The sequence below is a fragment of the Mustelus asterias genome, chromosome 2 (genome assembly GCF_964213995.1).
Source record: "Mustelus asterias chromosome 2, sMusAst1.hap1.1, whole genome shotgun sequence".
NCBI classification, from domain to species: Eukaryota; Metazoa; Chordata; class Chondrichthyes; order Carcharhiniformes; family Triakidae; genus Mustelus; species Mustelus asterias.
Genome location: NC_135802.1, coordinates 145640288 through 145872882, shown reverse-complemented (window position 1 = coordinate 145872882; position 232595 = coordinate 145640288). Strand labels below are relative to the sequence as shown.

At 44.6% G+C, this 232595-nt stretch overlaps 1 protein-coding gene across 1 annotated transcript; it reads right to left on the bottom strand.

Annotated features, from left to right (window-relative positions):
- Nucleotides 1-9066: 9066 nt before the first annotated feature.
- Nucleotides 9067-221586, bottom strand: ahrra (aryl-hydrocarbon receptor repressor a). The gene is made up of 11 exons (XM_078197936.1): nucleotides 221206-221586; nucleotides 220740-220811; nucleotides 189863-190044; nucleotides 81838-81956; nucleotides 41770-41859; nucleotides 32807-32942; nucleotides 29717-29844; nucleotides 26974-27176; nucleotides 17452-17555; nucleotides 16992-17133; nucleotides 9067-15166 (listed from the first exon to the last, which is right to left on the bottom strand). The coding sequence occupies exons 2-11, from the start codon at nucleotides 220799-220801 to the stop codon at nucleotides 13936-13938; spliced, it is 2397 nt and encodes a 798-aa protein (XP_078054062.1). The 5' UTR covers nucleotides 220802-220811; nucleotides 221206-221586; the 3' UTR covers nucleotides 9067-13935.
- Between the last annotated feature and the right edge of the window lie 11009 nt (nucleotides 221587-232595).

The following is a 232595-nucleotide window of genomic DNA, read 5'->3' as shown; positions in this document are numbered from 1 at the left end:
AGCAACCATATTGCAACATTTCTGTTACCTTAAACTGTTGATTGTAGCACTGAGTGATATTTAGAAGTCTGAACACCTAGCTGAGATCTGGAGAGTTATGATTGCGCTGGTCACCATAGATTACTGCGTCAGCCATGGTTCAGTATGAGTCTGAAGGTTGGAGATTTAAGTCCCACTTCAGAAACTTGAGCACTTAATCTAGGCTGATGTGCCCTATGCAGTATTAAAGAAATGCTACAGTTCAGAGGCACTATCTTTCAGATGAGATTTTAAACCAAAAACCCATTTGCTTTCTCAAGTGGATGTAAAACATCTGACGAACAACAGGGAAATTCTCCCTGCTGTCCAGTTGAATTATTCTTTCTTAACCAATAACATTGCAAAAAAAATTCTCATTGCTGTTCATGGGAGTTTGCTGTAGACAAATTATTGCACATTACACCTTTTCTATATTATAATAGGAACTACACTTCAAAAGCACTACATTATTTGCAAAGCACCTATGGTTCACTAATGTCCTTTAGGGAAGGAAATCTGCTGTCCTTACCTGGTCTGGCCTACATGTGACTCCAGAGCCACAGCAATGTGGTTGGCTCACAACTGCCTTCTAAACAAAGGCAACTAGGGATGGGCAATAAATGCTGCCTAGCCAACGACGCCCATGTCCCAAGAATGAATTAAAAAAATAAGAATCTAGAACTAAAACAAAAATCTGCTATCAGTAAAAGTGACCATGAAAATCCAGGCTGTTGTAAATATCTAACAGGTTCACTAATGCGCTTTAGGGAAGAAAGCCTACCATCCTTAACCGGTTTGGCCTACAGTCCCACACCAATGTGGTTAACTCTTAATCGCCTTCTAAAGTGGCCTAGCAAGTCATTCAGTTATATCACCACCTTTTCATAACAACTGCGAATAGATAATAAATGCTTGCCATGCCTTTATTGCCTATATCTCAAGAACAAATTCAAGAAACATGCTGTTAGGAATGTTAGCATTAGCTTTGTGGGTTTGTATAGAACATTCCATACATTGTGATGGTCTGATCTCAATCTCATTGTTTAGGTTATTGTGCCTGATGGAAGCCAGGCTATCCTTTCCCAGTAACGGTGCACTCAGAAAGCATGCAACCAATTACCATTGTCCTACATATATGTCACACCATGAACAGTATTTGTTGATGCCTGGAAACGATTTGTCTTTGTGGAGTTTGCACATTCTCCCCGTGTCTGCGTGGGTTTCCTCCGGGCGCTCCAGTTTCCTCCCACAGTCCAAAGATGTGCGGGTTAGCTTGATTGATCATGCTAAATTGATCCTAGTGTCAGGGGGTTAGCAGGGTAAATATGTGGGGCTACGAGGATAGGGCCTGGGTGGAATTGTGGTCGGTGCAGACTCAATGGGCCGAATGGCCTCCTTCTGCCATTCTAGGTATCGGTAAAAGTGACCATGAAAATGCCAAGTTGTTGTAAATATCCATTTGATTCACTAGTGCGATTTAGGGAAGAAAGTGATTCTATGATTACATCTAGAATTGAGGCAGAGAGTGAGCTGATCCATCCTTCAACTGGGGGCAGAATTTGAAATGGAACTCAGTGTGGCCAAGAGGCCAAGAATTTATTGAAGGTTCAGTTAGATGGATTTTTGATAGATAACGGACTTACGTGTTATAGGGGATAGGCAGGAAAATGAAGCTGAGATCACAACCAGCTCAGCTGTGATCTTATTCGTTTCTTAAAGACTTGATTAGTTGTAAGTATTCGCATTCCAACCATTATTCATGTAAATTGAGTCTGTGTCTTTATAAGCTCTGTTTGTGAACAGAATTCCCACTCACCTGAAGAAGGGGCTTAGAGCTCCGAAAGCTTGTGTGGCTTTTGCTACCAAATAAACCTGTTGGACTTTAACCTGGTGTTGTTAAACTTCTTACTATCTTATTGAATGCCAAAGCTGGCTCAAAGGATTAAATGGCCTACTCCTGCTCCCAAGATCTATGCTTCCATGTCCCTTTATTCCACCTCATGTGAAATGCATGGTAAATTCCGATGCAGGGAAAATGGGAAAGTTGTCCCCAAATCCCTCAGTCCCTAGTTGGGGGAGGCAGCAGATGGAAGATCCCAGGCCCTAATGGGATGTTTGTTAGCGGACAGCCTGAGGTCATGAAAGGTACTATATACATGAAGTTCTTTGAATACGTGGCATGAGACCCTAATTTTGCAAATTGCTCTTTATGAGCTTAGATCAATGTTTTCTTCTGCTTTTTTTACATTTGAGTCTCAAAATGGTGGCAGACATCCACAGGCGCATATTACACTCAGCTATCTTCCCACAAACAAAGTATAACAAAGTAGAGCCACGCAAGGATATATTAGGCCAAATGACCAAAAGTTTAGTCAAAGAGGTAGGTTTCAAGGAGTGTTTTAAAGATACAAAGCAAAGCAAAGAGATGGTGAGGTGTTGGGCAGGCATTCCAGAGCTTGGGACCAAGGCAACTGAAGGCAAGGCCACCACTGGGGCAGCAATCCAAGCTGGGCAAGCTCAAGAGGCCAGAGTTAGAGGGACAGAGATATCTCAAAAAGTTGTAGGGCTGAAAGTGATTACAGAGATAAGCAAGGGTGAGGCCATGAAGGGGATTGAAACAACAATAAGAATTTTAAGATCAAGATGTTACTTGACCCGGAGCCACAAATCATGTGGCAGGGTGGCACAGTGGTTAGTACTTCTGCCTCACAGCAGCAGGGACCCGGGTTCGATTCCTGACTTGGGTCACTGTCTGCACGGAGTTTGTACGTTCTCCCCATGTCTGCGTGGGTTTCCTCCGGGTACACCGATTTCCTCCCACAGTCCGAAAGACGTGCTGGTTAGGTGCATTGGCCATGGTAAATTCTCCCTCAGTGTACCGGAACAGGCGCTGGAGTGTGGTGACTAGGTGATCTTAATGGTAACTTCATTGCAGTGTTTATGCGACACTGATAAATAAACTCTAACAATGTAGGTCAGAGAGCACAGTGATGATAGAGAAACCAAGATCAGACTTGTTGTGAATTAAAACATAAACTGCAGACTTTCAGGTGACCTCTAGTTTATGGAAGATAGAATGTGGGAGACCAGCCAGGAGTCCATTGGAATAGTCAAGTCTAACCTCACCAAGATAAAATTCAATCTGCTCATGCAGTGACATTTTATTTTTCCACCGTACATTATAGAATTAAATGTTTGCTTTACTGAGGCCAAAGATACATCAAAGGGAAGAAAATAATCTGGCTCCATCTACGAGAAGGTAATGGAAATTAATTCAACATTACTTTGTCGGTTTGTTTTGAATATTACACAAATTTCATGAACCACTTAATCAATTGCAAAGGTTACTCTAGGTTTACAAGACAGATGTTTTTTTTGATAATTAGAACTTACATTACACATGGAACTCTGTACTTGCACTGAGCTAAGAATGCAGCAGATCTGTAACATATGGGAATGGGCACAGACAGAGTGGAAAAAGAGAGGTTAAATAGGTCAAAGAAAAGTCCAATAAATCAAACTAAATTACCAACCCACTAATGACTCACCACCACCTTTACAAAAGTGAGTAGGAACGGGTAAAAAATGCTGGCCCACATCCCATCAATGAATAAAAACAAACTCCTATGTAGAAAATTTAAAAGCAATAGATCCGCATATACCAAAACATTGAATATGAATAATAAACATTTCCTGGCAGTAATGAACCTTCGTTGTGAAGAACTGAATAAAATGTATGATTAAAAAAAATTCTCTTTCATTTATTTCAAGAGCTCTTTAACTCTTTGTTATAGAGTTTGGCCAGACCCCTAAGTAGTTGGTGAGACCTGGTTAGGGATCAATGATGTTTTGTTTAAAGTTTGAAATTCAAGACACTTGCAGAGAATAAAGTGACAAGATTCCATGGACTTTGAACAAACAAAAATAAACTCTCCGATTCAAAGTCAGAAAGATAAAACAATTTACAGTATCTAACTTAGACTTTTAACATTCAGGTTTAATATGAAGTACATGTGATTTAACAAGCCAACTGTGGTCGAACATTGCACAAAACATGGTAGGTGTGACCAAAACAGAGTCCATGGATTTCTCAACAACGCACCCAGACATTAGTAACATTGTGAATCAAGCAATCTCTATTTCCAATCTTTGCCTTTGAAGATCTCACATGGGAATTCTCTTCAAAAATCACTCCAACTCAGATGGCACCAGCAACGATCCACCTTGTAGGGTTTCAGTCTTGCTTTTCGAGTTTCCATTGTCCTAGATTCCCACATACACTCCAAAGATTAATGACCTTCTGAGAGAAGAAGGGGGGTGGGGGGATTCACCAGCCACATTCGCTACCAACGGGAATCCTGATGGTCTGCTGAAGTCGGGCTAAAACGGGATTACTGCCAGGTGTCTAAGCATTTCTAATTCATCACCACCACCCCCGTCCCACCACCCCCGTCCCCCCGCCCCCACCCCCACCCCAACCAACCCTGATCAGGTTCCTGACCAGAGCAGGCAGGAACTTGATGATTATGCAAAATTGTTGATTTCATTATCATTAGCGGGATTGAAGTCCGATTCAATGCTTTCCCGCCATTCGCCCACCTCCCTGGACATTCTCTCTTCCATCTTCTTCCGTCGGGAAAAAGATACAAAAGCTTGAGGTCACGTACCAACCGACTCAAGAACTGCCTCTTTCCTGCTGCTGTCGGACGTTTGAATGGACTTACCTTGCATTAAGTTAATCTTTCTCTACACCCTAGCTATGACTGTAACACTACATTCTGCACTCTCTCGTTTCCTTCTTTATGAACGGTATGCTCTGTCTGTATATCACGCAAGAAACAATACTTTACACTGTATGTTAATATATGTGACAATAATAAATCAAATCAAATCAGAGGGAACAGCACTGCGTAGGCTTGGTGCTGGCCATGACCTGACATGTTGGACCCCAAGGGGGGGGAGGGTCAAGGGGTTTAGTTCAGTGCCCATGCGCCCTCTGGCACTGCCAAGTTGCAGTGGGAGGGTCCTCCAAGGGTCTTAGGGGGGCTTGGGTTGTGGTTGACCTCAGCAATCTTGCCGGGATGGGGGTCCAATGACTAGACTGCTCCTTCTAGCCCTAGGAAACCTGAACATCCCTCGTGGAATGATGATTTCAAGCATCTCTCTGATCAAAGTCTTCATTCTGGTCTGTGGACCATGAAAACTTTGAAGTGGCCTGGTCACTTTAATCTTCATGGACGACTGGCAGAATTTCAAAATCCAACAGCACTCCATTCTGAAGAAGGCATTAACCTTTCTCTTGATCAGAAGCTTCTGTGAGAAGACCCCTTACAAGTCCTCTGACTGAAAGAAGAAGTCACTTTCACTGGCTAGAGTCCCAGCCGCACCAGAACTCAGGGCACTGCTAGGACCACAAGTGTCTCCACAAAGAAGATGGATGATGGATTCTGCAGCCTGGTAGGTCGGGCAATTTTTGGCGGTGGGAAATCAGGAGGCTCGGGTGGGGGGGCAGGGAGGGGGGGGGTGCAGGAGTGGTGGCGAGCAGGGTTGAGGGGGAGGCGGTCAGTTTTGGAGGCCAGCCACTAACGCACAGGGTGGAGGGCAACATCTTGGTGGGGGTTCCCCTGAATGCAAAAACAAGCTTTCCATTCCTGCCCACTTTCCCAAGTCAATGGTGGCTGTGCTGATTGACCATGGCCCTGTCGTACAGAATGCTATTCAAGTGGGGGATGCAAGTAAGAAGGTGGTGGTAGTAGGACACAATATAGAGAAGGGAATTGATACTGTTCTCTTTAGCATGGAGTGAGAGTCCAGAGACTGTGTTGCCTGCCCAGTGCCAAGGCTCGGGTCCTCTGCTCCAGAAAATAACTGGCAGTGGGAGGGAGAGGATCCCTTTGTCATAGTCCTTGTAGGTACCAATGACATAGGTAGAACAAGGAAAGAGGTTCTGCATAGAGATTTGAGGAGCAAGGCATTCAATTAAACAACAGAACTTCCAATGTTATCTCGGAGTTATTACCTGAGCATCATGCAAATTAGCATTGGGTACATAAAATTGGAGAGATGAATACATGGCTCACAGACTGGCATGGGAGAAGTGGGTTTTGGCTCATGGGATACTGGCATCAGTACTGGAGAAAGAGGGGTTATATGGTTGGGATAGCCTACATCTGAACCATGCTGGAATCAGTGTTCTTGCAAAACGCATAACTAGGGAAGTAGAGAGAGCTTTAAACTAAATAAAGGGTGGGATGGTTCTGGAGAGGGGAAACGTAGGCTTGCAAAGCTAAACGATTTGGCTACATTGCGAGGCAGCTATTTAGATAATGGTACCCAAAGTGTGAAAGGAACAGTGTACAAACATTAAAAAAACAGCAGCAAATAGGTTCAAAGGAAGAAGAAATGGGGAAAAAGGCAATGTTAATGGGTCTTTACTTATATGACCTTATAGCCATTACAGAGATGTGATTCCAAGGAGATCAAAGCTGGGAGCTATACATTCAGGCGTATGTGACTTTTCATAAGGACAGGAAGGAAAGGGCGGAGGGATAGCTTTGTTAGTACAAGATGGAATAAGTACGGTAGTAGGAAATGGTCTTCGATTGGAAGATTTTGGATCCACATGGGTGGAGTTAAGAAATAACAAGGGGAAGAAGATACTGGTGGGAGCTGTCTAACAAACTGAAGGATGGAGAATAAATCAGGACATAATGAGGGCATGTAAAAAAAGGCAATACATTAATCATGGGTCATTTTAACCTTCATAAAAATTGGGAAAATCAAATTGGCAGATGTAGCCATGAGGAAGAATTCCTATAGTGTATTCGGGATAGATTCCAGTAACAATATGTTGTTGATCCAACCAGGGATCAGGCTATTTTGGATCTGGTAATGTGTAATGAGGAGTTTAGCAGAAAAAGGTTGATTAGCAATGGCAGGCATTTACCAAAATAGTTCATGACTCACAACAAAGATATATCCCAGTGAGGAAGAATGATTCTAGGAAGGGGTTAAAACAACCATGCTTAACCAAGGAGGTTAAGGATAGCATTAAACTGAAAGAAAAATCTTGCAATGTGACAAAGATTAATGGTAAGACAGAGGATTGAGAAAGGTTTAAAAACCAACAAAAGATGACCAAAAAATAATAAAGAGGGAGAAGATAAACTGTGGGTAAACTAGCAAGAAATATAAAAACAGAAGTTAGAGTTTCTTTAAATAAATAAAAAGTGAGAGGCCAAAGTGAACATAGGCCCTTTAGAGAATGAGAATGGACAAATAATAATGGGGAACCAGGACATTGGAGAGGAGTTAAATAAATACTTTGCTTCCGTCTTCATGGTGGAAGACATTAATAATATTCTAAAAATACTAAATAATCAAGGGCAAAAGTTGCGGAGGAAATACATACGACAGCTAGAACTCGAGAAAAAGTACAAGGGAAACTAATGGGATAAAGGCTGATGGGTTACATCCAAGGATACTAAGAGAAGTAGCTATTGAGGTAGTGGATGAATCGGTAGTAATTGTCAAGAATCCTGAAATTTTAGTAAAGTCCCAGAGGATTGGAAAACTGTCAATGAAACATCCTTACTGAAAAATTGAGGGAGACAAAAAACAGGTAAGTATAGGCCAGTTATCATTGGGAAAATGTTAGAGTCCATTATAAAGGATGTAACAGTAGAACATTTAGAAATGCATAATATAATCAAACAGAGTCAGCATGGCTTCATGAAGGGAAAATCATGCCTGACAAATTGATTAGAATTCTTTGAGGTGGTAATGAGATTCAGCCACATCCTCAGGCCTATGCCTAGAACCCAGACAAAACAGTCGTTTCAGCTCACTTTATTCAAGAAAGGCTTGCATTTATTTAGCACCTCAGGGCATCCCAAGGCACTTTACAGCCAATGGAGTAATTGTGAAATGTTGTAACTGTTGTCATCTAGGGAGATGTAGTTCCCATTGTGTACAGCACAATTCCAAAAACAGATAATTTGATAAATAATAAATGATCTGCTCCTTTATGCATTGGTATGGGGATAAATATTGATGTGGAGATGCCGGCGTTGGACTGGGGTAAGCACAGTAAGAAGTCTCACAACACCAGGTTAAAGTCCAACAGGTTTATTTGGTAGCAAATACCATAAGCTTTCGGAGCACAGCTCCATCCACTCCATCTGACGAAGGAGCTGTGCTCCGAAAGCTTATGGAATTTGCTACCAAATAAACCTGTTGGACTTTAACCTGGTGTTGTGAGACTTCTTACGATAAATATTGGCCAGGGCATGGGGGGATCTCTACTGCATTTCTCATTGTAGCACAGAATTGTTTCACGTCCATTTGAATAAGACAGAGGGGACCTAGCTTTAAGGTCTCATCCTTCAATCCTGCAGCATTAACCCAATATTGTGTTGGGAGTGTCAGCCTAGATTTTATGCTCCACTCTCTTGAGTGTGATTTGAACCCCAGCCACAACTTGAGCTCCATTTGAACTTTGGGAAAAGGAGAAATCAACCCCATGGCCTGCTCTGTCATTCAATCAAATCATAAGCGATTTGCACCTCAGCTCCATTAACCCGGCCTGGCTCCCTGTCCGCTGATACACTTACCCAACGAAAACATACCTACAGATGAAGGCAAATTACTGCGGATGCTAGAATCTGAAACAAAAACAGAAAATGCCGGAAAATCTCAGCAGGTCTGACAGCATCTGTGGAGAGAGAATAGAGCCAACGTTTCGAGTCAGGATGACCCTTTGTCAGAGCGCCTGAAAAATTTAGCTACCTCTGACATGAAAGCCCCCAGCAACCATAGCCTTTTTTGGGAAGCATGTTCTAGATTTCCAAATTCCTTTTCTTCTGTGTGGATTTTTACAATGAATGCAGTGCACAACGTAACAACATTGTTTCAAGGAAAAGGGCCTGTTATTTATCCTTATCGTTTCAAACCAATATCTACATATCTCCAGTGTCTTCTTGAGACACGTGGGTGTGTGTGTTGGTTGCGCAGACACCATAAGGAGCACTAACAAGAGTTTTTGATAAAATATGTACAAATACTTTATTGCAGATTATTTTTAAACTAGACTTTTCAATGTTTTGTAATTATAAAAATTATTAGTGCACACTCCAAAATGGCAGAACATGAAGAATTCCTTCATTCTAGAACATTCAAAAACATATTCATTGATCGGACAAACCAACAATTTTAAATGTTTTTTTCCTGACGGATCCACACTATCCGTAAAGATAATGAGGAGAATTTTCTTCCATGGATTCTAATTAAGGGAATATTACAACCAATAATGTAAACTGTATTGCATTAAAGATGTTCTGAAATTTTGTTTTTATGCAAAAACTTGCCATCTCAAGGTTTGGAAAAACACAGTTGTTGCGTATATCTTCAAATCTCCATTGAAAACTTTGCATATGCCTAAGTTTCCTGTCATCTTTTTACCATTCGAAATTCCTTTGTCTAGATTTATAATGGAATCTATAGCACCACCAAAGGTCATGGTGTATAGAATGATTCACATAGAGCATAGAAGATCATAGAATCCCTACAGTGCAGGAGGCCATTCAACCCATCGAGTCTGCAGTGACAATAATTCCACCCAGGCCCTAATCCTGTAACTCCACATATTTACCCTGCTAATTTCCCTGTTACAAAGGAGTAATTTAGCATGGCCATTCCACCTAACCTGCATGTCTTTGGACTGTGGGAGGAAATCGAAGCATCCGGAGGAAACCCATGCAGACACGGGGAGAACGTTCAAACTCCACACAGACAGTGACCCAAGGCCAGAATTGAACCTGGATCCCTGGCGCTGTAAGGCAACGGTGCTAGCAGCTATGCCACCGTGCCACTACAGAGCGAAAGAAAAGAAAGGCCTTGCATTTATTTAGCATCTTTCACAATCTCATGTAGTCCCCTCACAGGCAATCGAATACTTCTGAGTTGTGGTCACTGTTGATATGAAAAGAACGCAGCAGCCAATCTATGCACAGCAAGCTCCCATAAACAGCAATGTGATGGTGAGCAGACCATCTATTTTAGTGATCTCAGTGGCAGGATTATTGTTGACCTGGACACTAGGGGAGATGTCCCCTGCTCTTCCTCTGAAGTAGCACCATGAGATCATTTGCATCCACCTGAGGGGTCAGAGGGAGCCTGGGTTTAAAGTCTCACAGGCGCCTCCATGTAAAGGGGTAGGCAAAGGAACTTCTAATGTAAATATAAAAATAACACCAGAACATGGACAGAATTACATTATTGTGCTTTCCCCCCACCCGTAACCCTGTGTCACCTGCCAGTCTTGCCAGCAGCGGACATTGTCGCAAGCCGAACGGGGAAATGTTGGAGAGCAACCCAATGTCAACTGACTTTTGGCAGCTCTCCCAATTTTCTAACCCCGCCTGCATTGATGCCTGCTGCTGGCACCAGGTGCAATGGGTGCTTAACTAGTTCTGAATACAAAATATAGTTTAAAAAGCTTGCAAAGGGCCTCAGCCACATCTCCTACTACAATAACCTCCAGAGTAAGCCACAGGAACTGTGGAACATTTTGGTGCAAAACCCCTGTTGCTTTCCTCATGGGAAGTGGGGAGCTGGCAAGGAATGGGTATCATTGATATCATAGAACCCTACAGTGCAGAAGGAGGCCATTGGGCCCATTGCGTCTGCACCAACGACAATCCCACCAAACCCCTATCCCCATTACCCCATGCATTTACCCTTGCAGCCCTGCTGACACTAAGGGGCAATTTAGCATGGCCAATCCACCTAACAGGGTGAACAACGTGTTCAACAGTCATAGATATTATTTGCCAAAGATCTCTCCATCACAGCAGTGGGTATTTTTTTGAAGTAGGCTTTAAGGCAGATTGTTGGAGCAGAGTAGTGGCTAGTTTTGTGTGCGTATCAGTCTATACTTGACCTGCAAGTGCTTATTTGCAGACATCTGCCTCCCCACTCCCACCACAATACAAAAGCAAAGTATTAAGGATAGCACATATATTGAAGCCAAATTATGTAATTCCATAAATAAATGTTGCTTTCTGTACATTATTGCTCTTTATACATCTAGTTACACAAAAAAAATGAGCAGCAACATTGACAACATACTTTAGCAGTCAGTAAACAGTGATGTGGAGAAACTTGTTCTTAAAATGTTACCTTGATATAACAGACTAGGTATAGTCTGATTTTTTTTAACATAATGTAAGAAAGCAAAAAAAAAGAAAGAGGCAGTACACAAGAATAAAAGTGTTGAGACAATAAATGAGGAAGATTATATTAATCTTCACAGGGAAACTGTCTGAATTAAACCATCATGTTGGGATCATCAGAATTAATATGCGATGGACTCAAACAATATTATATATCTCTCAGTGATTTGCTGTAGGTGAAACCCCATTAATCTTGCCATGATTAGATCACATGTTTAATATTAACGCAATGGTTAATGGGGGGGAAAAGCACTGAAAATATAAAACCCTAATTTTGACATTGGCTTAATATTTACCGTTGAAAGTAACACTGACATTCTTGCGTAATGCTATCAGAATGATGTATTGTAAGTATGATTACAAGAAAAATAATTTCATATCAACATTAAGATACTTATAAACTAATAGAGCATGGTCCTTTTTATGGTGGTGACTAAATAATTTGGTGCAACTGATTTCTGACTTCTTTGAGGTTTGCGATTATGGCACTTTGGAAAGAATTCTCACATCATCTTGACTTGGTAAGTGTTAAAAGTATCATATAAACATAAATTCTGGTTGTTGCAACCATTAACTTGAAGGCACCAATGGTATTCTTAAGATGTTGGCATCACCAGCAAGGCTGGTATTTATTGCCCATTCCTGGTTCCACTGAGAAGGCGATGATACAACTGAATGGTTTGCTAGCCCCTTTTGGAGTGCAATTAAGAGTCTATTAAGTTGGTATAAGATTGGAATCACACATAGACCAGACTGGATAAAGGCGGCAGGTTTCCTTCCCTAAAGGAAATTAATGAAAGAGTTGGGTTTTCAATGACAATGCTATAGTCACATGGTTAATTATATTAACACCCTCACTTTTTAAACTGAATTCAAAATACAATGTTAGGATTTGGGCTCATGCTTTGGGCTCATGTTTGCTGTCCAGTAACAAAACCATGATACTAATGTCCCCACGGACAGGATTTCCTACTTCGGGTTGGGGCCCCCAACATCAGGGTCAAATGCAGGTCCCGACTCTGCACTGTTGGGAAGGCAGGAGGGGAGGTGGAGGCGGTGGTGTAGTGGTATTCGCACTGGACTAGTAATCCAGAGACCCAGGGAAGTGCTCTGGGGACCCAAGTTTGAATCCCACATGGCACATGGTGAAATCTGAATTGAATAAAACAAATCAATACATGAGACACATTTCTAAACTCTGTTATCACATGTGATGGACACAACAAATGCATTTATATAGTGCCTTTTCATGTATGAAAATGTCCCAAGGCAATATTCTTCATTTCCATGTTTCCATTGCAAAAGAATAAGAAAACCTATGTTTTTCATTCATTCATGGGACATGGACATCACTGGCTGGCCAGCATTTATTGCCCATCCCGAGTTGCCCAAGGGCAGTTGAGAGTCAACCACATTCCTGTGCCTCTAGAGTCACATGTAGGCCAGACCAGGTAAGGATGGCAGATTTCCTTCCCTAAAGTACATCAGTGAACCAGGTGGGTTTTTTCGACAATCGACAATGGTTTCATGGTCATCAGTAGATTCTTAATTCCAGATATCTTTTTATGGATTTCAAATTCCACCATCTGCCTTGGCGGGATTCGAACCCAGGTTCCCAGAACATTGGCTGAGTTTCTGGATTAATAGTCTAGCGATAATTCCACTAGGCCATCGCCTATGTGCACATTATGCTGTCTGCATAGCAATGCAAATAATCATACATTGGATGATTAAAGTGGAAAAAATTCACTAGGAGTGATAATGACAAAGGAAGGTCTTAATTCAATCACTGATCTGTGCTAAGTTAGTTAAATATCACAGGATGCACCACAATCAGCCTTAATGTTGTCATTTTAGGATTAAATGCACCCATCTTCCCTTGTTGCTGTCCAATGACCCGGTGCTGGAAGTCATCGGTTTAAGACCAGATAAGGCTGGGTTCGATTAATATTTGTAGACTGAAACCAGGAAATATCAATCTTTAGACAAGGTATCATCCTCAAAATGGAGAAGAGTTGTCTCCAGGGTAAGACCAACAACTCAGTGGGGGAGAATAAAAGAGATACATCTATTTTTGTACTGGACAGTCTACATATCTTCTAACCAGACTGTTGCCTTAATTTAAACTGTCCACACACTCAATATTCCAGAGGAAGCAGGGTTAAAGTCAGGAATTTAGCCCATTCCATTGCTCGCTGTGCCTGCAGAGGTTTGGGCCCTAAGCTCTGGAATCTGCCCCCAAATCATCATCTCTGTCAACCTAACTCTCTCCCTTTCCTTAAAACACTCCTGAAGGCCCCACTCTTTGATCAAGCTTTTGGTCACCTGTCCTAATGTCTTCTCATAGGACATTGTGCCAAAGTTTGTCTGATGTGTCTTGGGATGTCTTGTATGTTAAAAGCACTGTGCGAATACAAATAGTTATTCTATCCGTGGGTTCTTCAGAGATAAGTAACTTTATAAAATCGAGTGTTTCAATGTTTCTTGTGTATTTCAAGACTGTTAACATTCATATGCAACATCATAAGCAAATTATAATAAAAATCTTCATACAACATATATTTGCAAAACAAACGGTGATGGGTAATACGTTAGGGTTTACGGCAAGGTAAATACTTTCATACACCATTCCCGGAGCGCAGGGGTTTTGGAAAAGTACAACAATTTCTTCTTTATAAAACAAAAATTACAAATACGTGTTCTGTGTGCTTTTGTGAGTTAATGAATTTATCAAACAGCTGGGCATATTTCTTTGCAATGTTGCCTGCATGTAATGCGGATTGTCACATGACCACGGAGTAGAGGGCGAGGGCTCTCGTTTGATGACCGTGTTGATTAGATCATGATCTTTGAACTGGGGTGGTATTTTGTACGTCTCCTGACTCGGACCCTTGTCCTGGATAGGATGGTACGGATAGGCAGCTGGCTGAAAACAGTCCGCGGGTTGATCTCGGTGTGTGCAGCGGGAATGGGCGGCTCTCTGTGGACTGAACTGGGCCACGTCTGTGCCATGTTTCGACAGTCTGTTGTGACCACATGCGCTGCCTGCCATCCACAGGCCACTGCACTTGGCCACACTGGCCCTGCAGAATGGAGGTTGCAGGGGAGCTTTCAGTTTTTCACAGGGTGACACATGCTCCAGCGTGTTGGGATCGCACTTCACCTGTGGCAGGAAACTCGCGGTTAGCTTCTTCCCCATTTCTCCAGTGTCGGCCCACTGACGACTCGGAGATCCCAAATGCTCCTCCAATTCGCTGCGCGAGTCAGGATTGTACTCCCTCTTGATGTGCACTCCCAGGAACATTTCTGCGCTGTTGCAGTACCCCGCCAGATGCTCCTTCGGCCGGTGGGCAACAAAATCAGCGGCTGACCCTACGTCTTCCGATTTACTTGTTTCAGACGGGTAGCCCTCCAGGTCAGTGTAGTGCAGGTCGCCATAGGCCTGGCTCTGCTGCATTTCCTCTCCAATGCCCCTGAAGCCCTGAGCTAGGTTTTGAAAGCTGGAGACCTGGGCGCCACCCCTGAGCTGGGGTTCGGACAGAAATCTACTCCTGCCGCAAAAGGGTTTAGCCACCCGGACGGGGACACTGCTCATCCTCTCCACAGTTCTTGGGGGCTGTGAATTCAACACACCTCTGGAATATTCCGGACCCCATAAATCATCCGTGACAGCAACTTTTGACGCTCGGGGAAAAGAGGTGCAAAAATTAAGTGGCTCACTCTGGTTGGCACCACCGTCATTTCTAACGGGTTCATATTTATCTTCTCCCGCTTCCTTTGCCAGGGGCTGCTCATACAGATGTTTTAACTGCACAGATGTATCGGTGCAGCTGCTGTAGACCAGTCTGTTGGCACCGTCAGATTGGTCAGCATTTGGTTGGTTCCTCAGCTGCTGCTCCTTGGACCTCTCTGCATCCCTGTGGAAAGCGAGAACATTACTATAACATGCACAGAACATGCTGCTTTGCTGTCATGGACTTTGAGGTACAATGCTTAAATGGTCCACATGTAAAATGGGCAAGTGCCCATTACCAGCCAAGAAGCTACACGTTAACATTTTGCATTATTTCAATTTCAAAGTTGTCAGAGCATTTTAAATATTCCTTCAGGCAGAAACAATAGGATTACTCACTATTCACACCACATTAAGGTGTGTCAAGTCCAAGAACAAACCTAAGTAGATGTTATGAGGTATATGATATATTTCGGCGTGGTGGCACAGTGGTTAGCACTTCTGCCTCACAGATTCCCTGCTTGGGTCACTGTCTGTGCAGAGTCTGCTTGTAACTCCCTGTGTCTGCATGGGTTTCCTCCGGGGGTTCCGGTTTCCTCCCACAGTCCAAAGGATGTGCTGGGTTAGGTGCATTGGCCATGCTAAATTCTCACTTGGTGTACCCAAACAGGTGCCGGAGTGTGGTGACTAGGGGATTTTCACAGTAACTTCATTGCAGTGTTAATGTAAGCCTACTTGTGACACTAACAAATAAACTTTATTATTGCAACATTAGATGTAATTTATTGATTGGACAGCAACTGCTAAACAATCCCAATTATGAGACTGGATCGACTGGTCTTGTATTCACTGGAATTTAGAAGAATGAGAGGGGATCTCATAGAAACACACAATCCTGATGGGACTGGACAGGCTAGATGTGGGAAAAACGTTCCCAATATTGGGGAAGTCTAGAACTAGGGGGTCACAATCTAAGAATAAGGGGTAAGTCATTCAGGACTGAGGTGAGGAAGAACTTCTTCACTCAGAGAGTTGTGAACCTGTGGAATTCTCTACCACAGAAAGCTGTTGGGGCCAGTTCGTTAAATATGTTCAGAAGGGAGCTGTACGTGGCCCTTGCAGCTAAAGGGATCAAGGAGTACGGAGAGAAAGCGGGAGTGGGATACTGAAAGTGCATGATCAGCCATGATCATGTTGAATGGTGGTGCAGGCTCAAAGGGCCGAATGCCTACTCTTACCTACCTATTTTCTATGTTTCTATGTGCTAAGAATTACGTTAACAACCTATTTAAGATTATTAGCCGAGTGTGGTTCCCTTACACATGCCAGAAGCTATGTGTATTCACACACCTGGCTAGTCCTTTGCAGTCCATGCTTTGCATCTTTTTCAACTAAATCATAGCTTGGGGGTCAGCCATTCACTGATTTATTCCCCATGGGGCAACATCTTAGCCAATCAGAGTCGCCTTGGCTGGTTTGAATTTAATCAAAAGCTCAACAGTCAACTGTTCCCTGGTGCATTCACCATGGCAATGCCTCCACCAATCAGAGTCCGATTGTCAACAAGTCAGCACCCTCTTCTCATGCAGTAAGAAGTGTTTTCAGATTTGATATTCTTGCATCTGCCTTGATGAGTTCAGGATGAAAGCTTCGACTGCATGACTCTTTTTTAAGCAATAAACCATGGTAGATAAGTTAGCAAATAGCATTGTTACTGTTCAAATTTTTTTGTTCGGGTACATTGAGGGAGAATTTTAGCATTGCCAATTCACCTAACCAGCACATCTTTGGACTCGGAGCACCCGGAGGAAACCCACGCAGACACAGGGAGAACGTGCAGACTCCACACAGACAGTGACCCGAGTCGGGAATTGAGCCCAGGTCTCTGGTGCTGTGAGGCAGCAGTGCTAACCACTGTGCTGCCATTTTTGCTTGTTTCTTTGACATTTTAAATAAATTACTTACTAGTTATAATGTACAAGCGCATGACAATAAAAAAGGTAACTTACTTGGGTTCCTCTTTAGGCACTGTGACATATTCTGGGGACTTGCTTCTGTAGGGCAAATGCCCATTAGTTTGGAGCCAAACCCATTGGCCATCCTTTGTGAGCACTCTGAAGACGGTGAGGCCCTTCTCTCCAGTGTCCATCACTGTATGGAGGGACATGAAATATGGAGCTCAGAGTTTGACACAAGTGTTTTATTCTGTTTAGCCTTCCTGCACATAATCACACTGGGAAATCTCACACTATAAATTCGTGGAGCAGAGATTCTAACTTACAACAACTCTGCACCGATGTGGTGCTTTCAACTTGGTAAAATATCCCGAGGCATGGCACAGAAATGTTATTGAACAGAATTTGGCACTGAGGAAAGGTGACCAAAAGCCTGGCAAAGAGCAGTTTTGAAGAGCATCTTCAAAAAGGAAGAGAGAGAGAGAGAGATGGAGAGGTTTAGGGAGGGGCTTACATCGTACTTGATTCTCTGTGCAATACAGCATGTCCGTGAAGTGGAGGTAGTGGCAACTCGACCTTGCCCACAGTTCTGCGTCAGACCATCCTGCTGCTTTGCCCCTGGGTGCAACAAAATGGAATCATAGTGTTACCAAGGGAGAGAAGTTATATTCTGGTTATATAAGGTTCTGGTTAGACTGTGGTGGAGTACTGTGTTCAGTTCTGGACACTGCACTTTAAGAGCTAAAATGATTAAATGACGAGGACAGGTTGCAGAGGCTAAGTTTGTATTTCATTGAGTATAAAAGTATCAGGGCATTTCACCTCAGTACTTCATAGCGAGGTGCTTGGGATGATTAAAGGATTTGATAGGGCGGATAGAGAGAAAGTATTTCCTCAGGTGGGGAAGTCCAGGGAGGATAAAATTAGTGCTGGATTGTCCATAACTGACGTCGGGAACCAGGAAAACCCTCCCCAAAAAGCTATTGAGGGAAGATCATTTGACATTTCAAAGTCCAGGTAAATAGCTAAAGTTAAAGTTTATTTATTAGTCACAATTAGGCTTACATTAAGACTGCAATGAAGTTACTGTGAAAGTCCCCTGGTCACCACACTCTGGTGCCTGTTTGGGTACACAGAGGGAGAATTTAGCACAGCCAATGCACCTAACCAGCATATTTTTCAGATTGTCTGAGGAAACCGGAGCACCCGGAGAAAATCCATGTAGACCCGGGGAGAACGCGCAAACTCCACACAGTAACCCAAGCTGGGAATCAAACCCGGATCCCTGGTGCTGTGAGGCAGCAGTGCTAACCACTGTGCAACCGTGCCGCTTTTGGTCGGGTAAGAGACCTGACAGAACTAAAGCAGGTCAATGAAATTAAGCTACAGATTAGCCATGATTTAACTGTATGGCAAACCAGGCTTGAAGGGCTGAATGGCCTCTTCCGGTTTCTATGTTCCACAAAACTGAAAGGAATTTGTACTGACTGGAAACCCAAGTGCTCTGAGACAAAAACAGAAAATGCTGGAGAAACTCTGCAGGTCTGACAGCACTTGTGGAGAGAGGGTAGAGCCAGTGCTCTGACAAAGGGTCATCCAGACTCGAAACGTTGGCTCTATTTTTTCTCCACAGATGCTGTCAGACCTGCTGAGTTTCTCCAGCACTTTCTGTTTTTGTTTCCGATTCCAGCATCTGCAGTATTTTGTCTTTATCAACTACTTGGGATCCTTATTGCACCACATGAATATGACTCTGACTCCTGACTCCTCCTAGCCAGGAGGGGATCATTAGCACATGGGCGCTGAGCAGATTGAGAGGGAGGGGAAATGTACAGCTATTCTATTAGCAGGCCCTCTGGCCCTTGCTGAGACAGAGAAAGCCAGTCTCTAAAGTGTCCAAGGAGACATCTAGCTTTGGTACAGTAAAGGACCAACTGCAATTAGTTCGGGAGCCTCCGTGAAACTCAGTGCAGCTCTGTTGTAATTCTGACACTTTACACACAATCTTCACTTGTGCGCACTACAAACAGCGGCTGTCATTGGGCTCCTCATCCTTCCAAGTGCCAAAACACGATTTAATATGCAACATAACCTGGGAGACTTGGCCCCTGGAATGAACAATGAACTTCAGCTGCTAATAGTTCACAAGATACACCGTCACATGCCTCACAAAGTAAAAGCTCTGATCAATCTCAGTGCATTTATATAGCGCCTGCAACTTAGTTAAAAGCATCCAAATGCATATCACGGAAACAGATAAAGCCTGATGCTGAGCCAGAGGAGGGGGGCAAACGAAAGCTAGGTTAGAAAGGTAGGTTTTAGGGACATCGTCAAGGAGGAAAAAGAGGGGGTGAGGCAGAGAGGTTTGAAGAGGGGCGAGGCAGCTGAAGGCAGTGCTGCCAATGATGGAGCAATGAAAACTGGTCATATGCAAGAGGTCAGGTTTGGAGATGCATAGAGACTTTGGAATCATAAATGACGCTTTCTCTGCCCACAGATCTTGCCAGGCCCGCTGAATACATTTCCAGCAATTTTTTGCTTTTATTTCAGATTTCCAGCATTCACATATTTGCTTCTGCTTTGGTTTGGCATAAGTGATAAATCACATTAACTCAGAAATAAAATGAGCAGAAAAAGGCAATTGCTCAGCGATAACCTGCTTACCGATGCTCAGTTTGGGTTTTGCCAGGGTCACTCAGCTCCTGACCTCATTACAGTCTTGGTTCAAACATACGGACAGCACGGTGGCACAGTGGTTAGCACTGTTGCCTCACAGCGCAAGGGACCCAGGTTCAATGCTGGCCTTGGGTGACTGTCTGTGTAGAGTTTGCACATTCTCCCCGTGTCTGTGTGGGTTTTGTCCAGGGGTGGCACGGTGGCACAGTGGTTAGCACTGCTGCCTCATAGCATCAGGGACCCGGTTCGATTCCCGGCTTGGGTCATTGTCTGTGTGGAGTTTGCACATTCTCCCCGTGTTTGCGTGGGTTTCCTACGGGTGCTCCGATTTCCTCCCACAGTCCAAAGATGTGCGGGTTAGGTAGATTGGCCATGCTAAGTTGCCCCTTAGTGTCAGGGGGACTAGCTAGGTAAGTGCATGGGGTTACGGGGATAGGGCCTGGGTGGGATTGTGGTCAGTGCAGACTTGATGGGCCGAACGGACTCCTTCTGCACTGTTGGGATTTTATGATTCTATGGACAAAAGAGCTGAGGTGAGAGTGGCTGCCCTTGACATCAAAGCAGCATTTGACAGAGTGTGGTATCAAAGTGCGCTCGCAAAACTGGAGTCAATGGGAATCGGGGAAAAATGTCTCTCCTGTTTGAGTCACATTTAGCACAAAGGAAGACGGTTGTGGTTATTGGAGGTCAATCATCTCAGTTCTAGGACATCAGTATCGGGGTTTCTCAGGGTAGTGTCCGAGCATCCTTCCCTCCATCATAAGGTCATCAGTGGGGACGTTCGCTGCACAAAGTTCAGCACCATTCACGACTTCTCCGATACTGAAGCAGTCCAACTGCAGCAAGACCTGGACAATATCCTGGCCTGGCTTTACAAGTGGCAAGTAATGTTCACGCCACACCAATGCCAGGCAATGGCAATCTCCAACAAAAGAGAATCTAACCATCACCCCTTGATATTCAATGGCATCACCATCACTGGATCCCCCACAATCAACATTCTGGGGGTTACCATTGACCAGAAACTAAACTGGACTCATCATATAAATAACCTGGCTACAAGAGCAGGTCAAAGGCTGTGAATCCTGTGATAAGTAACTCACCTCTTGATTCCCCAAAGCCTGTCTACCATCTACAAGGCACAAGTCAGGAGTGTGATGGAACACTCCCCACTTGCCTGAGTAAGTGCAGCTCCAGCAACACTCAGGAAGCCTGACACCATCGAGGATAAAGCAGCCCGCTTGATTGGCACCACAGCCGCAAACATCTACTCCTTCCACCACCAATGCCCAGTAGAAGCTATGTGTACTTTCTACAAGATGCACTGCAGGAACTCACCAAGGCTCCTTAAACAGCACCTTCCAAACCCACGACTGCTACCATCTAGAAGGACAAGAGCAGCAGATACCTGGGAACATCACCATCTGGAAGTTTTCTTCCAATCCACTCATCGTCCTGACTTGGAAATATATCGCCGTTCCGTCACTGTCACTGGGTCAAAATCCTGGAACTCTCTTCCTAACAGCACTGTGGGTGCACCTACAACACATGCATTGCAGCACTTCAAAAAGGCAACTCACCACCACCTTTTCAAGGGCAACTAAGGATGGGCAATAAATGCTGGCCTAGCCAGTGATGCCCACATCCCGTAAATGAATTAGAAAAAGCAGAGCAGATTTCACTTCACTGAAACTTACAGTGCCAGTTCTAAAGAAACCTCCGAGTGGTTGTCAGCTTTGCAGCTTTTAAACGCAATTTACTCATTCGTGGGACATGGGCGTCGCTGGCTGGCCAGCATTTATTGCCCATCCTTAGTTGCCCTTGAGAAAGTGGTGGTGAGCTACCTTTTTGAATCGCTGCAGTCCATGTTCCGTGGGTTAACCCACAATGCCATTGAGGGAGGGAATTCCAGGATTTTGACCCAGCAACCGGGAAGGTGCACGTGTAGTTCCAGCTGTTTACCAGCAGATGGTAATGTTGGACTTTGTATTGCTTGGTGAATAGTTCAGGGCAAATATTTTGATAGAGGGAATAGAGGCTGGGGACTAAATACACTTGGGACAAAAACAAAATGCTGGAAACACTCATTTTGGCATCGCCTATGGAGGAAACAGGCAAGTTGACATCTTGCATTCTGACCCAATTACGGGATGCAGCGCTTTGCGTGCTGAAGCTGCCCTGATTGTTCCAAGGCAGGTGCTGAGGTGGGGATCAGGTGAACGAGGTGAGGAAACTAAATGCTGAATATTGTTTTCCCTGTCCCTATTAAAAAACAGAATGTCTGTTTTCATTTATCAGTCAGCTCATTGCCCTAATAATCACATCTGATTTACTCCGACGCAAGGCAGAAGCTGGAAAACAGCAGGATTCTCAAGAACCTGACTTATTCAACAAACAGTAGAGAAAACTCCCCCATTTCTTTTTGCAACATTGCCAAGTTCGAACACTTCTTGACACTTGAAAATAAAAGGTGTATATTTATCCTTACTTCACCTATATTCAATTGTTACCTAATTTGCTGCTGAGCAGAGACCTCTTAACTAAGAGGTTAATTAGAGGTTAGAGGTTGGGTGGCACGGTGGTACAGTGGTTAGCACTGCTGCCTCACAGCGCCAATGACCCGGGTTCGATTTCCGGCTTGGGTCACTGTCTGTGTGGAGTTTGCACATTCTCCCCGTACCTGCGTGGGCCTCCTCCAACTGCTCCGGTTTCCTCCCACAGTCCGAAGGACGTGCTGGGGTTAGATGCATTGTTTGGCCGTGCTAAATTCTCCCTCAGTGTACCTGAACAGGTGTGGGATTTTCACAGTAACTTCATTGCGGTGTTAATGTAAGCCTACTTGTGACTAATAAATAAACTTAAAACATAAAGTAAAGAGCAACAGGAGTAGCTCATTCGGCTATTTGAGCTGTTTCTGTCATTCGATCAGATCATGGCAGATCCGTACCCCAACGGTATTTACCTGCTCTTATCCTGAACCTGCTCTGTACCCCTTATCGAACAAAAACCCCTTGGTCTCAGTTCACATCAGATCTTCAGCCTTTTCCACTGCACACCTCCCCCGTAATCAGGGGTTCAGCCAATATCAATGATGGGAAGGAACCGGCAGCATCCTGAACCAGGATCAATTCTTTCAGTCCTGGGTTTGGGGCAGGAGATCGACGTGCGGAGGGTTGAGGGGAGGAGGGGAGGGGGCGGGGTGGCTAGGAAAAGGTGAGAAAGGGGTAACACTTTTTAATTTGATTTATTATTGTTACATGTACTGGGATACAGTGAAAAGTGATTGTTTCTTGAGCACTATACAGACAAAGCATACCATAGAATCCCTACATTGCAGAAGGAAGCCAATCGGTCCATTGAGCCTGCACCGACCACAATCCCACCCACGCCCAAAACACCACATATTTACCCTGTTAGACCCCCTGACACTCGTTCATAAAGTACATAGGGAAGTAGGAAAGGATAGGGTGCAAAATATAGTGTTGTAGTTACAGATAGGGTGAAGACAAAGATCAGCTTAATAGGTGATAGAACCATTCAAAAGTCTGATGGCAGCAGGGAAGAAGCTGTCCTTGAGTCGGTTGGTACGTGACCTCAGACTTTTGTATTTTTTTCCCAATGGATGTATGTCCGGGGTGCGTGGGGTCTTTGATTATGCTGGCTGCTTTCCCCGAGGCAGCGGGAAGTATAGACTGAGTCAATGGATAGGAGGCTGGTTTGTGTGATGGACTGGGCTACGTTCACAATCTTTTGTAGTCTTTGGTCCACCCGGGAGCCATCTGATGTTCCCTGATGTTTTCCTGGATTTGAACAGCTCTGGCTTTGCTTGTAGCTAAGGTCAGTGAAAATGGACAAGGAGTGGACTGGGGTGGGTGGAGGTGTGGTCTGAACTGAACTAGAGGTGGCAGTGGTTAGCACTGCTGCCTCACAGCTCCAGGGACCTGGGTTCGATTCCCGGCTTGGGTCACTGTCTGTGTGGAGTTTGCACATTCTCCCTGTGTCTGTGTGGGTTTCCTCCGGGTGCTCCGGTTTCCTCCCACAGTCCGAAAGACATGCTGGTTAGGTGCATTGACCCGAACAGGCACCGGACTGTGGCGACTCGGGGAATTTCACAGTAACTTCATTGCAGTGTTAATGTAAGCCTTACTTGTGACTAATAAATAAACTTTAACTTTGAAGAGGAATTCAGTGTTCTTGTCTGTAAATTAAAGGGACCTGCATTTTGCAAAGTATTTTAATTCATAGAAATCATAGAAACCCTATAGTGCAGAAGGAGGCCATTCGGCCCATCGGGTCTGCACCAACCACAATCCCACCCAGGCCCTACCCCCACATATTTACCCGCTAATCCCTCTAACCTACGTATCTCAGGAGTCTAAGGGGCAATTTTTAACCTGGCCAATCAACCTAACCCGCTCATCTTTGGACTGTGGGAGGAAACTGGAGCACCCGGAGGAAACCCATACAGACACGAGGAGAATGTGCAAACTCCACACAGACAGTGACCCAAGCCGGGAATCAAACCCAGGTCCCTGGAGCAGTGAAGCAGCAGTGCTAACCACCGAGCTACCGTGCCGCCCCTTTCTATACTTTCTATAATTATTTCTATACTGAAATGTTCACAATTGTGCAACCCTGTTATCTTTTTATTCTTTATTTTTATTTTAATGATTGTCTGTATATATGTTATGACTTATGATTACTTGTTTTATGTGCATCGTTATCACATTTCAGCACCTGCTGCCATCACGATCTATCCACTGAATGCCTGCTGTCATCCAGAATGGTTTTATCAATATAATGTGTAATGGTTCTGGGCTAATAATTCAGACGCTTAAACTAATAGTCCAGATAATGAGAGCTAAAATCACTTGGCACTTTGAAATCTTGAATTCATAGAATCATAGAATCCCTGCAGTGCAGAAGGAGGCCATTCAGCCCATTGAGCCTGCACTGACAACAATCCCACCCTTTACTCCACATCTTTACCCTGCTAATCTCCCTGACACTAAGGGGCAATTTAGCATGACCAATCAACCTAACCTGCACATCTTTGGACTGAGGGAGGAAACCGGAGCACCCGGAGGAAACCCACGTAGACACGGGGAGAACGTGCAAACTCCACACAGACAGTGACCCGAGGCCGGAATCAAACTCAGGTCCCTGGCACTGTGAGACAGTGGTGCTGACCACTGCCCCACCATGCCACCCACTTCTGTTTAAAATAACTCAACTGAAGGCATAACTCACGCTCCTATTTTCTATGCTCTATTTTCCTACATCCCTGCCACACTGTGTTAATTCATCATCATTACGATTATGCAGCTCCTTTTTGAGGCTTTTCACTGCCTAGCTGATGCTCTGCAACCACAAAGCTGGATCAGAAAATCTCTGTATTAAGAGCTTCTATCATACTGAGGAAGCTTCAGGCCAATCCACATCCAACAACCTGTTCTGAAAACTCTGCTCACATCTGTAGCTGTGACAAATACATACTCAGCAGTTGAGATGATCCACAACATTCTAAAACAATCAACAACATTCTAAATAAATATTCTTTAAAAAAATCAATAAGCCCCCCCAATGTTAATAGTCCAGATCTGGATTCACAGCTTCATCAAAAACTCATCAGTTTTGGCCATATCCTATCTGTGTACCAAGATACACAGATACGGGGTGGCACGGTGTCACAGTGGTTAGCACTGCTGCCTCACAATGCCAGGGACCCCGGGTTCGATTCCCAGCTTGGGTCACTGTCTGTGTGGAGTCTACACATTCTCCCTGTGTCTGCGTGGGTTTCCTCCGGGTGCTCCGGTTTCCTCCCACAGTCTGAAAGACGTGCTGGTTCGGTGCATTGGCCATGCTAAATTCTCCCCCATTGTACCCGAACAGGCGCCGGAGTGTGGCAACTAGGGGATTTTCACAGTAACTTCATTGCAGTGTTAATGTAAGCCTATTTGTAACAATAAGTAATAAACTTATAAAAAAAGTTTTGTTGAAATCCATCCATTGGTTTTTGAGATATATTGTTTACAAACAAAAACATGAACTCTATCCACTTTTAGTGACAGAGGTAAAAATGTGGAAATAAAGAGCCGGCATCAATAAAAATAACATTCACCGTGATTGCACCAACTTCCCTCTGAAATAGCCTAACAAGGCGCTTAGATGTGTCAACTTACAAGTAATTCAAGAAGAAAGCCCTGCACCACCTTCTCAGGGTAATCAGGGTGGACAATATCAGCAAGGGCAGCATTTAATGCCCATTTCTAGTTGCCCTGAGTAGCCGTTTCATATAACTTGCTAGGTCACTCCGGAAGGTAGTTAGAAGTATGTTGTGTCTGTCTCTTTAAGGCAGTACAGCAGAAGTCAGTCATCTGACTTGAAGGACCAATGGGGACTGAGAGTGAGTGATCACCCCAGAGGGTGGAGTCCTCTCTCAAGAGAATGATCTGGAAGCCATGTTGAGAGGATCTAGAGACTGGAGCTGCTGCTCTCGTGCAGCTAAGGGCTGCAAACGACTGTACCAAGCTTCTCTTCTCAATCAATACCTTTTGTTCCACCTGAAATCTCTTGATGACGCATGAGTGCCACAACATAACAAACTCCATAGGACGTAGGAGCAGAAGTAGGCCATTCAGCCCATTAAGTCTGCTTTGCAACCATGCTGTTGACGGACCAAGTCAAAGAGCTGCCCAGGCTGGGTATGGACGAAGGAATTTCTTCTCTAAAAGACACCAGTGAGCCAAGTCTATGAGGCAATGTGGGTCTCAAACTCTTCAATACATTCCGGTTCTCAGGAGCTTTCTTTATTCCCACTTCTTTTTGACTAACCCACATTTTGTAGGATCATACAGCACAGGGAAGGCATTGTGGTATTGTCGCTAGACTGGTAGTCCAGTGACTTGGGTTCGAACCCCACCACAGAAGATTTAGTAAAACAAAAATCTGGAATTAAAAGTCTAATGTGGAAACCGTTGTCGATTGTTGCAAAAACCCATCTGGTTCACTAATGTTCCTTCAGGGAAGGAATTCTGCCATCGTTACTTGGCCTGGCCTACATGTGACTCCAGATCCACAGCAATGTGATTGCTCTTAACTGAAATGGCCGAGCAAGCCACTCAGTTCAAGGGCAACTAGGGATGGGCAACAAATGCTGCCCCAGCCAGTAACACCCACGCCCCATGAAAGAATAAAGGAAGAAGGCATGGCAAAGCTATCCAATAATCCCACTCCCATTGCACCTGCAAGTCTTTCTTTCTCAAAGATATGTTTCAAAAGTTACAATTGTATCTGCTTCCATCACCCCACAGACAGTGCATTGCTGAAAACTCCAGGAGAATTGAGATAGGGAACTTACTTGGCATCGAGTGTGGTCGGGCTGAGGTCGAGCCTGTGTTTGCCCTTGAGGAGCAAGCCTTTCAGCTTGAGTTCGCTGATGGGAGGGAACAGCAGAGGCACGGCGATACAGAACAAACCCAGTTGTGGCGGAAGGTTGGCCCCAGACCCAGCTTTCTTCCTCTGTCCCTGGAGAAACTTCAGTCTGCCTTGAAACTGCATCGTCTTTCATGAGAAGGTGGAAGGGAAGGAGGAGGAGTGAAAAAAGGAAGGAAGTTAGACAACCAGAGCAAAAAACTTCGTGAACCCCAAGTTTGGCGACATGGTTGTAACTGGGCGGAACTGACACTATAATTTCCTCAATTGTAGAGGATTAAGGGGTGATCCAATTTGGTGGCTTAAGTTGATTGGAAGAATTGATAGGGTAGAGAGAGAAAACCAATTTCCTCTGTTGAGGGAGACCAGAACAAGGGGGAAATAATGCTGAAATTAGAGCTAGGCCATACATGGGTGATATCAGGAAGCACTTCTTCACACCCAGGGTAGTGGAAATATGGAACTGTCTCCCAAAAAGCTGTTGATGTCAATTGAAAATATGAAGACTGAGACCAATTGAATATTGTTGGGTAAGGTATTAAGGGTTTTAGAATCAAGGTAGGTAAGCAAAATTAAGATGCATATCGACCATGATCTAATGGAATGGGCGGCACGGCAGCACAGTGGTTAGCACTGCTCCCTTTCAGCTCCAGAGACCTGGGTTTGATTCCCGGCTTGGGTCACTGTCTGTGTGGAGTTTGCACATTCTCCCCGTGTCTGCGTGGGTTTCCTCCGGATACTCCGGTTTCCTCCCACAGTCTAAAGATGTGCGGATTAGGTGGATTGGCCATGCTAAATTGCCTCTTAGTGTCCTGGGAGGCGTAGGTTACAGGGATTAACGGGGTAAATATGTGAGGTTACGGGGACAGGGCCTGGATGGGATTATTGTCGGTGTAGGTTCGATGGGCCGAATGGCCTCCTTCTGCACTGTAGGGTTTCTATGGATTGACAGAACAGACTAGAATGGCTGAATGGCCTATTCCTTTTTTATTTAACATTCCAAAGGGCCTGCTTAGTGCCCATGCCACACTACACACGTCTCTCAGCTCCTGCCAGTCTACTGGTACCATCCTCTGGTCTCTCCAAGCTAAATGGTTTCCTGGTCTCTTTGGTAGCATCAGTATTAGAATATGCCAGTTTCGCAACTCCCAACCCCTCCACAATCCCCACGGCTCTCACACGGTTGGGCCCAATTTCAGTGTACCTTTATTGGGAGCAGGCCTCCATAGTTCAACTGGGACCCCCAGAGCTTGTTATCAGGGACCATAACTGGCACACACACAGGATTCTTTTCCCCAAAGGCGAACAACATTATACTACAGAAGGTGTAGGTTCATGAGCACTTAATACTACAAAATCTAAATTCTGTTAACGCAAATATTATTGACCTGCAGACTGAAGAATTAAAACTTTGGGTTCCTTAGGCAGAGTTTTGTGTTTCTTGCACAGAGTCCCGGCTGAGGCAGGAAACCCAGCGTGCGGCTCACTGGTTACACCGTTGGTTTCTCTCGCCACTCTGTGCAGAAGAAGATGGAGGCAAGGCTCACGGTGTCAGACTGCAGGGGCGGCACGGGACCGGAAAAAGCCAGCAACATCTTTATTAAAGTATGCCCGATCTCTGATAATAAACTAAGAACTCCCCAACAACCTTCCCTGACATGGGGAATTCCCTCCCACAGCCCCCAGCACAAGGGGAACCTCCCCCGACATGCACAAGAGGAAACTCCCCAATCGAGTTCCTCAGTGGGCTCCACCTTGGTACTACCCGGGCATGAACCTCTCCCCCCCCCATCCCCAGTGAGCTATACCTCTCTGTGTGCCCCTGTTCCCTTTGCCTGATTCCTGTTTGTAAAATGCAGTTGTAAACCTTACTGACGTCATGTCACGTCGGCGAGCGGGGAATTCCTAATGTGGGGGAACGTGGGCAGCACAGTGGCACAGTGGTTAGCACTGCTGCCTCACAACGCCAGGGACCCAGGTTCGATCCCTAGGTTAGGTCGCTGTCTATGTGGAGTTTGCACGTTCTCCTCGTGTCTGCGTGGGTTTCCTCCGGGTGCACCGGTTTCCTCCCACAGTCCAAAGATGTGCGGGTTAGGTTGATTGGCCATGCTAAATTGACCCTAGTTTCAGGGGGATTAGCAAGGTAAATATGTGGGGTTACGGGGATAGGGTGGGATTGTTGTTGGTGCAGGCTCGATGGGCCAAATGGCCTCCTTCTGTACTGTTAGGATGCTATGTTATGGCGGGAGAGCCCTCTAATGTTAATTTATTGAAATTAGACTCCTGACCTTTCTGGGAATGGGAACCTCATTATATCACTGCTGAAGCGTGGGGAGAATCAGAGAACGAGTTCTCGCTCACAAAATCCTTGTTTGCTGACTTTTTCTGCCCACACTGTTGTTAGTGCCTGCGGCAAACACAGGCGCAAAATTGCGACACTTATTGTCATTCATTAAATGAAGACTTAGAGTGGAGGAAAGGTCCACATGTCTGTACAATCACATCTTACGTGTGAGCTCCCTCTCATTTCCGTGAGAGGCAAGCTGCGACATCTTTATAATTGTAAACTCCTCATCACAGTCCCACATCTGGGCTGTCAATACGAATTTAACCATTTGGATCCCAAATCAGTTGACAATTGACAGGCCTTTTGTCAACCATTTACATACCAGGAATCCAGAAGTGCTGTCCAACAGGCAACGCACTCGGCTGATGAAACAACGGTTCAAAAACGGAGAAAACTCTGGCGGCAGAATCTTGGGGTCGTGAACTTTGAATGGACCCAGATACTCATCACCTGAAATTGGACAGGGTAAAGGTAGCCTCAGAATTATGAATCTCCCACCGACATATCAGATCAACAGCGCTATCCGATAGAAAAGATACAGCGATAAATAGGGCAGCGGAAGGTTTCGGGTGACTCAATGCGCCTTGGAATGCTGCAAAGAAGGAACTTGCATTTTATATCGAACCTTTAGGTCTTTCAGAATGTACCAATGTGATTCATATTGAGTGAAGTGTACTCACTCTTGCTAGGTGATGGAACACAGCAGCCATTTTGCAAGCAGCAAAGGTAGTGACCAGTTCATTTCTACATTTAGTTTGATTTATTGAGGAAAAAACAAGACAAAAGGAAGATCACCCCATGCACATTTTCAAGTCGTCCTCCCAGGTCTTTAAAATCTACCTGGACAGACTGCTCAGACTTTGTCTCAATATACCATCGGAAGGGGGCCTGACAACGCACTGCACTCTTAATGCCATAGTGAAGTGTCTGCTAAGATTATGGTCTCCAATGCGGGACTGCAGCCCTACTTTGCAACCTACTAACACCACAAGATGACACTAATAATTTAAATTCCATTTGTGTTTACCAAATTTACCGCAGCTATAATTTGAGATTTAAACAACATAAAACAGTACTTGAACTTACACGGAATAAAATGAATTCCATTTTGTAATGAACTTTACTTCTTTATCTTCTCTTAAAAAATACACAAAGGCCAGAATTTTACGTTGCTCAGATATGCGCGTGTCCAACCCAGAAGCACGTGTAATTGTGCAGGAAGACACACGCGATATTTCAGTCGCTGCAAGAGTTGGAAGCATTCCCGCCGACAGCCGAACAGGCAATTTAGCCCATTAGGGAGCCAACTGAAAGCAATTTTATGTGGCCTGTCTACTTGTATGGTTGGTGGGTGGGCTGATTGGCCAGGTGCTTTTACCCTCTAGCAGCAACCTTTAATAGGTGTCTGGGGACTGAGGTTTGTGTTCAAATGTGCTGCCTAAATATTGTGTGCAGTGTTTTTTTATTGGGATTTATTTTGTACAGGTCCGAAGCTCCCAGAGGCAGCTCCGCAGCAGCTGTCCCCTTGAGGGAGCCCATTAGAAGCACAAACCTGTACTCTGCCTGTTCTCCACACCCATCCTCTCTCTACCTTACCCAGCAGTGCTGAAGCTTTCCCAGCATGTATTTTACACTGGCTGCCCATTAATTGGCCAGTGTTCTGGTTCTGATCGCAGCTGGAAGTGTATTCCGCGCCGGCCTCTGGGCCCCCTGAGTGTGCGTGCCTGACGGATGCAAAACTCATTGCTCAGCCAATGAGGTATACCTGAAGTATAGCCACTATTGTAATGTAGGAAATAGGGCAGCCAATTTGCCCATAGCAAGGTCACAGCAATGAGTTTATGACCAGTTGGGCGCTGTTGGTAAATTCTGGGGGAAACTTCCCCGACTCTTCTTCAAAATAGTGGCATCAAATCTTTGATGTTCAGCTGAGAGGCAAACAGGATCTTAATTTAATAGTCCGTCCGAAAGACTATGACAACATGGCATTCCTTCAGTAATGCAGTGCAGTATCAGTCTAGATTATGGACTCAAGTCTCCGAGGTGGACGCCAAACCTTTCAAATTGGTGGCAAGACTGCCACCAATGAGCCAGAGTTAACAGCCAAGGCGAGTTAGTGATCTGACAAAGTGGTAGAGGATTAATATTTATCCCCAACGAGTTACCTCCACACTTGATCGTTTGCTCGATCGCCCATTATTTTCCACAGCTACAATCTGACACGACTGCTTCTCCACAGGGAATCTTGTCCGCTGAGAGAATGCTTCTGAAATTCGAACACCCACAGCTGCCTTGTTTTTAATGGTTGGTTTTAATGATGGGAAAATAATAACTTTATGGGGCTCTGTTGCCATGGGGATTTCATTAGCTGGCAGTGTGGGTCAGATATAGAACTAATGACAATATAGGGTTTTCCAGTGAAGGTCACCTAACATAAAGCTAAAATGAAAGTTTATATATTAGTCACAAGTAGGCTTACATTCACACTGCAATGAAGTTACTGTGAAAATACCCTAGTTGCCACACTCTGGCACCTGTTTGGCTACACTGAGGGAGAATTTAGCACAGCCAATTCACCTAACCTGCACATCTTTGGACTGCGGGAGAAAACCAGAGCACCCGGAGGAAACTCCCGCAGACACGGGGAGAATGTGCAAACTCCGCATAGACACAGGAAGAATGTGCAAACACCACACAAACAGTGACCCAAGCCGGGAATCGAACCCGGGTCCCTGGCGCTGTGAGGCAGCAGTGTCAACCACTGTGCTGCCCCTGGTGGATACGCTAGTCTTCTATCGTACTGTTGCACTGAAATAAATATCATCTGAATTTCACCAGAGTGGAAAGTTCCGGCCCTTGTGAGTTCCAAGAAATTATAGAATTGAATTCACTTAATTTTGCAATTTGTGATCTGGCACTAGAAACAGGACAATAAAAACTGCCAGACAGTCATTAAAAAGCCAAGCTTGAGGAGAAGAATGTAAGCCTACTTGTGACTAATAAATAAACTTAATTTTGAGTTTGTGTGACAGTATAACAATTAAAGTCAACAGAATTGAAAATTGGGAGATATAAAGTGGGTTGCTGAATCTCAGTTGTTAAATTAATATTACTGGACAAAGTCACAAGACCCTCCCAACGAGTTCAAAAATGGAGAGCTTCTGGCTTGGGCTGGTCTATATTTGACTGCAATCTCAACACTGTCTGGCTGAATGTTTTTGTTCTCTGTTATGTTTTTTTATAAAAACACCTAGTTGTAAAAACCAGGTGCTATGAAACTAAAAGGTCCACCCTCACCTGTTCAGTAAAATCTTAAATCATTCTTATTTTACTGCTACGGTAAAAGGGTCACTCCTTGTATGTCATTGTACATCGAGGGTCACGAGAAAGCAAGTTGTCGGAAAGTACGTACCACTCGCTCCCTGGCCTGGAGGTTCCTGCCCTGACACTTGCTGTGGTGGATTCATTGCCCAGTGTAGCTGCCTCTGGAACTCCTGCCGATCATCGACGTGGATGAAGTCGTACACACTCTGGTGCATCACATCAGTCTGCACGTACAGAAATGGACATGTCAGATTGAAGCTAGTGCCAGCTGAATGAAAGTTTCAATATAGACAGACACAGGTTTGGACTTTAAGATGCTACAGGTCAAAATCTGTATGGGAGGACCAAAGAACATAAGAAATAGGAGCAGGAGTAGGCCATCTAGCCCCTCGAGCCTGCTCCGCCATTCAATAAGATCATGGCTGATCTGAAGTGGATCAGTTCCACTTACCCGCCTGATCCCTATAACCCCTAATTCCCTTACCGATCAGGAATCCATCTATCCGTGATTTAAACCTATTCAACGAGGTAGCCTCCACCACTTCAGTGGGCAGAGAATTCCAGAGATTCACCACCCTCTGAGAGAAGAAGTTCCTCCTCAACTCTGTCCTAAACTGACCCCCCTTTATTTTGAGGCTGTGCCCTCTAGTTCTAGTTTCCTTTCTAAGTGGAAAGAATCTCTCCACCTCTACCCTATCCAGCCCCTTCATTATCTTATAGGTCTCTATAAGATCCCCCCTCAGCCTTCTAAATTCCAACGAGTACAAACCCAATCTGCTCAGTCTCTCCTCATAATCAACACCCCTCATCTCTGGTATCAACCTGGTGAACCTTCTCTGCACTCCCTCCAAGGCCAATATATCCTTCCGCAAATAAGGGGACCAATACAGTATTCCAGCTGCGGCCTCACCAATGCCCTGTACAGATGCAGCAAGACATCTCTGCTTTTATATTCTATCCCCCTTGCGATATAGGCCAACATCTCATTTGCCTTTTTGATCACCTGTTGCACCTGCAGACTGGGTTTTTGCGTCTCATGCACATGGACCCCCAGGTCCCTCTGCACAGCAGCATGTTCTAATTTCTTTCCATTTAGATAATAATCCAATTTGCTATTATTTCTTCCAAAGTGAATAACCTCGCATTTGTTAACCTCGCATTAAGTTGATCTTTCTCTACACCCTAGCTATGACTGTAACACTACATTCTGCACTCTCTCCTTTCCTCCCCTATGTATGGTATGCGTTGTCTGTGTAGCACGCAAGAAACAATACTTTTCACTGTATACTAATACATGTGGCAATAATAAACAAATCAAATCAATCTTAGAGGAAAGCAGAAGCTTTTTTTAATTTCTGATCCTTTATGTTGAGTACAGTATGGTGGCACAATGGTTAGCACTGCTGCCTCACAGCGCCAGAGACCTGGGTTCGATTCCCAGCTTGGGTCACTGTCTGTGTGCAGTTCTCCCCATGTCTGCGTGGGTTTCCTCCGGGTGCTCCGGTTTCCTCCCACAGTCCGAAAGATGTGCTGGTTAGGTGCATTGGCCTTGCTAGATTCTCCCTCAGTGAACAGGCGCCGGAATGTGGTGACTAGGGGATTTTCACAGTAACTTCATTGCAGTGTTAATGTAAGCCTACTTGTGACTAATAAATAAACTTTTACTTTAGTAGCCAGAGTATCTTCTCTAGCCCTCGCTTGTCATGGCTCCAAGTGGTTGCGAGGTGGTACAGGAACAAGGCAACACACCTTGATATGACTGAGAGGCATTCTCAGAGGAGGACGTGTCTGTCCCCAGAGGTGCTGTCTGAGCTTGGCAAGCTTTCACGAGAAAACATCTAGCCAAGGGAAAACCAGAGGCCAGTGCTCCGCAATAGCCTTGAAGGTGAAGCACAATGTTTTGTGACGAGCTCTGACCAGATCTCTGCGTCTGATCTCTGTGGGATCTCGCAGTCTTACCAGGTGTGTCTTGAAGGGAGTTCTCCTTCTGCACCCTCCTCCCTGCCAGGGGATTACAGAGAGTGTTCCGTAGTTTGAAAGGTGCAGAAAAGGCGTGAAGGAAAGTTGCTGCACTTTACCCCTGACCTCTTCTGGCCTAGCAAGTTTCAGGTTTTTTTTAAAGTTATATCCAACCAAAAATCAAATTGGTTCGATCAAAGTCCCGACAAAAGAGACATTACAGATCCAAGCTGACAAGACAGGCTCCCTTTTTCCTGTCTTGGGCTCAATCAACAAGGTCCAAGTTGACAGGATGAGGCATTACATCCCCCTCCAGTGCTTGATCTGAGCTTCATCTTAGCCAAAAGGCCTAGATGGCGTTTTAAAAAATTGCTTCAAATGAAGCCTCAGTGTAAGCTCATTGACTTCTACCAAATGCAGGATCAGCAAACTACACTTGGTCTTAATCAAAAGGCTGAGAAAGCCGAGCACGTTTCAGTTTCATAAATGTGCAAGTCACAAACAAAATGGCGGGGGTTAGGAAATGCAATTATTGTCCCCCTCTTATACGGGAGAATGCAAAATCAGTGGGGACGCGGATGTGTGTCTCACACAGGGAAACATTCCCGACCAGTGAAAAAGACATACAAAAATGGCATGGATTCTGGAATGTGGAAGAAAATCAGATCTCCTCCGGAAAAATTCCAAGCCTGGTTCTTTGCAAATCGAAACGCACCTCTCCAGCCAGATGAGAACCCGACCCGTTATGCCTGAAGGAACTTTGAAGGTTTGGAGGAAACAAAATCATTCAAAAATTGCCACAAGATTCAGAAGAGGTTGGTGGTGAAATGATTGTGCTGGCTAGTCTAAATACTACCAAATAAACCTGTTGGACTTTAACCTGGTGTTGTTAATACTCTTACTAGTCTAAAACAAGCAGCACTAATACAAGATATTACTCCCAAAACTCAACTGACATAACTGATTGCTCCAGTAGTAATCACCGATTTATGATGTTTGCTTTTACTATTATATTTAAATAACTTCTTTAAACTTATTAATTTCTTTAAAGAAATATTTATATGCTGCTTTTTCAATCTCAATTTGTCTCAAAGCACTTTGTGACTTTTTTTTTGGAACGTAGGCTGGGATTTTCGAGTCCCGCTAATGGCAGGCACCATCGTGGAGGGGCTGGAAAACTTGGAGAGTGGCCTCAAATTTTCCTGTCCCGCCCGCGACAATATTCACTGCAGGAAGATCAGGAAAATCATGCCTGTGGCTATTGTTGTAAACCTGGTGGCTACATTTACACATAAAGAGGTCCCACAAGCAGCAATAAATAACATCAAAATCTTTTCCAGTGATGCTGGTTCAGTGATAAACACGAGTCAGGATGGCAGGGAAAACTGCCCTACTCTTCTTTGAAAGAAGGACATCTACCTGAGGGAACAGGTCGGGCCTCAGTTTAATGTCTCAGCTGACAGGCAGTGCAGCACTCCCTCAGCACTGCATTGCTTAAAGTTTATTTATCAGTGTCACAAGTAGGCTTACATTAACACCGCAATAAAGTTACTGTGAAAATCCCCTAGTTGCCACGCTCCGGTGTCTGTTCTGAGGGAGAATTTAGCATGGCCAATGCACCTAAACAGCACATCTTTCGGACTGTGGGAGGGAACCAGAGCACCCGAAGGAAACCCATGCAGACACGGGGAGAACAATGCAGACTCTACACAGACAGTGACCTAAGCTAGGAATCGAACCCAGATCTCTGTCGTTGGGAGGCAGTAGTGCTAACCACTGTGCCGCCCATTGGCCTGTCAGCCTAGGACATATGCCCACGTCCTTTGGGTAGAAAGTGAACCCACAACCTTTGGACTCAGAGGCAAGAGTGGTACCAACTGAGCCACAACTAACACTGTGGCAGCACCCTCTAGTTCGTGTCTAGGCTGTGTGATCATTCACATTTATACAGGCTGCTGCTCCCAATTCTGATCAATTGTGCTTCAACTTGGACTAAAATTCTGAAATAAAAAAACTTTTGCGTTTCTCCCTTCGCTCCCCCCTCCCCTCCCCCCCGCCCCAACAGGAGTTTAATGCTTTCACGGGATGTGGGCGTCGCTGGCTAGCCCATTCGTAATTGCTCTTGAGAAGAAGGTGGCGATCAGCCTTCTTGAAGCCTGCAGTCCATGTGGCTTAGGAATGCTTTATATCACTGGATGACAAGGCGTTTGGAAATATTTATCCTCTCCATTTTTTCCAGAGCTGTTGCACGCAAGGAGCGAAAGAGCGGAAAACAATGACTGAACATTCAAACACTGTGGTCCCATGTAGCCAACGCTTTGAAACATTTCCCACAACACTCTAACTGACAGATCAAATGTCGGTTGCATGAGACCTGCCTGCTGAAAGATTTCTCCTGCAGTATTTCTCCTGGCAGCCGCTTGTTTTTGTTCAAAGGCAATAATTATAAGTAACCGACTGCATTTTATTAATAACTTTGCATTCATTCTGTACGCCTTTCATTGAGGTGAACAGGAAACCGATACTAGGTTGGTAGTGACTGCAAAGTGCCAAATAGTACTGTGTCTGAGTGTTCAAATTCCAATCTTATATTCAAAGAAAATATATTCATGCTCCCGGTTTCTGAGTTCGAAATGCTTTGAATTTTACTGACTCAGGTTAAACCCAGGGAATCGTAGAATCCCTACAGTGCAGACAGAGGCCATTCGGCCCATCGAGTCTGCACCGACAACAATCCCACCCAGGTCCTATCCCCGTAACCCCACATATTTACCTTGCTAGTCCCCCTGACACTAAGGGGCAATTTTGCATGGCCAATCAACCTAACCTGCACATCTTTGAAGTGTGGCAGGAAACCCATGCAGACACGGGGAGAATCTACAAACTGTACACAGACAGTCACCCGAGCTGGAATTGAACCCGGGTCTCTGGCGCTGTGAGGCAGCAGTGCTAACTACTGTGCCACCGTGACCTATCTTAGCCCCACATTCCCAAACTTCCTGCGATTGATACATCCAATTGGGTCGATTCCAGAGCTATTGCCACCAACACTCCGCACACAAGTCCATTCTACACATTGAACAGCATGTTTTAATTGTGGGCGGGTATTGGTGACAGAGTGGGGAAGGGGAATGTGAAGGCCAGTCCTGCTTGTCCTCTTTGCCAGTCGGGTGATTTTAAATACATACTGCACCAGGACCCGGGTGATCTTAAATATCTTTTCACTCAGCCTTGGCTGATTTTAACTATCTCGTGCTTGAGGCCAAGGTGATTTTATATTGCCCTTCACTGAGTCCGGCTGATTTTAAACCATTATAATTTTGAGGTGCTGGAGATTTATTCATTTGTTTATTATTGTCTCAAGTAGGCTTACATTAACACTGCGATGAAGTTACTGTGAAAATCCCCGAGTAGCCACACTCTGGCGTCTGTTCGGGTACACTGAGGGAGAATTTAGCATGGCCAATGCACCTAAGCAGCACGTCTTTCGGAGAGACGGGGAGAACATGCAGACTCCACACAGACAGTGACCCAAGCTGGGAATCGAACCCAGGTCCCTGGCGCAGTGAGGCAGCAGTGCTAACCACTGTGCCACCCCTTTGCAAACCAAAAGGAAGAAAGACTTGCACTGATATAAAGCCTTCACTGACCTCAGGACATCCCAAAGTACTTCATGGCAGCATGGTCATGAGCGTAATGTAGGAAACACTGTACCAAATTTTCAGGCAACAAGGCTCCATAAACAACAATGAAATAATGATCAAATAACCCATTTTTGGTGATGTTGATTGTTGGGTAAATATTGGTGAGGACACCAAGAAGAACTCCCTTGCTCTTCTTAAAATAGTGCTATGGAATCCTTTATGTCTGTTGAAGAGGGCAGATGCGTCCTTGATTTGATTTGATTTATTATTCTCACATGTATTAGTATACAGTGAAAAGTATTGTTTCTTGCGCACTATATAGACAAAGCATACCGTTCATAGTGAAGGAAACGAGAGAGTGCAGAATGTAATGTTACAGTCACAGCTAGGGTATAGAGAAAGATCAACTTAGTGCGAGGTAGGTCCATTCAAAAGTCTGATGGCAGCAGGGAAGAAGCTGTTCTTGAGTCGGTTGATACGTGACCTCAGACTTTTGTATCTTTTTCCTGACGGTAAAAGGTGGAAGAGAGAATGTCCGGGGTACGCGGGATCCTTAATTATGCTGGCTGCTTTGCCGAGGCAGCAGGAAGTGTAGACAGAGTCAATGGATGGGAGTTGGTTTGCATGATGGATTGGGCTACATTCATGACTTTTGTAGTTCCTTGCGGTCTTGGGCAGAGCAGGAGCCATACCAAGCTGTGATACAACCAGGGAGAATGCGTTCTATGGTGCATCTGTAAAAGCTGGTGAGAGTTGTAGCTGACATGCCAAATTTTCTTAGTCTTCTGAGAAAGTAGAGGCGTTGGTGGGCTTTCTTAACTATAGTGTCGGCATGGGGGGACCGGGACAGGTTGTTGGTGATCTGGACACCTAAAAACTTGAAGCTTTTGACCATTTCTACTTCGTCCCCGTTGATGTAGACAGGGGCATGTTTTCCACTATGCTTCCTAAAGTCGATGACAATCTCCTTCGTTTAGTTGACATTGAGGGAGAGATTATTGTTGCCACACCAGTTCACCATATTCTCTATCTCATTCCTGTACTCTGTCTCGTCATTGTTTGAGATTTGACCCATTACGGTGGTGTTGTCAGCAAACTTGAAAATCGAGTTGATTTAATGCCTCATCTGAAAATTGGCACCTCTGACAGTTTTGTTGGTGCACCTCCAACAATGCGGTAAACATAACTGTGTGAAAGGCCTTTGCTGCTCATGGGTGCTATTTGATGCTAATACAAAGGGCAATTGCCTGTGTATGTGATTATATATTTAAACCTCACTTTAAATAGCCAGTTTTTATTGACAAATCAATAAATACAAAGGTCAATTAAGCGTATTATTTTATTCAACTACATTTATATAATAGACCTTCAATTATGTGGTAGCTTTGATTGCTACAAAAAGAATTGTTGTATAGAGGAATCAATTTAATCTTTGTGAGATCTGCCAAACATATTCCTTCAGGAGTACTTAATCCTGTTGGCATTAGACCAGATAGACATTTGGATTTGCAATGTCTGAAATACGACTTTTGTTACAAGCTTGTAAGTATATGGGAGATCATTCTCTTGGCTGTACGATAATCCCTGAAGGATCCTTAAGATACTTATCTGGAAAGTGTGAGCAAAGTAGAACTCAGGCAGTGATCAGGGGCAGAGTAGCAGGACCAGGATGGGCATGGGGGTCTGGATTTGAAGGGAAGAATCTTAAAACAGGATTGGGAAGATTTTGTTCTTTCGATCTTGAGGACCAGGTATACTTCAGTAGACATGTAAATAGGAGTGGCCCTCAATAGAGCTAAGATAGGAAGAACTTGCATTCACATAGTATATTTCACAATGCTCAGTTTGGATTATGTCGGGACCAGCAGGCCCCTGATTGCGTTAAAGCATTGATCCAAACAATAATAAAGGAACTGAGTCTACCCATGTGTTTTGTTTTACTCATTCGTGGGACATCGGCGTCGCTGGCTGAGCCAGCATTTTTTGCCCATCCCTAGTTGCCCGAGGGCAGCTGAGAGTCAACCACATTGCTGCGGCTCTGGAGTCACATGTAGGCCAGACCAGGTAAGGACGGCAGATTTCCTTCCCTAAAGGACATTAGTGAACCAGACACTACATCCTGCACTCTCTCCTTTCCTTCTCTATGAACGGTATGCTTTGTCTGTATAGCATGCAAGAACTAATACATGTGGCAATAATAAATCAAATCAAATCAGATGTGTTTTTCCGACAATCGACAATGGTTTCACGGTCATCATTAGATTCTTAGTTCCAGATATATTTTATTGAATTCAAATTCCACCATCTGCTATGGCGGGATTCAAACCAGGGGCCCCAGAACATTAGTTGAATTTCTGATTAATAGGCCAGCGATAATACCACCAGGCCATTGCCTTGTAAGAGTGACTGCCATTGACATCAAGGCAGGATTTGTTCAAGTGTGGCATCAAGGGGCCCGAGTAAAATTGAACTCTGTGGGTATCGGTGGGAAACTCTCCATTAGCTGGAATAATACTTGGCACAAAGGAAGATAGTGTGGCTGTTTGAGGCCAATCGCCTCTGTCCTGGACATTGCTATAGGAGTTCTTCAAGACAGTGTCCTAGGTCCAACAAATTTTGGTTGCTTCATCAATGACTTTTCATAATATCAGAGTCGGGATGTTCACTTATGGTTGCACAGTGTTCAGTTCCACATGCAGCTCCTCAGACAATGTTGCACCTTTCCTCCACCAGCCACAGAAATACACTGGCTACAAGAGCAGGTTAGAGGCTGGGAATCCTGTGGTGAGTGTCCCACCTCCTGATCCCCCAAAGCCTGTCCACCATCTACAAGACCCAAGTCAGGAGTGCAATGGAATACTCTCTGCTTGCCTGGATGAGTGCAGCTCCAACGATACTCAAGCATCTTAACAACATCCAGGATAAAGCAGCTCACTTGATTGACTCCCCATCCACCATCTTAAACCTCAACTCCCTCCACCACCACCTGAACGATACACTGCAGAAACTCATCAAGGCATCCTCAACAGTATCTGCCCAACAATTTCATATTGGCATAGCCACACTCTGTTTATTCAAACGGGATTCAGAATTGTTAATAAGTCTGGTGCACTTTTCAAACACGGACAATTCTCTTTAAAAACATACACATTTTTTGTTTCATTTTATTTTCCCATTTCCAAGCTCTGTAAGTGTCTCTTATCCCGAGGAAGTGTACACACGATGTCCTCGGGACAGCCCAAGCTCTTTTTGGGACTAATGAGAAGGCAGCAATTTTGGATGATTGTCCCTCAGGGTTTCCTCCTTTCCCTAGAGGGAGACATGTTCTATCCTCAGCCCTTGGTCACAACTCAATGAATGGAAAGGTCAGATGTTTGAGAATCAACACAAGAAGAATGCCATCACTTACAAAAATGTCATAGAATGTTTCAGAATAGTGACTCCCTACCTGATGAAATCCCAAGTAATCGATGATTGTAGGAGAGACATAAAATATCATCCCATCAGCACTCACTAGAAGCACGAACCCATCCAGTGCCTGCAGAAAGAAAAAGCAAACTAGTTTAGCATAAGTATTGTCAATGCTATGCCTTCAATGGCATAGGTCCAAAGTTCTGAAATTTTCTCCCAAAACAACTCTGCCTCTCTCTTCTTTTGTCGTTCTTTAAATCCTACCCCTTTGACCAAGGTCTCCTCCTTTGGCTTGGAATAGCATCGATCAGAGAACCAGAGCTGTAAATCAAGCAATGTTTTCCCTGGGATCAGGTGTTTCAGTATTCTAATGGATTTCTGGGCCCTTAGCCAAGCCTCATTATGTATTCATGAGGCTTGAATACATAAGCTTCATGTATTATGTATTCATAATACATAATATGAATATTATGGCAGCTAGTGGAGAACTGAAACACCTAAGCCCCAGATAAAAAAAGTGTGATTGACAGCTCTGGCTACCTCATCTCTTTTGTCAATTGCACAATGATTATTTACACAAGATTAAGAGGTTTCAAGTGCTTGTAGTTTCAAGTATTGATATGTTAAAGAGTATGGATGATTGACACTTTTATTAACCTGTAGTAAAAAAGAGTTTAAGTGGAAAGTCATCAATAAATGATTAGTTTTTTAAAGCAATCTTTTAAAACAAAAATATTGTCACCATAGGGTGCATCAGTTCTGTACAGTGTATAGTGGGTGAATGAGAATAAGCTTGACATGGGAGCATGAGGGGCATTAGTGGGTGAGTGGGGGACATAAGATGGCATGAGTTTGGCCTGCAGATGGTGTGGGGGATGGGAAGATGCGAAGAGCAAGGGCACAGGGTCTTACTTTTACCATTATGATTGTGAAGAAGTCCCACAGCAATGAGGTGGGGCTTTTAAACAGCCTTCCCTCAGCACCCATCAGCCCCTATGGCTGCCTCCAAACTATTTCCCAGGTCAGCTGGCCACATCTGCACCACCATCCACCTTCCCCTCACCACTGCCCATCCCGCGCCATCCCCCCCCCCCCCCCCCCCTTCACCGCAATGAAAATCCCACCTTTCTTGGCATTCTCTGCTTAGAATGGGAGTTCTAAGATGCTGGCACATGTTGATAAAGAATAACCTTAAGGTTTACTGGTGAGCTGGAATATTGCTGCTCTTCCCCACACCCTAAATAATAGCCTCATGACCAGTGGGCATCTTGTCAGGAGCTCAGAAAATCACAAATTGGTTGTAGGCCAATTCTGTGCTACTACAAGGTGTGCTGACACCATTACACAAACCGGAATATTCTTAATGTCAAACATTCACATCAGCTATGACTCAGTGGCAGCACTCTCAGCCTTGTGTCAGAAGGTTGCAAGTTCAAGTTCCATTTTGGAGACTTCTGGTATTGTACTCTGGGAGCTGGCTAAGGTGATGTCGCTTTGACTGAGGTGTTAAACTAAGACTCTGTCTGATCTCCCAGGTGGAGATAAAAGATCCCACAGCACTACTTGGAAGAAGAGATGCAGAGTTCTCCAGTTGCCAGGCCAACATTCATTCCTCAATCAGCATCACCAAAACAAATGAACTTTGTGATCATCCTGTTGCTGTTTGTGGGAACTGGCTGCATGTGTACAAAATGGCCCCCAAGTTGCCCCAGTGATGACACTTCATTGGTTGTAAGGTACTTTGGAATGCCCTAAGGCCATGAAAGTGCTACATAAATGCAAGTTCTTTCTTTACCACTGGATTATCAAAGTTCAGGTTCGGAGCTGGCTGGCAGTGCCTACCCTGTAGGAGTTCTGTTCTATTTCGCAGCAATCTGCATCTCAGAAACAGACTACGGATACCTGAGCACTTAAATTAATTTTTAACAGTACATCATATGCAACAATACTAAAATCACTCGTTTAGTAAATCTTTAATTCTAATGACCAGTAACATTCGCGCCACACAAATGCCAGGAAATGACCATCACCAATAAGAGACAATCTAACCGCCGCCCCTTGACATTCAATGGTGTTATCATCACTGAATCCCCCCTACAGTCAACATCGTTGGGGTTACCATTGATCAGAAACTCAACTGGACTCACCACATTAATACAATGGCTACAAAAGCAGGTCAGAGGCTAGGAATACTGCGGCAAGTAACTCACCTCCTGACTCCCCAAAGCCTGCCCATCATTTACAAGGCACAAATCAGGAATGTGATGGAATACTCCCCATTTGCCTGGATAGGCGCAGCTCCAACAAGACTCAAAGAGCTTGACTCCATCCAGGACAAAGCAGCCCGCTTGATTGGCACCACATCCACAAACATCCACTCTCTCCACCACCAATGCTCAGTATCAGCAGTGTGTACTATCTACAAGATGCACTGCAGCAATTCAACAAAGATCCTTCGACAGCACCTTCCAAACCAATGGCCACTTCCATCTAGAAGGACAAGGGCAAAAGATACATGGGAACACCACACCCTGCAAGTTCCCCTCCAAGCCACTCATCATCCTGACTTGGAAATATATTGCTGTTCCTTCGCAGTCACTGGGCCAAAATCTTGGAATTTCCTCCCGAATGGCATTGTGGGCCAACCTACAGCACATGGATTGCAGTGTTTCAAGAAGACAGCTCACCACCACCATCTCAAGGGCAACTAGGGATGGGCAATAAATGCTGGCCAGTCAGTGACAGCCATGTCCCACGAATGAATAAAAAAACATGAACATCTAAGCATGAAATAAAATCCACAGTGCTATTTCTCAGAGGCCAGGATATTTCAGTCAAGAACAAGATTAACAAAATCAAACCTAGCAGGAATTTCAAAAAATGTTTCACTCCCAGCCCAGATGTTTCACAGAAACATTAAGTCATACACAGATATTTCTATAATGTTAAATGCTGTAGGATTTATCTTATGCCAATGTCTTGGGAGGAGTCATTGCTTACCCAAACTCTGACCCCAGCCGACACCCTGATGAGAATCAGCAATAAATTTTTGCATAGTTTAATTATAAATTACTGTAGCAACTCGGCCTAAAGCCACGTTTCTACAACAGGGCGTCTAAATTTGGTGCCTGTTTTTTCACACGCTGGTATGAATCTAAATTCAAACCACATGCCTGAAAGTCATACTTTAAGGGAGGAATGAATCAGGGTTATAATTAGAGAGCGAGAAGACTGAAATTCTCACACATCTCGCTCAGATGAGCAGTGTTTAATATTTACTGATCTTACTGACAGACTTGAGAGACCTTTTAGCAGCAAGTTCGTAAAAAGTATGCTTTGTTTTAATTCCATAGACTTGTAAAGAATGTGCAGCACAGAAGGAGACCATTCAGCCCGACTGACAGGTCTATGCTACTGGTTTTACTCCACATTAAAAATAACAATTCCATTTCTACAATGTCTCATCAAAAATGAAATCCATACATTTGGGTCCACGATGAATGCAGTTTTTATATGCTCTGCTCAGCATGATGTTGGTGTATACATTTCAGTGGCACACATTTTCCTTCCATCCCTCTTCAGCGATTTTTGAAGTTTATTTATTTACTATTGTCACAAGTAGGCTTGCATTAACACTGCAATGAACTTACTGTGAAAATCCCCTAGTTGCCACACTCCGGCGCCTGTTCAGGTACACGGAGGGAGAATTTAGCATGGCCGATGCACCTAACCAGCACATCTTTCGGATTATGGGAGGAAACCGGAGCACCCAGAGGAAATCCGCGCAGACACAGGGAGAACGTGCAGATTCCACACAGACAGTGACCCAAGCCGGGAATCGAACCCGGGTCCCTGGCGCTGTGAGGCAGCAGTGCTAACCTACTGTGCCGCTGTGTCACCTATTTCTGATTTCTGTCAGCATAACTGTGGCGATTACCCCTTTAAGGACTAACCTGCAGAAATAAGGGTCACATGACCTGTGGAACCAAGCAGGATGGGGGAATCACCCTGGTCAGCACAAGCTTCTGTACTCAGTCATCTTGGGAGGTGATTGCAGCCACAAGGCTGCAAGCCTCTGTATAGTTTTAACCTGTAAACAAGTGAGCTGTGTTTTCCTTTAACTGGTGAACAAGCATCTTTTACAATAACCTTCTATTCCTTTCTCCCTCATGTGTTTAGCCAGCTTCCCCTTAAATACACCTATGTTATTTGCCTCACCTACTCCTTGTGGTAGTAAGTTCTACAATCTAACCACTCTTTGGATGTAAAAGGTGTTCTCAAATTCCCTATTCGATTTATTGGCGATAATCTTATATTTACAAGCACTATGTTTGGTTTGCCCTATCAAACCCTTTCATAATCTTAAAAGAATTCCACCATTAACATTCTCAGCCTCCACTAGAGAAACGAGCCCCAGCCTGTTAAATCGTTCTTATGATATCTCAGTATGGGTATTATCCTATTAAATGATTTTGCACGTTCTCCAGTGATTCTCTATCCTTTTGATAAGGTAGAGGCTAAAACTGTGTACGGTACTCCATGTGTGGTCTAACCGAGGTTCTATGCTGAGTTTAATATTACATAATTACAGATACATCATCACACCAAGTTTGTATTTTATTACCATGTCATACTAAAGACTGAGTAAAAACTATTATGGCCCAGACTACTTACCCCCACTGGGACCCTTGTTAGTTTTGGTTTACTAATCGCACGTCAGCTGAATTTTGACTAGACCCTCTGTTACATCCTTTTTCAGTTTATCGGAATCTGGCACCAAATATGGTTTGCAGCTTAATCCTTTTACTCTATTAGTCCACGTCTTTACATACTAGATGTCCTGAAGCAATAGTCACAATTAAAAATAAATGCAATTGCCCTGTTGTTCCTCTGAATAGAGACATACATTTCATCAAACCTTCTTTTCCCTCATTCTCCCGGCAACTTATAAAGGAAAGCTCAAGGTCTTTACAGGCCTCCACTCACACGCACCATCTTATTGAGTCATTTATGTACTGATAACAGAATAAATGAGGAAAACCCAAAATCAGGTCGTTTCTACAAACAGTAGGTTTTCTTGCCTTTTTTTCCAGGGAGGTAAGTAACATAAATTACCGGCTCCTGCATAACAGAAGCCCTCATGCAATTCTCGCCAGGAGTTGGGGTTGGGGGGGTGTGCTGGAGCCTCAGCTCACCTGTAAAGCCGGCTGCGGAGCTTTAGGGGTGTCACTGCGCAGGTATCCCGATCTCCTGAGATGTCCTGTCACTTCCCCCCCTACCCATCAACAATATTTCTCCCCTCCTCCTCTGTCGATTGCCCGCCGACTCGGACATCACCCCCCTTCCGAATGCCGCCCGGCTGATCAACGCCCCCCCAACACCGTCCTGGCTGATCGCCCCTCCCTCCCCGATCACCACCCCCGTGTGGCGAGCTGGTGGGATCGCGCCCCAGAAGTCAAACTCATTTACCATTAAGCATGTATCTAATCATCTTGACCATATTGCCCTGTTTCCTATCCCAAGACTATCTGGACCATCTTAAGTCATAATGCATTGATGGTATCAAATCAGTGGGCACAAACATCCTGGAACTCAACAGCACACTCATCTCCTACACTAGTGTCTGGAACCTCAAACTCCTCCTCTGTGTAAGATAGAAATTCACTTGCATTTTCTAATCGATAATGGGGATTCATTGCACAAGATTTATTCAAATACCAGAAATACACAATGTAGATCAGGAGGCTACTTTTGTGAACATCTCACATTTTATCCACAAGTGCTGAACCTAAACTCGCTGGACTGGATTTTGCCATGCTGACATGGGGCAAATCCAGGTTGGGTGGATGCCAAAGGAGGTGGGGGTGGTGGTGGTGGGGGGTGGGGGGAGAGGTGCTACCAGAAATTTAAAATGGTGAGCTCATTCCTGCCAGCTGCCATTTCGACCGGCGCGGGAAATGTGGAAGTTGATGACCGATAACATACATGCAAGCTGGCACCAGGACTGCCATACTGCTGCCCATCTCAATTCCGTATTTAACTGAATTTGAGACTTTCAGTGAGGTGGGTGGATTTCTGAAGCTTGTGTAAACTATGTTAATGATGTGGCGATGCTGGCATTGGACTGGGGTAAACACAGTAAGAAGTCTCACAACACCAGGTTAAAGTCCAACAGGTTTATTTATAAACCTGTTGGACTTTAACCTGGTGTTGTGAGACTTCTTACTAAACTATGTTAGGTCAGGTTAGTTGTGATCCCAGAGGGGAGTCTGGTCTGGAGCCAGGAACATTCTGACAGTTGCTAACTTCACATGTCATCATTAAATGGAGAATATAGGTTTTAAAGAAGTGAATTACGATAGGGATAAAAACAGAAAATGCTGGATAAACGTCTGGCACCATCTGTGGAGAATGAAACACAGTTAATGTTTCGAATCCATATGACCCTTCCAAAGAACTGAAGAGGGATAGAAATGTGATGCATCATATACTTGGAGAGCGAAGTGGAGCAAAATGGAAAGTCAGTGATAGGTCGGATCCAAGGAGAGATGTCATGGACTGTTAATGGTGCCATTAGGAACTGAAGAATCTTAATAAGTGGCAAAGGTCGGATAACAGAATGTGATAATAGAGAAACGGAGGTCAGTGCTCAATGGGAGCAAAACTGAACAACAAGGGACAGTGTCAAATTTGGGGATCGGAGGATTGTGTTGGGATAAATCACGTGAACTGCGTAACAAATAAAAGGTGGGAGTCAAGATGGAGGGGATGTTCACAGTCTAAAGTTGTCGAACTCAATGTTGACTCCGGATGGCTGTAACATGCCGAATTGGAGAATGAGGTGTTGTTCTTCCAGTTTGCTTTGGACATCACTGGAGCACTGCAGCAGGCCAAGGACGGGTACAAGAGCAAGATGTGGGATTGAAATGGTAAGCGACAGAAAGGTTGGGGATGGAATGGAAGTGTTCCACAAAGCGGGCAACCAGTCTACGTTTAGTCTCCCCAATGTAGAGGAGACCAGACCAGGAGCAGCAAAGACAGTAGACCAAATTGGAGGAGGTGCAAGTGAAATTGAAAGGAAGGTTTGGACCCTTGGACAATGAGGAGATATGGGGCTGATGTCGCACCTTCTGTGATTGCAAGGGGAGGTGGTGTGGGAAGGGGATGAAGGGTTGGGGGAAGTGGAAGAGCGGTCCAGGGAGTGGTCCCTGCGGAATGCCGCGGGGGAGGGGGGAGTAAGGGATGATGTGTTGGGGAATGTATTTCGTGGTAGCATCTTGCTGGAGTTGATGGAAATGGTGGAGGATGATCCTTTGACTGTGGAGGCTGTGGGGTGAAAAGTGAGAAGGAGAAGAAGCCCCTCATGATTCTGAAGGGTAGGGGTGAGACATCCTTACATGGTCAGGCCTACATGTGACTGCAGACCACAGCAACGTGGTTGACTCTTAAATGCCCTTTGAATTGGCCGATCAAGCCATTCAGTTCAAGTGTAATTAAGGATGGGCAATAAATGCTGGCCCAACCAGTGATGCCCACATCTATTGAATGAATAAAGAAAAGTGTCCTGACTAATATCACTCCGCCAACTAACTTCAGAAAAGAAAAACTAGTCATTTTCCCATTACTGTTTGTGGGAGCATACTGTGTGCAAATTGACTGCCATGCTTTCTACATTACAACACTATTACACTTCAAAAGTACTTAATTGGCTATGAAGCTCTTTTGCACTTCCTGGGGCTGTGAATGGTGCTATTGAAATGAAAAATTTTCAAATATATATTTCCAATTCTGGTTGGACATTCCAGAAAGTTATATCTGAAGGTCCCACCTAATAGCCTCCCTCCCGCAACCACACTGCTCAAACCTCTTTTTTTTCTCCAATAGGTTTTAGAATCAAGGCGTGAAAGTGTATTTGATTTGATTTGATTTGATTTATTATTGTCACATGTATTGGTATACAGTGAAAAGTATTGTTTCTTGCACACTATACAAACAAAGCATACCATTCATAGCGAAGGAAACAAGACAGTGCAGAATGTAGTGTTACAGTCATAGTTAGGGTGTAGAGAAAGATCAACTTAATGCGAGGTAGGTCCATTCAAAAGTCTGATGGCAGCAGGGAAGAAGCTGTTCTTGAGTCGGTTGGTATGTGACCTCAGACTTTCGTGTCTTTTTCCTGACAGAAGAAGGTGGAAGAGAGAATATCCGGGTGTGTGGGGTCCTTAATTATACTGGCTGCTTTTCCGAGGCAGCATGAAGTGTATTCAGAGTCAATGGATGGAAGGCTGGTTTGCGTGATGGATTGGGCTACATTCACGACCTTTAGTAGTTCCTTGCAGTCTTGGGCAGAGCAGGAGCCATACCAAGCTGTGATACAAAACCAGAAAGAATGCTTTCTATGGTGCATCTGTAAAAGTTGGTGAGAGTTGCAGCTGACATGCCAAATTTCCTTAGTCTTCTGAGAAAGTAGAGGTGTTGGTGGGCTTTCTTAACCATAGTCTCGGCATGGGGGGATCTGGACAGGTTGTTAGTGATCTGGACACCTAAAAACTTGAAGCTCTTGACGCTTTCCACTTCGTACCCGTTGATGTAGACAGGGGCATGTTTTCCACTACGCTTCCTAAAGTCGATGACAATCTCCTTCGTTTTGTTGACATTGAGGGAGAGATTAATGTTGTCACACCAGTTTACGAGATTCTTTATCGCATTCCTGTACTCTGTCTTGTCATTGTTTGAGATCCGACCCACTACGGTGGTGTTGTCAGCAAACTTGTAATGAGACAGGTAAAATTAATGATCTTCTTGTGAGGGATCCTCTTGGAATGAGTGATCACAATATGGTTGAATTTCTAATACAAATGAAGGGTGAGAAAGTAGGGTCCCAAACCAGTGTCCTCTGCTTGAACAGAGGGGAGTACAATAGGATGAGGGCAGAATTGGCTAATGTAGACTGGGAGCGCAGACTAGTTGGTAGGACAGCTGAGCAACAGTGGCGGATTTTTAAGGAGATTTTTCTCAGTTCTCAGCAAAAATATATTCCTGTGATAAAGAAGGAATGTAAGAAAAGGGATAACCAGCCGTGGATAACTAAGGAAATAAAGGAGAGTATTATATTAAAAACCGATGCATAGAGAGTGGCCAAAACTAGTGGGGAATTAGAAGATTGGGAAAGCTTTAAAAAACAACAAAGAACTACTAAGAAAGCGATAAAGAAAGGAAAGATAGATTATGAAACTAAACTAGCACAAAATATAAAAACTGATAGTAAAAGTTTTTACAAATATATAAAAAGGAAAAGAGTAGCTAAAGTAAATGTTGGTCCCTTAGAAGATGAGAAGGGGGATTTAATTATGGGAAACGAGGAAATGGCCGAGGCCTTAAATAAATTTTTTGTGTCGGTCTTCACGGTAGAGGACACAAATAGCTTACCGAAAATTGATGGTCGTGGGACTGTAGGGGGTGAGGTCCTTAAAACGATTACTATTACTAAAGAGATAGTGCTTGGTAGGCTAATGGGACTAAAGGTAGACAAGTCCCCGGGCCTGGATGGAATGCATCCCAGGGTACTGAAAGAAATGGCAGAAGTAATAGCAGTAATAGTTGGTTGTAATTTATCAAAATTCGCTGGACTCTGGGGAAGTGCCGGCTGATTGGAAAACAGCTAATGTGACGCCACTGTTTAAAAAAGGAGGTAGACAAAAGGCGGGTAACTACAGGCCGGTTAGCTTAACGTCCGTAGTTGGGAAGATGCTGGAATCCATCAATAAAGAAGAAATAGCAGGACACCTGGAAAAAAATGGTTCGATCAAGCAGACACAGCATGGATTCATGAAGGGAAAGTCGTGTTTGACGAATTTACTGGATTTTTATGAAGATGTAATGAGTGTGGTTGACAGAGGCGAACCGGTGGATGTGGTGTTTTTGGATTTCCAGAAGGCGTTCGATAAGGTGCCTCACAAAAGGTTGCTGCAGAAGATTAGGGTACACGGAGTTGGGGGTAAAGTGTTAGCGTGGATTGAGGATTGGCTATCTAACAGGAAACAGAGAGTTGGAATAAATGGGTGCTTTTCTGGTTGGGAGTTGGTGACGTGTGGCGTGCCGCAGGGATCGGTGCTGGGGCCTCAACTGTCTCCCATATACATAGACAATCTGGAGGAGGGGACTGAGTGTAGGGTAACAAAGTTTGCGGATGACACAAAGATGAGTGGGAAAGCGAATTGCATGGAGGATGCGGAAAGTCTGTAGAGAGATTTGGATAGGCTAAGTGAGTGGGCGAGGATCTGGCAGATGGAGTGTAACGTTGACAAGTGTGAGGTTATCCACTTTGGAAGGAATAATAGTAAAATGGACTATTATTTAAATGGTGAAAAATTGCAACATGCTACTGTGCAGAGGGACCTGGGGGTCCTTGTGCAAGAATCGCAGAAACTCAGTTTGGAGGTGCAGCAGGTGATCAAGAAGGCAAATGGAATGTTGGCCTTTATCGCGAGGGGGATAGAATATAAAAGCAGCGAGGTCTTGCTGCAATTGTACAAGGTACTGGTGGGGCCGCAACTAGAGTACTGTGTGCAATTTTGGTCCCCTTGTTTGCGAAAGGATATATTGGCCTTGGAGGGAGTACAGAGAAGGTTCACCAGGTTGATACCGGAGATGAGGGGGTTAGCTTATGAGGAGAGATTGAGTAGATTGGGCCTGTACTCGTTGGAGTTTAGAAGGCTCAGGGGAGATCTTATAGAGACATATAAGATAATGAAGGGGCAAGACAGGGTAGAGGCAGAGATTCTTTCCACTGAGAAAGGAAACAAGAACTAGAGGACACAGCCTCAAATTAAGGGGGAGTCAGTTTAGAACAGAGTTGAGGAGGAACTTCTTCTCTCAGAGAGTAGTGAATCTCTGGAATTCTCTGCCCATTGAAGCAGTGGAGGCTACCTCGTTAAATATGTTTAAGACACAGATAGATAGATTTCTGATCAATAAGGGAATTAAGGATTATGGGGAGCGGGCGGGTAAGTGGAACTAAACCACTATCAGATCAGCCATGATCTTATTGAATGGCGGGACGGGCTCGAGGGGCTAGATGGCCTACTCCTGCTCCTATTGCTTATGTACTTATGTACTTATAAACTTGAAAATTGAATTGGAGTGGAATTTGGCCACACAGTCATAGATGTACAAGGAGTATACTAGGGGTTGAGAACACAGCCTTGTGGGGCACCGGTGTTGAAGATAATCGTGGAGGAGGTGTTGTTGCCTATCCTTACTGATTGTGGTCTGTGAATTAGGAAGTTCAGGATTCAGTCGCAGAGGGAGGTGCCAAAGCCCAGGCCACACAAACAAAATGAAAAAATAAAGCCAACATTTTTAAAATGCCCCATTTGATTTTACCCTCAAGCTGTTTTACAGCATTGTCCAGGTGTCTGGAGGTCAATTGTAATTCCTGAAAGTTCTGGGTTAATAGAAGGCCTGGCAACATTATTTGTGAAGTGGGATGTATCTATCAGTCTCAAAAGAAGAGACGCTTAGATAATATTTGTGGTGGGGGAGGCAGTTTGCCAGAACACAGCACTCTGCCTTGTGTGTGCTCACCTTTGACCTCTTTCACTTTACAGATTCCCAGTAATTTGCAAATTCGGCCTTAATTTCAAATCTGATTCACAGGTCTCCTGTTTTCTATCTCACCTTTTCCTCGGGTTGCTAGTGTCTGGTACCTCCCACCTCCTTTATTTCTTTGCTGTCAATTTGTTGTCAACAGTTTGTTGTCAACTGTGGCCTGGTGGTAACCTCTCCCACCTCTCGAGTTGAAAGGTTTTGCTTTCAAGTTTCATTCCAGGGCTTTGGGCACATACTCTCAGCTGGTACTTTAGTGCCAGTACTCAGGGAGGGTGGTACTGCCATCTTTTGGATGAGATGTTAAAACAAGGCACCAACTATCCACTCAAGCTGACATATAATTTATCATTCAAAGAAAAGCAGGGGACCTTTCCCTGATTATTTGGTCAAAAATTATCCCTCAGCCTATCCTACTCAAAGCAGATTGTATTGTCATTTACCAGATAAATGTTTGTGGGGGTTTTTATGTGCACAAATTCCTACATTACAACTCCAATTACAGTTCAAAAACACTTTTTTGACCATATGGCACATTGGGACAGGCTACGATTATGAAAGGTGCTATGTAAATGCAAGTTCTTTGGTGTTTCGACAAGAAAAGCACCTGACCTCCTTATCAAAGGAAACACTGAATTCCTGCACCTTCAAGATTAAAAGGATTGGTACCTGTTCAGATTGCGTGGTGTCAACACGTAATAAAAGCATCTGATCAACGAATAAAAAGAAAGCTCTTTGAGAATGACGTGGAGACAGATGGGATTTCCTGCCGAAAATGTATCCTGTTTTTTTTTCTCTCTCTTTATAAGCAGGGATTTGAAGCAGCTAGCCAGAACTTCAAAGTTGTTCCATCAGGGTCAGGACATATTAAAGAAGAACTGTTCCAAACAACATTTCTCTTATTAGCCTTCCTTTGAATAAAAAAAAGGGGAAAAAAAATCATTGGCATGGCGGCCCCTGGAGAAATAGTTTCCATAGTAACTCCAGCATAATTATAATGGCCTCCAGTCATTTCCCTGCTGTGAACTACTTTGAAGTCACGCAATTTGGGCACCACATTCCCAGGGTCAATCAGCTTTTGACTTGCCTGGAACCGTTTTCACTTAGGATTCTGAACTATTGCTCCCGCTTCTTGTCCATCGATTAACTCAATTTGTTTGGGAGTTGCGAGAAAAACTTGCTTAACAAACACCACAGATTCAAAACCCAGAGCAGATGCAATTAGCCACATGTTTGCCATTTTCACGCTCGTATCGTTTTCTTTTATAAAACACGTGCTTTGTCCATTAAAGATGCCTTCAATAACTGATCCCATGGCGAACTTGAGACAGCCTGAATGATTGAAGATTCGCTTCACGCTTAACAGTCAGATGGTTGCCTGACAGTAACCCTTCCATTAGTAAATTATTACTGCCCTTTCCTCCTGCACCCCACCGTCTTCCTTTCTCCACCTCTTGCAAAGTTATTGCTTCACACAGTGTTCTGTCTTCTGGGGCAATGTTCAGGTCACTTGGCCATGGGGCCGTTTCCTCACATGGGTGTAGCCTGAGTAAGTGAGTGCTGATGTACTATTTATATACAAACATCTTCTTGATAGCCATTAGCAGCAGTGTTGTTAATCCTCCAGCTTCTCCTTGTATCTCTATGAGTTAATTTTATTTATTTATTCGTGTCACAAGTAAGTTTACATTAACACTGCAGTGAAGTTACTGTGAAAATCCCCGAATCCTTAGGTCGCTGGTTCAATTCTGGCTCGAAGGAAGCCCAATATCTACTTTTGGAGAGGCACAGTGGTTAGCACTGCTGCCTCACAACACCAGGGACCCGGGTTCGATTCCTGGCTCGGGTCGCTGTCTGTGTGGATTTTCCTCCCACTGTCTGAAAGACGTGCTGGTTAGGTGCATTGACCCGAACAGGCGCCAGAGTGTGGCGACTAGGTGAATTTCACAGTAATTTCATTGCAGTGTTAATGTAAGCTTTACTTGCGACTAATAAATAAACTTTAGTCGCCACACTCCGGTGCCTGTTCGGGTACACTGAGGGAGAATTTAGCATGGCCAATGCACCTAAACCAGCACGTCTTTCGGACTGTGGGAGGAAACCGGAGCACCCAGAGGAAACCCATGCAGACACAAGGAGAACATGCAAACTCCATACAGACAGTGACTCAGCTGGGAATCGATCCCAGGTCCCTGGCGGTGTGAGGCAGCAGTGCTAACCACTGTGCCATCGTGCCACCCAGATTAGTCTCCAAGTCATGGTTACAAAAACACGGCAGAAAAATCACAGGGGCATTAAGAAAAATTTGTGTTTATTTCATTTTTAATGAAAACTTTTGTCATTGGTTACAAAAATATTATAGATTAGAGAAAAAAGGCTGGTTGTCCAAGAGTCAACTATCCAATTAACAAGGTCCGTGGTCGCGAATTTTCACTGAATAGCAACCATATCTTCAACGCCATCTACTTCATAAATCAGATTATCCAATATTCTGTATAAAAATCAACTAATCACCCTTGTCCAGTCTCCTTAATGCCCGTCTTCCATTTGCTTTGCCTGTCTGAGTATCTACAGGCTGGAGTTATCAACCAATAGCAGGAATGTGGGACGAGCAGTTGAAGGCACATAAGGAGCCATTCAGGAATACTAGAGTTGGCAACCCTGATCAGAAGAGGGAACCTTGGCCGATTTCTCCATTCTTCCTAAAACCAGTTATAACCTTTAGCCGTTAGGCAACTCAACATCCTCAAGGAAGCAAAACCTGGAGTCTTCCAGCCTATTCAACTCAGCCTATGTAGCACACTTAGCCACTGTACGAGTGTTCTCTGCATCAACACCACCAACTCACATTGACATAGCACCTTTAAATGAGTGAAGGTCACGAGGCACTTCACAGGAGTGGAATCAGAATGAAAACAAAACTATGATCAAGGTAAAGGGGGGAGTAGACCAGGTGACCAAAATCTTACTCAGAGAGTGTGGGAGGAAGCTGGAGCACCTGGAGGAAACCCATGCAGCTATGGGGAGAACATGCAAACTCCACACAGGCAATGACCTGAGGCTTGGATTGAACCCAGGTGCCTGGCACCGAGGTAGCAGTCTTAACCGCTGTGCCACTGCGCCGCCCATTGTCACTGTGTCAGGGGATTAGCAGGGCAAATGCATATGATTAGGGGAATAGGGCGGGGATGGGCATGGGTGGGATGCCCTGTTTGAGAGTCGCTGCAGACTCGATGGGCCGAATGGCCTCTTTCTGCACCATAGGGATTTAGTGACTCAATGAATAAAAGTGACAGTGAGGTTCGAAGAGAACCTCCAAAGAGAATTTCATAGAACAGAATCATAGAATCCCTACAGCGCAGAAAGAGGCCATTCGTCCCATTGAGCCTGTACCGATGACAATCCCACCCAGGCCTTATCCCCATAACCCCATGTATTTACCCTGCTAATCCCCCTGACACTAAGGGGCAATTTAGGATGGTGAATCAACCTAACTCGCACATTTTGGTACTGTGGCGTTGTGAGGCAGCAGTGCTAATTTGAAATATCATTCTTGAACTTCAGTGGAAAGAAGATCAGGCGCTACAAAAGACTGGCTGCCGATTCTCTACACACCTGTTTTGCATCGGTGACGTATAGAAAAGGAGCATCATTCACAGTATGTGCCGAGAGTGTATGTGTGTCTGCACCAGGATTGTGTTTAATTATGCCCTTCCCCTGTTGTGCCACATTAGCTGGTAATTCCCATGTCATTTTAGAAACTCCTTTCTACAATTCCAGGGGGGGAAGCATTGGCACGGCACGGTAGCACAGAGCATCAGAGCGCAACATACATTCTGCACTCTCTCATTTCCTTCTCTATGAACGGTATGCTTTGTTTGTATAGCGTGCAAGAAACAACACTTTTCACTGTATACTAATACATGCGACAATAATAAATCAAATAAATCACTATAATTTCCCCCCACCACCCACTTCCACAGATCCTGTGTGTGTCCCAATCACATTAACACAAGGACAGTTGGCAAATATGTATTTCAAATGATTAACACAAGTTCAATTCCCAGCTTGGGTCACTGTCTGTGCGGAGTCTGCACATTCTCCCCGTGTCTGCGTGGGTTTCCTCTGGGTGCTCCGGTTTCCTCCCACAGTCCAAAAGACGTGCTGGTTAGATGCATTGGCCATGCTAAATTCTCCCTCAGTGTACCCGAACAGGCGCCGGAGTGTGGCGACTAGGGGATTTTCACAGTAACTTCATTGCAGTGTTAATGTAAGCCTACTTGTGATACTAATAAGTGAACTTTAAAACAATTCTTTAGCTGTCTTATATGAACAGGTCCAATGTTGCAATTATGGATGAATTTGGATTGGTGCCAGAATATGGCAGAAACTTCACAGGACCAGTCTGGTAACATACCCAATCCTTTTTCACTGATCTTGCCCTGAGGTATTTTAAACTTCATGCAAAAGCACCCGCTTCAGTTGTAGAAAATAACAAATTCAGAAATAATACTCTACCTCCCAATGCAAGAAGTTGGAAGAAAATTCCCCAAGGATACAAAGATATTTATCCTTTGAAACCAGCCTTCAAAATTCAACCCACAGAGATTATCCTTCTGTTTTTTTATAAATGAAGCCCTTGGCAGCCTGAAATCCTTGAGTTGTTGATTCGATCCATTCAGTTTGAGATGCATTTCACTTGTTAGTCATTTGAAATACGTATTAGTCAACTGTCCTTGTGTTAATGTGATTGGGACACATACAGGATCCGTGGAAGTGGGTGGTGGGGGGAAATTATACTGATTTGATTTGATTTATTATTGTCACATGTATTAGTATACAGTGAAAAGTATTGTTTCTTGCACGCTATACAGACAAAGCATACCGTTCATAGAAAAGGAAAGGAGAGAGTGCAGAATGTAGTGTTACAGTCAGAGCTAGGGTGTAGAGAAAGATCAACTTAGTGCGAGGTAGGTCCATTCAAAAGTCTGATGGCAGCAGGGAAGAAGCTGTTCTTCAGTCGGTTGGTACATGACCTCAGATTTTTGTACCTTTTCCCCGACGGAAGAAGGTGGAAGAGAGTATGTCTGGGGTGCGTGGGGTCCTTAACTACGCTGGCTGCTTTTCTGAGGCAGCGGGAAGTGTAGACAGAGTCAATGGATGGGAGGCTGGTTTGCATGATGGATTGGGCTACATTCACGACCTTTTGTAGTTTTTTGCAGTCTTGGGCAGAGGAGGAGCCATACCAAGCTGTGATACAACCAGAATGAATGCTTTCTGTAAAAGTTGATGAGAGTTGTAGCTGACATGCCAAATTTCCTGAGTCTTCTGAGAAAGTAGAGGCATTGGTGGGCTTTCTTAACTATAGTGTTGGCATAGGGGGACCAGGACAGGTTATTGGTGATCTGGACACCTAAAAACTTGAAGCTCTCGACCATTTCTATTTCGTCCCCATTGATGTAGACAGGGGTGTGTTCTCCACTACGCTTCCAGTAGTCAATGACTATCTCCTTCGCTTTCGTGCAACAAGCGTGCAAGGTTATGCAGACGCATGTGTTTTATGTCTTTTCATTCCCGTAGATTGGAAATAATCATACTTTGGACTCAAAATGGCAGAGTTTCATTGAGAGAGAGCATTAAATACCGTCCCTTGTCAACAATAACTTACTAATTTCCACAAAGTTAATTTTCAGTTTGGATAGTGACTGGACCTCACAATATAGAGCATGATATCTCTTTGCAGGTAAACCTATTTAATCTGGAGTCATGTGTGGCTCAATGACAGTATTTGTACCTCAAGTTGTTTGGATATGAGTTTGCCACACAACAAAACTACTTCAAAATGATCAACTCTTTAAGTAGGAATTTTACAATGAGATTCAAATTCTGAAACATTGGGCGGAATATTTACTCTGATTAAGTTGGTGGCGGGAAGCTCATGGACAGCCTTACCCCACCTCACCCCCAATTGAGGCAATTTGTGGCCACTTGCAGGTAGCATACTCACCATGACGGAGCAAAACAAGCAACCTCTGCAGTTTTGTTGTGGACTCCCAGGATATCCCTCATTCAAAAGCACTCACTATCTGTTCGAGGAACCTGGCATCAGGAAGGGAGGGAGGGGGGGCATTGAGAGTCAACCTCTGCCCTTGTTGCCCACCCCCATCCCCCCTCCCCTTCTGTGACACTCATCACTCGCCTCTAGCCTGGGATCCAATGACAGTACTAGGCTTTAGTCCAGCAGCAGCCTCCTCAGTGTCGTTACCCTTCAACTAGCCTGTGGCTAGTTGGCAGTTCTCACTTAGTGGGACTTCTGCCCTGGGGTCCATGATTCAGGGAAAGACCCAGCTGTGTCCAGTTAAGTGCCTGATTGGCACTTGATGCGTCGGGCCTTCCCCAAAAGATGCAATGCAGAGCACTCAGCAGTTCTCCAGGAGGTAGGCAGGACCCCTGTCTCGGCACGGTGGCAGAATGGTTAGCACTGCTGCCTCACAGCGCCAGGAACCCAGGGTCAATTCCATCCTTGAGTCACTGTCTGTGCGGAGTCTGCACATTCTCCCCGTGTCTGAGTGGGTTTCCTCTGGGTGCTCCGGTTTCCTCTCAGAGTGCAAAGAGTGTGGGTTAGGTGGATTGGCCGTGCTAAATTCCCCTTAGTGTACAAACATGTGTGGGATTCGCCATGATAGATGTGTGGGGTTACGATTATAGGGTGGAGGTTGGGCATGGGTAAGATGCTCTTTCAGAGAGTCAGTGCAGAATCGATGGGCTGAATGGCCTCCTTCTGCAATGTTGGGATTCTATGATTCTATCACCCTAATTAAGTACTGCCCAATTTCTTCCATTCTAACAATTCAAATAAAGCAAACAAAGTCCTGTTTTGTTGGATTGAAAACTCTCGAGCACAAAGTCTCGAGCACAAAGCACAGTTTTGTGTCACTAATCTATTGTTAGCTCTGTTACAATGCATCACAATATCCATGCTTAATACAGGCAGTCCCCCGACTTACAACACAATTGGTTCCTTTAAATCCCGTCTTTAATCGAAATGTCACAAATCAGAATCGATTTTCCCACTAGAACAAATAAGAACCAAAATAACCTAGAATTTTGTACTCAATCAATTATAAAAATGTAACATAGCAATAAATCATTATAAAATATCCATTTTAAAGAAAAAGTTTGGAAATACAAAGATTCACCAAGTACAAATGTGTCAGAACAGCAACTGAGCATCTTGAGAAAGGGAGGTTTGTGGGAGAGGAGACTGAGCTTATCAGGGGGTCGGCTAGGGAACCAGGAAAATGCGCGCATGAGTATCCTGCATTGTAGACTGACTGTCTCTGCATATACATGAAATGGACAGCACAGACAAAGGTGGATGTTTCACTACATCTATCAACAGGACACAGCTGAATGTCCTTGCTAACAGCACCAAAACTGCAATAAAGACATGATTAAGTGACCATTGTCTGAACAGACATTCCATCTGTCTATCACTAAAGATTATGACATTACCGATGAGACGTGATTAAACAGCCATTGTCCTACGTGTATTTCTTTGTTTCGTATGTAAATAATTTGTCGGTGTGTGTGACTAGAAGCAATTATCTTTACTCAGAGTTGTAAGAAATGCCCTATAAAAAGGCTAACTGTCCACAATTGAGGAGAGCAGGCTGCAGAAGCCTTAGGAATTCTCCAGTTCTCTCCTTATCGATAAGAAGGCAATAAAGGATTGATCACTCACGAACGCTGTGTCCGAATATCTTCTGAGCACCGACAGGTTGGCAGCATAGAACATTGATGCACATGTATGAATGTTGAACTTGTTCACTGGCGTGGTAACATAAAATCAAAACTAACATTGTAAAGTTGAAACAGGGTGTCAATTTATAAAGGTTGTGAGTCCCACTCGTTGTAACTAGAAAGTGATAAAGTCTAAGGACTGTCTGTATTGAGAAGCACAAGTTCAACTGTATTGAGAAGCACAAGGGCGGCACGGTAGCACAGGGGCGGCATGGTAGCACAGTGGTTAGCACTGCTGCTTCACAGCTCCAGGGTCCCGGGTTCAATTCCCAGCTTGGGTCACTGTCTGTGTGGAGTTTGCACATTATCCCCGTGTCTGCGTGGGTTTCCTCCAAGTGCTCCGGTTTCCTCCCACAGTCCAAAGATGTGCGGGTTAGGTTGATTGGCCAGGTTAAAAATTGTCCCTTAGAATCCTGAGATGCGTAGGTTAGAGGGATTCGCGGGTAAATATGTGGGGATAGGGCCTGGGTGGCATTGTGGTCGGTGCAGACTCGATGGGCCGAATGGCCTCCTTCTGCACTGTAGGGTTTCTATGATTTCTATGATTTCTAACTAATAGATGTTAACTGGTCGAACTGAGGTAGTGGCCAGATTCAGAAGAATGTGTGCCCTGTGTTTCTGTCGAGTGATCCGGGGCACATCCTTTCAAAAGAAGGAATAATCCAATAAAAGGAAAAATAGAGACATTGGGTTGAGTTTGCATTCTAAAAACCTGCTCATCCATTCCACATCCCTGATCACAGAGCATGAGGCACCAAGTCAGAGCTCCAGAGTCCCACTATATAGTGGGAGTGCGTTATTCAAAGACCCATTTTAATAAAGCTGTGCTATAATCACTGTTGCAGAACATGCCATGAGTTCTTAACTTACATTAGCAACTCCTTGATAAGCAAAACAGCTTTTCTCAAAAAATGTATTGCTAATTTTGAATAATCTATTTGTTGAATAATCCTCACCTCAGCTAATAATCTGTTTAATAAAACTGATATTAACATATTTTATTGATATCAGAACCATGGCAGCTATGGCTCAGCAGAAGCACTTTCAGCGCTCAGTCAGAAGGTCAAGAGTTCAAACCCCACTCCGACTTGAGCACAAAGTCTAGAATGACATTCTCTGTGTAGTATTGAGGGAATATCGCACTACTGGAGCTGTGGGGTGGGATTTTCCAGCCGTGCTTGCCCCAAAACTGGAATCCTACCCGCGGTCAATGGACCTTTGCATGTCCCCATCACCCGCTATGCTTCCTATGGTGGGCAGGATGGGAAAATTCCAGTGGCTGTCTTTTGGATTAGATGCTAAATTGAAGCCCCGTTTTCCCAATCAGGTGGATGAAGAAAATCCCGTGGATCTATTTTGAAGAACTGAGCCTTTCTCCCCAGTGTTGTGGCCGGTGTTTCTCTCGCAATCAACATCACTAAAAACTACCTGGCCATTGCTCATTGGTGTTTGAGGATTACTGTGCGTCTGAATTTTCCCACGTGACAACAGTACTTACACTTCAATAATAATGTATCATTGACCCCAAATCATCTCGGAATATCCTGCAGTCATGAAAAGCATAATCTAATTCCAAGTCTTATTTTCTTTCTTCCTCCTTTGACATGTCTATTTTTTGTTAAAGATAGAAAACATAGAAACTAGAAGCAGGCGTAGACCATTCGGCCCTTCGTGCCTGCTCTGCTATTCATTTTGATCATGGCTGATCATCAAAGTCAATATCTTGCTCCCGCCTTTCCCCCCATATCCCTTGATCCCTTTAATTCCAAGAGTTATATCTAATATAGCTAGAACACCGAAAGTATGTCCCGTTCAATCCACGATTATGTACTTACAATGGAGAGCGGAAATCAGAAGGCCTGGTGTGCTGCCAACATTGATGTTCCATTTAAGGCAACAGGGAGATGAAGTAAAGAAAATTCCCACATCAAATGGACACAAGAATTGAATGTTTGTAAATGGTTTTGAACCATCTATCTCTTTGAAATGAATTGTGCGAGAGTAAAGAGAGGGAAAGAAAGCTTTAGCTTTATTGTTCTTGGCAATGTGGAGCCCAACATAGGCCAGATGTTTCCCTCCTTTGTTGGGTCTGGTTCTGGCGACAGGCTGGCATATGAAGGAAGTGACTCAAATAGACATTTCTTAGATCTCCTCTTGTTCTCCATTTGAATGAGCAGGTGGGTGGGGAAGAACCTTGGCAAAGAAATCCCATTCTCTGCTAGTCTAGAATGGAGATGTACCAAATTTCTCTGTTGGTCGAACAAGGCCAGTCCCAGTTAGAAACTACTACAGGGAAGACTTTGGGTGAGCGTTATCTGACTTCAAGCGGCCGCAACTCCCCAAATAACGGAATGGCCAACGGCTAAGTTTCAAAGGTTCAGGGGTGATCTAACTGCAATACCTTTAAATCATGACTGGATCCAGTGGGGCAGATTCGGGGAAACTGTGTCCTCTAGTCTGGGAATTCAGAATAAGGTGGCACATTCTCAAAATTGGAACGAGGCCATTTGGGAACAAAATTAGGAAGCATTTTTCACACTTTGAGCATGAAAGTTATGGTGAAACAAGTGCTAAAATCTCACTACGCCCAGCACACCCCACCCTGGGTGGGGTGGTGTGTGGTGTAAGATTGGATGTTAGTGGGAATCTGGTACTCTCACCCATAAAGGCTGCTGCTGCTGGGCTGATTGAGAGTTTCATGAGTGAGATAGCCAGATTTCTGTTGCAAAAGCATATTAAGGAATATGGAACATAGGCAGCTATATGGCGTGGAGACAATAAAAGAGCCATGATCTAATTGAATGGTAGATCAGATTCAACGGGCTGAATAGCGGCAAGTGGAGGTTCTTAAGAGGCCATTTATTGGCTAATTGAGGGCCTCAATTGGCCTATGGGCAAGCAGACCACCTGATGCCTCCCCCACTGCTGGTAAAATACCACTGGAGGTGGTTAGGCAATCAGCACAGTATAGCTGTCTTGGTGTCCAATATTACACTAGCCCCCCCACCCCTCCCCCAAATCACCACAGCTACCAGTCTGCTCCCAGGGTTGGTGCAGGGGTTGGGGCAGGGCATAACATTCCATCTCTTGTTTCAAGGTCATCTCTTGTTGTTATATATCACTATCAATGGAAAACATTGGACAAGATGTAGAAATCCTGCAGCATGTTCAGAACTTTATGACTGCCCTCCTTCATACCAAAAGCACTTGCTCAGGACATCACTGAGGTGATATGGCTGTCCATTTGATATTCACTGCATACTTCGAAGTGAAGATGTGAGGTTTGTGCTTGTGCCTGCTGAAATGGCACACGCCTGATCTTAATATGCCATCAATTTCGCATCAAGCACAGCCAAGTACTTTCTCACTGGAGGAAATCAGAAATCAAAGGGCAGGTCAGCCAGGCGACACCGGGCACTTCACTAACAGTGGGTGAAAGAAGGATTGGCAGAAGCTCAGAGAGAGCTTTTAATACCTGTTCCTCTTAATGTGGGAGTGGTTCATTACACAGCAGAAATTTAACAGAGAGAGAAAAAGACAGGGGATAAATAGGTTCCTTAAAGTGGCAGATGTACAATTCCTCACACTCGCTCTCCCCCCTACCCCACTCTCGCCCTCGTCTCCCTCCCACTCCACCCTCACACTCGCTCTCCCTCCCACTTCACCCTCACACTCGCTCTCCCCCCTACCTCACCCTCACACTCGCTCTCCCTTCCACTTCACCCTCACACTCGCTCTCCTCCCCTCCCCACCACTCTCACACTCACCCTCCCGCCACCCACCACTCTCACACTCATTCTCCCTCCCACCCCACCACCCTCATGTTCACTCTCCCACCCACCCCACCACCCTCACACTCGCTCTCCCTCCACCCCACCACTCTCGCACTCGCTCTCCCCCCACCCCACCCTCACACGCCCTCCCACCCCACCCTCACACTCACTCTCCCCGCCACCCCACTCTCTTACTCACTCTCCCACCCACCCCACCACCCTCACACTCACTCTCCCTCCATCCCATCACCCTCACACTCGTTCTCCCTCCCACCCCACCTTCACACTCGTTCTCCCTCCCACCCCACCTTCACACTCGCTCTCCCCCCACCCCCCCATCCCCTTCACACTTGTTCTCTCTCCCACCCTACCACCAGTGGAAGGTTTGAGGTGCAGAAGCTGTAAGAAAATGTGTTGGCCGAATAATTCCCCAATCTTCTGTTACACTGTTTACAAATGCATTAATCATTCGAGTCCCCAGATGTCAGTAAAACTATGCTTTTCAAGTGAAAAAGATTTGTATTGGTTGGCATTTTATTTTGAACCATGAATCATTGAATCATTAGTCTTTAGCAAAGCTAGAATTTCAGTATACAACACTTTAATTATGTGATTCAAGCCGATTAAAAGATGAATTACAGAGCTTTACTTCAAAATATGGAACTAAACTAGGTAAATAGAGTTAGGATACTTAAGATACAGATCAGCCATAGTGGCAGAACAAGCTGAAGAGGCTGAATGGCCTATTCTTGTTCCTATGTTCCTGTCTAGATATCAATGAATGGGGCTTGGCACATATGTGCAAGCACTCATGCATCAAGCTTTCTCCAGTCAATGCAAATTAGCCCAGGTCTCTAAGAACTATTAGTCAGCAAAATGAATGGCTTATTTGGTACCTTCCCGATTCTCTACAGCATTTGAGGCTTAACATCCAGCAATTCGGTGCCTCAAACCAAGCTAAGACCATTTATGCATTTAAATGCACATTAGTCAATATGCAAAGCATTTGTACCTACCACTGTATCATCTTCAATAGTGAAAATGAATACAATATATATAATATATATATGTATTTACATTTAGCCATATCCTACTCCTCAATCCTAACCACAAAACTAAGGCCAGAATGTTCTGGCTGTTCACGCCGGCGGTATTTTCCCATCCCGCTGCAGTGACAGAGATTTGGTAGGGTGCCACATTCTCCAACTTTGCTGCAGCAAGGACCATGGCGTGAACAGCAGGTAAGATCATGCACTTAATCTTTCAAAGGACCAATGTGGCTTTTTTGGCTACTAACAGAACTCACAAAGCATTACCAGAAGAAAACCACCTGAGAGTTGTTTTTTTCCAATGCGTTTTTGGCATTAATTGTGACTTTAGTTAACTTCCGTTGTCTCTAATATCTATAATGCAATCTTGCCATTGCTTTATACATAATCAAATATGTACTTTTGAGGCTACCTTCCCTATATACCTTTACTAAGACATTTAGATTTCAGCTTAGTGTATACTCACCTACTTATGAAAAGGACATAATGAGATTTTCTGATTATATATGTAAATAACTTTATTTTTCTTCTCTACAATTTATTCCCATCAACCAACACAATCCAATCTTCATTTTTGAAATCTTTCCTTGCACCTGAAAATTGAACATATTCTTACAGCAGGTAGCAAGTTGTCTGCAGCAATAATTTTCTCAACCAAATTAAAACAGGGCGGCACGGTGGCACAGTGGTTAGTACTGCTGCCTCATAACACCAGGGACCCATGTTCGATTCCCGGCTTGGGTCACTGTCTGTGTGGAGTTTGGACGTTCTCCCTGTGTCTGTGTGGGTTTCCTCCGGGTGCTCCAGTTTCCTCCCACAGTCCAAAGATGTGCTGGTTAGACGCATTGGCCATGCTAAATTGTCCCTCAGTGTACCCAAACAGGTGCTGGAGTGTGGTGACTAGGGGATTTTCACAGTAACTTCTTTGCAGTGTTAATGTAAGCCTACTTGTGGCTAATAAATAAATAAACTTTACTTTAAAACGGATGATACAATGACTATTGGCATGAATTGAAGGGTTGTTAGGACATGTAAAGTTCCCAGCAGAAACAGTGGCAGGAGTAGAATTCATCAAATATTTCACATCTGACTGTAGTTTTTCCACCTGGGGCATCAGCTACACACTGCACTCTCTCTGGCTTTAATGGCCATGATGTGGAGATGCCGGCGTTGGACTGGGGTAAACACAGTAAGAAGTTTAACAACACCAGGTTAAAGTCCAACAGGTTTATTTGGTAGCAAAGGCACACAAGCTTTCGGAGCTGCAAGCCCCTTCTTCAGGTGAGTGGGAATTCTGTTCACAAACAGAGCTTATAAAGACACAGACTCAATTTACATGAATAATGGTTGGAATGCGAATACTTACAACTAATCAAGTCTTTAAGAAACAAAACAATGTGAGTGGAGAGAGCATCAAGACAGGCTAAAAAGATGTGTATTGTCTCCAGACAAGACAGCCAGTGAAACTCTGTGGGGGTTACAGATAGTGTGACATGAATCCAATATCCCGGTTGAGGCCTTCCTCGTGTGTGCGGAACTTGGCTATCAGTTTCTGCTCAGTGACTCTGCGCCGTCGTGGCCTTCGCGACACACGACAGCGCAGAGTCGCTGAGCAGAAACTGATAGTCAAGTTCCGCACACACGAGGACGGCCTCAACCGGGATATTGGATTCATGTCACACTATCTGTAACCCCCACAGAGTTTCACTGGCTGTCTTGTCTGGAGACAATACACATCTTTTTAGCCTGTCTTGATGCTCTCTCCACTCACATTGTTTTGTTTCTTAAAGACTTGATTAGTTGTAAGTATTCGCATTCCAACCATTATTCATGTAAATTGAGTCTGTGTCTTTATAAGCTCTGTTTGTGAACAGAATTCCCACTCACCTGAAGAAGGGGCTTGCAGCTCCGAAAGCTTGTGTGCCTTTGCTACCAAATAAACCTGTTGGACTTTAACCTGGTGTTGTTAAACTTCTTACTGTGTTTAATGGCCATTCCAGTGTCAATTACTCCCTAAAATAAATGCAAAATACTGCAGTTACTGGAAATCTGAAATGAAAACAGAAAATGCTGGAAAAGTCCAGCAGGTCCAGCAGCATTTCTAGAGAGTGCAGGAGAGGCCTGAATTTTTATCGGGTAGTGGGATTTGGGAAAATGCCTGGCTTGAATCCCCCGTGTCCGGGAAAAGTAAAGGCAGGATCTACATTGCCAGGGCATACTGAAGTCAAGCCAGCTGACCTGGAAAAGTGTTGGAGGCAACCACAGAAGATGCTGAGGTGCCTTCCAGGGCATTCCATCCCTCACTCCTCACACATCCTTACCCTCCAAACACACCCCATGTCCCAGTAATTCCACCTGATGTCCCCAACCAATCCCTATGGCTCCTCTGGTTCCCATGCCATGCTCTGCCCTTTCACCCACCCCCTATGGCCTCACTTTGCCATTCTACCCTTCCCTTATGCCCCTCATTCCCCCCAAATGTCCTTCCATCCACCTTCATTATGTATGTTTGGCTAAGAGCCCAGGCATCCATTATGCTTGTTGAAACATTTGTGCCCCTGACAAAACGGGGGCAATTCTCCCATTGCGACCTGCAAATTTTCTGACGGGTTTGGTCTGGAGAATCGCGTGTCGGCCATTTTGCAGGATTCGTGCATGCGTTCCTGATGCATGCGCGCCTCCCAGAGCCAGGGAACAGGCGCAGTCGGGACCGCACTGGAAACCGGTGGGAAGAGAGGTGAGTGATTTTAATCTGTTTTAAATATATTTTAAATGTATTTTACATGTGGTTATCGAGCCTGGCACGGAACTTGCCGGGCCCGATAGCATTTCCCACACCGCCAGGAGTACTTCACTCTGGCGGGGTTTAGAGTAGTTCCCCACATTCAGGGAACTAGTGGGAGATCCCACTGGAGTGAAGGAGGGCAATCAGGGCCCTCCAGGGGGTCAGGCGGTGAGGGGATGGTGCCCCCTGGGCATCGGCACCCTGACAGTGCCAGCCTGTGCCCTCTGGTACTGCCCAAGGGGCCTATTGTACCTAGGGGCCTAGGGGGCAATTGGTGGAGGTGGAGGGGGTTCTGCTGCCTCTCTGCATAGGGATCAGTCTGGGCTGGAGGGAGGCCAGTGATCGGGGCGGGCTGGGGGTTGGGGGGGTGCTCTGTTGGGGGGCGGTCTGCCTCCCATCGGAGGGGGGTCCACCTCCGGGGAGGTGGGGGGTTGGTCTGCGAGGGATGGTTGGGGGATCGCCACTGCTGGGGGGATGGGCTGGACATCGGGGCACTCCGGGATGGGATGGGCCGGGGGGCTGGTCCGGGAATTGTTATGGGGGCCGCATTGGGGGGTCTCGGGCTGACCAGCGATCGAGAAGGCCAGCAAATGGGGAGACTGACAGATCGAGACTACTGCGCATGCGCAGAGTTCCGGAGCTGTCAGACTCTGGCGCGAATAGGCTCCGCCCCCCTGGGTTTTTAATGATATTCATGATTGGGACCTCTGCAGTGCACAGAGTGGGGAGATTCAGGTCTGAAGTTGCACTGAATAAACAGTTGTTGTCTAGATCAGTTTTCTCACCAATTCAGCACTTTTGGGAGAATCGCCCCCACCATTTCTTGATTGACAGACCTGGCTCTCTGATTTCTGCTGTCAATTTCACAATGCTTAATAATGCAAAGATAAGTGGCTTCAAGTACTTGTGTTGTTGATACTTTAAAGGGGCTGGATGAGGAGCACTTATTTCCTTCTAAGCAATATGACTTTTTAAAAATATAGTAGAAATTGACAAATGAATGACTTTTTAAAGCTCATTTTTGCACATACCACTGTCACTGTAAGGTTAATTGGTTCCAGACAGTGTACGGTGGGTCAGTGGGCATGGAAGTGCCATAACTTGGCATGAGAGACATGCGTAACCATGGGAGTGGAAGTTATAGATTGGCGTTAGAGATACGAGGGGCCATAAGGGGTGAGTGGCAGGGCAGAGATTGGCATGGAGACGTGAGGAGCCATTCACGGTCAGTGGGGAATATAGTTTGGCATGGTGGCATGAGGAGGTCCTTTTGAACTGGCCTTTTAAAAGATGTCCTTATGCTGACGAAGGGCTGAGAACAACTGTTTAAAAACCTGGCACGACTCCATGAAAATTGCAGATGTGTAGGACTTGTCTATCTCCACAATGGAGGTGACCAGGTCGGGAATGCTGGGTTTGGGTTTTTGACAGGAACAAGCCTGCATCCTTTAGAGGCACTTTTGAAAATCATATAGCCAAGGAATGGGATTGGGAATTCCAGCATCGGAACCCACCTGCCCTTTCTAAAGGGCACCCAAGTCACTCCAACTTAGCAAAACTCCAGGCCAGAGTTAACGCTTCAGGTCCAATGTGACTTTTCTTTGGAGTTCCAAGGAAGAATCATATCGGACTCGACACGTTAACTGGGCATCTCTCACCTCAAATGTTCCAGACCTGCTGCGTTTTTTTCAGCACTTCCTGGTTTTGTTTCAATCACTTTCTGATCTGAATCTCTTTCCAAGTTGATTTGAAATTTAATTCAGGTTGATCCGGGGCGGCACGGTGGCACAGGGGTTAGCATTGCTGCTTCACAGCGACAGAGACCCGAGTTCAATTCCAGGCTTGGGTCACTGTCTGTGCAGAGTCTGCACGTTCTCCCCGTGTCTGCGTGGGTTTCCTCCGGGTTCTCCGTTCCTCCCACAGTCCGAAAATCGTGCTAGTTAGGTGCATTGGCCATGCTAAATTCTCCCTCGAACAGGTGCCAGAGTGTGGCAACTAGGAGATTTTCACAGTAACTTCATTGCAGTGCTAATGTAAGCCTACTTATGACACTAATAAATCAACTTTATCTGATTTCAACCATCATTCAGGATTCACTGGCCATGCTAATAGAGCAGACTCCTGTTAATAAACACTGGGTGTGGATAAATAAATGACCAGATTTATATTCTCGAACTTAATGATGGCCTTTTGCAGGGTGACAGTGAATGATTTTGAGTACTTTATGGAGTAATGCACAAATATCTGATGATTGGCACAGTGCTCAGCACTGCTGCCTCACAGTGCCAGGGACCCGGGTTTGATTCCCAGCTTGGGTCACTTTGTGTGGAGTTTGCACATTCTCCCCGTGCCTGCGTGGGTTTCCTCCGGGTGCTCCGGCTTCCTCCCACAATCCAAAGATGTGTGGGCTAGGTGGATTGGCCATGCTAAATAATTGCCCCTTAGTGTCAGGGGGACTAGCAGGGTAAATACATAGGGATAGGATCTGAGTGGGATTGTGGTCGGTGCAGACCCTTTGAGCCAAATGGCCACCTTCTGCACTATGGGGATTCCATGATTCCCATGCTGTTTTTTCTATGATCAAATGCTACAACTGTTATTTTTATACCATTTCATACAAAACATAGAAGATTACTGGTCAGTTTCACTGTAATCTCAAAAGGGGCTGATGGTTGACAATTTCTGGATTGCTTCCAAAGTTACTTATCTCCATTCAAGTGTTTCATACCAGAAAAAGTTTAAGCAATCACTTCCTGACTGCCATCCCCCATTCAATTTTTTCTCTCAATTTCAAGCCATTCTCCAGTTTGTCTAATCTTGTCCCGTTTGATTCCTCCTCCTTGTCCAGCTAGCTTCCTTTGGATATTCACTAGGCTGCATGTGGCAAGGTAGATTAAACCATTTTTTTCCCCGATGCTCCCTGTAGTTTCCTGATCGCATGTTCTCCTGGTATTTTCTGCAGTTGGTTCTCGGCTGATTCCATGTCAGTAATGACAAAGTGTTTTCGGCCTCAGATTGTTAGATGTGGCTCCGTGCATAAACCCTGGATTACGGCTGAACTGCTGGATCTTATTAAGAGCCAGAGACTTCTCTTTCAATAACGCAAACAAATCAAAGGGACTCTTAGATCAGGCTAAATATACAATGATTAAACACAAAGTCATTAATCTTCTTAAACTCACCCAGAGAAAGTTCTACAAGCATTTCCTCACTGAAAACACATGTCCCCAAAAAACTTTGGTTAGCAGTTTTTTAATTTCACATTCAGAATTCTTCTGTCGCAAACAGTAAACTGCAGCCTAAAACTTGGCAGCCAATGCTTTCAGTACAATATGAAAGGAGTTCTACACTGACTATCTTTCTGAGGCCCTGTCTGCAGGTGGAGGTGAATGATCCCATGGTCCTATTTTGAGAGATGTGTCCTGCTCAATATTTATCCCTTAAGCAATGTCACTAAAGCACGTTATTTGATTACTTAGTGTGTTTTGAGTTTGTTTTACACAGATTGGCAGCTGCGTCTCCTACACCGCAACAATGACCACACTTCTAAATAACTGAATTGATGTAAATCATTTTGAAATATTTTGAGGGTGTGATGACTGACATAAACATTCTTTCTTCCTTTTGAAATATATGAAAGCGCTGGTCAAAATGTGCTAATATTGTAAATGGAGATACGTGGGTTTAGTTCTATTTTCTGTCATTGAGACATCTAGGGGAAGCAATGGTGTAGTGGTGTTATCACTGGACTACTAATCTAGAGACCCAGGGTAAAGCTCTCGGAACCCCGGTTCGAATCCCACCATGGCAGATGGTGAAATTTGATTTCAACAGAAATTTGGAACTAAAGGTTTAGTGATAACCATTGTCCAGTGTTGTAAAAACCCATCTGGTTCAGTAATATTATTTAGGGAAGGAAATCTGCCGTCCATACTTGGTCTGGCCTACATGTGACTCTAGAGCCACAGCAATGTGGTTGACTCTTAAAATGCCCTCAGGGATGGGTAATAAATGCTGGTCCAGCCAGCAATGTCACATCTCATGAATGAATAAAAAACATATTGAATTTGTAATGTGGTCCTTGATTCAAATCTTAAAATTATGAACTTCAAAACAATATAGTTGTACAAGGGATAGTTTTGTGGGGCTCCACTTCATGCATAGGTTACATGCTTAGCATTATGGCTACAACCCAATGAGGCTCCAACCCCAATGCACAAAATGTATCCTACAATGTAGAATGCTTTCTGTCTTTACTCGGTTCTGAATGATTTGATTTCAGCTAGTCTTAGTATTAACATCTTGGCTGGAGGAACAAGGGAATTGGAGAAGGGCATCCAGTCCCTCGAGCCTGTTCTGCCATTCAATTAGATACAGGTCATCTATGATCCAAACTCCATCTACCTGACTTAGTTCCATATCCTTTAATGTCATTGCCGAACAAAAATCTATCGATCTTAGATCAAGCATGTGCGTTTGTGCGCACATATGGATGTGTGAAGAGAATTGCGAGGCTCAAAGAGCTGAATAACTGGATAAGAATGGCTGCTCAGATGATGTACTGGAAGATAGTATGTGTTATCAAAAAGGTACAAGCAACATAAATCAGGGGCTTTGAACAAGAATCTGGAAAGCAGCAGTGGATGGAGAGAAAGGTGAATGAATAAATTATGAGGATATTTGTTACACTATTCCAATTCAATAGAAATATGATTGACCTTGCAATCATTATCTCTTCAGATCCTCAATTTGACGGAATCTGGATATACATATACTGGGGCACATTACCTCAAATTCGGCTGTCTAAAAACTGGAATTGTCTGAAAATGGGACAGTTTTATATTGTTCCTCACATCAATTTTACTTGAGTAACATTTAAAAAGATAAAATTTAGCTGGACAGCTAGGCTAGGCCTTCCATTATAGTGTGGCACCGGATTACATATCAGCTTCGCCACTTTGCACGCCACTCTATCCCACACTCCAAAAGATTCTTGACCCCACTTGACCCAAACTGAACACGGCCCAAACCAGCCAAAACAAAATCCAGCAATACCCAAAATCCAATAATATCCAAAATCTCGCATGACATTGGTCCCCAGAATTTGAGGTACGTTACCTGTAAACCTTGATTTATATGATTCCTTTTTTAAAAATTACTAATGTTCCAAAGGTAAAGGAATATCATGGGAACATGTTATGGATCCATAATCTAAAAGTGTCACTTCTCCTTCTCACAGAAGCATTAAGAATCTGCTTATTATTTTCTTGTGTTATCACACTATACTCAGTGCCATACCACTTTACACCATGATTTGTTGGATTCCAAAACTCCAGACAGGCAGCACGGTGGCACAGTGGTTAGCACTGCTGCCTCACAGCGCCAGGGACCCAGGTTCGATTCCCAGCTTGGATCACTAACTGTGCGGAGTCTGCACATTCTCCCCGTGTCTGCATGGGTTTCCTCCGGGTGCTCCGGTTTTCTCCCACAGTCCGAAAGACATGCTGGTTAGATGCATTGCCCATGCTAAATTCTCCCTCAGTGTACCTGAACAGGCGCCGGAGTGTGGCGACTAGGGGATTTTCACAGTGACTTCATTGCAGTGTTAATGTAAGCCTACTTCTGACACTAATAAATAAACTTAAAATCACTAGTTCAGTTCGATACAGGTAATTTGCCTACTTTCTGGATGTATGTTAAGGAATGTCAACACTATTCTTACAGTGGCGCTGTGGTTAGCACTGCTGCCTCACTGCGCTAGGGACCCGGGTTCAATTTGTGTCTGCACGTTTTCCCCGTGCATGGGTTTCTTCCGGGTGCTCCGGTTTCCTCCTATAGTCTGAAGGACGTGCTGGTTAGGTGCATTGGCCATGCTAAATTCTCCCTGGGTGTACCCGAACAGGCGCCGGAGTGTGGCGACAGTAACGTCATTGTTAATGTAAGCTTACTCGTGACACTAACAAATAAAAATGATCTTTTAGCTTAAATTCAAAGATTTCTGGACCTAGCTTTTTGCCGATAGTCTGGTTCATCAGAGAAGCTATCGTGACAAACAAGTGTTGACCATTGTAATAAGAACAGGCATTGAGAGAGTGACCCTGGCATTTGCTTCTGTTAAGAAAAATGGCTTTGAGCAATTTCCAATGATTATACACAAAAGGCCTAAAGACCACACACACTTGTATAAAGGGAAAGAAAGGTTTCAATTTCTTTGCAAATTACATCATCTCAAATATGCTTCGTAATTCGCTGCCAGTAAGTCCATTCTGCATTAGAAACTTGATCCAAAATAATTGTGCATTGAGTGAGCCAACTTAAGGGAAAAAAATCAATGCTTTTTTTAAGCGATAGGTATTCAAAGACTGCAGAATAGTTAACACATAAAAATATGTGCTTTGGTTCACTCATATCCTTCAGGGAAGGAAGCCTGCTGCTACCCTTATTTGATCTGGACTGTTTATGACTCCAGTACCACGCCAACATGGTTGATTCTTAACTGCCCTCTAAAGGGGTCTACCAAGCCACACAGTTGTGTCAAACCATTATATAAAATTCTCACCACACAGTTCAAGAGGGTGGCTCACCATCACCTGCATGGGAGAACTAGGCATAATAGCAATAATTTATATTTGTCTGGGGCCTTTAATGTTATGACATATAAAGCACTTAATAAGAGCATTACAAAAGAAAATACAACACTGGGTCAATGGAGGTAATAGGTAAGATAACCATAGTCTTGGTCAAAGAAGTGGGTTTAACACGTCTCTTAAAGGAGTAAAACAAGGTAAACAGGAGGAGCCCAAGTAATTCGAGGCATGGCCACTAATGGTGGAGCAATTATAATCGGGAATGCATGAGAGGCCAGAATTAAAGGACTGCAGACATCCTACTTTATATTAAGCTGATCTTTCTCTATTCCCCTAGTTATCGCTGTAACACTACATTCTGCACGCTCTCCTTTCCTTCTCCCCTGTGTACTCCATGAATGGTATGTTTTGTCTGTATTGTGTGCAAGAAACAATACTTCTAACTATGTACCAATAAATGTGACAATAATAAATCAAATCAAATCCTGGAAGGTTGCGAGGCTAGAGGAGATTACAGAGATAGGAACAGGCAAGGCCAGTTGAAAACAAGGTGAAAATTTTAAAGTCAAGACATTGCTTGACTTGGAGTCAATGGAAGTCAGAGTGGGCACAGGGAATGGGGTTTGGGGCAAAATGAGGTGGACAGCTGAGTTTTGAATTACCTCAAGTTCATGAAGGGTAGATTGTGGGACACCAACTAAAAATGCATTGGTATAGTTGAGTCTGGAGGTAACAAAGGTGTGAATGGCCTGCAAATACCAATGATTCCCATACCCGAGAATACATTGTGGTTAGGTTAGTTAGACAACATTTCAAAAGTGCAAAGGCATCAGTCCAATACTCATTGGAAATATGTAAAAAATAAACATTCTCTTGGAAGATACAATGGGGCTGGCAATATAACTGCAAATCCAGTTTAACATGGAAGACCAGAAACATCCTGGATCCTAGATCTATCTCCTTTACCTGCTCCCACTATTAATACTCTGTGAGGACTGCTGACAATAATTTGTTCTCTTAGTTCAATTAGTTGTCACAATCTGACCATCATCACGCCACTTTATGTCGTGACTCATTCATGAAGGCAAAAAAAACCTTCCAACGCTCCAGCAAATTGCCTTTCAGCCACTAAGTACCACAACAGCTCTTTGACAATCTTGCTGCAATTTCCTCTAAAAGTCTTAACTTCTTCAAAGTGCTTGCATTTTTAGCACAGTAACCACAAAAGCTGGTGAACAGAAAAATTGCTGGTGTTGGTATAGATGCCAATACTTGGAATAAAATCTTGCATTTTGGTGAAAGAACGTTTGTGCTTATCAGTGAAACCTTCCAAGTTTAGCCATGTTGCTTTTACCATTCAATAGCTGTAGATGCACAAACAAAACTTAATGCAACATGGATAGATTTGTCTTTGGAATCATTGATTATAGACTCATAGAATACTAGAATCCCCACAGTGCAGAAGGAGGCCATTCGGCCCATCGGGTCTGCACCGATCACAATCCCATCCAGCTCCTATCCCCGTAGTCTCACGTATTTACCCTACTAGTCCCCCTGGTTTACCATGGCCAATCAACTTAACACGCACATCTTAGGACTGTGGGAGGAAACCGGAGCACCCGGAGAAAAACCACGCAGACAAGGGGAGAACATGCAAACTCACACAGACAGTGGCCCAAGCCGGGAATCGAACCTGGGTCCCTGGTGCTATGAGGCAGCAGTGCTAACCACTGTGCCATTGTGCCGCATGTATGAAAGAATCTAAGGCTATCTAAGAATCTTTGGAAACCTGGCCTTGTTGTAATGACTGGCATTACCAGGTGCTATGCACCAGTTTTTGCTAAAAAAACTGATGGCACCCATCCCACCCGATGGTCCAGATTCTGCACGATCAGAACATCTCAAGGCATCTCCTGTTAATTAGAACTTTTCTCTCAAACTTCAACTGAAAAAAAATTTGCCCATAAATTGCTGGGAATGTGTGCTGCTGATGAGGCACCTGGGCATCAGGATTAATAGTTCACCTTCTTAAATAATGAATTTTAAGGTTCATGAAAGAGACAGAGGAATGGTGGAATAGTGAAAAGGGTGAATTGAATTTATTGTAGACACAGAAAAATAAATAAAGAGGGAAGGAAAGATTGGATTAAAGGAGACAGAAAAGGAGATAGAGAGGGGAAATAAGAAGACAAGTTTAAGCACTAAGTTTAAAATTAACAGCTTCTTCCCTGCTGCCATCAGACTTTTGAATGGACGAACTTCGCCTTAAGTTGATCTTTCTCTACACCCTAGCTATGACTGTAACACTACATTCTGCACTCTCTCATTTCATTCTCTATGTACGGTATGCTCTGTCTGTATAACGCACAAGAAACAATACCTTTCACTGTATACTAATACATGTGACAATAATAAATCAAATCAGATCAAATCAAAACCTGGGACCTGTGGCAATGAGACGTGATGTGGAGATGCAGGCGTTGGACTGGGGTAAACACAGTAAGAAGTCTCACAACACCAGGTTAAAGTCCAAGTGGAAGAGGAAAGAGTCGAATTGGACTCCTCCGGAAGGCCGCTGCCCTCGACTTGACATGTATGCACCGTCAGGAGGTGCGTCAACACCAGATTCATCAGCCGCACTCACAAGACAGCCCCGAACATCACCCAAGCACAACGCAATGCCATCCGCGCTCTCAAGACCAACTGCAACATTGTCATCAAACCAGCAGACAAAGGAGGGGCCATCGTCATACTGAACAGAACGGATTACTGCAAAGAAGTGTACCGACAACTGAACAACGAGGAACACTACAGACAGTTACCCGCAGATCCGACCAAAGAACACACCCGTCAACTCAACAGACTCATCAAGACCTTTGACCCGGACCTTCAGAGCACCCTCCGTGCTCTCATCCCACGTACTCCCCGTGTTGGGATCTCTACTGCCTCCGGAAGATACACAAGGCAAACACACCTGGCCGTCCCATCGTATTGGGCAATAGGACCCTGTGCGAGAACCTCTCCGGCTATGTTGAGGGCATCCTGAAACCCATTGTACAAAGAACCCCCAGCTTTTGTCGCGATACTACGGACTTCCTACAAAAACTCAGCACACATGGAGCAGTTGAACCAGGAGCACTCCTCGTCACAATGGATGTCTCGGCACCAGCATCCCCCTTGATGATGGCATTGCTGCAACTGCCTCAACGCCGACAACTGCCAGTCTCTAGTTGCAATTTTACAACTCATCCGCTTCATCCTGGACCACAATGTCTTCACCTTCAACAACCAGTTCTTCATCCAGACACACGGAACAGCCATGGGGACCAAATTCACACCTCAATATGCCAACATCTTCATGCACAGGTGCAAACAAGACCTCTTCACTGCACAGGATCTTCAACCGATGCTATACGCTAGACACATCGATGACATTTTCTTCCTTTGGACTCATGGTGAACAATTACTTAAACAACTATTTGATGACATCAACAAGTTCCATCCCACTATCAGACTCACCATGGACTACTCTCCGGAATCAGTTGCATTCTTGGACACACGCATCTCCATCAAGGACGGTCACCTCAGCACTTCACTGTACCGCAAGCCCACGGATAACCTCACGATGCTCCACTTCTCCAGCTTCTATCCTAAACACGTTAAAGAAGCCATCCCCTACGGACAAGCCCTCCGTATACACAGGATCTGCTCAGATGAGGAGGATCGCAACAGACACCTCCAGACACTGAAAGATACCCTCATAAGAACAGGATATGGCGCTCGACTCATCGATCGACAGCTCCAACGCGCCACAGCGAAAAACCGTACCGACCTCCTCAGAAGACAAACATGGGACATGGCGGACAGAGTACCCTTCGTCGTCCAGTACTTCCCTGGAGCGGAGAAGCTACGACATCTTCTCCGGAGCCTTCAACATGTCATTGATGAAGACGAACATTTCACCAAGGCCTTCCCCACACCCCCACTTATTGCCTTAAAACAACCGCACAACCTCAAACAGACCATTGTCCGCAACAAACTACCCAGCCTTCAGGAGAACAATGACCACGACACCACACAGCCCTGCCACAGCAACCTCTGCAAGATGTGCCGGGTCATCGACATGGATGCTGTCATCACACGTGAGAACACCATCCACCAGGAACACAGTATATACTCTTGCAACTCAGCCAACGTTGTCTACCTGATACGCTGCAGGAAAGGCTGTCCTGAAGCATGGTACATTGGGGAGACCATGCAGGCGCTATGACAACAGATGAATGAACACCGCTCGACAATCACCAGGCAAGAGTGTTCTCTTCCTGTTGGGGAACACTTCAGCGGTCACGGGCATTCGGCTTCTGATATTCGGGTAAGCGTTCTCCAAGGCAGCCTTCACAACACACGACGGCGCAGAGTCACTGAGCAGAGACGGATAGCCAAGTTCCGCACACATGAGGACGGCCTCAACAGGGATCTTGGGTTCATGTCACATGCAACCTGTAACCCCCACGACTTGCCTGGGCTTGCAAAATCTCACTAACTGTCCTGTCTGGAGACAATGCACATCTCTTCAACCTGTGCTTAACGCTCTCTCCACTCACATTATCTGTACCTTTAAGACTTGATTACCTGTAAAGACTCGCATTCCAACCATTATTTTGTAAATTGAGTTTGTGTCTTTATATGCCCCATTTGTGAACCGAACTCCCACTTACCTGATGAAGGAGCAGCATTCCGAAAGCTGGTGGCTTTTGCTACCAAATAAACCTGTTGGACTTTAATCTGGTGTTGTGAGACTTCTTGCAATGAGATGCAACAGTTTAAATTGTTCCCTCTCCAGGCTGAGAAGGTTGCAGCTTTGTGGCAGGTTTAATTGGCAATTAATGTGTAAATGGAGCAACTTTATGAAACTCGAGGGGAGGTCATAGAGTCATCGAGGTTTACAGCATGGAAACAGGCCCTTCGGCCCAACTTGTCCATGCCGCCCTTTTTTTTAAAAAACCCCTAAACTAATCCCAATTGCCCACATTTGGCCCATATCCCTCTATACTCATCGTACCCATGTAACTATCTAACTGCTTTTTAAAAGACAAAATTGTACCTGCCTCTACTACTACCTCTGGCAGCCTGTTCCAGACACTCACCACTCTCTGTGTGAAAAAATTGCCCCTCTGGACACTTTTGTATCTCTCCCCTCTCACCTTAAACCTGTGCCCTCTAGTTTTAGACTCCCCTACCTTTGGGAAGAGATATTGACTATCTCGCTGATATGTGCCCCTCATTATTTTATAGACCTCTATAAGATCACCCCTCAGCCTCCTACGCTCCGGAGAAAAAAGTCCCAGTCTATCCAACCTCTCCTTATAACTCAATCCATCAAGTCCCGGTAGCATCCTAGTAAATCTTTTCTGCACTCTTTCTAGTTTAATAATATCCTTTCTATAATAGGGTGACCAGAATAGTATAATATTCTATAATAGGGTGATAATAGGGTGACCTCACTCATCCCGAAACTGTAAAATCCCACCTGAGGCCAACGGAGCTTCCCATGATCCGGCAAAATTCCACGATGGTGAGCTGTCATTTTCCGCAGAGCTAACGGGAAATGGTGTGAATCATCCAGCAGTTCATGGCAATTCGCTACTCATCAGGTGTCTCTTCGTCGCCAGAAACTGCTGGATGATTCCCGCACTAACAGTGTGTTAAAACTCGCCGTTGCAATGACACCAAATTCTGAATAAATACTTTTGTTGCATATTAACAGAATAAGCAGAGAAATCCCCAATTTTGCAGCTTGCGGATAGTTTAATTTATTTTTTAGTGTCACAGGTACGCTTACATTAACACTGCAATGAATTTACTGTGAAAATCCCACACTTCTGCGCCTGTTTGGTTACACTGAGGGAGAATTTAGCATGGCCAATGCCCCTAACCAGCACGTCTTTCGGACTGTGGGAGGGAACCGGAGGAAACCCACCCAGACATGGGGAGAACGTGCAGACTCCGCATAAACAGTGACCCAAGCCTGGAATTGAACACGGGTCCCTGGCACTGTAAGGCAGCAGTGCTAACCACTGTGCCACCAGATTTCAGGGGCAGTTTGAGAATTTGAATTCAATATTTTCAGACTCTGGAAATAAAAAAGCCAGCATCAGTAAAAGTGACAATGAAACTGTCTTGATCGGCTTAGAGTCCTGACTGGTTCATTAATGTCCTTCAGGGAAGGAAACCTGTCGTCAATACCAGGTCTGGCCTATCTGTGACTCCAGTTCCACAGCAGCGTGGCGTTAACTGCCCTCTGAAGCGACACAGCAAGCCATTTAGTGACATCAAAAAGAAAAGGCTCACTCACCATCACAGTCTCAAGCCAACTGGGAATGAGCAATAAATATTGCCCTTGTCACTGCCTGAAAATGAATTTTGTCCATTATCTGACCTGACAGTTACTTGTAATCCCAACTCATATGTGTTTAATATTTGTTGACAGATGCTACTCACGTCTAGCAGAAGCTCCCCTTCCGATAGCCAATTCCCAGTCAAGAGAGTGGATTGACTGTCCCTCATGTCATGGTTGATAAATTGGTGAGATTCCTTCCTCAGTTCCGTCTCCTCAAAGGCTGTAAAACAATCGGAAGCCACAAAAAAAGTTAGCCAAGTCTAATATAATACAGGGCTAAAGAACAGCAACCATTGTAAAGGAAGCATTCAATGAAAAGGAATACTGTGCCAGACATATTCATCACAGAAAATGTGGCCCCTTCACCTCCTCTGTAAATCTGATCTACTTGAATGCAAAATGGTAAATTTTGTGTAGAGGTCAGGGTAGGGGAGGAAAAGGGGTACCCCGAGGTGAACGATTTCTCACCTGCAACCCCACTGAAAAATGGTCAGAAGGAAGATACCATGGGAGAAAATGTTCTTTCCTGTTTGCCGCAACCAGAAATCCTCAGGGATTCAAGTTAAGAGATCCCATTGGGAATTTTGGTGCATAAGTTTGAGAGCGAAAGGGTGGACCACAAAACTACAGGTAGGACATTCTGACGTACTTGTGGAGTTCACTCATGAATCTTCGTCCCAAGCCTGTGCGGGTAGCTGAAGGCATGGTTACCAATAGTGGAGGAGAGAACTGGGCCTAAAGTTTGGGAAAGTAGGTAGGCTATTTAACCTGCCCACTCTGGATTTGGATGGCCTCCATTTCAGCCTCGTGCACTCCCACCTTTAGGCCACTTAGGGCTTAGGCCCTTGGGAAATCCTACCCCTAGTAATCTCAGCATGGTGGCACAGTGGTCAGCACTGCTGCTTCATAACCCCAGGGGCCCGGGTTCGATTTCCGGCTTGGGTCACTGTCTGGGTGGAGATTGCACATCTCCCTGTGTCTGCGTGGGTTTCCTCCGGGTGCTCTGGTTTCCTCCCACATTCTGAAAGACGTGCTGGTTAGATGCATTGACCCGAACAGATGCCGTAGTGTGGTGACTAGGGGAATTTCACAGTAACTTCACTGCAGTGTTAATGTAAGCCTTTCTTGTGACTAATAAATTAACTTTAAACTTTAACTTTAACTCAAAATGGAGGCAGGTTCATGACAAATGGGTTAAGTCCCATTTCCTGATTACCAAGTCTGACATGAAAATCTGTCTCCCAGCCTGATCATGTCTCATCCGTGTATTCAAATCCTTCCATGGCCTTATCAATGCCCATCTCTGTAACCACATCCAACAGAGATCTCTGCGCACCTCCCAATCCCGCCTCCTGTGCAGTGCAACCGGAATTACAACGGTGACTGGAGTTTTAGTGGAGTGATTGGGAATTAGCGACAAGATCAGGAGTAGCAGTGTGACGGGGATTAGCAGCATGATCTGGTTTGTCCCTGTGGTCAGGAGTAGCCTCCTCCCCCTAGTTTTCGAGCGAGACTCTGTAGATCTGGGTGGGGGGAGGGGGGTAGGTCCATACCAATTACCTCAGGCCAATCTGATTCATCATGGCTTCAGTACTAAACTAACAAGAACGTGTATTTATATAGCACCTTTAAATGTAGTGAACCATCCCAAAACATTTCACAGGAGCAATATCCAACAAGGTTTTACACCAAGCCGCATAAGGAGATAGCCAAAAGCTTGGTAAAAAAGAGGGAAGGTTTAAGGAAGGTCTTAATTTGGTAGGGAGAAAGAAGTTTATGGAGAGAATTCCACGCTTAAGGACCTAGGCAACTAAAGGGCTAGCTACCAATGGGGAGGTAAAAGAAAGTACAGAATACACTAAGAGGTCAGAATTAGAGGAGTGCAGGGATCTCAAAGAGTTGTTGGGCTGGAGGAGGTCTCAGAGGTAGGAAGGGATGAAGCCACAAAGGAAATGGAAAATAAGAATTAAACAATTTAAGAAAGCAAGGCATTGCTGGATAAAGAACCCATGTAGGTCAGCGAGAACAACAGCGCTGGGTGAACGGATTTACTGCAGGTTTATAGAGGTAGGTGCAAGGTTGGGGGTCTGTCTGTGTGGAGTTTGCACATTCTCCCAGTATCTGCATGGGTTTCCTCCAGGTGCTCTGGTTTCGTCCCACAGTCCAAAGATTTCTTTTTAAAGTTTTATTTATTATTGTCACAAGTAGACTCACAATACAACAGCAATGACGTTACTGTGAAAATCCTCCAGTTGCCACACTCCATTCGGGTACACTGAGGGAGAATTTAGCATGGCCAATGCACCTACCCAGCATGTCTTTCGGACAGTGGGAGGAAACCGGACACCTGGAGGAAACCCACACAGTCACGGGGAGAATGTGCAGACTCCGCACAGACAGTGGCCCAAGCCGGGAATTGAACCGGGGTCCCTGGCGCTGTGAGGCAGCAGTGCTAACCACTGTGTCACCGTGCGAGTTAGGTTGATTAGCTATGCTAAATTGCCCCTTAATGTCAGGGGGATTAGCAGGGTATATACGTGGGGTTACAGGGATAGGGTCTGGGTGGGATTGTTGTCGGTGCAAGCTCAATGGGCCAAATGACACCCTTCTGCACTGTGGGGATTCTATGATTTATGAAAGATCAGCCAGTTATTTAAAATAGTCACAACTGGAGATGACAAGAGGTGTGTGGATGAGGTTTCAGCAGCAGATGAGCTGAGACCGTGGGGCAGAGATGGATGGTTTTCCTAAGTGAGATAAAGGGGAACAGATCAAGCATAGCCAAGTGCCATCCTGTGCAGCTCTGCTTTGTGAATATGTAAAGTTTATTTATTAGTCACAAGTAAGGTTTACATTAACACTGCAATGAAGTTACTCTGTAATTCCCCTAGTTGCCACACTCCGGTGCCTGTTTGGGTCAATGCACCTAACCAGCATGTCTTTCAGAGTATGGGAGGAAACCGGATCACCCGGAGGAAACCCATGCAGACACGGGAAGAACATGCAAACTCCACACAGACAGTGACCCAAGCCGGGGAATCGAACCCGGGTCCCTGGTGCTGTGAAGCAGCAGTGTTAACCACTGTGCCACTGTGCCGTCCCACATGTCTGGATGTTGAGGGAGGACAGCTGAGGTTCTGGTCGTGGTGTATTTAGCTTATCGTGGGATCTTGGGTTCATGTCTCACTATCTGTAACTCCTACAACTTGTCTAGACTTGCAAAGTCTCACTGGCTGTCCTGTCTGGAGACAATACACATCTCTTTAACCTGTGCTAATGCTCTCTCCACTCACATTGTCTGTACCTTTAAGACTTGATTTGCTGTAAAGACTCACATTCCAATCATTATTCATTATTCTGTAAATTGAGTTTGTGTCTTTATATGCCCTGTTTGCTGCTTATGGGCAGATCTCCCACTCACCTGACGAAGGAGCAGTGCTCCGAAAGCTAGTGGCGTTTGCTACCAAATAAACCTGTTGGACTTTAACCTGGTGTTGTTAGACTCCTTACTGTATTTAGGTTAAACATAATGTGCTGTCAATGACACACTTGTGACATTTTGCCACTTGGACGCGGGGACCCAAATCTCATGGAATCACACCCCAGCAAGGAGTTAACACCTCCAGGAAGGGAGGAGCCCAAACTGGTAATAACATCTTGTAATTTCTAGATTTGCGGCTTTCCTCAGATGCTTTGATGCCATTCCACTTATTGGGATTGTACTGTGCCATCTGAAGGTTTTAATTTTTCCACATTTCTGCAGAGATCATTTTCCCGGTTGGCAAGTGTACATTTTCCAAAAAGGAATAATAAAAATATTGGTTGTTATTTTGATCCGTTTTACTGCCTTCTTGAAGAGGCAATTTTTTTTGTGTGTTTTAAATGTTTCCCTCTCAAGTCTGTGTGACGGATGCCAAGTCTCAGGTTTAGTAATCGCTCAGGCGTGTCTGAATACATTCACCCCTGACAGCCTTGCGTGCAGTCGACACAAGGAGATATCTTCACTGGAGGCAGATGGGCGGGGAGCTGGGCACTGGGCCATCTCATCAGTATATCTCCGCCCTCACCTCCTCTTCCACCCCCTCCCCCCTTCCCCCCCTCCGAAAAGAAACACACAGTGAAATTCCATCCAACTGAAGCTCCGAGCACAAATTGCCAGCTAGGCAAAGTCCCACTGTCACGCAATGTAGCAAACTGTCAATCTCCTCGCTGTGTGTCTGACAGGCAATTGGCTGCTGTTCAAAGCCATTGCGTGCAAGCAGGCAAGCCACATAACTCTATAAAGAATTTCATAATAACAACAGCTGTTAAATATTGATGACTGCTGCCAAGCACTCTTCGGAAAGGTTAAGCCGGAATGTAATGGAACCTAATTCATGACTGTTTTGTTGTATCAGATACCCAGAGTTTTCTCTTTATTTATGACACTCATGACTGCGAGGTCTGGTGGAAAAACAAATATGCTAATTGCACACACATATTGAGAGAGAGAGAGAAAGGCAGAGAAATAAAGAGGAGAAAAGCAGACACATACAAAGAAAAAGAGGAAGAAAGGCAGACAAATAAAGAGAAAGAGAAAGGCAGATACAAATAAAGAGAGGAAGAAAATAAAGAGGAAAGGATAAAGAATAAAGAGGAAAAGGAGAGAGAAATAAAGGGAAAACAAGGTTGAAAAAGACAGTGGAGGAAATGGGAGAGGCTGCTTTTTTTTTTGGGGGGGGGGGGCGGACACGGATTTAGCTTTGCACTTTGGGAAGTGTATTAGAGACCCTTGCACACTTCCTAATGTGCGGACTGGCGAGACAGGAGTACCAAGTCCGAAAATGACCCCCAGAGACCGAAGAGAGAAAAAGGAAGAGACTCGCCGTCTGCTAAATTAAAATAAAGCGTCATCTGCTAAAGCCTTTCTGCAAGACACTTCAGCAGATCTGCAAACAGATGTGTGTGCGCCCGCGATACAGGTCTCCTGTAGGTCACTTCCTTGATAAATGTTTAAAGTTTTGTACTTTAAAATAAATATTGCCTTTCTTTCCCCCCCCCCCCCCCCCCAGAATCGCTTCCCTTTCCTCCCTCTGGAAAAGTGCACAGTAAAAACGCACTACTGTAGCACATCCGTCCCCAGATGCAGTGTCATTCACCAATTTTGTGTGTTCTGGAAACTTTACCTTGACACCACTTCCTTCCTTGTGGTTAGGAAGCCGTCTTATGCCTTTTAGAATTGCCTCAAACACAATGCACCAAAAGATGAGACATGCACAATAGATGGTGCAATTAGGCATTAGTAGCAACATTGGGACAGAAGTAGGCCATTCAGCCTTTCGGGGTCGCTGTTCAATGGCTGATTGGTACCTCCGTTCCATTTAACTGTCTTTGCTCCATATCCCTTCACACCTTTACCACAAACCTATCTGATTCCTATTTTACTACATTTTCAAGTTTATCTATTAGTGTCACAAGTAGGCTTACATTAACACTGCAATGAAGTTACTGTGAAAATCCCCCAGTCGCCACACTCCGGGTACACTGAGGGAGAATTTAGCATGGCCAATGCACCTAACCAGCACGTCTTTCGGACTGTGGAAGGAAACCGGAGCACCCGGAGGAAACCCACGCAGCCAAGTGGAGAACATGCAGACTCCGCACAGACAGTGACCCAAGCTGGGAATCGAACCCAGGTCCCTGGCATTGTGAGGCAGCAGTGCTGACCACTGTGCCACCGTGTACCACCCTTTGTGTGAAAACAAAATGCTGCCTCATTTCACTTTTGAATGCTCTTTCAGTAACTTTATGTCCCTTTGTTCATAATTTCCCACCAAAGGAAATATAGTATTTACCCTACTGAGTCCTTATAACATTGTAAACATCTCCATCAGATCAGCTCTCAATCTCCCAATATGCAAGAGAAACCAAAACAAGTTCAAACAACCTGCCCTTGTAACTTAAACCCTGGTATTATTCTGGTAAATCTGACTGAAGCCCCTTCAAGGTCAATGTATTCTTCGTGAGATGAAGTGTCCAAGTACTCCTTTGACCAAGGCACTAGACTATCAAGAAGCGGAACTTCTTCCTCTTTGAATCCCAGCTCCCCTGACAGAGAGGTCAACCTTCCAACAATGTTTTGATCGGAGACTCAGGGAGCAGGATTTTCCCAAAGGCTTTGGGATCTACGTAGGGGTCCTGAGCCTGTTCATGTTAGGAGTCATCCGGTGGAGTCAGCCTCCTAACTGGCTGCCTCTCCATGCCCGTCATCTTACCAAGGCTGGCAAGATGGGATCCCAGCAGCTCCCACAACTCTGGCTACCCCAGGAGAGGTGGACATCATTGATGCAGGTAGGAGGCCAGGAGGGCACCTTAAAATGGAGGCACCCATTTCAGAGTGGGGAAGGCGGCAGGCTGCTCAGATTCAAGGGACACATTTCTTACCTGCAGCCCGCTCTTTGGGAGTGGAGCCTCCTGCTCAGATTGTGCCCTGGGCTGCCAGAGGGCAGACACCTCCATGGAGCTAGCAGCCAACCCATCCAGCTGGGGGCTACACTGTTGTCAGTGATGCTGCAAAACTGCCCTTAACCGAGGCCTTAACTATTTAAATTGCCCGCCTGCCCTCATGCAGCCAGCCCACATGGCCCACTGCCCCCCACCCCTAATTTCCCTGGCCCCCTCCTTCCATTCCAAGGAAAATCCAGCTCATTAATCCAGACAGCACACAAGCACCAGGTAAGTTAGAAGGGAAACAGTACAACAGAACAACTTCAGGGACTAGCCTTCCCACAGTATACATCACATTCTTGACATTCCCAACTTTGACCGTGAAGCTTGCTCGTAGAAAAATCAAACCTGAAAATGAGGGTCAAACGCTCCCTCCATAATCCTCCTGAATAATTTGTATGTCAAATCATTTTTGCCGGCTTTGAAATTAGACGTCGGTTTCCATAGAGAACAATGGCATCTTCTGAATTTCTAATGACATATTTGTAAAACAGAATCAGAGAAAGCTATTCATTTTAAATCATTCTTGGAACAAGAAGAGGAGTGTAATATTGGGCGTTGCTGATTCTGGTGTGCAGATGCTAATGCAATATTCAAAATGAACAATCTTCTGAATTACCTAACATTCCTAGTGTTATTTATAATTGCCAAGTACTCAAAGCATAATGCCGCAAGCCCCAGTGCTGAGATTGAAAACCTGCAGCAAGATAATGGCGCTATTTGACTTAGAATCATAGAAACCTGCAGTGCAGAAACAGGCCATTCGGCCCATCAAGTGTGGATAAGTGTGTAGTGATCCATTTTGGCAGATCCAATGGGATGAAGCAGCAGTATAATATGAAGGGTACCATTCTTAGCAGTGTAGAGGATCAGAAGGACCTTGGGGTCCGGGTCCATAGGACTCTTAAATCGGCCTCGCAGGTGGAGGATGCGGTCAAGAAGGCGTACGGCGTACTAGCCTTCATTAATCGAGGGATTGAGTTTAGGAGTCGGGAGATAATGCTGCAGCTTTATAGGACCCTGGTTAGACCCCACTTGGAGTACTGCGCGCAGTTCTGGTCACCTCATTACAGGAAAGATGTTGAAGCCATTGAAAGGGTGCAGAGGAGATTTACAAGGATGTTGCCTGGATTGGGGGGCATGCCTTATGAGGATAGGTTGAGGGAGCTTGGTCTCTTCTCCCTGGAGAGACGAAGGATGAGAGGTGACCTGATAGAGGTTTACAAGATGTTGAGAGGTCTGGATAGGGTAGACTCTCAGAGGCTATTTCCAAGGGCTGAAATGGTTGCTACGAGAGGACACAGGTTTAAGGTGCTGGGGGGTAGGTACAGAGGAGATGTCAGGGGTAAGTTTTTCACTCAGAGGTTGGTGGGTGAGTGGAATCGGCTGACGTCGGTGGTGGTGGAGGCAAACTCGTTGGGGTCTTTTAAGAGACTTCTGGATGAGTACATGGGATTTAATGGGATTGAGGGCTATAGATAGGCCTAGAGGTAGGGATATGATCAGCGCAACTTGTGGGCCGAAGGGCCTGTTTGTGCTGTGGCTTTCTATGTTCTATGTTCTATGTTCTAAGTCTGCACCGACCACAAACCCACCCAGCACCTACTCCCATATCCCTACACATTTACCCGCTAATCCCTCTAACCTACGCATCTCAGGACACTAAGGGGCAATTTTAGCATGGCCAATCAACCTAACCCACACATCTTTGGACTGTGGAAGGAAACCGGAGCACCCGGAGGAAACCCAAGCAGACACGAGGAGAATGTGCAAACTCCACACAGACAGTGACCCAAGCCGGGAATCGAACCTAGGTCCCTGGAGCTGTGAAGCAGCAGTGCTAACCACTGTGCTACCGTGCCGCCCTTAGCACAGAACATAGTATGCTCACAGAATTAATTGGGGATGCTTATCGGGAATTGGAAAACTTTTCACCATTTCCATCCTCTAATGCTTCATAGATTTAATAGGTTTGCACTTTTACTCTAATTTATACTGAGTCCCAAGCACTCAAAAGATGTTATACTCGCTTAGAAAGCAGAAGGAATAAGTTCCTTCTCAGCAAAAATGGAGATATTGGAAAAGGGAAACTTATACAGGTTTGTGAGAAGAGACAAAGAATCTGAAGCCAATTTCCTGAATAACTGGCGGCTGACTGTCTGTGCATTGTTAACAGTTGACTTGGAGCTGCCAGCACTGTGATTTAATGAATAATATAAAGGGAATCCTGCAAAACGCATACATGCTATAGAGGCTGGCCAAGAGTTGCAAGCCAATAACTCAGATAAATGCTTTTGATGTAATATTGGAGATGCCGTCATTCAGTTGAAATGTCAAACCATGGATCCATGTGCCCTCGCAGGTGGATATAAAAGATCCCATGGCAATACACTAAAGAACAGGGGAGTTGTCCCCGGCATCCTGTCTAATACTTAAGAACATACACACATACAAACAAGAAGCAGGAGTAGGCCTTTTGGCTCCCTGAGCCTGCTGTGCCATTTAAGATCATGGCTGATCTGATAATAATCTCAAACATGCAACCCGCCAACCCCCGATAACCTATCGCCTCCTTGCTTACCAAGAATCTGTCCACCTCTGTTTTAAAAATATTCAAAGACTCTGCTTCCTCCGCTTTTCAGGAAGAGAGATCCAATGATTCACAACCCTCAGAGAAAAATCTTGTCTCACCTCCATTTTAAAAGGGCGACCTCTTATTTTTAAACATTGACCCCTAATTCTAGGTTCTTCTACAAGAGGAAACATCCTCTCCAAATCCACCCTGCCAAGACCCTTCAGGATCATACATGTTTCAATCAAGGCGCCTCTTATACTTCTAAACTCCAATGGATACAAGTCCAGCCTGGTCCAACCTTTCTTCATAAGGTGACATGCCCATTCCAGGTATTAGTCTGGTAAACTTTTCTCTGGACTGCTTCCAACACATTTACATCCTTTCTTAAATAAGGTGATCAATACTGTACACAGTACTCCAGGTGTGGTCTCATTAGCGCTCTGCATAACAGAAGCATTACCTCCCTTTTGTATTCAATTCCCCTCACAATAAATGATAACATTTTATTAGCTTTCCTAATTACCTGCTGTACCTGTATACTAGTCTTTTGTGATTCATGCACTAAGAAACCTAGATCCCTCTGCATCTTAGCATTTATATCATATGCTTCTCTTTCATTCTTCCTGCCAAAATGGACAATTACACATTTTCCCACATTATACTCCACTTGTCAGATCTTTGCCCACTCACTTAACCTACCTACATATTTTGTAGCCTCTTTATGTCCACTTCACAAGTTACTTTCCTACCTATCTTTGTCATCAGCAAATTTGGCAACCATTCCATCCATCCCTTCATCCAAGTCAGTGAGGTCCCAGCACTGATCCCTGTGGCACACCAAATGTCACATCTTGCCAACCCGAAAAAGACCCATTAATATCCACTCTCTTCTTCCTGTTAGCCAGCCAATCTTCTATCCATGTCAATATGCTACCCTCCTGTACCATGAGCTTTTACTTTAAACAATAACCTCTGATGTGTCTCAACTACCATCTCAAAACAGATGATCTGGACATTTAGCTCAATTAATGTTTATTTTAACTTACTTTATTTTTTAAAAATTCATTCGTGGAACATGGGCGTCGCTGGCTGGCCAGCGTTTATTGCCCATCCCTAGTTGCTCTTGGAGGGCAGTTATTGACTCTGGAGTCACATGTGCCACAGGGTGGCACAGTGGTTAGCACTGTTGCCTCACAGTGCCAGGGACCCGGGTTCGATTCCCGGCTTGGGTCACTGTCTCTGTGGAGTTTGCACATTCTCCCAGTGTCTGCGTGGGTTTCCTCTGGGTGCTCTGGTTTCCTTCCACAGTCCAAAGATGTGCGGGTTAGGTGGATTGGCCATGCTAAATTGCCCCTTAGTGTCAGGAGGATTAGTTGGGTAAATGCATGGGGTTATGGGGATAGGGCCTGGGTGCGATTGTGGTCGGTGCAGACTCGATGGGCCGAATGTTCTCCTTCTGCGTTGTAGGATTCCATGATTCTATGTAGGCCAGACCAGGTAAGGACAGCAGATTTCCTTCCCTGAAGGACATTAGTGAACCAGATGGGTTTTTTTACGACAATTGACAATAGTTTCATGGTCGTCAGTAGATTCTTAATTCCAGATATTTTTTACTCAATTCAAATTCCACCATCTGCCCTGGCGGGATTCGAACTTGGGTCCCCCAAACATTAGCTGGGTTTCTGGATTAACTAACGATAATACCACTCGGCCATCGCCTCTCCTGGTGCCCAAATTGGCTGTCACAGTTTCTACATCATAACAGTAACTATGCATCAAATTGGCTGTAAAATGCTTTATGACAATCATAAGGTACTGAAAGGCAGAATATAAATGCAAGTTCTTTCTTTCTAACAAGTCTCACCTTGAGTGGTTCAAGAGCACAAATAAGATACCTATTTCTTCTGCAGAAATCTATAAAAGACTTCAGTGAAAAAAACCTTCCTTAATCTATAATATGGAAAAATATTTCTCCTTACACAGTTAAGTGTGGAGGGAGAAAAAGGCAGATGGACAACCTGTTCTGAACTCAACCATTGATAGAAGAGTGTACCAGGTTGGGCTGCTGATTTGCCATCATCAATTTAACATTTACTGCTCAAGCTGAATTTACATCCCTGAAGAGTTAATTCAGAACCACTTCAGGGATTGATAGAGCATTTTTTACATTGGGAATTTGGCTGGATGGAGGCCCTCTTGTTAATGGATTGAAAGTTCCAACTTGGTGATGATAAGAATGTCTGGGACACAATTCTATGTTTTCTGAGGGAGGTTGAAAGGGCATTTTTATAACAAAGGTGACAACCTCCCCATTCCAATTTAACTTCCCTCTGCAGTGGCCTTTAAATGCTCTTAGTTGTACATAACTAGGGAATGAGGCCAACAAATTGCCAGTGAGGGCAGCACGGTGGCACAGCGGTTAGCACTGCTTTCTCACAGCGCCAGGGACCTGGGTTCAATTCTGGCCTCGGGTGACTGTGTGGAGTTTGCACGTTCTCCCCGTGTCTGTGTGGGTTTCCTCCAGTTTCCTTCCACTGTTCAAAGGTGTGCAGGTTAGATGGATTGTTAAATTGCCCCTTTGTGTCAGGGGGATCAGTGGGGAAATATGTGGGGTTACGGGGATAAGGCCTGGGTCCCTGGCACTGAGAGACAGCAGTGCGAACCACTGTGCCATCGTGTTGCCCTCACTGGCAATTTGTTGTTGGTGCAGGCTTGATGGGCTGAATGGCCTCCTTCTGCACTGTAGGGATTCTATGTTTCTATGATATCCAGCCCCAAGAATGAAAACAATAAGGTACTGAAGGATTTAAGGTGACATAAAGGAGACAAACCAAATCAAATCTACAGCCTTAAACTTCCTGAATTTTTCAATTTTATATCATGTTCCAATAGTTTAAGGACGTACCCTACTCTAACTGGGACAAAGAAGGTTCAAGTGGAAACTAACCTAAGTCTATGCAATATGAAAAGACACACAGTAATGATGATGAAAGGCACATTAAATATATGATTTAACTTAACCTATAATCTCAGAACTCGATGTGACCAGCTCAAAGTTTACAAGCCAGGCCTAAAGATCTGAACAATTATTTTCTTTCCCTCCAGAGACTAATTCATTTTTTATTGTAACAGGCTCTCACCAAAATTGCAAATACTGTGTCACTTAATTGCTTTAAAAAGGGACTGGATTGCTAAGGCCAACATTGAAAATTACAGATGTAATCGGAGTTCAGTAAATGCTATTGTTTGTCTGATTCAATGGGCACTTTCTGTGTCCTGTAAAATCGAAGATTCACAAAACTAAAATAGTGGAAAGATTAAATGTCACATTTTAAATCTCCATCCACTAGTATCCTGTACGTCTCAGATGTTATCAGATCAAATGTGCGGTAAGATCCAGCTGGTGAAGGAGGACTAATACCAAATTGATATCCTGGAAGTTTACAAGATTAACCAGAGAACTTTGGACAGAATTTTACAGCAGCTCCCACCAGCAGGATATTTGCCTACTCCAAGCACTGGGGTACAAAAAGTCAAAACTGACATGCTAGCGCAGTACCAAGGGTTGCTGCATGGTCTGAGGTGCTGTCTTTTGAATGTAACATTAAACTGAGACCCTGTTTGCCCTTCCAGGTGGATGTAAAAGGTCTAACTGCACTATTTTAAAGAAGAGCAGGGTAGTTCTCCCAATTTTCTACTCAAAATTTAACCTCAACCAATATAAAACAAGTTACCCGGTCAACATCACTTGGATGCTTGCGAAACCTTGCTTTGTACAATTGCTTACCATGTTTCCCAGCTTATAACAGTGACTATACTTGAGAAGTACTTCACTAACTTTAAGGCTCTTTGGAAAAAGCCCAGGTTGTGAAAGGTGACGTATAAATGCAAGTCTACCTTTTTTAATAACCGTTTGGAAAGAGCAGAATTATCTATTCCATTGACCCACATTGCATTGCATTTTGGACCTTAGCTGACCCATCACACCAAAAAAGCAATGCAATGCACAGAGAAAGACCTCAGCATAAACACAGTACATCTTCTGTCGCTCGTACCATTGGCTTGGTAGGTGACGGTTGAATAGTTGTACTCCAATGTACAAACTATTATGGAGGGATATTGAGGAGCAAATATGTGCTCAGTTTGTGGATGTGTGTATAAACGATAACAATAGGGTTAGTGTATTCAACTTTCCCAACATTAACTGGGATATACATAGTGTTAAGGGCTTGGGTAGGAGTAGATTTCTTGAAATGTGTGCTGGGGAATCTTTTAAATCAATATGTGGAATGTCTAACAAGGGAAGTAGCTGTGCTGGGCCTGATTCTGGGGAATGAAGCTGGACACGTAGTGGGGGAGCATTTTAGTGATAGCGATCACAACATGGTACAATGTAAGCTCATCATGGACAAGGAAATAGACAAGCTGCAAAAAAAGTTTTGGATTGGGGGAGAGCAGATTTTAGTAAAATAAGACAGGATCTGGCCAAGGTAGACTGGTTAAGTTAGCTACTAATGGGAAAATCTACAGAAGAGCAGTGGGGGGCATTCAAAAAATGCCCAGAATGTTCCTTATATAGTGATAGGTAGGAATAACATGTCCAGAGAACCATGGATGACCAGAGATATTCAGGATACAATGAGAAGGAAAAGAAAGGCTTTTAAAAAGTACAAGGGCAGCAAATCAGTGGAGGCATTAGTGAGGTATAGGAAGTGCAGGGTAGAGCTTAAGAAAGCAATTAGGAATGCAAAGAGGGGATATGAGAACGCTCTGGCTGGTAAAAAGTAGGGAAAATCCCAAGATATTCTATAAAGTATATCAATGGGAAGAGGATAACCAGGGAAACTAGGGACGAAGGGGGCAATCTGTGGGTGAAGCCAGAGGGCATTGGTAGAATGTTGAATGAACTTCACAGCCATCTTCACCCAAGAGAATGAGGACGATGGTATGGAATTTAGGGAGAGGGACTGTGAGGTTCTTGAGCAAATTGACATTGGGAAGGATAAGGTATTAAAAGTGGATAAATCTCCAGGTCCAGATGAATTGTGCTTTTGGCTGCTGTGGGAGGCAAGGGGGGCTCTGACCCAAATTTTCAATTCCTCTCTGGCCATGGGAGAGGTGACAGATGACTGGAGAACAACTAATGTGGTTCCACTATTTAAGAAAGGTTGTAGAGATAAATCAGGGAACTACAGACCAGTGAGTCTCACATCGATGGTAGGGAAACTATTAGAGAAACTTCTGAAGGACAGTATCTATCTCCACTTGGAGAGGCAAAGCTCGATCAAGGATAGTCAGCATAGCTTCATCAGAGGGAGGTCATGCCTAACAAATTTGATTGAATTTTTTGAGGAGTGACCAGGGTTTGTAGACGAGGGGAGTGCAGTCGATGTAGTTTATATTGGTTTCAGCAAAACGTTTGACAAGGTCCCACATGGGAAACTTGTAAAGAAGGTAAATTCACATGGGATACTGGGTAATTTGATAAAGTGGATTCAAAATTGGCTCAGTTGTAAGAGACAGAGGGTGATGACAGAAGGTTGCTTTAGTGACTGGAAGCCAGTGTCCAGTGGTATACACAAGGATCTGTATTGGGCCCCCTATTATTCGTCATTTGTATAAATGACATTGATGACTATGTGGGGGGTAGGATTAGTAAGTTTGTGGATCCACAAAGATTGGACGGGTGATTAACAGTGAGGTGGAGTGTCTTGGGCTACAAGAAGATATAGATGGAATGGTCAAAAGGGTAGATAAATGGCAGATGGAATTTAACCCTGAAAAGTGTGAGGGGTTACACTTTGAAAGGAGCAATTTGACAAGAAAGTATTCAATGAATGGTTGAATACTAGGAAGTTCTGTGGAACAAAGGGACATTGGTGTGTTTGTCTACAGATCTCTGAAGGCATGTTAGGGTGAAAATGCATTTGGGACACTTGCCTTTATCGATAGAGTCAGAGATTACAAAAACAGAGAAATCATGTTGGAGTTGTGTCGAACTTTGGTGAGGCCACAGCTAGAGTACTGTGTGCAGTTCTAGTCACCACATTATTGGAAGGGTGTGATTGCACTGGAGGGGGTGCAGAGGAGATTCACAAGGATGTTGCCTGGGATGGAGCATTTAAGTTATGAAGAGTGGTTGATAGGCTTGGGTTGTTTTCTTTGGAGCAGAGAAGACTGAGGGGCGACCTGATCGAGGTGTACAAGATTATAAGAGACATGGACAGAGTGGATAAGGAGCAGCTGTTAGTTGAAGGGTCAGTCATAAGGGGACATAGGTTCAAGGTGAAGGGCAGGAGGTTTGCGGGGGGGGGGGGGGGGGGGGGGGGGTGGGGGGGGGGGGGGGATGAGGAAAACCTTTTTACCCAGAGGGTGGTGACGGCCTGGAATGCACTGCCTGGGAGGGTGGTAGAGGTGGGTTACTTCACATTCTTTAAAAAGTAACTGGATGAGCACTTGGCACATCCTAACATTCAGGGCTATGGGCCAAGTACAGGCAGATTGGATTAGGTGGGAGATCAGGTGTTTCTAATGTGTCAGTGCAGACTCGATGGGCCGAAGGGCCTCTTCTGCGCTGTATAATTCTAAGGTTCTATGAAACTGAAATATCTCTTTTTATGTTCGCTTGAAACAACAATGCTTTAGGCTACTTAGTTCAACAAAAAGAAAAGTTAAAAATTGCAATTGTGTAGTGACTTTCACAGCTACAGAACATTCCAAAGTGCTTTGAATACTGCGACAGTGTAGGCAATTGATTTGCACATAGTAAGCTCCCACAATGTGGTAATGACCAGATAGTCTGTTTTTGTGATGTTGATGGTGGGTTAAATATGGTTGTATCACAGCTTGGTATGGCTCCTGCTCTGCCCAAGACCGCAAGAAACTACAAAACGTCGTGAATGTAGCCCAATCCATTGCGTAAACTAGCCTTCCATTCATTGACTGTCTACACTTCTCGCCAACTCGGTAAAGCAGCCAGCATAATTAAGGACCCCATGCAGCCAGGACATTCTCTCTTCCACCTTCTTCCGGCAGGAAAAAGATACAAAAATCTGAGGTCACGTACCAACCGACTCAAGAACAGCTTCTTCCCTGCTGCCATCAGACTTTCGAATGGATCTACCTCACATTAAGTTGATCTTTCTCTACACTCTAGCTATAACAGTAACACTACATTCTGCACTCTCTCATTTCCTTCTCCATGAACGGTACGCTTTGTCTGTATCGCGCGCAAGAAACAATACATGTGACAATAATAAATCAAATCAAAATCAAATCAAATCATTGATATCTTATAGTTCTTCACAATAATGCTGTGGGTTCCTTTGTATCCACCTGAAAGGGCAAACAGTGCCTGTTTAAACATCTCATTAAAAGACACCACCTCCAATAGTGCAGCCACCACCCCCCCTCCCACCTCACCCATCAGTACTGCATGAGAGTGTTTGCTTTGACTTTTGTGCTCAAGTCCAAGAATAGGATATGAACCAACAACCTCTGACTCGGAAGTGAGTGTTCTACCAACTGAGCCATAGTTGACTGAAACCATTGAACGGGCTAAAGCAGGAAAACCAGCTACAGTTTTCCAAAGTCTCCTGCTCAGCCATGTGCTTGGATGTTAGAATGGGACTGGAATTGGCATTGATCCCAATGCCTATAGGATGGGATAGACTATGGCTGTTCGCAATTTTAGGCTCACACGCTTGAGTGAGTTAACACCCTGTTCAGGATACATGCTGCAGGAAGAGAGAGAAGAGGAATGAACATCGAAAAGGGAATACTTGCTTCTCAATATTTATTTAAATGGTTTCTGCCAAAATAACACCTAAACCTTTGAACCGCCAGTTATTGGTAGCATGTGTTCCACGTACTTATTGGATTGTTCCGATTTCTTCTTCCAACGGCAACTCTGACAGGCAGAGAGGTACTCTGGACAGGCAGGCAATATGTGATCAATTAAAGACAAGGGGATAATTCTCAACTTCACTTCCTGTGTGATAACCTGATGTAGAACCTGCCCAAATGTTCATGCTTTTCAAAGCAAAGGAAATTAAAACTAGCAGTCTACTCCTCAACTGGTGGAGTTGAAACTATTGTCTAATATTATTTCCAAGAACGCTCACTGGGCTCAGTCGCACTGAAAATTTGGAAGTTAGAAATGGCTAGACAACTAGAGGCCACGATCCATGTTGTTTTCCTTCTATCTTCTTTCCATCTCTGTAATAGCCCCTTCCTGATCTTTTGCTCCCTGTATGTGAAGCACTTAGCATTTCTCTACATTGAACTTCATCTGCCACTTGACTGCCCAATTTCCAAGTAAATTCAAAATCTCCTATAGCTCAGATCCTGTCGCGCTTTGAAGTCTGCCACCCTTATTAGCTTTGCATCGTCTATGAATGTGTCCATTGTGCTTTAACCTCCTACCTCTGGATCAATATGGAAATATTAAAAAAATGAGGTCCTAAAATAGACCCCAATGGGACCCCAGGTATAACAGGCTGATAACAATTCCTGTAGCACTACCTTCATAATTCTGTCAGTTAGCCAATTGTGTACCTATTGTAAAGGGATTCCAACTGATTTTTGCTTTCTTTATTGTGGATACTAGCCTTTTTAGAGAAATGTTATCAAAAGCCTTACTGAAATCCAAGTACACCACATGCACTGAATTGCATGCACATCGAGCTCCTTTGTCACATCCTGACAGAAAGCCAATGAGTTAGATTGTAAAGATCTCCCCTTCGTGGACCCATATTCACTATCTTTTATGAATTTATTTCCAGTCTGGATGCTCCACAGCCTTCCTTTAATTAGAATTTCCATTATTTTAGCCATAGTAGATGTCAAACTAATTCATAGAATCTTAGAATCCCTACTGTGCAGAAGGAGGCCATTTGGCCCATCGAGTCTGCACCGACAACAGTCCCACTCAGGCCCTATTCCCGTAACCCCATGTATTTACCCTGCTAATCCCCCTGACATTAAGGGGCAATTTTGCATGGCCAATCAATCTAACCCGCATATCTTTGAACTGTAGTTTTCTGGTTCACTTTTGCTACCTTTCCTAAAGCAGAACTAACATTTGCCTTTTATTTTACCCCCCCCCCCCCCTCCAGGTCGGTTGACCTCGGGCGGGATTTTACAGCTTTGGGATCAGCGAGATCTTAAAATCCCGCCCACCGTCTCTTAAACATCTTTGCACTTAACAGTTTTATTTTTGGATAGAATGAAGCCGAAGCATTTGCCTAACTTGGAAGCTAGCAAATAAACACAAATCACACAACTGTGGTGTATTTCAAGAAATTCCACAAACTAATTTCCTGTACTGATGTACGGGAAAATAAATATTGGAGAACTGTGGCAATTTATTTTGAAGTTCAGTTCCAGGGAGTGTTATTAAACAGTTCCCATTGCTGTTTCTAACTCACAGGTTGTGACTTCTAACAAACTCAATGACTTAGCATTTTGGTTAGGCGCAGGGCTACAGTGAAGACAAGGAGTGCAATCGCATTACTAATCTTACTCTTGTAGTAACACAGCTAGAAATAGCCACTGCGTAAATGCCACAAATTCCTGTTTTATGACCCTGGATATATAATCTGGCTCATTACTGACAGCACCTGTAAGTCCTAAATCCAATTGCCACAGAATTGAGTTCTCCTGTGGTGTAAGTGGTGATGATCCTTTTCCATACTTAATATAACCATTGCATTACTCAACATTAGTTCCCTCTTGACTGACACTGGGTGTTTTGGAATATGTTTTGTACTTGTGCAAGGGAATGAATACAGGAAAAAACCAACAAGTTGCTAATGGATGCAAACCATGCAGATCCTCAACCTGACTATTTGCATAATTAGGTTCATGTCACACTATCTGTAACCCCCACAGAGTTTCACTGGCTGTCTTGTCTGGAGACAATACACATCTTTTTAGCCTGTCTTGATGCTCTCTCCACTCACATTGTTTTGTTTCTTAAAGACTTGAATAGTTGTAAGTATTCGCATTCCAACCATTATTCATGTAAATTGAGTCTGTGTCTTTATATGCTCTGTTTGTGAACAGAATTCCCACTCACCTGAAGAAGGGGCTTGCAGCTCCGAAAGCTTGTGTGGCTTTTGCTACCAAATAAACCTGTTGGACTTTAACCTGGTGTTGTCAAACTTCTTACTTATTTGCATAATGACCAGCTTTGTCTGTTATAGTCGCTCCTGCATTGACAATAACAGCATTTGCGGTACTACACAGCCCCTTCATGGTTTTCAAAGTTTACATGGTTAACGAGCCAGAATTAATACTTGTTTAAATCACTCCAAAACTGAGAATATAAAATAATAAGAGAAAGATTATATTTTTAAGATAGTACTTTTCCAGTTTTTTTTTGGTAATTATACCCCAGAATCAGAATTTCCTAAATAGAAGAGATTTGATTGATCTCAGGGGAGGCGGTGGTATGGTGGTATTGTCACTAAACCTGGGGCAATGCCCTGGGGAGCCTGGTTTAAATCCCACCATGGCAGATGGTGAAATTTGAATGCAATAAAAAAATCTAGAATGAAAGGTCTAACGATGATCATGAAACCATTGTTGATTGTCATAAAAAACCATCTGGTTCACTAATGTCCTTCAGGGAAGGAAATCTGCCATTCTTACCTGGTCTGGCCTACATATGACACTGCAATGTGATCGTAAATGCCCTCTGAAATGGCCTAGCTCAGTTCAAGGGCAATTATGGATGGGCAACAAATGCTGGCCCAGCCAATCCCACATCCCATGATCAAATTTTAAAAAAAGTAAACCAACATTTTCTGTCCACCATTTTCAAAAAACAAAAGTCCTGGAACAGATCAAGAGGGAAGAAAGGCTTGTGCTTATACAGCACATTTTGTGACCTCAATCCAAAGTTTATTACCAATAAAAAGCTTTTGGAAATGCAGCCAATTAATGCAAGATGCCACAAACAGTGAGCAATAATAACCAAATAATTTGTTTCAGTAACATTGGTTGAGGGGAAATCTCTCTCCTCTTCTTTGCAATCAACTGGAGAAGACAGACAAGGCATTGTTGAAAGATAATACCTTGAACAGTGCAGCACAAGTTGAGTGTTGCGCTGGAGTTTTTGCCCACATTTTGTGCAAAGTCTCTGAAGAGGAACTTGAGCCCATAACCTCTGAATTTTTAGGCAAGAGTGCTACCATTGAACCATGGCTGCTACTTCTATAGGTTATAAATAATGCCTTAGTGTAAAGGCAACTGCTTGAACTGCACAATGCTTTGTAGGTGAAGCATCCTGTAAGAGACAACAACAATGTAGAAAAATAATATAAAACAGGGGTTTAGGGTTCCTGCTCAAATGCACTTTTTTGGTGTTATTTCCCCAATATCGACAAAATGAGTGCACAAAGTTGGCGGAATCCTAAGTGTAAATTGTGTGAATGTAACTCAAGTTCCGACAATCTTCTCCCCTAATTTTAAAAACATTGTGCTAGAAAGCAGGTCCCATTCACAAAACTGGCCACTCCCCACATGAATGGATCATCACCAGGAGTGAAATAACTTCTAAGAGGCCAGGACTCCTTCACCACAACTGATTTATTTGTAATGGTTTGCAATACTCAGGCAGGTACTTCCCAGTATAGACTATTTGCCCCGAGTGTTGGTGACCCAGACACTTCACATTATATGTCTCTGTAGAGCTCCCTGATTGGGAAGCCTTAACAGGCCTTAATTAGGGAGCTCATACTCGAGTAGGTCCAACTCATGGACCTCGTTGAAGTCATTACAGGGAGCTCCTTGCAATCGCACTCTCTTCGGATCTCTTGGGCACAAGGACACTAACAGGTGTGATTTGAAAGGCTTTGCATTCCCTCCCCCCCACCCCCACCAATGAATTAATTACTGCAAATCAATCTAACTAGAAAATAGTTTTGTATTTTTTGTTAAAGTATTTTTCAGTAGTTGAACATTGGGTTTCTTACAGGTAATGGATTGACACTGTGACTTATAATGCTTATTTTTGCGATAAACCTATTTTCCGCTGTATTAATCAAACTGCAACCAGTTATTACTCTTAAATATATCAACAAATATATTTAAATCAATTTTTTATAAAGCTGTCTGCACTGTTTCATGACAGATTTTGCACTTGGTGCTGTGCAAAAGAGTTTGAGTGAGTGAGTGAGAGAAAGAGAGCTTTCAAAGCGGGTGCAATTTTGGGTACAACTTGTGTCGGAATTGCTGATTGCTGTTTAAGATCACGCTGTCATTAACAGAGAGACTGCAATATGTTATTCTCAATAGCAGTGAAGCCAGCCTCACGCACCTTTTACATACTGACTCTAACGTCACACTCCCACAAAGGCACAAGCTCCAACATTCGAGCATTGCGAAGCAGTCAAGAACAGGAGTGTCATTAAATTGAACGATTAATTTAAACATGGAGACTAAAAATCACACTGCCTCTGATAGTCATGTCACTCTCACACAGCCTATGCATGTTCACTCTGAATCACACCATCATTAGTGCATTGTTTCAGGATCCTTTTCCTCATCGTGGCACAGATGTGATTTGAAAAATAACATACGTGCAAAGGTTAGATCATAAAGTTAAGCATATTCTTGCAATTTTAGAAGACACACAGAAAATAAAAGGCAGGTTAAGATACTAATGGGCTGGGTTTTGAGGTCGTTTCTACCAAGAGGATAAACAATGACTAATCTGTTAATAATTGTCTCAGCAATTAATAGGCACCTCACGCCCATTTGTTAGTTGATCCCTAATTGCCCTGTGTGCTCCACATGGGCTGCTGGCCTGGCGCCTCCGCTTGGTTTGTGAGTTCAGGTGCATAGGAAAATGCGCTGGAAGAAAGCCAGCCAGTCAGCGCCTCTCTCCCAGGATACTGGCAGAACCTTTAAACATGTGACACGAGTGGCTAAAAATGACTGTGAGCCATTTCTCCAAATATTCCTCCCATTTTCCAAGCAAAGGTACAGGCGGGACATCGGAGAGACAATATGTTTATCAACTGAATATTATTAAACTAATCTAGCATCGTGATTGCATAATTTCTAAAGTTTTATGCCTAATTTAAGAAGGTAGGAAATATTGATAGACTAATTAAGAATATGGTTGAGAACAGAATGATGATTTTTCATAGAATCACAGAATCCTTACAGTGCAGAGGAGGCCATTCGGCCCATCGAGCCTGCACCGACAACAATCCCACCCAGGCCCTATCCCCTTAACCTCACATATTTGCCCTGCTAGTCCGTCTAACGCTGAGGGGCAATTTAGCATGGCCAATGTGCATAGAACATAGAAAAAATACAGCACAAACAGGCCCTTCGGCCCACAAGTTGCGCCGGTCATGCCCCTACCAACCTAGGCTTATATATAGGCTTACCTATAACCCTCAATCCTATTAAGTCCCATGTACTCATCCAGAAGTCTCTTGAAAGACCCTATCGAGTTTGCCTCCACCACCACTGACGGCAGCCGATTCCACTCACCCACCACCCTCTGAGTGAAAAACTTACCCCTGACATCTCCTCTGTACCTACTCCCCAGCACCTTAAACCTGTGTCCTCTCGTAGCAGCCATTTCAGCCCTGGGAAAAAGCCTCCGAGGATCCACCCGATCTATACCTCTCAACAGCTTGTACACCTCTATCAGGTCACCTCTCATCCTTCGTCTCTCCAAGGAGAAAAGACCGAGCTCCCTCAGCCCATCCTCATAAGGCATGCCAACCAATCCAGGCAACATCCTTGTAAATCTTCTCTGCACCCTTTCAATCATTTCCACATCCCTCCTGTAATGAGACGATCAGAACTGAGCACAGTACTCCAACTGGGGTCTGACGAGGGTCTTATAAAGCTGCATCATTATCTCCCGACTCCTAAACTCAATCCCTCGATTGATGAAGGCCAGCACACCACATGCCTTCTTAACCACCTCCTCTACCTGCGAGGCCGATTTAAGAGTCCTATGGACCCGGACCCCAGGGTCATTCTGATCCACTACACTGCTAAGAGTCTTAACCTTGATATTATACTCCTTCATCCCATTTGACCTGCCAAAATGGACCACTACACATTGATCCGGGTTGAAGCCCATCTGCCACTTCTCCGCCCAGTCTTGCATCCTATCTATGTCACGCTGCAGCTTCTGACATCCCTCCAACCTATCCACAATACCACCAACCTTCGTGTCGTCGGCAAACTTACCAATCCAGCATAAGCAGCACGTCTTTCGGACTGTGGAAAGAAACTGGAGCACCCGGAGGAAACCCACACAGACACGGGGAGAACGTGCAGACTCCCCACAGACAGTGACCCAAGACTGGAATTGAACCCAGGTCCCTAGCACTGTGAGGCAGCAGTGCTAACCACTGTGCCACCATGCTATAAAATTTGAGACAAATAATTCAATTTGTGTGCATTTTAAGATCATTATTTTCTTTTAAGCCTGTGCTTTTTTAAAATTTGAAATGTCTGATTGTTGAATTGTGAAGTTTAATGCAAATGATTTGTGAATAAATAAATATTGATATATCCTATATTGTTAACTGAAGGTCAAAAAATTCAGTCAGGGGTCACTTTGTAGTGAACATTATTCGAGTTCGAGTTGCATTGAAATGTGATTTGATTTTCTTCCCTTTCAAAAGTTTTGATTTGAAACGTCAATAATGAATTACAGCACAGAAAGAGGTCACTTAGCCCATCGGGCTGCTGCTAATACCTTGACTGGAGCTGCCTACTCCAATCTGAGCTCCCTGCACATTTCTAGTATCCTTTTATATTCTCCTTTTCAAATACACATCCATCCCTTGAATGATTGTCATGATATTTGTCATTTATGGAGGTAAATTTTATGCCCTCCCCCCTCTCCTCCACCCAGCCCCCCCCCCCCCCCCCCCCCCGCCGGCATATTTGAAGGCAGGGTCTTGTAAAATAAAACGGGTGGCCTGCTTATCGCCGTCCCGACCTGTCTCCCATAATCCCGTGTGTGCCAAGGCATCAAGAAACTGGCCTACCATTAGGCTTATTGTGACCCTTAAGTGACCAATTAGTGGTCATTTAAAGGCCTCATTCCCCCTTCTCCACAAGGCCGACAACTTGGCAGCTTGTAGTGTGGGGGTTGCGGACGGGCAAGGAGAAGGTACCTGCTTTGGGTGGAGAAGCGGGGGGCGGGGCGGGGCGGGGCGGGGGGGGGGGGGGTGGCTCCGGAGCCCACACCCCTCCCTCCCCAACATCAAACTATCCCTTCATCCCTCCCTTCTCAGGCCTTAAAACCCTCCTCCCTCTTCGCTGGAGTCTGCCAGACAGGCCAGAGCAAATAACCCTGACTTCCCTGAAGATGGAGGTCTATTGTTCTTTTCTTCCTCCTGTTCTGCTTGCAGTAGTCTCAACAGTGGCCACTATTCACATCTGGCACTGCTGGGACTCAGATTGGCCGGCAGTTCTGTAGGGCGTAACTCCCTCTCAAATGGGGACCAAGTCCCACTCCAAATCAATTAAGGCTCTCCCCAGGTTTTATCTTGCGGGACAGCCACATTTCTGGTCAGCATGGTGCCAACAGACATTGCTACATCCTGTTCAGATGCTCCCACAGCCCCACTCCCTATTTTATCAACCTCTTCCCATTTTGCCGACAAACCTTTTCCCAGTTTGCTGTCAGACAGTGTTTCATTATTATAGTTCTGTTATGACTACAAATTGCCAAAAACCTCATCCCTGATTACACTCAACATGGTAACAGATACCTTGTAACAGACTCTGCCTGAATACCACCATCAATAAAACCTTTTCTTGCTTGGCTCTGATTGTTTCCTTTATTAATAAGGCTCCTACTTCCCTCTTAAATTCTTTAGCCCTCCTGAAAGTTTGAAATCTGGGAATATTTAGTTCCCTGTCTTGCCTTAGCTGGAGCCAAGTTTCCATCAAGGGTGCAATCTACATTCAAATATTGCTGCTAGGCCCCAAAAGGTATTTCTAATCCTTTCTACATTTGCGTGTGAACACTGCAACTCTGGCGTGTTCATTATACTCGCCACACTCTTCCCATCAGTTTTGTTCTTATTCATCCCTACATAGGAGTCAGCTGTGGCTCAGTAGTATTATTCTTGGATTCGAGTCCGAGAACTGTGGTTCAAATCCCACTCCAAGCCCTTGTAGAATCATAAAATGGTTAAAGCCCATAGGTGGTGGCCATTTGGCCCGTCATATCCATGTCGGCTCACTGCAAGATAGTCCCAGCCCCTAGCCATTTACCTGTAGCCCTGCAGTTTTTTTTCCTCTGCAAGTGTTTAACCAATTCCCTTTTAAAAGCCATGACTGAATCTGCCTCCACCAAATTCTCAGCAACTGCATTCCAGATCCTAATCCCTCCCTGCGTAAAAAAGCGTTTCCCCATGTCGCCATTCATCTATATCTGTGTCCTTTGTTTCTTAACCCTTCTGCCAATAGGAATAGTTTCTCTCTATCTACTCTGACTAGGACCAGAGGGCATAATCTCAAGATAAGGGGGTGTCCATTTAATCATGATGTGGAGATGCCGGCGTTGGACTGGGGTAAACACAGTAAGAAGTCTCACAACACCAGGTTAAAGTCCAACAGGTTGCTACCAAATAAACCTGTTGGACTTTAACCTGGTGTTGTGAGACTTCTTACTGTGTCCATTTAAGACAGAGATAAGGAGGAATTTCTGCAGAAGCTGGGTCATTAAGTATGTTCACGGCTGGGACAGACAGGTTTTTAATCAGTAAGGGAATCAAGGGTTAATGGAATAAGGCCAAAAAGTGGAGTTGAGGATCAGGCATGGTCTCATTGAATGGCAGAGCAGACCCGATGGGCCAAATGGCCTACTTTTGCTTCGATGTTTTACGGTCTTATAATCTAGGCTGACACTCCTAGTGCGATACTGGGGGAGTGCTGCACTGCCGGAGATGTCTTCTGCCCTCTCAGCTGGATGCACAAGATCCCCCACTGCACTATTCTGAAGAGTAGGGAGAGATTTCCCTGGTATCCTGGCCAACATTCATCCCTCAACCAACATCACTGAACCAGCCTGGCCATAATCATATTGCTTTCGTGGGATCTTGCAGTGTGCAAATTGCCTGTTGTGTTCCTTACGTTACACCAGTGACCAAAGTAATTAACTGGTTGTAAGGTGGTTTAGGACTTTTATTGTGTAGTCACTGTAGTAATGTGGCAGCCAATTTGTGCACAGCATGGTCCCTCAAACAGTGTGATAATAAGCAGATAATCTACAGTGATGTGAATTGAAGGATAAATATTGGCCATGGCAATGGGGAAATCAACCCCCTGCCCACCGCACCGCCCCCCCCCCCCCCCACTCCTCCCACCTCCCCACGCTCTTCTTCAATATACAGTGATATAGGATCACTAATGAGAGGGTAAACAGGAGGACAGCTCTGATAGTGCAGCAGTCCATCCCTCAGGTCATGTGTCCAACAATTAAAATTGTAATAAAATATTATAAATATTAAACTCTGACTTAAACATACACTGCAATATTACACTTTATAAGGTAGTGCATCACCTTGTAATTATATTTTACATTGCAGGTCATCATTTAAATGCAGCCAAAGTGTGCAATAAAAGCTTGGTTGAAGATCATAGTTAAATCCAGATAAACACATAATTAGTTTGTCAAGAAGGATTCTGGTTTGGATCAGGTTTTCTATAAATTGCAGACAAAAGTAGCCATTTGTTGAATCTTACTACTGTAGACAAGTTAATTATTCGTCATGATAAACTGGGTGCTGCATTACAGGAGGTTGAAAACCCACGGCCCTCTCAGTACGTCTCTGTTGCCAGTGTGGTGGAAGTGCTGAGTTGCAATTCATTCCAACTGAGAACGTGCGGCACAAGAGCTGGAGTGGCTGGGGGCAGGTTAGCCCCACATCAGGAGTTTCCTCATTCCTAAAACTGGTTGCAGAGGTCCAGGCCTGGGCTATGACACTAAAATGGGCATTTTAAACACTGCACCAGTATTTTTTGCTCTCTTTAGAAAGGAGTGGTTGGCGGAGGGGTTTCCAGCCCAGGGATGGCGGGATCTGCCGCTAGACATTCGGCCAACAGTCCATTGACGTTCGGCGGGACCAGGCAATCCCAACAGTGGGGCAGCACCGGACAATCCGGCCCGGAATCACTCAGCATACATTGATGGAAGGTTAACACCAGCTCCTTCACACCTGGCACTCACTGCTGCTTCTCGCAGCCTTCTCCATCTGATCTTTGCCCAAGATACATGCTTCCAGTGCCCATGCCACCTCAAGTATTAATATTGGATGATTGCCCCCGACCTTCCATAGATTGGCAGAGGTCACCAGTGAGCAGATTGCAGGCATGCCACGGTTAGTGGCTCTTTGGGGGGCCAAAGTATTTTCAGTTAGACCATTGGTAGCTGTGAAGTCAGCTGCTTAGACCTTAATCTTTGGATTCCCTCCCTCAATCTATTTGCACCTCCATCCTCTCTCCTCAATGTCAGCCTCTGAGTAAACTTTTAGTCACCTTGCCAAATATCCCCTTCTTCGGCTTGCTATCAATTTTGGCCTTATTATTCTTTACACTGGAGACATAGAGATGCAAGTGATGAGCAATTCTTAACCAAATTAATAGGATCGCTTGGTTAAAAATAGTTTTAAAAGTATTGAAAATAAATTTTTGTCGCCCTGCTTTTAGCAGCACAATGCCAACTCATGTCCACTCTCTGGAGGCAGGAAACAATGCTTCCTCTAAGTTGACCACTCAGCAAATTGGGAATGTGCCATGCAGGGAACAGGCAGGCCACATGGGCGGCACGGTGGCCCAGTGGCTAGCACTGCTGCCTCACGGCGCCGGGGGCCCGGGTTCGATTCCCAGCTTGGGTGTCTGTGTGGAGTTTGCACGTTCCCCCCGTGTCTGCATGGTTTTTGTTCGGGTGATCCGGTTTTCTCCCACGGTCCAAAGGTGTGGGGGTTAGGTGGATTGGCCAAGCTAAATTGCCCCTTAGTGTCAGGGGGACTAGAGCCTGGGTGGAATTGTGGTCGGTGCAGACTCGATGGGCCGAATGGCCTCCATCTGCACTGTAGGATTCTCTGATTCTATGATTCTATACACAAGCAACACTCCCTTTAAGATATGAGTATACACAACAGTGTGGCCATCTTAAAGGGATAGGGATGAGTAACAAGCCGTTTGCACGCCACAAATAGAATTTAGAGGGAACATTGGCAGGCAGCACCAGAAACCACTACCTGCAGAGCCCAAACAGATTTCCCCACTGAGTCAAATCAACTGAGTGAAGTCTGTAACTGGAAGTGGTGCTACAGGGACAAAGTTCTCACTCATTCAGTGACAAAACTTTGCCAAATATGTTTTCAGAGAACAATACATTTCACAGGTCCTATCATGAAAAGAACGCCAGGAATTAATGCTGAAATGTCAAGTCTTATCCAAATCAAATTGTCAAAAACACTTCTGTCAAACTTGGGGGCTACTTTATTGAAGCTGAAATACCCTTGGTGGGGAATTTTAGGCAACCCCACCTCGCCAGTGCATCTGAAGGTGAGGGTTGAGGGGGGTTGAGGGGGGTGGGGGGGGGGGGGGGGGGGGGGAGTGGGGTGGGGGGGGGGGGGGAGTGGGGGGTGGGGGGGGGTGGGAGAGGCGTGGGCTACGTCAAATAAAATGGGTGCTTAGACCACTGCCTTCCCATCCACCGCATTACAGTAGGCAGCTGAGGCGTCAGCCAGCCCACCCACCCTTAGCACTACTGAAGACCGCAAGTGGCCAATTAAAGGGAAGGTTTATTTGCATCACTGCCACCATAGTATAATGGGTGAAAGGGGAAGCGGTGGCATAGTGGTATTGTCACTGGACTAATAATCCAGAGCCCCAGGGTAATGCCCCCTCCAAGATGGTCCCCCTTCTTTGTGCACCCCTGGCCTTTTGAAGCCAACCAACCCACCCTCTCACCACCCTGTCCAGCCCCCTCCCCCTCCCCAACATCCTCATCACCCCTCTTTCTCGCTACGGTCCCTGATCCATCCTCATCCATAAACCCTGCACTTAACCAAGTCTAGCATTCTATATTCTCTTCTTTTTGGGACTCCCATGTAGTCCCAGCAGTGGCCACTACTGCGTCCTGACACTCTTGGAATTACTCAGCTGCTGGCCAATCAGAGTGGCAACTTCAAAGACAGGACTCCCTTTTACCCCGAGGAGTGGAAGTCTCACTAACAGCTCATTAAAGCCACCTCCAGTGCATTAGAGATAGGCGAGGTGATGAATGAATACTTTTCTTCAGTGTTCACCAAGGAGAGGGGCCATGTTTTTGAGGAAGAGAAGGTGTTACAGGCTAATAGGCTGGAGGAAATAGATGTTCGGAGGGAGGATGTCCTGGCAGTTTTGAATAAACTGAAGGTCGATAAGTGCCCTGGGCCTGATGAAATGTATCCTAGGATTCTTTGGGAGGCAAGGGATGAGATTGCAGAGCCTTTGGCTTTGATCTTTGGGTCCTCGCTGTCCACGGGGATGGTGCCAGAGGACTGGAGAATGGCGAATGTTGTTCCTCTGTTTAAGAAAGGGAATAGAAATGACCCTGGTAATTATAGACCGGTTAGTCTTACTTCGGTGGTTGGTAAATTGATGGAAAAGGTCCTTAGAGATGGGATTTACGACCATTTAGAAAGATGCGGATTAATCCAGGATAGTCAGCACGGATTCGTGAAGGGCAAGTCATGCCTCACAAATTTGATAGAATTTTTTGAGGAGGTAACTAAGTGTGTTGATGAAGGTAGGGCAGTTGATGTCATATACATGGATTTTAGTAAGGCGTTTGATAAGGTCCCCCATGGTCGGCTTATGATGAAAGTGAGGAGGTGTGGGATAGAGGGAAAGTTGGCCGATTGGATAGGTAACTGGCTGTCTGATCAAAGACAGAGGGTGGTGGTGGATGGAAAATTTTCGGATTGGAGGCAGGTTGCTAGCGGAGTGCCGCAGGGATCAGTGCTTGGTCCTCTGCTCTTTGTGATTTTTATTAATGACTTAGAGGAGGGGACTGAAGGGTGGATCAGTAAATTTGCTGATGACACCAAGATTGGTGGAGTAGTGGATGAGGTGGAGGGCTGTTGTAGGCTGCAAAGAGACATAGATAGGATGCAAAGCTGGGCTGAAAAATGGCAAATGGAGTTTAACCCTGATAAATGTGAGCTGATTCATTTTGGTAGGACTAATTTAAATGTGGATTACAGGGTCAAAGGTAGGGTTCTGAAGACTGTGGAGGAACAGAGAGATCTTGGGGTTCATATCCACAGATCTCTAAAGGTTGCCACTCAAGTGGATAGAGCTGTGAAGAAGGCCTATAGTGTGTTAGCCGTGGGGTTATGCTGCAACTGTACAGGACCTTGGTGAGACCACATTTGGAGTATTGTGTGCAGTTCTGGTCACCTCACTATAGGAAGGATGTGGAAGCGCTGGAAAGAGTGCAGAGGAGATTTACTAGGATGCTGCCTGGTTTGGAGGGTAGGTCTTATGAGGAAAGGTTGCGGGAGCTAGGGCTGTTCTCTCTGGAGCGGAGGAGGCTGAGGGGAGACTTAATAGAGGTTTATAAAATGATGAAGGGGATAGATAGAGTGAACGTTCAAAGACTATTTCCTCGGGTGGATGGAGCTATTACAAGGGGGCATAACTATAGGGTTTGTGGTGGGAGATACAGGAAGGATATCAGAGGTAGGTTCTTTACGCAGAGAGTGGTTGGGGTCTGGAATGGACTGCCTGCAGTGATAGTGGAGTCAGACACTTTAGGAACATTTAAGCGGTTATTGGATAGGCACATGGAGCACACCAGGATGATAGGGAGTGGGATAGTTTGATCTTGGTTTCAGATAAAGCTCGGCACAACATCGTGGGCCGAAGGGCCTGTTCTGTGCTGTACTGTTCTATGTTCTATGTTCATTATTGCTGCAAGGCAGCCCTCTTCTCTACCGAGGGGTTGGGGGTGGGGGGGGGGGCTCTTCTCTACTGAGGGGTTGGGGTGGGGGGTGGGGGGCGTGGATAGAGCAAAAGCGCCACCTGTAATAATCACCACTAATTTTATAAGAAAATTACTGACTAAATTTTAGCCTGCAGCATTGATAAACTCTCTATAGAAAATCAGCCTGATCAGTCTTGTTACTATTATATATATTATTCCAATTTGATTCAGGAACTATATGTACATATTTATGCGGATGTATCTACAGTGCCATCACTCACTCCTGCACTATAGTCTGTGTATCAAACCAGCAATGTCCACAGCGCAGTCTGGAAGTGTGATGATTTCCAAACTTCTGGGAACCAGGAAGCAACAATACTCGCTGACTTTGTAGTCAGGTCTCATCTCCACAACCTTCAGAGGCGATATCACTAAGCCATGGTGAACATAAAAATAACGGTCATGGCTCCCAAACCGCCAACTTCCAGTTTAGTATATTTCCCAAAAAACTGTTTGTATAAGAAGTGATTTTGCATGGCTCCAGGGTTAGAGTCCTCCAATTATTTTTTAATCCATTCTGAGGGCGTGAACACTTCTGGCAAGGCCACAATTTATCGCCTACTTTTAATTGTTCTTTCGAAGGCAGTGATAGGCCTCTGAATGTATCCAGTCTGCGTAAAAAATCTTCCCTCTGCACAGCAAGTCAAGGGGTTTCCCAGAATATGACTAAAAATGCATGAAGGCTTGGGCGATGTCCAAATTGGGTTGGTGCAAGACTTGAGAGGGTCACACCGGTGTAGCATTGATTCTTGAAGCAAGAAAAACACCCATTCTTCAATAGATACCAAAAAATCCATCGGAAAAATTGCTGGAACTTCCAGGCTAAGAACGCAACAAGACTCTAAATGTCATTATCTGCCTGTGAAAGAAAATGATTTGGGGTGGAGATTTTCTTAATTCTTTTCAGATGATTGCAACAATACAAACAAAAACATTTGGCAACTCCTGTCATTTCCTATTTGTATTTATATTTGTCAGGGGTACTTCAGAATATTAATCCCAGCCAGCTTGTGGGAAAAAATAAATTACAATAATTGCTTGTTACAAAAGGAGTTCAATTACATATAAATCTGGACTGGACTTCCAAATTATACAAGAAACAGTCTGAGAGACTAATAACGCAACAGCAGCTTGCTTGTTAAGCCTTTCTGTTTAGAAAAAAACGACAAGCTTAAAACAAAACGAAAAATAAAAATTAATCAGGATCTGGCAGTTCATGTTTTATTTTTTTAAAAACCTAACAAATCAGTTTTCTGCAATAGGCCTAACTCTATCTTTGGATTTTTGGGAGTCTTTTCATCTGCTGATCTTCTGTGGTGTCTTAGCATAGTTTGGTGGGATTGCCCAGTCCAGATGCTGGCGGACATTCTTGCAGACGGGATGGGAAAATGTGGAGAGCCGTTAAAGTCAATGGCTCCCCAAATTTTCCTGTTTCGCCCGCAACAATGCCCGCCAGTGTCGGAGCTGGAAAATCCCGCCAAATATTGCTGGGTTGAAAGGCCCGAGCACCCTGGTGCCTTGCCCACTCCTGACTTCATGGTGGTTGACTTTTTATGCTGCATTCTAAAGAAGATCCCATGGTGTTATTTGAAGAAGAATGGCAGAGTTCTCCGCCATGTCCAGATCAACATTTATCCCTCTACAGCACCATCAAGATACAGATTATCTGACCCTTTCCACATTGCTGTTTGTAAGACCTTCTTGTGTACAAATTGACTGCTATGTGTTCTTACATTGCAAGAAAAGCTGCACTTCAAAATCATTTGTCTAGTGAACACTTTGGACACCTGGAAGGTGCTAAGTCACAGAATCACAGACTACTACTGTGCAGAAGAGACCCTTCAGCCCATCTAGTCTGCACCGATGCCTGAAATGCCCTGACCTGCCCACCTAATCCCACTTGCCAACACTTGGCCCATTGCCTTGAATGTTATGGCATGCCAAGTACTTTTTAAAGGATGTGAGGCATCCCACCTCCACCACCCTCCCAGGCAGCGCATTCCAGATGGTCACCACCCTCTGTATAAAAAACGTTTTCCTCAAATCCCCCCTAAAGCTTCCATCCCTCACCGTTAACTTGTGTCCCCTCGTACCTGACCCTTCAACTAAGGGGAACAGCTGCTCCCTATCCATCCTGTCCATGTGCCTCATAATCTTGAGCACCTCAATCAAGTTGCCTCTCAGTCTTCTTTGCTCCAACGAAAACAACCCAAGTCTATCCAACCTCTCTTCATAACCTAAATGTTCCATCCCAGGCAGCACCCTGATAAATCTCCTCTGCACCCACTCCAGTGCTAAATATAAAAATGGGATTTAATTCTCAGGGCGTGATCTTACGAGCCATTCACGTCACGCTCCCGCTGGAGCGAAGCCGGAGAATTTGGCGCCCAGCCAAATCTCTTCACTGCAGCAGGATCAGAAAATCCCACCAGCGTGAACGGTTATAACATTCCAGCCTAAGTATTTCACCTGCTGCCTGGGACTTTCCAACCCTTCCGGCTGGCGAGATCTCTCGGTCCTGCTCAAGGCGACTCGCTGCAGTGGATTCCTCGGCGGCACGGCCAGCGAGCAACGCAAGTGGCCATTGGCTCCGGTGGGATCAGAAGGTTCTACCAATGACCAATGACGAGCCACCTCTGTCACCAGAAACCCCACCGCGGGGGTGGGGGATGGGAAAACATGGCCGCTGTTTTGATTTGCTGTTTTTATAGATCCAGGTTTTTACATGAAATGATTCCTTTGCTGCGACGACCCAACAGGAGAACGACTACCCACAACCTTCCCCGGTAGCAAACTCAATAAAAATGGAATGAAATCAGGAGGAACCTCTTCATTCAGAGACTGACTGGAATTTGGAACTTGCTACCAAATAATAATTGAGGCGAATAGAATAAATTTGTTTAAATGTTATTCATTTTAATATTATTCGGGGCGGCACAGTGGTCGGCACTGCTGCCTTACAGCGCCAGGGACTGGAGTTCGATTCCCGGCTTGGGTCACTGTCTGTGCAGAGTCTACATGTTCTCCCCATGTCTGTGTGGGTTTCCTCCGGGTGCTCCGGTTTCCTCCCACATTCTGAAAGATGTGCTAGTTAGGTGCATTGACCCGAACAGGCACCGGATCATGTCGACGAGGGGAATTTCACAGTAGCTTCATTGCAGTGTTAATGTAAGCCTTACTTGGGACTAATAAATAAATAAACTTAAACTTAAAGGGAAGATAGATAAGTACTCGAAGGAGGAAGGAATGGAAGGATATACTGACAGGGTTAGATTAGGGTGGGAGAGGGCTCAAATATAAATTCTATATAACTTGATGACTTGCAACATTTGTCATGCACATAGTGAGATTCAGATGCCCTAAATAGCTACAATGATGCTGAACTAACAATCGCAGGAACTCAGGCATCGATACCTGAAATTTTGATGTCATTGTGTATTGTAACAATCATTGATTTGATTTGGTTTGATTTATTATTGTTACATGTATTAGTAGACAGTGGAAAGTATTGTTTCTTGCAGACTATACAGACAAAGCATACCGTACATAGAAAAGGAAAGGAGAGAGTGCAGAATGTTGTGTTACAGTCATAGCTGGAGTGTAGAGAAAGATCAACTTAATGTATGGTCGGTCCATTCAAAAGTCTGATGGGAGCAGGGAAGCATCGGCTCTTGAGTCGGTTGGTACGTGACCTCAGACATTGATGTGATACTTTCATAATGAGTCTAGAAGTAGTTGCTGTTTTTGTATCTTGATACACTGCTTAGCGTGAAGCAAAGGAAGGATTAACATTCTGACAGCGTGTTGCTTCTGTTGTTTTTGTGTCTACACATTCCTTACCTCACAGAACACACAAGGAGGTTCACAGGCTGATTAACAGCCTGATGGGCCACGACGCAAACACCCCTTCCATAGCCCTAAGCATCTTTGTACCATCTTTATACTGTTAGTCCTGCACACAGCAGGAGAGTTTTATGAGCTCCCACAACCTGGAAAATGAAGGGCAGTCTCCTGCTGGACTTAGGACAGGAAATCGGTACAATCCTAAAGTATTTTTGGCCCATTGTAAAATTTTTAACTGTTTAAGCTCAACTCATGTGGGTTGCATTTCACAGATGCGTAGCATCAGGCAAGCGGGAAGGAAAGGTGATGAGAAATCCACAGTCAGTTTGTGATTATTCTGTGACACTCAAAGATACTGAAATTTTATAGCTGTCTCTTTAGAAGGTCATTAAGCTCATTCAGACATAGATATAAAAGGAAATTTACTTCAGGGCAGACGAAGTAAAGGAGTATATGTGTGTGGGAGTTGACGAAAGATCAGAATCCTATATTTTTAATGTTACCTACTGTAGTGGCACATCTTTCAAGATGGTAGTTATTAGAAGATCTTATTTTTACCTCAGCAATCATTTGTGTTGAAAGGAAAAATAAATTGCACATATCTAGTCATTTATGTTTGCTTTTGCTTCAAAAAGAACTTTTTTATGATGTACCCACAGGAATTTCCATCCTAAATGACTTCAGTATGTGTGTTCATGAAACTGCCGAGTACTCGTAAATACAAACATTGCGGGTCACTGACGGTGATGGCAAAATCGGCTCAGGTCCAGTAAACTGACCTGATCTCATCCAGCTTGGGTCTAGTGGACTGAACCTGTTCTCACCTGGTTAGGATCTCGCAAACTACTCCTCAGCTCACTTGATTCAGGCCCAGTTTGAACTGACCTTGGGTGGGATTTTCCAGCCGCGCTCGCCCCAAAACCAGAAAATCCCACCCGAAGTTCATGGACCTTTGCATGGTCCGTTCACCTGCCCACCACGATTCCGGTGGCGGGCAGGACGGGACCTTTTCCCCCCTTGACTCCAACCGGCACCACTCAGATTCAGCCCAGTTTAAGGTGCCTCATTAACGGATCCAATACCTTCGGTGGTGCCCCTGGTACATGGATGTCACGGGCTGCGAATGATCATTGCCCAAGTTGGGAGCCCAAAACGAAGAATCCAAGCACAGTGCATGCCACTTTCTATCCGAATGAGGCACTTATCTATCATTACATGGGCCTGGGAGATGGAGTTTAGTTTCTGCCTTAAGTTCAAGATTTGAACAAGTACTCCCTTTGCTTTTGACTTCAAGAGATGTCTTGAGCCTCCAAGCCTTATTGGAAGTAAAGGAGTCACAGCTTACATCAAGACACAACTTGTCCAGCACATTCCTCACCAGACCTGTGCTGACCCTCAAGGAGCGATCTAAACGCAGAACTAGCAGCAGTGACATAAAAGAATAACTTCCAGCCTCGGGTGACTGTGTGTGTGGAGTTTGCACATTCTGCGTGGGTTTCCTCCGGGTGCTCCGGTTTCCTCCCACAGTCCAAAGATGTGCGGGTTCGGTGGATTGGCCATGCTAAATTGCCCCTTAGTGTCCCAAGATATGTAGGTTAGGGGCATTAGCGGGGTAAATACTTGAGGTTATGGGGAACAGGTCTGTTTGGGATTACCCCTTAGTGTCAGGGGGATTACAAGAATGGAGGCTGGGTGGGATTGTTGTCAGTGCAGACTTGATGGGCCGAATAGCCTCCTTCTGCATTGTAGGGATTCTATGATGTGATTCAACTGGGTGAGTTGCTAGGTCACTTCAGATGGCAGTTACCGGACAACAATATTTGGTATTGGACTAGAGCCACATTTAGGGGCAGGATGCATAAGGATTCTTTTCCGAAAAGAATGTTACTGCATCAGCTGGGATTTTATAAAAATTCAACAACTTTATGATCACTTTAATCGAAACCAGCTCACTATTTCCAAATATTCTTTTCAAACTGAAATCAAATTCTTGAGCAGCCCTGGTGGAGTTCGAACTGAGGTGACCTATTTACTTTGTTCAGGTCCCCAGATTCCTAGCCCAGTTACATAGCCACTGCATGATTGTACCCATGATAAAATACTATCTGTTTTGGATTTATTTCCAAAGTGAACACAAGCCCACGATCACGGACACTGTTTTACAACGACAGAATAAGGTTTCTTATCACTGGCATCAAATTCTGCAATTTTCTCACTGTTACCAAGAAAACCTTAAACCAGGAGGCTTTGGTTAGGAATTGATGCTTGCGGCTTTTTATAGGGAGTCTTATGGATAGATCAGCATTTGTGACAGTTCAATGCTCGAGTGGAGATGAAAATTACCACTCCTTATGAACCCATGGGACCTGTGTGCTTGAGTTCAACTACCAGCCATGCAAGGTTTCCTGGTAACAGTGTTTACCAAGAAGTTACAGCTGCACTGCCTGGGATTTTCATTACATTACGAGGCAGTGTAAAGGTGCACTTCAACAGACTTCACTATGGGTGGCACGGTGGCACAGTGGTTAGCACTGCTGCCTCACAGCGCCAGGGACCTGGGTTCGATTCCAGCCTTGGGTCACTGTCTGTGTGGAGTTTGCATGTTCTCCCCATGTCTGCGTGGGTTTCTTCCAGGTGCTCCGGTTTCCTCCCACTGTCCAAAGATGTGTGGGTTAGGTGGATTGGCCATGCTAAATTGCCCCTTAGTGTCAGGGGGACTAACTAGGATAAATGCATGTGGTTCTGGGGATAGGGCCTGGGTGGGATTGTGGTTGGTGCAGACTCGATGGACCAAATGGCCTCCTTCTGCACTGTAGGATTCTATGATTCTATAATTCTATGAAACACAAAAAGATTAATAAGAAGAATTGTGCAGCAGCCTCAAGGCTGCATCTAGTTCCGTACATGCCTCCAATCTAAGAGAGCTCCACCCACTGGGTGATTACCCTCTCTGAGTCCCAATTGGCCACCCAAGCCAGGTGACCTTTATTCTACTGTGTTGCCCTTAAAGGGACAATCACCACATCCCTCCCCCTTTATACAATCTTCAATAGCATTACTCAGTCCTAAATTCTAACTAAACATTATGTACATGAGGTTGAAAAATTATAAAGCGAGTCTTTAAGGGTTTTTCTATTTCTTGTAGAGCAGTGCAATTCTGTAGTCTGAGATGCTTCGACAGCTTCCACATTAACAGGAACTGCAATAAGAGGTATCTCTCTGGCACAGACAGTTCATTATTATTTGCTTCCACACAGAGATCAGTTATATCTATAACACATCAATCAGGTACTTTACAGGCTTGAGAACATTTTAATGGCAATACTGACATCTGGAGCGTCTCTCTGCTCCTCAAGTGGTCCACATGTTTACGAACGATCCGTCCCTCCACGTCCGCTTGGTCTTAGAGGCAATAATTCCGGGGATCCAACTTGATCCACTACCGAAGTTTCATATTACGTACTTAAAATGTTTTTTTAATGTTACAGTTCATTGATGAAATCCTGAGGTTTGTGTGTAGAAACATAAACACCTTGATTGGTAGGCTTTAACTATGTACAGTTCCAAATATGGTCTTGAACCGAGCTGTTCTATGCAGGCTTGCTGCTTACTCAGTTCTGTCCTAGAACTGTTTCCTGACCACTTGACTACATGTATCACTCTGTGGGCAGTGCCACTCTCTCAATCCCACGTTGACCTTTGCACTACTGAAAACCTTACATTGTAATGCATACAGGCACATATCTTCACAATACAACAAAGCCTTATCTCTTGACAGTTCTTTCACAATCTTGATGCATGTAATCACGTGGTCAGGAAAGTCTAGGACAGAACTTAGTAAGCAGCAAACCTGTATGGGAACAGCTTGGTTCAAGACCATATTTGGAACTGTACATAGTTAAAGCCTACCAAAGTGTTTATGTTTAAATACACAAACCTCAGGATTTCATCAATGAACCATAACCACTGTAACATTAAAAAACTGGCTGCAGTACTTTGTTAGGTCATGTGATAAAGTTTCTTCGCTTTCCAGTGTTTCAATTTGACATTTTGTTCATCGACCATTTTATCATGTTAGTTCTTGTGTCTTTCCATTCGCCTGACCATTTCTGCAATCTTGTTCCAGTGAGTAATCTGTTTCTTTCTCTGTCTGAATTGCTGATTCTGCTGTCAATTTCTATGTTTTTACCTCTTTGGTTAGTTTCGCATTGCCAGGCTACCCTCCTTCAAGCTCTTATTCTCCTGATCAATACTTCACTGGACTTATTCTTATTTTCTAGTTGATTTTGAAGTCTTTAATTTTTGCATTTCTTATGAGGGGAATCCATCATGTTCTTACTGGACATATGCATTTCACAAATGGAACTTCATTTTTACTTGTCTTAAATTCAGTCAAACCCGTTTGGCTTAACTGTTGGTCAGCCCTGTCTCCAACAAAATGTTGACTTGTTTCTATTCTGCAATTCTCTTGTTGTCCATCTTGTGGGGTCTTCATTTGTCCATTTTTTGGGGTTTTCTGATGCCTCCTCCTTGAATGCAGTCTCAAATGGCCGAATGGCCTCCTTCTGCACTGTAGGAGGTCCTCCTTTAGGTCTTCCGTTGCCTCTTTCTTTACATTGTTTATGGAACTTTTTTGAGAGTTGCCCTCTATCTGGTCTTTTTCAATTTTCCAGTCCATAGCTGTTTGTCCTCCTTGCGTTTGCTACTGTGAGGGCATGACCACTTTAAATGTACTACCTATTTAAGGGTATTACTGCTTTAAGACTGCCATTTATTTTTTACTCAGCTGTCAGCAGCTGCTGACTTTCTCTCTGTGTTTTTCCCGTGCTTTAGGAGTTTTGGTGCAAACCCGGCTGCTCTTTTTTGAATTTTTAACACTTCCACTTTTACCGATGGAAAGCTCTTTCAGTGATCGCTGGCGTTTTGTTTTCTTCTGGCCATTTGAAGAGTCCATTTTTTATTTTTTCTTACTGAAGGTTTCGGGTTTTTCTGTCTATTTCAGTCAGAGACTAAGGGCGGAATTCTACCGGCACGTCCGCCCGAGGTTCGTACAATCCCGCCCGAGGCCAATGGAGGATGCCGTTCTCCGAGCCTCGCCCGCCCCCGGAATCGGGGCGGGCATGCAGGTAAAATTCCGGCCTAAGTGTTTTCAAGGTCCAAGAGGCTGTTGTTTTTAAAATTTAATAACTTGTCTCTTAAAGCTTCAGACATCTCTGCTTGAAGTCCATCAGTGCAGCGATTGCTGCCAGAAAACCCGCATAGGCTCTGCTCCAATCCTACACATTGGGAGCATGTCACTTTCTGCTCCTTGATCTTCCCATGCTTCGGGACACCTCACTTCAGCTCATTTGGGGCATTTTTCTTTTTACATAAAGCACTGCTTTCTCTGCGCTCTTTTAAAAGAAATTTTGCAGCAATTCTCTGTTTTCTTTTAGCTAAGTTCTATTTTTTTAAAACTTAAAGCCACAGCTCTTACTTCATGTGGTTATTTTCTCTTTTATTTTCTGTATATATTTATTTCTAAACTTTTGACAGTACCAGCCAATTCAGGTTTGTTCTGCATCTGTCCCTCAGCCTCTCCAATGCACTGATCCTCCTGGACCACCTCCAAGTAAGTGGAGGTACATTTCTGCATTTTGCTCACCCTCCTTGTGGATTCTGATCCGGGGTCTTGCCGTGTTCTCTCCATTGCCTATGCATCCTGGAACTGTCCATCTTTTCTGGATCCACATTATTCAGAGTCCGGCAATATCTCAAATGAGTCCATTTGCCCAAAGAGAGGCATTCTGATGAGTACTTTTTTTCAGACTTCAATTAAAACAGGATACTCACAGATGTCGGGCCATAGTTAGTGTCATGATAGTTTATCCCCATTGCCAGATGCAAAGATGCACTTTCGCAGACTTTATTTAAATCACAAAAAGATTGATCAATAAGAAGAATTGTACAGCAGCCTCATGGCTGCACCTAGTTCGGTACTTGTTTCCAGAGAGCTCCATCCCTGGGGTGATTACCTCCAAGTCCCAATTGGTCACCCAAGCCAGGTGACCCTTACTCTGCTATGTTGTCCTTAAAGGGACAATCACCACAAATCACCACAAGCACAAATTCAAAACATTATTTCTATAGCATAATTTTGGAAGTAAAATGGGAGGGGGGAAATACTGGCTAGCAAAAGGAGCTACTCTCTTGCAATTTACTGCAGAGGGGAAAATTAAATTTCAGCTCAAAGCACATTGGCGTCAACCTTTCTCTCGAAACAAATTGGACAAAACAACATACAATGAAGAAAACAAAGAGAAAATAATTAAAGGTCATCACTTAGAGGTAATATTGTGCAATAATTGCTGGAGGAATAGCTAACAATTTTGTATTTATCTAGCACTTTTTACGGTCAAAATTGACACCAAGTCAAAAAGTGATTAAATGTTTGATCAAGGAGACAGATTTTAAGGAAGAGCTTAATGGAGAAGTGAGGGGAGAGGCGGATGATTTGGGGAGGGAATTCCAGAGTGTAGGACCTAGACAGCTGCAGGCATGTTAGGGTGAACTAAGGGGGGAAGGCATTAAGAAGCCAGTGTAAGAGGGATGCAGGGGTACCCCAAGGGTTCGAGGGCTGAGGGAGATTACAGAGTGGGATCTGAACACAAGGATGATTATTTTAAAATTGAGGTGTCACGAGGCCGGAAGTCAATGTGGATTAGCGAACACAGGGCTAATGGGACTTGGGGAGGGTTCAGGTATGGGCAGCAGAGTTTTGGATGAGTTTAGGCTTATGGCGAGTGCAAGATAGGAGGCAAGTCAGGAAAGAAAGTTGGGGAAGAAGGCACAAAACTTTTTTTCTTAATTCCCACCGGCACGGTAGCACAGTGGTTAGCACTGCTGCTTCACAGCTCCAGGGACCTGGATTCGATTCCCGGCTTGGGTCACTGTCTGTGTGGAGTTTGCACATTCTCCTCGTGTCTGCGTGGGTTTCCTCCGGGTGCTCCGGTTTCCTCACACAGTCCAAAGATGTGCAGGCTAGGTTGACTGGCCATGCTAAAATTGTCCCTTAGTGTCCTGAGATGCATAGGTTAGAGGGATTAGTGGGTGAAATATGTAGGGATATGGGGGTAGGGCCTGGGTGGGATTGTGGTCGGTGCAGACTCGATGGGCCAAATGGCCTCTTTCTGCACTGTAGGGTTTCTATGATTCTATGAAAGTAGACGAGTAGCATTCTCATTCCAGCTGTCAGGGGTAAAGTAAATAAAAGCATGAGTAAAGAAGTGGGCATTTAAGAAAAAGGACACTGGAAAACTTGAGTCTTTCAGATGATTAGAAGCACGTGCAAGTTCACTTGAAGTAAAAGAACGCAGTGGTGGGAATTTTTCAGGAGTGATATCAGAAGTTTGAAAAAATACCTAACGGAGTATACAGTTTTGATATTTTTACAAATTTAAGAATCGTGGCTGAGGGAATTATAGTTCTATTAACTCTACATCTGTAGCGTGAAAAATATTGGCACAAGTTCAAAAGATAGTAAAGAATGAAAGCCATAAATTCTAAGCCAAGATGGGGCTATTGAAGGGAATTCATGCCAAGGAAATGTATTAGATGTGTTTCTGGATACAACGTGATTGATGCAGGATAGCAATATGCTTGACATTCTGTCATTTTAATATTTTAGAAAGCATTTGATAGTAGTTATTCAAGTCGGCTGCGGTTAATTTATAAGATCTAGAGATAAATAAGAATCTTACAGATTGGGTAACACGTGGGAGAATAATAGGAAACAGGGCAATAGAGGCAAAACTTGCAACTGGGCAGTTTGGGCAGCTAAGACAAGTTCAGTCCCTATGGTATCAATGTGAGACCGTGCTTTGTTTGATATAAATATTTCATACTGGAGGTATTAAAAATGATGTGCACATCTGTGGAGGATTTGAAGCTGCCTCCAGAAAGCAGGATGTTCTGAGAAAAGTGATCTAACACATAAAAATTCTGCTAAACTTTTGCAACTCATAATCTTAGAATCCCTACAGTGCAGAAGGAGGCCATTCAGCCCATTGAGCCTGCACCGCAGCAATTCCACCCAGGCTCTATCCCCATAAACCTACCTATTTACCCTGCTAATCCCCCTGACACTAATGGTCAATTTAGCATGGCCAATCAACCCAACCCGCACATCTTTGGAGTGTGGGAGGAAACCAGAGCACCCGGAGGAAACCCACGCAGACACGGGGAGAATGTGCAGACTCCACACAGACCAACTCCATCCAAGGCCTGAATGGAACCCGGGTCCCTGGCGCTGTGAAGCAGCAGTGCTAACCACTGTGCCGCCATGCCACCCATATGAACATTACATTATGAAGAAATGCAAGGTGATTTACAATGTTTCAACAAGTTAGAGGTGAACAAAAAGACTGTGCCCCTCCCTGTTTTAGCTCCTCCAGCCTTACAATAATTCAAAAACTGGATTTTTCCAACTCTACTCTCTAGTGTGTCCTCCTGATTCCTTTGTCCCCACTATTGGCTGCCACCCCTTCAACCACCTCAATTCCCTCCTGAAACATTGACTTTCTCTCCTCATTTGACACTTCTCTTAAAAGTAAAGTTTATTTATTAGTCACAAGTAAGGCTTACATTAACACTGCAATAAAGTTATTGTGAAATTCCCCTAGTCACCATGGTCTGGCGTCTGTTCGGGTCAATGCACCTAACCAGCACATCTTTCAGACTGTGGGAGGAAACCAGGGCACCAGGAGGAAACTCACGCAGACACGGGGAGAACGTGCAGACTCCATACAGACAGTAACCCAAGCCAGGAATTGAACCCGGGTCCCTGGCACTGTGAGGCAGCTGTGCTAACCACTGTGCCACCGTGCCGCTCACTAAGCTTTAACATAGATTGGAGTGGTCTGTCCTCATATTTTTTTGTTATTTTTTGTCATTTCTTTTGTTGGATTCTATTCCTGTGAAGTGTCTGTGGCTGTCTAACTTTGTTGAAGGCTGACCATAAGTATAAGGCAATCCAAAGGCCTTCACTAGCCACATTAACAGTATGTCATTGGAGCATTGGGGCTGATTAGCGATCAAAATTGGGTGGCACGGTGGTTAGCACACTGCTGCCTCACAGTGCCAGAGATCCTGATTCAATTCTGGCCTTGGATGACTGTCTGTATGGAGTTTGCACATTCTCCCTGTGTCTGCGTGGGTTTCCTCTAGGTGCTCCGGTTTTCTCCCACACTCCAAAGATGTGCAGGTTAGGTTAATTGGCCATGGAAAATTGTCCCTTTAGTGTCCCAAGATATGTAGAGTAGGTGGATTAAATCCGTGGGATTATATATTCTTCTTAGAGCAGTGATGGTTGAGATGAGATTCAATAGAAGTGTTTGAAATCATGAAGGGTTTAGATAGAATAACTGAAGAGAAACTGTTCCAATCATGGAAAGGTTGATAACGAAAGGCTACGGATTCAAGATGCTTGGCAAAAGACCCAGAGGCGACATGAGGAAATCCTTTTCTTTAAAGTAATGAATGGTTAGCATTTGAAATACTCTGCCTGATAGGGTTATAGATATGGATTGCATAATACATTTCAATAGAGTATGGGATAAATACTTCAAGATGAAAAGAAAATTTGCAATGGCGGGAGTTGGAGTATCTGGACTGCTCTTGAGAAGAGCTGGTGCAGCTACAATGAGACAAATGGCCTCCTTCAATGCTCTATAATTCTATGATAACTGCTGCTGTTCTTTGTTGACTAACTGAACTTTGATCAAGGTGTTGTCACTGTGAAGCGTAGCATCTACAGGGTCCAATAAAGTGTTGGTGAACAGAAGCAAATCCATATGATCAAGTCAATGATATATGCTTTGTTCAGGAACCCAAACAGAGGACCACAGGACAAAACAGCCATGTGGCATGAGGTAAACCAACCAATAGTGAGGTGACAACAATCTTGGATTTTCTAAGCTTGTCAATTGAAGGAGGAACTAGAGACCAAAAAAGTGAAGAGCTCTACAAATTTGAGATCTTAGGAGAAAACGAGTTAGAGTAAAGCACGGGAATTAATTCAGACAGTTAAGCCATGCACAACGTATTCATGTGTAGTGGTGTGATCACGTGATTTCCGAGCAGGGTAGCCCTCATGGATACATGGCACACAGCTGGTGTCCATTCATTTACTATCCATCTTGAAAATTACCAGATGAAGATTATGGGCAATGCATCCATGATTTCCCAAGATACAATCCCTATGAGTACTGCTCCCATTTGGGAGCACAGGATCAGGGAATGACCACAGTGAAGTCACACATGGAACCCTCTGTAGCACATTTCTATATAGATTGGTTGGAAAACATAGATGTGAAAATTAATTCACTCATATAAATATTTACCACCCTATTTTTCTTTAAGCTGCTCAAACACGATGACGAGCTTTAGGGTGTGGCTACAGACCAAGATTATAAAATTCCAGATTTGCTTTCCTCCCCCTCTTTAATTTTTCTGTGATAATTCACACCTCATCTGTAACCAGCTTTAATAAAAGTTATTGACCTGAAATATTGGGCCAGATTTGTACGAACACAGTGGGAAGTTGAGTTGGGAAATTTCCTGATATCGTACACCCATCTCCATACAAATGGTCCCAACAAACACTTCTCAATCTGGGGAGGCAAGAATGAGATTGAGTCAGGTCAGTCAGCCTCAGCAACAGTTCAGAGGCGGCAGGTTAGAAGGCCCACCTCGGCACTCTGGTTTATTGTTGGGCCCTCTAGCCCTCATTCCTTACCCCCTCCCCCCCACCTCCTCCCAAAACCCCCCATGTCTGCCAGTCCCTCTTCCATAGAGTCAGAGAGTCATAGCGGTTTACAGCATGGAAACAGGCCCTTTGGCCCAACTTGTCCATGCCACCCTTTTTTTTTTAATCACTAAGCTAGCCCCAATTGCCTGCATTTGGCCCATATCCCTCTATACCCATCTTACCCATGTAACTGTGTAAATGCTTTTCAAAAGATAAAATTGAACCCGCCTCTACTACTACCTATGCCACCTCCATGCCCTTTCCATTTACCCTGCATCCTCCAGGTCCATTCCATGGCCTCATTATGAATGCTTAATTGAGTTTCAAGTCTCACTGGTGGATTAGATTAGCAGGGTCTGTTTAGTAGTGTGTTAGTGTTGATTGATTGGCATCATTATGGAAGTTATAACAAGTCATTTTTACTTTGATTTTTTTAAATGTCTGCATGTTTATCTGGAGAGGTGTGAAGTGGGATAAAGAACAGTTACTGAAATTATGAATGGCAGTGTCTGAATGATAGCATTATAAGATTGTAAGACCAGCAATTATTTCTGAATGGATTTTTTTGTGCACACATTTCAGGATGTGCCATCGTTATTATAAGGCTTATTGGTTTGGTACTAAGTGCATATTGGGTGTGTAGGCATTAAGGATTCAGGGAAATGGGAGGTGAATTTTGGGTGTGGAAGTGGGATGGGAGATACAAGTGGATGTGGGTCAGAGCTTTTAGGTTCCCTATCCAGATTTTAGCTCATAGTCCCTCTGAGGAGCTGTGAGCAGCGAGGCCTTGCAAAACTGGTCAACCTCTATAAAAATTACAGCGGGAATGAATTGCCTGTCCCTATAATGGAACTAGCCAGGTCAGGAATGCAGATTACAGCTTTCCGTGAAAAATGCTGGTACCAGGAATCTTGGAATCAGCTCCCACCCACCGTTTTTAAAGGCCTCCTGAGTTCTGTGAAAATCTAGGCTGTTTTTCTCTCTCTGCGCATGTGGCGTGATCTGACCTGCAGAGCATTTCCATAATTTTCTGTTACTCCTATGCAGTACCAACTAACTGCTCCATCATTGGAAGTGCTGCCTCTTGGATTAGATAGGGCATTAAAGCAATGGCCTGCCTGTCCTCTCAGGTGAATGTAAAAGAAAATCCCATGGCACTATGACGAAGAAAAGCAGGGAAGTGATTCCTGGTTTCCTAGCAAATATTTATTCCTCCGTCAACATCGCAAAGACCATTTGTCTTGTTATTGTCACATTGCTGCTTGAGGAATGCAAATTGCTGCATTTCCCAATTTATAATTAATGAATACACCTCAAAAGTACTTAATTGGCTGTGAAATGCTTTGGGACATGCAATGGTCATGAAATGTGTCATATAAATGCAAATGAGTATCTGTACCGTGTGAGAGCAAGACAAGCAACAATCTCTCTGTTCAAGATTGGAGAACCCTCACAAACAACAGGAAGTACAAGTTAGATTTAAATCATGTACAGAAAATGAAATAAAGAGAGGGAAAGAAAGATGTGATTGAGAGCAAGATGAAAGGGACATAAATGTAAATAAGAATTTTATTTTCAAACATTTGCCAAATATTTAAATTCTGAAGGAATTTGTAAAATAAAAAAAGCAAATACTTGAAATGTTCAGCAGGTCTGGCAGCATATGTGGCGAGAGAAACCCAGTTAAAGTTCCAGAACATTGACAATTTGTCAGCACTCTCTTCCCACAGATGCTGCCAGACATGCTAAATAATTTCACTTTTTTTGCTTCTATTTCTGAATCCAACCATCCACGATATTGTACTTTCATAATTATATTCATAAAATTAGATTTCAATGCCAGAAATTGTTCATCAGCAATTATGACTTACCATGATCCTTAAAAATTCATTTGCATCCAAATGCACCAGCCCTACATTTTGGTTTTATTTAAAGTTTATTTGTTAGTGTCACAAGTAGGCTTACATTAACCCTGCAATGAAGTTACTGTGAAAATTCTCTAGTCGCCACACTCCGGTGCCTGCTGGGGTACCCTGAGGGAGAATTTAGCATGGTCAATGCACCTAACCAGCACATCTTTCAGACTATGTGAGGAAACCGGAGCACTCGGAGGAAACCCACGCAGACACGGGGAAAAGGTGCAGACTCCGCCCAGACAGTGACCCGAGGCCAGGAATCGAACCTGGGCCCCTGGCACTGGGAGACAGCAGTGCTAACCACTGTGCCACCGTGCCACCCATTTTCTGGCATGTTTAGTGGGTAAGTACTGCAACTTCCCATCGTTTTGAATTTCAATGTCATATAAGATCACATAAGTTCAAGCACAGCCTGAGGAGGGAAAGAAAAACTCCGACTACAACTTCCAGATTTTCACATTTAACTGCGGATGTGTGTACTCTATCATAATGGTGAGCACAGTTAGTTTCACCATCACTTGCCATGCAAGTTCCAGGCCATCGTATATGTAACAAGAAATAAGTTGAAAACAGATTGAGGTACATGGACCAAGGATGCAACTATGATGAAGATTAGCAAGGAGTGAACTGAATGTGTGAGGCTGAGTACTGTGTACATTGGGCTTAAGCAGGCAGCACATCAAAAAAAGTGCACCTAACAATTGCAGGGAGTACACTGAACATGTTTAAAATGTGCACTGAGCATAAGCAAGGAGTGCATAGAGCATAAGCAAGGATTACACTAGACATTCCACATCTACCCATGTATAAATATGTGTAGGTTGGGATCATTTGTAAATTCACATCATTTTGGATCATTGCTCACGCCAAGAACAGGTTGTAACTTTAATATTTATGAATATCATAGAATTGTTACATTACTGGAGGAGGCCATTTGGCCCATTGTGTCTGCCACCTGCTGTACAAATGAGCATTGTAATTTAGTGACAAGCAATGTATTTTCAATATTCAATCATCATTTTTAATATTAAATGAGTATTCTTCAAGATGGTAAGTTTTGGGGGAAGTGGAGAGGATGGGGGGGGGGGGGGGGGGGGGGATGAACAGTCTATGGACTCGCATTTCCAGAATTCAGTTATTCCCTGGTTTGAATTTGCCTTGGTTGGTTGTGTTGTCACTTTGGAGTGGGAAGGGTGTGTGTTGAAATCCCGCTTTAGAAACTGGGCCACAATCCAGGCCAACATTCCAGTACAGCACTGAGAATATCACAACATCAAAGGTGCCGCCTTTCAGATGAGATGTTAAACCGCAACTCCATCTACCCTACCAGGTGAGTGTAAAAGGTCACACTGCATGCTGAGGAGAGACATTTTCTTGGTTTATCCCTCAACCAACATCACAATAGTTAGACTGGCCATTTATCTCATTGGTGTAGTTTGGAGTTGGCATGGTTGTCCAAATAACAACAGGGATTGGATTTGCAAAAGTAATTTGGAGACTATGGGACATCCCACGGACATTGTCTGTGTCAACGCAAAATCTTTCTTTGCTTTGTCTGCTGAGGCATGAAACCAGGGATCTGTTGTAATAACAGACTACTTTGTTTCAACATCATTCAATCCAACCAGGTACATAATGTCAAATGCAAAACAAGAACGCAGAGCAAGACAGAACCAAAAAAAGCCTTTCGGATGAATTCTTCCCACTAACTCTGGTGATAAAATAATTGATGCCATTTTACCAGGTGCTCAAATGTAAGCTTCTGTACCAGACAGAACCCCCCCTCAGCAAAGTTCTCAAGCTGCAGCCAAGATTACTGCTCATCGGCACACTTCCAAAACTTACAACTATACAGTTCATACATATATAATATAAGAGTTATATATACATATATATATATAACACACACACCTATCTCTGCATTAAGTACAACCACAAGGAAGTCAAAATGCCCTTGGGTTGCAGCGTAATACATGTTGGCAAATACCCAGATACCTTCCATAGTTTTTGGGACAAACCACAGCCCAAGTCAGGCATTGTTAATGTAACTGTATCCAAAAACTGAATGGAATTTTTAAAAAAACACTCAAAAAAACAGAACAACAGCTTCTCAAGCTATTTATTTTCCCATCATTCACCAGCTTGCTTTATGACAGCTACACAATTGATTGGCTTTTGACATGCTATCTTGCTGACATCAAATCCGATAATTGTCAAGTTATACACTAGGACTTACTGCTTACAACATCTTTATTACTGATCCTAAGGAAAGCACTTCAGATGGGAATTAAAGGTAGAAAAACAATTCAGATAATTGTTTCAAATTTGAATCAATTTGCCAAATTCACCATCCAATGCTCCTCTGCTTTCCCAGTTGTGTAGCTGAAATTAAGAGCTGATTTGCAAAGGGGTGAACGCACATCTGAATATCCCACATTCAAATTTAATCAAAATTGATAAGACTTAATTAAAATGTACCCAGTAAAAAGACTATTGATATTGATGGTAAAGAGCACATCTAATATTGTGTTGCATTCCAATCATTACAACACCGCTTGAAAGGCAATTACATTACAACGGCAATAAAGATGGAATATGTAAATTGGTGTGACACGAGTATTGCACTCATCTGCGTTGCGATCACCTTATACAAGGCCAATTCTAGATACAAGCTTGTGGTCACCCCTTTCAATATTAACTTCACTGGGTCAGCATCCATTTTTGTCTGATGGTGCAACTTTGATGTGTTTTACTACACTGAAGGCACTGCATGAATGCAATATTGATTTAGTTTTCATGGACAATTGACTGTCGTGATCATGACATTGGTTAATAAGGAAAGTTGGCTGAGACAACTTAGCAGTTACCCCAACAAAAACATGAGAAAATAACATAAGAACTAGGAGCAGGAGTAGGCCATTTGGCCCTCGAGCCTGATCTGCCATTCAATAAGATCATGCCTGATCCTTTCGTGGACTCAGCTCCACTTACCCACTCGCTCACCATAATGCTTAATTCCTTTACTGTTCAAAAATCTATCGATCTTTGCTGGGAGAGCGTATTTCCCAATTATTAACCGGTGATAGTTTCAGTCCATGAATCTCCAATCAGATTGTGGCAGCGTGGCCCCTTTAAGGGGGGATGTCCCTGAGGGCCACTTGGTCGGGTAGGTCCCTATGGAGTGTTGAGGCAGGAAGCTGCACCAACCGAGTGCAAGGGCGCGTATCCTGAGGATCTGCAGTTGGAGCCAGGGAGGAATAGTGTACAACCGCATAGTTATTCTGTCAGACCCTGTTATTTTATACAGTTACTTGTTATGTTGGCAATAAAGCCTTTTGGTTTCAAACTTTATTGAATTGCCCTCAATTTATTACACAGAAAACTGCCAGTTCATTGAGGAAGGCACCATGAAGGAATAAGTAATTCCCCAGTAGTCAAGGGTGGATCATCCTCAGCCACTCTGCTGACCTCCAAGAGTGTTCAAGTTACTTGTCTACTCTGAGCTGGTTGGGTGTGAGTGCTATAAACCACAATTCAGTCTTCTCATCGGTTTGCATACATCTTGTTCTGTTTCATCCACCAATTTGACTATTGATGAAGAAAAATTGCATATATATTGAACCTTTCATGGTCTCAAGATATATCAAAGTGCTTTATAGCCAATAAAGATTTTTCTGAAGTATAGTCACTATTGTACTGCAGGGAACACAAAAGCCAATTTCCCCACAACAGAATCAACAGCAAGAGATAAATGACTGGATAATCCATTGAAGTCAGGTTTTGGGTCAAAACGATTAGAGATGTCTCCTGCCCTTCATCGAGTAGTGCAATGGGCTCTTTTGCATTCACCTGAAAGGGTGGACAGGGCCTTAATATAGTGCCTTATCCAGAAACTGACAATGTTTGATGGTGCAGTAGTCCCTTAGTGCCGCACAAACATGCCATGCTAGATTACATTCTCAAATCTCTGGTAGAACCCATAACCTTATGTAGGTGGGAAAGTGCTATTGCTGAGCCAAGGTTGACACTTTGAGGAAGAGCCTTTTCCAAGTTTCTGGCCTCATGAAGTGTGAACAGGACAAAGCAGTGATTAAGAAATTTAAGTACAAAAAAAAACTGATCTGCCTGGCCTTTGTGGGTCACAGCATCATGGGTTTGGAGACTATATATAACTTACAGAACCTGGCTTGGGAATCTCAGACCCACCTGATTGGTTACTAGACAACTTTCTCAGTTTCAGCTCAGGGTGCAAGAGGAAGAATCAAAAGCAAGGGAAGGAATGATGTATGTATCAAAAAAGGGTAGAAGTAGTTTGGATAAATATCTTTGTACACTCTGTGACTTGTCATATTCATATAACTTCTCATGTCATCAAATTAAGGTTTAAGGCAGTAACCATTTTTACATCCCACATGGAACAGAAATTATAATAAGGGAGGTTCTCAAACAAACTTTCAACATTGGCTTGGAGGCATTGACAAAGCACAGAGCAGAATTTGGCTGGTGTGTTAAGGTTTACATGGAACATAGAACAGTACAGCACAGAACAGGCCCTTCGGCCCACGATGTTGTGCCGAGCTTTATCTGAAGGTTTCTATCAGAAAAATCCTAACTGGAATTTAGAAACATAACACAGAAACATAAAAAATACCAGCAGGAGTAGGCCATTTGGCCCTTCAATCCTGCTCCACCATTCATTTTGATCTTGGCTGATCATCAAATTCAATATCCTGATCCCCCTTCCCCCCATATCCCTTGATTCCTTTAACACCAAGAGCTGTATCTAATTTCTTCTTGAAATCACACAATGATTTGGCCTCAACTACTTTCTGTGGTAGTGAATGCCATAGATTGTGGGGATCTCCTCACCTCAGTCCTAAAAGGTTTACCCCTTATCCTCAAACTATGACCCCTAGTTCTGGACTCCCCCACCATTGGGAACATTCGTTCTGAATCCACCCTGTCTATTCCTGTTTTACACTCTTCTATACTCCAATGAATATAATCCTTACCGATTTAGTCTCTCCTCAGCCTGCCATCCCAGGAACCAGCCTGGTGAACCTTTGCTGCACTCCCTCTATAGCAAAGACATCCTTCCTCAGATAAGGACACCAAAACTGCAGCCAACCAATGTGACATCTATCTGAAGATTTTATACTCAAAACATTAATCACAATATTATCGAATCTTGTAGCACAGAAGGAAACCTGGATCATCATGCCCAAGTAAGCTCTTTGAAAAAGCAGTACAACTAGTCCACTTCCCCTGCTCTTTTTCCATGGATTTGCAAATTTCTGCTTTTCAAGTATTTATCCAATTCCATTTTGAAAGTTACCATCTACATCATCATAAACTGACATACATGCTCCCCATCTGCCATATAGACAAGCTACCATTAATTGACACATGCCCTACCTGTAATAGGCAATGGGTACTGTACATTTGCTCATGCCCCTGATCTGTATCATAAATTGACACATGCTATCTGTCACGTTTTCTGGAATAACTCCAGGAGTCGGCTGTAAAGTAACAGTGCTTTATTGTACAAAATAAAGTAAAGCAAAACCACAAGCCTGTGGAGAACACAAACAGATCCCAACCGGGACAATTGAATAATTGACCCACTCAGGGGCCTGCTTTATTCAGGGCTTGGTATACGAGCTCCACTTGGTGAGTTAATTACCAATTCCCAGGAAACTCATATTCAACGAGCCCTACAGGAAGGTCAATTAATGATTCCCCATGCCAGTCTTGGGGGTTATCACTTTTTCTGGGTACAATGACTTCGCACAAGTCTCTATCATACATGCTGCACGCCATAAACCCATACATCCCACCCTCCCCCCACCTGGGCTTCTCCGTTGGTGGTTAGGAGCAAATTGTGAACACCCTGACAGGTTGAGGTCAATGACAGGCCAAGACATCAATTTAATTTACAGCATACATGATTGAAGGAAACCAGCAATTCCAGTCCTGCTGGGCTGTCAAGTTAATTCCTTCACAGCTAAGTTAATTCAATTACATCATGGAACCATACAATAATTCAGCATAGCCAGAGGCCATTTGGCCCATCATGTTTTGCAGACTCTTTGAACATGTTGTCCAATTAGTCCTACTCCCCTACTCATTCCCTGAACCATTCACATTTTTGCCTTCAAGTATCCATCCAATTCTCTTTTCAAAGTTATTAATGAACCTGTTTTCACCATTCCTGCAGGCAGTGCATGTTAATATAATTCACGCTTGTTGATAAAGTCAAAACTAATTCACAGAGCCTTTCCTTGCTGAGACTCTTTCTTGGCTTTGGCATTGTCCAGTGTCAATACTCCTCACGCACACCCAGTGTCCCAGCTATCCCTATTTAACAAATAGTACCCTTAACAGTACCCATTAACAAAATGTAACAATGTAATTGACAAGACATTTACACTGTGCATTCCAACTCATAACTTACTGCCTAAAAACATTTCTTGTCATCTCTTCACTAACATTTCTGTCAAGTAATTCAAATCTGTATCTCCTGGTTACCAACTCTTTGGCCACCGCACACAGTTTCTCTTCAGCTACTCTATCAAATCCTTTCATGATTTTGAATCTTCCCTTATCTCTCTCTGCTCCAAGGAAAGCAACACCAGCCCTTCTCGTCTCTCCCTAAATGGAGTCCACTACCCCAATACCTGATATTATATCTGCTCTGCACTCTCTCCAATCCCAGAGTCTGGTGCATAGGATTGTACAGTAAGTCCAGCGAAGACACAACCATGGGTGGCACAGTGGTTAGCACTGCTGCCTTACAGCGCCAGGGACCCCGGTTCAATTCTGGCCTTGGGTCACTCTCTGTGTGGAGTTTGCACGTTCTCCCCATGTCTGCGTGGCTTTCCTCCGGGCGCTCAGGTTTCCTCCCACACCCCAAAGATGTGCGGGTTAGGTTGATTGGCCATGCTAAATTGACCCTTAGTGTCAGGGGATTAGTGGTCGATGCAGTCTCAATGGGCTGAATGGCCTCCTTCTGCACTGTAGGGATTCTAACCAGTAATTTATGAAGGCTTACCGTAACCTCTTTGCTTTTGTTGCTGATTGCGCAGAAGAGTAAAGAAGCAATTTGATCACCTAACTTTCAGCTTGGACTGTGTAGTCAATACTGAAAGAATGGCGCTTGCTGGTCACTATACTTAAAGCTGCCCTTGGATTTATCAGGGGCTTCCGACTGCGAATTTACCATTCTAAGAGATAATTTCCAGTGTAGCCCCCTCTACATGGGGAGCTGTGGTGTGTGTGAACAGAGCAAGCAATGGTGTAACTCTTCAACCAATCTGAATGGAGAATCCAGACTGAGACACAGGGTGGGAGGGAATGCTAACCAAAAGAGTTGGAGGGAAGGGGAGTGGTATGGATGGGGCAATGTGTTAAAATGTTAAAATTCAGATTCCTGACCAAAACATGCCTTTGATACTTTTATGGTCACTCCCAGCTTTAACTGATGCTACAAGGTGGGTGGGTAGCCAAGCCCTTCCAAGGACTGTTACCTTAAATATGATCATGAATAGTGAGCCACATTGTCAGCCATCTTTACAATTTTAACCCTGATTGGTCTGGTTTTCCAGGCACTGAGGAAATTAAGAGTTACATCCAGGGTGAGGACTTGGTGCCGAGTGCCCTTATACTTACCTCCTAGATTCTGACTTAGAAACCACTATCATCAGGCCCACAATACCCCCCGACATTCTTCTTGAGAAATCCAATTTCAATCCTCAACCTCAGACTTCCATTTCCACAACCACCCCCAACAGGTCCAACCTCCACCCAACAGATCTCTGATCCAAGCTTCTGCTACCAAGTGCCATTTACCCCTACCCCCTATCAAGGGCACTGATCTCTCACTCAGGCCTCCATTCCAACTGAGAAGCTTCTACTGAAGTCTCCGACCCTTTGACCAGACCCCTGATTTCTCTTCCTCCCCGGTGTCCAACTTCATAGAATCCTACAGTGCAGAAAGAGGCGATTCAGCCCATCGTATCTATATCTTAGCCAGGCCCTATCCCCACGTATTTACCCCGCTAATCCCCCCCCTACACATATTGGGACACTAAGGGGCAATTTAGCCAATCAACCTAACCTGTACATCTTTTGACTGTGGGGGGAAACCGGGCACCCAGAGGAAACCCACGCAGACACAGAAAGAACGTAGAAACTCCACGCAGTCACCCAAGGCCGGGATTGAACCCGGATCCCTGGCTCTGTGAGGCAGCAGTGCTAACCACTGTGCCACCGTGCCACCCACACTTGCGCAAGTGGAGAAGTTAAAACAGAGCTTCTGTGTTTCATGTGACATTCATACCCTGCTACTTCTAAGTAGGATAAGTAAAGGTAAGAAAAAATTCAGCCCACAGAGTCTAAACTGGGAAGTACAAACTGGAATTTGCTTTAGTGGGGAGGACAAAATAAAAAGGGAAGAAGGACGGGACCAAGTAAGAGGAATTAAAGAGACAGAGGTGAAAAAAATTGAATTTCAGAAAGATTCCAACAATTGTTATATTTTTAAGGATTGATATTCCAAACTTGTAAAATTAATTCTAAGACCAGAGAGTTTTTTGGCAATACTTGGGTCATATTGGGCGGGATTTTATGCCCTCGCTCGTCCCAAAACCGTAAAATCCCACCTGAGGTCAACGGACCTTCCCATGCTCCACCCCTCACTCGCACCAATTCCTGTGGTGGGCAGGACGGTAAAATTTTGGCCTTTATGTCATTGGAAATTCACTTGATCCTGAATGTGCCAGACCAAACTTTCTCTACAATATTTCATGGGTAACTACTTGTTAATTACAGCAACTTCACGCGCTTACATGGTTTTTAATGCGGAGTCTCTCGGTGAGGTATTGGTGGAATGCAGCCTATGTGGGAAATTGGCCAGTCACTTCTGGATTTCTGCATTTCACTGCGCATTTTCAGCCTCCGGAAGTTGCTGTCTAATTCACCCATAGCAATGGTGAACGATGTTTGCCTCATCATTATTCTTAACTCAAAATCTGGGCCAATACCCTTCACCCTTTAATGCCCTTTCAGGAAGGAAATCTGCCATCCTTATCTGGTCTGGCCTACATGTGACTCCAGAGCCACAGCAATATGTGGTTGGCTCTTAAATGCCCTCTGAAGTGGCCCAGCAATTCAAGGGCAATTAGGGATGGGCAATCCATCGACGTCCATAGACCAGCCCAGCCAGCGATGTCTACATCCCATGAAAGAATAAAACACCCGGGGCGGAATTTTCCTGTCCCACCCGCCACAGGAACCATCATGGGTGAAAATGGCCTATGCAAATGTCCATTGACCTCGAGCAGGAATTTCCGGCTTTGGGGCGAGCGCGACCGAATAATCTCGCCCCCAATCTCACATTAGGAGAAATGCATTATTCTGCAATTAGTACTTTTTTTCGACCACTCTGCACACTTAATAGATTGCAGTCAGTTTGTGCAAAATTGATAATGACTTTTTAAAAATTCATTTGTGGGACATGGGCGTCGCTGGCTGGCCAGCATTTATTGCCCATCCCTAGTTGCCCTTGGAGGGCAGTTAAGAGTCAACCACATTTCTGTGGCTCTGGACTCACATGTAGGCCAGACCAGATAAAGGTGGCAGATTTCCTTCCCTAAGGGACATCAGTGAACCGGATGGGTTTTTCTGACAATTGACAATGGTTTCATAGTCATCAGTAGATTCTTAATTCCAGATTTTGTTTTTATTGAATTCAAATTCCACCATCTGCCATGGTGGGGTTTGATCCTGTGTCCCCAGAACATTAGCTGACTTTTTGGATCAATAAAGTAAAGTTTATTTATTAGTCACAAGTAGGCTTAGATTCACACTGCAATGAAGTTACTGCAAAAATCCCCTAGTTACCACACTCCAGCGTCTGTTCGGGTACACAGAGGGAGAATTTAGCATGGGCCAATTCACCTAACCTGCACATCTTTGGACCGTGGGAGGAAACTGGAGCACCCGAAGGAAACTCACTCAGATACAGGGAGAACGTACAGACAGTGACCCAAGCCGGGAATCGAACCTAGGTCCCTGGCGCTGTGAGGCAGCAGTGCTAACCACTGTGCCGCTCCTAGTCTGGTGTTTCATTATCAGTTAATATATTCTCAATGGGAGGTGATGGCTCTCCCCTCCCCCCTCTTCCCTTGAGAATATTAACTGATAATGAAACACCTTTGTCAATAATACGTGACTTAAAGTCAATGGTCACAGCTACTCGGGCCGAGAAGATTTCAGGAACAGAATGCCATGTTGGCACACAAGAAAAAGAATAAAAAACATTTTAATGGACCCCGGCATGATTATAAACTCAGCAACAGCTGCTAGAGAGAGAGATGAAAAATTTGGTAAATTCTTCAGGCTGCTGACTGCCAGAGTTTCCCTGCGCGATTGGGAGGAGGCTCATTTCTGCATTACTGGTCACTTTCTGCAGTGCAATCCCGTTCCTCTGATCGACAGATCGTTTTCATAACCACTTTTCTGAGGTCACAGCTGAGCCTGTTCCAGTCACGCAATCCCCAGCCTATTGGGGTTTACTATTACACTACAGAGGATGTTGTTGCATTGGCTTACTCGTACTCCCATTCAAAAAGAACTAGTTTTCAGTGTGCCATTATTAACCCTTTCCTTTCTGCACAACCTTCCTTTTTAAAATATATTTTTCACACATTATTTATAGCAAATACATACAAAAAGGAGGTTTTTAATTTTAAATTTTGAAAGTTACGTGGTGAAATGCTTATTTGCGTTGTGTTCTCCAGTTCTTGGAAGGCAAAGCTGATGCTTGCAAGTCTGCAAACCAAGGGAAGTAGAATTAATTCTGTGCGTGCAAAATTTAAAAAAGGGATTTCAGCAAATAAAAACTCCATGAGAATAAAAGATTAGCATTTATCCAGCACCCTCCACAACCCCAGAACATCCCAAAGTGACAGAGGTGAGGAGAAATTTCGTCACCCAGAGAGTGGTCAGTCTGTGGAATTTCGCTACCACAGGAAGCAGTTGAGGCCAAAACACTGAATGTTTTCAAGGAGCAGTTAGATACAGCACTTGAGGCAAAGGGGATCAAAGGATATGGGGGAGGAAGGCAGGATCAGGCCACTGAGCTGGATGGTCATAATGAATGGCGGAGCAAGCTCAAAAGTCCGAATAGGCTCCTGCTCCGATTATCTATGATCCACAGCCAATGAAGTACTGCTCTGATTGCCGCGAGTAGCGTAGCTATGATCTGGAACAGTGGTTCTCAGACTGGAATCTGCAGACCCTAAGGACCCTGAGAGACTTCCCAGGGTGTCCCGTGCCGTACTTGAGCGGTGGCTGGAGGTGAGCTTGGTGTGAGCCGGTTGGTGGGGGATAGTGGGAGCAGAGTGGGGCCACCACATGTGCCACCCCAGTTTGAGAATTAGTGCTTTTATAGAATAGAATCACAGAATCTTAAACTGCAGAAGGAGGCTGTTTGGCCCATCGAGACTGCACCGACCACAATCTCGCCCAGGCCCTATCCCCATAACCCCATGCATTTTACCCTAACTAATCCCCCTGACATTAAGGGGCAATTTAGCATGGCCAATCCACCCGCACATCTTTGGACTGTGGGAGGAAGCCGGAGTGCCTGGAGGAAACCCTTGCAGACACGGGGAGAATGTGCAAACTCCACACAGACAGTGACCTAAGCTGAGAATTGAACCCGGGGTCCCTGGCGGCTGTGAGGCAGCAGTGCTAACCACTTTACGGGGCCTTAAAAATATTGGAGGGCAATAAGAGCCGATCAAATATTACTGCTCCCCAATTTGTGAATGGCCGGGGTTATTTTAAAACCCTGTTATTTATTGACTGTGTTTCACTATTCAGACAGTGTGCTGGATGTCCCGGTCAATAGGCCGGGTTTTCAAGGCCCAGTTGGGGCAGAATTAGATTAGGACGGGCCTGGAATTTTCTGCTGATGGCCAGCATGGTTCCAGCATGGAGTCATTTTGAAAACAAAAAGGTTGGCTTAGAGGTGAGACTGCTGGCTACCTGCCCACAAGCGGTAAGTTAATGTAAGCCTACTTGTGACAATAATGAATAAACTTTAAACTCATTGGTTTAATGCCAGGTCAGAGAGGTTTGACCTGGTTAGATCTGCTCTGGAAAACTCCATTCAGTTCCGGGCACCACACCTTAAGAAGGATATATTGGTTTTGGAGGCGGCGCATGTTACACCAATGCTCCAAGGGTTAAATTATGTGGATTGGCTGCACAGACCAGTAGTTCTCAGAACCCTGGGAAGTCCATACAGACTTTTTAGGGAGTCTGCAAAACAATTGGGCTGTGGCCAAAGGCGCAATGGATGCGAGCTGGAAGGTGGGAGCAAATTTTTCTTTTAAAAGTTTATTTATTAGTGCCACAAGTAGGCTCACATTAGCACTGCAATGAAGTTACTGTGAAAATCTCCGAGTCGCCACTCTCCGGCGCCTGTTCGGGTACACTAAGGGAGAATTTAGCATGGCCAATGCACCTAATCAGCACGACTTCCAGACAGTGGGAGGAAACCGGAGCGCCCGGAGGAAACCCACGCAGACACGGGGAGAACGTGCGGACTCCGCACGACAGTGAACCAAGCCGGGAATCAAACCCGGATTCTTGGTGCTGTGAGGCAGCGGTGCTAACCACTGTGCCGCCGTGCCAAAGTGCGACTCCCACAAGTGCCACGCAGAGTGGGATGACTCGCTCACTCAGGAGGGGACCATGCATGGAAGAGCACTGAGACTGGCATATCGGTCACCTGGTAAACTCACAATTACCACAGTTGGTTTTGGATGGCAGATCAATTCATTCTTGTCTGAGAGACGGGAGCTTTAAAAATATTTAAATACTACATCCTGTGCAGGCAGAAGCAGGCACAACCATCTCATTGGTATCTGGAAGCAAATACCTGTTTTACTAAAAACATTATTAAAACATGCTTTACATGTAGCATTTTCAGATTATGAGTAATTTTAGCATAGTAATTTAAATGGGAGAGTCCAGGATTACAAGGACCTTTCAAAAGGAATCCGTCAGCCAAAATTGTTTGCGCACCACTGGCCTGGAAACTAATCTTTGCTTACAAAGTTTAACTTATTTGCATGTGACATTCATCTGCACACTAACACAATGGAGGAGTTTATATGTTTTTTGGGTATGGATTGTATATACTTTATTATGTATTGTAACCCACCCAGCCTGGGAGGAATGTGCAGATAAAAGACAGATTGATACAGCGCCTTCCATCACCCCAGGATGTCGCATGGTGTTTCGTAAGGTAATAAGATCATGAGAAATAGGAACAGGAGTAGGCCATTCAGCCCATCGAGCCGGCTGCACCATTTGGTGGATCAGATTGTGGCTTTAAGTCCACTTTCCTGCCTGTTCCCCATAACCCTCTTATCAATCAATAATCTATCTAACTCAACCTTAAATATATTCAGTAACCTCAGCCTCCACTGTTCTTTAAGGTAGAGAATACCTCTTAGTAATGACCCTCTGAGAAGAAATTCCTCCTAATCTGTGTCTTAAATGCGAGACCCCTTATTCTTAAACCGTGCCCCCTACCTCTAGACACCTCCATGAGAAGAAACTCCCTCCCAGCATCTATGCCATCAAGTCCCCACAGAATCTTCTATGTTTCAATAAAATCACCTCTCATTCTTTTAAAACTCCAATGAGTAGAGGCCCAACCTATTCAATCTTTCCTCATAACCAATGAAGTATTTTTGAATGCATAATCAATTGTAATGTAGAAAATTCAGCATCCAGTTTTGTCCCAGGGAGCTCCCAACAGCAATATGATCATGTCCAGATCATTTAACATAGAACATAGAACATAGAAAGCCACAGCACAAACAGGCCCTTCGGCCCACAAGTTGCGCTGATCATATCCCTACCTCTAGGCCTATCTATAGCCCTCAATCCCATTAAATCCCATGTACTCATCCAGAAGTCTCTTAAAAGACCCCAACGAGTTTGCCTCCACCACCACCGACGTCAGCCGATTCCACTCACCCACCACCCTCTGAGTGAAAAACTTACCCCTGACATCTCCTCTGTACCTACCCCCCAGCACCTTAAACCTGTGTCCTCTCGTAGCAACCATTTCAGCCCTTGGAAATAGCCTCTGAGAGTCTACCCTATCCAGACCTCTCAACATCTTGTAAACCTCTATCAGGTCACCTCTCATCCTTCGTCTCTCCAGGGAGAAGAGACCAAGCTCCCTCAACCTATCCTCATAAGGCATGCCCCCCAATCCAGGCAACATCCTTGTAAATCTCCTCTGCACCCTTTCAATGGCTTCAACATCTTTCCTGTAATGAGGTGACCAGAACTGCGCGCAGTACTCCAAGTGGGGTCTAACCAGGGTCCTATAAAGCTGAAGCATTATCTCCCGACTCCTAAACTCAATCCCTCGATTAATGAAGGCTAGTACGCCGTACGCCTTCTTGACCGCATCCTCCACCTGCGAGGCCGATTTAAGAGTCCTATGGACCCGGACCCCAAGGTCCGTCTGATCCTCTACACTGCTAAGAATGGTACCCTTCATATTATACTGCTGCTTCATCCCATTGGATCTGCCAAAATGGATCACTACACACTTATCCGGGTTGAAGTCCATCTGCCACTTCTCCACCCAGTCTTGCATTCTATCTATGTCTCGCTGCAACTTCTGACATCCCTCCAAACTATCCACAACACCACCTACCTTGGTGTCGTCAGCAAACTTACCAACCCATCCCTCCACTTCCTCATCCAGGTCATTTATGAAAATGACAAACAGCAAGGGTCCCAGAACAGATCCCCGGGGCACTCCACTGGTCACTGACCTCCATGCAGAGAAAGACCCCTCCACAGCCACTCTCTGCCTTCTGCAGGCAAGCCAGTTCTGGATCCACAAGGCAACAGCCCCTTGGATCCCATACCCTCTCACTTTCTCAAGAAGTCTTGCATGGGGGACCTTATCGAACGCCTTGCTGAAGTCCATATAGACCACATCCACCGCTCTTCCTTCGTCAATGTGTTTGGTCACATTTTCAAAGAACTCAACCAGGCTCGTAAGGCACGACCTGCCCTTGACAAAGCCGTGCTGACTACTTTTGATCATACTAAACTTCTCTAGATGATCATAAATCCTGTCTCTCAGGATCCTCTCCATCAACTTACCAACCACTGAGGTTAGACTCACCGGTCGGTAATTTCCCGGGCTGTCCCTGTTCCCTTTCTTGAATATAGGGACCACATCTGCAATCCTCCAATCCTCCGGAACCTCTCCCGTCTCCATCGACGATGCAAAGATCATCGCCAAAGGCTCCGCAATCTCCTCCCTCGCCTCCCACAGTAACCTGGGGTACATCCCATCCGGTCCCGGCGACTTACCAACCTTGATGCCATTCAATAGTTCCAACACATCCTCTTTCTTTATGTCCACATGCTCGATCCTTTCTGTCCACCGCAAACCAGCAGTACAACCACCCAGATCCCTTTCCACCGTGAATACCGAGGTAAAGTATTCATTAAGCACCTCCGCCATTTCTAACGGTTCCGCACAAACTTTTCCCCCTTCACCTTTTAAGGGTCCTATGCCTTCACATCTCATCCTTTTACTCTTGACATATTTGTAGAAAGCCTTGGGATTCTCCTTAATCTTACCCGCCAAGGTCTTCTCATCACCCCTTCTCGCTCTCCTAATTTCCTTCTTAAGCTCCTTCCTACATCCCGTATACTCCTCTAAATCCTTAACACCTCCTAGCTCTCTGAACCTTCTGTACGCCTCTCTTTTCTTATTCACCAGGTTCATCACAACCTTCGTGCACCACGGTTCCCGTACCCTACCAACACCCCCCTGTCTCATCGGAACGTTGTCATGCAGAGCTCCAGACAAACATTCCTTGAAAATCCTCCACTTTCCTTCGGTACTTTTCCCCAAGAATGCCTCCTTCCAATTTACCCGTCTAATTTCCTCCCTGATGACACTGTATTTCCCTTTACTCCAGAGAAACACTTTCCTAGCCTGCCTGATCCTATCTCTTTCCAATGCTATCGTGAAGGAGATAGAATTATGATCGCTATCCCCAAGATACTCACCCACCGAGAGATCCTCCACCTGTCCAGGTTCATTAGCCATGAGCCAGGTTCATTTGTTTTAGCTATGTTGGTTGTTAGATATGTATAGGCCCAGGGCACTTGGGACACTCCTCTGCCCTTCTTCAAATAGGTTCTTTAATATCAATCTAAGGGGGCCAAAAAGGGTCCCAGCTTCATCCAAAAGATGGCACTTTTGACAGTGCAGCACCGTCTCAGTACTGCACTGACATGGTGTCTGCGTGGGTTTCCTCTGGGTGCTCCGGTTTCCTCCCACAGTCCAAAGATGTGCGGGTTAGGTTGATTGGCCATGCTAAAATTGCCCCTTAGTGGCCTGAGATGCACAGGTTAGAGGGATTAGCAGGTAAATATGTAGGGATATGGGGTTAGGGCCTGGATGGGATTGTGGTCGGTGCAGACTCGATGGGCCAAATGGCCTCTTTCTGCACTGTAGGGTTTCTATGATTCTATGAAGTCTTTAAGCTCAAGTCTCTGGATCGGGACTTGAACCCACAACCTTCTGACTCAGAAGCAAGAATGTTATCACTGATGCAGAAGTAACAGTGTATTGTTGAGAGATCTGACAGCATTCTGGGCTCTTGTTGTTCAGAAAATATTGTCCAGATGTCTTCATTCTTTACAATTGAGCAAGCAACAATGATGTAAAAATAATCACAGGCACAGTAGCTGAGTGGTTGTGGCATTGGACTAGTTCAGTAGCAGGTTACGTGGAAACACCTGGAGCGTCACAACATACAAGTAGGCCATTTTGTCCAAATACTCCCTATCGACATTTATCCCTGCTCAAGCAAATAGTCCTAATCACATAGACATGTTTTCCCCCCATATTTCTGAAACCCCTTTCTCTTCAATTGCCTGTCCAATCTGTTTTTGAACATTGACTTGGGGTTGGAATCATCTGGCTCAGGTTGATCATGGCCGCAAATTCTGTAATGGCCGCTAAATCTCATGAGCGACCAAAAACAGGATTGAGATATCAGTTTGAGTTCCTCCCACGCCATCCCCCAACCCCTCCCCCATGGTGACATAATCAGGTTCACCCCCAAGGTGGGGATGATTTTATACCTGATTTTAATAAATTATAATCTAATTACTGGGCTTGACGCTGTAATGTTCGCCCAGGGCATCTCTTCATCAAACCACCTCCACCCCACCATCAGTTTGGTGTCACACTGGCACGAATCACTACTAGTATTCAAAATGAGAACAAGTCATGATAACTTGTAGTCCCCAAAGGTTAAGGTACATGCCAGGGGGTTTCCCTCCTCCATGGGGTGAAGGGGAGAGGCAAAACCTCCTTCAATGTGTGAGTGTGAGGGGAAGGTGTTCCTATAATAAGTTGACAGAGACAGAAGTCCCTTCACTAGAATCCCTTTATTTACAATTCCAACAGCAGTACACAGAGTGCTGTCAGTCAGCAGTCTACCTTTGGGAGTGGCAGAGGAACTGACGCTCCTGGTTAAATACAAAGTAAAGTCTCCCTGCTTGGCCCCTTAATCAGGGAGTTCATATTCCAATAGGCCTCCTTCAATGGCCTGATTAAAGTCATTACAGTTCCCCCATACATTGTTGGGGGGGATGTGTGAGGGGTGGGTGGTGTTCCCCTTAACCGCCGGGGGTATTCCGATGTTCTTTAATTTGATTTATTATTGTCACATGTATTAGTATACAGTGAAAAGTACTGTTGCGCGCTATTCAGACAAAGCATACCATACATAGGGAAGGAAAGGAGAGAGTGCAGAATGTTACAGTCATAGTGGGGGAGGGAGGTTGGTGATGAGGGGTGGGGGGAGCGATATCTGTGGGGTGGGGTGGGGGAGACATTTAATTAAACTTTGAGATCAAGGTGCCCTTTAACAATGGTGCCCTGATCACAGGTTCCCGGCGTTGCCAGTCTCTCTAGGCCCCACCCCTCCAGCTGGCTGCGGGATCTCGGCAGTACTTTGAAATCAGGCAGAGTTCTGTTTAATCAGGGGAGAAAAGGCAGCTGGGAAGCCAGCGAGTTTCACACAGCTTTTCTCTCCTAATCCTGTGCAGTTTAGGGATGAATCCGCCCATAGTTTTAGTGATCCCAGACATGAACTCGACTGCTCCACAACTGCATGCGTAAAGAAATTGCTACCGAGCTCTGTTCTAATTCACAAACATTTAATCCTTTTTTATAGCCTCTCATTCTTGATCCCTCATTTATCTGATCCACCTTTTCAGAATTTTAAACAGCTATTACATTACCCCATACTTTGCCCTCATCTAACAAAGCCAACCAACTAATTTCCCTGGTCTTTCTTCATCTTTACATTTTCACATACCAGACAGCAACCTCTGATGGATATGTGTCGTATGCTCACAAAAGCCTCATTATCCTTCTTACTGTACAGAACCCAATGTTATTTCATTGTGAAATGTAATTCAATAAATTTCAGAGAATTACATAGAAAGTACAGCACAGATATCAGCCCAAGTGGTCAGTGCTGTTGTGCATGTTGTACATGTGCCTCCTTCCATCCTATTTCATGTGATGCTATATCCTTCTATTACCCACCTAATCATGTAATTATATCTAATCACGTAATTATATAGCTTTCCTTTAAATGCATCTATGCTACTCACCTCAACTACTTCATCCAGTAGCAAGTTTTCCATTCAGACCATTCTTTGGATTAAAAGATTTCTCCTGAATCCCTTACTACATTTGTTAGTGACTATCTTATATCAGAGAAAGAGAAACCCTACAGTACAGAAAGAGGCCATTCGGCCCATCAAGTCTGCACCGACCACAATCCCACCCAGGCCCTACCCCCATATCCTTACATATTTTACCCACTAAACCCTCTAATCTACGCATCCCAGGACACTAAGGGGCAATTTTAGCATGGCCAATCAACCTAACCCGCACATCTTTGGACTGTGGGAGGAAACCGGAGCACCCGGAGGAAACCCACGCAGACACGAGGAGAATGTGCAAACTCCACACAGACAGTGACCCAAGCCGGGAATCGAACCGAGGCCCCTGCAGCTGTGAAGCAGCAGTGCGAATCACTGTGCTACCGTGCCGCTCCGGAATGACTTCTAGTTTTTGGACTCCCCTCAAAAAGTGGAAACATCCTCTCTACATCTCCCCTATCGAACCCCTTCTTATCCTTAAAGATATATATTGGGGTCACCCCCTCAAGCCTTCTCTTTTCCAAAGAAATAAACTTACTCAGTCAGACTTGGCTATTTGTTAGCTGGCACTCGGAAAATGACCAGATGGTCATAAAAAATCAAATTGTTTGAACTAATGTCCTTCACATGCTATGTTTGCCTGGTCTGTGTGGTTGACTCAGTGGCTCCAGTGTAACTAGGGTTGGACAATAAATGCCAATGTTGCTGATATTCCAAAGGGAAAACAATAATAAAAAATGACACGGTGAGGCAGTGGAGAGATTTATAAGCAAAGACCAGGATTATGAATCTCCAACTTTACAATTCAGGGAGCCAGTAGAGTTCTGTCATGATAGGAGTGATAAGTAGGCACAGTGGCGCAATAGTTCGCACTGCTGCCTCACACTGCCAGGGATCCAGGTTCAATTCCAGCCATGGGTCAATGTCTGTGTGGAGTTTGCATGTTCTCCCCATGTCTGCGTGGGTTTCCTCTGGGTGCTCCAATTTCCTCCCACACTGTGCGGGTTAGGTTGATTGGCCATGCAAAATTTCCCATTATTGTCAGGGTGAACTAGCAGGGTAAACATGTGGGGTTACGGGTATAGGGCCTGGGTGGGATTGTTGTTGGTGCAGGCTCGATGAACTGAATGGCCTCCTTCTGTACTGTAGGGATTCTATGATTCTATGAACAAGTGCTGTACAGGCTAGCTATAGGTGCAGAGTTTGAACCAGTTAGCACTTTGGGATGAATACAGGAGGCTGACAAGGACAGGATTCAAGAAGTTGAAATCTTGAGTTTGAAGAAGTGATTATTTGTAGAAAAAAGGATTGATGGATTTTAGGGAGAGAATAGTGCATGCTACTTTGGAAATAACTAGAAAGGTTCCTTCTAATCCTGTATGTTGACATGACATTCAGAAGGTCCCCGGTGTAGAAACAATCTTTTCCGTGTGAACCTGTGCGTGTAAATATGTACCAGGGAAAACCTGTAACGGGTGTTCTTGTCTGTGTGTGTAATTTAACAGGATATTAAAAATAAATATTTGCTGCCTCACCATCAAAAGGAATCATGTTACAGCATAGACATGAATGCTGCGAAATGTCTTTACAATGTCGAGCCAAGCCTTACTAACATTGAGATAATTCTGTTCCCATCTATTGAGTTTGATGCTTCCACATGTTGGTAGCTAGTGCTGGAAAGAGAGTATCATCCTCTAATAGAAAACTCAGTAATTTAATTTACTCACCTGAAGGCAACCCACAACCAGAATTGTATTATCTCATTGCATTAGCCCTGAAGTGAAAAGTTTATTTATTAGTGTCACAAGTAGGCTTACATTAACACTTCAATGAAGTTACTGTGAAAATCCCCTAGTCGCCACATTCCGGCGCCTGCTCGGGCACACTGAGGGAGAAGTCAGCATGGCCAATGCACCTAATCAGCACATCATTCGGACTGTGGGAGGAAACCGGAGCACCCGGAGGAAACCCACGCAGACACGGGGAGAACATGCAGACTCTGCACAGACAGTGACCCGAGCCGGAAATCGAACCCAGGTCTCTAGCGCTGTGAGGCAGCGGTGCTAACCACAGTGCAGGTATTCGATAAAAAAAGAAATCCAGAGAGCGAGGGAGAGGGCCTCCAGTTTTATGTGATGTCATCACAAAAGCACATTCACATTACGCCATCAAATGGCAACCCTTGAGTATGGAACACGGGGTTCTTCTGCAGTAGTAATACTTCAAACTAAGATGGATTTTTAATTGACGATCAGGATGCCAGCAGGTTGCAGACAAACTTTGGCAAAGGCTCATGACTTTCCTCTCCTGCAGTCTCATCTAACAGTTCAGTTTCCTCATAAAACCCAGAGGACTGCTGATCTCGGTGAGTGGCAGGGTGACATGAACACAGAACATGCTGGAGCGCAGTGGAGAAAAATAATAACCCTCAGGTCATGAGGACAGGCACCCTGATATTAACCAAGCTACCAGTGGAACCTGCGCACATTTCATAAAACAGTCTGGTCGCACCCGATATGCTTCAGCAGTTGGCAAGTGAGGTCAAACCATTCACACACTGCCAAGGCAGCAATTTTAAAGCGATTAAGTCTGCATTAAAATAGAAAAAACTCCTGGCATGCTGTTGGCGCAAATGTGATTTGTCCTCTCTACATGATGGCGAGTACAAGGGGGCAGCATTATTGCAGCATTCTGCTATATAACAAGAAAGTTCCTGCTGTGTAGTGACCTTTTGCCCAATTACTTCCAGCTCCATTCTGGCCTCCAGCTTTATTTAAACTGCAGTCAGCACTTCGTATGAACTGCAACCTCACATCACTCAGAGATATTAGAAAGACTTAAGTGTGCGAAAGGTGATTGAATATTAATAAGGTGCTTTGGCTTTGCTTTGGCATTCAGTGCTCCTCAACAATCAATGATCTAACGAGTAATCCCAGTTATTTCTGCCCAAATTAAATGGAACATTTAAGATACCATAACCAACAACTTTGAAATTGGCATGAATGCAACTCAACACTGGCTGTGAAAACAGAAAAGGCAGGAAATACCCAGCAGATTACCCAGGAGTGGCTCAGTAGCACAGTGGTTAGCACTGCTGCTTCACAGCTCCAGGGACCTGGGTTCGATTCCCGGCTTGGGTCACTGTCTGTGTGGAGTTTGCACATTGTCTGCGTGGGTTTCCTCCGGGTGCTCCGGTTTCCTCCCACAGTCCAAAGATGTGCGGGTTAGGTTGATTGGCCATGCTAAAATTGCCCCTTAGTGTCCTGAGATGCGTAGGTTAGAGGGATTAGTGGGTAAATATGTAGGGAAATGGGGGTAGGGCCTGGGTGGGATTGTGGTCGGTGCAGACTCGATGGGCCGAATGGCCTCTTTCTGTACTGTAGGGTTTTTATGATTTCTATGAGATCTGGCAGCCTCAGAGGAGAAGGAAACAGGTAACGTTCCAGGTTTAGGCCCTTTCAACAGAAGTCCTACAGTGTATTTCCAACATTTTCTTTTTCTAGTTCAGGTTTCCAGCACATTCAGTATTTTGCTTTTGTATCAGTAATGATTATCACTTTTTTGACCAATTTAAGCAACCTCCCAATTTAAACTTTGAAGTCTTAAGTGGTGAGATACAGGCTGTACTGGTTTTCATTACCATTAAGTTGTGCACATGCCAATTAAATTATATGGTACATAACTGGCAAATAAAGTCTTGCATTGTCTAATATTTGTTGACTCCACTCTCCGCTCACAGAAACATCCCTCAAGTCACTGTGGAATGCAGCACTGAAATGTATAGGCTCCTTATCTCAGATCAGGCATTGTGGTATTTTCACTGGCCTCGTAATCCAGAGACTAGGTTTCAAATCCTATGTTAGATGGTGAAACTTGAATTAAAAGTCTAATGATGACCATGAAACCACTGTCGTAAAAACAAGTGCTGAGTGGATGATCTGCCTTTGCATCCTCCGGAGATCCTCACCATCACCAGTCCTTCAGCCAGAGATGCCAATTCAATTCACTCCACGTGATATCAAGAAACAGCCGAAGGCACTGGATATTGCAAGGGCTATGGGCCCTGACAATATTCCTGTAATAGCGCTGAAGACTTGTGCTCCAGAACTTGCTGTGCACCTAGCCAAGCTGTTCCAGTACAGCTATTACACTGGCATCTACCCAGCAATGTGGAAAATTGCCCAGCTATGTCCTGTACACACAAAAAAACAGGACAAATCTAACCCAGCCAATTACCACCCAACTAGTCTACTCACGATTATCAGTAAAGTGATAGAAGGGATCATTAACAATGCTATCAAGTGGACTTGCTTAGCAATAATCTGCTCATTGATGCTAAATTTGGGTTCTGTCAGGGTCGCTCAGCTCCTGATCTCATTATAGCCTTGGTTCAAACATGGACAAAAGAGCTGAACTCCAGAGGTGAGGTAAGAGTGACTGGCTTTGCCTTCAAGGCAGCATTTGACCACATCTGGCATCAAGCACCATTCGTGACTCCTCAGATGCAGAAGCAGTCAATGTCCAAAAGCACCAAGACAATATCTAGGCTTGGGCTGACAAGTGACAAGTAACATTCATTCCACACAAGTGATAGGCAATGACAACCTCCAACAAGAAAGAATTTAATTATTTCCCCTTGAGATTCAGTGGCATTACTATCACTTAATCCCCCACAATCACCGTCTTTGAGTTACCACTGACCATAAACTGAACTGGAGTAGCCATATAAATACCATGGCTACAACAGCAAGTCAGAGACTAGGAATCCTGTGGTGAGTAGCTCACATCCTGACTTCCCAAAGCCTGTCCACCATTTACAAGGCACGAGTCATGGGTTTGATGGAATACTCTCCACTTGCCTGGATGAGTGCAGCTCCAATAACATTCAAGAAACTTGACACCGTCCAAGACAAAGCCGCCTGCTTGATTGGCAATCCTTCTACAAATACTCACTCCCTCCACCACTAACACACAGTGGCAACCCTATGAAATCATCTACAAGATGCTGGAAATAACTCACCAAGCCTCCTTAGACAGCACCTTCCAAACCCACGACCACTGCTATCTAGAAGGACAAGGGCAGCAGATATATAGGTACACCATCACCTGGAAGTTCCCCTCTAAGCTATCCACCATCCTGACTTGGAAATATATGACCGTTTCTTCACTGTTGCTGGGTGAAAATCCTGGAACTCCCTTCCTAACAGCACTGTGGGTGTACCTACACCACGTAGACTGCAGCAGTTCAAGAAGACGGCACACCACCAGCACCTTCTTGGGGGCAATTAGGGATGGGCAATAAATGCTGGCTGAGCCAGTGATGCCCACATTCCAAGAATTAATTTTTAAAAAAGCCCATCCTGCTAATGCAGGTCTTTGACACTCCCAGGTTTAAGCAGACTACGAAGGGTAACATTTGTGCCATATAAATGTCAGATCATAGAATCATAGAAATCCTACAGTGCAGAAAGAGGCCATCTGGCCCATTGAGTCTGCACCGACCACAATCCCCACCCAGGCCCTACCCCCATATCCCTACACATTTACCCGCTAATCCAGTGGTTCCCAAAAGGTGCGGCGTGCCACACTGGTGCGGCGCAAGAGGATGGCAAGTGTGGCGGGAAGATTCAAGGACAATCAAAGAAGCATTTAAACATGGTTTAAACAAGCATTGTTTTATACTTTCTGGATGTCCCATGTTCATATTATAAAATAGTTGTGTTCTATGATATGAATCAAGCACTGCTAGGAGTTGTTTTTTTTTGTTTTTGAATGTATTTCTCAATTAAAAATTTGGTGTGGCGCGAGCAAATTTTTATTCCGAAAGTGCGGCCCAGTGAAAAAAGTTTGGGAACCACTGCGCTAATCCCTCTAACCCACACATCTCAGGACACTAAGGGGAAATTTTAGCATGGCCAATCAACCTAACCCGCACATCTTTGGACTGATAATGACCATCTTCCACAAGAAATGGCTCCAAAACCTTCCGTTGACGTACAATCGCACCACCATTATCACGTTGCCCACCTTCAAAGATCCTGAAGGTTACCTCTGGTTTAACTAGACCAGCCAAATCAACACATTGGCTATGTAAGCGGACACAAATTTCTGTGATTCCTTAGATAAATATTTCTCAGAATAAAATCAAATAAATGAAACAGGACAAAGCAGCACCCAGGCACAAAGTGTGAACAGACAAGCAGGTCTTTTAAAACGCAGAAACAAGGCTGACAAAAGGACTCAGGAACTCACATTAGCATTTAATTAAATTGGCTCCAAGGATATCAGGAAGCCCTTATCAAACACTTCAGAAGGGCTCTGAGACCTGGAAGACTTCCTGATATCCAACTAAACACCTATTGTATAAGAAACTCCGGAGATCTCAGACAATTATCACCTCCCTAGACTGGGCAATCACCAGACTTAACACATCAACTCCACACCTAAAAACCCATTAAACAGGATGACCATATCAGAACACCATAAACAAACCATTTACACATCAACCACAGAATGGTCAGAGTCAAATACTGTAAACAAAACATTAACATTTGAATCATACAAAGTGTCAAAGTTCGAGTATAACTGTAGCCCATTGCGGCAGGCTTTCAGAGTGCTTTCGGGACAGTGCTATTTGTATGTCCTGATTGCACCTCCGTCGACGTTAATAAAGCTGTACCGCTGTTGAACCTGACTCTGAGTCCGAAGTGGTTGTGTTCGCCCACTCGCGCTAACAGCTACAAGAGCAGAGACAGTGACCTCCAGGATCAATAAAGCCTCTCCAACATCGACAAAATACAATTTTGCAGTTTAATAGGACAATCATCACGCACATGGATGATTGTAATTGCAACTGCAAGATTATCCAATATTGCATCTGACCATCTTTACCTCCTTGTCATTGAGCTTAATATCTAGCCCCACCACCACTGGTGCACTTTGGTCCACCACTGGCAACTGTGCCTCCAGCAATCCAGACCCAAGCTCCCCAAACACTTCTACCTCACGTTCCTCCTTTAGGACATAAAGCCTTCACAGAACCTTTTTCTGTGACCAAGCATTTAGTCATCCTCCGAATATTTCCTGATTAATTTCCAATTGCAATCCCATGAAGTTTCCTATGTTAGAGACACAGCATAAATGCAAGCTGTTTTTGTTGTAACTGTAATGAACAGGAATTTCACCAGCACACCCGCCTGGAATCAGGGCGGGCGAGGCTTGCAGAACGGAATCCTCCGTTGGCCTTGGCTGGGATTTTACGAGCCTTGCTTGAGCGAGGTCGTAAAATTCCAAAGCACATATGGCATGCCCATTGACAGTACGGCATCAAACATACATTCAAGGTAGAGCAGGATTTATGGCCAAACTCGCAGCAAAAAAATGTACTTTACAGCAACAAAAATAAAGTTTGTTTTCTCAACAAGCAATGGACAGAGTCTACTTAAACAGCAAACAGTCTACAGAATCTATTTCTAAAAAGTCTCTGTGATCTATAGCAAACGGCTCATAATTAAAACTGCAGCAACATCTCCTGATAAAAGAAGAGTGGTTTCTCCGCCAAACTGCTGAGTGGAGATAGTTACATAATATGAATTCTGTGCATAAAATCAATCCCTTTCACTTACCACAGTGCTGACTCCAAACATGTTTGATGGGGGAAAGTTACCCAATCAACTCTATTCTGGCTGGGAAAAATGGTGTCATTATACATAGCCTCCTATCTACACGATGTAGTGTGGCTATGTACTAAGGATAGCACCTTTCAATGTATTGGAATTGTCTTCGCCAGGTTTACAGGAGTCCAAGGAGAAGGTTCACATCACCTTGTCAGAGCAACTTGGTGTGGGCAATAAATGCTGACTGTGCCTGCACCTACTTGTGACTAATATTAACAAACTTTAACTTTTTTTTGTCCACTCTTAAGGAGAAAGTTATAAGGAACCCTACCTGTGCCACATTGGTTAAAGACCCACAGTGAAAAGAACAATCAAGGAAGACCTTGTTCAAATGGCTGAAACAACTCAACTTTCACCTCCTCTGTTGAACAGCTTGAGGGCGGCACGGTGGCACAGTGGTTAGCACTGCCGCTTCACAGCGCCCGGAACCCAGGTTCGATTCCCGGTTTGGGTCACTGTCTGTGCAGAGTCTGCACGTTTTCCCTGTGTCTGCGTGGGTTTCCTCCGGGTGCTCCGGTTTCCCCCCACAGATCGAAAGACGTGCTGGTTCGGTGCATTGGCTGTGCTGAATTCTCCCTCAGTGTACCTAAACATGTGCCGGAGTGTGGCGACTAGGGGATTTTCACAGTAACTTCATTGCATTGTTAATGTAAGCCTATTTGTGACACTAATAAATATCTTCAGCTGAATGACATTTTTAGGAGGGCTGGGTGAAGCTTTCGATCAAATAATGGAATATCAGATGTTCACATTATATATTAATGATCTCGAAGAGGGAACTGAATATCTTATCCCTAAATTTGCAGCTGATACCAAACTTGGGTGGGAGGGTGAACTGTGAGAAGGATGCAGAGATGTTTCAGTGTGATTTGGACAGGCTGAGTGTGTGGGCATCTGCATGGCAAATGCAGTATAATGTGGATAAATGTGAAGTTATCCACTTTGGTAGCAATAATCGGAATGGGTGTAAATTGAGAGAGGTGGATATTCAGCGAGACTTTGTGCATTAATCGCTGAAAGTAAGTGCGCAGGTGCAGCAGGCGGTAAAGAAGGCAAATGGTATGTTGGCCTTCACAGCGAGAGGATTTGAGTATCGGGATAGGGATGTTTTGCTGCAGTTGCATAGGACATTGGTGTATTGTGTGCAGTTTTGGTGTCCTTATCTGAGGAAGGGTATCCTTGCTATAGAGGGAGTACAGTGAAGGTTTACCAGGCTGATTCCTTTGCTGCAGCGCAAGTGTGGCGAGAATGGCCGGTAAGATCACGCCCATAGATTTTGAGAACTACAAGACCAGAATTCTGAATCAGATTCGTCAAACCTAGGTGGCATTGTGATAGAACATTGAACACAATGTTCCCTGCCTGTGTCACATTTACTGAATGGAGCTTTCCATTTTGTTTTTAGATTTATACATTCCATTTTTAAAAAATCTTCCATTGCCATACCAAGAGGAAAGCCTTTGACACTCTAGTCAAGAGCATTCAAGCGTCAGTGAAGCTCTAGTTTTTATCATTTTCCTTGGTTGCTGATGGCATCGCCTGGATCCTAATCCCCCAAAGCAGAATAAATCAGTTCTGCAAAAGAGCCACATGGACTGGAAAAGTTAACTCTGTTCCTCTCTCCACAGATGCTGTCAGACCCGCCGAATTTATCTAACATTTTCTGTTTTGATTACCCTAAAAACAGAAACATGACATGTGGTGAACTGTGAATATGAACTGGACCCCCACATTTCTCTGGTATTACACCATTTGCTGAACTTTCTACAAGCCTGGGATTAATTTCATTCTCTTCCTCTTGCTGAATATCTCCACTGAATGTTCTATGTTGTATCCCGCGGACGATTTAAAAAGAAAAATGTGGCTTTTGTTGTTGCTAAAATGACAATTTGACAACAACAGTCTTCTATTTGTGTTTAAGAGTTATGTATTCAGGACTGAACACAATTGGGCTTATTTGATATTTGCCTCATTTTTTTTTGTTGTATCCAATTCAATCGAATCAAAGTCCAATTCAGAGTCTCAGCAAGTGAGACATTCCAGATCCAAGCTGACAAGACAGGCTCACCACTTCCTTTCCTGGGCTTGATCATGATATGGAGATGCCAGCATTGGACTGGGGTAAACACAGTAAGAAGTCTCACAACACCAGGTTAAAGTCCACCAGGTTTATTTGGTAGCACAAGCCACAAGCTTTCGGAGCGTTGCCCCTTCATCAGGTGAGTGGGAGTTCTGTTCACAAGCAGGGCATATAAAGACACAAACTCAATTTACAAAATAATGGTTGGAATGCGAGTCTTTACAGGTAATCAAGTCTTGAAGGTACAGACAATGTGAGTGGAGAGAGGGTTAAGCACAGGTTAAAGACATGTGTATTGTCTCCAGACAGGAGATTTTGTAAGCCCAGGCAAGTCGTGGGGGTTACAGATAGTGTGACATGAATCCAAGATCCCGGTTGAGGCCGTCGTCATGTGTGCGGAACTTGGCTATCAGTCTCTGCTCAGCGACTCTGCGCTGTCGTGAAGGCCGCTTTGGAGAACGCTTACTCGAAGATCAGAGGCCAAATGCCCGTGACCGCTGAAGTGTTCCCCAACAGGAAGAGAACACTCTTGCCTGGTGATTGTCGAGCGGTGTTCATTCATCCATTGTCATAGCATCTGCATGATCTCCCCAATGTACCATGCCTCGGGACATCCTTTCCTGCAGCGTATCAGGTAGACAATGTTGGCCGAGTTGCAAGTGTATGTACTGTGTACCTGGTGGATGGTGTTCTCACATGAGATGATGGCATCTGTGTCGATGATCCGGCAACTATATGATGTTCCATCCCACCATCAGACTTACCACGGACTACTCTCCGGAATCGGTTGCATTCTTGGACACACGCATCTCCATCAAGGATGGTCACCTTAGCACTTCACTGTACTGCAAACTGGATAACCTCACGATGCTCCACTTCTCCAGCTTCCACCCAAAACACGTTAAAGAAGCCATCCCCTACGGACAAGTCCTCCGTATACACAGGATTTGCTCAGATGAGGAGGATCGCAACAGACATCTCCAGATGCTGAAAGATGCCCTCACAAGAACAGGATATGGCACTCGACTCATCGATCGACAGTTCCGACGCGCCACAGCGAAAAACCGCACCGACCTCCTCAGAAGACAAACACGGGACACAGCAGACAGAGTACCCTTCGTTGTCCAGTACTTCCCCGGAGCGGAAAAGCTATGACATCTTCTTCGGAGCCTTCAACATGTCATTGATGAAGACGAACATCTCGCCAAGGCCATCCCCACACCCCCACTTCTTACCTTCAAACAACCGCACAACCACAAATAGACCATTGTCCGCAGCAAACTTCAGGAGAACAGTGACCACGACACCACACAACCCTGCCACAGCAACCTCTGCAAGACGTGCCAGATCATCGACATGGATGCCATCATCTCACGTGAAAACACCATCCGCCAGGTACACGTTACATACACTTGCAACTCGGCCAACATTGTCTACCTGATACGCTGCAGGAAAGGATGTCCCGAGGCATGGTACATTGGGGAGACCACGCAGACGCTACAACAACGGATGAATGAACACCACTCAACCATCACCAGGCAAGAGTGTTCTCTTCCTGTTGGGGAACACTTCAGCGGTCATGGGCATTCGGCCTCTGATCTTCGGGTAAGCATTCTCCAAAGCGGCCTTCACGACACACGACAGCGCAGAGTCGCTGAGCAGAGACTGATAGCCAAGTTCCGCACACATGAGGACGGCCTCAACTGGGATCTTGGGTTCATGTCACACTATCTGTAACCCCCACGACTTGCCTGGGCTTGCAAAATCTCACTAACTGTCCTGTCTGGAGACAATACACATCTCTTTAACCTGTGCTTAACCCTCTCTCCACTCACACTGTCTGTACCTTTGAGACTTGATTCCCTGTAAAGACTCGCATTCCAACCATTATTTTGTAAATCGAGTTTGTGTCTTTATATGCCCTGTTTGTAAACAGAACTCCCACTTACCTGATGAAGGGGCAGCGCTCCACAAGCTTGTGGCTTGTGCTACCAAATAAACCTGTTGGACTTTAACCTGATGTTGTGAGACTTCTTACTGGGCTTGATCTACATGATCCAAGCTGATTGGAGCAGGCATTCACCTCCTCCAAGGCTTGATCTCATTTGCATCTTAGCAAAAAGGCTGAGGTGCTGCTTTAAAAAATTGCTTCAAATGAAGTCTCAGTGTAACCTCATGACTTCAACCAAGTGCAGGATGCTAATACCACACTTGATCTTAGCCAAAAGGCCGATATCTTTTCAATGCTCTGGTCAAAGAGCCATGAGGTGAATCGGTTTATGACTCCCCAGAATTAGTCCAGGTTATAGGGATCAGGCGGGTAAGTGGAACTGATCCACTTCAGATCAGCCATGATCTTATTGAATGGCGGGGCAGGCTCGAGGGGCTAGATGGCCTACTCCTGCTCCTATTTCTAAAAAAAAAATACCTTTTATACCTTTCACCTTTTAAGGAACAAGCAAAAGCCCTTTCAAAAGATGAGTCTAGCCGTGTTGAATGTCCTTCCCCCAGTTGTAATTACGTTCACTTATCAACCTCCTTTGTGTTGAGTAGGTGCTGCTCACAGATTTGAAAGCGTTGTGCAGCTAAATTTACATCTTAATTGGATATGCCTAATTTAGATAAACAACGTGCAGTTGGCATAATCTTGGACCGCAATTGCCAAAGTCTTTGAATACGGAATGCTTTTTGGAGGTTTGTCATTCTGCCTGAGCTTTCTGTCATGCAATGTCAATAAACCAACAAACATTTCCATCAACTCCACATAAAAATATAGCTGCTCCAAGCATAACTTCAAATGCGCGTAAAATTCCAAAAGCATCAAACGATACCTCAACTATTTCTGTTGTGCGGAATTCTGGAACCAAGCATAACATCCCAATACCAAATCATGATTCAAGCAAAGAATATATAAATTCTTTAACTATTCAGTTCACTACCTAATTTAATCTGGAAACAGTTGCAAGTTTTAAAAGCCTGATAAACTAATGCATCGTGTCATCATTTCTTTTCAGTGTTCACTGAGGACTAGCCTCTACCTAGATGGTGTGTTGCAAGGGAATGATCCCAAATTTATATCCAATTCAATCCAATCAAAGTCCAATTCAAAGTCTCAGCAAGTGAGACATTCCAGATCCAAGCTTGCGGTGAGGTTGAGACCTCGAGCGTGCATAAAGGATCTGACGGGGAGTGCCCTTCTCACCACCAGCCAAGCCAGGTCTTGGTGCTTGTTTGTGAGTTCTGGTGATGAGGCATTCTGCCAGATGACATTGACAGTCTTCTCAGGGAACCATCCAACAGGATCCGCCATCTCCTTTTCTCTCAGGGCCTCAAGGACATTACGTGCTGACCACTGCTTGATCGCCATGTGGTCAAAGGTGTGTTTCCGGAAAAATGTCTCCACGAAGGACAGGTGCTGCGGTACGGTCCAACTACTTGGAGCGTTCCACGGCAATGTGGCCAGACCCATCTTCCGCAACACTTGGGACAGGTAGAACCTCAAAAAGTAGTGGCACTTGTTGTTAGTGTACCGAGGATCTACACACAGCTTGATGCAGCCGCACACAAAGGGGGCCATCAGGATGAGGGCAGCGTTGGAAACGTTTTTCCCTCCGTTCTCTGGAGATTTGTGCATCGCCTCCCTCCGGACGCGATCCATCTTTGATCTCCAGATAAATTTGGGTCACTGCTGCTGCGCAGGATTTGGGGATAGGCCACACCTGTGCCACGTACAACAACACGGACAGTACCTCGCATCGGATCACAAGGTTTTTTCCAGTGATAGAGAGGGAGTGTTGCTCCCACAATCCCAATTTTTGCCTGGCTTTGGCGATGCGCTCCTCCCAGTTTTTGGCGCATGCCCCTGCCGCTCCAAACCATATCCCCAGCACCTTGAGGTAGTCTACCCTGACGGTGAAGGGGACAAAGGATGTGTCAGGCCAGTTCCCAAAGAACATGGCCTCACTCTTACCCTGGTTGACTTTGGCTCCCGAGGCCAGCTCGAACTGCTCACAGACTTGAAGGAGCCTGCGAACAGGCGAGGGGTCCGAGCAGAAGACAGCCACGTCATCCATGTACAGGGGCGGCTTTGACTTGCGTGCCTCCGCTGCCTGGGATTGTAACCCCTTTGATGCCTGGGTCGCTTCTGAGGGCCTCAGCAAAGGGTTCAATGCAACACACAAAAAGGACGGAGGAGAGAGGGCAGCCCTGCCTGACTCCAGACCTGATCTGAAACATATCTGATTCCCACCCGTTGATTGAAACTGCGCTACTGATGTCTGTGTAGAACAGTTGGATCCAATTGCGGATTCCCTCCCCAAAGCCCATTTTGGAGAGCACATCCATCATGTAGCTGTGCGATATTCTGTCAAATGCCTTCTCCTGGTCTAGACTGATGAGGCAGGTGTCCACCTGCCTGTCCTGCACGTAGGTGATCATATCCCTGAGTAGCGTGAGGCTATCAGAGATCTTCCTGCCGGGTACAGCACAGGTTTGATCAGGATGGATCACTGACCCCAGAGCAGACTTGACCCGGTTGGTGATGACCTTGGCCAGAATTTTATAATCCACATTCAATAGTGAAATGGGTCGCCAATTTCTAATTTCTTCCCTTTCCCCCTTCTGCTTGTAGATGAGGGTAATGATGCCTTTCCTCATGGATTCTGACATGCTGCCTTCCAGAAGCATACTCTCGTATACTTCCAGGAGGTCCGGGCCCGTCAAGTCCCACAACGCCGAGTAAAACTCAGCCGGTAAGCCGTCGCTTCCGGGGGTTTTACCCTTCTGAAGGGACTCAATGGCCTTTGTCAGCTCATCCAGAGCTACCGGTCTGTCCAGGCTCTCCCGCTCGCCGTCATCTAAGCCCTGCGTGATAGACGACAGGAAAGACTGGGAGGCCGTGCTGTCTGTTGGCTTCAGGTCATACAGTCTGGCATAGAAGGATTTGCAGATCCTCAGAATGTCAGACTGCGATGACCTTACAGAGCCATCTTCTCCCTTCAGGCTTCTGATCACAGAGGTTTCTCTGTGCACCTTCTGGAAGAAGAAACGCGAGCACGTTTTGTCCTGCTCCACGGAGCGGACCTGGACCGGAAGATAACCTTGGAGGCCTCCGTGGCAAAGAGCGAGGCTTGCTGGCTCTTCACCTCCCGGAGATCCTCCTTGACATCAACCCCCATCGACTGCAGTTGGAGTAGCTCCTGCATGCTTTTCTGGAGTCGGAACATTTCCCCCCGTCTCTCCCTGGCCTTCTGAACCCCTTTGCGGATGAAGAACCTCTTGATGTTGCCCTTTGAGACGGTCACACACCTCCTTGTGGAATGTGCCTTTGCAAAGAAGATCTGGAGTGAGATGCAGTGGTATTTGTCGAGGTTCATCCCGAGCAGCTCGGTGACGCAGGACTCTGTGCTCTACGGGCTGTTTCCGGGGACGCACACTGAGACAAATATCAACTGCTGCTGGAGGGTCATCAACTCGGTGAAGGACGCACTTTGGTCCGCCCGAAACTTGCTGATCTTCCAGTTGAAAGAATTGTCCTCGACCGAGTGTTGCAGACTGGCACATTCCAGGGTCCAGGACTACGTGCTGAGGGACGCGCTCAAGCTTGGGGCAGCCGCCGCAAAGGCACAATGGGGAAAGGCCACCGTGTAAAGCCTTTTCAACTGAGGCAGACCGAGGGCCGGGTAACTGCAGAATACCCTTGGCCTGTGTAACTGTGTGCCAATCTGAAAAATAACGGCACACAGTAAAATCTGATGTATGCACAAAGTTTTAAGTTTTGAAACGTAATGAATGCAATGTCGTGTAAATGAGCAAAGTATTGTAATGTAAAAATGATTTTTTTTTGCACTGCTTGTAACTTTTGGATCTGTTGTTTTGCAATGTTTTATTTGAGAGTTTTTTTTATGAATAAAGTATATTTTTGAAATAAAAAAAATTCCAAATCCAAGCTGATAAGACAGACTCAACACTTCCTGTCCTGGGCTTGATCTATATGGTCCAAGCTGATTGGATGGAGCAGGCATTGCACCTCCTCCAAGGCTTGATCTCATTTGCATCTTAGCAAAAAGGCCGAGCTGCCGCTTTTAAAAATTGCTTCATATGAAGCCTCAGTGTAACCTCATGACTTCAACCAAGTGCAGGACAACAAAACTACACTTGATCTGAGCCAAAAGGCAAATAATTTTAAAAAAAATACTTTTCCAATTCAATCAAATCAAATCCAATTCAGAGTCTCAACAAGTTGAGACATTTCAGATCCAGGCTGACAAGACAGGGCGAGCGACCAAACCACCCTGTCCTGGGCCTGATCTACATGAGCCAAGCTGATTGGAGAAGGGGGAGGTTCCTCCTCCAAGACTTGAGCTCATTTGCATCTTAGCCAATACACAAGGACTGACAAAAGGCCAATTAATCTGGGTTTACCCCGAGTGTTAGTTGAGGAATAAATGTTGGCCAAGACACAAGGAGACCCAAGATAAAAGCAAAGTACTGCAGATGCTAGAATTGGAAAAGAAAATAGAAAATGCTTGAAAATCTCAGCAAGTCCGACAGCATCTGTGGAGAGAGAATAGAGCCGACGTTTCTGATGCGCTATCAATAAGGCGAAAGACTACCGGTGTGCCAATACAAGTGTAGGCTTTTTTTCACAACAGAATCAGGAGCACATCCCAACAAATAATCAACCTGGACTGAACAAGGGGGAGGAGACAGCCACCTTTATACTAGGTGCGGAGGGGAGGAACCAAACTGAGAGGGGATGTGTCCAGGTATGACAAACACACACAACGGTGGTCCATATAGGACAAAGGCACAACTGAGGTCCACCACATTCACCCCTTCCTTTAAAAAAACAACACGGGGGTGAAGCGGAAACAATATTACAAGTCCAGACGAACCGGTGGCTTGATCCGCCGTCACGATCGTCGTAGTACAGGTCGCAGAGTCGTCCGAGCAGGGAGCGATGTCGGCCCAGGCTCCGTACAGTGAGCGTCGAGAGAGGGCGCCAGGTGGTGTGAAGCGGACCGATCCGTCGTCCCGTCCAGTCGTCGGGTACTGCGTGGCGACGGCTCCAGCGACTCAAGCGAGCTGTACATAGGGCGAGAGGAGTGAGCAGTGGCCCTGGTGGCGTATGGGGAACAGTGGGAACCGGGGGTGGGGGGCCGCAACAGGCTCTGGGCGCACTACATTGGAGACAGGGACTGAGGGAGGAAGAGGCGTAGCAATCTCCAAGTGGACAACACCGGGGACCGTGGGGCGGAAGGACGTGGTGACCTCAGGGGCACCCGTGGGTGCCAAGTCACGGACAGAAACCGTGTCCTCCTGCCCATCAGGGTACGCTACATAAGCGTATTGAGGATTAGCGTGGGGCAATTGGACCTCCTCGACCAAGGGATCTGCCTTATGGGTCCGGACATGCTTCCGAAGCAGGACATCAGCCAATCTGGGAGCGAAGTACCCGAGGAGGACTTCCTGGGAAACGAAAACATCTGCCCATGAGGGGTCGTATTGGTCGCTGTGCACAAGAGTGACCTAATGGAATGTAATGTGTCCGGAAGGACGTCTTGCCAACGGCTGACTGGAAGGCCCCTAGACCGTAGCGCTAATAGAACGGCCTTCCAGACGGTTGCGTTCTCCCGCTCTACTTGACCATTTCCCCAGGGGTTATAGCTAGTGGTGCGGCTGGAGGCAACGCCTTTGGCGAGCAGGTACTGCCTCAGCTCGTCACTCATGAAAGAGGACCCACGATCGCTATGAACATCGGCTGGGAAGCCGAACAGGGTGAAGAGCGTGTTCAGGATCCGAATCACTGTAGCTGTGGTCATGTCCGAGCAGGGGAAGGCAAAAGGGAAACGTGAATATTCATCAATGATATTCAGAAATAAACATTGCGGTTAGAGGAGGGGGCCTTTCAAATCAATGCTAAGGCGCTCAAACGCGCGAGTGGCCTTTACAAGGTGCGCCCTACCTGGCTGGTAGAACTGCTGTTTGCACTCAGCGCAGACCCTGCATTGCCTGGTAATCGGCCGGACTTCCTTGAGGGAGTAGGGCAGGTTACGGGACTTGACAAAGTGGAAAAATTTGGTGACACCCGGATGATAGAGGTCGTTATGGAGGGACTGTCGCTGGTCTAGTTGGGCGCTGGCACATGATCCACGGAACAGGGCATCTGGGGGCTCATTGAGCTTCCCGGGCCGGTACATGATGTCATATTTGTAGGTGGAGAGCTCAATCCTCCACCGCAAGATTTTGTCATTCTTAATCTTGCCCTTTTGCCTGGTGTTAAACAGGAAGGCAACTGACTGCTGGTCTGTAACTAAGGTGAATCGTTGGCCCGCAAGATAATGGCGCCAGTGCCGGACGGCTTCCACGATGGCCTGGGCCTCCTTCTCGACCGAGGAGTGTCGAATCTCAGGGCCTTGTAAGGTCCGGGAAAAGAAGGCCACCGGATGGCCCCTCTGGTTAAGGGTGGCAGCTAGGGCAAAGTCAGACGCATCACTTTCCACTTGGAATGGGATGGATTCGTCCACAGCGTGCATCGCGGCCTTCGCGATGTCCGCTTTGATGTCGTCGAAGGCCCGACGGGCCTCCTCCGCCAGGGGAAAAGAGGTCGATTTTAGAAGCGGACGGGCTTTATCCGTGTAACGGGGAACCCACTGGGCATAGTAGGAGAAGAAGCCCAGGCATCTCCTCAGTGCTTTGAGGGTAGTAGGGAGGGGAAGCTGTATACGGGGACGCATACGGGCTGGGTCGGGGCCAAGGACACCATTTTCTATCACGTACCCAAGGATGGCGAGGCGGCGTGACCGGAAAACACACTTCGCCTCATTATATGTGAGGTTCAGGAGAGTGGCCATACGAAGGAATTTTTGTAGGTTGGCATCATGGTCCTGCAGGTCATGGCCGCAGATGGTGACGTTATCCAGATACGGGAAAGTGGCCCGTAGCCCGTGCTGGTCTACCATTTGATCCATGGCCCGCTGGAAGACTGAGACCCCATTGGTGACACCAAAGGGGATTCGGAGGAACTGGTAGAGGCGGCCATCCGCCTCAAAGGCAGTATATGGGCGATCCTCCGAGCGGATAGGGAGCTGGTGGTAAGCCGATTTCAAATCGATCGTCGAGAAAACCCTATAGTGCGCGATGCGGTTGACTATGTCCGCGATACGGGGAAGAGGATACGCATCTAGTTGGGTATACCTGTTAATGGTCTGGCTGTAGTCAATCACCATGCGGTGTTTCTCCCCCGATTTAACTATGACCACTTGCGCCCTTCAGGGGCTGGTGCTGGCCTGGATAATCCCTTCCCGGAGCAAACGTTGTACCTCGGACCGAATGAAGGCCCGACCATCCGCACTATAGCGCCTACTCTTGGTGGCTATAGGCCTACAATCCGGGGTGAGGTTATCAAATAAGGGGGGGGGGTGATCTTGAGGGTCGAGAGACTGCAGGTGGTGCGCGATGGGCGCTGCTGTGACAGCGCCTTGCAGATGGAGAGCGGGGGATAAGGGCCATCATACTGCAGGGTGACGCTCCTATGATGGCTGAGGAAATCTAACCCCAGCAGTACAGCTCCACAGAGTCGCGGCAGCACGAGGAGCCGAAAACGCTCGTAGACTGTGCCCTGTACCGTCAGCGTCACCAAACAGCACCCGAGGACCTCCACTGAGTGGGAATTCGAGGCCATGGAGATGGTCTGGCTCCAGGGTCGCACGGGAAGGGCATATTGACGCACTGTGCGAGGGTGTATAAAACTTTCTGTGCTCCCGCAGTCGAACAGGCAGTTTTCTGCATGGCCATTTACCTTGATCTCCATTATTGACTTGGAGAGTTGATGAGGCTGCGACTGGTCCAGGCAAATCGATGCCACCGTCGAATCCAGGAAGAATCCATCTTCGTCCACGTCTGATGACGTCACGGATAAAGCTTCCTGCTCAGCGCGTCTTGATGCCAGTCTCAAAGATGGCGATTCCCACGCTTCCGGTGACCCAAAGATGGCGATTCCCGCACTTCCGGTGACCGCATTAAAGATGGCGATTCGCGCGCAGCCGCTGCCTGCCTTAAAGATGGCTGTGCTCGCGGAACACACGTGGCGCCACGAGGCTTCGGAAGCGGCTTTGCCCGGCAGACTTTAGCGAAGTGGCCTAGCATACCGCATCCGGAGCAAATCGCGTCCTTCACCGGGCAGCGACGCCGAGGGTGCTTGGATAGGCCGCAAAAGTAACATTTGGGCCCCGCCGGAACAGCCGTCGCGGTGGAGCCGTCGATAGAACGGGATGCAGGGTAAGACCCGAGATTGTGAGAGGCCGCTTCTAACGTTTCAGCCATCGTGGCTGTTCTTTGGAGATCTAGGCCATCTTGTTCAAGCAGACGCTGCCGAATGTAAGTAGACTCAATGCCCGCAACGTAGGCGTCGCGGATCAGGTCCTCTGTGTTCTGAGCTGCTGTAACAGCCTTACAGTCGCAAGCTCGAGCTAGGACCCGCAGGGCACGCAGAAATTGGGCGCACGATTCTCCTGGCTGCTGCTTGCGGGTAGTTAGGAGATGTCTGGCGTAGACCACGTTAGGGCTCTTTTGGAACTGCCCTTTTAGGAGCTCGATAGCGTCCGCATATGTAGCAGCGTCCCGGAAGATACCGTAGACAGCTTCGCTTACCTGGGCGCGGAGCACGTGGAGTTTAGCGTCGTCGGTGTCGATGGCCATAGCGGTGTCGATGAATGCTTCGAAGCAGTCCAGCCAATGATCAAATTTATCAGAGGCTCCAACCTCTTGAAGGTCTAATGCTAACTTGTCGGGTTTTAGAGACTGCTCCATGCTGGTCAACTGTTGTGAATAAAATTGATGCGCTATCAATAAGGCGAAAGACTACCGGTGTGCCAATACAAGTGTAGGCTTTTATTCACAACAGAATCAGGAGCACATCCCAACAAATAACCGACCTGGACTGAACAAGGGGGAGGAGACAGCCACCTTTATACTAGGTGCCGAGGGGAGGAACCAAACTGAGAGGGGATGTGTCCAGGTATGACAAACACACACAACGGTGGTCCATATAGGACAAAGGCACAACTGAGGTCCACCACAGTTTCGAGTCTGGATGACCCTTCATCAGACCTCTTCTTTGAATAATGCTGTTGGAACTTTTGCAGCCACTTGAACAGGCTGATTAAACCTTAATTTGATAGCTCAGAGTGATGGCACCTCCAATAGTGTGACACTTTGTCAGCATTGAAGTGTCGGTCTAGACAATGTGCTAAAACTTTGGCATGTACCTTTCACCCCAAGGCTCTCTGACCAGAGCATTGAAAAGATATTGGCCTTTTGGCTAAGATCAAGTGTGGTACTGGCACCCTGCACTTGGTTGAAGTCGTGAGATTACACTGAAGCTTCATTTGAAGCAATTTTTTAAAGCGGCATCTAGACTTTTTTGCAAGAAGTTTGTTAAATAGGAGAAGGGAGCACGACAACTCAGAAAAGCAAAGCAGGCTCCAATAGCCCAGGAGTTTGATGGAAGAAAAGGCACTGAAGAAATACTGATGGCATCTCCCACCACATTAACTCAAGACGGGGCGGCACGGTGGCACAGTGGTTAGCATTGCTGCCTCACAGCGCCAGGGACCCAGTTCGATTCCCGGCTTGGGTTACCGTCTGTGTGGAGTTTGCACATTCTCCCTGTGTCTGTGCGGGTTTTCCCCGGGTGTTCCGGTTTCCTCCCACAGCCCAAGGATATGCGGGTTAGGTGGATTGGCCATGCTAAATTGCCTCTTAGTGTCAAGGGGACTAACTAGGATAAATGCACGGGGTTATATGGATAGGGCTTGGGTAGGATTGTGATAGATTGTGGTCAGTGCAGACTCAATGGGCCGAATAGCCTCCTTCTGCACTGTAGGATTCTATTCTATGAGACAATGCTCTAATATTATCTTAAATTGATGAAATTCAGCAAGGCTTATTTTTAAACATCAACTCGATCTAGATGAATATTTTTGCTTTATAATTTGAAAAAAATATCTGCATCATTACATATCCTCAATGTCTTTATTGGTTGAATACTACACCCTGCAGTTGTGTTAGGTATTAGTTTTAACTCTCATCTCAGAGTCAGAAGGTCATGCATTCAAACTCACTCCGAAGTCCTGAGCTCATAATCTCCAGTGCCACTTTGGTGCAGCACTGAGGGAGTGCTACATTGTCGGAAGTGCCATCTTTCAAATTGAAATGCTCAACAAACCCTTTATTTGTCCTCTTTGATTGACCTAACACAGGTCTATTTTAAGTCAGGGGCATTCTCCCTGATGACCAGGCCAATATCTATCACTCAACCATCATCCATAACGTAGGTTATTTGGTCATTATCACAGGGCTGTTTGTGGCACCTTGCTGTGAGCAAATTGGTTGTAATGTTTCCAATGCTATAACAGTGGCTACACTTCCAAAGTACTTCATGACTGCAAAACACATCGCGATGGACTGAGTTCATGCAAGATGCAATATAAGTGCAAGTTCTTCCTTTTATGGACAGTCTTAAGAATAATCTCAAAGAACAGTCTTCATCATTTATTACTCATGCTTGTCGACAGAAAGGTACTATTATGAAGTTAGTTGGGTGGTGAACCTGACGACCATTGCCTGTTATGTAGGATTACAGTAATACTGAAGAATGGAATGAGGGGATGAGGGTGGAGTGCACATTGAATTGCAGGAACAGAATTCCCATTTCTCCTGGAACTAAGCAATCAATTAACATAGGATATATTTACATGTTGCAATGATCAGCTCTTAAAGCAATCATGCAACTACTTAAATATATAACACATTTCCTGCTGGTTTTGTTCTGCAGAGTGTAGCCAACCGTCATGGTGCTAATGGAGTGGGACCTGGATGGTGAAACTGTGCATTCTGGGGAAAAAATGAAAGATAATAATGTGGGAAATTCTGTTTAAATCCGTTTCCACTGCCTTACGCAAAAGATTTGACTGTAATTACATGTCTTTCAACATTTGACCATTCAAACCCCAACCTTAGGCTTATTACTGGGGAGTAAAATGAGAACTGGCAACAAGATTAACTTCCATGTAGAGATTAATATAGAGATGTATGGTTCTCCGTGAAAGTCTATGAGTGGAGTGAGTCACCACTGTGTGAACAGTGTGCTGTTTGTTTTCTCAGTGTTCTGAAACAACTCTGCTCGAGATCTCTGAGGTCTTGCTCTTGTTTTCTACACTACTTTCTTCCTTTTCATGTGGGCTGACTTGCTGTTGACCTATGAAGGGAACTCAGTGACCTACTGAGCACTTGAAGAAGTTGTAATTCCACCCCCACACGCCAAGATGAAACACCAGTGAGGTACTACATTGATTAACCAAAGGATACAGCCATCGGCTAGAAAATACTCTTTGCAAATGAGCTTTAAATCCATTTGCATGACACTCCTCTATCCATTGATGGAGGAGCTGGCTTCTTTTTTTTTGGATATGGGATAATGGGGGAAAATGATAACCCACCCAGACGGCTGAGAATGAGATGGGTGTGCAGTTAAAAGAAAAGAATGCATTTGCACCTTTCACAACCAAAGAGCTTAACAATCATAAAAGTACTTTAGAAGCTTAGTCGCTTTTGCAACAGTCAGTTTGCATGCACGATTCCAAAACCAGCAATGTGATGGAGGACAGGTTATCCTGTTACTATGTTCCTGATGAAGGGATAATTATTGGACAGGACCTGGGGAGAACTCCTTGCCCACCTGATAGGATACTAGTTTCGCTTCTCTTTTGAAAGAGGGCATCTCTGACAGGGCAGCACTCTCTCGGCAATGCATGAAGCATCAGCCTAGTTTAATGTACTCAAGTCACCAGTGTGTGACTTGAACCCAGAGATGGCACGGTGGCACAGAGGTCAGCACTGCTGCCTCACAGCACCAGGGACCCGAGTTTAATTCCTAGCTCGAGTCACTGTCTGTGCGGAGTCTGCATGTTCTCCCCGTGGCTGCGTGGGTTTCCTCCAGGTGCTCCAGTTTCCTCCCACAGTCCGAAAGATATGCTGGTTCGGTGCATTGGCCATGCTAAATTCCCCCTCAGTGTACCGAATAGGCGCCGGAGTGTGGCGACTAGGGTATTTTCACAGTAACTTCATTGCTGTGTTAATTTAAGCCTATTTGTGACACTAATAAATAAATAACTTTGAAATCTTCTTACTCAGAGGTGAGATTGAAACTCAGTCATGGCTGCTATACTGCTGCCCTGCTGCATTCCCACTCTCTTGTCATCATAACTGGCTCTTTTTTCAGGTGGCTAATGCTTCTGTCTGACTTGTGCTGCCAGGATCTTATGACATCTTTAGCATACTGAAGGCATTTCAATAGTAACAGGCAATGGAGAAGAAGAGAAGGCATGTGGACTAAAATAAAAGCTTTTTAACAATAGGAAAGTAACTAAAGTAAGTAAAGCTATTGGCAAGAGATAAGCTCCTTATAGTTTACGTTATATGTTGTTGCAGTTTAACTTTTACTGCTGCCCCTCAGTGCCAGGGACCCAGGTTCGATTCCTAGCTTGGATCACTGTGCAGACTCTGCACAGATTCTCTCCATGTCTGCGTGGGTTTCCTCCGGGTGCTACGGTTTCCTCCTTCAGTCTGAAAGATGTGCTGGTTAGGTGCATTGGCCATGCTAAATTCTCCCTCAGTTACCCGAACAGGTGCCGGAGTGTGGCGACTAAGGGATTTTCATAAAAACTTCACTGCAGTGTTAATGTAAGCCTACATGTGATACTAATAAGTAAACTTTAAATTTAAATAATTACAATGCGGAAGCACATGAAATTCACACAGAGGACGCAAGAGAAAAGTATAAAAAGTGGGTGAGTGTACAACTTCCCAAGATTCAATAAATTCTGATCAACTCATATACACAGCTTGGAATCATGACTTGTTTGAGTACCCAAACAAATCAGCAAGGTTCAGTTATAAGTACTGCCTTTGAAGTGTATGTTTGAATACTCTCGCACATGCGCTTAGTACATCTGTGCTATCAGTGTTCAAAACTCTTGCTGATTTCAGGAGTAAATTGTAACGAAGAGTCCCTCATTTAAAACAGTCAGCTATTTTTTGCCGATTTTTCCTTAATCAATCTTCCAGGGCGGCACGGTAGCACAGTGGTTAGCACTGCTGCTTCACAGCTCCAGGGTCCCGGGTTCGATTCCCGGCTCGGGTCACTGTCTGTGTGGAGTTTGCACATTCTCCTCGTGTCTGCGTGGGTTTCCTCCGGGTGCTCCGGTTTCCTCCCACAGTCCAAAGATGTGCGGGTTAGGTTGATTGGCCAGGTTAAAAATTGTCCCTGAGATGCGTGGTTGGAGGGATTCGCGGGTAAATATGTGGGGGTGGGGCCTGGGTGGGATTGTGGTCGGTGCAGACTCGATGGGCCGAATGGCCTCCTTCTGCACTGTAGGGTTTCTATGATTTCTATGATTCTATGATAAAATGGGAAGAAAAAATTCAACCGAGTGAGTTCAACTATTTGGGCCATTCTGTCACGTGCAGGCATTTTAAAAAAATAATTTGAGTTAAAAGCGGCATTTATAAAATAAACATTGCCTTTTTGCTAAATGGATGAAATTTTCCTTTAGTTGTGAGTTAAAGGTGATATTTAAAATTGTAAGGAAAAAATAGCCCTTAAATATGCATTGAGGCTATTCCTTGAATTACATTTTTTTGTAAACGGCCAATATCATGTCAGCCAAAGAAAAATAACCGTGCTTTGTGTTAGGAAGACAAAGGTACCCCAGAACTGCCCACCGGGCACCTGGCACTGCCCACTGTGGGGGGGTGGGGGAGCACGTCCTAAGTGAGTGGAGTAATGACATGGGGGAGCTCTGTACAGGGGGACGAAAAAGGGGGAACTCTGCAGGGGGTGCTGATCGACCGGGTCGGTGATGGGGGTTGATTGGTCGGGGCGAGGATCTGGGTGGAGTTGAATGGCTGGAGAACTGATTGGGGGAAGGAGGGTTCATTGGCCAGGGTTGCGGTTTGATCAGCTAGGACAGCTGTGGGGGCGTGAGTGCTGGGAGATCAGGGCACCTGTGCAGTGGCGCACCTGGAGCTCAGCAGCCAGCTTCACCAGCGAGATTAGGCTGCGCCCCTCCCCTTACTGGCGAGAATCGCATCCTGTCACTTTTTTGAGTAACTGCCATAAAATTGCTTTTTTTAAAAACCCACTTTAAAAATGAATCTGAAACTCTCCTGTTCTCTTGCTTGTACTGCATTTTGAATTTTTTTGGTAAGATCACCTCCAATGTATTTAAAGGGACTTTGTGTCACTAAGACCATTATAGCTTTAGATATATCGTGTATTCCATGTTAACCTTGAAATCTGTGTGTTTGTGAAGCTAAGGGTGGAAGTAAAGGAGTATTGTATCATAATCTAACATTTTATGTTTAATAAATTATTTTTTGCTTGTTAAAACTAATTAGCGGTCCTGTGGTTCTGTTCCTCCATGTTTTATTTTAGAAAAAGTAAAAGTTACAGTCTTTGGAGCCAGGGTTCCATTCTGGGATCTTCCCGTCCAGTTGAAATACCAACTGGGATCATAAAACGTGTTTAAATGAAAGTATAGTTTGTAATAATGTCCAAATAATAACCCTCTCCCAGGGTTTTGATTCTTTCTCACAGTCTGCTGCAGTACACAATAAAGATTATATAGGGGGGGGCGATGGCCTTGTGGTATTATTGTTAGACTATTAATCCAGAAACTCAGCTCATGTTCTGGGAACATGGGTTCGAATCCCGCCCACGGCAGCTGGTGGAATTTGAATTCAATAAAAAATATCTGGGATTTAAGAATCTACTGATGACCATGAAAACCATTGTCGATTGTGGGAAAAAATCCATCTGGTTCACTAATGTCCTTTAGGGAAGGAAATCTCCACCCTTATCTGGTCTGGCCACAGCAATGTGGTTGACTCTCCACTGCCCTTGGGCAAAACTAGGAATGGGTAATAAATGCTGACCAGCCAGTGATGCCCATGTTCAACGAATGAATATAAAAAAAGATCTGAGGTGACATTATGCTAATGGAGACAAAATGACACACCTAGGATATGTTCCTTGATGTAAGAATGCGCAACAGTCAGCATTGCAAGGTGAAAGGAACACATTTAGTCCCCATTTCATCACATCATGAATGTGGTTTGCATTTCATAGAAATCATAGAAACCCGACAATCCAGAAGGAGGCCATTCGGCCCATCGAGTCTTCACCGACAACAATCCTACCCAGGCCCTGTCCCCGTCACCCCACACATTTGCCCAACTAATTCCTCTAATCTACGCATCGAGGGACACTCAAGGGAAATTTAGCATCGTCACTCAATCTAACCCGCACATCTTTGGACTGTGGGAGGAAACCAGAGCACCCGGAGGAATCCCACGCAGACACGGGGAGAATGTGCAAACTCCACACAGACAGTGACCCAAGCCGGGAATTGAACCCAGGTCCCTGGAGCTGTGAGACAGCAGTGCTAACCACTGTGCCACCATGCCGCCCATTTAAAGTTATAATTTACACATCTCTTCAGCTACTTGGCAAGAAATCTTATATAGAGTTAATTGGTAGTTCATTGTTAACATTCTGGCTCAGAGTTAGGAATTTATGTATGAGAAAGGATCAGCAGTGAGCCATTTGGCCCCTTGAGCCTGCTCCAGCAGTCAATAAGATCATGGTGGAATTGATTGGATCCTTAACTCCACTTTCCTGCCTGTCCCCCCAAAAAATCAACTCCCTTGTCAAACCTGTCCACCTCAACCTTGAATACATCCGGTGAATCAGCCTTCACTGCTCACTGGGGGAAAGAGAATTCCAGGGACTAACAACCATCTCAGAGACGGAATTCCCCGTTATCTCTAAATGAGAGCCCCTTTGCGTTGAAACTGTGCCCTCTAGTCCTAGATTAACCCACGAGAAGAAACATCCTCTCAGCATCTACCTTGTCAAGCCTCCTTCGAATCTTATAGGTTTGTGGGCTAAACTAGCTCTACTCTAGACACTTCAACACAAAATCTAGCCTGACACACCAGTGTAGCACTGAGGCAGCGCTACTCTGTCAGAGGTGCCATCTTTCTGATGAGGTATTAATCATCGATCATAGAATCCCTTCAGTGCAGAAGGAGGCCATTTGGCCCATTCAGTCTGCGCCAACTCTGGGAATGAGTACGTTACACAGGCCCACCACCCCGCCCTATCCCCATAACCCCACGCATTTACAACCTAACCCAAACATCTTTGGACAGAAAGGGGCAATTCAGCATGGCCAATTCACCTAACCTGCACACCTTTGGGCTGTGAGAGGAAACCAGAGCACACGGAGGAAACCCATGCAGACACGGGGAAAATGTGCAAACTCCACACAGACAGACAGTCACCCAAGTTTGGAAGCAAACCTGGGTCCATGGCGCTGCGCGGCAGCTGTGCTAATCGCTGGAGGTCTTGTTTGTCCTCACAAATCCATGACAATATTTAAAAAATAAAGCCGAGGGGTTTCTCCCTAATCACAAACAGAATATCTGGATATTACCTCATTGTTGCTTGTGGGACAGAACTGTGCACAAACGAGAAGCTACATATCTTAAACCTCAGAAGCGCTTCATTGGCTGGGAATTATTTGGGATGCCCTGAGGCACTATGTAAAGGCAAGCTCTTTCCTTTAGCCAGTCCATATTTCCCATAATGCAGCAGCTTGGCATAACTTGCACCCCATATCTCCTCACAGTTTATCCTTCAAACAAACCCTATTGATGCCGCAGGCTCATTACTTTAAAGCTGTATTGTAGACTGCATCTCTAATTCTAACCGCAATAAACCTCTATCAACTTAATGGCCTCTGCAATCTTTTTGCAAACAAAAACAATCTTTAAAGAAAATGAAGGGGAAGTTTGTTATTTTCAGGTACTGACTTTAAACAAATAGCAACAGTTATCTTCTGACAAACACCAAGACCGTTCTGTATAAACAATCACTAATGTGCTCCCTCTGGCAAGACAACTTGGCAGAGAACTGTAAATATCTGAGCTATAAATATCTAACATGCAACAGACATAGGAATCGCTAGACAAAAATGGATCTAAGGTCTATCTTGTTCATCATCCATCTTGGTATGGCACGGCGGAAGAGTGGTTAGCACCACTGTCTCACAGCACCAGGGACCCAGATTCAATTCCTAGCTTTGGGTCACTGTCTGTGCAGAGTTTGCACGTTCTCCCCGTGTCTGCGTGGGTTGCCTCTGGGTGCTCCGGTTTCCTCCCACAGTCTGAAAGACACGCTGGTTGGGTGCATTGGCCATGCTAAATTCTCCCTCAGTGTACCTGAACAGATGCCAGAGTGTGGCAGCTAGGAGCTTTTCACAGTAACTTCTTTGCAGTATTCATGTAAGCCTACTTGTGACACTAATAAATAAACTTTAAACTATTTTCTGAAAGAAATTGCAATTAGAATCGGAAATATCTATTTACCTCGTAGTGAGCCAATAATACATTCTGTAATTTTATGTGCTTTGAAATTTTGGTTTGATTTATTATTGTCACATGTATTCGGATAGAGTGAAAAGTATTGTTTCTTGCACCAATACAGACAAAACATACCATTCATAGAGTACTTAGAAAAGGAAAGAGTGCAGAACATAGTGTTACAGTTACAGATAGCGTGTGGCGAAAGATCAGCTTAATATATGATTAGATCCATTCAAAAGTGTGATGGCAGTAGGAAAGAAGGTGCTCTTAAGTTGGTTGGTACATGTTCTCAGACTTTTATATCTTTTACCCGACGGAAGAAGGTGGAGGAGAGTATGTCCGGGGTGCGTGGGATTCTTGATAATGCTGGCTGCACTTGACCAAGGGATGCTGGGGTATTGTAGAATCCCTATAGTGCAGAAGGAGGCCATTCGGCCCATTGAGCCTGCACTGACCACAATCCCACCCAGTCCCTATTCCTGTAACCACACGTATTTACCCTACTAGTTCCTCCTGACACTAAGGGGCAATTTACCATGGCCAATCAATCTAGCCCACACATCTTTGGAGTGTGAGAGGAAACCAGAGCACCCGGAGGAAACCCCATGTAGACACAGAAAGAATGTGCAAACTCCACATAGGCAGATCACCCGAGGCCGGAAACGAACCCGGGTCCCTAGCGCTGTGAGGCAGCAGTGCTAACCACTGTGCCACCCACATAATTTTTTGAGGCATCGGGAAATGTAGACGGAGTCAATGGATGGGAGGCTGGTTTGTGTGATGGACTGGGCTGCGTTCACAAGCCTTCATAGTTCCTTGCGGTCTTGGGCAGAGCAAGAGCCATACCAAGTTGTGATGCACCTGGAAAGGATGCTTTCTATGGTGCATCTGTAAAAATTGGTGAGAGTCGTAGTGGACATACCGAATTTCCTTAGCCTCCTGAGAAAGTAGAGGCACTGGTGGGCTTTCTTAACTATAGCGTCGGTGTGGAGGGACCAGGCCAAGTTGTTGGTGATCTGGACATCTAGAAACATGAAGGTCTCGACCATTTTCACTTCATTCCCTTTGATGTGGACAGAGGCATGTCCTCCACTATGCTTCCTGAAGTCGATGGCGATCCCCTTTGTTTTACTAGCAATGAGGGAGAGATTATTGTCTTTGCACCATCTCAATCTTTTGGGGCCAATACTGGCCCCTCAACCAATTTGTAAACACAGATGATACAACCTGTCTGTGGGACCTTGCTGTGTGTAAATTGGCTGCTGTGCATTTCGCAACACTGAATATACTTCAAAATGTACATAATTGTTTGTGAATCATTTGGGATTTGCTAAGGTTGGTGGAACGCACTATAAAAATGCAAGTCTTTCCTTAACCAGCACAGGGACTCTCTCTCTGTTTACCCAAATATTCCAAATACAACTCAATGGTTATCTGGCTGTGGTGGAATTCCAAAGATCAGCATGATTCAGAAACAGAGCTTCAATTGTTCTGTCCTATCTTATCATTGCCCTATTCTCTTTTTAAAAAAAACTTAATAGGTTACTTCCTGGTGATGAACCGTGGATTCAGGAACACTATTGGATTAGTGATACAAAGGCCTCAACTAGTAATCCAGGGAATTGTGAGTTTCAATCTTACCATACTATTTGAAAATGTGAGTTCAGTTCAGAAGAATCTGGAAATTTAAAATAATGGGACGCTCGTGACCATGGAGCTGTCTGTGGGACCTTGCTGTGTGTAAATTGGCTGCTGCGCATTTCACAACACGGAATGTATGTAAATGTACGTAATTGTTTGTGAATCATTTGGGGCTCGCTAAGGTTGGTGGAACGCACTATAAAAATGCAAGTCTTTCCTTAATCAGAAAAAGCTCAAATTATTGTTGGAAATGCTCATTCCAATGCAGTTTTTAAAAAATTCTTTATGGGATGTAGCCATTGCTGGCAGGACAACAATTCATCTTAAAAGAAACAGTCCGTGTAAAATTATGTTCTTTTTATTCATTCATCGGATATGGGTGCCGCTGTCTGGCCAGCATTTATTGTCCATCCCTGGTTGCCCAAGGACAGTTGAGAGTCAACCACATTGCTGTGGCTCTGGAGTCACATGTAGGCCAGACCGGGTAAGGACGGCAGATTTCCTTCCCTAATGGACATTAGTGAATCAGATGGGTTTTCCCGACAATCAACAATGGTTCCATGGTCATCAGTAGATTCTTAATTCCAAATATTTTTTATTGAGTTCAAATTCCACCATCTGCTGTGGTGGGATTCGGACACAGGTCTCCAGAAGATGAGCTGGAGTCTCTGAACAATACCACTAGGCCATCGCCTCCCCTACTATGGCAAGACATTAGAAGCCATCTCTTTTGAGTATTAACATTTTTTTGCATTAACAGAGCAAGGTGTAGAGTAGCACTCTTGGCATTGAGACTGAGTATGAGTGCTTTAATGTTTCCCTGCCTGCCATTCTAATGCAGTCTTTTTTTATTCTTTCATGGGATGTGGCCATTGCTGGCAGGACAACAACTCATTTTAAAAGGATGGCATCTGTTGCCTGCTAACTCCAAATTTTTAATTGAGTTCAAATTTCATCATCTGCCCTGGTGGGATTCGAACTCGAGCCCCCAGGGCATTACTCTGGGTCTCTGGATTACCAGTCCAGTGACAATACCATTGTGCCACCATATAAAAGTAAAAGTTTATTTACTATTGCCACAAGCAGGCTTACATTCACACTGTAATGAAGTTACTGTGAAAATCCCCGAGTCACCACACTCCGGCACCTGTTCGGGTACACTGAGGAGAATTTAGCATGGCCAATGCACTTAACCAACATGTCTTTGGACTGTGGGAGGAAACCGGAGGATCTGAAGGAAACCCACGCATACACAGGGAGAATGTGCAAATTCCACACAGACAGTGACCCAAGCCAGGAATCAAACCTGGGTCCCTGACGCTGTGAGGCAACAATGCTAACCACTGTGCCACCGCGCAACTCTCTATATATTAAGCACACAGTCCCAGTTATCCTGCTGAATACTTCTATGCCATTTGAAAAAACACTGCAAGAGGCTCGAAGCAGTTAACCCATCCCATAAACGTCACAGAACACAATTGTTAAACTAAAATACAATACTCAGATTTACAGACTGTATTCTCATCTCAGAACGATGGCTAAGTCAGCCCTTCTAACTTCCCACAGTTTATGCTGTGATCTGGGTCAGATTTTTCTGGCTTTTCACTACTCCGCTGTTGCTGCAAATGAGGAGGGAGAAGTTGGCACTCAGCCAAATTTCTGTTCACTGCAGCGGGACTGGAGAATCTGACTGGTGTGAACAGCTGGAAAATTCCAGTCCTGAACTCTTCAACATGCTAACCACTGTGCAATAAATTCAGGTGTCTGCATGGTTCCCGAAGTTGCAGACACATGTAAGCTATCCACTATCAATGCATGTTATGGTTTCTTGGTTTCGGAAAAGGTTCGGCATAACATAGTGGGACAAAGGGCCTGTACTGTGCTGTACTGGTCTATGTTCTGTTATTTAGTGGGGTTTTTTTCCATCATTAATTTAACAGAAATCATATAGTAAGTGGAGAGATGACAAGGCAAAGCAGAACTAAACAAGTTATGAATCATCTGTTCCCCTGTTAAGCCAAAGACTTGCCCATCACGTACCGCAGATAAGCAGTTATTTTTTGGCAGTACTCAAAACAATAGTTAATGGTGTCAGAAAACATGTAGGAAAATTTGTTCTTTAAACCCAAGAGGAAGGAATTTCCATTCTTCCTTGCAGGAAGTTGCCTTATAGGACTTCCTGTCAGGGATACCAAATGGGACCAAGGATAGTGGACAGATCATTGGATTATGTTACTCCTTTATGGTAATGTTACTTGACATCTGAATAGCTTTATTCTACTAACATTAGTGTTCATCAGAGAAATGGTTCAAGTATCGAGAGAAGTTGATGCAAAGTATTAGAAAGTGCTAAATTGCTTCGTAACCTGAAGAGTCATCCTGACTTGAAACTTTGGCTCTATTCTCTCTCCACGGATGCTGTCAGACCCACTGAGATTTTCTAGCCTTTTCTGTTTTTGCGCCAAATTGCTTAGTGTTCCTGCACATAGTAGCTGTTATCACTGCAGTAAGTCCACATCAGAAAAGGTGGTGAAACATTAAAGCACTCAAACTCAGTCTCAATGCCAAGAGTACTACTGTACACCTTGCTCCATCAATGTAAGAAAAATGTTAATACTCAAAAGAGACGGCTTCAAATGTCTTGCCGCATAATTTTAGGTGGACTGCTTCATTTAAAATGAATTGTTGCCCCTTTCCCCATAAGATAATAGGTTAATCAACTCATGGGGAGTGAAATTAGTCTTTGGTGAATGGTGAACTGGCAGCTTGTTTTGTACTATGATCATATATTCAAATCAGCAGAGAATATGGAATGCTGTAAAATAAGGCACCAATTGGCTATTGCCTGTTTCATACTTGCACCCCTATGTGTGTTCCTAGTGTTTAAAAGTCTTCCAAATCTCATCAGTTGGAATAGTGATGCAGCAGTTGGGATAGAAATGTTATTGGGGAACCCTTTAACTGTCATGGAGAACAGGGAGGATGTTTCTGTGATCCTGTTCCTGGAGTAACTGGCAGGGGAAAGGGCTTTGCCAAGTCCACTTTTATTTTCATCATTACAGCATGATTGCGGAAAAACCTGAATGCAAAATCATGCCCAAGCTTCTCTCATAAATCTTTTTTGGGGGGGGGTCTCCGCTACGATTCAGCCAAAAACGGAAGTAAATTAACATCTTTTTAAGAAGAGCAAACACAACCTGGCAAATTCATCATTGTGTATAACCAGATCCAGAATGAGCACTGAACTGGAATTAGAAGCAAGATTGCCAAGTTTAAAGTTTATTGACATCTATTTGCCAATATTGGATTTCAATTTGGACCAGCATGCGGTCTCTTGAATAATGTCCATAATGTCAATATTGAGATGCACCACAACGCATTTCTTCCCCAACCCTGGAATTACAGGCATGCATTTAACATTTTCAATTTCCTTCATTCCAAAGAGCAATCTCTCATTCTGATTAGTTCAGCGTGGGCATGCATTCCACCCATCATCCAAAAATGTGTTTGAAGAATGAGTATTTGAAATTTGAGGTGTTCCAGATTGGCAGCCAATGCCCGTCAGTGAGAAGGTGGAATCATGGGTGAACAGGGCTTGGTATGAGTGCATATGGAATTACAAATGTCCGCGCTAACACTTTAAAAAAAATTAGTGTCACAAGTAGGCTTACATTAACACTGCAATGAAGTTACTGTGAAAATCCCCTAGTCGTCACACTCTGGTGTCTGTTCGGGTATGCTGAGGGAGAATTTAGCATGGCCAATGCACCTAACCAGAACGTCGTTCGGACTGTGGGAGGAAACCGGATCACCAGGAGAAAACACATAGACACGGGGAGAACGTGCAGACTCTGCACAGACAGTGATCCAAGCCGGGAGTCGAACCCTTGCCCTGGTGCTGTGAGGCAGCAGTGCTAACCACTGTGCCGCCTGCTATTTTGTGAACTAAGGTGACTCAAAGTCCAAGGTGCCCAAGAGTGAGCATTTTAGCCTCTCAAACAAGAAAGTCCTGGCCTTTAAAGGTAGGACTTGCTAGTGACAATGCAGAGTCTGAGCTACATTAGTTGGATGATATTTGGAATTGAAGCCAGCAGTTGTATCGGTCTAATGGCCAAATCCTGACCTGTGAGCACGCCCAGTAAATGCCAACCTAACAAACGTTGAGAAACTAGGTCATGTAAAGCCAAAAGATTGGAGCCAGATGGCAACAACCTTGTACAAGTGGAAGCAACAGGGAACCTAGTTTGATGCAGTGAATGATTTAGTGTGATTTACATGCATTTAACCGAAATAGCATGTTTATATCTAATTCATTGCGTATGCAAAATTAATGCATTTTTGGAAGAAATTAGTTTTCCTTTGCTAATGACCATTCTGTCTTTAATATTGTCATGCTGTTCAATGCAAATCTAATAAATGAACAGAGAAATGTACGCTGAGCAGAATTTCCATTGGCTGCTTATTAAAATATCTAAGCACTTTCTGATGTTTATTCTGTGTCGGACTTTGAGCAGGTAAACACAGTTCGCGGTGTATAATGATGGCTGACATCTGCTGGATTGAAAACATTAAATTGAACTGAGAACTGAAAACAGGCAAAATTGAAAAAGGTTTATTGGGTGAAACAGACACACAAGAGCTTTGTGTAATTGGGGTGAAGAGGATGCAGTTGGTTCAGTGAAATTCTCTACTGGGATCTAGGTTGTGTTGCGATCAGGTACACGTTTATAGTCAAACATACCAAGCCTAAAGATCTTTCCAAGTGTTGGACAAATCAAGTGTCATCCTACGAACTGGCTTAGCCATTTCATCTGTGCTAATTCCTCAAGTTAAAAGGTAGATGATAGTTGCCGGTACACAAGAACTTTCTTTTCTTAGCTTCAGCTGTAAAATTGATGCTCGATGCAATAGGATAAGATTCCCTTCTCCACTCTAACCATCTCTTTAAATCTCTCCCCCCTTCCCACCCCAGCAAGCATCAATCCCTCTCCCCGTCCTGCCTCCAGCAACCATCAATCCCTCTCCACATTCCACCCTTCCCACTCCCAACAACCATCAATCCCTCTCCCTTTCCTGCCCCTTCCTAGTAACGATCAATCCCTCTCCCCTTCCTGCCCCTCCCATTCCCAGCAACCATCAATTCCTCTCCCCTTCCCGACTATACCACTTCCAGAAATCATCAATCCCTCTCCCCTTCCTGACCCTCTCACTCCCAGCAACCATCAACAAGTGCTCGCAGCTCATGATGTCCTTTGAACCCAAGATTGAGACCTTTCTGTCAGTTGCCTCTGCCACAGTTCTCCTTAGCTCATCAGGTCCAGACTATCTCAAGGTTTCTCTCCTGCCCTGGTCTCGAACCTGCATCTTTCTCGTCCATTTCTCTTGTACCTTCTCAGATCTCATTTCATCCACTGGACTCATTTCTTGATCTCACATTTTTATTCCCACTAAACTACTGCCCGCTCACCTTTCCTTCCTGACACAATGCTCAAGACTCTAAATGGTGCCCTCTCCTCTGGTGCTGTCTCCCCTCTCTGACAAATTTACAAAATCCCCTGAACCTACGCTTGGACCATCTGCTATTGCAAACTATCGTCACATTGCCAAACTCTCTTTCTGCTCTCAAGTCCTTGAATGTGATTTCACCTCCTATATTCATACGCAATATTCTCTGCAATCCACGCTTGAAATTCTCCAATAATGTCTCTGCTATTGTTGCAGCATGGAAATGATCCTTAGCGAAGTCACCAAGATCATCAGGCGAATGTAGCCTTTGATATGGATGAAAGGCAGATTTCGATTTGTAAATAGGGCTTTTTGTAGAGCAAAGGATTAATGGATATGTTAATGAAACCATGATGATATCGATGGTGTACCTCTGGCATCAGTAATTGGATGACCGAGAGTCTCAAAGAGAGCATGATGCAGAACAGCCTGTGTCCTGAATACAAAGTGCTCATTAAATTGTAGATAAATAGTTTTCACAAAACTATATTATCGATCTCAAGTCACCTCCTGTTGTGGGCAGCAGAAGTGAGGACAAGGCATCTAAATTGCCATTAATTGGGCATGCAGCAGCAGGCAAGCATCCTGACAACTCTGAGGGAATCTGGTACCCACCTTCATGAGCCTATTCTGTAGTTTCACACACGCTGCTCATAGAAACAGAAAATTTAGGGCACAGGAGATGACCATTTGGCCCGTCATGCCTGTACTACCTGAGAAAGAGCAATGTAGACTAATCCAACTTCCCAGCTTTTCCTCTGTAGCCCTGTGGGCTATGCCACGATGTGGAGATGCCGGCGTTGGACTGGGGTAAACACAGTAAGAAGTTTAACAACACCAGGTTAAAGTCCAACAGGTTTATTTGGTAGCAAAAGCCACACAAGCTTTCGAGGCTCTGAGCCCCTTCTTCAGGTGAGTGGGAATTCTGTTCACAAACAGAACTTATAAGACACAGACTCAATTTACATGAATAATGGTTGGAATGCGAATACTTACAACTAATCCAGTCTTTAAGAAACAAAACAATGGGAGTGGAGAGAGCATCAAGACAGGCTAAAAAGATGTGTATTGTCTCCAGACAAGACAGCCAGTGAAACTCTGCAGGTCCACGCAACTGTGGGAGTTACAAATAGTGTGACATAAATTCTGATTCTAGGATCGCATGATAAAGACTCAGGAGGAAAAAAGCAGAAATATTTATGTGAAATAGACTGGATTAGTTGTAAGTATTTGCATTCCAACCATTATTCATGTAAATTGAGTCTGTGTCTTATAAGTTCTGTTTGTGAACAGAATTCCCACTCACCTGAAGAAGGGGCTCAGAGCCTCGAAAGCTTGTGTGGCTTTTGCTACCAAATAAACCTGTTGGGCTATGCCACCTCAGGTGAACCTCCTAGTATTCTTATTTAAATGTGATGAAGTTTCTTGCTGTACCATCCTTTCAGGCAGCAAGTTCCAGATCCCCAACGCCACTGGAATCAAAACATTTGTCTTCATCTCCCCTCTAATCCTTATGCCAATTACTTTAGACCTGTGCCCTCAGCTATCGACCACTCAGCAAACCAAACTAGATCCTCCCTTTCTCTCTGCCCCTCAATTTTAAAAATGCCTCAATTAAATTATCCCTCAACTTCTTAGAATCTTAGAATCTTATGAACTTCCTCCATTCTAAAGAAAACAACCCCAATCCTTTATGTTCCTGACTAGTGTGGTCACATTCTTCCTGTAATGTGGTGACCAGAACACAGAACGCTGGCTGTTAGATGGAACAGGATCTTACACAGTTGATAAAAACTCTTGGTTGCTGTGGTGCTCCTTGGATTGTCAAGCGTGTATGCTATCAAAGGCCACACCCTGTACCCATGGCAAGACAGCAAGATTTTGAATGCAAATTACTCTGGCTTCTGTCAAAGCAGGAGAAATTGACATAAATTGACGCACTGGCAAACAACCCTTTGGTGACCTATCCTATTTATTTACGGATTGAGATATCCTCGAGATGTCTACAGTGGTCACTGGCTGCCAAGTAAATTAAGGGATGCACCAGGAGTGGCCACCAGGCAGTGGCCCAGTGATATTATCGCTAGACTATTAATCCAGAAACTCGACTAATGTTCTGGGGTTCGAATCCTGCCACGGTAGATGGTGGAATTTGAATTCAATAAAAAAATCTGGAATTAAGAATTTACTGATGACCGTGAAACCATTGTTGATTGTCCGAAAAACCTATCTGGTTCACTAATGTCCTTTAGGGAAGGAAATCTGCCATCCTTACCTAGTCTAGCCTACATGTGACTCCAGGGCCATAGCAATATGGTTGACTCTCCACTGTCCTCTGAAATGGGTTAGCCAAAGGCAACTAGGGATGGGCAATAAATGCTAGCCAGCCAGCGAACATACATGTCCCATGAATGAATAAAAAAATTATTCTTGAAGGAGGCTGTTAATGGCTAATGTTGGTGCCCAACTGCCGTGACAGTTGGACAAGAGTCTTCAGTCAGGTCAAGGAAGTTGATCTTATATCTGTAGACCCTCTGACACAGGTACTGCCCCCTGTGATCTCAGCACCTCAATGCTCTGCACCACTCTCCTGTGTATCTGCTAATCCCATCACAGCAAACTGTGGCTACCTGGGACAGTGAGCAACCTCCTCATCCAATGTAATGTCAGGAAGGTCCATGGTGCCTTCTTCAAGTTTGGATTGTTTCCTCGAGAGCCTGGGTAAGATGCTCTGTTGGAGAGTTGGTGCAGGCTTGATGGGCCAAATGGCCTCCTTCTGCATTGTAATGATTCTATGAAAGATTTGCCGGAGGGGGGGGGGGAGCTGACAAAGCGGCTTTAAGCACCGAGCTTTTACTGATCAACATAAAAACAAAGTGCAGCGAGAAAATCACCAGGTCCAAAGTCATATTGAACTCAAAACATTGGATTTTCTGCAAGTCCCACCACTCAGCGTGTTTCACAGCTGTGGCGATGGACCCCCCATAGACCGGTGGCGGGATGTTCTGACCCCTCCACTGTTAATGGGGGTTTCCCGTTCTATTCACCCCTGCTGCCAGGAAACACAAACCGCGGGTCCCCATCGGTGGGGACAGATTCCCCCAGCAAGAATGGCTGGAAAATTCTAGCCTCTGGTTTCTCTCTCCACAGATGCTGCCAGGCCTGCTGGGTTTTCCAGCCCTTTCTGCTTTTTATTTCAGATCGCCAGCATCCGCAGTATTTTTGCTTTTTATTTGAGCATTTACTGATATTGGGGAATCTAAACTATAAACACCCACAGTTCATTCTCTTTTTCTTTTCAACAAAAAGTTTCCCAAGAAAGTCACACTTGAGGTGTCAAATTCAAAAGAATGTATAAATCAATTGAAAATATCCTCATTTCCATGCAATTATGATATTAAATACTGTCCTATTGCTGACTCTCTTGCGCTAATGATTGCAGCAACTCTGGAGAGCAGGTTACACACCCGCAGTCAAGCACACCTCTGTTGAACCCCAAAGTGGGCGCATTGGAGCCAGGTTGTGGGTGTAATTAAATTTTCAGTTTCCATCCAACTTCAGACCATCTTCCCTGGATGTTAAAGTTCCGCCATTGATTCGTATATATTTTTTTAAATGCACGTTATATTAAGGCAGCCAGTAGCTCTTCCATGTTGTGCCATTTGGATTTCCCATACTCTTTGACACTCACATTGTATCATGTGCCGCCATGAGCTATTAAAATATTTAAACTGAGGTGGACAACTCACTTTAGGTCCAAGTGCACACAATAGGTGGGATTTTCCGGCTGCGCTCACCCCAAGACTGGAAAATCCCACTCGATGTCAACAGACCTTTGCACGGTTCGTGTCTCACTCACTACGATTCCCGTGGTGGGCGGGACGGGAAAATTCCCCCCCCAATATCTCTAAGGAGTAGCCTCCACCAATGCTGTATCGGTGCCACATTATCGCTACTATGGAAGGAACTGATGATAAATGGGGAGCAAGAGACTAATCATGTTACTTCAATAAGTAATTGTTTCAGAGACTCAGTTAAAAAAAAATTCTATAGCACTTTTAATGTAGTAAAATATCCCAAGGCGTTTCACAAGAGCATTACCAAACAAAATTTGACGCAAAGCCACATAAGGAGATACTGGGACAGAGAACCAAAAGCTTGGCCAGAGAGGTAGGTTTTAAACATTTGAAAGGAGGAGAGAGGTAGAGAAGCAGAGAGGTTTAAGGAGGGCATTCCAGAGGTTAGCACCTAGGCACAGCTGCCAATGATGGATCAATGAAAACCAGGGAATGTGCAAGGGGCCATAATTTGAGGTGCGCCAAGATCCCGGAGGGTCCAGAGTTTAAGAAGGTTTTTGAGATAAGGAGGAGCAAGACCTTGGAGGGACTCATAAACAAAGATGAGAATTTTAAACTCACAAGGCATACTGGAACTAGTGGTTGTGGAGATGAGAATAAGGCTTAAGATGATCAAGACTGAATTTTGTCAAGGATTAACAATGATGGTTTCAATAACTCACAAAGCACAAAAACATGCTTTGAAAATGAATGACAGATTTGAAGAGTTTTAAAAGGAACGCAGTAAGTGCTATTGAATAACATGGGAACAAATTCAAAACAGCTTTTTCTGGAAGAGCGGGAGTAATCTTAAGGAAAAGACCAAAAGCCAAAGACAGCAAGAGAGAATCCCCACACCCAAAAAGATATCAAGACGGCAATAAAATGTTGAGTTCATTTCAAATACAATTCCAACCAGAATGTGCATTCATAAATCACTTTGGACAAAGGTACCAAGGTACATAGCTGTGAGTCAAAGGGGCATCAAGCCAAAGGAGATAATATTGGGATCGGTGACCCAAAGCTGGGTTCAAAGAAGTGGGTCTTACAGACGATATTTGGAACGAGAAGGAGGAGAAGATGCAGAGAGCTTTAGAGGGGGAATTCCTCTAGGCAGCTGAAGACATTGCAGCCAATGGTGGGAGGAGGGCTTGGGGTGAAAGGGAGAGGTCATCCGAGGGAACTGCAAGAAAATAGAGATGGGAAAATAGACTGAAAATACATGAATGAAATTACAGTGAAGGGAAATAGAAGCAGATAGAAAACATGAGGTAAAACATAGCACAACATAAGAGAGGGAAAATGCAAAAAGGGATTGGAGCGAGAATGAACAGTATTTGATATAATCAACATTAAAAGGTCAAGGTGGATCAATATAAGTGAGCAAAAAGGAGATGTAGAACAATTAAAATAATGAACCCATTAGCATTAAATGAGCCTACCTTGGAAGAAGTTTTTCACTCGGAGGTAGCTGACACTGAGGCGAAGGACGGAAAGTTTATCCAATTTGGAAATGATATCTGGTGGAAATGGCAGGAGATTGGCCAGATGGTCTAACTCAGCATTCAGACGGTCTCGGTGTCTTTTAGATGGATTGGACTTCACACTGGTCGGTGCTGACTTGCTGTTTGGAACATTCCAGAAATAGCAGTGATTATTCACAATACGTAATTATCTTACGAACTGAGTGAAGACAAACAAACCGAGATTATTGCGTACATTTTAGTATCAGACATGTTGAGGTTGAAAATAAGGTATTTATTTACTGAAAAATGATCAGGGGGCAGGTGCTGGTCATTGAGGATGTTTGGACTGGGAACAGAGGTGGTGTGGGCTGGTACTTAGGGTGGAAGTGTCCTGACCGTTGGGCACCCTAGGTCTACCTGACCTTTTGCCACGTTCCCAGATTTTCCATGCTTTCTTCCCACTCGGCTGTCCTGTTGAAGCCACTTGCACCTCTTTTTCCCAGATTTTCTTTTACTTGCTCCATTTCCACCATATTTTGTCTTGCACCAGCATCCATTTTGTTATTTAATCCCTCCTGTCCCACCACTTTCCCCTGGCTCTGCACTTACTTAAGAGCTGTTTAGCTCCAGATTTTGATGGAAGGTCAGAAAGGTTGGCCTCTACAATAACCTGGAGCTGGGTTCTATCATCCAACTGGGCGAAATGGAGAGGGGAGGGGAGAAGAAAGGGGAGAGGAAACAAAGAGAGAGGGGGGAAACGAGAAGAGAAGGGGGAAACGAGAAGAGAGGGGGAATGAGAAGAGAGGGGGAAACGAGAAGAGAGGGGGAACGAGAAGAGAGGGGGAAGAAGAGAGAAGGGGAAGCAGAGAGAAGGGGAAGAAGAGAGAGGGGGAAGAAGAGAGAGGGGGAAGAAGAGAGAGGGGGAAGAAGAGAGAGGGGGAAGAAGAGAGAGGGGGAAGCAGAGAGAAGGGGAAGAAGAGAGAGGGGGGAAGAAGAGAGAGGGGGGAAGAAGAGAGAGGGGGGAAGAAGAGAGAGGGGGAAGAAGAGAGAGGGGGGAAGAAGAGGGGGGGGAGGAAGAGAAGGGGAGGAAGAAAGGAGAGGGAGAAAGAGAGATTAATCGAGTTGATCTAATTTGAGCTTCACAGCTCAAAGCAGCTGCTTTGGTCATTCTTAGGCTAAGAAAAGGCTCAATAATTGATAAGCACAGAGCAAAGGGGTTCAATGGGTTATAGGCTTGTAGTCCAATTCTGAGACAGAAGGAGAAATGTTTGACAATATTGAAAAGGGTACTCCTTCACATCATTCCTCACAACTGCTTCAGTCTGAAGAGAACTTTCCTTCACTTTCTCTGCACTTCCAACCTCCCCATCTGTCTATTCACCATGGCCATTCTGCCCAAACCTTGCACAATGTGATGCATCTGTCTGATAGTCAGCCTCACCGAACATGCTTGCCAATGAATGAGTTACAACATCGCACAGATTTATCCTTGCTCTGTTACAGGAGAGGTGAGTGTAGAACACAAGAGAGAGAGAAAGGGCCAGAGTTGGGCTGCTGATTTGTTTTGTACCATCAACACCTTTGTCATTTAGTCTCTCCTGCTTTCCACCCTATCACAAATTTTCTCTCTTAGATCTTTCCTGTTTTCCTTAAAATTTGTTTCTTCGCTAACATTTTCAATTCAGTCACAAGGTCAGCAAGCTGAAATGTTAAATTCTTATAAAAACTTATAAAATTCTAACAGGGTTAGACAGGTTAGATTCAGAAAGAATGTTCCCAATGGTGGGGGAGTCCAGAACTAGGGATCATAGTTTGAGGATAAGGGGTAAACCTTTTAGAACTGAGGTGAGGAGAATTTTTTTCATCCAGAGGGTGGTGAATGTGTGGAATTCACTACCATAGATAGCAGTTAGGGCCAAAACGTTGTCTGATTTCAAGAAGAAATTGTATACAGCTCTTGGGGCTAAAGGGATCAAGGGATATGGGAGGATCAGGATATGGAATGCGATGATCAACCATGATCAAAATGAATGACGGAGCAGGCTTGAAGGGCTGAATGGCCTACTCCTGCTTCTAGTTTCTATGTAACTAAAAGAGCTCACATCAAATTCTGGTTTCCTAGAAATGACCAAAACATGTCACAATGCGACAGTCTATGAAGTCGAATCCATTGTCCTTCCCTCCTATCGTAATAGAGGTGAATAGTATAGATGCATTTAATAGGTACATACATGAGGGAGAAAGGAATAATAAAGATACATTGATAGGGTTAGAGGGAATAAACTGGGAGGAGGTTTGTATGGGACAGGATGATCAGTATAGATCTGTTGGGCTGAATGGCCTATTTATCAGCTAAAAATTGCATGCAGTTATTATCATTCCTCACTTGTTGCGTCTATTGCTTAACTCAAAAGGTGCTAACCGTTGAACTACTTTGCAGGACTTTGACGGTTTGTGGCCACTTCCAGGGATCAGCCGGTGAATGGTTTGTGGGAGGAGAGATCTAAAGGAACTTCCCTCAATCTCAACCACACTCTTCCTCTGTTGATTCTTAACTCTGTTTCTAAACACGCAAGGGCCAATGTTGCACAAGCCATCTTTTTGACAGGGACCCTCATCTCAGAGGCGAACATTTCAAGGAATTCAGCAACTGCTTCTCACAATCTCCTCTCTCAGTCATTTTAAAATGACACGGCGGCACAGTGGTTAGCACTGCTGCCTCACAGCGCCAGGGACCCAGGTTCAATTCCCGGCTTGGGTCACTGTCTGTGCAGAGTCTGCACGTTCTCCCCATGTCTGCGTGGATTTCCTCCGGGTGCTCCGGTTTCCTGCCACAGTCCAAAGATGTGCTGGTTAAGTGCATTAACCATGTTAAATTCGCACTCAGTGAAGCGGAACAAGCGCCGGAGTGTGGTGACTCGGGGATTTTCACAGTAACTTCACTGCAGTGTTAATGTAAACCTACTTGTGACACTAATAAATAAAAAAGGGTTGAGGTGGGGATGTCGCGCAGTAGTTTCACGATGACCCTACCAACGTGTCTGAAGAGCAAAGAGCAATTCCCCGTTTAGGGAAAACCTGGAATCACAGCCCAACCTTACTCTAGGGAAAGATTCACACCACATCAATGTAATATCCAGTGTGGAGTAAAACCAGGTTTATTAAATACTCAGGGAAAGCATGGGTCCCTGCCTTTGGACTCTTGTTAAATGAAAACTGACATTATTTAAATATGTAGAGAGCAATGATTTTCTTCTCCTTGCACACTGTAAACATTTTAAATGTTCATTGATAGGAGTGAGTACTGGGAGGATCTTGGCCAGCACAACTGAGGATGCAGCCAGAGAGGATCAGGCATGTAAACAGGGTATTTAATGCCTGGAAGTATAAATGCTGTCCAAAACCTACAATAATAGATGTAAAAGCAGTGCAAGGCGGGCTCTGTTATAACGCATTACCATTCTACTCATATTTACCAAAAAACTTCACATTCGCAAGCAGCTGATAAGAAAGTAAAGGGTGCACTGTGGCATATGTTACCATGGCTCAGCTGGTAACACTTAGCTGGAATGTTCTGGGTTCAAGACCCACTCCAGAGCAGTTTAGTTAAGTTTATTTATTTATTAGGGATTCTAATGATTACAAAGAACAAAGAAAAGTACAGCACAGGAACAGGCCCTTCGGCCCTCCAAGCTGTGCTGATCATGGTGCCCTAATTAAACTAAAAAAACCTTCTGCCCTTACTCGGTCCGTATCCCTCTATTCCCTCCCTATTCATGTACCCATCCAAATGCCTCTTAAATGTTGCTAATATTTCTGCTTCTACCACCTCCTCTGGCAGCAGGTTCCAGGCACCCACCACTCTCTGCGAGAAATAAAAAACTTCGCCCGTACATGTCCCTTAAACTACGAGCAGCAGGGAGTTCTCATCCTGACCAAAATTTTCCCTTAATTTACCTCACAACTGATATATAATAGTCCTTATTGTTTCTTGAAGTTCGCTGTGCACAAACTGCCCATCATGTTTCCTACATTGCAATAGTGATTACACTTTTAAATTACTGCATTGTCTCTCGGACCTCCTGAGGCTGTGAAAAGCATCATAAAATGCAGGACCCTTCTTTTGACTGATATTATTCATTCTGGAGAGCACTTGCCATTCAGAAGTATAGATCTTAGAGAGCAAGAGATACAGTAAGAGGGAAGAGGCAATAAATGGAAAAATCAATGCAGCAAAAGGACAAGTAAGAGAGGATCAGAGCCAAAAGAAATAAGATTGAGAACAAAGTAAAGACCAGCAAAAACACAGAAAGGCCAAAGGTAAATGTTAGTTTTAAGTATCCTGTATATTTCATTTGTCCAGTATATTACACTTATCTACATACACAGCCTATATTTAGCTCTGAAAGTGTTGCAAGACACAGCACACTTTTGCTTAGATCCAACTTGGGTGTATAAATCCTGTCCTGTAATAAGTCCTTCCTGTTTTGATGGGTCCAGATGAACATAATGACCTCTATGGTTTTGTCTTTGGCTAAACACAGATTTAAAAATATTTTAAAGTCTACTAACATAGAGAGTAAAAGCTGGGTGGGATCAGAAAGAAGTTAGGCATTCTTTGGTTCAACAAAAATAATGCAAAGAGGGATTAGGAACAGGAGTAGGCCATTCAACGCCCAAAAGCCTGTTCCTTTATTGAATTAGATCATGGCCAACCTGTATGTTTATTCCATCGACCAACCTTGCTTCCATAGCCCTTAATGCCCAAACCCAACAATAATCTATTAACTTCAGATAGTCATGGTAGCAAAACAAAAACCCTACATATTTTGTACATAAAAGCACACCAAGAAGATTAAAAGAAAGTATTGCATTTATATTGCATCTTCCTGGGCCACAGACATCCCAAAGTTGTACGATCAATGCAGTGGTGCTGTCATCAGTATACTGTAGGAAACACAATGGACGGCACTGTGGTTAGCATCTTGGGTCACTGTCTGTGTGGAGTCTGCACATTCTCCCCGTGTCTGCGTGGTCCAGGTGCTCCGGTTTCCTCACACAGTCCGAAAGATGTGCTAAATTCTCCCTCAGTGTACCCGAACAGGCACCGGAGTGTGGCGACTAGGGGACTTTCACAGTGACTTCATTGCAGTGTTAATGCAAGCCTACTTGTGACACTAATAAGCAAACTTTAAAAAGGAGCCAATTAGTATACAACAAGGACTCGCAAACAGCACTGACCAGAAGTTTATGTGATGTTGATTGAGGGGATCGATTGACCAAGACACGAGAGACAACTCCCCTGATCTTCTTTCAAGTACTGCCCTGGGGTTTTGTACGTTCACTGCAGAGGCTGATGAGGCCTTAGTTTAATGTCTCATGTGAAATATAGCATCTCAGATGATGCAACAGTCCCTCAGTTATGCACTGGAGTATTAACCTAGATGTTGCACTCATCTCCTGGTGTGGAACCTAACCCTCGGCCTTCTGACTCGAGAGGTCAGAGTGTTACCCACTGAGCCACAGATAAAGTGAATCAGAAGAGACATCGTTGACAGCAGAATGAAAAGATTCACATTTTAAACTTAATTGTTTTCATTGTGGAATTCAGTTCATTTTATTAATGCAAAGCTGAGATTTATACATACTTTACTGCAATGTTAGGATTTGTTGGAAGGCGAGATAAGCATTCTCTCCAGACTTGCCAATAATCTGAAAAATAAGCTGAATAATCAGCTGGAAAAAGGGCAAGTTATATAGGGGAATTTGGATCATGTTCCAGGGGAAAGCAAAAGATTTTTGAGATTTTGCCAGGGCAGGTTTTGAGCTGTATATTGTTACGGCCATCTGAGGCAGGGTATAAAAAATGAATCGCCTATCCGACCACTCCAAGTCTGACTGTAATAGGACCCTTATTTTGTGAATTTAATAAGTTGAAGGTATTTAAAATCTTAGAATGCCTATAGTGCAGAAGGAGGCCATTCGGCCCATCGAGTCTGCACGAACCACAATCCCTATAACTCTACTTATTTACCCTACTAACCCCCTGATGCTAAGGGGCAACTTAGCATGGCCAATCAACATAACCCGCACATCTTTGGAGTGTGGGAGGAAACCGGAGCACCCGGAGGAAACCCACGCAGACACGGGGAGAATGTGCAAACTCCACACAGACAGTGACTGAAGCTGGGAATCGAACCCAGGTCCGTGGGGCTGTGAGGCAGCAGTGCCAACCACTGTGCCACTGTCACTGTCTGTGCTTAATCATTTACGGACTGATGGCAAGCTTTCTGGAGTTTAAAACAAAAGGGGTTCTTTTTATGAAGTTAAAAACCCACCCAGGTAAAAAAAATATTAAAAAAAGGTAAACCTAACCTTCATGATATGCATGACCACACATGCAAGGTCAAATTAAAATTCAACGCTAACAAGGTAAAGGATAAATGACAGTCCACTGTTCATGAATCTCCTTTCCTGGTATCTGTGGTCGCGGAAGGTTTTTCTCCACGGTAGTCTTGAGATTCCAGGAATTGAAACCCACGTGAAACTACAATTGTCGGAGACAATAGCCGGAATTTTACCGGCATGCCCGCCCTTGCCGAACGGAATTTTCTGCTGGCCTCGGGCAGGATTTTACGAGCCTCGCCCGAGCGAGGTTGTAAAACATCGGCCAATTTCTTTCTAACAACACATTCCATCTTTTCCAGAGGTCTCTGATTTTTGCACGGACATGGCCTTTTGAAGGAATTTGAGGGAGGGGGGGATTAAACAGTTTGGGCTTTTACTCGCTGGAGCTTAGAAGGATGAGAGGGGGTTTGATCAAGGAATATAAAATTGTATTGAAGGGATTGATAGAGTAAATGTAGACCAAATGTTTCCTCTCATGGGGCAATCTAGGACAAGAGGTCACAGGTATAGGTTGAAAGGCGGTAGATTTAAAACTGCGATGGGGAGGAACAACTTCTCACAGAGGTTAGCACTGCTGCCTCACAGCGCCAGGGACCTGGGTTTGATTTCCAGCTTGGGCCACTGTCGGTGTGGAGTCTGCACGTTCTTCCCGTGTCTGCATGGGTTTCCTCCAGGTGCTCCGGTTTCCTCCCATTGTTCAAAAGATGTGCTGGTTAGGGGCATTGGCCATGCTAAATTCTCCCTCAGTGTACCCGAACAGGTGCCGGAGTGTGGCGACTCGGGGATTTTCACAGTAACTTCATTGCAATGTTAATGTAAGCCCACTTATGATCCTAATAAATAAACATTAAACATTGTGGAACTCATTGCCCCAAAGGGCGGTGGAGTCTGAATTGTTGAATGATTTCAAGAAGGAGACAGATATATTTCTAATAAAAAACGGATATGGGGAATAGGTAGGGAAGTGGATTTGAAACCAGGGAGAGATCAGCCATGATCTGAATGGCGGAGCAGGCATAAAGGGCTGAATTTGCCTACTTCTGCTCCTATGTTCCTAATTTGTCTATCTCTGTGCTGGATTTCAACTGACATGGATATAGGGTCTTTAAATGCGGTGAGAATGGGGAGAGGATCATTGCCCCCATGCCAGATTTGTCCCAGACTAAAGAGAGATTTCAAACATGGTTACTCAAGTCACATGACCTCTCTCCCCATAATGATTTGAGAAGGTATTTGTTTAGCTTATGTCTGGACCAACTGTGACTAGTCCCATGGCCTATAATGTCCCAGCCATTATGTTCTGAATGATTCATTATCTAGATTGATGTGATAGGTAAAAAACCTTTCCGTATAACCGTTATCCTGGTAAACTGTCTGTCTCCATTTGAGCAGTAGACTTATAGAAATGTAAATGTGAGGTCCAGTACAGTTTCAATAAATCTTTTTGAAGTAGTTTGTGGCATCAGCAGATGTGAAGTTCCAGGAGGATGTTTCAGCATGTCTTATTTCCATTGAAACCTTCCAGAAAATGAGTCAACTAGTACCAGACATTCGGTGACTTGTAGCCATCTTAAGCAAGTGTCTTTGCTCGGCCTTTTGAAAGTCCTTTGATTAAACAGTTCACTGTGGGCCCGATTTTACCATCACGTGGCGCCCGTTTTTGGGCACAAAAATTTGGCAAAGTCGGGCGTGAGGCGAGTAGTGTGATCCGTGCCCGCCTCTGCGCTGGTTCCCTCTTTACCAAGGCCCAAAAATGGCCCCGATCGGGACCGTGCCCGAAATTGGCGCGACAGCCATTTAAATATATTTGCATGCATTTAAACTGACTTAATGGGCTGCACACCCAACCTTACCGGCACTTCCCCCTTTACTACCGCGTTCACCCATCCAGATTCGGCGCGAAACAGACATGTTCTACAAAAGTCCGATTCGGACACTCCAGTTAGTGAGGAAGTAAGTGCCGAGCTTCCGACGGCTCACTGCTTGAGATGGGTGGGGTGGGGGGTCCGCTGACTCTCTGCATGAGATTGGTATGGGGGGGTGGGGTGGGGGGGGGAAAGGGGCCCGCGATCAGTCTGGATGGCAGCAGGGGTGGGGAGGAATAAGGGGGTCAGTAATGTTGTGGGGGTGGGGCAATATCTGTGGGGGCCAGGGGGGAGGCATTATCTGGCCCGGGAGAGATGTGGCAGGGGAGCTGCATTCTATTTTTTTTTCCCTGCGCATGCGCGTTGGAGACGCCGATCGGAGCTGCGGGATTTTGGACGCGTGAAGCCCCGCCCACAGGGTTCTGCAACGCGATTCGGAATCACTGATATTTTTGCAGGCAGAGTGCGTTTGGGGGTGCCTGAGAACAGGTCTAAAAGTCGGATCTGAAACACTCCCAGTTTCAAGTCCGCCCAGCACTTAGAATCAAAACGGTAAAATCGGGGCCTATATGTTTGATCAGCTAATGAAATTATAAATTAATATCACTCATGCACAAGTCATGCCATCATGTCAAAATTTCAAAATTCGTGCTGCTGTCAGGGAGTGATTTGCAAATGTGATTATGAGAATTGCTCTCTGAAGTGACCTGTTAAACCACCAGACAGGGTAGCTAGGAATGGACAATACATGTGGTGTTTGCCAGTAACAACTATGCGCTAAATATGAATAATGATTTGAAACTGCGGCTTCATGTAAAATAGTTGTAAAGTGAATAGGCATCAGAAGCCACAAAAATGACAAAGGTCGCTGTTAATTGTCCAGCGATGAAGGTGCACAGCATCCTTTCAGCACTAGATTTGGAACAAAACGGGATGGATATTGTCTCTCTTTGTGTTATCTGTTACTGTTCAAGTGTGAACCAACCCTAATTTGATGCTAGGGCAAAAAACATCTATATTCAACACTAGCCCTTGAATCGAAACTGAACCCTGGTGTGGGAAATAGAAAACAAAACCACAAATACTATGCACTTAGTTTTACTGCACGTCAAATTTAAATTTGCAGATAAACATCAAGTTTCTTTTTACTGCACATGGTAAAAGGAACAAATTTATAATAGATGTGGTATATATCTTATATACATACTCGGTTTATATAAAACATTTATAACCTGTTCTTTGGGCAACTTTGGGTGGATGATAAAATGGTAGCCTTGGCAGTGACACCCATAACCGTGAAATAAAATTGTTTATGCATTGGGACAAATTCAAATACATATTCTTGCCATTTAGTTGATTTGCCCTAAAATTGTCATAGCCTTATTCCAGGAGTTTAAATTTTACTTTCACTTTTATTGCTCCACATTGAAGCGTTGGCAATTTGGGAGCAGAAGAATCCACGGGTCATGACATTAGTGGTTATACCAAAATCACACCCCCACCCCTTGCCACCCCCCCCCCCGCCCCCCCCAACCCTATGCACAATAAAGCTGCAATAACCTAAGGAGATAAAGAAGCTATCAAAAGAATGGTGCATTTCATTGCTACAAAGTTTGCTGTATAATTACCACTTTTGCTTAACTAGTGTTAAGAGACCTTGCTTTGTAAAATTTCAGACTGTGCTGACAATTTGCAACCTGTAGACACAGACTTGGTTACCAAGCCGGACAACACACTGAAACAGCTCAGATTGATAGTGAGTTTGCAATAGTTGAACAAGGGCTGGAATTCTCCGGCCTTCCAGCCACATGATTCCCGCCAGCAGGAGGTGGCGCATTATTTGCTAGCAGTGGGATTCTCTGGCCCCGCCACTGTCAATGGGAATTTCATTGACTCACCCCACACCAGCGGGAAACCAGTGAACGGCCAGAGAACTCCGGCCATAGTTCCTCATGGTAAGCGGAATCCCATTCGGGAATATCCAGAAAGAAATTAGAATGTGGAGATTTGTTGCACCTTGGAGCTATTGCACAAGTGCACTTAAAGAAACTAGACAAGTAAATGAGGGAGAAAAGAATAGAAGGATATACTGACAGAGTTATATGAAGTCTGGTGGAACAAATAGCAGCATAAATCAGTTGGGCTGACTAAGCCCTTTCTGTTGTAAATTTGATGTAATGCTGTTTGGTGAATTGATAACATCAAATCTTGTCTTCTCTTTTTTAAGATTAGTTCTAAGGACTGAAACTACTTATAAGTCATTGAGTAGTGTGTAAAACAAAAAACAAAGGATACTGACCTTAGTCTTAAATGCTTACACAGCTTTTAATTAGAATGTCCCACGAATGCATGTCAATTGAGTAAACTGGAATGTTATTCCATTACTAGACTTCTCATTCCCACTAAACTATTTTTAATGAAAAAAATGGTTGTTTTAAAAATCATCAGAATGGGAGGCTACAAAGTCACATTACAAGATCAAAGCAGATGGCTTTGTACTCAATAACCACTTGAAAAGAATGAGCTGTAATTAAGCAAGCATTCATTCCGCAAGGAATCTGGAATGACCAATGGAAATTTCTTCAGAGTTGATTCAGATTGAGGGTTTGCCAATGAAGCAAATCTGACCCTAGAAAGGAGAAATGTCCCCGTTCATTCCAGGTGCTGACTTACGCTGAAGCGCAGATCGAGATGCTGTGCACACAAGGCTGTAAAAGCTTGCCCAGACAAAGTGGCAACAGGCATTTGGAGAGAGTGGGTGGGTCCCTAGTTAGTGGTGGGTAAATAGTATAACTAACGTATTATTATCAACCTGAAATTTTACAACTGAAAGTTAATGGCATATAACATTCAGTCAGCTGTGGGTAGCTAACTAGGTGTCACTTATTGTGGGGAACGGTTGACTGAACAGTTGGGTGGAAATTACTAACCAAAAACAAGACCCGCCTAGTTTGCTTTCCAATTTCCTGGTAGTTGCAAGATCCAGATGGAGGTATTGACTAATTACAACAATCGATCTCCGTCAATGAATCTCCAATAAACTCAGTAATGAGATGAGGAAAATTCCAGTAGTGGGAAGTTTTGGAAACCATTGGTCCAAACTCACTTGTTCCTCCTCAAGCAAGCAACATCATATTCTGTACCCGAATAGTTTTTTTTAAAAAGTGATCTAACTCACTTTGAATGAATCAGTACTGCTCCCATCAAGTTCCCAGGGGTGCCAATTTCAGCTTAACCACTCACTGAAATAATGGGGGTAAATTTTAATTGAATTCACCAGATGGGAACCTCACAGGATCAGGTGGAATGTGGATTTTAGACCAGCCCAGTATCGAGTTCAATTGGGTCGGATGTAAAACAAACAACATAATAATAATAAAAACGACAACAATTGTGTGCTACCTCTAATGTAATTAAATGTCAAGGCACCTGCAACATTAAGATCACATGAGGACCAGAAGCTTGATCAAAGCTATAAGGATACGTATTGGGGAGGCGATGGCCTAGTGATATTATCTCCAGACCATTAATCCAGAGACTTAGCTAATGTTCTGGGGACCCGGGTTCGAATCCCGCCACGACACATGGTGGAATTTGAATTCAATAAAACAAAAAACGTGGAATTAAGAATCTACTGATGACCATGAAGCAATTGTCGATTGTCAGGAAAACCCATCTGGTTCACGAATGTCCTTTAGGGAAGGAAACCTGCCGTCCTTACCTGGTCTGGCCTACATGTGACACCAGGTTAAAGTCCAACAGGTTTATTTGGTAGCACAAGCCACAAGCTTTCGGAGCGCTGCCCCTTCATCAGGTGAGTGGGAGTTCTGTTCACAAACAGGGCATATAAAGATACAAACTCAATTTACAAAATAATGTAAATTATTTCCAAGTGGAGAGCATCTCCAAGAAGATCGCGCATATCAACACAGACATCAAGTTTCTACAAAAACATTATTTTGTAAATTGAGTTTGTGTCTTTATATGCCCTGTTTGTGAACAGAACTCCCACTTACCTGATGAAGGGGCAGCGCTCCGAAAGCTTGTGGCTTGTGCTACCAAATAAACCTGTTGGACTTTAACCTGGTGTTGTGAGACTTCTTACTGTGTTTACCCCAGTCCAACGCCGGCATCTCCACATCATGGCTACATGTGACTCCAGAGCCACAGTAATATGGTTGACTCTCCACTGCCCTTGATTTGATTTATTATTGTCACATGTATTAACATACAGTGAAAAGTATTGTTTCTTGCGTGCTATACAGACGAAGCATTCCGTTCATAAAGAAGGAAAGGAGAGAGTGCAGAATGTAGTGTTACAGACATAGCTAGGGTGTAGAGAAAGATCAACTTAATGCAAGGTAAGTCCATTCAAAAGTCTGACAGCAGCAGGGAAGAAGCTGTTCTTGAATCGGTTGGTACGTGATCTCAGACTTTTGTTTTTTTTTCATGATGGAAGAAGATGGAAGAGAGAATGTCTGGGAATTGAGAGAATTGCTCTCCTAGGGCAACCAAGGATGGGCAATGAATGCTGGCTAGCCACGCTCGCCTCAAAATCAGAAAATCCCACCCGAGGTGCATGGTCCTTGTCCCGCCACGATTCCTGTAGTGAGCAGGACGGGAAACTTCTGCCCAGAGAGTCTGAGGGAATTTCAGAGTTTAGGCTCCAGGCAACTGAAAGCACAGTCAATGGTGGAGCGATTAAAATTGGTCATGCTCAAGAGAAACACAAATATCCTGAAGGGACATTGGCAGGAGATTACAGAAATAGGGAGGGACTTTTGACAACAATTTTAATGCCAAGGCGTTGCTTAACTGGAAGGCAATGTAGGCCAGTGAGCACACAAGTGATAGGTAAACAGCAGGGCTGGTGCCAGAGTATTAGGCACCCCAAAGCAAACTGCTTTGTCTTGGGTTCAGGGTCCAGCTGAGGTTTCCGAAGGGTTTGCCCTTCACCCTAAGAATGCTTTCATAAAAACCAGTCTGTTTACAGATCTACACATCCCAGTATTCTAGCTCAGTTGGCTGGACAAGCTGACTAGTGATACAGAGGGATGGCAACAGCCCAGGTTCAATTCCCGTACTGGCCGAAGTTATTCATGAAGGCCCCACCTTCTCAACCTTGCCCCTTACCTGAGGTGTGGTGATCTTCAGGTTAAATCACCACCAGTCAGCTCTCCCCCTCAAAGGGGAACGGCCTCTGGTCATTTGGGACTATGGTGACATTATTCAATACGCGGTTGTATTCCTGCTTGCCGCCAGATCTCTTAGTCTTGAGATACATCAGTATCAGGTGTTGTTGATGTTAACCCTTTATTCTACATCTCTCCTTCCACCCCCCCCTCCCAATTTCATTTCGAGGTTAAGATGAACTGGACTTTTTTGTTTGATAGGAGCATCTTCTACCTGGGTGGTTGCAGAGTTTATACTTGTTTCTGGTTCCCCATCTCTAACCAGACCGAATCGGCATGTACAAGGTTCCACAGGTTTCCTTACCAGGGGTATCAAGGTTCTTCGGTTCCTTCTGAGATTTCCCTGGACTATCTCAATTCTGCAGGATGTCAGCTTGGAGTCTTTTTTCTGTTGATCTCGTATCCACAATCTCTCCCGGGGCTATAACACTTTCAAGTCTCATACTCTGCCCGAGTTGAAATTATGAGCTTGACTGTCTCTTTGTGACTCCTCATGCTTTCTAACTTCCTCACCATTGTGAGGTAATGTTTGCTATAGAGCTGCAGGTTGTGCCGTCTCCCCATCAATAATTCTGATGGTGAGAAGCCATTTTCTTTGCTCTTAAGTACAGAACCTCCCTGGTAAATTAATATCTTTATTCCTGGTCATTAATTCCTTGATTGCTCAAACTCCCCTTCTGCTTCTCCGTTTGAGTGGCAAACTAGTCACATGCATGAAACCTTGACCGGAATTTTACTGGCATGCCCGCCTGAGCGAGGTCATAAAATACCGGCACATATTCCTGTTCAAATGGTAGAACGTTAACAGACTTGATGTTGGACACAACAACATTCAGAATGCCATGTGTTTCAAAGATTCTTCCAAGTGCTGTAATGACTGCTGCACCATGGTGCTGTGCAGTCTACGCATTTCAAACCATCTGCAGTAGTAATCAATGATCAAAATTTTGACATTGAACTCTATTCAATTCACTCCCAGGAGCTGCCATTGCCTTGAGGGAAAGTGAAAGGTGCCAGTGGTTCACTCTGATCATAGAATCCCTACAGTGCAGAAGGAGGCCATTCGGCCCATCGAGTCTGCACCAACAACAATCCCACCCCAGGCCCTATCCCCACAATTCTACGCATTTGCCCCACTAATCCCTCTAACCTACACATCCCAGGCCACTCTGGGCAATTTCGCATGACTAATCGACCTAACCCGCACATCTTTGGGCTGTGGGAGGAAACCAGAGCACCCGGAGGAAACCCACGCAAACACGGGGAGAATGTGCAAACTCCACACAGGCAGTGACCCAAGCCGGGAATTGAATGCAGCTCTCTGGCGCTGTGAGGCAGCAGTGCTAACCACTGTGCCACCGTGCCATCCGCTATTGCATTATTCACTGCACACATAAAGGAACTAGTGAAGTGACTGATGCCTGGCCGCCAGACTGACTGCTGGGCTCTTTCTCTGCATTTTGTTATTCCCAAGTGAACTTGATGGATTTTCTGAAAAATGTCACATTGAATGTTTTAGAGAAATCTACGGATTCAATTGATGTTTTCTCCATTTGAAGTACTAATAAAGTATTGGGTTGTTAGAGTATAATCTGGCCATCCATTCTAATAATACTCTTATTTTGATTCACCCATCTTCCTGTTGTTGCACTTAATTTCTTGAAATTTTTTCATCAGTGGTTGTGAGCATTGGATAATGAGCGAAGTATATGTTTTCACATCCTCGATAAAATTTTAATCTTCCACCACAAATCCTTTCACTGCTATTCTTGGCAGTACGTCTGCTATCATCTTGTACTTTCCTTGAACGTACTCCACAATTGAATTGTACTTCACGTGTCTCAATCTCAAATGTTGAATTCTAGGGAGCATTTTTGCCATTTGCTTTAGATTAGTAAGAAGTCTCACAACACCAGGTTAAAATCCAACAGGTTTATTTGGAATCACAAGCTTTCGGAGCGCTGCTCCTTCGTCAGATGAGTGTCCCTTAGTAACTCTTTAGATTAAGAGGAGGTTTGTGGTAGTGTTCAATTTTAAATCTTAATTCTATGACATTGTCAAAGAATTTCTCACAGGCTCATGTGGCTGTTGATGCATCTTAATGGTTGCATCTTCTCTGTGCCCATGAGCAATCTTGGGGTGTGATAAACTAGTCCTTTGTCCAGCTTTTTGAACAGGAAACAGGACTGCGCCCAAGCCTGGAGATGATGTGTTTACAGCTACAAATGTTGGAAATTCTGTGTTTTAGCGCATTAGCATTTCTGCTAAATTAGGAGATTCTTGATCTTGTCAAAGCATTTTGCTGCTCCACTTTTCAGTATCATTGTTGACCTTGATTCAAGAGCTGTTGTAACATCTCATTGATTTCGACCAGGAACTTGCTTGCTTGATTGACCATCCCAAAGAATCCTTGTAATTCTGTGACTTCTTTAGACTGTGGGAGCTCTCCAAGGACTTTGGTGGTCTGCTGTAATTCCCGAAGCTTGCAATATGTGGTCTAAGAATTTTATCATAGGCTTTGCAAACTCACATTTGTCATTCTATGGCAAACCTGTTTCTTGTAGAGATTTTGGGGACTGCTCTCACTCAGCAGTCATATTCTTCCCTTGATGAACCATGTAGAAGAATGTCATCCATGTGGCATATTACTCTTTCGATGCCTTCCAGGGTCTGAGATATCATTCATTTGAATATCTCAGATACAGAAGCAATTCTGAATGGTAACCTAATAAAACAATAACTACCAAACTGACTGATAGACATAGTTAGCAATCTGGATTTCTTGCCCAGAAGTATGAATTGAAAACCTGAAGAACTTCCTTATATGATCTCAAGACATCATCAGTCTTGCAACAATAGTCTACGATACCCCTACTGTGTAAAATAAAGTTCTAACCTGATTCTGCCAATTATTTGCCAGTCTTCCTAACCAATAAACAAAAGTGCACAGGATCACTGTGATCCATGGTCAACCCCAAAGTTTAAAACAAGATGCTTTCCCTCATCTCTCTCATTTAGATAAACCTCAATTCCTTAATTCTTCAGAAATACTAACCAGTATCTACTTTTGAACCCTCTGGTTATCGGATTTGAGATTATTAACAACATTGTATTGGAGTTCTAGTTGTCCAGATGCTTAAGAGTCTAATGTTCAAGGTTATTGCTTCTCCATTTCCATCACATTCTCCTCAGATGCCATTCAACTTGCCACCCTTCACACCCTGTCCAAGACCTGTAGTGTGGTGACTAGGAACATACACAGAGTCTAAGACACATGACAAAAATGTTTGCAAATGTGGTTTGATTTTTATGTTCAGTTCTGTCCATGTTTTTTCTTTGCTACACTTCAATGTGAGAAAATAAATGACAGATCCTTTCTTCACTGATGCTTACATTTTATGCTAGTTGTGTTAATGTTTCATCAAGTTAAGGCAATATAGAGCACATTGCAACAGGAATTGACCATTCAGCGGTGCAAGCTTGCTCCAACATTCAATCAGACAATGACCAATCTACCTCAACCCTATTTACCCATCTCTGCACCATATTCCTGATACCCTTAGTCAGCCTTGGAAATGTCAACTGACGTAGCATCCACAGCCTTTTGACAAATTGAGGGGAGATTTCTTACACCCTCCTTACTCCTTGCATTCCAAAATAACTTGGCTTAAGGTTATGCCCCACTGTTCCAGATTCCCACAGCAGAGGAAATGGTTTGTGTATCTATCCTGTCAAATCCCTTAACCGTTTTAAACACCGCAATCAGATAAGCGGTTAAGGGCATACAAGTCAACTTTATGCAATACTGAGTCCATTCACTAAAATGAATGACCAGAAAATTGAGAGGAACTAGCACTCATGTCCGATGCTCCAAGCGGGTGATGTATCCTGCTGGGAGGACAATGAGTAAACCCCATGTCTATCGAGGAAATTTAGCATTTTATCCCAGCCAATTCCCCGAGTGAACTGATCATGTAGTCAACCAATTCTCCAAGTAATATCATATAACCAACTAATTTATCAAGTGAAGAGATTATATAAATCAGTCAATTACCCATATACGCATGTCATCAGCCAATTCATACAGTGATGAGATTGATAGTGACTACACCTCACGTCATAGAATCCTACACTGCAGAAGGAGGCCATTCAGCCCATCGAGTCTGCATCGACCACAATCCTACCCAGGCCTTACCCCCATGCATTTACCCTAGCCAGTCCCTAAGGGGCAATTTAGCATGGCCAATCCACCTAACCTGCACATCTTTGGACTTGCCTGTTGAGTATTTTTCTGAGATTTGAGATGTGGAAAAGTGCTTAATAAATGTTTTCTCCAAACAATCAGAGGTTAAACAAAATGATTGTACAAACATTGAGAGGGAAAAAAGTGGATACTAAAATTAATCCAAGCTGGGATACTGTTGCCAATGTCACCCTCTCTCAATATCCAGCATTTGCTGTTCAAAGTCACTCAAAGGTTCGAAACCTCGTTTGAATGCAACTGGGAAATGAGTAAAAGAGCAAAACTATTAGTGCTGAACAATGCAGGATATGCAGGAGTGCAAAAATAAACTAAATGTATGTTATTGATGTTGCAACCAGTGTTTAGTTCTGCTGTACTCATTACCCACTGCAAGTGTCCAGTCCATCAGGTATAGCCACACAAATTAATCTTTAAAACGCAGAGTACACATTTTCCTTCACAATCCAGAACCAACTGATGACTTTGGGGAAAGTGTGACTTTGATGTGTGAGATTGTCATCAGTTGGTTAACTCATTGAGCAAAACAAGCACCCATTCATTGAAAAAATTCTTGCACAAACTCAGGATCTTCCAAAGCATTTTTCCTCTTCAGAATGTAGACACTGCTCTAATGTAGGAAACGCAGCAGCGAATTTGCACATTGCAAGGTCTATAAACAGTAATAAGCTAAATTATCCAGTAAATGATGTTGTTTCAGGGATAAATGATAACCAGGATATTCTGGGCAATTCTCTTGCTTTCCTTCAATATTATTGTACGGTATCCTTTATACCCACATGAGAGAGAGTAGATGGAGCCTCATTTTAAAGTCTTTTTCTAAATACGCCATCTCTGCATATTGCAGCATCATTCAGTACTGCACTGGGAGTGTTGACCTGGATTGGCCCTCAAGTGAGACTTGAGCAGACAACATTCAGACTCAGAGGAAGCAATGCTACTATTCTGAGATTGGGTCCTTCTGTCCTGGACTCTCAGTGCGGACTTGGTTCTTAGACGGACTGTAAACATACTCTGGTATCTGCTTAACACTCGTTCATTAGTAGTACTTCGAAACAAGTTACAAAGAAGGCACGTAGTCTAACATATGACCGACTAATGTCAGTGGTGCACATGATCTACATCCTACTCATAGAAGAAAGCTTATAGAATCTCTACATTGTAGATGGAGGACATTCAGCCTATCGAGCCTGCATCGACAACAATCCCGTCCATTTGGCCCACCAATCCTCATAACCCCATATAATTACCCTAACACTGAGGGGCAATTTACCATGGCCAATCCACCTAACTTGCACATCTTTGGACTGGGGGAGGAAACCGGAGCACCCGGAGGAAACCCATGCAGACACGAGGAGAATCACCCAAGGCTGGAATTGAACTCGGGTGTTGTGAGGCAGCAATGCTAACCATTATACCACTGTGCCGCCGCCATTCAAACCATTAGCATATCCCATCTGCATAGCCTCTGTAAACCCTTTATATTAACATACCTTCTCCCAATCCAAAAATGCTTTCTTAATTTTTAACAACATGATATCTTTCAACGGTTTATATCACATCTCTGTAACTCCCTTTATACAATGACTGATTCTACACAACTCCAACTCTTGTCCCCCCAAGTCATAGTCCTGGGGATTCAATCTCCATAGTATTCTTAGCCCTGAGGGATGACGTTTAGGAGACATGATGGCTTTATTATCCAGCTGTTAGATCATCATCTGGAGAACAGGACAACATTTTATCAGCATTGCTTTCAGCATAGCTGGGACGCGGGGTGTAGGTTTCAGAATGACTGAACTGCGAGGAAAACAAAGACTTTTCAAAGAAAACTGAAGAGAATTAATCTTTGGACCCTCTGGGACTAGAATAGAACACTGAGGCATTTGTTATTCCCCAAAAGAATTCTGGGAAGAAGCTTCGGAAGAGAAATGGTTCGCATTGGTAAGGCCATTATAGCTGCATTATCAACTGCTATAGCAAAGACAGAAAAAGCATTGAAGTTCTGAGATTTCAGTGAACTTGAAAGGAAAAAAAAAAGCAAGCAACTTCCCTCAGGAAAAGAAGAGATGGTTTTCCCATGATTTTTCTGGAGAACCGTCTACTTTTTCAAGGCAGTGGTAAGAAAGGCACACTTCTCTCTGTATGAGGTTGTCCCACAATGGGGAGAATGGCTGAGAATATGGAGACAAGACATCGTCACCTTCTTGGGAGGAATTCCCTGGAGACGAGATTGCGGCATAGGATTCTTAAGCTTCAGAAGCGCTGAAGATCCTGCCGCGGCTTCTGAAGGCTGCATTTCCACTGCTTCAGAACAAAAGGTTGAAGATCAGTGAGTTCTTCAAGTGATGAGCATCATCTGGCTTTTTTGGGATTCCCAGATGAATGCCAACATCACCACTCAAAAATGTATGTTGATTGCAAAGAACATAGGATTGATTTTTCTTTCCACTGTAGCTAAGAGGAGCAATAATCCTGCCACCTGGACTTCATAACTTGATGCCTGATTGATAAAGGGCGATATGCTGAAGTCTGTTGAGGTCATCTGCTAATTTAACAGAAGCTCCAGTATCAATTTTAATCATTGAACTTGGACTGTAACTGACCAGTATTCTGGAGTAAGACTATCTACTTCCCCTGCGAACTCCGTAGTTTGCCATTTTATGGGTGGTTTCTCAGAAGGATTGTATTTCATAAATACTTGCTGGCCTGTGACTTGAATTAAAATTGCTGGATTTGCAGAAATGCTTCAAATGGCCAGTTTCGCCATAGTAGAAGCATTCCGCACCCCCTGCTGGGCAGTCTTGGCATCTCTGCTGGGTTGCTGGGTTTTTATGCCGCAACACAAGGCATCTCAAAATGGCTGCTGGCTTGGAGTTTCCCACCCTCTTGGTTGGTTTAGCAGGCTTTCGTCTGGGTGAGGTCACTTCCCTTGGGTCTAGCAAATCTATGGAGTCATATGAAGTCTCAGTGACCATGAGCCACTGCCCCATTTGCCACTCAGAGTTGGGGGCCTTTTCATGCACTCAATAATGTCATGTGGAAGATTAAAAAGGTATCGAAGACTTTAATAATGGAATCTAAAACTGCAGTGAACTCCTGTACTCCCTGCCTTAGGAGAACATTGTTTGCTACTGGACCTATTGCATAATGAAAGGAATTAATTTAAGAACTTTTTCATGAGGACCTGATGCTGTTCAGTGTTGGATATAATGGCGTTTCCATGATTCCCACAGGCAGCCTCTTTCCTGCCCTCAAGGCAGTCAAACAGGCTGGGCAAGAGTAGGGTCTTCTCACTGGGTTTAGTCATTGTTATCTCTCTCCAGTGTGTCTCCTTCTGTCCCCAGAACGTCTCAATATGCTTTCAATGATTTCTTCATTCTGTGCTTCCTTCAATAGCACTGATGTTGTTTATATCAATGTCTCCATCACTAATTGGGCCCTTCTGTCTTGGACTCCGGCATGGGGCTTGGCTCTTAGACATACTCTGGTATTGGGGTGGCACAATGGTTAGCACTGCTGCCTCACAGCGCCAGGGACCTGGGTTCAATTCCCAGCTTGAGTGACTGTGCGGAGTCTGCACGTTCTCCCCATGTCTGCATGGGCTTCCTCCGGGTGTTCCAGTTTCCTCCTGCAGTCCGAAAGACATGCTGGTTAGGTCCATTGGCCATGTTAAATTCTCCCTCTGTGTATCTGAACAGGCGCCGGAGCATGGTGACCAGGGGATTTTCACAGTAACTTCATTGCAGTGTTAATGTAAGCCTACTTGTGACTAATAAACTTGAGTACCTGGTGGATAGGCCATTCAGCTCCTCAGACTTATTCTATCAGTTTATTAGTTGTTCTGAATCTCAACTCCACTTACTCATCATTTACCTATTTAAAAAAGTGGTGGCACATTTTCCACAACCCTTCAGTATGGAGCGATCTGATCCGCTGTTAATAACCCCCCAGAAAACACGAGATAAGGTAAAATAATATTTTTTTATATACACGCACAAAATGCGGGAAGTGGTTTCACAACATCTGCCTCTTTTGCAATCATATAATAAAATGAGGGATAAGGGAAATAAAAGGAGTACAAAACAAGACCATGATTAGGGTTGTGGCTTCACACAAGTCCAGAATCAGAAGTCTAATGGTGCATTCCTTCAGAGGTTAGAAGTCCAAAACTGTTGCAAGTTGATCCATCTTGCCAAAAGCGAGGATTTCCATGATGGAAAGTGGCTCGTTGAGATGAATTAGCATAATAGGCACTGATACAGGAGTTCCAATGGTGCACAGTGTAGATGAAGGTCAGGTAATTTACCTGGACAGAGCTCCTGCTGCTGTTACTTGTTGTGTGGTAAAATGCTCGATTCATTGTGTTCAGTTCCACATGGCAATAATACAGGTTCCAGCAGCTCGGGGGAGGTAATGTGACACAGGATGTATTTTTTCAGATCTGGAATCTTGAGAGGGATTTACCAGAGGAGTCAGGGTTCCTGAAGACATGCCAAGTGGGATTTTACGGCCTTGCTCGAGCGAGAGTAAGTTCCAGCGACCATCTCTTGTGGGCCAGAGTGCTGCCTTAGAAATATAAAGGGTGTTGGTACATTTCTTCAGTTTGATGTTCTGCAGCCATAATGGGCATTAGCATCTCTTTCAAGGTAGCAAGGTCTCTGCTGGTGTTCGGAAATTCTTCTGTTATGAGTCATGGCTGGTCAGGTTAAAACCTCTGTCCATTTTTTTAAATAAAATCATAATTTTATTAAGTAGCAAGGTTGACATAGATGGATATAATTTTCTTCCTGTTTTATGGATGAGACAATCTCCACATTGCAAAATTACAGCTCCTTATCCATCATGAATGCTGGTCTGTCTGACATTATTACGGGGAATCAGAGTATACAACCATCTGACATTCATTCATAGCTGCATTGCTGGGCCTTCTTCAGGCACACAGTCAGGTGCAGACACCAGAAAAGCAAAAGGGATTCTGGTGCCAGGATACGCAGGCATAGAACCTCTATAGTGCAGAAGGAGGCCATTCAGCCCATTGAGTCTGTGCCAACTCACTGAAAGAGCATCCTATCCAAGTCCACCACACCACCCCTACTCCCCCAAGCCCTATCCCTGTAACCCCATGCATTTACCATGACTAATCCACCTAACCTACACATCTTTGGGCACTAAGAGGCAATTTAGCATGACCAATCCACCTAACCTGCACATCTTTGGATGTGGGAGGAAACTGGAGCCCCCGAAGGAAACCCACGCAGACACTGGAGAACATGCAAACTCCACACAGACAGTTGCCCGAGGCTGGAATCGAACCCAGGCCCCTGGCGCTGTGAGGCAGCAGTGCTAGCCACTGTGCCACCATACAACCCTAAACAGGGGAGACGGATAAGCACTCACTCCACTTTTAATATCACATTTGTTTTTCAGATGCTAACCCAAAAAGGAAAAACCTATTTCCCTGCCTTGGAATGTTAATGATGTTGGGTTAAGGGATAAATATTGGCAGGGACACCAAAAAGATAGTCTTGCTCTCTTTTGAAACTGTATCATGGAATCTGTCACATCTACCTGTTGAGGGTAGATCATGAGTGTCGCATCCAAACACCAGCACCTCCAAACAGTACTCAAGTGTCAGTTGAGATTTTGTGCTCAAGACTCTGGAAGTTTAACCTAGAGCACCTGACTCAGACATGAGTGCTGTCCACTGAGGCACTGATGACACCTTTCATTCTCTAGTTGGATAACAGAAGCACCCAGTAGATTTGGATTTTAACCGCATAGCTACAATGTCTGAAGTACTTTGCAAATGTGCACTCAGACAACTAACTAAGCAACCATTTCTTTAACGTGTGCTCCCAGTACAGAGTCCTACACCAAGAGTGCAGCTTCAGATGTTGCATCCCAGGATTTTCCATTAACTTGAGAGAGACTAAAATCATACACTCCCGTTGAGAGAGGTTTCACACTTGAAAATGTGAAAGTAATTCTCTAATAAGTGGAATGAGTGCTTATCCTTCTCTCCTGTTTAGGGCCGCATGGTGGCACAGTGGCACTGCTACCTCACAGCCAGGGAGCCGGGTTCAATTCCGGCCTCAGGTCTCTGTCTGTATAGAGTTTGTGTGTTCTCCCAGTGTCTGCGTGGGTTTCCTCCAGGTGCTCCGGTTCCTCCCAGGCTCCAAAGATATGTGGGTTAGGTTGATTGGCCATTGCCCCTCTGTGTCAGGGGGGCTAGGAAGGCAAATATGTGGGGTTACAGGGATAGGAGCTGGGTGGGATTGAGGTCGGTGCAGGCTCGAAGAGCCAAATGGCCTCCTTCTGCACTGTAGATTCTATGATTCTAAGACGTGTTGTGTTAGATGATGCAGACGTTTAATTCAGTGCTGATTCCTGACTGCAGGGTAATTGTAATTGTGCACAGTACAATGTACAGACTAAATCTGCAAAAGCGTCTGTTTAGCTAGAATAAACTCTTTAGAAATGCAAGTTAATAACACTTTTCAAGTCACACTAGACACAGTGAGCAATTGACGTACACACAAACAATACTTCTCCCATCCCCTCTAAGGTAATGATATTTTAAAAGGATACAGATCTCATGTTTAGATGGTTTATAATAGAAAGATACTTAGGGCCCGATTTTACCATTGCGTCGCACCCTTTTTCGGGCGTGAAAACTTGATAAAGTCGGGCGTGAGGCGATTAGCGCGATCCGTGCCTGCGCAGATGCCCATTTTACCAAGGCCCGAAAAAGGCTGTGATCCGAACCACGCCTGAAACGGGCGCAATGGCGATTTAAATGCATGTGCATGCATTTAAATTGAATTAATGGACTGCCCGCCCAACTTTACCAGCATTTCCCCCTTTACCATCGCGTTCGCCCGCCCAGATTTGGCACGAAACAGACATGCTCGGCAAAGGGCTGTTTTAGACGCTCCAGCTTCTGAAGAGGTAAGTTCAGAGCTTCCAACATCTCTCTAACTCAGATCAGTGTGGCGTGCGGGGGAGCGGGAAGGAGGGAGGGGGGGGGGGGCGGGGCGATCGTTCTCTGATTGGGGGTGAGGGAGGCGGGCCAGATGTATCTCTGGTGGGAAGGAGGGAGGCCTGATCATTCTCTGGTGGCTGGGGGGAGGGAGACGGTCAGATGGATCTCGGGTGTGGGGGGGCAAGGGGGGACCGCTGACACTCTGCGGTTGATCGATGGAGGGGAAGGGGGGCAGAGGGTCGCGATGGGTAGTGAGGGGGGCGTGGGTGGATAAGGGGGACATTTATGTTGTGGGGGTGGGGCAATGTCTGTGGGGGCCATCTCTTCCACTTTTTGCTCCTGGGCCGCTTTATCTGTTTTTTGCGGCCCGGGAGCGATATAACAGGGGCGTGTTTTTCAAATTTCTTTTTCACCGCGCACACGCAGTTGAAAGCTCCGATTGGAGCTGCAGCATTTCAGGTGTGATAAGCCCCGCCCACAGTGCAATTCAGACTCGTGATTTTTTTTCAGGCTAAGTGCATATGGGGGCGCCTGAGAACAGTTTTCCAAGTCGGATCTGAATTACATCCAGATTCAGCACTTAGAATCAAAATGGTAAATTCGGGCTCTTAGACTAGGTGGCACGGTAGCACAGCGGTTAGCACTGCTGCCTCACAGCGCCAGGGACCTGGGTTCGATTTGTGGCTTGAGCCACTGTCTATACGGAATCTGCACTTTCTCCCCCTGTCTGCGTGGATTTCCTCCGGGTGCTCCGGTTTCCTCCCACAGTCTGAAAGATGTGCTGGTTAGATGCATTGGCCATGCCAAATTTTCCCTCAGTGTACAGGCGCCGGAGTGTTGCGACTAGGGGATTTTCACAGTAACTTCTTTGCAGTGTTAATGTAAGCCTACTTGTGACAATAATAAATAAACTTTAAGCTACTCATGTTTAGGAATAAACATCTGAAATGTACAGTACATTCTTATAAATATTAAATTGTAAGTAATTGTGGGATAATGGCTAAAGAAAAACCATTAATAGCTACCCTAATGCAGAAGGACCATGCTGAAATGTGCTTACATTGCAGGCTTCAAGCATTTTGCAAATAAAGATAAAAAATAGAAAATGTACAGAGTTGTCAAGATAGTGCAGGCTTGAGTACGCACAGGCTCTGAACAGCTCTGATCAGGGAGCCAAGGAATGAGGATAGCAAATCCAGAGAACTTGCATGAGAAAAGCATAAAGAATTCCGGTTTGAAACTTGAATTTCTAAAAGGTAAAGGGCGTGAAGAGAGAGAGAGAACCAAGCAAACATTCAAAGGATACGATTGCTAATTGCTACCCCGAGGAAACGACGGCTATTATTGTTTTCTCCTCTGGAACATCGTTGCTTAAACATTGCGGAGACTTGGTTGAATTCAATAAAGGATTATTCCCAACCAATCGGTGTCAAATCCCAATAATCCAATTCAAACTCTTCTCCTTCCACACTTCCAAAGAAAAACAGGGCGAGATGAATGTTCTGGCCTCTCCACCAACTAGAAATGGTCAGTAACACCTCAAAGATCCCGAGCAAAGACGTAAAGACCCGATTTCAACTGAACCTTTCCTGGTAGGAATGGTGGGAGGGGGAGAAAGGGAGGGGACAATGACAAGGGGAGGGAGGGAATAGCCAGTTTGGATCTGTCTTCTACTTTACTTTCTGCCCTATTTTCACCTCATTAAGGTGAAATGTTTCTGTAAAGAGTTGTCATTTCCAATGCCAGAATAACATATTTACACCCAGGGTTAAAAACATCTCTCTTCTAAGAGTTAGGGGAGAGATTTATTGGAAAAGTACCTAACTTTTGTGCATCGACAGCACCGCAGGCTCACTACACCCGTCCATTCCAAGGGCAGCTTTAGTGCAACTCCACCAAATCATAGAATCCCTATTGTACAGAAGGAGGCTATTCGGCCCATCGAGTCTGTACCAACCACAATCCCACCCAGGCCTTATTCCCGTAACCCCACACATTTACCCTGCTAATCTCCCGACACTAAGATCAATTTAGCATGCCCAATCAACTAACCCGCACATCTTTGAATGGAAAACTTCAATTTCACATGCAGCTCACTTCACTCTCTGAGGCCAATTTTGAGTTTTGACCTATAGCCCATACTTCATTAACATCAGGTGGACGGGGTGCAGAACAACAAGCATTCATCCCAATAGAACTCAAGATTGTGGTCCCCCTTATTCACAGCAACTTGCTGTTTTTTTGCATTCCTCATGGGATGTGGGTGTCACTGGCAAAGGCTAGCAATTGTTGCCCATCCCTAATTGCCGTTGAACTGCTCGGCCATTGCAAAAATCGGTTAAGAGTTAACCACACTGCTGTGGGTCTGGAGTCACATGTAGGCCAGGCCAGATCAGAATGGCAGATTTCCCTCCCCAAAGCAAATTAGGGAACCGGTATGGATTTTTACAACAAACTGACAATGGTTTCATGGTCACTACTAGCTTTTAATTACAATTGCCAAGGAATGATTTGAACCCAGGTCTCTGGATTATTAGTCCAGTGATATTACCACTACACCATTGTCTCCCTGTTCAAGATTCTAAAGGGACTTGACAGGATAGATACAATGAGGCTGTTTTCCCTGGCTGGAGAATCTGATTTTAGATTAAGGGGCCCATCATTTTAGAGCCGAGTTGAGGAGAAATGTCTTCACTCAGGAAGATTATACATCTTTGGAACTCTCCACCCCAAAGGGTTGTGGATGCTCCATCATTGACTATATTGAATATTGGGATAGGCAGATTTTTGTCCCTCAGGGAATCAAGGGATATGGGGAACAGGCAGGAAAGTGGAGTTGAAGCCCGAGATCAGTCATGATCATATTGAATAGTGAAGCAGGCTCGACAGGCCATATACTCTATCCTGCTCCTATCTTGCGTCCTTTAATGCAATAAGCCATTCATGGGACCTCAAAGATTGTAAAGTTGACACTGAACTGTATCAGGAGATATTTGGACAAATGTCTAATGGCTGGGTGGACAGGAAGCCAGAATTGAAGGGATGCAAAGTGGAGCGTTGCAGGCCCGAAGAACATTACAGCCCTGGACAAGCGTGAGGACATGGAGTCATAAAATCCATACAGTGCAGAAGGAGGCCATTCAGCCCATTGAGCCTGCACCGACAACAATCCCACCCAAGTCGTATCCCTGCAACTGCACGTATTTACCCTCATGGTCCCCCTGACACTAAGGGACAATTTAGAATGGCCAATCAACCTAACCCTCACATCTTTGAAGTGTGGGAGGAAACCGGAGCACAGGGAGGAAACCCATGCAGACACGGGGAGAACATACAAACTCCGCACAGACAGTGACCCGAGGCCGAAATTGAACCCGAGTCCCTGGCGCTGTGAGGCAGCAGTGTTAAACCACTGTGCCACCTTACCACACAGGAGGGATATGAAAAATGGGTAACAATTTTAACGAGGCTCATACAGATCCGCACTAGAACTAGGGGACACAATTTTGAAAAAAGGGGTCTCCCATTTAAGATGGAAATAAGAATTGATTTCTCTCAATAAGGCCGTGAATCTTGGGAACTCTCTTCCCCAGAGAGCAGTGGGTGGATGCAGGGTCAATGAATATTTTTAAGGCAGAGGTAGATGGATTTCTGACTAACGAGGGGGTCAAACGTTATTGAGGTAGGTATAATATAGACTTGAGGCCACAATCAGATTAGCCCTGAGCTTATTGAGGGACTGCAGGCTCAAAGGGCCGAATAGTCTACTCTTGCTCCTAATTTATACGCATTTTTGCGTGGCCTCAGCATTATATTCCGAGGTGAATTTTAGCCTAACCCCAATTTATGGGATTAATGTCTTGAGGGCCAATGTTGATTTCGCACTTTTCTTACCTTCTCTGAAAGAGGTTGGCTCCTCTCCCCATCAATTCTGTGTGAAGGGTGATGGGCAAACTGGACTTGGTGACTGGGTCGCAAGCAAGGCAAGTGATGGACAGTGTCACAATCACGTATTGGCATATTAGAGGAAGCAATGGCCTAGTGGTATTATCGCTGCATTTAATCCAGAAACACAGCTAATGTTCTGGGGACCCGAGTTTGAATCCCACCACGGCAGATGGTGGAATTTGATGTATTCATAGAATCCCTCCAGTGCAAAAAGGGGCCATTCGGCCCATTGAGTCTGCACTGACCACAAAACCGCCCAGGCCCTATCCCCATAACCAAACATATTTACCCTGCTAATCCTCCTGATACTAGGGTCAATTTAGCATGGCCAATCAACCTAACCCACACATCTTTGGAGTATGGGAGGAAACCGGAGCACCCAAAGGAAACCCACACAGACACGGGGAGAATGTGCAAACTCCACACTGACAGTCACCCAAGGCTGGAATTGAACCCGGGTCCCTGTCGCTGTGAGGCAGCAGTGCTAACCACTGTGCCACCGTGAGCCCTTGAATTCAATTTTTAAAAATCAGGAATTAAGAATCTACTGATGATCATGAAACCATTGTCAATTGTCAAAAAACTGCTCTGGTTCGCTAATGTCCTTTTGGGAAGGAAATCTGTCATCCTTACCTGCTCTGGCCTACATGTGACTCTAGGACACAGCAATGTGGTTGACTCTCAACTGCCCTCCGGCAACTAGGGATGGGCAATAAATGCTGGCCAGCCAGCGATGTGCATGTCCCATGAATGAATCAAAAAAATTAGAAAGATGCCCACTGACAAAGACAGGGCTGTGCTCTGGGCAGCCAGTGTTAACCCCTTTTCAACGTATCTCCCACCTCTTTGTCTATGTTAACTGGATGGGATAAGGCTGCTGATCCCATTTTGAGGTTACTACTGTCAGGTGATTAAAAAGATAGTGGACTCCTCTCTTGTGCTCAATGTGGAGTTAAATCAAAACAGGCAATGGACCTGAATAAATTATGTTCTGGATTAGGTTAATATGGTGGGTTCATTAATCAAATGGAAGAAGCTCCTTCTGCGTCACTGAACTCCCATATCCATCGTTGTTGCTTCTGAAGCTCATATTTGAATTGAAGCTGGGCTGATTTGTCCAAATGATTTTCCATTTAGATCTGTTAGGTGCCTTTCAAATGCACACCACTGGATCCTAGCACAGGCTGCACGTGTTACTGACTTCATGAAAGAAAACAGCAGCTGTACAACCAAAACATAAGCCACACAATGCCCTCGCGCTCAAAATGTAATTGAAGATTTATGATAAAAAAGAGCATGTAGCACACAAAAAAATCTCAGTTTAAAAATAAATGGCAGGATGATGGGTGTTCCAGAGAGATACTGAGCTTTCTGTATTAAAGAAGCATTTATGATCCAATTACTTATAATCAGGTGAGGATATATTTTAGAATTCCAATCTCCAAACTGATACAATTGTGACCGTTGTAAGTCGTAAGGGGGACGTGCTGGTGTGTTAATCAGATAATGAGAGTAAACTCACTTACAAGAGAATAGAGGAATAGAAACTGTGAAATTATGAGCGGTTTCACTAATGTGCACCTTATTATTTGTGGAAAAATAGAAACTTTTTAATTTCAAAAACTCACTAAACTCCAGTTTACAATGAGTCTGTGTGCAAGCAACTGGTTCCGTAAATAATTCGTAACAAAAAATATATACCAAAAGTATGCAGCAGATTGTAAATACTAAAATATGTATCTGTACATTCAATAGTGAAAAATGCACCACTTATATAATTGGTTGTATCTAAATATTTAATGTTCTGTAGGTCAATGTGTTCAATAATTAACATCTATACTGAAACAGGAATCGTTTGCACTGATGCATTTGTTGAAATTATTCGACAATTTGAAATGCCTTTCAGTTTCTTCTGTCTTGTTATTGCAACCCTGAAAATTTCAGCTATAAAAATAATCCCTGACCCTTTGCTTTCTCATTTGGCATAGTTCTCACCGAGATCAGATGGGTACTTTTTTTGAATATGTCATATACATATATACATCACACTATGAACTTTGCTGTAAAAAGATCGGGGCAAATTATATTCACACACTGCCCTAAGCACCTGGCACCCACTGTGCGCTTATTTTAACAAAGGCAACAAAATTAGACATTTTACAGCTGGCTATCCGGTTTCTGATGTTGTACTCACAGTTTCTGAATTGGTTTCCTTCGTTTTCTGCCCGCGTACATACACTCGCCCAGCGGAATCATGATTTGAGACCTGCCAAAAGTTACAGGTGCTACTTTAGTCACTTTGTCTCCCCGTGCCATCGCAACCCTTTATTATCTTGTTCTCAAAGTGAGGAGTTAGTCATATCAAACTTATTGTCCCATCCTTTAACCTCCCACATCAGGTTAACAACACGACAGGGAAGTATAAAAATCACCTTTTATACGTTTCATTGATAAAGCAAGCACTATCTAGCCTGAGTTGTCGAGGGCAACAGTCAATCTCTATTCAGTCCTATGTAATCTAATCTGAGAGTTAGCTGTTGAACCCAGTGTGTGCTTATCACATTCCTGCAGCATTAACACAGAATTCCCGCTTTTACCTGGGAGTATCTATTTCTCCCGCCTCTGAAACTGACCACCTCCTGGGTGTGTAATCCACATACCTGGTCCCAAGGCGACCCTTGGCGGTGCTTCAAGCTGTGAATATGCTGCAGGAACAGTGCAAGTCGCTATCACAATGCACCTCTCGCTCACACTAAACACACACACAGACAGAAACAATCCGCCAACACGAGTCTAAAAGTTGGTTTTGATCATCATTGGATTGGATTATGTAGCCCCGAGTGATGGTTTTGCCGCTTCGGAATAACCCTGGCGAGCAAAGCTGACTTCCTTATATTTCAGGTGCCGGATCCCTTTCAATGTCATCAGAAGCTTTGCACGCAATGTCATCCAAAACATTAACCAGAATCGTGAGTGGAGAGAGAGAGAGAGAGAGCCCTCAAACTCTCACTCATCAGCACACACACAGACACACACACAGCACTGGAGCTAAACTCTCATCAAAACATTGAAACAATTAGACAACAACTGGACTGCCGGCTTATCTCTCGCAAATGCGAACATTTCAAATGTTTGTTTTCGGTTCTGGGTTTGGATCGATGCCAATTGCTGATACTTTTTCTCATTTCTCAGCCTTACTGGTGGAGTTTCATTGTGGTGTTAACTAGTTAATTAAAATGGTTATCGCTAGACATGGAATTATTAAAAAGGAATCTGACCTGTAAAATTCCTGAGGGAAACTCATATTGGAGAGAATTATTAAAAGAAACAGACTTTACAAACCGGGAAAATTATATTGGAGATTATTACAACGCAAAAAAAAAATCAACCTACTTCTGGAACTCTAAGGCACAATAACTGATATTCCACTAAACACACGTGGTTAAGTGCATTGACCCCAAAAGGCGCTGGACTGTGGCGACTCGGGGATTTTCACAGTAACTTCATTGCAGTGTTAATGTAAACCTTACTTGTGACTAATAAATAAACTTTAAAAGTCACAATCGAGTGAAAATCGCCTTGATATGGACATCTATTTCTGATCGTGACATGGGAGTGAACACCAGAATTATTTTTAAGTTTGTAATTATTTCTGTTTCAAACAAGATTATTTGGGATTTTCTTTTTTGCTGCAATAATCTGGGTTTTGCTGATGGATCCGTCCACCGGCGAAGAGTTCGACTTCACTACTCCGGTTTGTCTCACTGCTTGTCCAGTACCACAGAATACAACAGTGCCAAAGAGGCCCTTCGGCCCATCGAGTTCGCACCCACACATGAAATGCCCTGACCTGCCTACTAATCCCACTTGCCAGCACTTGGCCCATAGCCTTGAATGTTATGGCGTGCCGAGTATTCATCCAGCTACCTCCTTCCCCTCACTTTTAACTTGTGTCCCCTGGTAACTGACCCTTCAACTAAGGGGAATAGCTGCTCCCTTCCACCCTGTCCATGCCCCTCATAATCTTGAACATCTCAATCAGGTCGCCCGTCAGTCTTCTCTGCTCCAGAGAAAACAACCCAAGCCTATCCAACCTCTCTTCATAACTTAAATGTTCCATCCCAGGCAACATCCTGATGAATCTCCTCTGCATCCCCTCCAGTGCGTTCACATCCTCCCTATAAGGTGGCGACTAGAACTGCACACAATACTCCAGCTGTGGCCTCACCAAAGTTCCATACAACTCCATCATGACCTTTCTACTTTTGTAATCTATACCCCGATTGATAAAAGCGTCCAGTACTGGGAGGAGCAGAAATGCCTTATCTTGTCAGCTTGGATCTTGTTTCTCTCCCTAATGGAGACCTTGAATTGGATTCGATTTGAATTTGGTTTTTGGAACAAGGAATGGATTTGAGTTTGCCCAATCCACTCTGAGCATTGGCTTTGTATATTGAAGAATGGAGTAAAAAATTAAAACACTGTCCCATAATCATTATTACCATTTCTATCCCTCTGAAGTTCAACCAGACTGCATGCAACTGCAACCCCCAATAGAAACCATAGAATTCCCACAGTGCAGAAAGAGCCTATCTGGCCCATCGAGATTGCACCAACTCTCCAAAAGAGCATCGTGCCCAGACCCTCCCCTCTGCTCTGTCCCCATAGTCCCACACATTTACCATGGCTGATCCACCTAACCATCTTTGGACACTAAGGGGCAATTTATCGTGGCCAATCCACCCAACCTGCACATCTTTGGACTGTGGGAGGAAACCGGAGCACCTGGAGGAAACCCATGTGGACACAAGGAGAACTGACAGTCACCCAAGGCTGGAATCGAACCCGGGTCCCTGGTGCTGTGAGGCAGCAGTGCTAACCGCTGTGCCACTCTGCCCTGACTCAACCCAGAGCTCAGCTTCTGACTCCATATTCACTTCCTGACCAAAGCAGCTAACTTCCATCCCTGTGATAATGCCCATGTCCATTCCTGCCTCATCTCTGCCATTGAAACCCTCATTGGAGAATTTGTTACCCCCAATCTGTACAATTTCAATAACCTCCGGCCAAACTTCCACCCACGAGTGCAAACAAAACTCTGATGCCCATACCCTAACTCAGCCAAGTGCTGTTCACCCTCACCACTGTGCTTGCTAACCTACATTAACTCTAAATCTGGCATCAGATCAATTTTAAAATTCTCACCCGTGTGTCCTATTGTTCCCACCACTGCCCCCTCCCCACTCACTCCCCCCTCATGGTCTCACTTCTCCCCATCTGCAACCTCCAATGGCTCAGTGGTTAGAATGGATAAAAGCAAATTACTGCAGATGCTGGAATCTGAAACCAAAAAAGAGAAAACACTGGAAAATCTCAGCAGGTCTGGCAGCATCTGTGAGGAGAGAAAAGAGCTGACGTTTCGAGTCCAGATACTTTCTATGCCTTTTCGCTTTGACAAAGGGTTATCTGGACTCAAAATGTCAGCTCTTTTCTCTCCTTACAGATGCTGCCAGACCTGCTGAGATTTTCCAGTGTTTTCTCCTTTGGGCCCACTGGTTAGCACTGCTGCCGCATAGCGCCAGGGACCCAGATTCAATTCTGGCCTTGGGTCACTGTCTGTGTGGAGTCTGCATGTTCTCCCTGTGTCTACGTGGGTTTCCTCTGGGTGCTCCCGTTTCCTCCCACAGACCAAAGATGTGCAGGTTAGGTTGATTGGACCTGCTAAATTGCCCCTTAGTGTCAGGGGTATTAGCAAGGTAAATACCTGGTCTTAAGGGGATAAAGCCTGGTTGGGATTGTGGTCGGTGCAGAATGGGCCGAATGGTCTACTTCTGCACTGCAGGGATTCTATGATTGGCTTTCTTCTGCTCTGTAGGGATTCTATTCTATTCTAACTCCCCAGAATCAGTGCTCCTCCTTTTAGGGCCTCTTGTGGATTTGAATCACCCCGCTATTGAACTCTACTTGCCATGACCCTAAGCACTGACTAACCACCTACGTTTCCCCTTGTCCGAATATCTTATGTGACTCAGCATCAAATGTTGTCAGGTTGCAAATCTCTGAAATGCCTTAGGAATTTTTCTTTAAGCTATGTTGCAGGTGCTGCAAAAAAGTCATGAGTGGTTAGCATTGCTGCCTCACAGCACCAGGGACCCAGGTTCGATTTTGGCCTTGGGGGACTGTGTGGAGTTTGCACATTCTCCCTGTGTCTCGATGGATTTCCTTCGGGTGCTCTAGTTTCCTCCCACAGCCCAAAGATGTGCAGGTCAAGTGGATTGGCCATGCTAAATTGTCCCTTTGTCCCAAGACATTTAGGTTAAGGATAGTGGTGATTTGATTTATTATTGTCACATGTATTGTGATACAGTGAAAAATAGTTTCTTGCGTGCTATACAGACAAAACATACTGTGCATAGAGGAGAAGGAAAGAAGAGGGTGCACAATGTAATCTTACAATCATAGCTAGGGAGTAGAGAAAGGTCAGCTTTATATATAGTAGGTCCATTCGAAAGTCTAGTGGCAGCAGGGAAAAAGCTGTTCTTGAGTCGGTTGGCACGAGATATCAGACTTTTATATCTTTGTCCCGACAGAAAGTGGAAGAGAGTATGTCCAGGGTGCGTGGGATCCTTGATTATGCTGACTGCTTTTCCGAGGCTGCGGTACGTGTAGACGGAGTCAATGGATGGGAGGCTGGTTTGTGTGATGGACTGAGCCATGGGGTTATGGCGATAGGGTTTGGGTCAGAGAGTCGGTGCAAACCCGATGGGCCAAACAGCCTCCTTCTGCACTGTAGGGATTCTATGATTCACTATTGATTAAGCAGTACAGTGCGGCGAATCGGCATTCAACCTGGACATATTCAATACAGCAAGAATGTTTAAAGTTGGGCAAAATGTTCAAGAATCATTCATGTGAAATAATATTTTTTTAAAAATAAAGTCACAGAGAAAATGGAAAAGCAATCAGAGATTTTTATTTCTAATAGCCGATATGACAGAAGCTCAAGGCTTGATGCATTTAATTCGGAGCCCTGGTGTTTCTTACAGAGGAAACTGGAGAATATCACCCTCTGCTGGGCATAACCCTTAGTGCAATTCCAAAACAATTTGGGGCAGGTTCTAATTAAGATGAATAATAATTTAAGTTTATTTATTGTCACAAGTAGGCTTACATTAACATTGGGATGAGGTTACTGTGAAAATCCCCTAGTCGCCACACTCCAGCGCCTGTTTAAATTATTTTGCTATTTTTTCACCCTAGCTAATTTGTTCCCTTCCCAAGTATTTGCTGGAGTCAGTTGCAGTACCCATTTATCTGGACTGATGAGTACAGACCAGAGGCTGAATCTGGGATCTTTGTGCTGTGTATCAGTCCCATAGGAACCATAGAATCCCTACAGTGCAGAAGGAGGCCATTCAGTCCATCGAGTCTGCACTGACTCTCCAAAGAGCATCTTACCCAGGCCCACACTCCAATCTCCAAAACTTCGTGCATCGTACCACGATCAATCTATCTAACCTGCACATCTTGCCGCGTGAGATAATAATGGACGAGATGCACCATTTTGCTCATTTTCCATCTATCCAGAGAAAGAAACTAAGATTACAACATTGGATTGTTTCTACATGCTTGGGATTTTACGGCTTCGCTCGAGCGAGACCGGAAATTCCCGCCCGAGGTCAACAGACATTTCCATTGTCCGCTCCTTGCCCGTTTCGATTCCATGGTGGGCGGGGCGGTAGCATTCCGGCGCCAGTGTTTTTGCCTCCACTACTCTAATTGGAAGGTTTTTTTACCCACATGTCAATTACTCTGAAGTAGAATTTCTTGACAATTGGTCAATTTGTGCGTTTGGGACAATGCCTTCTTCTTATAGATCTGCAATTTTATTTAAAATAGAAAACTGACACTGAATAAAAGGAGGTGGATAGAGTTATAGTGAAGATCAACCATGGTCTAATTGAATGGCAGAGTAGGCTCAAGGACCTGAATAATTTACTCGTTTCTATAACTTACAATTCACTGTAAACTTGCTACAATATATACAATACCTTGTGTAGATGGGCGTGTTTTACTGAGTGACACACATGGTGGTTTGCATTTTTCTGCTGTGTGGAGCCTTATTTCTGCCTTTGAAAATGTTTGGTTATCAATTTATATTTTTTTTTGTTGATGATGCAGTAACCCACCAGCAGAGAGCTAAGTGGGAGATGCAGATACAGATTAATAATTTCCAATATGTCTTTTCACAGACTTAGGCACGAGTGGGAGAAGTGGAAGGGAAAATCTAGAGGGACATCACAGCCAAGACTCTCCTGCATACCTTCTGCTTTAGTAGTGTCATTAGGATTGGTGTAATTTACCGAGCTTATTTCTCCAGCACCATTATTTTTACGTTAGGAACAGAAGTAGGCTTTTCAGTCCCTTTACCCTGTTCCACTATTTAATGACTTAATTGTACCTTAATACCATCCACCTGTCTTTGGTTCTGTTCCTTTTCAAACCCTTGGCTATAAAATAGCCATCAATCTGAAGATTTAAAGTAGATAATTGAATGAACATCTGTTTTTTGAGAGGAAGTTCTACACTTCTAACATGCTTCAGGTAGGAGGGGGGAGCACGGTGGCACAATGGTTAGCACTGCTGCCTCATAGCGACAGGGACACGGGTTCAATTCCCGGCTTGGGTCGCTGTCTGTGAGGAGTCTGCACGTTCTCCCCGTGTCTGTGCGGGTTTCCTCCGGGTGCTCCGGTTTCCTCCCGCACTCCAAAAGATGTGCTGGTTAGGTGCATTGGCCATGCTAAATTCTCCCTCAGTGTACCCGAACAGGCGCCAGAGTGTGGCGACTCGAAGATTTTCACAATAACTTTGCTGCAGTGTTAATGTAAGCCAACTTGTGACACTAATGAATAAACTTTAAACTGACTAACGGGCAAGTTAGCATGGCCAACCTATGCATCTTTGGAGTGTGGGAGGAAACCGGACCACCCAGAGGAAACCCACGCAGATACGGGAGAAAATGCAAACACCACACAGACAGTCACCCAAAGCTGGAATCAAACCAGGATCCCTGGCGCTGTGAGGCAGCAGTGCTAACCACTGTGCCACCCGAGCCACCCATATATATGGAATTCAAACATTACCATCTGCCATGATAGGATGTGAACCTGGATCCCCAGATCCTGCCCTGGATGTCTGGGTTACTAGTCTAGTAATGGTACTACTACACCATCACCTCCCCAAATCTAGATTCCCTTGCCAGCAGTAAAGGTATTTACCCTTAAAAATCCTAAGAACATCAATCAAATCACCCTTCGCGTATATTCCTGCCACAGTTTATGTCATCTGAGCCCTGGCAACATTCTGGTGAATCTGCACAGCATCCTGTGTCTGCGTGGGTTTCCTCCCATGGTCTGAAAGACGTGCTGGTTAGGTGCATTTACCCGAACAGGCATCGGAATGTGGTGACTGGGGGAATTTCACAGTAACTTCATTGCAGTGTAATATAACCTTTACTTGTGACTAATAAATAAGCTTTACTATAGCCTTCCATATCCTTTTGAGAGTGTAGTGTCCTGAAATGTACACAACATTCCAGATGTTGTCAAAGCTTTTATAATTAGAGGGAGGGAAGTTAACATCCCATTAATTTTGTACCTGACAATTATATCTCAGTGATCCCTAGTACTGGGATCTCTAAATCCCTTTGGAGCTCCACATTTTTTTCATCATTTAGATAATACCCAAATGCATTTTTGAGTGAAATCCATCTGCCACAGTTTTGCCCACTCACTTAATCTGTCATTGACTCTTTTGTAATTGTATGCTCCCATCTACACCATTAATCTTTGTGTCATTGGCAAACTTGGATGTAGGGTCCTCTATTGTGTTATCCATGTCATTAATAATGACTAGTTGAGGCCCAAGCACAGATGCAGATCACTTGCTTCTAGGAATTCTCTACTCCAGAGAGCTGTGGAGGCTGGAGGTAATTGAATATATTCAAGGCAAAGTTGGAGAGAATTTTGATCTTCAAGGGGCAGGAGTAAAGTCGAGACCATGGTCAGATCAATCATGGGCAAAAATTCTCCAACCTCGCCCATGGCTGGGATTCTCCAGTCCCACTGCTGTGAATGGAGATTTGACTGAGCGCCAAATTCTCCATTCTCACTGGCAGCGGAAGTAGGACATGCGAGACCGGAGAATTACGGCCATGATATTTTGAACGGTGGAGCAGGCACACTGGGTTGAAAGCTTCTCCTTTTATTTGTCTTCTTATTCAAATATGTACCGATTATCCTTACTCTTCTACTGCTCACACAATCTTCTAATCGAGTCAATTATTTGCCTTCAGTTCAATGATTTTTAGATTTACTTAGCAATCTTTTATGAACTGCCCTCTGAAAGTTGATACATACCATATCCATTGACATTCTCCTGTCTAACACATTTTCTCAATTATATTAATTGGACATGTTCTACCTGTTACAGGACTACACTGACTCACTAATTAGCTCAAAATGCAGTCACTATCCTTAAAACTAAAACGCCATCTAGGCCTTTTGGCTAAGATGAAGCTCAGATCAAGAACTGGAGTGGCGTGGCCTGCTCCAATGCTTGGGTCTTGTTGATTGAGCCCAAGACAGAGAAAAGGGGAGCCTGTTTTGTCAACTTGGATCTGTAATGAATCTTTTGCAGGGACTTTGATTGGACCAATTTGGTTTTTGATTGGATAGAACTAAAAGAATCTATATAACTTTCCCACAATGGGTATTCGACTAATAGGTCATTTTCCTGCTTTTTCTCTCTCTCACCTTTCTTATTACATCTGCAATTTTGCAACTGAAAGGGACAATTTCTGACTCAAGAGCGCTTTGGAAGATTGGAAGAAGAGATGGATCAAGATTATGGGAACTTAATTTTCATGATCCCTATCCAATTGCTTCAACAGTTAAAGGGATGCTAGACCATGTGGACAATCACCAGGCAAGAGTGTTCTCTTCCTGTTGGGGAACACTTCAGCGGTCACGGGCATTTGGCCTCTGATCTTCGGATAAGCGTTCTCCAAGGCGGCCTTCACGACACACGACAACGCAGAGTCGCTGAGCAGAGACTGATAGCCAAGTTCCGCACACGTGAGGGCGGCCTCAACCAGGATCTTGGGTTCATGTCACACTATCTGTAACCCCCACGACTTGCCTGGGCTTGCAAAATCTCACTAACTGTCCTGTCTGGAGATAATACACATCTCTTTAACCTGTGCTTAACGCTCTCTCCACTCACATTGTCTGTACCTTTAAGACTTGATTACCTGTAAAGACTCGCATTCCAACCATTATTTTGTAAATTGAGTGTGTGTCTTTATATGCCCTGTTTGTGAACAGAACTCCCACTTACCCAACAAAGGAGCAGCGCTCTGAAAGCTAGTGGCTTTTGCTACCAAATAAACCTGTTGGACTTTAACCTGGTGTTGTAAGACTTCTTACTGTGTTTACCCCAGTCCAACGCCGGCATCTCCACATCATGCAAGACAGAAAGCAGAAGAGGGAATAAAAAGGTAGTTATTTAGTCTGGTGTCCCACAATGATTAATGTGGAGACTACTCTTTATATATAAAATCCACTACTTACCATTGTGATTCAGGTACAGACACCTGGAGCCACTCCAGCTGTCTGGTGCTTGTCAACTGGGCCAAGGCGGGAGGGTTGAATTTGACAAGTGCCAGTGACACCCACGTTCAGGAACAGTTGACAAGAACAGAATGGCATTTTGGGTTGTATAGGTTAGAGTACGAGATACAATCACAAGATGATAAATCTGTGCTTAACTGGTCACAGGTTGAGCCAAATTATTTCCAATTGTAGAAAGGGCTGGGATTTATTGCTTAAAGTGGCACCCTTACTAGACTTGGCACAAGTATCTTGCACTTTATATACTGGCATAATATATCCCCTTCCACAAAGTTCAATCCCTCCTCCACCAATGAATAGTGGCAGCATTGTGTACCATTTACAAGATGGACTGCAGAAACTCACTAAGGTTCCTTACACAACACTTTCCAAATCCACGAAAACTACCATCTAGAAGGACAAGAGCAACAGATACCTGGGAACATCGCCACCTGGAAGTTCCCCTTCAAGTTTCTCACCACCTTGACTTATATTGCCATTACAGGGAAATATATTGCCATTTCTTCTCTGTCGCTGGGTTGAAATATTGGAACTCCCTTCCTAACAGCACTATGGGTGTACCTACAGGGCACTGCAGCAGTTTAAGAAGGCAGCTCACCACCACCTTCTGAAGGGCAGCTAGGGATAGGCAATAAATATTGGCCTAGCCAGCGGCACCCACATCCCATAAAATAAATAAAAATAAATAAACAGGACCACTTAAAGACCTGTTGACATCTTTTTGGGTGGCAAGGTGGAACAGTGGTTACCACTGCTGCCTCACAGCGCCAGGGACCTGGGTTCAATTCCTGGCTTGGGTCTCTGAATGGGAGATTGGAGTCTGTCACTCACTGTGAATGGGAGATTGAAGTCTGTCTGGAGTTTGCACGTTCTCCCTGTGTCTGTGTGGGTTTCCTCCCACAGTCCAGGATGTGCAGGACTGTGGAAGGAAATGGCTATGCTAAATTGCCACTTAGTTTCAGGAGATTTGTAGGGTTAATAGGTAGGGTTATGGGGATAGGGGCTGGGTGGGATTGTGATCGGTGCAGACTTGATGGGCAGAATGGTGTCCGTCTGCACTATCGGGATTCTATGAAATCTTGGGGAATATGAAGGGTGTCATCATTAAGTTGACAAACATACCCAGCTGATGGAGGTGGTTGTATTTAATGCTGGCAATATATAGATTCGAGGATCAGCTCTCATTACACCTGGAACACTTTTGGACAATGAGTCCCATAATTGGCAACGGCCAGATTCAAAGCTCTTGTCTTCCAATTGAGTCTGTTTCACGCGGAGTAGGGGAGAGCTGGAAAGGCTGTGTCTGACTCACAATCACAATGGTGAGAAGAGGGGTTTTTTTTTGAAAAAAAGTGTTTATCCAAAACAGAATCCAGTAAACTGGAGTTGTTAAAGTGTAGTTTCTTGGTATAACTGTGGCGGGAAGTTTAAAAACGGGAGGGTGGATGAGGTACATGAAACAGTTGTAATTGGGAATATTGGTGACATGCCTGTAAATTACAATGCAACTGTGGAGGAGCGTTTACTAAGGGCCAAAAAGCTGCTGCATTTGTATTCACCTTGTGAACTTGTCCACTGTTGGATCTGACGTTTGAACCCATATCTTGCAATGAGCTAAGCAGCATACTGCGGATGTTGGAATCTGAATCAAACAGAAAAACTGAGCAGTTCTAGTAGTGTCTGTGAGGAGAGGAAAACTCTTTACCCCAACAGATGCTACGTTTTTACAACATGCTTTTTGCAATAAACTGCATGTTTAACTTCAAACAGTCTACAACAAATGTTGATTTTTTAATAAAAGCTGATAAGAAGCAGGAGATGCAGATGGAGCCTGGATGGAAATGAAGATTTTCGCTGTACAATAATGTTCTTTCCCCGCCCCGAGCCCGTGATTTACACTGACCCATTTGCGGTTTAAAGTTGGTTGACAGAGTGGTCATCTGGTGGGTGGTGTGAAAATTTCACTGTACAGCTTTCCACCCCCACCCCCCCAAAGATTGGCTATCGGATTTCTGTCATGTATGCTTCCCACTAGGAATCCTCTGGGTTAATTAAATAGAAATTCATTAAGTTGACAAATCTCCTGAGTGTTTAGATTTTTTTACCGGTTGTGGTATTTGCAAATGTACAAACTTCTCCGAGGGGCTCCCATTTATTCAGTTACACCTGACTGGGGCTGTAACTCTGACTGTAAGCAGTATTCCTGCACACCAACGGGTTTCTTCCTTCTCCAATTGCAAAGTGTGGTGGCTGATTGAGCTTTCACGGGTGGTGATGGGTGTTCATTGCCTTGCTACCATTTGTGTGGGTAGCTATTCAGACACGGGGTCCACTTGGACCCATTTGAAAGATCTAGCCAA

Excerpts from the sequence above, each read along its gene's own strand:
- ahrra (XM_078197936.1), bottom strand. The coding sequence starts at position 220,801 with ATGATTCCGCTGGGCGAGTGTATGTACGCGGGCAGAAAACGAAGGAAA. Across the intron at positions 190,045-220,739 it reads AGGAAACCAATTCAGAAACT|CAAGTCAGCACCGACCAGTG; the intron begins GTGAGTACAACA and ends TGTTCCAAACAG. Across the intron at positions 81,957-189,862 it reads AGTGAAAAACTTCTTCCAAG|CCTTTGAGGAGACGGAACTG; the intron begins GTAGGCTCATTT and ends ATTGTTTTACAG.